Source organism: Puma concolor, chromosome E4, assembly GCF_028749965.1.
Source record: "Puma concolor isolate L17-30 chromosome E4, mPumCon1.1.hap2, whole genome shotgun sequence".
NCBI lineage: Eukaryota > Metazoa > Chordata > Mammalia > Carnivora > Felidae > Puma > Puma concolor.
In genome coordinates, this window is record NC_141683.1 from 44,328,814 (window position 1) to 44,556,217 (window position 227,404).

General features: G+C 39.5%; 2 protein-coding genes and 2 long non-coding RNA genes across 4 annotated transcripts; all 4 read left to right on the top strand.

Annotated features, from left to right (window-relative positions):
- Positions 1-651: 651 nt before the first annotated feature.
- LOC112857947 (transmembrane epididymal protein 1-like) lies at positions 652-2,093 on the top strand. The gene is given in 3 exon segments (XM_086694549.1): positions 652-797; positions 912-955; positions 958-2,093. Coding segments are annotated over 3 exon segments (933 nt in total). The 3' UTR covers positions 1,701-2,093.
- Positions 2,094-12,054: 9,961 nt separating this feature from the next.
- On the top strand, positions 12,055-117,592 carry RGSL1 (regulator of G protein signaling like 1). Its single transcript, XM_086693359.1, has 20 exons — positions 12,055-12,122; positions 15,665-15,747; positions 18,851-18,925; positions 23,994-24,123; positions 25,883-25,987; positions 26,988-27,149; positions 28,172-29,151; positions 39,427-39,489; positions 39,884-40,106; positions 44,119-44,226; positions 85,874-85,979; positions 88,881-89,074; positions 90,394-90,511; positions 90,939-91,050; positions 93,299-93,428; positions 101,094-101,268; positions 112,310-112,448; positions 112,703-112,827; positions 115,138-115,247; positions 117,010-117,592. The coding sequence occupies exons 1-20, from the start codon at positions 12,110-12,112 to the stop codon at positions 117,126-117,128; spliced, it is 3,270 nt and encodes a 1,089-aa protein (XP_086549485.1). The 5' UTR covers positions 12,055-12,109; the 3' UTR covers positions 117,129-117,592.
- A 31,321-nt stretch (positions 117,593-148,913) lies between these two features.
- On the top strand, positions 148,914-190,337 carry LOC147572630 (uncharacterized). Its single transcript, XR_015245983.1, has 4 exons — positions 148,914-151,283; positions 151,379-151,500; positions 157,621-157,703; positions 189,892-190,337. It is a non-coding gene; the product is annotated as an uncharacterized LOC147572630 (long non-coding RNA).
- A 6,742-nt stretch (positions 190,338-197,079) lies between these two features.
- LOC147572631 (uncharacterized) lies at positions 197,080-205,111 on the top strand. Its single transcript, XR_015245856.1, has 2 exons — positions 197,080-197,948; positions 204,488-205,111. It is a non-coding gene; the product is annotated as an uncharacterized LOC147572631 (long non-coding RNA).
- Positions 205,112-227,404: the final 22,293 nt, after the last annotated feature.

A 227,404-nucleotide genomic window follows, 5' to 3' on the forward strand; every position in this document is an offset into this window, starting at 1 on the left:
GCTGTCAGCACAGAGCCTGTTGCTGGGGTCGAACACGTGAATTGTGAGATCATGACCTGACCTGAAGTCAGACGCTAACTGATTGAGCCAGCCAGGCACCTCAATAAGATCTTCTTTCTTACCAGTACCAACATTTTACTCAGTGGTCCTCAAAATTTAGTGTGCCTAAGAACTACCTGGGAACGTTTCTTGGAATGCTTATTACAAGACACCACCCCCAAGAAATTCAGAATCAGTACCTCTGAGTAGAACCGATTCACCTGCATTTTAACTTGGAAAAACATTGCTTCAGCCCAAAGGAAAGAATCTCAGGTGGTGGCGTGTCATTTCTGATCTGGAGATCAGCAGGAGATTATCAGGAGTGAATATCGTTCTGGTAATCCTCAAATAACATCAGAGTAGTTGGATGTTGTGTAGGTTTACTTGTGACTCTTAAGACTGTTTATGCCCGGGAGAATACATTTATTTATACCTAGTAATTATATGAGATTATATGCGAGGAGTCTTAAGAGATATGCCAGACATTGTGTATTCTCCATGCTTTCTCTCAGTTCTTTCTTACGTTCTGTGACTTTGAGAGGGAAGTAAGGAACGTCAAGGACAAGTAAAAGAGGCAAGGGGGGCCTTTAGCATAATCTCCAAGAACTGCAGATGCCCAGGCATTGTGATGGTGAATATGCTTATTTCATTGACAATGGATGGTTAGCTATCAATGAACCAGAGCAGAAGACCAGAACGGAAACCATGACACCCACCCCACTGGAAATTTGGGTTTCCTCCAAAACCATTTCCCTTCTGTATGTAGATGCAATGAGCTGGAGAGAGGATATAAGTAGACTTCAGGAAGCTCCCTCCACACTCTAGAACCTGAGGTGACCATTTCTGAGCTGGTTGTCTCTGCTTTTGGTCAGACCTACCTTCAGTCCCGTGGGAGGCTTTGAAGGTCATTTGTACCCCGACTGTCTCTCTTCTTCTATGGACTTTATCATGCACGACTAGTCTCCAGGGCCCTGATATGCAACTACCCTGTCCAGTATCTGCCACGCCATCCCTGGAGCAAAGGAAGATGGGCAAGGCTGAGACAAATACACTATGTTGGGCTGGTGAAGATATTAAGTGCCTGCATTTTAGTAGCTCAAGAGCTGCATAACATACATGGACAGTTTGTACTCATCAGCAAGATATATCATCAGAGAAACTTTTTGTACCGCAAACAGTGGCAGCATCTCACTCTATATATTACCTTCTTCCTGAGCGGGTGTGTAGATGTGGTGAGCCAGAACGTGCTGCCCCAGAGGTGTGCTGCTCTGGAGCAAGGTGCCCAAGCCCTGGGCATGTTTCTGTTTCTGCCTCTGATGGTGTCTCACATGCAGGACTCAGAAGGTGTGGAGCTGCAGTCTCACATCCTGCTCACTCAGGCCATATTCCTGCTGGCGTTGGTGGTGATCGCAGAGCTGTGGGCCCCTGATGTGCTGCAACTTTGGGTGATGAAGGCCTTTTTTTATATGATGACAGGCTCTTGGCTGATTCAGATAGGCTTTATGCTGTACAAACCAATTTCTGGCTATAAATGGATGGATGATGACAAAAACAACATTATATTTGTCACCACCTTCTTCTGCTGGCATGTGGCTTCCATTGCCATTTTGATGATCTGGGTCTATGGCTTCTCTTTTTTGTGGTATTGTTACATTTGTTGATGTTTGAACCTGGGTAAGCCAGGATTGGTTTCTGTCACCTGCACATTCTGGAATACCTGGAAGAGAAGTTGTGGGAAGTGCAGGTGTCAGAGAAGATGACTGAGGCAACAGACTCTGCTGGGATGGGCATACCCTTCACCCCTTCTGGCTTTTCTTAGTCTCATTTGCTGAGCAGGGTGCAGAGGCAAGGCAAATGAAACACAAGAGATATGTGACTATGACCTTCATTCTCAGCTTCCCAACTATTTCCCCCACCTCCCTACTCTCTCCTCAACTCCAACCAAGGCATTCTGCTTGCCTTGCTCCTTTCTGTATTCTTCACATCCCTCCCAGGAGAGCATGAAAATAAATGTACTATATCCTGTCTTTGGGTCTTTATAAATATCCTCACCCACCCCATAGCATACTGAGCCCTAGTTACATTTAGTACATCATAATAATTTACCCATGATAATAACCACCTCCTCACCCTTTCTCTCTTCAATACCCATACTAAATCTAAACTGTTATTTTCACTATAAATAACTCAGAGAACTATTGTTTAATTCTTTCCTTAGGTTATGATTTATCAAAGAAATCCTTTATTTTCAGCTTTAATGAGATATACTTAATATAAAAACAATCACACATATTTAATGTATGCATTTTGAGGAGTTTGGACATATGTGATGCCATGGTAACACCACCACAATCCTTGAAGGCAATTTCTTCTGCAGGGTCTATCAGAACAGAGCAACACCTTGCACAGAGTGAGGTCTCAAAAGGACTCATGTGCTTCCAGAATTTATCGATCGGTCTCCCCAAGTGTAGAGTCTGTCAGATTCTTCTCCCTGGGTAGATCAGCAATCAACCCATTGCTCTGTACACACCTCAATCAATTTCCAAGTAGCAGACTCACCTGGAGCCAATCCTTTCTGGTTCTTACATGTAGGAGAATTCAATGGCTTATTTATTCCATGAAATTTTCTTTTTGATCCTCACAACTGTCTTATCATGTAGGTTCATAGATGATAATCTAAAACCTCAAAGGGTTAAAAACTGGCTCAAGGTAGCCAGACATTTAGCTATGTCACATAATGCTATATCTGAGTGTCAAGGGAGGTCGAATTCTGAGTAGTAAAGTTAAATTGTTGGCAACTTGCAAAAGAATGTCTTTATGCCACCCGTTATGCTTCTTTCCCTGCCACCCCAGGATACGAAGAATATGTCAAGCTTCCCTTACTCTTGGTCATGGCTATAATATCCAGGCTTAGGACAGAGTGAGGCTGAGGCAGGGGTTCTAGGGGGTCATCATCCTTCTAGTTTCCCTTTTTTTTCTGGTTCCTAGGAGAACTAGACATACCCATCTTTCTTTGGTTCTGGCCTTACTCTTGTTAATTTTCTTGCTCAAGCATTAAAGTGTAGCAGGGATGAATTATTGTCTGGTCATGAAGGTTCTCTACTCTATGGTTTGGGGGGCTTGTGAGCATTCTGAGTTGCTGCAAAGGGGGAGGTGCTTCCCAGTGTCATTTTGATGGGGGTCGGCAATGTCTCCGAATGTGCCATGGCATGCATGTGACCAGCAGGCAGCTCTCCATGGAAGGCTTACACCTTGCGCCAGTGGGATATTTGATCAGGTAACAATGCTGCTCTCCATTGGAAATAAGCAGTGGTCCCTGGGGTGGAATAAAATATTTATCAGGCATTAGTTTAGCTTCTGTGCCTCTCCTTGGTTTTGGTGACCAGTGGAGGTATGCAGTTTTCTCTGTAGGTTCTGCCCTGTTCCTGGTTGTCACCTCTGGGTCCCATCCCCTTGTTTCTCCCCCACAACTTGGGTATTTTTCAGGCCTTGCCTAGCTTTGCAGTCCCTCCTTCCTAAAGCCTAGTTGAACCTCCCCTAGTGTCCTGAGATTGGGAAGGTAGGGAATCTGTTTTTCCTCTACACTCTTTCCTAGTGATATGGCAAAATTCTGTTTTGTAATTCATTCAGGCCTCCTATTTTTGTATTAAGGGCATAATTTGGATGTTTTTAACCTAAAAATTGACTCTTCTTTTTTGCAATTATAACCCAACCTCATCTTGAGGCAGTCTTTCATTAATTGGGGGTAAAGTTATTGTAAATAACTGTTTTTTTACCAAAAAAAAAGCCAAAATATTAATATTTTAGGATATTGTCTCTCTGCAAAGGTAAAAGTTGAAGAGATATCAAAGCCACATGTCGACAGATCTGTCCATTTCTGAGTACTTTCTTTTGAGGTCCTGTTAGACACTGATGAACTAATCTCTGGTAGTAAATTAATGCCTCCAAATATTATTATGTCTCACAATACGTATTTTTGAGGTAAAATAATAAATATTAACAGGGTCCTACAAAGCCACAAAAGGTTATTACTGAGGCCTAATATAATGGTGGAATGGACAGGCCTGGTTGGATGAAAGGATCTTTCTGTATTCTTCACATCACAGTAGGTATGAGTACTCTGACAGTAATCCTAATCACTTTGGGATGTAAGACCAACTGAAGATAAATTTAGAAAACAAACAAAAAACCAACCCAGAGCTGTATAGTTAAAGGTGTGATCTTCACCACCATCCACCAGAGGGCATCATCTTTACATGAGCCTGGAAAGGCAAATGCTCTCCATTCAGTATTTAAGTATAGATTTATAAGAAATGAAGTGATGAAGAGCAGGGCAGAATAATACATAAGCAAGTGTCTGTCGAGGCACCCAGTAAACATAATGAAGATCTGTTTGTTTCTTGTTAACCTTAGATATGTAGACATGAATAAGCATAGAATTCAATCAGTAGATATAGGTTATATGTAGATAGATACATGGAAACATAGGTACATAGATGCGTAAGTTATATAGATATATACATGTATGGATAGATATCCATACATATATATATCCATATATATATATATGCATATATGTATGTGTATGTGTGTGTGTCTGTGTATGTGTATTTGTGTGTGTGTATATCTCAAAACAAAACAGTGTCACAACGCCCTTTGAGTTGAAATGGCTTTTTAGAAACTTTATAAAAATAGTCAAAATGCTCTTGTTTAGCTCATCACATATTAGGCATGCAATAAATAATTAGCAAATGAGTAAATAAAGTATGTAGTAGAGGCGTAGCATAGATGAAATGGTTTAATTCTGATCTGGGTTTTGATGGATAAGTAGGAGTTTGTTAGATGAGTTCAGGCAGGAATTCTGAGGTCTTGTATGTTCTTGTGCTCAGACTCCAAAGCTCAGCAAACACAAGCTTAGCAGTGCAGTTATGGGATTTCATAGACCAGTGATAACAGAAAAAACTACCAACCTCCTGCCCCCTAGAGCGGGTGGCTAAGGAAGAGTCATACAAAATTGTTTTTTGGAAAGTTTAATAATTTACTTCTCTTTAAAAAAGTTTTTTGATGTTTATTTATTTTTGAGAGAGAGAGAGAGAGAGAGAGCGCGCGCATGAGCAGGGGAGGGGCCGAGAGATGAAGAGACACAGAATCTGAAGCAGGCTCCAGGCTCTGAGCTGGCAGCACAGAGCCCAATGCAGGGCTTGAACTCACAAGCTGTGAGATCATGACCTGAGCCAAAGTCAGACACTTGACAGCTGAGCTACCCAATAATTACTTTTCACTTTGAAGGCAGAGTATTATTAATGGGCTCTTACTAATTGAAGGGGAATGTTTTGCCAAAACAACAAAAATACTTGCAATTATTTATATTGTAACCAGCATTCAATATATTATAGTATACATTTAATATACTAATTATTAAATTTTTAGATGACAAAATTGTTTATAAATATAATAATATTATTTAAAATTGCTATCATTGTTCATTATCTTTCAATGAAATCATTTGGTAGTTGGTAAATAAAAATTTCCTAAACAGATACCATTTCCAAATTTTTTAGTTAAAACTCCTTAGACATTTCATATTATGAAATAAGAATTAAATTTATTAAATTAAATAAAAATTTAAATTTACCCACTCAACCAAAATAAGTAAAATTACCATCACCAACTTATTGAGGCTTCTCTGTCCGAAACTCAGAATTTTAATACATATTTTAGGTCAAAGAATATAGGACCAATAGGAACTAAGGCCAACCCTAGAACTGTAGGACAGAGTCCTTTGTGTGATCACATCCATGAGGTTTATTTTTTTTAAACCTGTAGTGAGGATTTAACTAATCACCAGTCACAAAAGATTGCACTTCTTATAACTCAGTATCTTTCCTTAAAATCAATTGTTAAATGGATTATTTAGTGGAAAGTGTTAATTGTTAAATGGGTTATTTCCAGTATTTATTCTCTTTCTGTATTATGGTAATATAATGTCACCAAGACCTAATACATACTAATAGAATTTTAAACCCTTTACACAGGATGAAATTGCACCTCCCTTGACTTTAAAATTTTATGTATTGCATTGGCCACCATTCTGAAGTCTTTGATTGGAATCTATTATATCAGCAAAGATGATCACAATTAGGGATAAGGCATAAATTCTACATTTGTATCTTTTCCTTAGGTAGCTAACCAGAATCAATAACAAACATGAAGTTCTGAATCAGAAGGCACAGTTATGCCTAGGAGAAGTTATTATTTGTCAATAATATATCGAAAGATTTCATAATTTAACACTTGGACAATGACTCTATGTTATTTGCTCTGTCTCTCCCTTACTCTCTTTCAGTGTCCCAGTTCCTCAATCAGACAATTTTTAGGTTTTTATATTTGTGCAGGACTTAAAGCTTCCCATATTGCCTTCACATCCATTTCTCAGCTGAACTGAAAAAACATTATCAAACATCTACTAGTGCCAGGCACTATAGGCACAAAGATGAGTTGGATGTAGAGTACCACTTCCTCTGTGCCATTTCCTTTCAGCCAAGTTAATCTAAATCCTTATTATTGTGATTTATTTTTCCACTGTTAAAATAGGATGCCAGTTTGAGAGAACAGATTGCCACTATTTCAATTCATTGCTATCCAATTTTATATTTGTTTAATAACCTAAGTCCCTTTCCAAATGATCCCATCCTCTGCAACCTTGTGACTTTTGCATTGCTAAACTTAGCTTCCAAGAGTTTTGGAAACTATTTGATATTATTTTGACAAGCAACATCTCCTAGACATTCTGTCCACTTAAAACAACAGCCTACAAGAGCCTTGACTTCACTTTCTCTGAAAAGCTGTAAGACACTTGGTTATCTGATTAAACAATTCTTCCATTTCTCTGGTTCTCTTTTCATAGGAAATGAATATTAAGATGGAAGACCATCACCTCTATAAACCCTAATAATTTAGCCAAAAGCTACTGAGAGGAGTCATTCAGGGTCATACCCTAGAGAGGGTTAAAAGACTTGAAAATTCTAGGATTGTTGGGAAACACGTTATATCTAAAAAACCCTGTTGTCCCATAAAAGAACTTGGGAAGTTGGAAGGAATATTAATAATGAGCTACCAATAATATGTAATTTACACTTGAAAAGGTGTTATGCTTTCTTTAATATATGTAAAGACCAGATACTATTTTTTAAAGTGATTTTGATTTTAAAGTGAAGAAAGTAATTATGTCTTGATGTTTTATGTGTAAGAGGAGTTGGTAGCCTACAATATTTCTTCAATCAATTATCAATGACCTCATTTGTTAGCATAACACACACACACACACACACACACACACACACACACACACCTTAAGAGAGTTCAGGGTGAAGCTCTACATAGCTTGCTAATCTCAAGTTATGCCTTAGCTTATCACCTCCTTCGGAAAAGAGCTATCACAACCTAGGCCAAAAAAAAAAAAAAAATCTTTTAGGTCTCTTCTTAAAAGAATGGCAATATATAACACTGATATCTACCCACATTCCTTAATACAGTGTGCTTTCAGACTTGTCTTCAATGAAGCTGTATGAATACACTCTCTACTCCTGATCACTGTCCCACCATCTTCCCACAGCTTGAAGAGCTTGACTACTGGAGGCACTAACAACCAAATGGAGAGTTGTCACTTCAACAGTGGCAAGACTAAAAGCCACCATCACTGGCTAGAGGCTTTTGCATGGGACTTGGATCCCTGACCCTTTCAAGACCTTCCAGTTTCCAAAGGGAAAGGGAATTAGATATCTCCCAAACTTGTGTGATAATAAGAATCACCTGGGGTACTTGTACATTATCAGGTCCTTCCTCTGATGATTCTGATTTAGAAGGGCTGGGTGGGGCTCAGGAGTCCATATATTTTACAAGTGCCCCAAGATGATTATTATTATCAGGCAAATATAGGAAATACTGGTATTTGAATTAGATAGACTTGAGTTCACATATCAGCTGTGATATTTAGTAGCCTTGTGTTGGGTCAGATCCAGAATGCAATGATTTCCCAAAGTTCTGGGTGTCTCCTTTACCACAGTGCATCTTTACCCTGGAAATGGCAGCACATCTCTTTAGCAAAGATTAGGAAAAAGATTCACAATAAATTCTTGCAAAAATATTGCACAGTTCTTCCTAAATAGTAAAATGTTTTCTTTTTATTTAAGAGCTTCTGTGTCTGACTCAGGACTGAAAATTGAATGAAGGACCTGATTAGACTCCTATTTATATTAATTCATTCACTTCACAAATATTTACTGAGCACTTTCATGTGACAGAAACTGCTTTAAAGGTTTGGGATATATCATTGAATAAAACAGCCAAAAATCCCTGCCACCATGGAGCTTATATAGTGGCCTACCCACACATTTTTCCAAGGGATCCCATGATCAATAGCCACCACAAGGAATTTGTGGGTTGGATCATTCTGATACCCACACTGCCATAGCTACTATTATGATATTCACATATACTTTGTCATTGGTGGTGAGCACAACCTCCCTTTTATTTTATTTTATTTTATTATTATTTTTTAATATATGAAATTTATTGTCAAATTGGTTTCCATACAACACCCAGTGCTCATCCCAAAAGATGCCCTCTTCAATGCCCATCACCTACCCTACCCTCCCTCCCACCCCCATCAACCCTCAGTTTGTTCTCAGTTTTTAAGAGTCTCTTATGCTTTGGCTCTCTCCCACTCTAACCTCTTTTTTTTTTTTCCTTCCCCGCCCCCATGGGTTTCTGTTAAGTTTCTCAGGATCCACATAAGAGTGAAAACATATGGTATCTGTCTTTCTCTCTATGGCTTATTTCACTTAGCATCACACTTTCCAGTTCCATCCACATTGCTACAAAGGGCCATATTTCATTCCTTCTCATTGCCACGTAGTACTCCATTGTGTATATAAACCACAATTTCTTTATCCATTCATCAGTTGATGGACATTTAGGCTTTTTACACAATTTGGCTATTGTTGAGAGTGCTGCTATAAACATTGGGGTACAAGTGCCCCTATGCATCAGTACTCCTGTATCCCTTGGGTAAATTCCTAGCAGTGCTACTGCTGGGTCATAGGGTAGGTCTATTTTTAATTTTTTGAGGAACCTCCACACTGTTTTCCAGAGCGGCTGCACCAGTTTGCATTCCCACCAACAGTGCAAGAGGGTTCCTGTTTTTCCACATCCTCTCCAGCATCTATCAGTCTCCTGATTTGTTCATTTTGGCCACTCTGACTGGCGTGAGGTGATATATGAGTGTGGTTTTGATTTGTATTTCCCTGATGAGGAGCGATGCACAACCTCCCATTTAAATCAAAGCTCATTTTCAACTAGAGCATCTTCTTTCAGCATTTGTGGCCATTCCTACTGTGCCACTACTGCTGGCACCCCACCATTGAGCACTGGTTGCCATAGGCACCATCATGCATAGTCTCTCATTGCCTTTCAGATTTTGAGTCATGCCTCCAAGATGAAAAGTTCTGGATGGAGTCAAGGACAGGTGTCATGCTCTTGCTGCCAGGGCAGGAAGATTGACCCAAATATGACAAGTGGTCAGAAACTGAGTGACCAATACAAAACAACATAAAACCCTACTAAATTCACTCTCTCTTGACCCCAGTCAGCGTTCAGGACCCTCTTTGGGCTAATTTACAGGTATCCTAGGACATTGCAAAGAAAGATCCAAATGTGGTCAATCAGACCCAAAGCCTGGACTACCCCAAAATGAGTTACCTATCCTTGAAGTGAACAAGATCTTAATTCCCAAACCCGTTTAAGGCAATAAAAAATGAGTAACAAAATATAATTTCCATATTAAAATATTCTAAACATTTATTTTACCACAAGTTGTTCTCTGTGAACAAACTCATGCTCCAACTTGCAATCAACATTTTAAACCTTGGTAAACTGGAAATATTCCAGAAAATTCATCTGTCTCCTTTCTTTTCATTAATGATTGTTTTTTATTTCTAGGACTGTTTCTATGTAGATAAAAAAGGTTTCTGCTCTTTTCCTTGAACTGGTCATGATAGCACATAAATAGGCCTGGCCCAGTTTACAGTTGAAAAATATTATACCATCTTGAAAAGAGTTAAAATGAAAGACAAATATAACTTCTTTCCCATATTGCCTCTTGCCTGCTTCTGTCTTTTCTGGAGTCACTGGTCTAGAAGAATGGGGGACTAATCTGGATTAGAAACTTTTGGGTCAAAATTAGTCACAGAAAATTTCAAGTTGTTGCATATGCTATGATTTGATGAAAAATATTAAATGGCTTTGTTTCAACCTGCTGGTAAACAATTAGATATACAGGATGGCTTTTTCTAAGTAGCTCCTTTCCATCTAGATAGTGTCTACTTCTTTTATAACATCTGCAGGAAAGAAGTCTAATTAGACATGTAAGGATGCACATAAGAAGTAGTAGGAGGAATTATACAGAAAAATAAATCATTGTGAGGAAGTCCAAAGGGCTTGTTTTTTAAGTCTGCTCAAATGCATTTTTCATGTGAAAAGTAGGTTCAATTTACTAGCATATTTGAAACAACATGGCCTCCTGAATCAAAATGGCAGAGTAAAATCTCAGTGTCTCACTTAACTATCTTTCAGTAAAAAGGAGGTAATAATCTCTATTTTCCAGGGGTAAGAATTAAATGAAAACAAAGTATAAACACCTAGTCTAACTTCTTGCTCATGGAAGGCATTCAACTAATGTTTATTCTATACCTTTAAACGCCAATGAATTATAAAGTAACCAACAGCCAACCAGAGAAGAAACTGTCTGGGAAGAAGGAAAGGGAGTGGAAAACACACTTGTATATTAGGTTGAATTTGCCAGTTTATTTGAAAGATAAGTCATTAAACATTCACTGAGTAACTGTTAAATTTCTAGAAAGATATTAGATCCAAAAGACACATTAGAAATAAATGTGTTATGCTAAGTGAAATAAGTCATACAGAGAAAGAGAGATACCATATGTTTTCACTCTTATGTGGATCCTGAGAAACTTACCAGAAGACCATGGGGGAGGGGAAGAAAAAAAAAAAGAAAGGTTAGAGAGGGAGGGAGCCAAAACATAAGAGACTCTTAAAAACAGAACAAACTGAGGGTTGATGGGGGGTGGGTGATGGGTATTGAGGAGGGCACCTGTTGGGATGAGCACTGGGTGTTGTATGGAAACCAATTTGACAATAAATTTCATATTAAACAAAAAGAAAGAAATGAACAAGGGGCACCCAAGTGGCTCAGTCAGTTAGGCTCAGGTCATGATCTGACTTAGGCTCAGGTCATGATCTCATGGTTCATGAGTGTGAGCTCCGTGTCAGACTCTGTGCTGACAGCTCAGAGCCTGGAGCCTGTTTCAGATTCTGTGTCTCCCTCTCTTTGCCCCTCCCCTGCTCTTACTCTGTCTGTCTTTCTCAAAAATTAATAAACATTAAAAATTTTTTAAAAAGAGAGAAAGAAATTAACAGGGGGTGCCTGGGTGGCTCTGTCGGTTAAACATCCAACTCTTGATTTCAGCTGAGTTCATGATCTCATAGTTTGTGAGATCAAGTGCCTTGTTGGGCTTTGTGCTGACAGCATGGAGCCTGCTTGGGATTCTCTCTCTCTCCCTCTCTCTCTGCGCCCCCCCCCCTTCTCACAAAATAAATAAACATTAAAAAGAAAGAAAGAAAGAAAGAAAGAAAGAAAGAAAGAAAGAAAGAAAGAAAGAAAGAAAGAAACAGATTCTTGCTTCCCTGAAGCATAAGGTCAAGTTAAGGAGACAGCTAAAACTCAGTATCAATAACTGGACAACTGATAACGAAACTGTATGGACTAAAAGCCTAGGTACAGGAAAAGTCTGGTACATTTAGGAGATCCAGAAGATCAGGTAACAAAGTGTTATCTTCAGATTGAGTGCCCAGAGATAAAAGAGCACTTCCTGATAGAATCTGGAACCCCTTAGAGGGGGTGTCACTGTGTGTTCATATGGGGTGGAGTTCTGTTGACTGGGGACTAGTTCTGTATCCTTACTAATCACAGTGGCAGGGAAAGCATGGCAACATGAGCAATGCTGGTAAGTCTCTAAAAGGGATGTCTCTGAGACTTTTAGCCCCCCCCCTACATAGGGCAAACCTCTCACCTTTCCAGTCTCAACAGATCTGAGTCATTCAGGGATACCACCTATGGCTTTTATGTTATTCATGCCCTTTGTTTTCCTTTTCTCTTCTTCTCCTCCCCAACTCCCATCCCCACTGTATGCCAACTGATCTTTGAGGATAGGACAGAGCCCCCTTCATAAGACAAGTGAGACAACTAAGAAGGAGGAAGAAAAATGCAGATTGGGCCATCATGTGTCATGTCTCCTCCAGGGAGAAGGCTAGCATGAAGTTTGGGGTTATCCAATTATTCCTTTTGTTCCCAAGTTAGTATTATTATTGTATGGAATGAATGTTGAAGGCCTTCCCAAATTATTAGGAAGTTACAAAGCAAAACAAGTAAGAAGGGGAATATATGGAAAGACTTGTTTCTATACCCCATTAAGACAGTCTTGTTAATGGCAAACCCTGTCATAGTCAAGCCCCTTGTCACCAACAGTGAGTGTAGCTATGGGACACAATCATTTGGGAAATTTCTGCCAAACTCCACTTTCCTGCATTCAGATTGTCTCAATAATCTTATTAAGAAATTCATGCCATTGAGGAGGGCACCTGTTAGGATGAGCACTGGGTGTTGTATGGAAACCAATTTGACAATAAATTTCATATTAAAAAAACCTATGAATTGGGATCCTAATTAAAAAAAAAAAAGAAAGAAATCCATGCCAGTCTTTATCAGTGATGAACAAACAATTGAACAAAAACTCAAAAGATTAAAGATTTCTTGGAAGAACAATTCATTTAACTTTTATAGAACTTAGACATTATCCAAGCACTTTTACTGGCTAGGGGAAGAAAGATGAAAAGACCAAGTTCCTCCTCTCATAGGGCTTAGTCTACTGAGAAAGACAGATACATAAATGAAATAAATGCTGTTTCAATAAATGAAAACAGCAACTGGTTAATTATAATAATGGGAGATGTAAGTAATGGTGCAGGGGAGGTAGTGATTGATTTTACCATTTGCTTGGTTCACCAAGGTTATATGTTAACCAGTTCTTGACGGATGACTAGCAATTTGCAAAGCACATAGGTTGAGAGGACATTTCAGGTGCTGTGAATATGGTAACAAAGACAAGAAGGTTGGAAGTGAGAGGACATAGCATGTGCAGGAAAGCACAATATTTTGGCTGGCAAATAGAAGGCAGCATGGTATGGTGTAGTGGGAGATGATGCTGGCAGAGAACACCAAATCCAGATATGGTGAAGCCTTATATTCTCTAGGATATTGAAGAGTATTTGAAGGGCTTTAACAATAACAACATTGGAAGATTATGGTGCCGGTGTGTGGAAAGCGCTTGGAAAGGAAACTTAGGGAGATCACATAAGAAACTGATGCCATAAAGTCAAGGTGAGAGATGATGGGAGCCTGAAATAAGACAGTGTCTGTAGAGTTGGAGAGGAAAGGATGGATTTTAGAAATCTGTAGGAAGAGAGACCACATAGCATGGTCCTCCATTGCCTATGGGAGTGTTTGAGAGGGAGAGAAACAGAGCAAAGGAGGAATCAAAGATGATTTTCAGGGGGCGCCTGGGTGGCTCAGTTAGTTAAGTGTGTAACTCTTGATGTTGACTCAGGTCATGATCTCACAGTTTGTGAGTTCAGGCCCCACACCAAGCTCCACGCTGACCATGCAAAGCCTGCTTGGGATTCTCTCTCTCTCCCTACCCCTTCCCTGCTCACACTCTCTTCCCCCTCTTAAAATAAATAAATAAATAAAATTTTCAGAAAAAGATAATTTTCAGGCTTCTGGGGTGCCTGGGTCTGACTTCGGTTCAGGTCATGATCTCGCAGTCTGTAAGTTCAAGCCCTACATCAGGCTCTGTGCTGACAGTTCAGAGCCTGGAGCCTGCTTCAGATTCTATGTTTCCCTCTTTCTCTGCCCCTCCCCTGCTCATGCTCTGTCTCTCTCTCTCAAAGAAAAAAAAAAGATGATTTTCGGCTTTTTGATTTAGACATTTGGATGAGTGGTGGTTCCGTTAACAGAGATTAGGAATAAAGGAAAAAGCAAAATGATCAGATCAGTTTTGAAAACGTTGAGATTGAAGTTCTGCTGGATGTCCATGGAGCAATGTCCCATAGCTCATTGGATATTTAGAACTAGAGCCAAGGAAAGAAGTCTGGCCTGAAAACATAAATTTTGGATTATCTATGTGGAATAGATGAAGTGGATCAGGAAATGATTCTAAAAAGAAAAGCAGAGGTCTCTCTAGCAAAAGGCAAGAACTGACATCAATTCTGTTACAATAGTGTTTGATTGTCTGGGTTCCTATTTCTATTTCTATTACACAAAGACAATAACCCCAAGTGTTGTCAGGAAAAGTGATGGAGGGGATTGTTTAGTTTTCTTATATTATCATAACTGCACTCCAGCAATTGTGAATGGCACTGACGATTCTCATCAGACATCTAATAGACCAAGAGATAGGATTAATATAATATCTATGTTGTTCATTTTATAAGTATTTTATTATAAATTTTGGGTACACAATGGGGAAATGCTGAGCATTGATAAAACAACTGGATTATTCACTAGTTGAATATTGGGAGTTAAAGAGCATAGAGAATGAGTTAGAGCAAACTTAGAGGGGTCACCTAGTCCACCTATGGTCGCTCTGCTTGGCTTTGTGATAGTCAACATTCATCTCCTCAGATTAATTTAGGCAGCACAATGATCAAGCCCTAGAGGAGTAATAAATACTTTGCATGACCAAATAAGTATTCAAAAAAGCTTTTGTTGGGCCCAAATCAACAAGTTGAAATTCAACTGGAATAAATGTAAATTCCTACCCTTGGTTTCCAAAAAATGACTGCATAAATAAAGGATGATGGAGTTAATAGTGTAATGTGAGAGCACCCAAAGCTAATCTCATGTTTGGCCACACTAATAGAACATACAGTATGGGCAAAGTTGTCTCATGTTCTTCCCTGGGAAGCATGCAGAGTACTTGGGTTGTAGGTGCCACTCTAGCCACAGAGCGAGGACCCAGATAGAAAGGAGGCCATGTGATGAACGGCTGAAGAATTGCTTAGTGACAGATTAGCCAGAAGGGTCAGAGGTGAACAGAAGGTTGTGATGTTTTTATGAATATGGAAGCACTGTCCCCTTTAAGAGGATTTAGATGAATTCTGTTGAGCTTCAGGGGCAGAATTTCTGCAAATGGAAAGAAGATAAAAGAAGGTGGTTTACAGTAGGAAAATCTTCCTAAGCATTTCATCTCTTCATAAATGGAATGGGTAGCTCTATGAAGCTGTGAGCTCCCCACAGCTGGGAGTATTTAAACAGAGTGATATTGCAGAGAAGAGTCCTGAAGAGAGGGAAAAATCAAGTTAGATGACCCTAAAGGTCATCAAATTCTGAGATTTGACCATGTGACATGATCCATCCTCTTGCTTTGTTGTCTCATCCTGAATGCAACCCTGGTTCATGAGGTGTGGTTTTTTTTTTCTCCCCATATAGAGATAATCAGTTCTACAAACCTTATAATTCTGCTAGAGGATGAAATCTTTGCCGATTTTTTCAACACATTTCTTTCTCTCCCGGTAAGTATTCCCAGAATTAAATTCAAATGTTTCAGCAACAGCTGAATAGTGAATCTCACTGAGCTGAGTGCATTTTTAAAAGAATAAACTTCTTACTAACTCAAAACCTATTTTAACTTGAGCAAATAAATATAAACAGAATCTCCTTTAAAATCTCTAGGAGCTTCCCATTGTTGATAAATCCCAACTCCTCAGCTTCCTTAATTGCCTTTGCCTGTCCACATTTATTTCCCATAACATCCTCTGGTACCCAGTGCTGCATTGATAGCAACTGTATCCTCATAGAGTACACCTGGCATTTTCTCACCTCTGCACCCCTTCTTGGCTGTGTTGGTAGTTTTTATAGTTCCACCTACGAAAATCTTAACCATTTTTCAAATCTCTGCTTAAATCCTGTTCTTAAGAAATTCCTATCTTCTCCTAATTAGAACTTATTTCTCCCTGCCTCTGTGCCCCTTGGCACTTTGCAACCCTCTTGTGTTGTACGTGTGTGTGTCTCCTACTGAACTGTGAGATTGTGGATTCCTGCAGGACAGGGACCATGGATTATTTATTCTGCTCTGCTCCCCTCATCAGGTGTTTGGCCAGAGCAATTGTTGAGCTGTTGACTGAAACCAAACATATATTTTCTCAACCTTTGCAACTAAAATAAATCTCGAATGTCAAAATACTCTTAGATCCAAACCTAGACTAATCCCACATCTTTTTTCATTTAAGTTTTTGGTTATATTTTAAGGTTCGTGCCTTATAAATTGTGGCTCAGTGTATCCTTTTCCAAAGAATACCATCTATTAAAGTGTGAAATTCATACAACTGGGAAAAAGCCACTGTGTACTACCCTACAAAATTTATTGGGTAGTTAGTTACTTTGTGCCAGTCAGTGGGCTTAGTACTGGGGATGCAAATATTAACGATGCTATCACTGTTCTCAAGAAATTCCTAATGTGCGAGAGCAATATTTAAAGTGAGTGCAAAAAGGGTTGTGGGTGACATGATAGGAATGTCTAGAAAGCACTGGAGTACAAGTGCATCAGAAGGAGAGACCACTTCTACCTGGTAGGTCAGGAAAGACTTCAATGAATACGTGACACAAGCCAAGTCTTTAAAAAAGACAATGTAGCTGACAATTGGCTGGGGAAGAAAATGGGGAGGGAAATGTGGATAAAGAGGTAGGAGGAAAAGAAGTATGAGGAAAAGAGGAGATGTGGATAAAGAGGTAGGAGGTAGGAGGTCGACTATTAAGATGCAAAGGACTTATAGACAGAACAGAGTAAGTAAAGGCACCAAGGAAAATAATCCCACGGTACTTGGGGAGAAACACTAAGCAACTAAGGCTGAAGAAAAAGTTGTGAGAGGCAGACCCAGCAAGAGATAAAACTGCAGGACAGGCTAAGCCAGGCCTCTCAGAGCAGGCGGGCCATGCTTAGGAGTTTAGACATCATCCTGAAGGTCATGGAGAGCCATTGAAGGGCTTCAAGTAAAGGAGTAACATTATCAGACTTTCATCTGTGCAAATTATTTCTGTAGAAGTCTGACCACAGGTTTGGCCATTAGGGGACCATAATGGAGGCGAGGAGAGCAGTTAGGAGACTGTTTCAGTGGTGCGGGTTTAAAGGCAAGAAGATAAAGAGAATGGAACAAATTAGAGAGATTTTTAATAAAGAAAAATATAGGACTCTGTCACTGTTTGAATGTCAGGGAGAGGTGGTAACAAGAAGGGAGGAGTCGGATGCCTGGTGGAAGGTGGTGCCACTGTCTTAATGAAAGTTTGCAGAAGTAATCTTGGGGCATTGTAGTTAGTCAATTTATCAACACAACTTAAGCAGTCTATAATAATGTTCTAGAAATGGTGAGAATGGTGTGGGAACTAGAATCCCAACCAAGAATGTAAGAAAGTCTTGGCCATTTAGGTAGCTGTGGTTTATTTAGAGAGACAGTATTAGTTTATGTTGAATATTGCTGTCAATTTACAAATTTTGACCATTAATTTCTATAAACATCCTGTGAGATAGACACCAGACGTTCAATGACTTGCCCAAGAACACATGGAAAATCTGGGGAAGTCTTGGAGCTCTCTAAAACTGGTATGTTTTCCACATTGGCCTCATGCCCTCTGTGTTGCAAAGATCACATGGTGAAACTGCTTCCATGCACTACTCCTACAGAATCTCATGACTCCTTAGTCCCCCCATACATCTCATAAAGGCAACTTCACATGCCAGACAGGGCATGTCATGTCAAACCCTGAGTGCAGACCAGTGAGGAGTCACTAAGGACTGAGCCTCCTTCACAGGCTGATATTTGTAAAGTACAATCAGTACCACTGCCTTCTTTATATATCTCATATCCAAGGACAAAGGGGACAGAAGGAGAGAGCCTCAGACTGACAAAATTTGGGGCTGACAGTCTTGGAGAGATGGAAGCTGACATCATGTTCTAAGAGCTTAGCCAGGAGTTGAGACTTCAGCCCCTCTAGTTTTTCACAAATGATGTGGGGATACTTTGAGACATGTTGGTACCTATGTTGATACTGCTAAGCTTAAATACCTACAAACATAGAAGCCGTTGCCCATCAGTCTCAAAACTGGTTGCCAAGGTCACAGTCCCTTCTCCAAGGAAGTAACCTAGAATTATTTATAAATTTTGGACATTCTTAATACCACCACTAAGAAATTTGTACCTCTAACCCTCATATCCTTAGGCCCCTCTACTTTCTCCAGTTCAAGAGCTTAGGCAAATCCAAAGCTGTTTCTCTTTATAAAAAATGTTTCCAACCTTTGATCTAACTCTCTAAACCCATGCAGAAGTGAATAATGTAATACAAAAGTAAATACCTTTTAATATAATGCTTTGGCCTTTGTACACAGGCAAGATAACTTCCAGGGTGGGTCAGAGTTGACCCCAAAGATCAATGAATCTGCACTTTAGTCTATTTTGGGTGTTTTTCTGCAAGGCAGGTTGATTTAGTGGAATGAATTTATGAATTAATGTCTCTTAGAATAGGAAATCAATGGAACCCCCTTCCCCTGAGCTGCAGTTGGACTGGGACATATTTATGAAGAGAAGTTCTACCCGTCTGGCATTTCCTAGCTTTCTTTTGCAGGTCTTTGGTCAGACACCATTTTATGCTGTTGAAAATTCACAGTGGAGCTTGTGGCCAGAAATACCTTATGACGTGGTAAGATTCTTGAATGGCAGAGGGTTTGGGTTAGGGGGAGAGGGAGCTAAATTTGAAGGGTGGCGTGAGAGATGGAGAGGTAAAAGGGAAAGGAGGCCCAGAGGGTGACTCTGAAAGAAACTATAAAGCAGGTGAGTAGGACAAACAGCATCAAGCCAGCATAGACATTTCTCCTTTTTGTGTTTTTACCACTTGGACAGACAATTGTTGGTGAATTCTCTCCTCTATCTTCTAGTCTATGGCCAGCAAATGATACCATTTTTCATGTCCACTGTGATTATTGGGGAGGAAATGCTTGGAACACCATTTAGAAGAATTCTGGGGCCATATATAAGCAAGAAAGAGTCTGAGAATTGATTGGCAATGCCTGCCACAGGTGTGGGGTAGGAAGTGGCAGTGCATGGTCCACTTATTTGCACTATAAGTTATTTGCATTATAAATTATAGATAAAGATAAGGTACCACTATGCAATTCCTAATGACTATCCTACCATTCTCCTTCAGAAACATGTCTTTCTCCCAATCTTTTTTTTCTCTTTATAACTGTCTTCCTTGTCCATTGTCTTTCTCTTCTCCTTTTCCTCCTTCTTGTTCTCTTTTCCTACTGTGTAGATCTTAGACTTATGCATGCTCTACCAGTGGCATGTGGGATCAGAAAGATCACTCTAAGCCACACTCACAACAGATTTTATTTTTCTCTGAGACCTGAAGAGCTGAGAAAGACACTCCACTCTGAGTATTATATTTGATTTCCCTAGAAAAATCCTGAAACGTAAAATCCTTATTTTCTTGAAAAAGAAGAAATAACCACCAATACTACAGAAGTTATAAGAGGTTACTATGAAAAATTATATGCCAAAAAATTGGACAAACTAAAAGAGATGGATAAATTTGTAGAAGCATATAATTTCCAAAACTGAATCAGGAATAAATAGAAAATCTGGATAGAACAATTACTAGTAAAGAAATCGAATTGGCAATCAAAAAACTTTCAACAAACAAAAGTCCAGAACCAAATGGGTTCACAGGCGAATTCTACTAAGCATTTAAAGAAGAGTTAATACCTATTCTCCTGAAATTATTCTAAAAAATAGAAGAGGAAGGAAAGTTTCCAAATACCTTTGTTTCTACAAGGCCAGCATTATCTTGATACCAAAACTAGACAAAAACACTACAAAAAGGGGGAATTACAGGTCAATATCTCTGAGGAACACAGGTACAAAAATTCTCAACAAAATATTAGCAAACTGAAATCAGCAATGCATTAAAAGGATCATTTACTGTGACAAATGGGATTTATTTTATGGATACAAGGATGATTCAGTGTTTGCAAATTGATCAACATGATACACCACATTAACAAAATGAAGGATAAAATCATATGATAATCTTAATAGATGCAGAAAAAGCATTTGACAAAATTCAATATCATTCATGATAAAAACCCTCAATAGAGTTGGTTTAAAAGGAACATACCTCAGGGATGCCTGAGTGGCTCAGTTGGTTAAGCAGCTGACTTTGGCTCAGGTCATGATCTCGCGGTCTATGAGTTCGAGCCCCACGTCGGGCTCTGTGCTGACAGCTCAGAGCCTGGAGCCTGTTTCAGATTCTGTGTCTCCCTCTCTCTGACCCTCCCCTGTTCATGCTCTGTCTCTCTCTGTCTCAAAAAAAAAAAAAATAAAACGTTAAAAAAATTTAATAATAAACAAAAGGAACATACCTCACCATAACAAAGGCCGCATATGACAAAACCACAGCTAACATCATACTCAATAGTGAAATCTTGGGAGCTTTTCCTGTAAGATCAGGAACAAGACAAGAGTGTCCACTCTCACCACTTTTATATAACAGCACTGGAAGTTCCAACCACAGCAATCAGATAAAAAACAAATAAAAGGTATTTAAATTGATGAAGAAGTAAAACTGGCACTATTTGCACGTGACATAATACATATGAAGTCCTAAAGACTCCCTCAAAAAAATGAAATAAGTCAGCTAGAGAAAGACAGATATCATATGTTTTCACTCATATGTGGAACTTGAGAAACTTAACAGAAGACCATGGGGGAAAGGAAGGGGGGAAATCGTTATAAGCAGGTAGAGAGGGAGGCAAACCATAAGAGACTCTTAAATACAAAGAACAATCTGAGGGTGGATGGGGGCGTGGGGGAGAGGGGAAAATGGGCGATGGGCATTGAGGAAGGCACTTGTTAAGGTGAGCGCTGGGTGTTGTAGGTAAGCAATGAACCACGGAATCTACCCTAAAAACCAAGAGCACTCTTAACACACTGTATGTTAGCCAATTTGACAATAAATTATATTTTTAAAAATGTTAGAAGTAATAAATAGATTCTGTAAAGTTTCAGGATACAAAATTAATAAACAGAAATCTGTTGTGCTTCTGTACACTAATAATGAAATAGCAGAAAGAGAAATTAAGAAAACAATTGCATTTACAATTGCACCAAAAAGGATAAGATACCTAGGAAGGAGGTCAAAGACCTATACTCTGAAAACTGTAAAACACTGATGAAAGAAATTGAAGATGACACAAATGGAAAGACATGTCATGTTCATGGATTGTAAAAATTAATATTGATGAAAGGTCCATACTACCCTAAGCAATCTACAGATTCAATGCAATCTGTGTTGCAAAATACCAATAGTATTTTTCACAGAACTATAGAAATAATCCTAAAATGTGTATGGAACCAAAAGAGACTCCAGAAAGCCAAAGCAATCTTGAGAAAAAAGAACAAAACTGGAGATATCACAATTCTAGATTTTAAAATATAAAGCTATAATAATCAAAAAAAGTATGATACTGACACAAAAATAGACACATAGGATAGATCTATAGGTCTATCCATAGGAGATAGAGCCCAGAAATAAACCCACACTTATATGGTAAATTAATCCATAACAAAGCAGGGAAGAATATACAGTGGGGGAAAAGATAGTCTCTTCAATAAATAATGTTGAGAAAATAGAACAGCTACATGCAAAAGAATGAAACCGCTTTCTTATACCATACACAAAAATCAACTCAAAATGGATTAAAAACCTAAATGTAAGACCTGAAACCATAAAAATCCTGAAAGCAAGCATAATCAGTATTCTTTTTGACATCAGCCTTAGCAACATATTTATGTATATGTCTCCTCAGGCAAGGGAAGCAAAAGGAACAATTAACTATTGGAACTACCCCAAAGTAAAAACCTTTTTAAAAATTTTTTTTATAATGTCTATTTATTTTTGAGAGAGACAGAGCATGAGCAGGGGAGGGGTAGAGAGAGAGAGGGAGACACCGAATCCAAAGCAGGCTCCAGGCTCTGAGGCATCAGCCCAGGGCCCCATGCGGGGCACAAACCCACAAACCGTGAGATCCTGACCTGAGCCAAATTTGGACGCTCAACCAACTGAGCTACCCAGGTGCCCCCAAAGTAAAAACCTTTTGCACAGCAAAGGGAACCATTGGGAAAACATAAAGGCAACCCAGTGAAAGGGAAAAGATATTTGCAAATGATATCTATAATAAAAGGTTAATATAAAAAGATACAAAGAACTATACAACTCAACACCAAAAAAAAAAAATCCAATTAAAAATGGGCAAAGACTTGATTAGACACTTTTTCCAATAAAGATGTACAGATAGCGAACAGACACATGAAAAGATGTTCAATATCATGAATCATAAAGAAAATGCAAATCAAACCACAATGAGACACCACCTTAGACCTGTCAGAATGAAAAGAAATAACAAGTATTGGTGAGGATGTGGACAAAAGGGAACCCTTGTGCACTTTTGGTGAGAATGTAAATTGGTGTAACCACTATGGAAAACAGTATAGAGATTCTTCAAAAAATTAAAAATAGAGCTACCATAAAATCCAGTAATTCCATGACTGGGTATTTACCCAAAGAAAGTGAAAACACTAATTTGAAAAGATATAGACACCCCTATGTTTATGCATTATTTACAATATCCAATATATGGAAGCACCATAAGTATCATCAATAGATGAATGGATAAAGAAGGTGTGACACACATACACACACTGGAATATTACTCAGCCATAAAAAAGAATGAGATCTTGTCTTGCCATTTGCAACAACATGGATGGGACTAGAGGGTAATATACTAAGTGAAATAAATTAAAGGAAAGCAAATACTATATGATTTCACTTATGTGTGGAATCTAAAAAACAAAACAAATGAACAAATAAAAGCAGAAAAAGACCCATAAGTACAGAAAACAAACTGGTGGTTGCCACATGGGAAGTGGATGGGGGGGATTGGAAAAATGGGTAAAGATGAGTGGAAGGTACAGGCAAAAAGAAAAATTTTATGTTTTCCCTTCTCTGGTGGCTCAATCCCTCAGTGATCCAACCTATACTCTAAATGATGTTAAGTGTGATGTGAGTCTTTGTGTGTATGGTTTTTTAAAAATATTTGTTTATTTTTGAGAGAGAGAGAGCATGGGTGGGGGGAGAGCAGAGAGAGAGAGAGAGAGAGAGAGAGAGAGAGAATCCCAAGCAGGCTCCATGCTGTCAGCACAGAGCCTGATGTGGGGCTTGAACTCACTGTGAGATCATGACCTGAGCCAAAATCAAGAGTCAGATGCTCAACTGACTGAGCCACACATACACCCCTTTGTGTGTTTTTGTACATGTTGTACATTTGATATGGGTAAGGAACTTGTAAGAAATTTTAAGTGTGCTTATAAAGAAGCAAATTCAATAGAGTTGACTTGACACCACAGACCAAAATTTCTTCTGTTTCTCTTCTACCTAGCAAGACTTAGATGTTTTCTTAAACAACTTGACCCAGGAGTAAGGAAACATTTTTGATGAAAGACCAAGCCTTTTCTCTCCTACCAATTCATTCACTCCTTCGGGAGCCTTGGCTCAAGCCTTCACTCCTCTTAGATACTATTTTTAATCAGCACACCTCCCCTGTGGGCCAGGTACTGCAGGTGTGAAGTTATTTATTGCCCCTTGCTAAGCTGCATTTCTTAGCATTTCAGTTCCATTTCTCTTTTCTGTTCCCATTTTGTTTGCACTCTAGATTGCAAAGTACAAAGGATTATTGACCTGGTTGGAAAAATACCGGTTACCTTTCTTCTGTAAAACCAACTTGTGTTTCCATTACATTCTCTGTCAGGAGCTCATCAGTTTCATTAAGTCCCCAGAAGGAGGTAAGCATGAGGGTGTGTGTGTGGAGAAATATGGGAAGCCAGGCTGTATAATGATCCTGTTCCTGTCAGTCCTGTAGTAATTTACAAATACTGGCCACCTTTGTAGACTTAGATGTGAGGGTGGCCCAGCTTGTAATGCAGCAGTAGGTGAAAGCTTAGGCTGAAAAAATTGGTACCTAGAGCAATAAGCAGGAGACAGATAGGTTGTATGTGCTATTTGTCTCACTGCAGCCAGAAGTGAGAGAGTTACTGGTGGACACAGAACATGGCAAACCTGCCTAAAATATATTCAGAATCAAACATAGCTCACCACCTTCATTCGTACCACCTGGTCTAAGCCACCACAATTTCTCACCTGGCTACTGAAATCATCTCTTAATTAGTCTCCTTGTTTCTGCTCTTGTTCTCCTGCTCACAGTGGCCAGAGAGAGCCTTTAAAACAAAACAAAACAAAAAACAATTTTTTTGAGAGAGAGTGTGAGCAGGGGAGGGGCAGAGAGGAGGGAGAAAGGGTCCCAAGCAGGGCCCGCTCTGTCAGTGCAGAACCCAAAGCGGGGCTCAAACTCATGAACTGTGAGATCATGACCTGGGTTGAAACCAAGTGTTGGAAGCTTAACCGGCTGAGCCACCTAGGCACCTGGAGAGAGCCTTTTAAAACTTAATTCAGATCATGTAACTCCTCTATTGGCTGCTCCCTACCCCCACCAATGACTCCCATCTCAGTGTGAGATCTAATGCCCCTATATCTCTAGGTCTTCAGGATCCTCAAGATGTGGGTCCATTACTTTTAGGACCTGATCTCCTCCTATTCCCTCCATTGCTTATTCCATTTCAGTTACACTTGGCTTGCTTGCAGTTCCTCAAAAATCCTGCCTTGACACATACTCATTTCAAGGCCTTGCACTGGCTATTTACTCTGCCTGGAATGCTTTGTCAATATACCCACATTGGCTCCCTCTCTCACCTCTTCAAAACTCTGTGCAAATCTCACCTCCTCAGAAGAGGCTACCCTGATGACCCTAATGCCATTCATCCAACTCTTGTCCTAACACTCCCAACCCCCTTTACTCTCTTTTACCTTTTCATTTTTTCCTGTAGTGCTTGTAACCTTCAACCTTACTAGATAATGTACTTATTATGCTTATTGTTTATTATCTGTCTCCTTCACCAGAATGTAAGCTCCTTGTGGGCAAGGATTTCCCATTTGCTAATGTATCCCAAACATCTAGAATGATACTAAGTAGTAGACATTTAACAAATATATTAATAATATATATTTGTTAAGAGAATTAATTAATAAAATTGCCATCTAGGATTGAATCAATAATTTGACTCTCAATTCAACTAGCCAAAGGAAACTGTGTTCCACCTGGGGAAAGTTGAGATTCAGGAGACTTACACTGAGTAAAATATAACAAAATACCCAATATATTCATCTCCTTTCTTCAATATATATATTGGGAAAATTGGATTGGCAAAATCACTGTCAGGTGGGGATTATAGAAGGCAAAGAGCCTTGGGTGGTGTTTTTGATCTGTGGATTATACTCTGCTTGTGGGTCCCTCATATGATGCGTGTCACTACAGGGTCTATTTCCTGCCTTCAGAAGTACTGCATACTCCTACCCCAACTCGTCTAAATGGCCACCATTTTTCCTCACTCACCCTGAGTGAATGGGGGTCTAGCTGTGTGCAAGGCTGAGAGAGGGGCTGGGAGAAGAGCTCATTCTCTCTCTCTCACCATGGACTTTTCCTGGCAGCCAAGATGTTGAGATGGAAAAAAGCAGACCAGTGGCTACTCCAGAAGTGCATTGGTGGGGTCAGAGGGATGTGGCGCTTCTGTACCTACCTCAAAGACAGTACAGGTAGGTTCTTGGAGTTGTTTCTGGAGTCCTTGCAGGTTCATAACAGCTTCCAGGATGCCCCAGAGCACTTATTGACAATAATGTATGCATATGGGAAATAAATGTTTTATACTGTAGTTTGTGTAAAAGTCTTTGAAAATAGGTCCACAGTGTAGTTTAGGGCAAAAGTAAACAGAGTCCTTTTATTTTGTTCATTCATCCATCCATTCATGTATCTATTCACTTAACAATGTTGAGCACCACTGTGTGGAAGCCACTGTGAATAAGAGCCATAAATCTCCACTTCATAAAGCTATCACAATAGTGGGGAAACACACAAGGAACACATAAATAAACAAATCCCTATAGCAGAAGTGTTCACATGCACTGCTTTCTGTTCTGTTGAGTCCAGTGGTTGATGACTACTGGGAGGTGAGCAGCCAGCACTAGCTGACACTCCAGTTCAGCAGCATTGGTTTTCATCCAAGGACAAGCCCTAGTTTAAGGGTGAAATCCTGGATTTCCAGGGAGCAGGTAGGGAAGAACTAGACAGGCTATCTTTTAGTATGTCACTCAGACTTTAACCCTGGCAAAGTTGTGACACAGGGAATGTAGTCTTTGGCATCTTTGGGTTCTATTATTCCTTCTTCTGGTTTTTCTGGGTCCATGATATAGGAAATGTTCTTTTTTCTTTTCATCTTCATGTTTTGGATAAATTCAAGTGTCTCATGATCCATTCTCACAGTCTTTCAGTTTTCTCTAAAGTAACAGTTTTCCTCACAACGACAAAAGTCACACAAGGTCCCTATCCATTAAGTCCCTTCTCCCCATGCCTCCATCTGCCCCAATAGTACGACATCACTAGGGATGATGCCTGAAACCAAAGAAGTGACTAATGGTACTATTTGAGGCAATAGAGCAAGCTGGTGGTGGGGAGTGGTATTAGCTGCTACACCCAGATGTAACCACAGAAGGGGCAACATCGGGGTGCAGCGCTGTGCTTGCCCTGTCTAATCTGTAGGTGAAGAGCTGGTGGATTTCTGGATCCTTGCTGAGAAGATCTTGAGCATAGATGAGATGGACCTGGAAATGAGAGACCATTATCTGTCCCTCCTCCTTGTGCTGAAGGCTACCCATTTACAGGAGGGCTCAAGAGTAGTGACTCTCTGCAACATGAACATCAGTAAGAATTATAAAGCATATCTGAAGTGAAATCACTGGGGGATGTAACCAAAAAAATCAATCATTTTGTAGGCATATACCCTCTCCATTTTCTGTGTATCAGGGATGTCATGGGAACCCTTAACAGGGAAGGGTTGCAAGAGTCCAGTTGTCCTTAGGCTGGTATGTGCTTCTTGCTGAGATATTACTCACCAGTGTAGGTTGGCTGGAAGGAGTGAAGACGAATTGGGACAGCATAATTAAACAGCTCCTGCATCTTCTGAGATGGCATGGCACCTCTTTTTTAAAAACTGAGATTCCCTAGAACAAACTAGAGCTCACAGGCAAAACAGTGCATATAGCCTGTGGACTAAGAATGTTTTAGTATTTTTAAAGGACTAAAGAAGAAGACTGTGCAGCAGAGACTGCATATAACTCACAAAGCTGAGGTTTACGCGTTTGCCAGCCTCTACTCTAGAACATCAGATTCATCAAAAATTATTTATTTATTAATTAAGGAGACATTCCTGACCCAAATATAAATATGTTCCAGAAGATCTGTGTTTTGAGATTGGTCACACTCCTCTATTGATAGAGATCACTGAGAATTTATTACATTAAAATCAGAGCTGGTAATGACTCCTTCAAATTATCCAGTCTAAACCCTTTCCTCCAGGTAGATCTGACTCTGAAAAATCCCATTCATAGGTACATGCCTCCTATTCTTAAACATATTTTCTTGTTCATTTTGCTTTTCTTTACGGTAACATCCAATTGTCCAAAAAATAATTCAATGAATCCCATAAACTGTATTATTTATGTGGGAGAAAGGGAAGGTAATCAGAGAAAGGGGTCACCATTCCCTGAGAAAATCCCTAAAACGTGTTTACTATGTATTTGTCCTGTCCATACACCAGGGTTGCATGAAGAACAAATGAAATCCTATACATAACATTTGGAAAACTTCAAAAAACCTCTCCCAACATCATTATCATCACTACCACTAGATCATTTTCATCCTTCGTGTCTTTCTATTATTTCCAGAGTCCCTTCTGAACCTATCCATCTGGCATCCCAACCAATCAACCACCAGGAGGGAGATTTTGAGCCACATGCAGAAAGTGGCTCTGTTCAAACTTCAGAGCTATTGGCTCCCCAACTTTTACACCCATGCCAGGACGATTATGGCCAAAGTGGAATCATGCCAAGGTCTGCTGCAGGAATATGAGACTCGCCTATGCAGTGTTTGCTGTACTCACATAGGAGAACTCCCTCTAAACATGAGCATCAAGAAGTGCCACTACCCCCAGAAGAGGTACTCAAGCAAGACGACCAAGAGGAGGATGTGGCAGTTGACAGACCATGGCTCTACTCTGGAAATAGATACCAAACCAGAAGCCAACATTACGCCCCTCCAGGAGATGTGTGCTCAAGTTAAGGACACATACAAATACAAATATACACAAATGCCCTCCTTGAAAGTGACGTCTTCAAAGGAGAGAATAATCAGTTCCCAGGAAAAGGATAGTCTCTGTGCTGGGAAGTCTAACATGAAGAAGAAATCCAAGAGCCACCTCCACATGGAGGGCCTCTTTGAGACAACGTTCTCTACACACATGAGGACTGTCACCCCTAGCATCAATCACTGCCCCCAGATGACAATCAAGAAAGTCATCAAACAAAGCATTTCCTTAGGGTACACCCACTGGGCCTTGTGTGCTGATGACTGTGCAGGGCGTCCCTTCCGGCACTACCTGAAAAAGCAGAATTTGAAAGTGGAGATCCAACTCCTGGACCTCTGGCAGGACCTGCACCATTTCCTCAGTGTCCTGATAAGTAACAGGAAGACTGGGAATACTGTCTTTCAGCACATGCTGGGCAACAGAATTTGTGAACTCTACCTGAATGAACAGATTGGTCCATGCCTACCACTAAAATCCCAAACCATTGAAGGCCTGAAGGAGATGCTGCCTTCTGGGGATGTAAACCCCTGGATTCCCAGAGCCCAGAGGGAGATCTGCAAGGTAGGCCTTACCTGACAGAAATGGTTTAGTATCTGGAAGATTATGTCTGACTGAACAAAATTCCTATCTGGTCATCTATGCTGGTTGAGTTAATGATATAATTACTCACATCACTCTTCACATATTGAAGAGTTGGTTGATCTCTTAGGAAAAAGCTATGCAAGTTCCCAAGAACAAGCCAAAAATCCTTTAAAAAATCTTGATATCACCCATGACTTACCTTTCTGTCTCATACCCACGTGTAGTCTATTGGTGACTCCTATTGGCTCAATCTTAAAAATATATCTAGAATCTGGCATTCCTCTCTTTCTGTGTTACAACCACACTTGCCCATGTCACATCCAGTGTCACCTGGATTACTACAGTGGCCTCCTAACCAATGCCTATGGATCTGTCCTTGGTCCTAAGCAGGCTCATTTCAACTGGCCATGGTGAATCTGCAGAAACATAAATTGTGTAATTTAACTGAAAATAAGTAAAAGGAAGTGAGTGAGGACCTTGAAAACAGATGACTTTCTGTCTTCAGTAAAATCCAAAGTCCTTGCCAAAATGACAAGGCCTACATAATCTCTCCTCTACCTCCCCTCTCTAGCTTCATCTTCCACTGCCCCTGTGCTCATCACTCCGGCATTCCAGACACACTGTCAGCTCAATGGTGGTGCTCCCACTGTGTATAATGTGCAGATGTTCACGCAGATGAGCCCGCACTCCTTCAGCTGTTTGCTCAAGTCATCTCAGTGAGGCCTTCCTTACCCACTTCATATAAAATTTCACCCCATTCCCATTATACTTTTCTCCTTAGCACTTATTATTACCTAGATCCATCCATCTTACATACATACATACATACATACATACATACATACATACATCATTGTATGAGTGTCTGTATAATACACATATAATCCTTAAAATGTACATGTATGCATATATTATATACATAAAATTATTTTGCTTATTTTCTTTTTCCCTATGAGGGCAGAAATTTTTATCTGTTTCACTAGTACTGTCTTCCCAGCATCTAGAACAGTACCTTAGGGTATTGTATCCAGTGCTTGATAGTGTTGATAGCATTCATGCTCCACAGACATCTGTTGAACCAATAAGTTCCAGTTGGCAATGGCCCCTCTTTTGTCCTTGACCAGGACTATCTTTTCTAGTTGGAGACAACTAGTTTCTATGAGAATTCTGATTTTCATCCAGCTCTTCAACCATCCTCCAATTATCCAATCAACCTTTGTGAAGTGCTGATAGCATGCCCACTGATATGTCCATTTCCTGACTTCTGACTCACTGATGTGGAGACACAGTCTAGGAAAGGTTTTTAGAGTCCTGGGTCTGTCACTGTTTGGCTATGTGGTATTGAACAAACTCCAAGTCTAAATCCTTCAATATCCCTAGGTCTCTTTGTCCTCATATATAAAATGAAAACTGGGAAAAAATCATATTTTGTAATTGCATTTGTGGATTTAATAAATTTATACATACATTAAGGATACTATACTATAAAAGGACATAGGTAGAGAAGTGGATGTGAACTTGGAAGACAGAGCATAGGCTTAAAAATTGCCTTTGCTTTAACCAGAGAGGAGAGGATTGCGAGCAGGTGCTGAAGATGACGGGAGTAAGGAGTTCTACAGACACTGGGAAATATGTACTATTGGTCCCTTTATGTACTGCTTTTAGGATGGGACAGGAGAGTTTACCAAGTGATGAACAAACTGAATTCTAAAGGAAACCCTAATATATTCTAACAAAAATATATATAGAAAAAATATATAATAGTAGGTCAAATTTTAAAAGGTAATTATAAGTTTAGATATTGTTTTAGTATGTTTTTACTTTTTCCTATTTTTTTGCTGCACATCTGACTATTTCTTCTAATGGAAAGTGCCCTATTAAGCATTGTTTGTTAAGATACCAATTAGATCACTTATTCACCAGTTTTTAGAGTCATAAATCTTTTAAGATGGAAGGGATTTTAATAGGGTACTCATTTCACACGTTTATTATTCATATTTAACATATATATTTAGAGCTTATCCATTGGTCAGTCACCTCATATTACATTATGTATTGCTAGTATTCAATCACAGAGCATAATTTTCTCAGGAATATACTTCACTCCTGTTTCCCAGGAACGCAGGAGATCTGATGAAATTACTAAAACTTGTATTCTTAGACTCACCTTTTGGCAGCATGACTGGGGCAGTTTGTAAAGACAATATTACATCATTTAAAAATTATTATTGGTGACCCATTCCCTGCAAAATAATGCCTATACTGCTTAAGGCATTCGAGTGGGTAGTCCCATCCAATCTTCACTGCCTTATCCTTTGCCACTGTCCCACCCCTGTACTCTTTGAAGGATGCTACAGCTTAGTGATGCTGGAGTACTTACCATTTTCAAACATGTCCTTTCCAATCTCTGTGCATTTGCTTAAGTTCTTCCAACTGCCTGGAATGCCCTTTACTCAACTTCCCTATGGTAAGTTCCTACTTATCCTGCAAAATGCAAATTCCTTTTTAAGTTTCTTTGCCTTTATGAAATCTTTCTGGATTTCCTGGACTCAAAAGAAAACAAAAAAAATGTTCCTGCCTCTCTGCTCCCAGAGAACTTTGTTCACACCTATATTGTAGCATGCTATCCTATGCTATTCATCATGCTAGAAGATGAGCTCCTTGGGAACAATGCTTGTAGCATATTGATCTGTATATTCTCAGTCATTTTCACAATGCCTGACAGATAGGAGACCCTCAGAAACTATTTGTCACATAAACTAATGAATGAAAGTGAGAGTACAGCCAAATACACCTAGTTGAACACTGACTTATAGGTTTTTTGTTGTTACTGTTTTTTGTTTGTTTCTTTTAATTTAATGAAATATTCTGCACAGGTGGGTAGGGTCTTCAAGCGGGAAATATGAGGAGAAGACACTTCAAAAGAAGATGTTTGGTTCTCAGGACCATTTGAGAATCAGATGAGATGGTAATTTATTTAGAAAAGAACAAGGATATGTGAAGATTTCTTTTTTTCCAGTTTTTAAAAAATTTTTAAATTAATTTATTTTTAAATTTACATCCAAGTTAGTTAGCATATAGTACAACAATGATTTCCGGAGTAGATTCATTAATGCCCATTACCCATTTAGTCCATCCCCCCTCCCACAACCCCTCCAGCAACCCTCTGTTTATTCTAAATATTTAAGAGTCTCTTATGTTTTTCTCCCTCCCTGTTTTTATATTAATTTTGCTTCCCTTTCTTATGTTCATCTGTTTTGTATCTTAAACTCCTCATGTATATACATGTATACCACATCTTCCACATCCATTCATTCATCGATGGACATTTAGGCTCTTTCCATACTTTGGCTATTGCTGATAGCACTGCTATAAACACTGGGGTGCATGTGCCCCTTCAAAACAGCACACCTGTATCCCTTGGATAAATACCTAGTAGTGCAATTGCTGGGTCGTAGGGTAGTTCTATTTTTAATTTTTTGAGGAGCCTCCATACTGTTTTCCAGAGTGGTCAGACCATTTTGCATTCCCACCAGCAGTGCAAAAGAGATCCTCTTTCTCCACATCCTTGCCAACATCTGTTGTGGCCTGATTTGTTAATGTTAGCCATTCTGACAGGTGTGAGGTGGTATCTCATTGTGATTTTGATTTGTATTTCCCAGATGATGACTGATGCTGAGTATTTTTTCATGTGTCGGTTGGCCATCTGGATGTCTTCTCTGGTGAAGTGTCTATTCATGTCTTTTGCCCATGTCTTCACTGGATTGTTTGTTTTTTGGGTATTGAGTTTGATAAGTTCTTTATAGATTGTGGATACTAACCTTTTATCTGATATGTCATTTGCAAATATCTTCTCCCATTCTGTTGGTTGCCTTTAGTTTTTCTAACTGTTTCCTTCACTGTGCAGAGCTTTTTATTTTGATAAGGTCCCAATAGTTCATTTTTGCTTTTGTTTCCCTTGCCTCTGGAGATGTGTTAGGTAAAAAGTTGCTGTGGCCAAGGTCAAAGAGGTTTTTGCCTACTTTCTCCTCGAGGATTTTGATGACTTCCTGTATTACATTTAGGTCTGTCATCCATTTTGACTTTACTTTTGTGTCTAAGAAAGTGGTCCAGATTCATTTTTCTGCATGTCACTGTCCAATTTTCCCAGCACCACTTGCTGAACAGACTGTCTTTATTCCATTGGATATTCTTTCCTGCTTTGTCAAAAATTAGTTGGCCATACGTTTGTGGGTCCATTTCTGGGCTCTCTATTCTGTTCCATTGATCTGAGTGTCTGTTTTTGTGCCAGTACCATACTGTCTTGATGATTACAGCTTTGTAATACAGCTTGAAGTCTGGGATCTCCAGCTTTGGTTTTATCTACAGCTTTGGTTTTCTTTTTATTTTTCAAGATTGCTTTGCTGTTTGGGGTCTCTTCTGATTCCATACAAATTTTAGCATTGTTTGTTCTAGTTCTGTGAAGAATGCTGCTGTTATTTTGATAGAGATTGCATTGACTATGTAGATTGCTTTGGGTAATATTAACATTTTAACAATATTTGTTCTTCCTATCCAGAAGCATGGAATAGTTTTCCATTTTTTGTGTGTCTTCTTCAATTTCTTTCATAAGCTTTCTATAGTTTTCAGTGTATATATTTTTCACATCTTTGGTTAGATTTATTCCTAGGTATTTTATGGTTTTTGGTGCAATTGTAAATGGGATCCATTGCTTGAATTCTCTTTCTGTTGCTTCATTGTTGGTGTATGGGAATGCAACCTATTTCTGTGCATTGGTTTTATATCCTGCAACTTTGCTGAATTCATGGATCAGTTCTAGCAGTTTTTTGGTGGAATCTTGTGGGTTTTCCATACAGAGCATCATGTCATCTGTGAAGAGTGAAAGGTTGACCTCCTCCTGGCCAATTTGGATGCCTTTTATTTCTTTGTGTTGTCTGATTGCTGAGGCTAAGACTTCCAATACTATGTTGAATAACAGTGGTGAGATTGGACATCCCCGTCTTGTTCCTGACCTTAGGGTGAAAACTCTCATTTTTTCCCCATTGAGGATGATATTAGTGTTGGGTCTTTCATACATGGCTTTTATGATCTTGAGGTATGATCCTTCTATCCCTACTTTCTTAAGGGTTTTTATCAAGAAAGGGTGCTGTATTTTGTCAAATGCTTTCTCTATATCTATTGAGAGGATCATATGGTTCTTGTCCTTTCTTTTATTGATGTGATGTCTCACATTGATTGTTTTGCGAATATTGAACCAGCCTTGCATCCCAGGTATAAATCCCACTTGGTCGTGGTGAATAATTTTTTTAAGGAATTGTTGGATCTGGTTGGCTAATATCTTGTTGAGGATTTTTGCATCCATGTTCATCAGGAAAACTGGTCTATAGCTCCCCTTTTTTAGTGAGGTCTTTGTCTGGTTTTGGAATCAAGGTAATAATGCTGGCTTCATAGAGTTTGGAAGTTTTTGTTCCATTTGTATTTTTTGGAATAGCTTCGAGAGAGTAGGTGTTAACTCTTTTTTAAATGTTGGTAGAATTCCCCCGGAAAGCCATCTGGCCCTGGACTCTTGCTTTTTGGGAAATGTTTGATTACAAATTCGATTTCTTTACTGGTTATTGGTCCATTCCCATTTTCTATTTCTTCCTGTTTCAGTTTTGGTAGTTTATATGTTTCTAAGAATTTGTCCATTTCTTCCACATTGCCCATTTTATTGGCACATAATTGCTTATAATATTCTATTATTGTTTTTATTTCTGCTGTTTTGGTTGTGATTTCTCCTCTTTCATTGATCTTAGCCAAAAGGCCAAGAAGCGATCTTATCTTTCATTCTTGATTTTATTTATTTGGGTCCTTTCCTTTTTCTTTTTGATCAAACTGGCTAGGGGTTTATCAATTTTGTTAATTCTTTCAAAGAACCAGCTTTTGGTTCCATTGATCTGTTCTACTGGTTTTTTGTTTGTTTGTTTGTTTGTTTTGGTTTCGATAGCATTGGTTTCTGCTCTAATCTTTATTATTTCTTGTCTTCTGCTGGTTTTGGGTTTTATTTGCTGTTCTTTTTCCAGCTCTGTAAGGTATAAATTTAGGTTGTGTATCTGAGACCTTTCTTCCTTCTTTATGAAGTCTTGGATTGCTATATATTTCCCTCTTATGGCTGCCTTTGCTGCGTTCCAGAAGTTTTGGGCTGTGGGGTTATCATTTTAATTGGCTTCCATGTACTTTTTGATTTCCTCTTTAACTTCTTGGTTAGCCCATTCATTGTTTAGTAGGATGGTCTTTACTCTCCAAGTATTTGTTATGTTTCCACATTTTTTCTTGTGGTTGATTTCAAGTTTCATAGCATTTTGGTCTGAAGATATGCATGGAATGATCCCAATCTTTTTTGTACCTGTTGAGGGCTGATCTGTGTCCCAGTATGTAATCTATTCTGGAGAACGTTCCATGTGCACTGGAGAAGAATGTGTATTCTGCTGCTCTAGGATGAAATGTTCTTAATATATCTGTCAAGTCCATATGGTCCAGTGTGTCATTCAAAGACATTGTTTCCTTCTTGATTTTCTGTTTAGATGATCTGTCCATTGTGGTAAGTGGGGTGTTGAAGTCTACTATTATGGTATTATTATCAATGAGTTTCTTTATGTTTGTGATTAATTGATTTATATATTTGAGTGCTCTCACATTTGGACCATAAATGTTTACAATGGTTAGGTCTTGGTCTAAAATTATGATGTAATGCCCTTCTTCATCTCTTGTTACAGTCTTTATTTTAAGGTCTAGATTGTATAAGTATGGATACTCTGGCTTTCTTTTGTTGACCATTAGCATGATAGATGGTTCTCCATGCCCTTACTTTCAATCTGAAGGTGTCTTTAGCTCTTGTAAACAGCATATAGATGGATCTTGTTTTCTTATCCATTCTGTTACCCTATGTCTTTTGATTGGAGCACTTAGTCCACTGACATTTAGAATGGGTACTGAAAGATATGAGTTTATTGCCATATGTTGCCTGTAGAGTTGGAGTTTCTGGTGGTGTTCTCTGGTCCTTTCTAGTCTTTGTTGCTTTTTTTTTTTTTGTTTTGCTTTGTTTTGTTTTTTCATCTTTTCTCCCTTCAGAGAGTCCCCCTTAAAGTTTCTTGCAGGGCTGGTTTAGTGGTCACAAACTCCTTTCATTTTTGTTTGGGAAAATTTTAATCTCTCCTATTTTGAATGACAGCCTTGATGGATAAAGAATTCTTGGCTGCATATTTTTCTGGTTCAGCACATTGAATATATCCTGCCACTCCTTTCTGACCTGTCAGGTTTCTGTGGATAGGTCTGCTGCAAACCTGATCTGTCTTCCCTTGTAGGTTAAGGACTTTTTTACCTTGTTGCTTTCATGAATCTTTCCTTGCTTGAGTATTTTGTGAATTTGACTATGATATGCCTTGTTGATGGTCAGGGTTTTTTTTTTGTTTTAATCTAATGGGTGTCCTCTGTGCTTCCTGGATTTTGATGTCTGTGTCTTTCCCCAGGTTAGGAAAGTTTCCACTGTGATTTGCTCACATAACCCTTCTACCCCTCTTTCTCTCTCTTCATCTCCTGGGATCCCTATGATTCTGATGTTGTTCCTTTTTAATGAGTCACTGATTTCTCTAATTCTTAAATCGTGCTTTTTTGCCTGAGTCTCCCTTTTTTTTCTGCTTCATTATTCTCCATAAATTTGTCCTTTATATTGCTGTTTCGCTGCCCGGCCACATCCATCCTTGATGCCATGGCATCCATTCGAGACTGCAGCTCAGTTATAGCATTTTGTACTTCATCCTGACTAGCTTTTACTTCTTTTATCTCACAGAAAGAGATTCTAATCTGTTTTCAATCCCAGCTAATATTCTTATTATTGTGATTCTAAATTCTGGTTCAGACATCTTGCTTGTATCTGTGTTAATTAAGTCCCTGGCTGTCATTTCTTCCTGCTTTTTCTTTTGGGGTGAATTCCTTCATTTCATCATTTTGAAGGAAGAAAAGGAAATAATAAGTTAAAAAGTTAAGATTAAAATATTAAAAACAACACACAAAAAAATCAAATAAACGATGCTATCCTAGGTGTGTTTTGCTCTGGTTGTTAAAAGGAGTTTGATAGAGATGAGAAAAAAGGGAAAAATTAGAAAAGATAAAGAAAAAGAAAAAAAAGAAATGAGAAAAAGAAAGAAAAAAAAGAAAAAAGACAACGTTTGAAAATTTGAAAAAAAAGAAATGAAGAAAAAGGGACAACATTTGAAAATTTGAAAAAATGAATACAATGAAATAGAATAAAATGAAATGGTGGAAGTAAAATATAATTTGAAAAATTTACAAAAAAATATATAGCAGAAAAAAATTAAAGAAAAATATTTTTATTTATTTATTTTTTACCTTTTATTTTTGAGACAGGGAGAGACAGAGCATGAGCAGGGGAGGGTCAGAGAGAGGGAGACACAGAATCCGAAACAGGCTCCAGGCTCTGAGCTGTCAGCACAGAGCCTGACGCAGGGCTCGAACTCACGGACCACGAGATCATGACCTCAGCCGAAGTCGGCTGCTTAACCGACTGAGCCACCCAGGTGCCCCAAGAAAAATATTTTTAATAAAAATTGAAAATAAAAATATTTTTTCTTTTTCCATATTCAAGAATAAGAAAGGAAAAGAAAAAGAAAAAAATTGAATAGACAGACCAGCAAACAGACTGAAATACAATTCAAATTGCATCAGTTTCCCCTAGAAGTCAAAGTACAAAGCACTTTATAGTCCATAAACTAAGCAGGCAGAGAAACTTGTGGTGTTCCTGAATAGTGAGGTTGGCCCAGTTGGGCAGGGCTTAGCGTAACATCTCCATTCTCCACTAGATGGCGCTACTTAGCTTACTGGGTGGATTGCTGTGGCACTTGTAGGTATATGTGCATTCGCGGGAGGGGTGAAAATGGTGTCACCCAGTTACCCAGTCTCTAGTATCGGAACTCTGTTCTCCTTGATCAGCAACCGCACACCTGTTCTTTGTATGTGGCTTCCATCCACTCCCGCTTTTACACTGTCCGTGACCAAGCCATCAGGTTGCCAGGTGACCCCTCCCTCCTGAGTTTTATCTCAGATGTGGCTGTGTTTCCCAACCCATCACTTCTGTGGGACTGAGGTTTGACCCACTCAGACCTTCTGGGGGAGGGTCTCACTGAGCAATGACTGGGTGCCCGCCTACCCCCAGGAATGTTCATGGGACCATGCTGCTGCCAATGCCCAGACTGTGGCTAGGTGCCAGCCACCCCAGAAAAAGTTCACGCGATCATGTAGCAGCAGCAGTTCAGAGATATGGTAAATTACAACACACATCTGGCACCAGGCTTCACCCTTAACGTCCTTGTTTCAGCACCATCAAACGTGGCTGTTCTCCAGGGTCCACTGGGATCTTTCCTTGTGGGGTGGCTGCAGAGCCTCTACCAAATGTCCTCCCAGCAGGGGAACCACCTCTCCCCATTTGGCCCAAGGACCCCTTGGACCTTGCTTTTTGCTCCTGGGGATTCACCCTTCCCTCCAGAGCACTGCCAGGTATAGAGCTGTGGAGTTTCAGACTCTGCTCTCCCCCTGTTTATAGAGTCTTAATGGAATTTAAACCCTCTCCTTCCTCCTTTCTCCCTTTTTTGTTCAGTCCCTGTAGCTGTTTCCACTTTTCCACTTTCTCTTCAGCTGCTTTTGGCGCGGGGTGGGGGGTGCTTTTCCTGTACTCCCTTCCCCCATCTTCATCCTCTCTCCACAAGCAAAAACAGCTCCCTGCCCTCTGTGGCTTCTCTCTTTCCCAGTTCACCTCTCCATGCCACATACCTGCTGAGTTCTGGGGTTCAGGTTTGTGCAGATTGTTGTGTTAATCCTCAAGTATGTTTTCTAGGTGTACAGGATGGTTTAGTGTTGATCTGGCTGTATTTCATGGACAAGAGATGCAAAAAAAAAAAAAAAAAAAAAAAAAAAGCATACACGCTGTTCCACCATCTTGCCCCTCCAAATTATATCTTTTCTTAAGTAAATATCAACTACCGTTTTTTGAGATTCAGAGAAAGACTGCACAAGCTGCCATATTCAGAGAGATAAAGGTTGCCTCCTGGTTGGTCATGGCTAATGCTTACTGTTAGATTATATCTCCATATTAGAGAATCCAGAATCTGTAGGCTGCTCTTCTCCCACATGAACACTAGCATGAGAGATGCAGCAAACTGTGCATCCCCTCATCATGTTGTTGTCCTGTTTGGATTTCAGATGCTCAGTCCCTGGTATGATGAATTCCTGGATGAAGAGGACTACTGGTTTCTCATTTTTACAGTAGGAGGGACTTTGAGTTGGGGAGGAATCAAGAGGTTCTAGGAAGAAAAAAGAACCACTTCTCTCTTAAAAGCCTTACTTGTCGAAGTAAAGGAAACTTTTATTTCTCCCAGAGGCAACTGGGAGTTGACATGGTCTCTCAAGGAAAAAGACACAAGTGCAATAGCTGACTTTGAACAAGTCACATTCGTATAGAATTTCTCCCTTGCATAAATGGGTTTCATTAGAAGAGGGTAGGGGCTGCCGTGTAAAGGAGCAATGGTTCTTAACAAAATGAAAGCAATCAACATAAGTTTACCTGACAAGGAGGCACAGGAGGACTGGGCTATTACAAATCTTGCTTCTGGTCTAGTTCTTATAGCAAATGCTATCTGCCCCCATTCCCTTCTCTTAGACTCAGACCAAGTTCATCAGAGACAAATGGCATAAAAAAGGATCTATAAGCAAAGAAGAGAACATTCTTCTTTATAAGAGGTGTGAGGAATCCCTGGAGCTAAGCCAGGGTCTGGCTAACATGGAGAAAATGGATTCTCTGCAGTGGCAAAAGATAGCTACTGAGGACCTGAGACAAGGCGGGTCTCTCCAGGTAGAACTAAAGTCTCCGGTGCTTCAAGCAGGTAAGGGCAGTCATCATGATTTTTTTTTTTTTTTTTTGCCCTAACATATAGACAACTTCAAAATATTAATATTTAACATTTAGTGATTATTTCCTGCACATCAGTACTGTGCAATGCAAAGATTTACCCCATTTGATATTCAAATAACCTGTGAGGTAAATACTGAGTAACTGAGGCACAGAGAAGATAAGTGACTTTCCCAAGGTCACACAGTAAGTGGCAGAGCCAGGATCTTACTGACTGACTGGCCTCTACTAACCCTGAAGGGACCCAGAGCACTCAAGTTTGGCGAGTCAGCAAAGCATCACCTCAGTTATAAAATACCTCATTTTTTTTTTATGTCTGATAAGCATGTTCCACCTTACCACACCTCCTTCAGAGTCATGTCCAAGAAATTCTGTGAATATATTTTTAATAGCTACTCCCCTCTCCTAACATAACACAGCAGCCCACTCAGGCAGTGAAGAGGAGTGGTTAGGAACACAAGTCTCCACTGTCCCAGAGGTCTGGGTTATATCCTAACTCTGCTAGTGACTGTAAACTTTAGCAATATATTTAACCTCTCTTTAATCCCGTTTTCTTGTCTCTAAAATGGGACTAATAGTAATAGGTTTGTTGTGAAGATGACCCAATGTCATCTATGAAAGCTACTACCACAATGGTTGGCAATAGTAAAAGTCCAATAATGTTAGCCATTAATATCAAAGTTGAACAAACTGCTTTAATTATCTATGCTGAGGCCATCAGGATTCTGCAGTATTTCTCAAACTTCGATCCGCAATAAATACATTTGACTTCAGGGAACATATACTTGCATATATGTGCGTGCATATATGTGGAAAATACTTTCTCAAAGCAATACTTACCCTTATTATATAAGATGATATACTCTAATATACTATATTAGAATATTTTATTCTATTTAGTTTTGTAAAACCTGGTGATGACAATTTTTTGACATGGTGTTGATTCATGACCTACACTTTTTTTAGAGAGAGAGAGTAGGGGAGGGGGAAGAGAAGAAGAGAGAGAGAGAGAGAGAGAAACTTCAGCAGTCTCCATGCTTAGCAAGGAGCCTGACGCAGGGCTCAATCCCAAGATCCTGGGATCATGACCTGAGACCTAAGCTGAAATCAAGAGTCAGACACTGAACCCACTGAGCCTCCGAGGTGCCACATGACCTACACTTTTCAAAACACAGCAGGGTGGCTGGTGATGTGGGCAGCAAAGAATTGCACAAAGAGTAGAACAATAAGCAGGACAGAGTTTATTTACTCTCCAAGGGAGAGGGGCCACACATCAAGACAGATGTCAGCTCTGAGTTTCTGTTGGGCTGGGCCTTTTAAAGGTTTTGAAGGATGTGAGAGGGTTTCAGCTGCACCCATGGTGGGCTTGTGGGAAGGGGGTCAACTCTTAGGGAGAGCAGGAGGTGGCAGGCTTTTTGAGGGGCTTCGTCTGAGACTTGTGTGGGATGTGGGTTGTGGTCTGGCTAGAGAAGAATATTTTGTAGGTGGGGTCTACTTCCTGAGAATGGAGGGCACCATGACCTAGAAAAACAAACAGTTAGAGCCAAGTACAAACACCTATGAGTTTTGTCTGTAAGCCTGGCTTTGGGGGTGGGTGTGGGGGACTTTGAATAGATTCTTTTCAGTAATAGTAAGCAAAAATTTTGGAAATTCAATTCCATAATTCCTCTGCTCTGTGAGCCTGGACAAGTTACTTATCTCTTTGAGACTCATTTCACCAACTAAGGAGTGGAGATAATGGCCCCTATTTGGTAGGATTGTTGAGGGGATTGAAGGCAATGCTTTTACACAGCAAGCAAGCATTCAATAAGTAGTAATTATTAGATTACACTAAAAAATGTAATATTCAACTCTTATAAAACTTTGATGTGCACTCCATATACAAAATTCTTGCCTCTCAGAACCATGTTTGGGCATGAATTATTTAAATCTAGCATGAACAAGCCCGCTGTTTCATATCATAGTTTTACCTTCTTTCTAAATCCTGAACATTCCAGAATGTATCTCAGAAATCAAGAAAAAAGTGGAAGAAAGGATGGCTGATAAATATCACCATACACATACTGAGCAATAGGCATTCCTTTGGTGGTCTTGGAGTGCCAGGGATGGCTAAGAAGAGTGAGAAGTACTCTCCATGGTGATTCCTCTTCCCTCTCCCCCAGAACACATTATGACTTCTTCCACCACTGCTTTTTTGAAATGCAAGTCTCTTTTTTGAAATGCAAGGCCCTGATGAAAGGCCTCCTGTACATTTGCCCAACCCAGAGCCCTGACTCCCAGGTAGGCTGATGCCTCCACTCAGGCTGCACCATAAACTCACAGAGCACCAGAACTAGAATACTTTCAGCTTTCATATGGAGAAAATGAGTCTCTGAGAAGTGGGAAGACTTGTCCAAGGTTGGTCAGCAAGGGAGGGATTGCCCCACAACTAGAAACCTGAATCTATTGCAGGAATGATATACTGTGCTTACAACTTACAGCCATAGTTCCCTGGCTGATAGATGATAATGATGACAGTGACAACACTGACATAAGGACAACCGACATTTGTGAGTCCACACCCCAGTATTCCTTCTAGATTCCACCTTTATAACCTTCAGAAAACACTGGACTGCCTTAAGAGAGTTCCTGGAGAACTATGTGAGATTAGACTTACTTTAAATCTCAAAACTCACAACATGATTGAATGTTTTCATGTTGGTAGGAAGCAAGGTGCTGCTAATGTGCATCTATTGCCCAGTACATGATTAAAACTTCCTTGATGTCTCAGTCTTCCTGTCTCATCTGATTTTGGATACAAAAGAGGTATTTCCTCTCAATTCACTATGCATGACTAGAAATGGTGTATGCCTATTTCTAGAAAAAATAATTTACTCTCAAGGGACAATGATTTGCAACTGTTAATGATATTCAGATACGTGAGCTGTTAATTCTTAAAGTAATTCCCAAAGGCAGAGCCAAGAAAGAGAAAGGTCCTAGCGCATTATTTGAAATATATCATCCCTAGGTGTGCCAAATTCTTTGAAGCAATGGTAGAATGTTTGAAATACATTTGCAATTCACAACACATGGCTGCTTTGAAGGGATCAATACTCATTTGGATGAATTACTTCTTGTATATCTGTTAACAATTAGTACTTACTTCAAAGTCATATCTCAGTTACCCTAGTATCCCTCAGGCAGGAAATCTCCATGGGTCAGGTGTCCCCAAGAAGGGAAGAATCCTTTCAGTCTAGAGAGGAGAGAAGATATTTCCTTGCTTCTAATTTGGCCTGGGGAACTTGTATTCCTTGTGTAAACATTTTATTAAAACACTATTGTAAAAAAAAAAAAAAAAAAAGAGGTTAGAGAGGGAGAGAGCCAAAGCATAAGAGACTTTTAAAAACTGAGAACAGGGGCGCCTGGGTGGCGCAGTCGGTTAAGCATCCGACTTCAGCCAGGTCACGATCTCGCGGTCCAGGAGTTCGAGCCCCGCGTCAGGCTCTGGGCTGATGGCTCAGAGCCTGGAGCCTGTTTCCGATTCTGTGTCTCCCTCTCTCTCTGCCCCTCCCCCGTTCATGCTCTGTCTCTCTCTGTCCCAAAAAAAAATAAACATTGAAAAAAAATTTAAAAAAATAAAAAATAAAAACTGAGAACAAACTGAGGGTTGATGGGGGGTAGGGAGGAGGGGAGGGTGGGTGATGAGTACTGAGGAGGGCACCTTTTGGGATGAGGACTGGGTGTTGTATGGAAACCAATTTGACAATAAATTTCATATTTAAAAAAATTTTTCTATCAGCTCTTTACCAGAAGGGGCACAGATAGTAAAATAAATTAGACCAATCATCATTTCCTGTGTTCCTCAATTAAACTGTTAACATAAAAAAAGAAAATACTATTGTCCTACTTAACTAGCATTTTAAAGGTAATACCTTCAATAAAAAGTGTATAAATCTTTGAGCTAGAGTGGGCAATCAGACTCTATACCTTTCTTTCCTACTTAATAGACCTAGAGAAAATGTCCTTTGGGGAACTCTGCTATAAGTATCCAAAGATGGCCATACAGAAGATTAGTGATGACTATAAAATATATTGTGAAAAAGCACCTAAAGTAGGTAAGTGTTTACAACTCAGAGATAGGTTTGAGAGTCTCCAACCTCAAGAAGCATATGCCAAGAGAAGAGCCATGCTTCTTCTGAAATGAGGGATGGTCAGGAGAGAATGACCATGTCTTTTTCTCTCCTACACAGCCACCAAAGGGCATCATGAAACTGGCATGTGATTATAAATGAATGGGGGTGGTGATGAAAACTGTTAATTCCTACCTTCTTACCTAGTTATCACCCTGGTGTTTTACATAATGCACATGTGTCCTCTAACAAATTTCTTGGAGTTGGAGATGCGTGGAAGGAGGTTTGTTGGTGTATGTTCTTAGTCATAACACCTTTAAAGAAATGAAGAAAGCAAAATTGGTGAAGGTAGATGCTGAAGTGCAGGGCAGTTACAGTAGGCCTCAGCAGATCCCATAGATGAAGCTCTAAAGCTAAGATGGCCCTTTGGAGTAGTCCCTCACTGAAATAGGGATTGTTTGTTTGTTTGTTTGTTTGTTTTTCCTTTCTAATTGACTCAAAAGAGATTTGGCTGCCTGTGGGAAGGCTATAACCTCAGTCAGCACTCTTTGGCTGAGACAATACCCAGAGGGGCCCTCAACTATCAGCTCTCTGCAGCCAACACCTCAGACAGCTGGGGAAGTGAGTGCTTTGGTCCTAAAAGGGGGATCTGAGCTATGTGTCACACCACCCTCTACTGTCCGCTTGCTTTGTATAGAAATTTCACCCCATCTTGGAACAGATATTCCAGGATTCTAGTTGGTTCCTTTTCCCAGGGAGCTTATACTAGAAGGGCTGACTCACACTACTACAGCTTGTCTGGAGACAACAACAAGTACTCCTCTTTTCCTCCCCTGTCACCCAAACTAGAGTCCCTTTATTCTCAGCTAGTGTCTCTGCTGATCTTGGGGGGCTTACCAAGAAGGATGACCTCCATGTCATCCTTGTCATCTCTGAGGGACCTGAGCCCCTGGTCATCATGACCTCTCAGGCTGTGGTTGCTGCACTTGACAATTAATCACCAAAATTGGGCAGCAGAATACCAAGAGTGCCTAATGAATTCTCTGCCCCTGCTCTGTTACTGATGACCCTGATGATAGTCAATTACCCTGTCAGTACAGTAACTTCTTTGCTTGCCTGCTAGCTTCTTGGCCTAAGGAGCTTAAAGTGATTAAGTGCCTTCTGGGTCCCTAGTAGAAGCATTCCCGCTCTGGGAACCTGGATCTCTAGACTGGCACTGTCCAGTACAGGAGCTACTAGCATCATGTGGCCATTGAACACTTGAAATGTGTCTGATATGAATAGGTACATAAAGTACATAAAATTAAAATTAATTTCATCCTTTTTCTTTTATTCTTTTTAATGTGACTCCTAGGAAATTTAAAATTATATGTGTGATTCACGTTGTATTTCTATTGGACAGCTCTGGTCTAGACCCCAGAACCTAAAGTTAAAAGGATTAGAAATTTCCCTAGTTAAATCACTTATACTGATGGTAAATGGATTACTACTACCTTTATCCTTTTCCTCCACACACGTGTATTCTACTTACTGGAGACACAACAACTTATAATGGTCTTCAGTTTATCCTAGAAGTTGATGTCCCATTTCCTAAGATCATATCCAAGCTGGTTTCACAGCTACACCTTCAAAAAACAGTTCTGTTGCTCTACCAGGCCAGCAGCTCTCATAGTTGATAGAACTAGTGGATCCTATCATCAAATGTCCGTTGTCAACCCCCTGGGATGTAAGTGTATCCCTTGGTCAGAGGCAATGTTATGTGGGATCTCGTTCAGGGATCTTATAAGCCCCCTGATAGCAATGGTGACTGAGACCTTGTAAGTAGGAATTCTGGTCAGTTCGAGTCAAGATGAATTGATGCCCTTGCCAGAATAGAAGTGATCCAGTGTTATCAACTTGCCACCAAGTGGGTGGTTAGTTTTCTATAAGGGTTGTTGAAATACTTGGGCTTGGCATTTGTGTCTGTTGCTGACAAGTTGAACATTTGGCAGCAATGGTAACTAAATCAGCTTTGGTGAGTGTGGGGCCTATGCCACTGATTCCATACACAACCTCTATCCCTGACATCTAGCTACTCTGTTCATGAGTTCATTGTGCCAGCACTAAGGTGGATTATGGCAGAAATTTGCTGACATCACTGTCCAAGTCATTCTGTCTACTTGGTTGTTTAGTGCCTCTTTCACAGTGGTTGTTTATTAGTGGGCTTTAAGACACAATACAGGGGTGCCTGAGTGGCCCAGTTGGTTGAGTGTCTGACTCCTGACATCGGCTCAGGTCATGATCTCATCATTCATAAGTTCAAGCCCCACATTGTGCTCTGTGCTGACAGCATGAAGCCTGCTTGGCATTCTCTCTCTCCCTCTCTGCCCTTCCTCCAGTTGTGCTCACACACACTCTGTCTCTCAAAATAAATAAATAAACTTTTAAATAAAATGACACAACACAAAGATTTTCATTCTTTATGCTTACTCTCATAGATCCATCCACATGTGTCTTCCTCAGACTTCCTTGCTCGCAGTACTCTTTTTTTAAAAGAGAAATTTAATTTTTTAAATGATTATTTTTTTAAGTTTATTTGTTTTGAGATACAGAGAGAGAGAGACATAGAGAGAGAGAGAGAGAGAGAGAGAGAGAGAGAGAGAGAGAGAGAGGAGGAGGAGGAGGAGGGGCAGAGAGGGAGAGAGAGAGAATCCCAAGCAGGCAGGCTCCATGCTGTCAGCACAGAGCCAATGCAGGGCTCGAACTTACGAACTGCAAGATCATGACCTGAGCTGAGACTGAGTTGGATGCTTAACCAGCTGAGCCACCCAGGTGCCCCTTTCCCAGTATGCTTTTTAAAAAAAGACTTTATTTGTTTAGAGTAGTTTTAGGTTCAGAGAAAAATTAAGAAGGGTGTACAGAGATTCTCATATGCCCTCTTCCCCAACACTTGCACTCTCACATCATCAACATGCCCCATCAGAGTGCTACATTTGTTAAAATTGATAAACTTACATTAACAAATTATAATCACTCAAATCCATAGTTTACCTTAGGGTTTACTCTTGGTGTTGTACGTTCTACGATTTTGAAAAATGTATAATGACATGTATTCATCGTTATCATATCCTACAGAGTATTTTCACTGCCCTAAAAAACCTCTGTGCGCTAAAAGTCCTAATAAGCTCCACATATTCATACCTCTCCATACTGCCAACCCCTGGCAACCATTAATATTTTTACTGTCTCCATAGTTTTGCCTTTTCCAGAATATCATATAAATTGAAATCATATAATATTGTCTTCTTTCACATGATAATATACATGGTATATATACATGGTATATATGCATATATGTGGCAAATATACATTTAAGCTTCCTCCATGTCTAATTTTTCCTTGATAGCCCATCTCTTCTTAGAACTAAGTAATATTTCATTGGTTAAATGTACCAGAGTTTATTTATCCGTCCATTTACTGAAGGATATCTTGGTTGCTTTCAAGTTTTGGCAATTATGAATAAAGCTGCTATAAGCATCCATATACAGGTTTCTGTGTGGTCATAAGTTTTTAATTCCTTTGGGTTAATACTGAGAAGCACAATTGCTGGATCTCACAATAATAGTATGTTCAGTTTTATTTAGAATTGCCAAACTGTCTTCCAAAGTGGTTGTACAATTTCGCATTCCCACCAGTAATGAAAGAGAATTTATGTTGCTTGACATCCCCAATCATCATTTGGAGTTGTCAATTTTGCAAATTTGGGCCACTTTAATAGGTGTTTAGGGGTATTTCATTGTTGCTTAATTTGCTTTTTCCTGATGATATACAATGTGAAGCATCTTTTCAAATGCTATTTTCTATGTATATACTCCTTTGCTGAGGTGTCTGTTAAGGTTTTTGGCTAATTTGTTAATAAGTTTGTTTCTTTATTGTTGAATTTTAAGAGTTTTTTAAAATTTTGAACAACAGTTCTTTATGAGATATGTTACTTTGTAAGTGTTCTCTTGCTTTCTCTAGTATTCTAATTGTTGTTCATAGACCAGAAGTATTTAATTTGGATGAAGTACATCTTATCAATTCTTTCTTTCAAGGATTATGCCTTTGCTATTGTATCTAAAGAGTCATTGCCAAATCCAAAATTATCTAGATTTTTCCTATGTTATCTTCTAGGAGTCTAAAATTTTTGCATTTTACATTTAGGTCTATGATCCATTGTGAGTTCATTTTTGTGAAGGGTATAAGGTGTCTGTCTGCACTGATTTTTTTTTTTTTTTTTTTTTTGCATGCGGATGTTCAACAGTTTCTGTGCTATTTGTTGAAAAGACTATCTTTGCTGCATTCTATTGCCTTTGCTCTTTTGTCAAAGATCAGTTGGTTATATTCATGTGGGTCTATTTCTGGGCTCTCTGTTCTCTTCCATTGATCTATTTTCACCAATACCCCATTGTCTTGGTTACTGTTGCTTTACAGTAAGTTTTTTTATAGTAAATCCTGAAGTCAGTCAATGTTAGTCTTCTGTTTTTCTCATTCAATATTACATTGGCGATTCTGTGTTTGGCCTACCCATAGAAACTTAGGGTCAGTTTTCTAACACAGGTGTAACTCATTTTATTGTGCTTCGTTTCATTATGTTTGCAGATGTTGCATTTTTATATATTGAATGTTATGGCAACCCTATTTTGAACAAGTCTATTGGCACCATTTTTCCAACAGTTTTTGCTCACTTTGTGTATGTCACATTTCGGTAATTCTTAAAATATTTCAGACATTTTTAGTATTATTTTATTTGTTATGGTGATCTATGATCAATGATCTTTGATGTTACTGTTGTTAAGTGTTTTGGGGTACCACAAACCTCACTCATATAAAATGGCAAACTTAACTGATGAGTGTTGTGTGTGTTCTGACTACTCCTAATGACTGACCATTCCCTCATCTTTCTCCCTCTTCTTGGGGCCCCTTATTCCCTGAGACACAACAATATTGAAATTAGGCCAATTAATAACCCTACAATGGTCTTTAAGCATTCAGGTGAGAGGAATAGTTGCACATCTCTCACTGTAAATCAAAGCCAGTGATTATTGGAGTGCCTGGGTGGTTCAGTTGGTTAAGCATCTGACTCTTGATTTCAGCTTAGGTCATGATCCCAGGGTCAAGGGATTGAACCCCAGGTTAGGCTCCATGCTGACAGTGCAGAGCCTGCTTGGAACTTCTCTCTCCCTCTGCCCCTTCTCTGTTCATGCTCACTCTCTTTCTCTATCTCTCTGTATCAAAATAAATAAATAAACTTTTTAAAAAAGCTGAGAGGACTCAGAGGGGAAAATGGTGGTGTAGTAGGACCCTGGGCTCACCTCATCCAACTGATCACTTAGATTCCACCCACATCTGCCTGAATAACCCAGAAAACCACCAGAAGACTAGCAGAACAGACTCTCTGGAGCCAAGCGTAGACAAGAGGCCCATGGAAGAGAGTAGAAAGGGCGGAGAGGCAGTGTGCACTATGAGGACTGGCAGGAGGGAGCCAGGGTGGTGGAGGGGCAGCCCGCCCAGCAAAGCAGAGCCCCCAAAGTCTGGCTTGAAAAAGTGGAGGAGCAGGACTCCATGAGTTCTAACAGCCAGTGGGACTTAACATCTGGAATGTTAAAGGTCAACAGCTTTGCTTTCTGAGACTGGGGAGGGCGAGAGGACACCAGGAGGGAGAGTTGTTGAGTCCCGGAAGGACAGACCTCGGCGGGGAATAGAGGCGAGGGCAAGCGCCATCTCCCTCTCCCATCCCCCAGCCGTAATCCCAAAGGAAACCAGTTCCTGTCACCAAACTTGCTTGCACCACACAAACGCCCAACGCTGTGCTTCTGTGGATCCATCCCTCCGACGAGTCTGTCTCCCTCCCCGTGCTGCAGGGCCCCTCCCACAAGAGACCACTGATGGCAAAGTGAGCTAAGTCTGCCCCTCCTGCCCCTGTGCACCTTGTGGATCCACCCCGGCTAATATGCCAGATCCCATCAAAGCAGCACCACAAGCCTGGCAGTGTGCAAGTAGCCCAGACAGGGGCCACACCACTCCACAATGAGTCCTGCCCCTGGGAGGGGGGAAGATAAGGTACACACCAGTCTGACTCTCGCCCCAGCGGTGGGCTGGGGGGCAGACATCGGGTTTAACTGTGGTCCTACCCACCAACACAAGTTACTCCGGACAGCACAGGGGAAGTGCCCTGCAGTTTGGAGCCACCCCAGGGATTACCCAAAATGACAAAACGGAAGAATTCTCCTCAGAAGAAACTCCAGGAAGCAGCGACAGCTAACAAAATGATCAAAACCGATTTAAGCAATATAATGGAACAAGAATTTAGAATAATAGTCCAAAAATTAATCGCTGGGCTTGAAAAATGAATAGAGGACAGCAGAGATCAAGGGACTAAGAAATAGCCATGAGCTAAAAAATGCTATAAATGAGATGCAAAATAAAATGGAGGCAGCCATAGCACGGATTGAAGAGGCAGAGGAGAAAATAGGTGGATAAGAAGATAAAATTATGGAAAAAGAGGAAGCCGAGAAAAAGAGAGATAAAACAGTGCAGGAGTATGAGGGGAGAATTAGAGAACTAAGTGATGCAATCAAACGGAACAATATCCGTATCATAGGAATTCCAGAAGAAGAAGAAGAGAGAGAAAGGGGCTGAAGGTGTACTCGAACAAATCATAGCTGAGAACTTCCCTGATCTGGGGAAGGAAAAAGGCATCGAAATCCAAGAGGCACAAACTCCCTTCAGACGTAACTTGAATCAATCTTCTGCATGACATATCATAGTGAAACTGGCAAAATACAAGGATAAAGAGAAAATTCTGAAAGCAGCTAGGGATAAAACAGGCTCTAAGTTACAAAGACCCACAAGACTAGTGGCAGATCTAGTTACTGAAACTTGGCAGGCCAGAAAGGAATGGCAGGAAATCTTCAATGTGTTGAATAGAAAAAAATATGCAGCTGAGAATCCTTTATCCAGCAAATCTGTCATTCAGAATAGAAGGAGAGATAAAGGTTTTCCCAAACAAACAAAAACTGAAGGAATTCATCACCACTAAACCAGCCCTACAAGAGATCCTAAGGGGGATTCTGTGAGTGAAATGTTGCAAGGACTACAAAGTACCAGAGACATCACTACAAGCATAAAACCTACTGACATTACAATGACTCTAAACCCATATCTTTCAATAATAACACTGAATGTAAATGGGCTAAATGCTCCAGCCAAAAGACATAGGGTATCAGAATGGATAAAAAAACCCCAAGACCCATCTATTTTCTGTCTACAAGAGACTCATTTTAGACCTGAGGACACCTTCAGATTGAAAGTGAGGGGATGGAGAACTATCTATCATGCTACTGGAAGTCAAAAGAAAGCTGGAGTAGCCACACTTATATCAGACAAACTAGACTTTAAATTAAAGGCTGTAACAAGAGATGAAGGAGGGCATTATATAATTACAGGGTCTATCCATCAAGAAGAACTACAATTATGAATGTCTATGTGCTGAATATGGGAGCCCCCAAATATATAAAAAAATTAATCACAAACATAAGCAACCTTATTGATAAGAATATGGTAATTGCAGGGGACTTTAATACTCCACTTACAACAATGGATAGATCATCTAGACACAGGATCAATAAAGAAACAAGGGCCCTGAATGATACATTGGATCAGATGGACTTGACAGATATATTTAAAACTCTGCATCCCAAAGCAACAGAATACACTTTCTTCTCAAGTGCACATGGAACATTCTCCAAGATAGATCACATACTGGGTCACAAAGCAACCCTTCATAAGTTTAAAAGAATTGAGATCATACCATGCACATTTGCAGACTGCAATGATATGAAACTTGAAATCAACCACAGGAAAAGGTCTGGAAAACCTCCAAAAGCATGGAGGTTAAAGAACTCTTTACTAAAGAATGAATGGGTCAACCAGGCAATTAGAGAAGAAATTAAAAAATATATGGAAACAAATGAAAATGAAAATATAAGAATACAAATGCGTTGGGATGCAGCAAAGGCAGTCCTGAGAGGAAAATACATTGCAATCCAGGCCTATCTTAAGAAACAAGAAAAATCCCAAATACAAAATCTAACAGCACACCTAAAGGAAACAGAAGCAGAGCAACAAAGACACCCCAAACCCAGCAGAAGAAGAGATAATAAATATCAGAGGAGAAATAAACAATATAGAATCTAAAAAACTGTAGAGCAGATCAATGAAACCAACAGTTGGTTTTTTGAAAAAATAAACAAAATTGATAACCCTCTAGCCAGGCTTCTCAAAAAGAAAAGAGAGATGACGCAAATAGATAAAATCATGAATGAAAATGGAATTATTACAACCAATCCCTCAGAGATACAAGCAATTATCAGGGAATACTATGAAAAATTATATGCCAACAAACTGGACAACCTGGAAGAAATGGACATATTCCTAAACACCCACACACTCCCAAAACTCAATCAGGAGGAAATAGAAAGCTTGAACAGACCCATAACCAGTGAAGAAATTGAATCAATTATCAAAAATCTCCCAACAAATAAGAGTCCAGGACCAGATGGCTTTCCAGGAGAGTTCTACCAGACGTTTAAAGCAGAGATAATACCTATCCTACTCAAGCTATTCCAAAAAATAGAAAGAGAAGGAAAACTTCCAGACTCATTCTATGAAGCCAGTATTACTTTGATTCCCAAACCAGACAGAGACCCAGTAAAAAAAGAGACTACAGGCCAATATCCCTGATGAATATGGATGCAAAAATTCTCCACAAGATACTAGCAAATAAAATTCAACAGCATATAAAAAGAATTATTCACCATGATCAAGTGGGATTCATTCCTGGGCTGCAGACCTGGTTCAACATTCGCAAATCAATCAATGTGATACATGACATTAGTAAAAGAAAAGAAAAGAACCATATGATCCTGTCAATCGATGCAGAAAAGGCATTTGACAAAATACAGCATTCTTTCTTAATGTCTCTTTTTAAACCCTCCAGAAAGTCAGGATAGAAGGAACATACTTAGACATCATAAATGCCATTTATGAAAATCCCACAGCTAATATCATCCTCAATGGGGAAAAACTGAGAGCTTCCCCCCTGAGATCAGGAACACAACAGGGATGTCCACTCTCACCACTGTTGTTTAACATAGTGTTGGAAGTTCTAGCATCAGCAATCAGACAACAAAAGGAAATCAAAGGCATCAAAATTGGCAAAGATGAAGTTAAGCTTTCACTTTTTGCAGATGACATGATATTATACATGGAAAATCCGATAGACTCCACCAAAAGTCTGCTAGAACTGATACATGAATTCAGCAAAGTTGCAAGATACAAAATCAATGTACAGAAATCAGTTGCATTCTTATACACTAATAATGAAGCAACAGAAAGACAAATAAAGAAACTGATCCCATTCACAATTGCACCAAGAATCATAAAATACCTAGGAATAAACCTAACCAAAGATGTAAAAGATCTGTATGCTGAAAACTATAGAAAGCTTATGAAGGAAATTGAGGAAGATATAAAGAAATGGAAAAACATTCCATTCTCATAGATTGGAAGAATAAATATTGGTAAAATGTCAATACTACCCAAAGCTATCTACACATTCAATGCAATCCCAATCAAAATTGCACCAGTATTCTTCTCAAAGCTAGAACAAGCAATCCTAAAATTTGTATGGAACCACAAAAGACCCCAAATAGCCAAAGTAAGCTACCCAAAGACCAAAGCAGGAGGCATCACAATCCCAGACTTTAGCCTCTACTACAAAGCTGTCATCATCAAGACACCATAGTATTGGCACAAAAACAGACACATAGACCAACGGAATACAATAGAAACCCCAGAACTAGACCCACAAAAGTATAGCCAACTAATCTTTGACAAAGCAGGAAAGAACATCCAATGGAAAAAAGAGAGTCTCTTTAACAAATGGTGCTGGGAGAACTGGACAGCAACATGCAGAAGGTTGAAACTAGACCACTTTCTCACACCATTCACAAAAATAAACTCAAAATGGATAAAGGACCTGAATGTGAGACAGGAAACCATCAAAACCCTAGAGGAGAAAGCAGGAAAAGGCCTCTCTGACCTCAGCCGTAGCAATTTCTTACTTGACACATCCCCAAAGGCAAGGGAATTAAAAGCAAAAATGAATGATTGGGACCTCATGAAGATAAAAGGCTTCTGCACTGCAAGGGAAACAACCAACAAAACTGAAAGGCAACCAACGGAACGGGAAAAGATATTTGCAAATGACATATCAGACAAAGGACTAGTATCCAAAATCTATGAAGAGCTCACCAAACTCCACACCTGAAAAACAAATAATCCAGTGAAGAAATGGGCAGAAAACATGAATAGACACTTCTCTAAAGAAGACGTCTGGATGGCCAACAGGCACACGAAAAGATGCTCAACGTCGCTCCTCATCAGAGAAATACAAATCAAAACCACACTCAGATATCACCTCACGCCAGTCAGAGTGGCCAAAATGAACACATCAGGAGACTATAGATACTGGAGAGGATGTGAAGAAACGGGAACCCTCTTGCACTGTTGGTGGGAATGCAAATTGGTGCAGCCACTCTGGAAAACAGTGTGGAGGTTCCTCAGAAAATTAAAAATAGACCTACGCTATGACTCAGCAGTAGCACTGCTAGGAATTTACCCAAGGGATACAGGAGTACTGATGCATAGGAGCACTTGTACCCCAATGTTTATAGCAGCACTCTCAACAATAGCCAAATTACAGAAAGAGCCTAAATGTCCATCAACTGATGAATGGATAAAGAAATTGTGGTTTATATACACAATGGAGTACTACGTGGCAATGAGAAAGAATGAAATCTGGCCTTTTGTAGCAACGTGGATGGAACTGGAGAGTGTGATGCTAAGTGAAATAAGCCATACAGAGAAAGACAGATACCATATGTTTTCACTCTTATGTGGATCCTGAGAAAGTTAACAGAAGAACATGGGGGAGGGGAAGGAATAAAAAAAAAAAAGGTTAGAGAGGGAAAGAGCCAAAGCATAAGAGACTCTTAATAACTGAGAACAAACTGAGGGTTGATGGGGGGTGGGAGGGAGGGGAGGGTGGGTGATGGGCATTGAGGAGGGCACCTTTTGGGATGAGCACTGGGTGTTATATGCAGACCAATTTGACACTAAACTTCATATTAAAAAAAAAGAAGATTTAGATCCTTAAAAAAATAAAAAGCTGAGATAGAATTAAAGCTAGGCTTCTTATGACTGAGAGTTAGCAAAGTTGTGAATGCAAAGAAAAAGTTCTTGAAGGAAATTGAAAGTGCTACAACAGTGAACACATGAATGATAAGAAAGCAAAATAGCTTTACTGCTGATATGGAGAAAGTTTTGATGGTCTGGATAGAAGATCAAATCATACATAACCTTCCCTTAAGCCAAAGCCTAATCCAGAGCAAGGTCCTAAGCCTCTTCAATTCTATGCAGGCTGAGAGAGGTGAGGAAGCTGCAGAAGAAAAGTTTGAAGCTAGCAGAGGTTGGTTCATGAGGTTTGAGGAAAGAAGCCATCTCTATAACATAAGTGCACGGTGAAACAGCAAGTACTGATATAGGACCACAGCAAATTATCCAAATCTAGTTAAGATAATTCAAGAAGGTGGCTACACTAAACAACAGATTCTCAATGTAGCACAAACCGTCTTATATTGGAAGAAGATGCCATTTAAAACTTTTCACTGCTGGAAAGAACTCAAGGCCTGGCTTCAAACCTTCAACAGACAGCTGACTCTTTTTAGGGGCTAATGCAGCTGGTGACTGTAAGTTGAAGCCAATGCTCATTTGCCTTTCTTACCTTTAAGTGTAGGGCTCTTAAGAATTATGCTAGGTCTACTCTGCCTATGCTCCATAAATAGAACAACAAAGGCTGGAAATAGCACTTCTGTTTATAACATGTTTATAACAAAATAAAAGTATTTTTAAATTTTTTTAATGTTTATTTTTTGAGAGAGAGACAGAGTGTGAGTGGGGGAGGAGCAGAGAGAGAGACACACACACGGAATCTGAAGCCAGCTGTGCTGACAGCTCAGAGCCCAATGCAGGGCTCGAACTCATGAACTGTGAGATCATGACCTGAGCTGAAGTCAGACACTTACCTACTGAGCCACCCAGGCGCCCCATGATTTACTGACTCTTTAAAAAATGTTTTTAATGTTTATTTTTGAGAGAGAGAGAGAGAGAGAGAGAGAGAGAGAGAGACAGAGCATGAGTGGGGGAGGGTCAGAGAGAGAGGAAGACACAGAAACCGAAGCAGACTCTGTGGTCCAAGCTGTCAGCACAGAGCCTAACGTGGGGCTCAAACCCAGAAACCGCGAGATAATGACCTGAGCCAAAGTTGGGCACTTAACCGATTGAGCCACCCAGGCGCCCCGGTTTTACTGACCATTTTAAGCCCTTTATTGAGACCTACTGATGTGATAAAGATTCCTTTCAAAATATTACTGCTCATTGAGAATGCATCTGGTCACCCAATAGCTCTGATGGAGATGTACAACATTAATTCTGTTTGTATGCCTGCTAACACACCATCCATCATGTAACCCATGGATCAAGGCATAATTTTGACTTTCAAGTATTATTATTTAAGAAATGCATTTCTTAAGGCTCCAGCTGCCCTACATAGTGATTCCTCTAATGGATTTGGACAAAATAATTTGAAAACCTTCAGGAAAGGATTCACCATTCTAGTATCATTTAGAACATTTGTGATTCATGAGAAGAGGTCCAAATATCAACATTAACAGAAGTTTAGTAGAAGTTGATTCAAGTTCCCATAGATGACTTTGAGGGAGGGGTTCAAGCTTCAGTGGAGGAAATAACTGCAGATGGGGTAGAAACAGCAATAGAACTAGAAACAGGAGTGGAGTCTGAAGATACGACTGAATTGCTACCATCTGGTGATAAAACTGGAATGGATGAAGAGTTGCTTCTTATAGATGAGCAAAGAAAGTTGTTTCTTGAGATGGAATCTACTTCTGGCAAAGATGCTGTGAAGATTGTTGAAATGACAACAAAGGATTTAGAATATTACATAAACTTAGTTGGTAAAGCAGTGGTAGGGTTTGAGAGGATTGACTCGAGTTTTGGAAGAAGTTTTGTGGGTAAAATGCTACCAAACACCATTGCATGCTACAGGGCAATTGTGAAAGGAAGAGTCAATCAATGTGGCAAACTTCACTGTTGTCTTATTTTAAGAAGTTACTACAGTTATCCCAACCTTCAGCAACAACCACTGTGATCTGTCAGCAGCCATCAACATCAAGGCAAGACCCTCTACCAGCAAAAAGATTACCACTCACTGAAAGCTGTGATGATGATTAGCATTTTTTTTATGGTTAGCAATTTCTTAGCAATGAAGTGGGTTTTTTTTTTAATTTATTTTTTTAATTTACATCCAAGTTAGTTAGAATATAGTGCAACAATGATTTCAGGAGTTGATTCCTTAATGCCCCTTACCCATTTAGCCCATCCCCCCTCCCATAACCCCTCCAGCAACCCTCTATTTGTTCTCCATATTTAAGGGTCTCTTATATTTTGTCCCCCTCCCTGTTTTTGTATTATTTTTGCTTCCTGTCCCTTATGTTCATCTGTTTTGTATCTTAAAGTCCTCATATGAGTGAAGCCATATGGTATTTGTCTTTCTCTGACTGACTAATTTCACTTAGTATGATACCTTCTAGTTCCATCCATGTAGTTGCAAATGGCAAGTTTTCATTTTTTTTGAATGCCGAGTAATAGTCCATTGTATGTATGTAGATAGATAGATAGATAGATAGATAGATAGATAGATAGATAGATAGATATAGATATACCACATCTTTATCAATTCATCCATCGATGGACATTTGGGCTCTTTCCGTACTTTGGCTATTGTTGATAGCATTGCTATACACATTGGGGTGCATGTGCACTTTCAAAACAGCACATCTGTATCCCTTGGATAAATACCTAGCAGTGCTATTGCTGGGTCATAGGGTAAGTTCTATTTTTAATTTTTTGAGAAACTTCCATTCTGTTTTCCAGAGTGGTTGCACCAGTTTGCATTCCCACCAGCAGTGCAAAAGCGATACTCTTTCTCTGCATCCTCGCCAACATCTGTTGTTGCCTGAGTTGTTAATGTTAGCCATTCTGACCAGTGAGGTGGTATCTCCTTGTGGTTTTGATTTGTGTTTCCCTGACGATGAGTGATGTTGAGCATTTTTTCATAGGTCAGTTGGCCATCTGGATGTCTTCTTTGGACAAGTGTCTCTTCATGTCTTTTGCCCATTTCTTCACTGGATTATTTATTTTTTGGGTGTTGACTTTGATAAGTTCTTTATGGGTTTTGGATATTAACCCTTTATCTGATATGTCGTTTGCAAATATCTTCCCCCATTCTGTCAGTTGCCTTTTAGTTTTGCTAATTGTTTCCTTCACTGTACAGAAGCTTTTTATTTTGATGAAGTCCCAGGAATTCATTTTTGCTTTTGTTTTCCTTCCCTCTGGAGAATTGTTGAGTAAGAAGTTGTTGCAGCCAAGGTCAAAGAGGTTTTTGCCTGTTTTCTCCTCGAGGATTTTGATGGCTTCCTGTCTTACACTTAGGTCTTTCCTCCATTTTGAGTTTATTTTTGTGTATGGTGTAAGATTCCTTTTTCTGCTGTCCAATTTTCCCAGCACTTGCTGAAGATACTGTCTTTATTCCATTGGATGTTCTTTCCTGCTTTGTCAAAGATTAGTTGACCATACGTTTGTGAGTCTATTTCTGGATTCTATTCTGTTCCATTGATCTGAGTGTCCCTTCTTGTGCCAGTACCATACTGTCTTCATGATTACAGCTTTGTAATACAGCTTGAAGTCCGGGATTGTGATGCCTCCAGCTGTTGTTTTCTTTTTCAACATTGCTTTGGCTATTCGGGGTCTTTTCTGGTTCCATACAAATTTTAGGATTGTTTGTTCTAGCTCTGTGAAGAATGCTGTTGTTATTTTGATAAGGATTGCTTAATTTTTCTGAGATTTCTTCTTTGACTTATGTGTTATTAGTATGTTGTTTAATTTCCATGTATTTTGAGATTTTCCAGTTATCTTTCTGTTATTGATTTCTAGCTTAATTCCATTGTGGTATGAAAGCAGATATTGTATAATTTCTATTAAATTTTTAAGATGTGTCTTATGGCCCAGAAAGTTATCTATTCTGGTGAATGTTCCATGTGGGCTTTTGCAGTATGTACAGTCAGCTGTTGGATGTATCTATAGATGTAAATTATATCCAGTTGATTGATGGTGTTGTTGAGTTCAACTGTGTCGTTGCTGATTTTCTGCCTTCTGTATTTGTCTATTTCTGATAGAGGGGTGTTGAAGTCTCTATGTATGATGGTACAGTTATAAATTTCTTCTTGAAGTTCTACCAGGTTTTGTTCATGTAGTTTGATGCTCTGTTGTTAGGTGCATACACGCTAAGGATTGTTATGTCTTCTTAGAGAATTGACTCTTTTATCCTTATGGAATGCCCTTCTTTATTCTTGATAGCATTCTTTTTCTTGAAGTCTACTCTGTTTGAAATTAATATAGCTACTCCTGCTTTCTTTTGATTAATATTAGCATGGTATATTTTCTCCATCCATTTACATACAATCTATGTTTTTATATTTTATTTTATTTTATTTATTTATTTATTTGTTTATTTATTTTTTATTTATATATGAAATTTATTGTCAAATTGGTTTCCATACAACACCCAGTGCTCATCCCAAAAGGTGCCCTCCTCAATACCCATCACCCACCCTCCCCTCCCTCCCATCCCCCATCAACCCTCAGTTTGTTCTCAGTTATTAAGAGTCTCTTATGCTTTGGCTCTTTCCCTCTCTAACCTTTTTTTTTTTATTCCTTCCCCTCCCCCATGTTCTTCTGTTAACTTTCTCAGGATCCACATAAGAGTGAAAACATATGGTATCTGTCTTTCTCTGTATGGCTTATTTCACTTAGCATCACACTCTCCAGTTCCATCCACGTTGCTACAAAAGGCCAGATTTCATTCTTTCTCATTGCCACGTAGTACTCCATTGTGTATATAAACCACAATTTCTTTATCCATTCATCAGTTGATGGACATTTAGGCTCTTTCTGTAATTTGGCTATTGTTGAGAGTGCTGCTATAAACATTGGGGTACAAGTGCTCCTATGCATCAGTACTCCTGTATCCCTTGGGTAAATTCCTAGCAGTGCTACTGCTGAGTCATAGCGTAGGTCTATTTTTAATTTTCTGAGGAACCGCCACACTGTTTTCCAGAGTGGCTGCACCAATTTGCATTCCCACCAACAGTGCAAGAGGGTTCCCGTTTCTTCACATCCTCTCCAGTATCTATAGTCTCCTGATGTGTTCATTTTGGCCACTCTGACTGGCGTGAGGTGATATCTGAGTGTGGTTTTGATTTGTATTTCCCTGATGAGGAGCGACGTTGAGCATCTTTTCGTGTGCCTGTTGGCCATCCAGACGTCTTCTTTAGAGAAGTGTCTATTCATGTTTTCTGCCCATTTCTTCACTGGATTATTTGTTTTTCAGGTGTGGAGTTTGGTGAGCTCTTCATAGATTTTGGATACTAGTCCTTTGTCTGATATGTCATTTGCAAATATCTTTTCCCGTTCCGTTGGTTGCCTTTCAGTTTTGTTGGTTGTTTCCCTTGCAGTGCAGAAGCCTTTTATCTTCATGAGGTCCCAATCATTCATTTTTGCTTTTAATTCCCTTGCCTTTGGGGATGTGTCAAGTAAGAAATTGCTACGGCTGAGGTCAGAGAGGCCTTTTCCTGCTTTCTCCTCTAGGGTTTTGATGGTTTCCTGTCTCACATTCAGGTCCTTTATCCATTTTGAGTTTATTTTTGTGAATGGTGTGAGAAAGTGGTCTAGTTTCAACCTTCTGCATGTTGCTGTCCAGTTCTCCCAGCACCATTTGTTAAAGAGACTCTCTTTTTTCCATTGGATGTTCTTTCCTGCTTTGTCAAAGATTAGTTGGCTATACTTTTGTGGGTCTAGTTCTGGGGTTTCTATTGTATTCCGTTGGTCTATGTGTCTGTTTTTGTGCCAATACTATGGTGTCTTGATGATGACAGCTTTGTAGTAGAGGCTAAAGTCTGGGATTGTGATGCCTCCTGCTTTGGTCTTTGGGTAGCTTACTTTGGCTATTTGGGGTCTTTTGTGGTTCCATACAAATTTTAGGATTGCTTGTTCTAGCTTTGAGAAGAATACTGGTGCAATTTTGATTGGGATTGCATTGAATGTGTAGATAGCTTTGGGTAGTATTGACATTTTACCAATATTTATTCTTCCAATCTATGAGAATGGAATGTTTTTCCATTTCTTTATATCTTCCTCAATTTCCTTCATAAGCTTTCTATAGTTTTCAGCATACAGATCTTTTACATCTTTGGTTAGGTTTATTCCTAGGTATTTTATGATTCTTGGTGCAATTGTGAATGGGATCAGTTTCTTTATTTGTCTTTCTGTTGCTTCATTATTAGTGTATAAGAATGCAACTGATTTCTGTACATTGATTTTGTATCTTGCAACTTTGCTGAATTCATGTATCAGTTCTAGCAGACTTTTGGTGGAGTCTATCGGATTTTCCATGTATAATATCATGTCATCTGCAAAAAGTGAAAGCTTAACTTCATCTTTGCCAATTTTGATGCCTTTGATTTCCTTTTGTTGTCTGATTGCTGATGCTAGAACTTCCAACACTATGTTAAACAACAGTGGTGAGAGTGGACATCCCTGTTGTGTTCCTGATCTCAGGGGGGAAGCTCTCAGTTTTTCCCCATTGAGGATGATATTAGCTGTGGGATTTTCATAAATGGCATTTATGATGTCTAAGTATGTTCCTTCTATCCTGACTTTCTGGAGGGTTTAAAAAGAGACATTAAGAAAGAATGCTGTATTTTGTCAAATGCCTTTTCTGCATCGATTGACAGGATCATATGGTTCTTTTCTTTTCTTTTACTAATGTCATGTATCACATTGATTGATTTGCGAATGTTGAACCAGGTCTGCAGCCCAGGAATGAATCCCACTTGATCATGGTGAATAATTCTTTTTATATGCTGTTGAATTTTATTTGCTAGTATCTTGTGGAGAATTTTTGCATCCATATTCATCAGGGATATTGGCCTGTAGTCTCTTTTTTTACTGGGTCTCTGTCTGGTTTGGGAATCAAAGTAATACTGGCTTCATAGAATGAGTCTGGAAGTTTTCCTTCTCTTTCTATTTTTTGGAATAGCTTGAGTAGGATAGGTATTATCTCTGCTTTAAACGTCTGGTAGAACTCTCCTGGAAAGCCATCTGGTCCTGGACTCTTATTTGTTGGGAGATTTTTGATAATTGATTCAATTTCTTCACTGGTTATGGGTCTGTTCAAGCTTTCTATTTCCTCCTGATTGAGTTTTGGGAGTGTGTGGGTGTTTAGGAATATGTCCATTTCTTCCAGGTTGTCCAGTTTGTTGGCATATAATTTTTCATAGTATTCCCTGATAATTGCTTGTATCTCTGAGGGATTGGTTGTAATAATTCCATTTTCATTCATGATTTTATCTATTTGCGTCATCTCTCTTTTCTTTTTGAGAAGCCTGGCTAGAGGGTTATCAATTTTGTTTATTTTTTCAAAAAACCAACTGTTGGTTTCATTGATCTGCTCTACAGTTTTTTAGATTCTATATTGTTTATTTCTCCTCTGATATTTATTATCTCTTCTTCTGCTGGGTTTGGGGTGTCTTTGTTGCTCTGCTTCTGTTTCCTTTAGGTGTGCTGTTAGATTTTGTATTTGGGATTTTTCTTGTTTCTTGAGATAGGCCTGGATTGCAATGTATTTTCCTCTCAGGACTGCCTTCACTGTATCCCAATGCGTTTGGATTGTTGTATTTTCATTTTCGTTTGTTTCCATATATTTTTGAATTTCTTCTCTAATTGCCTGGTTAACCCATTCATTCTTTAGTAAAGAGTTCTTTAACCTCCATGCTTTTGGAGGTTTTCCAGACCTTTTCCTGTGGTTGATTTCAAGCTTCATAGCATTGCAGTCTGAAAATGTGCATGGTATGATCTCAATTCTTTTATACTTATGAATACTTGTATACTTATCATAGTATGTGATCTATCTTGGAGAATGTTCCATGTGCACTCGAGAAGAAAGTATATTCTGTTGCTTTGGGATGCAGAGTTCTAAATATATCTGTCAAGTCCATCTGATCCAATGTATCATTCAGGGCCTTGTTTCTTTATTGATCCTGTGTCTAGATGATCTATCCATTGTTGTAAGTGGAGTGTTAAAGTCCCCTGCAATTACCACATTCTTATCAATAAGATTGCTTATATTTGTGATTAATTGTTTTATATATTTGGGAGCTCCCATATTTAGCACATAGACATTCATAATTGTTAGCTCTTCCTAATGGATAGACCCTGTAATTATTATATAATGCCCTTCTTCATCTCTTGTTACAGCCTTTAATTTAAAGCCTAGTTTGTCTGATATAAGTGTGGCTACTCCAGCTTTCTTTTGATTTCCAGTAGCCTGATAGTTAGTTCTCCATCCCCTCACTTTCAGTCTGAAGGTGTCCTCAGGTCTAAAATGAGTCTCTTGCAGACAGCAAATAGATGGGTCTTGTTTTTTTATCCATTCTGATATCCTATGTCTTTTGGTTGGCACATTTAGTCCATTTACATTCAGTGTTATTATAGAAAGATATGGGTTTAGAGTCATTGTAATGTCAGTAGGTTTCATGCTTGTAGCGATGTCTCTGGTACTTTGTCTCACAGGATCCCCCTTAGGATCTCTTGTAGGGCTAGTTTAGTGGTGATGGATTCCTTCAGTTTTTGTTTGTTTGGGAAGACCTTTATCTCTCCTTCTATTCTAAATGACAGACTTGCTGGATAGAGGATTCTCGGCTGCATTTTTTTTTTTCTGTTCATCACATTAAAGATTTCCTGCCATTCCTTTCTGGCCTGCCAAGTTTCAGTAGAGAGATAGGTCACGAGTCTTATAGGTCTTCCTTTATATGTTAGAGCATGTTTATCCCTAGCTGCTTTCAGAATTTTCTCTTTATCCTTGTATTTTGCCAGTTTCACTATGATATGTCGTGCAGAAGATCAATTCAAGTTATGTCTGAAAGGAGTTATCTGTGCCTCTGGGATTTCAATGCCTTTTTCCTTCCCCAGATCAGGGAAGTTCTCAGCTATTATTTCTTCAAGTACACCTTCAGCACCTTTCCCTCTCTCTTCCTCCTCTGGAATACCAATTATGCATATATTATTTCTCTTTAGTGTATCACTTAGTTCTCTAATTTTCCCTTCATACTCCTGGATTTTTTTTATCTTTTTCTCAGCTTCCTCTTTTTCCATAATTTTATCTTCTAGTTCACCTATTCTCTCCTCTGCCTCTTCAATACGAGCTGTGGTCATCTCCATTTTATTTTGCAGTTCATTTATAGCATTTTTTAGGTCCTCCTGGCTGTTCCTTAGTCCCTTGATCTCTGTAGCAATAGATTCTCTGCTGTCCTCTATACTGTTTTCAAGCCCAGCAATTAATTTTATGACTATTATTCTAAATTCACTTTCTGTTATATTGTTTAAATCCTTTTTGATCAGTTCGTTAGCTGTCGTTATTTCCTGGACGTTTTTCTGAAGGGAATTTACCGTTTTGTCCTTTTGGATAGTCCCTGGAGTGGTGTGGGACTGGGGGGCACTTCCCCTGTGCTGTCTTGAATAACTTGCGTTGGTGGGCGGGGCAGCAGTCAGACCTGATGTCTGCCCCCAGCCCACCGCTGGGGCCACAGTCAGACTGGTGTGTGCCTTCTCTTCCCCTCTCCTAGGGGCGGGGTTCACTGTGGGGTGGCATGGCCCATCTGGGCTACTTGCACAGTGCCAAGCTTGTGGTGCTGGGGATCTGGAGTATTAGCTGGGGTGGATGGGCAAGGTGCACAGGGCAGGAGGGGCAGGCTCAGCTCGCTTATCCTTCCGTGGTCCGCTTCAGGAGGGGCCCTGTGGCACCAGGAGGGAGTCAGATCTGCCGCAGGAGGGATGAATCTGCAGAAGCACAGCGTTGGGTGTTTGCCGGGTGCAAGCAAGTTCCCTGGCAGGAACTGGTTCCCTTTGGGATTTTGGCTGGGGGATGGGCGAGGGAGATGGCGCTGGTGAGTGCCTTTGTTCCCTGCCAAGCTGAGCTCTGTCGTCAGGGGCTCAACAACTCTCCCTCCCACTGTCCTCCAGCCCTCCCGTTCTCCGAGCAGAGCTGTTAACTTATAACTTTCCAGCTGTCAAGTCCCACTCGCTGTCTGAACATACTCCGTCCAGCCCCTCCGCTTTTGCAAGACAGACTCAGGGCCTCTGCCTTGCCAGAGGGCTGCCCCTCCGCCCCTGCTCCCTCCCACCAGTCCGTATAGCGCGCACCGCCTCTCCGCCCTTCCTACCCTCTTCCGTGGACCTACGCTTGGCACTGGAGACTCCGTTCTGCTAGTCTTCTGAAGGTTTTCTGGGTTATTTAGGCAGGTATGGGTGGAATCTAAGTGATCAGCAGGACGCGGTGAGCCCAGCGTCCTCCTACGCCACCATCTTCTCCCTGCCCTGTTTTTATATTTTAAATGTGTTTCCTGTAAATAACACAGAGTTGGGTCTTGTTTTTTGACCACTGTTACAATCTTTTACTTGATGCATTTAGACCATTGACATTCAAAGTGATTATTGATATAGTCACTTTAATATCTACTATATTTGTTATTGTTTTCGATTTGTTGTCCTTGTTCTTTGTTCTTATTTTTGTCTTCTACTTTTTGTCTTTATCTCTTTTTTCTCATTCTAGTATTCACATTACATGTATGTTACATCTTCTGTGTAGTTCTCACACAGTTCTTGGATGTTTTCTTTCAGTCTCTTTGTGTTCTTTGCTTTTAAGTTTTAAAGGTATCTATTTAGATATCATTAAGCACAGAGATCTTTGTTCATCAGTTTCTAATCTGTTAATGAGCCCATCAGGCATTCTTAATTTCTGTCACATGTTTTTGCTCTCTAGCATTTCTTTTGGTTCTTTTTTTGGAATTTTCCAACTCTCTGCTTACTTTGCCCATCTGTTCTTGCATGTAGTCCACTTTATCTATTAGAGACATTATCTTATTTGTCATAGTTGTTTTAAATTCCTTGTCTGATAATGCCAAAACCCTGCCATGTTTGGTTCTTATGTTTGCTCTTCTCTTTAAATTGCAGGTTTTTTTTCCTTTTGGTATGACTCATTTTTTTTTCCCCTAATAGCAGGACATGATATACCAGGTAAAAGGAAATGCTGTAAATGGGACTTTAAATTTTTTTTTAATGTTTGTTTATTTTTGAGACAGGGAGAGACAGACCATGAACGGGGGAGGGTCAGAGAGAGAGGGAGACAGAATCTGAAACAGGCTCCAGGCTCTGAGCTGTCAGCACAGAGCCCGACATGGGGCTCGAACTCATGGACCGCGAGATCATGACCTGAGCTGAAGTCGGCCGCTTAACCGACTGAACCACCCAGGCGCCCCTGTAAATGGGACTTTATTAATGTGGAGGTGAGGTGTGAGGGGAAGGCAAGCATTCTATAGTCCTAGATCTCAGTATTTTAGTAAGGCTATGCCTCAGGACTGTGAACTTAAAAAGAGCCAGGAAATTAACACGGATACATTACTACCATTTAATTTTCAGGCTGTGTTGAAGTTTCACCAAATGTCTCCTTATTATCCTTTAGTTTGGAACAGTGCCTCAAATTTTCTGGCTTTTATATCCTTGACACTTTTGAAGATTGCAAGGTTATTTTTATAGGTGTCTTTCAATGTATTTTTCTGATGTTTTCTGATGTTTAAACTTGGATTATACATTCAGGTTATTCAGAAATATCATTGCAGTACGTGGTACACAATTTTGCAATTGTTCCATTACTGGTAATGTTTCCTTTGATCAGTTAGTTATATGGTGCCTTCCAGGATTTTCCATTATAAATTAATTTTTCCCTTTGTAATTAATAAATATTATATGGGGGAAGGGAGAAGATGGTACTTTGAAATTATGTAAATATCCCATTCTTTATCATGCTTTTAATTTATTCATTTAGATATATAAATGATAGATAATAGATAAATAGATAATAGAGATACTCAGTGTTTACTGATATTATTTCATGGGTTTTAATCTATTATTATAGATACTTATTTTGATACTTATTTCAAATTGTCTCCTTTTTGGTCAGTAGCATTCCATTCAAAGCTGCTTCTATCTCTTTTTGACATATCACTGCGCATTTTCTTGCTGTCTTGAATGAAATTTCTGTTCCAAGCTCATTTTGTACTCTCTGTACTCTAGTCCTAGAATCAGCTATTTCTCCAAAGAGTGTAGTTCCTTCTCTTAGAGAATGGTATTTTAGAAGCCAAGATACAGGGATTAGGTTAGTTCATTGCTATTGGGATCACTGCAATCAGGTTTTCTCAACAGACAGAACTAAAGAACATTTATGTTTGTATGTATGTGTGTATGTGTACACAGGGATATTTATAGCTATATTTTCCATATTTATATATATATCGAAAGCCATTAAATGGCTTTCCATGCATGACACCCTTCTCACCTTGTTTGAATTCCAACACCATGTTTAGGATGCTTCTTCATGGGGAAATGCCTCATTCCGTTCTGGTGACCTGTTCCAAGATGCTGCTACATGTGGCCACTCCTCCTTGCCCTTGGAGCTCTGACTCCCCAAACCTGGTTATCCTCCTTCCATGGGGATGTCTTCTTTATTTTTCTTGGGCATTGATACCCTCCATACCAGGCTGCACCCATTTCATGTGTAGACTCTCTCCTCATCTTATTTGGACTTTGTCACTCCAAACCAGGTGACCCCATAACATGGACATCCTCAACCTACTCAGGTTCTGACACCCTATGCTAGACCACACTTAATGGGATTATCATCCTCATTCTGTTCAAGATTCCACACCTCATGCTAGTCTGCTCCTTTGTGCCCCAGCTGGGCACCCTTCTCAACCAAGTTGGACTCCCTATGTTGGACCTCCCTTTGTGTGGATGCCCTCCTTATCCTGCTTGTGTTCTGAATTCTCCAATCCAAGTTGTCCTTCATGGGGATACTCTTCTCCTCAGGTGGTGCTTCAGCACAGAGTTTAGGGCAGTACTTCTGGGAGCAGGGAGAAGTCCCCCTTATCCTATCTGGAATCTGTGCTCTTCCTCCCTTTTGGTACTTACACCTATCTTCTTCTGATTTTATAACTTAATTGTTTAGGATATGAAGCCATCTCTTCAGTTTTTTAAGGCTGGACTAGTCTCTGCCATTATCCCCAGAATGTGATATTGTTTGTATCATCTTTACTAGGGGCATGGAAGAAGTTTCAGAGACTTCCACTTATCTTAATCACCGTATAGCTCTTACTCCTTAGGCCAAGGAAATAATATGGTGATCTTGCCAACTACCAAGTAATTTCATTCCAGTATACACTTAGTGATTAGAAAAATGACTACTGAATGTATGTGTAGGCCCAGTGAACCCATTGGAGCTGGGCTAGGACTCCATTTATTACCTAACCTTTATAAGTGGTTCCTCTAGTGGGGTCCATGATGACATTCTGGAGATCCAGATAACACTGTTAACTAGGACACTGTTATCAATAGTTCTTGAAATGACTGGATATTTCCCTTCCAGTTCCTGTAGTAATTGCCCAAATGTCCCATTGGAGAGGGATTAGGAGTATCATTAGAATTCATGTTCTAGGGTTTTCCTTCATGGAGAACTTTCTTCAGTCAGTGTGTTCCAGGTCTGAAAATTGACTCAGGTTTAGAAACTGAGCAAGGAATTGTGGCTTTCTTTGGTACAACTGCTCTCAGTCATTTATCCTTGATATCTTTTGGTTGTATATATTAAGCAGTAATTGTTTGGTTGCCTATCTATTTAACACCATGTTCTATTAACCATATCCACAGCTTTCTGAGAGTCATGTCCTCCTAGCTGCCAACTCTGACTTTATTGCTTATTATAGTAGTAGCATCTTTCTTACTTTTGGTAGTAAAGTGCCTCCACTTCACCTCTATGATTTTGGTATTTTATTTCCATTGCTATCAGAGACCTCAATTTGGTAATAGTTAGTCCTGATCTGTGGATAAAGATGTTTTGGAAAACCCAGAGTTGGTACATTAAGAATATGCAGACTATGACCTACTGAGTAACAATGCAGAAACAACCCCACAGGGTTGGCAGGTAGCTCCATTGGCATCTGAACTCCTGCTTTGGGGAAGATAAAACCCTAGGGCCATTTTGATTGGAAGCACAGTTTTAATACAGTCGCACAAAAGAAGTAAAGTCACAAAATGTATTACTTTCAGTCTCAAAACAGGGTGCAGTGAGCCAGGGGAAAAGCATTCCTTCATCATAGTTTACCAGTGAGCAGAAGAGAGAACATGAATAGGGTAGCAAACACCTATTACTTATAAGGAGATTGGGGCAGCTGTCACTAATTTTTCATGGACCCAATTCTGAATGGCCATTTTATTTATTTTTATTTTTATTTTTTAAAATATAATTTATTGTCAAGTTGGCTAATGTGCTCTTGGTTTTGGGGGTAGATTCCCATGATTCATCGCTTACATACAACACCCCAGTGCTCATCCCAACAAGTGCCCTCCTTAAAGCCCATCACCCATTTCCCCCTCTCTCCTGCCACCCCCACCCATCAACCCTCAGTTTGTTCTCTGTATTTAAAAGTCTCTTATGGTCTGCCTTCCTCCCTGTTTGTAACTATTTTTCCCCCTTCCTTTCCCCCGTGGTCTTCTGTTAAGTTTCTCAAGTTCCACGTATGAGTGAAAACATATGATATCTTTCTCTGACTGACTTATTTCACCAGTTCCATCCACGTTGCTGCAAATGGCAGGATTTCATTCTTTCTCATTGCTAACTAGTATTCCATTGTATATATAAACCACATCTTCTTTATCCATTCATCATTTGATGGACATTTAGGCTTTTTTCATAATTTGGCTATTGTTGAAAGTGCTGCTATAAACATTGGGGTACATGTGCCCCTATGAGTCAGCACTTCTGTATCCTTTGGATAAATTCCTGTTTTTTCAGAGCAGCTGTACCAGTTTGCATTCCCACCAACAGTGCAAGGGGGTTCCCCTTTCTCCACATCCTCGCCAGCATCTGTTGTTTCCTGTTGTTAATTATAGCCACTCTGACCTGTGTGAGGTGGTATCTCAGTGTAGTTTTGATTTGTATTTCCCTCATGACGAGTGATGTTGAGCATCTTTTCATGTGTCTGTTGGCCCTGAATGACCATTTAAAAATATTCCCTGGGAAAAACAAAGTGGAACTTGGGCTGAGAATTCTATTGGGTCCTTATCTAAATGTCCAGAATCTGGGTGTGAGCAGAGCTGTCATACTGCAAAATGCCTAGGCAGATACTCAAAATGGATGTTTTCTCATCATAGGAAGCCACCATTAGGCTCCTTGGTGATTCTAGTGCTGTTCTCATCAGTGCTTTTTCCCCCTACTTTGGCTTTAGTAAAAGGATTGAGCCCTCTGTAGCACATTGTTGGCTGGTGGGCTTTTTATGTAATTGATCTTCTGTAGCAGGCTTGGTTCTAAGAACCATTTGATGTCTTCCTCACTTATTTGTTTTGGCCACTAGAATTTCTACTAAGGGGCACCTTGGTTAAGCATTTAAGTCTTGATTTCAGCTCTGGTCATGATCTTTTAGGAAATCAAACACCATGTTTGAGATTCTTTCCCTCCCTCTCTGCCCCTCTTCCACTCTCACACTCATGCTCTCTTTCTTAAAATAAATAAACATTAAAAAATTTTTTTTACTTAGTGTGAGCCATTGCTTTCCCCAAACTCCTAAGAGTGAGCCAAGCAATGTTGCCTTGCCTCCCAGGATCCCTACCAGCCTCTTAAATCTTATATCCTAGGATAATGCTCTCATCTTAATCAACTCTCCCTTAACCAACTTTATATTTTGTCACCTGTGAGCCAGCACCCTCAGTATTATTCCCATACATTGTCTCCTAGCTTCTGTCAATACATGTTGGCTAGGTTCACTGCTCCCATGAAAGGCTCTCTACCCTAGGTGGAGCAGCTCCTCTTTCAGCTGAGGGCCTCAACTGTGCACCATCAGCAGGCAAAATTCACAGGTTAGGAGAATGAGAGCTTCAAGTCAGACGGGGTGGAAGGGCTCTGAGCTGCATACTACAGCATCTACTGCAGTATCTTAGCCCAGCAGCTTAGGATATATTAATGTGATTGGTTAACTCAGTAGTCACAGGGGGAATTTCTATGTCTACTCTGAGTGTGTTTCTCCAGACTCTACTCCTGTGTACATAGTTTATATACCTTTATTCTGTGCATACCTTAATATTCTCATATTTAACACGATGTTGTGACCTGATTTAATTAGCATGCCCCCCACCCCAATATCTCAACTCTGTTCTCCCTGATGGAAGGAAATGAAGAGCCAAGGTCTCATGTTCCCCGCCCCCCAATATGGTATTAGAAAGTTTCTACTTCAAATCACCTAGCCTCTGTTTTTTTCTCTCTCCTTAGCCCCTATTTGCCTCTTTTTTTAAAATAATTACTAATAATTGTGAAGAATAGGAAAAGGAAGAATGATCATCAACTACCCTTTTGAACAAAGGTCACCTCTATGTTACCTCCCAATTTTTAATCCTTTCCTCTTTCCCAAGGAAATGGCAACTTAGTTTTATCTGGTGCTTTAAATTTACATACTTTTTTGATATTTATATAAACTGAATCACACAGTATATACTCCAGTGGCTGGCTTTTTTACCTCAACATTATATTTGTGAGTTCAATCGTGTTGAGTGCAGCAGTTGTTAACTACTTTCAGTAATGCAAAGCAGTTGTGTAACCATCACCATATTTTTTTTTCATTATTATCCCCCCCCTTCAAGGAACTTTTTAGACATGAATTTTGATGCCATAGGTATACTATGTATCAGTCATATATAAAAAAAGTAAGATTTTTCTGACCCTCCAAAACTAATTTGCACCCTGTTAGGAACAATATCTTCCATCAAGAATGCATGCTGTAGACTATTCTAATATATAAATACACTATTTTTATTTAATTCAAAAGTGATGAATATTTGAGAATTGTTTCAGTTTTTTTGGTGCTAATATGAACATCTTTGTGAATCTTATTTGATGTACATATGAACACATTTCTGTTGAATATGTACCTAGATTTTCTGGGTCATAAGATATGCATATATTCAACTTTGGTAAATAATTCCCAATACTTTTGCAAAGTGTTTGTACAAATTTATGCTCCTATCAACAGGGTATAAGAATTCTAGTTGTTCTACAATTTCACCAATATCTGATGTGCTAAATTTTTATTCTTAGCTATTCTTGTGTGTAGTAATATCCCATTTATTGTTTTAACATTTGTTTTAACATTTATTTCCCTATTTAGTAATAATTTTGAGTGACTTTTTATTTAAAATTCAGTTGGAAATGACCAGATATCATTCTTTCTCATTGCCAAGTAGTATTCCATTGTATGTATAAACCACATCTTCTTTATCCATTCGTCAGTTGATGGACATTTAGGCTCATTCCATATTTTGGCTATTGTTGAAAGTGCTTCTATAAACATTGGGGTACAAGTGCTCCTATGCATCAGCACTCCTGTATCCCTTGGGTAGATTCCTAGCAGTGCTATTGCTGGGTCATAGTGTAGTTCTATTTTTAATTTTTTGAGGAACATCCACACTGTTTTCCAGAGTGCACAAGTTTGCATTCCCACCAACAGTGCAAGAGGGTTCCCGTTTCTCCACATCCTCCCCAGTATCTATAGTCTCCTGATTTGTTCATTTTAGCCACTCTGACTGGTGTGAGGTGGTATCTCAGTGTGGTTTTGATTTCTATTTCCCTGATGAAGAGTGACAGTGAGCATCTCTTCATGTGCCTGTTGGCCATCTGGATGTCTTCTTTAGAGAAGTGTCTATTCATGTTTTCTGCCCATTTCTTCACTGGATTATTTGTTTTTCAGGTGTGGAGTTTGGTGAGTTCTTCATAGATTTTGGATACTAGCCCTTTGTCTGATATGTCATTTGCAAATATCTTTTCCCATTCTGTTGGTTGCCTTTTAGTTTTGTTGATTGTTTCCTTTGCAGTGCAGAAGGTTTTTATCTTGATGAGGTCCCAATCGTTCATTTTGCTTTTAATTCCCTTGCCTTTGGAGATGTGTCAAGTAAGAAATTGCTGCGGCTGAGATCCAAGAGGTTGTTGCTTGCTTCCTTCTCTAGGGTTTTGATGGTTTCCTGTCTCACATTCAGGTCCTTTATCCATTTTGAGTTTACTTTTGTGAATGGTGTAAGAAAGTGGTCTAGTTTCATTCTTCTGCATGTTGCTGTCCAGTTCTCCCAGCACTATTTGTTAAAGAGGCTGTCTTTTTTCCATTGGATACTCTTTCCTGCTTTGTCAAAGATTAGTTGGAAATCAGGCAGAGAAAGACAGATACCATCCATATGTTTTCACTTATATGTGGATCTTGAGAAACTTAACAGAAGACCATGGGGGAGAGGAAGGGGAAAAAACGTTACAGAGAGGTAGGGAGGCAAACCATAAGAGACTCTTAAGGACTGAGAACAAATAAAGGGTTGATGGGGGCTGGGGGAGAGGGGAAAGTGGGTGATGGGGGTGATGGGCATGAAGGAGGGCACTTGTTGGGATGAGCACTGGGAGTTGTATGGAAACCAATTTGACAATAAATTATATTAAAAAAAAATGAAGAGTTTGTAGGTGCTGTTCAAAGAATAGGCATAGGGAGGGTATTTATAGGAATGTACTCAGTGATATATTTCAAGGGAGATGATTCAGCAAACATTTCAAAACTCAGGTAATATTTTTAAAGATTTCTTAGAGATTCAAATTGATTTAATGTTTGGCAAAATAATAATAATAATAATAATAATAATAATAATAATAATGCTTTTGTTAGGCTTCTACTATACTCCTAGAGATTATGATATTCTTCTTTGTTTTAGGAATTAACTTTATAAACTTAATCTGTTGGTTCTGCATATCTGGTAATATATTTCTCGCCAAGAAAAATAAATAAATAAAATTCAATTGGATATGGTGTGTGTGTGTGTGTGTGTGTGTGTGTCTGTGTGTGTGTATGACAATATCCCTATTCAAGTCTCTTGCCTACTTTTCTATTTGGTTTCTGTCTTTTTTTTAAGTTAATTAGTATGAGTTATTTATATATTCTATATATGAGTCACCTAGCAGTCACATGTGTTACAAGGATCATATTCTCTCTCTCAATGGTGTCTCTAACAAACAGAAGCTCTTAATTATAATCCAATTAAAATTTATTTCATTGATTTTTTTACTCCAAGGTCATAGAGGTATTCATGTTTGTTTTTTTCTGAGCCTCTTTGCTTTGCCTTTAATGTTAAGATCTACGGTCCAACTGGTATTGATTTTTATGTTTGATATGAGATTTAAGGATCAAGCTTTATTTGTTTTAGATATGAATGTCCAATTAACTTGCACCATTTATTGAACAGATTATCCTTTTCCATTGCTTTGTAGTGCCACTTCTGTCATAAATCAAGTGTCCATATCTGCATAGGATTGTTTCTGGACCTTTGGTTGCATTTTTCTATTTGTCTATTCTTGCACAGGTACAACACTATCTTTATTATAAATTTGTAACAAGTAGTAATAAATGGTAGAATTACATCCTCCAATTTCTTTTACTTCTTTAAGATTGACATGGTTTTTCTTAGCCCCTTGTATTTCTATATTAAAGTATTAGCATCACCTTATACATTTCCAGCAAAAAATGGCTCTAGGATTCTTTCCTCCTGCCAGCCCCTAGCAAATGTTAATTTACTCTCTGTCCTCATGGATTTACCTACTGTGCATATTTCGCATATGGAATAATATAATATGTAACTGCTAACTTCTGGCATCTTAGCATAATGTTTTCAAGATTCACACATATTTTACCATATATTAGTTCTTCAATGCTTTTTATGGCTGGATACTATTCTATGGTATGGATATACCACCTTTTGTTTATGAATTCATCTGTTGATGAATATTTGGATTCTTTGTACTTTTTGGTGACTATAAATATTGCTGCTATGAATGTTTGTGTGCAACTTTTTGTTTGAATACCTGTTTTCAATTATCCTGGTTATGTATCTAGGAGTAGAACTACTGGATCATATTCTAATTCTACATTTAAATTTTTGGGAAAACCACCAAACCATTTTCCACAGGAGGTGCACCATTTTACATTACCATCAGCGATGGATGAGGATTCCAGTTTCTCCATGTCCTCACCAACACTTGTTCCTTTCATTTTCTTTAAATTATAGCCATCCTAATGGATGTTAAGTGGTATCTTACTGTGGTTTTGGTTTGCATTTTCCTAATAACTAATAATGTTGAATACCTTGCATGTGCTTGTTGGCCAATCTTCTTTGGAGAAATGTCTGTTTAAGCCCTTTGCTCAATTTTTTTATTAGTCTGTTTCTCTTTTTGTTCCTGACATGTAAGAGTTCTTTAAATGTTCTAGATACTAGAACTGATGACAGACATATGATTTGCAAATATTTTCTCCCATTTTGTAGGTTATATTTACTATTCTGATCTTGGCCTTTGGTGCACAGTTTTGAAATTTAATGAATTTATCTATTTTTTCTTTCTTTCTTTCTTTCTTTCTTTCTTTCTTTCTTTCTTTCTTTCTTTCTTTCTTTCTTTCTTTCTTTCTTTCTCCTCTTCCTCCTCCTCCTCCTCTTCTTTGCTTATGCTTTCAATGTCATGTTTAAAAATCTGTTGTCAAATTCATCATCTTGAAGACTTACACCTATGGTTTTTTACAAGACTTTCATAGTTCTACTCTTACATTTATATTCGTTATCTATGTTGAGTTAATTTTTGTGTATGGCTTGAGGAGGGTTCAAATTCATTCTTTTGCACATGGGTAGCCAATTATTCCAGCACTATTTGTTGAAGAAACTCTTCTTTCCTTGTTGAGTGGTCTTGGAATCCTTGTCAAAAATAAATTAACCATAGATGTGTGGGTTTATTTGGGGGCTCAAAATTCTATTTTGTTGATTTATATGTCTGTCCTTATTCTAGTACACACTGTTTTGGTTAGGATAGCTTTGTACTGAGTTTTGAAATCAAGAAGTCTGAGTCTCCAATTTTGTTTTATTTTTTCAAGATAGTTTTGGCTATTTGGGGTCCCTTACAATTCTGGGAGTTTTTTGACCAGCTTTTTGATTTAAAATAATCATTGAGATTTTGATGTGGATTGCACTGAATCTGTAGATCACTTTGGGTAGTATTGCCATATTAAGTCTTCTAATCCATAAGCATAGGACATAGTTTCTTTATTTAGGTGTTCTTTAACTTCTTTCAGTAATCTTTTGTAGCTTTCAATTTATAAGTCTTACATCTCCTTGGTTAAATTTATTTCTAAGTATTTTATTCTTTTTGATGCTATTGTAAATGGAACTGTTTTCATTTCACTTCAGAATGTTCATTGCTAGGGTATAGAAATACAACTGATTATTATGTGTGTAATTTATATCCTGCAACTTTTCTGAATTCATTTATTAGCTCTAATAGTTGTTTGTTTTTTTGTTGGTTTGTTTTTTAGACTCTGTAGGATTTTACCTATATAAGATCATATCATCTATGAATAGAAATAGATTTGCTCCTTCTTTTCCAATTTGGGTGCCATTCGTTTCTTTTTCTTGCCTAAGTTCTCTGGTTAGGAGTCTCAGTACAATGTTGAATAGAAGTGGTGAAAGAAGGCATCGTTTCTTGTTTCTGATATTAGGGAGAAAGCTTTCAATCTTACCATTGAGTTTAATGTTATCTGTGGATTTGCCCTTTATCATGTTGAAGAAGTTCTCTTCTATTTTTAGTTTGCTGGCTGTTTCTGAATTTTGTCAAGTGCTTTTTCTGCATCATTAGAGGTGATAATTTTTCCTTTATTCTAGTAATGTGATGTATTACATTGATTGATTTTCATATGTTGAACCATCCTCTCATTCCTGGTATATATCCCACTTGGTTATGGTGTATCATCTTAATATTCTACTAGATTTGGGGTTGCTAATATTTTCTTGAGGATATTTTCATCTATAAACATAAGGGATATTGGTCTATAGTTTTCTTTTTGTATGATGTCTTTATCTGGTTTGGTAACAGAATAATTTCGGCCTCTTAGAATGAATTAAAATGTCTATTCCACTTCTATTTTTGGGAAGAGTTTGAGAAGAATTGGCATTAACTCTTTTTTTTTTTAATTTTTTTTTTCAACGTTTATTTATTTTTGGGACAGAGAGAGACAGAGCATGAACGGGGGAGGGGCAGAGAGAGAGGGAGACACAGAATTGGAAACAGGCTCCAGGCTCTGAGCCAGCAGCCCAGAGCCTGACGCGGGGCTTGAACTCACGGACCGCGAGATCGTGACCTGGCTGAAGTCAGACGCTTAACCGACTGCGCCACCCAGGCGCCCCAGCATTAACTCTTTAAATGATATGATATAGAATTAACCAGTGAAGCCATGTGGTCCTTGGTTTTTCTTTGTTGGGAGGTTTGTCATCACTGATTCAGTCTCTTGTTATTGTATATTCAAAATTTTTATTTCTTCTTGAGTCTGTTTGATTATTGTATATTTCTTAGAATTTTTCCATTTATCTAGATTATCTAATTTATCAGCATACAATTGCTTATATTGTTTTCTTTTTATTTCTGTGGTTGGTAGTAATGTCTCTACTTTCATTTCTGATTTTAGTAATTTCAGTCTTCTCTTATTTCTTGGTCAATCTAACTAAACAGCAGCTTTTGATGTTTTCAAAGAAAAAAAAAACTGTCTTGTTGATTTTTTTTACTTTTCTTTCTTTTGTTTTTCTTTTTTTAGAGAGAGCGAGAGAGAGAGAGAGAGTGCAAGCAGGGGAGATGGGCAGAGGGAGAATCTTAAGCGGGGTGCATGCTCAGAATGGAGCCCAAGGTAGGGCTCAATCCCATAAACCTGGGATCAGGACCTGAGCCAAAATCAAGAGTCAGATGCTCAATGGACTGAGGCACCCAGATGCCCCCGTTTTGTTGATTTTCTATATTGGTTTTCTATTCCCTGTTTTGTTTACTTCCACTCTAATCTTTATAATTCTGTTTTTCTGCTAATTTTGGGTTTACCTTGCTATTCTTTATCTAGTTCCTAAAGGTGTAAGTTTCAGTTACTGATTTGGTATCTTTTTAATATCTGCATTTACAAGTATAAATTTCTCTTTGAACAATGTTTTTGCTTCATCCCATATGTTTTGGTATGTGATGTTTTCAATTTCATTTAACTCAAAATTATTGTACTTTTCAGCTCCAGAATTGCTATTTGGTTTCTTTTTGCCATTTCTATCTTTTTATTATACTATATTTGGTGAGATGCCATTCTCTTGACTTCCTTTAGTTCTTTGTCCATGCTTTCCTTTATCTCTTTGAGCATATTTAAGACAGTTGATTTAAAGTTTTGTCTAATAAGTACAATGACCAGATTTCTCATAGACAGTTTCTGTTCTTTTTTCCTGTGAATAGGCCATATATGTTTTTTTTGCATGACTCATAGTTTTTTTGTTGTTGTTGAAGACTGGACATTTTGAACATTATAATGTGACAAAATCATATTTCCCCCTCTCCTTCAAGTTTGCTGTTGCTGCTTTTGTAGGTTGTGTGTGTGTGTGTGTGTGACTTTTCTCAACAATTTTTGTAAAATCTGTATTCTTTGTTATGTGTGACCACTGAAGTCTGTGTTCTGTTAGCTTATGGGCAACAGTGTTTTGATAGATTCCTTAAATGTCAGAAAGGAAAGAAGGAAGGAAGGAAGGAAGGAAGGAAGGAAGGAAGGAAGGAAGGAAGAAGGAAGGAAGGCAGGAAGGAAGGAAAAGGAAAGAGAAAGAGACAAAGAGAAAGAAAAGGAAAGGAAAAGAAAAAAGAAAAAAGAAAAGAAAAGAAAGGAAAGGAAAAGGAAAGAAAAGAAAAAGGAAAAGACAATAAAAGAAATTAGAAGAAAAATTACTCTACTGGTCTTTGCAGATTGGCTATGTGTTGGAATACTCTTTCAATGCTCAGCCAGGCCATATACAACTCTGCCCTAGCATTCATTTCCCATTTGCTTGGACCTTGAAGTCCAGCCAGACATGAAAGTTGTGGATCTTCTCATAACTTCTGAGCATACATCCAGTTCTGAGCATATGGATAGGTTTTTTAATTCCTCAGTATATGTGGGATCTTTAAAAATCCGTATTACCCATGTATTTACTTTTACAACTTTGTGTCTGTCTGGTGTCCCAACTGTTGGCCCAGGCTAATGTACCCAGTATTTTTGCCTTTAAATGCTTCCAGCAAATGTCACATGGGATGCATCTCAACCCTAAAAACACTCCAAATAGGGCAAAACAAAGGCTAGTCCTTGTGCAAATACTTCAGGGAGCCAACAGACAACCTCAGTTCACAAGAGACAAACACATTCTTTGAAAATTAGATCCTATTGCTACCTTTGGCAATAGCAACCTTCATCAGGAATGTAAACTGCTGACATATGGCCACCACTGGTGTGAAATGGAGGAATGGTAGGTGGACAACTTAAAATGCCACAGCATTTTCTTACCAGATGCAGCTACTTCTTTATTCCCTAAGCCTTCACTTATTGTTAAGTTCTTGGCCAGATTCAAGAGTCCTGTAAAACCATGATTTTGACCATTTTTGCCACCTCTTTAGTTGCTTTTATGGAAAATGGATACCTGAAGCTCCCTACTTATTATTTTCTGTGATATCATTCCCTATTATACTTTTTTAAAAAGTTTAAAAAAGAGAGAGAGAGAGGGAGAGAGAGAGAGAGCAGGGGAGGAGCAGAGAGAGAGGGAGAAAGAGTGAATCCCAAGCAAGCTCCACACTGCCAGTGCAGAGCCTGATGCAGGGCTTGAACCCGTGAGATCATGACCTGAGCCAAAATCAAGAGTCAGATGCTTAACCGAATGAGACACCCAGGCGCCCCCCACCACCATTGTACTTTTTAACCGATAAATTTGGTTTATCCCTCCATTTAAGTTTTTTGAAGTTTCTTTAAATAATTTTTTATAGTTTTTCCATGTAATATTATTTTATAGCTTCCAGTATATTTGTTTCTAGGTCTTTGATGTTTTCTAATACACTTATAAATAGTATAATTTCTAAAGTTTCATTTTTAATTTGTGTCTGGCATATAGAAATATAGTTGATTTTTACATGTTTGTCTTGTGCTCCCCACTTCCCTAAATTATTCATTCTAAAAATTTGTCTGCAAATTTGTTTGATTTTTTTTTATTTTTTTATTTTTTTTTTAAATTTGTTTGATTTTTTTTTTTTTTTTTATTTAAAAAAAATTTTTTTTTTCAACGTTTATTTATTTTTGGGACAGAGAGAGACAGAGCATGAACGGGGGAGGGGCAGAGAGAGAGGGAGACACAGAATCGGAAACAGGCTCCAGGCTCTGAGCCATCAGCCCAGAGCCCGACGCGGGGCTCGAACTCACAGACCGTGAGATCGTGACCTGGTTGAAGTCGGCCGCTTAACCGACTGCGCCACCCAGGCGCCCCATAAATTTGTTTGATTTTTATACACACACAGTTGTGCCCTCTACCAACAAAGAGTTTTATTAGTGTTCTCAAGTATTTATGCCTTTGATTTATTTTTTTTTTTTTAATTTTTTTTCAACGTTTATTTATTTTTGGGAGAGAGAGAGACATAGCATGAACGGGGGAGGGGCAGAGAGAGAGGGAGACACAGAATCAGAAACAGGCTCCAGGCTCTGAGCCATCAGCCCAGAGCATGACGCGGGGCTCGAACTCACGGACCGCGAGATCGTGACCTGGCTGAAGTCGGACGCTTAACCGACTGCGCCACCCAGGCGCCCCAACCTTTGATTTATTTTCATTACCTCATTGGTCTTACTAGATTCTCCATTACGCTTTCAGATAGAAATAGTGTTGGCAAGCACCTTTGTCTTAATCTGAGAGAGGTTTAATTAAAACTTAATTTCTTTAAAATATATAGGACTTTACAGACTTTCTATTTCTTCTTATATCATTTTAATATGTTGTATTTTCTACACACTTATTGATTTCATTTGAAATTTCATATATGTTATTAAGTTGCTTGTGGTACCCTCTTATTACAATTAATTATCTATAAATCACGTAATGTTGGATGCAATATTTTGTATATGCAACTAGGTGTATTTCACTATGTTCAGATATTCTATATCCTTAATGATAGTTTTAGTTTACATTTGTATCCATTACCAAAAGAGAATTTTTAAATCCCCCACTCGGTGTATTCTTTCTTTCTTTCTTTCTTTCTTTCTTTCTTTCTTTCTTTCTTTCTTTCTTCTAAGACTTGCAGTTTTTCCTTTATATTATTAGAGGCTACAGCTCTAGATACAAGCAAATTTGGAATTATAGCTTTCTGGTAGAGCAAATCATTATCCCTAATAACACTTCTTACTTTATTATTTTTCTAATATTGTTATAGTCATTACTTTTCTTTCTGGTTAGTGTTTGCTTGTTATATCCTTTTCCACTCTTTTATTTTTTAATATCTCCTTCTTTTATATTTAAGGTGAGACTCTTTAAAGCAGAATCTCTCTTTTATTTTTTCTTTTTTGGTGTTTTCATTTTTGTTGAATCTAATTTGAGAATTGTCTTTTAATTAAAGTATTTAGGGGCACCTGGGTGGCTCAGTCAGTTGGTTCAGCATCCAACTTTGGTTCAGGTCATGATCTCATGGTTCATGAGTTCAAGCCCCCCATCGGGCTCTCTACAGACAGCTCAGAGCCTGGAGCCTGTTTTGGATACTGTGTCTCCCTCTCTCTCTGCCCCTACCCCGCTCACACTCTGTCCCCCTCTCTCTCAAGAATAAATAAACATTAAAAAATTGTAATTAGTGGGGCGCCTGGGTGGTGCAGTCGGTTAAGCGTCCGACTTCAGCCAGGTCACGATCTCGCGGTCCAGGAGTTCGAGCCCCGCTTCGGGCTCTGGGCTGATGGCTCAGAGCCTGGAGCCTGTTTCCAATTCTGTGTCTCCCTCTCTCTCTGCCCCTCCCCCGTTCATGCTCTGTCTCTCTCTCTCCCAAAAATAAATAAACGTTGAAAAAAAAATTAAAAAAAAAATTGTAATTAGAGTATTAGTCTGATTACATTAACTGTAACTTCTCATGTATTAGGTTTTAAATGCTACCTTACTATATTATATTTGTCCCTTCTGTTCTATGTTCCCTTTTCTCTCCTTTTGGCTTTCTTTAAGATTACAAGTTTTTTTAGATTAATAATTCTATATATTCTTTCTGCTAATGTGTTGTTTTTGCATGTTTTCTTTTTTTTAGTGTTTACCGTATAGATTTCAAAATGCATCCTTGACATATTAAAATTTAATTTAAGTTACTGCTTTTACTGCATATATATTACTGTTTTATAAGTCAATATTCATTTAGGCTTACTCACATATCCACTTTTTCTTTCTTTTTCATCATTTCCCACTCCTCTAAGTTGCCTCCAAAAACACCTTTTGCATTTCCTTTAGTGTGAATTTTTAAAGTATTTTTATTTTGGTTTTATTTGTTAAGATTATAGTCTCTGGATATAGAATTCTTGGTGGAATTATTTTATTTTAGCACTTCGAAGATATTATCTTATTATCTCTTGGCATCCTTAGTTCATTTCGAGGAGTCAGCCTGAAGCCTTTACTGACATTGTTTAGTAAAAAGAAATATTTATTTTATTCATTCCACTACCCCCCCCCCATATTTTCTTTTCTTCTTTTCTTTCATGCAATTTTACTATTATGTACCTAAGTATTTATGCTACCTGTGATTTCAGGACTTCTTGAATTTCTGACTTGATGTCAGTTGTCAGTTTTAGAAAATTTTCAATTATCTCTTCAAATATTTGTCCTGCTCCGTTTTATTTCTTCCCTCCTTTTGATAACCTTACTACATATATTTTTGACATTATAGCCATGTGCTTGTCTTATGTGATTTTTTCTTTATTTTCCATATTTTTCTCCATATGTTTCAGTCTGCATATTTGATTTAAATCCTAGTTCGGTAGTTCTCACTTTGTTATGCAGAATTTGTAATTAAACCAATTTATTAATTCTTAACTTTCTTAATTTCAGTCATTAAATTTTTTATTTTTAGAATATTTTTTGTCTGATATTCAGTGTATGTTGATATTTTCCTCCTTTTAATTCCTTGAGCTATATTAATAATAGTAACTTTAAAGTCCATATTTGGATTTCATATATCTATTTCAACTATCAATTTTTTTCCCTTGGTTTTTGGTCAGGTCTTTTAAAATACATTGTTATTTCTGCTTTATTTGTGAACATTGTTGGTAAGAAATTTGTAGCGATAATTTGAGGTTCTGGGTAATGTTATGTTTCTCCAGAGAGGATACATACAAGTATGTCGCGACCGGCGCGACAAACACCGAGGTTAGGGTCCTGAGGGTAGGGGAATGCAAGAAAAAAGAGAGAGAAGAAAGTTTGGGAACAGGAGGGTCCCCTGGGCTGATGGCCCAAGTGACGGCTTTATTGTTGCTGTACACAATCTTTTATATCCAGAATCTTATGGGTCAGGCCATTCTAAGAATAAACAGGTTTCACATAATCGCTGCCAACCAAAACATTTAGTTCTGTGTTTCTTGTGCATTTTCTAGATGGGTCACAACAAGACCTTGTTGATAAGATTGCTAGCAAAACACAATTCCCATGTTTGTTTCTATCTGACTCGGGGTAGAAAAAGGGAGGTAGCATTACTGCCAACACCTGCAGACCACAGGCTTCAGGAATTAACTTTCTCAGCCTTGACAAGGCTTTCGTATGCCCTTGTAAGTGGGGGAATGGGAGGGGGAACCACCGGGTTGGCTAAGTCAACAGGGAACGTTGCTCCACCCGGTCTCAGCCTGGCACCGGGGCCGGCCCCCCCCCACAAGTAGCATCCAAATAACCTTAATCCATTTAGGGATTGAGTTGGTGCAAAGTCAGTTTTTATTCTTTCTGATGGATGAGCTATTTCTGGTTTCCCTTACTTCTTGGGATCCCAATTAAAAGACTGGGATACTTGTCAGAGCCTTTTCTCCTTTGCTGTTTTCAATTTTGCCTTCTTCTGCCTTGAGAGTCTGCCAAAAACTTTGTTAAATTTTTCAGTAGCAACTGTCTTAATTGATAAGTGTCTTGAGAATAAAAGTAATGCCAGGTTTTTTTTTTTTTTTTTTTTTTTTTTTTTGTCCATGTTCTAAAGGCCAGTGGTTTTTGTCTTCTGACCTATTGTGGTTTTAACATTATGAATGCCTCTAGGGTGTGAACTTACCTTTCTGGTTTCTAACATCCTCTTTGTTTCTTATTTCTATGTTTTTATTTTTTTGTCTTAATTTTTTACAAGCTTACATATGAGTTTTAAAAGGGTTATTTTTTTTTATCCAGCATTTATAAGTGTTTGTATTGGAAGTTTTTTGATTTCTTTTGTGTGAATATTTTTTTTTTGTATCTAGTCTTCCATGGTCTTGATTTTATTTTTTTCACCTATTCAATTGCATTTATTTAGAACTAGTATATACCTCTATTGCTTTCAATTTTTTTTTGTATGCTGTCACTGAAAGTACTACTAAACCGCACAAAAATTATCTGTGAGAGTATACTCTATTTAATAAACATTTTAAAGCATTGACTATATAACTAGGACATGTTCTCACATAAGTAATATACCATCCTTGCCCTTAATGAGTTGAGAGTCTATCTTTTCTTCTAAAATACTCACCTCAAAGGGCTCTCCTAAAACACTGAGATCCTTGGAATCTGTTGTTCTTCGATAGTAGTGTTTTAATATGTTTTTTAAATAATGGTTTTTAGATGGCAATAGGGAACCAGATACCCACTCTAAATTGTGTATGGTGTGATAGAGTACCTTTTAAGAAGCTTGCAGTGGGCACAGTGTTTTCAAGAAAGGGAACGATTTCAGTTAAAGTAAGAAGAAGATAGAGGAAATTCTTAACAAAGAGGTCAAGACTCTGTGAGAGTTTGCTGATTACACAGCAGGAGTTCCAGAGGTGAAAGGGCATAGGATGGGATAACAGAGGTGTCAGGGAAGACTGAATGTCATGTAGACTATGGTTTAGTCAAAATGGCTGACTGGGGGAAGGATGGATGACATTTGGTGTTGAAATAAGAAATAAAATAAACTTGGTCTCAGCAGTCTTCTGATGAAGGTGGGTTCTCGGCCTAACGGCCAGCAGACTTAGATAACACAGTTGGAACTGAAGTCAGAGATAAAATCATCCCTAAGTTTCTTTTCAGCAGTAATTGCCTGAGGTGTTGACAGTTGTGGGGACTATGATTTTTCCACATGCACTCAATGTCTGATAAATATCCTTTTTAATTTGTCCCTTCTTATTCTCTGAAATGTTCTTATAATATGTTATTCCCTAACTTTGTGATTTTTCGTTAGATTTCACAGTGGAAATTATCAGAGAACCAAGAGTGGTCTCACCCTCACCTAGGAAAACATCATTTTACAAAAGGACTGGTGTGAGGAAGCCCTCATTAAGACCTAGGTAAGACATAGGATTTGGCTACAGCAATATTCTCCAGACACAAGCCATCTTCTTTAATCTCAACATGTCTAATGCTGAACTTATCCTTCAGTATATGAGTTTTGTTTTTAATTTTTTTCCATATATCATAAACATACACACAATATTTATTTATTTGTTTTGAGAAAGAGAGAGAGCAGGAGAGGGGCGCAGAGAGAGAGACAGAGAGAGTTTCAAGCAGGCTCCACTCTGTCAGCACTGAGCCTGATGTGGTACTTGATCTCATGATGCGGGGATCATAACCTGAGCCCAAACCAAAAGTCGGGCACTTAACCGACTGAGCCACAGACACCCCCACATTTTGTATTTTAAACCAATTATTTATTTTCTATAATTGAGACCATGCAATATATATTATAACATTTTTTAACTTAAAAAAACTATCATGGACATCATGATAGTTTGTAGAGTTATATCCCCTTTCATAATACAGATGTAGCATGTTTTTTTATGGACAGTTTAATGAACTTTTTAATGGACATTACATTATTTTTCATTTTTCACTGCTATAAATAGTGTCACAATAAACATCCTGGTATATATATTCTTGCCTATTTCTTTTTCTGTATTGTGTACTATTGTAGTAACCTCCTAACTGGTTCCTTATTTCATGTCTCTCCCCTTATAATAAATCCTAGAATCAACTTATTAAGGTCTCACTTCTAGGAAAAAACTCTGTGGCCCTTTCTTTCAGAAGTGTCCACTTTTTTCTCCTTACCTGAGCACAAGTGCCACCTCTACATAAAAAGTTCTTCAGATGTATGTCGCTATGACTTCCCTCTTCTCTGAGCACTACATCCCTAAAATACAACACAAAGTACTTACTGTGTACTACTTTTTACTGCTCTTTATTTTTTAGGTATCTTTTCCATTTTCTTGGACTTGACTATGATTTTCTTATAGGCCATGCCATTCATTCAATCATTCATTTTTTTTATTCAATAATTACCTATTAATGACTAGGTATATGAAAAGTCCTTAAAGAAGATAAAGATAGAGTAACACATACAAATTTGGTAGTCGGAGTCACTGGGAGAATATTTTGAATAGAGAAAGCTCTCCAAAGTATGCTTTCAGTTACTGATAACATTCATTGAGGATGATAAGTCCTGTCTCTCTTCTAAATACTCTAGATAGATCTTCCTTCCTTTGAAGGAACTGAAATTGTTCTCTGACCATTAATCATTTATTTCTTTTGCTGTTCCAGTTTGCACCACTTTCCACTGTGTCTATAGAAATACCTATTCTATTTAGCTAAGTATCACAGAAGTGTTATCATCCGGTTTCATGTCTTCAGTTAAGACCAAAACAGAATGCCCCATGGATCCCACAGTTGCATTTCTCTTTAACCTTGTCCCTAGCCCTTGTTCAGTGCAATAAACAGTTATTGAACATATACTGTGCCCCAGATACTAATGTTACAAAAATGAAATATATTCCTTACCTTTACAAGGCTGACCTTAAAATTTCATAATAAAATATTGGATAATTACTATAAGGGTATAGGAAAGAGAAGTAAATTTTGAGTAAGGATTAGGAAAAGTTAAACTATCAGAAGAGACCCCAAACTACATGTACAATTTCATGTGCATGTGCAAAGAAATGAGAGTATTTTGAGGGTAGGGCTAAACCTTCCAAGCTAAAGAAATGACACAAACATAAACTCACAAATATAAAGGTATTTAAAAACTTGAAAATAGCCCAGTGGTGTTAAAGTATACAATGCATGGGGTGAAGAGACATAAATTATAACATTAGAAAGCCAAATCGAGACCAAATAACAAAAATAAAGCCTTAAAAGAATTATTAAGGAATTTATGTTGATTAACTGGAAATGAGAATTTCTTGAGACTTGTTGGAACAAGAGTAACAGAGATACCTTTTATATGGATTTAGAAAACAGTACCCAGGCAGAAGTGGTAATGATACATATACAGGAGTCAGAACATCAGAGACTGAAGACAGAAATATTAGTTAGAAGGTTGTTGCAGTTGTTCATACAGGTGATATTAAAAACTTGAATTAGGGATATCTGGGTGGCTCAGTTGGTTAAGATCAGACTTTGGCTCAGGTCATGATCTCACAGTCTGTGGGTTTGAGCCCTGTGTCGGGCTCTGCGCTGACAGTTCAGAGCCTGCTTTGGATCCTCCATCTGTCTCTGCTCCTCCCGCTGTCACATTCTCTCTCTCCTTCTCTCAAAAATAAACATTAAAAAAAACCTTGAATTAAACAGTGGGAGTAGAAATGGAAGGGAAGATACAGACTTTAAGACCACTGAAGAGGAAGAATCAGACTTCTGGAATGGTGGAGGAAGAACATCACAAATTGTCTCCCCATAAAAGTAATGATAAAGGGGCACTTGTGTGCTCAGTTGGTTAAGCTTCTGACTCTTGATTTTGGGCCAGATCATGATCTCATGGTCATGAGATCCAGCCCTGCACTGGATCTTAAGATTCTCTCTCTCCCTGTACCCCTCTCTCCTGCTCCCTCTTTCTCTCTCTCTCTCTCTCTCTTAAAAAACAAACAAACAAAGGGCCATATTTCATTCTTCCTCATTGCCAAGTAATATTCCATTGTATATATAAACTACATCTTCTTTATCCATTCATCAGTTGATGGACATTTAGGCTCTTTCCATAATTTGGCTGTTGTTGAAAGTGCTGCTATAAACACTGGGGTACATGTGCATATAAAATTTTAAATTTATCTTTAAGTAAATAGTAACCAATTTTTTCACCCTGTTTTTTACACACAGCTAAAGGCCCCACAGTCTGGGAGATGCCCTTTCCCATTCCATAGTTGGAGCAGAATCCAGGTTTACCATACCTTTCTCTTCACCAACGATGCTTTCTTGTTTTCCAGAAACTTGACAGAAGTCCTCCTAAATTCAAACCACTTGGAATTCTTCAGGGAGTTCCTCAAAGAACGGAAGGCTGATAGCCCCTTGAAATTCCTGATGGCCATACATAAGATCAGTATTGAGACAAATGAAAAAATTTACAAGTCTCTCTTTGAAAATATAATCAAGACTTTCTTCCATGGCAAAGTCCCTGCTGGTATGCATCATGTTCTCCTGATATTGTTTCCTCTTCCCTTTAGTATTTTAGGAGAAGAGTTTGACAGAAAACCTGTCTCATGTGAGTCCCCTGAAAGAGCAGAACAGAGCAGTGGCCACACGAGCAGTATTGAGATAAAGATTAAGAGGGACAGTAAAAACAGAGAGCAACAATAATAAAACTAAAGTATAATACTAGTATGGGAAGCCAAATGCAAGACACTTGTACTTATATGTGAAATATATCCTTTCATTTAACTGTGTTCAACACTGAAAATAGGATCTTATTTAATCTCTATAAGGGAGGAATGAATAGATCCATTTTACTAATGAGGAATATGAAATTCAGGGAACTTGAATTCAAATTCAAGTCATCTGACCCTTAAATCAACTAGACAGAAATTAAATACAAAAACAAGAGTTAGCTATTTGTAAAGTTGGAGTTCCCACGAACTATGCGTTGTAGAGAGAGTTGTACTGGGAAAGAGAAAACTGTCTCCCTGAAAATCTTTATTTCATTAATTTTGTTTTCTTGTCTATGGAGGGAGGGCAATCTGACCTATGTAAATTCATCTTGACCAGAAACAAAAGTTGCAAGTAAAGTATTGACCTATATAATTTTAGAGGAGAAAAAGAGAGGTGAGCATAATTCTATCCTCAAAGTAAACAAATCTATAGCAAAGCAACGAAGATAAAGCCTTTTATTTTGGCACAAATGAACTGGTGTGTGTGTGTGTGTGTGTGTGTGTGTGTGTGTGTGTGTGTGTATTTGCTTGTGGCAATCTAGATCAGGTTATAAATTTTATGAAAGTAAAAAGAGAGGTACAACTGGCAAATCTTTACTTGTAAGAAATATTTATTTGTTCAGTCTCAGGAAGAAGACAAAGAGGAGTATGTAGATCTTGTCCTTGATAAGTTCTCAAGTCTTATTCATGAACAAAATAGTCTCTGAACACCTGGAGAATTATATTGCCCTCGTGATACTTATTTGTAATCTTGGATTCCTCATTTACCCCAGCAGTTTAACATTAATCCTTTACTGTTCTGCTCTCTTCCTAAACCAAAAACTTTAAACTAGCTGCAGAGATGAGTCCTTTAAATATTTCTTTCCCCTTAAGCACTCATCTTAGAAACTTGAATGGAAGTAAACCAGGACTGTATTTTCTCTGCAACGCTCCTCTGAGATTTTCAAACAAATTGAAGAGTTCAGAGTCTAACCAGATTGAGAATAAGGGACAGACTCTAAGATGAAAAACACACGAACTACCTCAGAAATGGTAGAAGAGAAGATGGGGACTTTTTCTCTCTTGCATTTTTTAGAAGTAATACTGCAGTGTGATGCCCCTATTATACAAGAAATCTCTCACATGCGTCATGTCAGCACAACTACATTATTAACGCTACAGGGATATGTCATGAAATCTCTAGAAGAAAAGTGGTGAGTATTGATCAGTGAACGCCGTGGTTCTTTCTGGACCTGCACAGGGGCTTCTGAAAGCCATAGTACTCAAAGAGTCTCAAATTCCAGAAGTTCACTGCCAGGGCTTCCTTGCAAGAGAAAAGGCAAATTTATCTTGAATCCTCTACTTATTTACCTGCTATGCACATGCATTGTGCACACACGTCCAAACACACACACTTCAGTTCATTTACTTGAACAAAGAACAATACAGTATTGATTAGGAAGGATAGGCTGACATTAGCAAAGGATTGAAATTGGAAGAAGAATATTTGTAAATGTCTCACTATTCCCCAATTCCCATTTTCTCGACTTCCTCCAAAAGCTGAGATAGGTTTGACTTGACTGTTACCTTTTATGTACCAGGTGTTTGCCTTCTTTGATGTCCTTGGTCTCCTTTTGGCAGGTTTAAAGATTACCAAGAGCTGTTCCCACCTTACCCTCAGGAAGGGCAGCATATTGAAGTTCAAACTTCTAGGAAGCCCTCAAAGACAACAACTTACCTACAGGAATCTCAGGTCAGTGAGGAAGACAGTGAAGACAAGACACTGGGAACAAAAAAGCACTGCTTAGGCATTGTCAACCATGCAAAACAGTTTCATTGTTAGCTTATTTATTCACCAAAACAACTACTCTTTTGGATAGGTTTCTTAATTCACATTTACAAAGATGAATTCTGAGGCCCAGAGAAATTGTTACAGTGGGAATTTAAGAAAATCCCTGCCTTCACTCTCTGTGACCAAAACCAACTGAGTGATAGACATAAGGTTTAGATACATGGAGATCAAAATGTCAGTGTTTTTTTTTTAATTTTTAAAGTTTATTTATTTATTTTGAGAGAGAGAGAGAGAGAAAGAAGTAGAAGGAAGAGGAGGAGGAGGAGGAAGAGGCAGAGAGAAAGGGAAAGAATCCCAAGCAAGCTCCATGCTGGGGCTCAAACTCATGAACTGTGAGATGATCCGAGCAGAAACCAAGAGTCAGAGGCTTAACTGACTTGAGCCACCCAGGTGCCCCCAAAATGTCAGTGTTTTTACTGCTGAAAGCTAGTTTGAAGGACATGGATTGGCTGTGAAGCCAAATGGGTTTAATAATCCTCTGCACCCAAATTAAACTTAGTTACAAGTCCAATCACTGGCAAAATGGAGCAACTCAGGCCTGCATTTACTTGAGTGAACCCCTTATGAGTGACAAAGGGCAAGCCTAAACACAGGTATCCTGCAAACAAGAGACTCCCAGAGAGAGAATGCAGGAGGCTGACAGTAGAACATGTCCATTTTCTCCTTCCAAACCTATCAATTATTTAACCCATTCTTTCTCCATGGGAGGAGAGCAAAGGGAATTTTTTTCCAGCTTACACAAAAGCACTTTAATTGACAGTATATAATTTTCCAAAATACAGTTTTGTAAGGAAATGGCAATAATACAGTTTTTACAAAGAAGTTTCTCAGTAAATCCCAGAGTACTTCAGACCTCCTCCACTAAGATGCATGCTCCCCAAGACAGGAATGTTATTCAGGAAAGTCTCTTCATATGATTTGAGAAAATATTTATGCTTCCTTTAAATAATCACTTGCTCAATGTGTTGTAGAGTTGATTAGTATCAGAAAAATTTGAGCCCAGCTCCATCTGACTCCAAAAATCGTGCTAAGATTTCTGAAAATAATGCCTAAGCCCATTGATCCTATACTCCAGATATGAAAACTTCCGCTCCTTCCTTTCTCCTCTTTATTTTCTCCATGTATGAGTCAACTCCATGTCAGGATACCATGAATGATCATGTAGGACATTAAAAAGAGTATTGCACTCAGAACCAGGAGACTTCGTTTTAATTTCAGGTCTTACAGTTGCTCTTAGATAAGAAAAGATGAAAAGAAACCAACATGGATTTAGTGCCTATTTTGTGCCAAGCACTGCATTAGACTTTACATGTATAATCACTAACCCTCACCACAACCCTGAAGGCTGTTGTTTCTATTTTACACATGGAAACATTAAGACACAGATTGAATTGACCCAAATTACACAATTAGGAAGAAGCTAGACTCCAGATGGAAAATTTCTGATCCCAAATCCAGCCACTACATGGCCCTCTAAAGCCATGCTTACACTGAGGATTCCACTTTGTAGAATGAGACAACTGAACTAGTTGATCAACAAGATCATTTCTGGCTCTAAATATCAATTTGTCAAGGGGCAAATGAATTACAGAATGGTCACTGGGTATTATGAAACAGATGAGGAATTTATAAAATGCATTTGTGTGTGTGTGTGTGTGTGTGTGTGTGTGTGTGTGTGTGTGTGTGGTGTGCGTGTAATTATATTTTTCTCTTTTTAATGATTAGAAATGTTTTTATTAATTTCCTTATTTCTTCAACACTTCAAATCTGCCCAAGCCATTATTCTCTTCTTGTGAGTTTTACTTCTCTCTGACCTCTGTTTTCTTCCTGTTCTTAGCTTTCACACTGTCTCTCCTAATCATGGTATCTTAAATCTTACCACTGAAAAATGGTGGTAGAAGGGGCATTGCCAATGGCCCCATGCTTAGGTAAAGCCAGAACCTTCTACCCACTATCCACTTAATTTAGGGAAGGCTAACAGTTCTCTGACTTGAGTTTCCTCATCTTAAAATTGGAGCTAAAGATGATTTCTTATAAAGGAGGTGTTGTGAGGATTAAATGTAATGAATGTCAAATTTCTGTCATAGTAAACTTTCAGTGAACAGAAGCTATATTGATGAATGTGGCATACCCCTCTCTCTTTTCCCAGAAGAGAGGCTGGCTGAAAATGATTAGCTTTATTAAGAGCTTTTGCAAGTACCGCGGATTTATGTCTGATCCCAGTAAACGCCACGAATTTGAAGAATATCTTCACCTGGAAGTACAAAATAGCAAGGAAAGTAAGTCACTTCTCTATTTACTGCCTTTCCTGTTGACATTCCAGACACAGGGGTTAGCCCAGATAAGAAACTGCAGGGCGGTTGCTGTGTGTCATACCTGTGTTAGTGTGGGGTATAGCAAGAACTCCAGGTCCTGGGTGCAAAGCCAAGCTCACCCCTGCTTAGAGAGGATGTGAGTCCAGTGGCTTCTGCTTACAGAGCCAGCAATGGTGGAGAATGACTAGTCTAAAGCATAGCAAGATCTTACATTTTATAAAACTGTCTGTAGTATAGATTTATTCAACTACTACATTTATTATTTCATTCATTCATTCATCACTTTTTGAGAATCTACTATGTAGCAGGAACTTTGCCAGGTGCTGGAGATACAGTAGGAAACATGCAGCATATGTCCTCATGGCATTTACAGTCTTGAATGTAAGACAGAAAATAAGAGCCACAGATGTCGGAGCAAGATTTCCTGGGTTTGAATCTGCCATTTTCTTTTTTTAAAAAAATTTTTTTAACGTTTTATTTATTTTTGAGACAGAGAGAGACAGAGCATGAACGGGGGAGGGGCAGAGAGAGAGGGAGACACAGAATCGGAAACATGTATCTGCCATTTTCTAACTGAAGGACCTTGTGAAAGTGGTTTGTGCCTCTGTTTTTTTTTTTTTTTCATCTGTAGAATGGTAATAATAATGGTGCTTTTCTCATAAGATTATTGTGGACATTAAGTGAGTTAATACATATAAAATATCTTTACCCATTGCTATAAAAGAGTTAACCAGTGTATTGCTATTATTATGTAGTGAGTGATCCCAAAGATAATTTCAAGGAGACCCTAGTTACTCAAAGGGTAGGATCAGGGAAGACTTCTCCTAGAAAATCATATAAATTTGTCTTCAGGAATGAGCAAGTTAGAGAGACAAAATAGGAGGGGAGAAATTTCTAGGTCTGCATAGGATCCTAAAATAAGAAAGAGGATGGCACATTGCAGGAACTGCAATCAGGCCAGATAGATGGGAGATTAATAAGATGCCAAAAGTGTCTGAGATAATATTGGAGGAACTAATGACAAATTTCATCTCTTTTGATGACTTGAGTTGTTCCAATTGTCACTATAACAAATACTACTGCAAAACATACATACTTTGCAATTGTGTTATTTCTATGAAATAAACTCCTTAAAATGGGAGAAATGGGAAAATGGTTAAAAATAGTTAAATTTCAGTCCTTTAATAACATCACACTAAATAAATTCTCACCAACAGTATAAATGAGTGCCACACTGTCACTAACATGGGGTATTATGCATTTTTAAAAAAACTGCCAATCCAGTAAATGAAAAATAATGTGCCATTCTTATGTATATTTTTTTAGTAATTGAGCACTTTTATTTATTGGTCATTTGTATTCTTTTTTTTTTTTTTTAATTTTTTTTTTCAACGTTTATTTATTTTTGGGACAGAGAGAGACAGAGCATGAACGGGCGAGGGGCAGAGAGAGAGGGAGACACAGAATCGGAAACAGGCTCCAGGCTCTGAGCCATCAGCCCAGAGCCCGACGCGGGGCTCGAACTCACGGACCGTGAGATCGTGACCTGGTTGAAGTCGGATGCTTAACCGACTGCGCCACCCAGGCGCCCCTGTATTCTTTTTTGAATTGTTTATGTCCTTTGTCTATTTTTCTATTGGAATTTTTAAATATTATTTTATTTTCTAATTTGCAAAAGTTTTTGTATGTATGTTTTCCGAACTGCTTCACATTTAGGATTTTAGAGTAGTTCCAGCTCTTTTGTTTCTTCTTTTTTTTTTTTTTTTTTTTTAACGTTTTTTATTTATTGGGACAGAGAGAGACAGAGCATGAACGGGGGAAGGGCAGAGAGAGAGGGAGACACAGAATCGGAAACAGGCTCCGAGCCATCAGCCCAGAGCCTGACGCGGGGCTCGAACTCACGGACCGCGAGATCGTGACCTGGCTGAAGTCGGACACTTAACCGACTGCGCCACCCAGGCGCCCCTGTTTCTTCTTTTAAATAAAATTAGTTCAAACCTGTATGCCCCAGAATGATAGGAAGTCCCATGTCACCCCCCCTTTAATTTCCCATATCCTTAGTATTGTATGAGAGAGCCCAAGAAGAGTGCTTCTGTAGCTCAGTGGGAGATCTACCGGCCAGTAGTCTCCTTCCTATCACTATCATTTAGCCTTTTCTGGGACTGTTCTATCCTTCAATCAATGACCCATTTATCATTACAAAAAACACTTTCTTGGGAGAGAAGGGGCCAACATGGCAGAGAAGTAGGGGGATCAGAACTTCCCTAGTCTCTCAAACAAAGAAGTGTTGAAGCCAAAGGATTTTGAACCCCAGGAGCCCGGGAAGAAAGGAGACAGTCGTGCTTCCAGGGACCCACCGGGACAACCTGATGGGCCATAGGAGCATGATTGGAACTGGGAGAGATAAAAGGAATGGAGGGGAGGGATCCCCTCCTTCAGAGAGACAAAGGGAACAGAAAGAGAGGCTGGTGAAGCATAGGACTATATCTGGCCACAGAAAAACCTTGAACTAGGAGGAAGAAAGATCCAATTTCTAACTGTGGGGCTTTCTCCAGACTGGGACCGGCTGCCCAGATCACACACCTGGGCAGGAGGGGAGCCAGTCCACGGCTTGGTGGCTAGGTCAGGGGTGCAGTCGCAGTAGGAGAAAGCAATTCCTTTCCTAGAGTGTTGTGGGACAGGACAACGCCTGCCTGTGCCTGCCAGCAGGGGGCCACATATCTGAGGGTGCAGAGCAGAGCTTCCCCAGTACCAGGACTCCGCACCTCCCCTGTACCAGGATGCACTGAGCGAGAATTTGAATCCCAGTCAAGCGCCAGGCATGGGAATCACAGGAGAGGACCCAAATAGGTAAGATCATGAATGAAAATGGAATTATTACAACCAATCCCTCAGAAACACTTATCAGAAGCAATTATTAGGGAATACTATGAAAAATTATATGCCAATAAACTGGACAACCTGGAAGAAATGGACATATTCCTAAACACCCACACACTACCAAAACTCAAACGGGGAGAAATAGAAAATTTGAACAGACCCATAACTAGCGAAGAAATTGAACCAGTTATCAAAAGTCTTCCAACAAATAAGAGTCCTGGATCAGATGGCTTCCCTGGGGAATTCTACCAGACATTTAAAGCAGAGTTAATATCTATCCTTCTCAAGCTGCTCCAAAAAATAGAAATGGAAGAAAAGTTCCGGAATCATTCTATGAAGCCAGTATTACTTTGATTCACAAACCAGACAGAGACCCCATAAAAAAGGAGAACTACAGGCCAATATCCCTGATGAACATAGATCCAAAATTCTCAACAAGATACTAGCAAATCAAATTCAACAATTATTCACCATGATCTAATAGGATTCATTCCTGGACTACAGGGCTGGTTCAATATTCGCAAATCAATCAATGTGATACATCACATTAATAAAAGAAAGGATAAGAACAACGTGATCCTGTCAATAGATGCATAAAAAGCATTTGACAAAATACAGCATCCTTTCTTAATAAAAACCCTCAAGAAAGTCTGGATAGAAGGAACATACTTAAACATCATAAAAACCATATATGAAAAGCCCACAGCTAATATCATCCTCAATGGGGAAAAACTGAGGGCTTTCTCCCTGAGATCAGGAACATGACAGGGATGTCCACTCTCACCACTGTTGTTTAACATAGTGTTGGAAGTTCTAGCATCAGCAACCGACAACAAAATGAAATAAAGGGCATAAAAATTGGCAAAGAAGAAGTAAAACTTTCACTTTTCACAGATGACATGATACTCCATTTGGAAAACCCAAAAGACTGCACCAAAAGACTGCTAGAACTAATATATGAATTCAGCAAAGTCATACGGTACAAAATCAATCTACAGAAACTGGTTACATTTTTATACACCAATAATGAAGCAACAGAAAGAGAAATAAAGAAACTTATTCCATTTACAATTGCACCAAGAAACATAAAATACCTAGGAATAATCCTAACCAAAGATGTAAAATATCTGTCAGCTGAAAACTATAGAAAGCTTATGAAGGAAATTGAAGAAGACACAAAGAAATGGAAAAACATTCCATGCTCATGAACTGGAAGAATAAATATGATTAAAATGTCAATACTACCCAAAGCAATCTACACATTCAGTACAATCCCGATCAAAATTGCACTAGCTATCTTCTCAAAGCTAGAACAAACAATCCTAAAATTTGTATGGAACCACAAAAGATCCTGACTAGCCAAAGTAATACTGAATAAGAAAACCAAAGTGGGATGCATCACAGTCCCAGACTTTAGCCTCTACTACAAAGCTGTAATCATCAAGACAGTATGGTATTGGCACAAAGCAGACACGTAGACCAATGGAATAGAACGGATAACCCAGAAATGGACCCACAATGTATGGCCAACTAATCTTTGACAAAGCAGGAAAGAATATCCAATGGAAAAAAGACAGTCTCTTTAGCAAATGGTGCTGGGAGAACTGGACAGCAACATGCAGAAGAATGAAACTAGACCACTTTCTTACACCATACACAAAAGTAAACTCAAAATGGATAAAGGACCTGAATGTGAGACAGGAAACCATCAAAACCCTAGAGGAGAAAGCAGGCAACAATCTCTTGGACCTCAGCTGCAGCAATTTCTTACTTGACACATCTCCAAAGGCAGGGGAATTAAAAGCAAAAATGAACTACTTGGACCTAATCAAGATAAAAAGCTTCTTCACTACAAAGAAAACAATGAACAAAATTAAAAGGCAACCAACAGAATGGGCAAAGATATGTGCAAATGACATATCAGATAAAGGGCTAGTATCCAAAATTTATAAATAACTTATCAAACTCAACACATGAAAAATAAATGATCCAGTGAAGAAATGGGCAGAAGACATGAATAGACACTTTTCCAAAGAAGACATCCAGATGGCCAACAGATACATGAAATGATGCTCAACGTCACTCATCATCAGGGAAATACAAATCAAAGCCACACTGAAATACCATCTCACACTGGTCAGAGTGGCTAAAGCAAACAAATCAGGAAACTAGATCCTAGCGAGGATGTGGAGAAATGGGAACGCTCTTGCACTGTTGGTGGGAATGCAAATTGGTGCAGCCACTCTGGAAAACAGTGTGGAGGTTCCTCAAAAAATTAAAAATAGAACCACCCTTTGACTCAGCAATAGCACTGCTAGGAATTTACTCAAGGAATACAGGATTACTGATGCATAGGGGCACATATACCCCAATGTTTAATAGCAGCTCTTTCAATAATAGCCAAATTATGAAAAGAGCCTAAGTGTCCATCAATTGATGAATGGATAAAGAAGATGTGGCTTATATATAAAATGGAATACTACTTAGAAATGAGAAAGAATGAAATCCTTCCATTTGCAGCAATGTGGATGGAACTGGTGAAATCAGTCAATCAGAGAAAGACAGATATATGTTTTCACTCATATATGAATCTTGAGAAACTTAACAGAAGTCCATGAGGGAAGGGAAGGGGGAAAAAGTTACAAACAGAGAGGGAGGGAGGCAAACCATAAGAGACTCTTAAATACAGAGAACAGGGGCGCCTGGGTGGCGCAGTCGGTTAAGCGTCCGACTTCAGCCAGGTCACGATCTTGCGGTCCGTGAGTTCGAGCCCCGCGTCAGGCTCTGGGCTGATGGCTCAGAGCCTGGAGCCTGTTTCCGACTCTCTGTCTCCCTCTCTCTCTGACCCTCCCCCATTCATGCTCTGTCTCTCCCTGTCCCAAAAATAAATAAACGTTGAAAAAAAAAATAAATACAGAGAACAAACTGAGAGTTGATGGGGGGTGGAGGAGAAGGGAAAGTGGGTGATGGGCATTGAGGAGGGCACTTGTTGGAATGAGCACTGGGTGCTCATTTGACAATAAGTTATATTTTTAAAAAACTCTTTCTTTACCCTTGGTAATACTCTTTTCTCCGAAATCTACTTTGATATTAAAATAGGCACTCCAGCTTTCTTTTTATTAGTGTTTGCAATATTGTATTTTCCCATTGCTTTATTTATAACCTAGTTATTCCCTACATTTAAAGTGCTCTTCTAGGGGGCCTGGGGGGCTCAGTTGGCTAAACATCCAACTTTGGCTCAGGTCACGATCTCACGGCTCATGAGTTCAAACCCGGCATTTGGCTCTGTGCTGGTAGTGTGGAGCCTGGAGCCCACTTCGAGTTCTGTATCTCCCTCTCTCTGCCCCTCCCCTTCTCTGTCTCTCTCTGTTTCTCTCTCTCTCAAAAATAAATAAACATCAAAAACATTAAAAAAATAAATTGCTCTTCTGGTAGCCAGTATAGAGTTGGGTCTTGCTTTGAAAAAAAATTATCCAACATGACAGTCTTAATCCAATTGAAAGTCAACTGTCAAATATTCAGGGCACTTTGTGAGCCATCAATAGCTTGAAATCAACTATGATAGAAGTATTTATTTTAGAAATCAGCAAATGTTACAAATCAGATCTCCCCTTCCCTACCAGAGTTGGTTTATAAGTATATCACTGCTCCCAGAGATCTTGAGTGAATTTAGCACCCTCTCTTCCTAAAATCTCTGACCATCACACCAACTTTCCTGTTCTGACTTTTTTCCCCCTTCAAACAAAACTCTAAGAGATACAGATTGTAAGATAGGAAGGAGTAGCTTTTTGTTTTAGTTGGTACTATAACCCTAGGACCTAGCACAGTGTCTGGAACATAATAGGTGTTAGCTATTTATTGAATGTTGTAGTACCCTCCCATCTTATATGTAACACTGCTCCAAAAGGAATCCCACTTATGCCATAGGAAGCACCACACCCACATGAATGATTTTTGAACAGATATCCACAATATTGGATTTTACAGGAAAAATAGTAAATCCTAGAGCTGGATTAGACAATTTTCTTAACCCCAGCCAGTCAATTAACTAGGGTCTACATGCCAAATACAGCCCCAAATCCCTATGAATGGACTTCTTTAGATATATCCTAGTCAAGAAACTTTCTAAAATAAGTCTTTTTTTTTTTTTTTGAGACACAATCCAAACCTTCTAGAATCTTCTATGTTTATCTTTACTCATTCCTGTCTGTTTTCTACTCTGGTGCCCTTATCTCTGTTTCTTTAATAAATGTCTTTACTCTTGATGTTTGGCTTTTTTGTTGTGCTGCTTCCCCAGTTTACTTCTAAATTACTTCCCTAATAAACCTTGAATAAGCATCATCAGAATCACAGACTCCATTTTGAAGGTCACATCTGTATATTCACTTTCTGCAGAAATGTTAGGGATTAGCATAACTACAGTGCAATCATATTTCTATGAAACAAGCACCAGGAAAACACAGTTGTTTTGTGCTTTCAGTACACAGTGATTTGTGCGTGTGTGTGTGTGTGTGCGTGTGTGTGTGTGTGTGTATGTTGTCATGCCATCTGAGCGGATGGCTTTTTCAGCAGTACTTCAAGTCAAAGTAAAAAGTTGAGCCCAAGGGTAGGTAGGAAATCACTCTTTCAATAGGCTCAAAGATGGGTCCGGTTTCCTTTCTTCATTTTAGTTATGTCCAAGTTGGAGGCTTCAAGTTTATGAGTGACTTGATCAAATTAGATTTTAATTCTTTCCTCCTTCTCTCTCAGATTTCTCCACATCACCAAATGTATCAGGACGACCAACTGCAAATGTCGCAAACGTCCGGAGTACAGACCTTGAGAATGAGGATATAATCCTTATGAAGCGTCGTATATTTGGCCACAAGATTATCGTTGTCAACTTTGCGATCAATGATTTATATTTTTTTTCTGAAATGGAGAAGTAAGTTTCCCATCTCTCCCTGTCATGGCTTTCCAAACTTAGTACCATCCAGCAAAGACTGGAGTGGTCTATAAATGGTACCGTGATTTCAAACCTGCCAAGCAGGAATCTCCAACTGAAAATCTCACTGAATTCAGTCACTGTGTCAATTTCTGACATTCTTCCCTTTGGGTACTAGAAGCCCCTCAGTATTGAAAGAGTACTTACTTATACCAAGGAAGTGAAGCACTTTTTTTCTATTATTTGTTAATATGATAGAAGTTCTCTTACGTAGCACCACAGGGCCAATAGTTCTTTAGTTAGAGCAAAGAATTATAATAAAACTTGTGTGTGTCTGTATGTATGTGCATGAAATTAATATATGTATAATATATTAATTATATATAATATATATTAAATATATATATTATTCCTTGCTTTATTCATCCATCTTATGAAAAAAGCAAGTAGTAGGAACAAACTGGAGGTCATTCCATTACATCTTTTGGTGAGTTATGTAAATCAAAACATCTTTCTACTCTAGGTCAGATTATTCTTACCTGTTGTTCAGTGCCATTTCTACTTAGAAATATTCTTTTTTTAATTTATTTTTTTAAATTTACACCCAGTTAGTTAACATATAGTGCAACAATGATTTCAGGAGTAGGTTCCTTAGTGCCCCTTATCCATTTAGCCTATCTTCCCTCCCACAACCCCTCCAGCAAACCTCTGTTTATTCTTCATATTTAAGAGACCCTTGTGTTTTTGTCCTCCTCCTTGTTTTTATATTATTTTTGCTTCTCTTTCCTTATGTTCATCTGTTTTGTATCTTAAAGCCATCATATGAGTGAAGTCATATGATATTTGTCTTTCTCTGACTAATTTCACTTAGCATAATACCCTCTAGTTCCATCCATATAGTTGCAAATGGCAAGATTTCATTCTTTTTGATTGCTGAGTAATACTCCATTGTATACAAATACCACATCTCCTTTATCCATTCATACATCAATGGGCATTTGGGCTCTTTCCATACTTTGGCTATTGTGGCCAGTGCTGCTATAAACATTGGTGTGCATGTGTCCCTTCAAAACAGCACACCTGTATCCCTTGGATAAATACCTAGTAGTGCAATTGCTGGGTCGTAGGGTAGTTCTATTTTTAATTTTTTGAGGAACCTCCATACTGTTTTCCAGAGTGGCTCCACCAGCTTGCATTCCAACCAACAATGCAAAAGAGATCCTATTTCTCCACATTCTCAACAACATCTGTTGTTGCCTCAGTTGTTAATGTCAGCCGTTCTGACAGGTGTGAGGTGGTATCTCATTGTGGTTTTGATTTGTATTTCCTTGATGATGAGTGATGTTGAGCATGTTTTCATGTGTCGGTTGGCCATCTGGATGTCTTCTTTGGAGAAGTGTCTATTCATGTCTTTTGCCCATTTCTTCACTGGATTTTTGCTTTTTGGATGTTGAGAAGTCTGAGAAGTTTGAGAAGCTCTTTATAGATTTTGGATACTAGTCCTTTATCTGATGTTGTTTGCACATATCTTCTCCCATTCTGTCAGTTGCCTTTTAGTTTTGCTGATTGATTCCTTCACTGTACAGAAGCTTTTTATTTTGATGAGGTCCCAATAGTTCATTTTTGCTTTTGTTTCCCCTGCCTCTGGAGACGTGTTGAGTAAGAAGTTGTTGTAGCCAAGGTCAAAGAGGTTTTTGCCTGCTTTCTCCTTGAGGATTTTGATAGCTTACTGTATTACTTTTAGGTCTTTCATCTATTTTGAGTTTATTTTTGTGTCTGGTGTAAGAAAGTGGTCCAGGTTCATTCTTCTGCATGTCGCTGTCCAATATTCCCAGCACCACTTGCTGAACAGACTGTCTTTATTCCATTGAATATTCTTTCCTGCTTTGTCAAAAAATAGTTGGCCATATATTTGTGGGTCCATTTCTGGGCTCTCTATTCTGTTCCATTGATCTGAGTGTCTGTTTTTGTTCCAGTATCATACTGTCTTCATGATTACAGCTTTGTAACACAGCTTGAAGTCTGGGATTGTAATGCCTCCACCTTTGGTTTTCTTTTTCAGGATTGCTTTGGTTATTCAGGATTTTTTCTGGCTCATTACAAATTTTAGGACTGTTCTAGGTTCTGTGAAGAATGCTGCTGTTATTTTGATAGGGATTGCATTGACTATGTAGATTGCTTTGGGTAGTATTGACATTTTAACAATATTTGTTCTTCCAATCCAGGAGCATGGAATAGTTTTCCATTTTTTGTGTGTCTTCTTCAATTTCTTTCATAAGCTTTCTATAGTTTTCAGTGTATATATTTTTCACTTATTTATTCCTAGATATTTTATGGCTTTTGGTGTAATTGTAAATGGGATCCATTCCTTGATTTCTCTTTCTGTTGCTTCCTTATTAGTGTATCGGAATGCAACCGATATCTGTGCGTTGATTTTATATCCTGAAACTTTGCTGAATTCATGGATCAGTTCTAGCAGTTTTTTGGTGGAATCTTTTGGATCTTCCATATAGAGTATCATGTCATCTGTGAAGAGTGAAAGGTTGGCCTCCTCCTGGCCAATTTGGATGCCTTTTATTTCTTTGTGTTGTCTGATTGCTGAGGCTAAGACTTCCAATACTATGTTGAATAACAGTGGCGAGATCGGACATCCCCATCTTGTTCCTGACCTTGGGGGGAAAGCTCTCATTTTTTCCCCATTGAGGATGATATTAGTGTTGGGTCTTTCATACATGGCTTTTATGATCTTGAGGTATGATTCTTCTAGCCCTACTTTCTTAAGGTTTTTTATCAAGAAAGGATGCTGTCTTTTGTCAAATGCTTTCTCTATATCTATTGAGAGGATCATGTGGTTCTTGTCCTTTCTTTTATTAATGTGATGTATCTTATTGATTGTTTTGCAAATATTGAACCAGCCCTGCACCCCAGGTATAAATCCCACTTGGTCATGGTGAATAATTTTTTTAAGGAATTGTTGGATCTGGTTGGCTAATATCTTGTTGATGATTTTTGCATCCATGTTCATCGGGGAAATTGGTCTATAGTTCTCCTTTTTAGTGGGGTCTTTGCTTGATTTTGGAATCAAGGCAATGCTGGCTTCATAGAAAGAGTTTGGAAGTTTTCGTTCCATTTGTATTTTTTGGAACAGCTTCAAGAGAATAGGTGTTAACTCTTTTTTAAATGTTGGTAGAAATCCCCCGGAAAGCCGTCTGGCCCTGGACTCTTGCTTTTTGGGAAATGTTTGGTTACTAATTCGATTTCTTTACTGGTTATGGGTCCGTTCATATTTTCTATTTCTTCCTGTTTCAGTTTTGGTAGTTTATATGTTTCTAGGAATTTGTCCATTTTTTCTAGACTGCCCATTTTATTGGCATATTATTGCTCATAATATTCTCTTATTGTTTTTATTTCTGCTGTGTTGGTTGTGATCTCTCCTCTTTCATTCTTGATTTTACTTATTTGGGTTCTTTCCTTTTTCTTTTTGTCTAGGGGTTTACCAATGTTGTTAATTCTTTCAAAGAACCAGCTTCTGTTTCATTGATCTGTTCTATTGTTTTTTTGTTTGTTTTGTTGTTTGGTTGTTTTGTTGGTTTTTTTGGGGAGGGGTTCGATAGCATTGGTTTCTGCTCTAATCTTTATTATTTCCTGTATTCTTCTGGTTTGGGGTTTTATTTGCTGTTCTTTTTCCAGCTCTTTAAGGTGTAAGGTTAGATTGTGTATGAGACCTTTCTTCCTTCTTTAGGAAAGCCTGGATTGCTGTATACTTCCATCTTATGACCACCTTTGCTGCATCCCAGAGGCTTTGGGCTGTGGTGTTATCATTTTCATTGGCTTCCATGTACTTTTTAATTTCCTCTAATTTCTCGGTTAGCCCATTCATTCTTTTGTAGGATGGTCTTTACTCCCCAAGTATTTGTTACATTTACAATTTTTTTTTCTTGTGGTTGATTTTGAGTTTCATAGCATTGTGGTCTGAAAATATGCATGGTATGATCTCAATCTTTTTGTACTTGTTGAGGGCTGATTTGTGTCCCAGTATGTGATCTATTCTGGAGAACATTCCATGTGCACTGGAGAAGAATGTGTATTCCACTGCTTTAGGATGAAATGTTCTTAATATATCTGTTAAGTCCATAGGGTCCAGTGTGTCATTCAAAGCCGTTGTTTCCTTATTGATACTTTGTTTAGGTGATCTGCCCATTGTTGTAAGTGGGGTGTTGAAGTCCCCTAGTATTATGGTATTATTATCAATGAGTTTCTTTATGTTTGTGATTAATTGATTTATATATTTGAGTGCTCTCACATTTGACCACAAATGTTTACAATTGTTGGGTCTTCTTGGTGGATAGACCCCTTAATTATGATATAATGTCCTTCTTCATCTCTTGTTACAGTCTTTATTTTAAGGTCTAGATTGTATAAGTATGGATACTCTGGCTTTCTTTTGTTGACCATTAGCACGATAGATGGTTCTCCATGCCCTTACTTTCAATCTGAAGGTGTCTTTAGTTCTAAAGTGGGTCTCTTGTAAACAGCATATAGATGGATCTTATTTTCTTATCCATTCTGTTACCCTATGTCTTTTGATTGGAGCACTTAGTCCACTGACGTTTAGAGTTTTTTGCCATATGTTGCCTGTAGAGTTGGAGTTTCTGGTGGTGTTCTCTGGTCCTTTCTAGTCTTTGTTGCTTTTCTTTTGTTTTGCTTTGTTTTATTTTTTCATCTTTTCTCCCTTCAGAGAGTCCCCCTTAAAGTTTCTTGCAGGGCTGGTTTAGTGGTCACAAACTCCTTTAGTTTTTGTTTGGGAAAATTTTAATCTCTCCTATTTTGAATGACAGCCTTGATGGATAAAGAATTCTTGGTTACATATTTTGCATATTCAAAATTGAATATATCCTGCCACTCCTTTCTGACCTGCCGGGTTTCTGTGGATAGGTCTGCTTCAAACCTGATCTGTCTTTCCTTGTAGGTTAAGGACTTTTTTCCCCTTGCTGCTATATGATTCTCTCCTTGCCTGAATATTTTGTGAATTTGACTATGATATGCCTTGTTGATGGTCGGTTTTTGTTGAATCTTATGGGAATCCTTCGTGCTTATTGGATTTTGATGTCTGTGTCTGTTCCCAGTTAGGAAAGTTTTCCACTATGATTTGCTCACATAACACTTCTACCCCTTTTTTTCTCTCTTCATCTTCTGGACCCCTATGATTCTGATGTTGTTCCTTTTTAATGAGTCACTGATCTATCTAAATCTTAAATTGTGCTCTTTTGCCTGAGTCTCCCTTATTTTCTGCTTCATTATTCTCCATAAGTTTGTCCTCTATATCACTGATTTGCTGCTCTGCCTCATCATTCTTGCTGCCATGGCAGCCATTCGAGATTGCAGCTCAGTTATATCATTTTTATTTCATCCTGACTAGCTTTTACTTCTTTTATCTCCGCAGAGAGGAATTCTAATCTATTTTAGACCCCAGCTAGTATTCTTTTTATTGTGATTCTAAATCCTGGTTCAGACATATTATTTGTATCTGTATTGACTAAGTCCCTAGCTGTTGTTTCTTCCTGCTCTTTCTTTTGGGGTGAATTCCTTTGTTTCATCATTTGAAGGAAGAAAAGGAATTAATAAGGTAAAAAAAATTAAAATTAAAAAATTAAAAACAACACACACACACACACAAATCAATTAAATGATGCTAGACTCTAGGTGTGTTTTGGTCTGTTTATTGAAAGGAGCTTGATAGATTAGAGAAAATGGCAGTAAAGGGGGAAAAAAACAAGAAAAAAAGGAAAACATTTGAAAATTTGAGAAAATGAATACAATGAAATAGAATAAAATGAAATGATGGAACTAAAATAATTTGAAAAATTTACAAAAAAGTAAGAAATATAGGAGAAAAATAAAAATAAAATTTTAATAAAAATTGAAAATAAAAGGATTTTTTCTCTTTCTGTATTCAAGAAAAAAAAGAAACAAATAAAAAAAGAAAATTCAATAGATGGACCAGTTAACAGACTGAAATACAATTAAATATGTTTTCCCCTAGAATTCAAACTATGAAACATTTTATAGTCCACAAACTAAACAGGTGGAGAGATTTGTGGTGTGCCTGAAGAGCGAGGTTGGCCCTGTTGGGTGGGGCTTAGTGTAATGGCTCCATTCTCCACTAGATGGCACAGCTTAGCTTAGTGGGTGGATTGTTGTGGTGCTTGTAGGTGTGACTGCGCATGTGAAGGAGGGGGTGTCACCCAGCTACCCAGTCTCTAGTATCAGCACTCTGTGCTCCCCCTGCCAGCAATTGCACACCAGTCCTTTGTCTCTGGCTTCCATCCACTCTGCACTTTTACACTGTCTGTGACCAAGCTGTTAGGTTGCCAGGTGGCACCTCCCTCATGAGTTTTATCTCAGATGCAGCTGTTTCCCAACCCCTCACTTCTGAGGCACTTCAACTTTGATCCGCTCAGATCCTCTGGGGGAGGGTCTCACCAAGCAATGGCCAGGTGCCAGCCATACCCAGGAACATTCGTGGGACTGTGCTGCTGCCAATGTCCAGAGACTGTGCCTGGGTGCCAGCCTGCCCCAGGAAAAGTTCACATGATCGTGTAGCAGCAGTTTTTCAGGGATTATGGAAAATCACAATACACATCTGGCACCAGGCTTCACCAGTAACAACCTTGTTCTCTGGGGTCTGCTGGGACTGGGTGACTGCACAGCCGTTACCAAATGTTTTTCCAGCAGTGGAGCCACTTCTCCTATGTGGCCTGAGGACCTCCCAGACTCTACTCTGCTCCCGGGGATTCACCCTTCCCACCAGAGCACCATCAGGTATTGAGCTGCAGAGTCTCAGACTCTGTGCTCCCCCTGTTTACAGAGTCTTGATGAAATTTAAATCCTTTCCTTTCTCCTTTTTTAGTTCAGTCCCCATGGCTGTTTCCACTTTTCCACTTTCCCTCCAGCTGCTTTTTGGGGGGGCATGTTTTTCCCGTACTCTCCCCCCATCTCCATCCTGTCTCCACAAGCAAAAACAGCTCCCTGCCCTCTGTGGCTTCTCTCTCCCCCAGTTCACCTCTCTGCACCAAGTACCTGCTGAGCTCTGTGGTTCAGGTTGTGCATATTTTTGTGTTAATCCTCAAATCAGTTTTCTAGGTGTCAGGAAGGTTTAGTGTTGATCTGGCTCTATTTAATGGACATGAGACACACAAAAAAAACTTCCATGCTTTTCCACCATCTTGGCTCCTCCCCCTCTACTTAGAAATATTCTTAACCAAGTGTGTTTTCATGTGTACAGCTGCCCAATTTGTGAGCCCAGAGCCTGAACTGGCAAAAAAGTCATACTGGAGTAGAGAAGTTAGTCAGTGGTTATCAACCCTGGTGCACATCAGGATTGCTTGAAGCTTATGATTACTGCCAATGCCAAGGTCCCTGAGATTTGGATTTTACTGGTCCAGTGTGGATCTTGGGAACTTGTATTTTCACAAGCTACTCATGTGATTCTGATGTGCAGCATAGTTTAGAACATGGGTCTAGTATCTCCAAAAGACAGTTGAGTTAAAATTTCTCTTGAACATTTGCAGAGACAAGCAAGTGACTGTAAGAGGAATAAGAGCCTCTACTTTATTCCTTGTCCTCAAGGGTGGGGACATCTTTGTTACTCAGAAAAAGCATGTTGTTGGAATACTGATTTAAAATTTAGAACACATTTTCCCCATAGAAATGATGTACTACATACATGGTGATTAGATACCTTATGTACTAAAGTAGAATGGCTTGATTGTCTTACAAGTCTATATTTTAGATGTGGTGTGCTTTTTTTTTTTGAGAACTGTGTTATAAGTTCTAAACTAATTTAAAAATAAAGACAGAGATGCATAAGTGGTATTTAAGTTGACATAAGTTGGAAGTCCCCTGTACATACATACAGATCACTTAGTCTTCTATATTACTTCACTCATTGTGTATCATTATTATTGTTTTTGCTTGCCTCTGGTTGGTTAGCTTTTTAAAAATGTTTAATTCCAGTATAGTTAACATACAGTATTATATTAGTTTCAGGTGTAGAATATATTGATTAAACAATTCTATACATTATTCAGTGTTCATCATGAGAAGTATACTCTTAATCTCCATCACCTATTTCACCCATCTGCCCACCAGCCTCTCCTCTGGTGACCATCAGTTTATTCTCTATAGTTAAGAGTGCATTTCTTGTTTTTTCCTTTTTTTTATTTGTTTATTTTGTTTCTTAAATTCCACATATGAGTGAAATCATATTGTATTTGTCTTTCTCTGACCAATTTATTTCACTTAGCATTATACCCTCTAGCTCCATCCATGTTGTTGCAAATGGCAAAATTTCATTCCTTTTTATGGTTGACTAATATCCCATTGTGTATATATAGCATAACTTCTTTATCCATTCAGTGGACACATGGGCTGCTTCCATAATCTGGCTACTATAAATAATGCTGCAGTAAACATAGGGGTGCATACATCTCTGTGAATTAGTGTTTTCATATTCTTTGGGTAATACCCAGTAGTGGGATTACTGGATCATATGGCAATTCTATTTTTAATTTTGTGAAGAAGCTCCATACTTAAACAGTTATTATTATGTCGAATCATACTAATGTACTTTCACTTACCTGTCAAACTTTTGATGTAAAGCCAAAGCCATTCCTCTAATTGGAGATCCACATATTTCTCTTGCACAAACTATATCCAAAATGCTATCTGCTAATTCTGATTTTTCTTTCTTTCTTTCTTTTTTTTTTTTTTTAATTTTTTTTCCCCAACGTTTATTTATTTTTTTGGGACAGAGAGAGACAGAGCATGAACGGGGGAGGGGCAGAGAGAGAGGGAGACACAGAATCGGAAACAGGCTCCAGGCTCTGAGCCATCAGCCCAGAGCCTGACGCGGGGCTCGAACTCACAGACCGCAAGATCGTGACCTGGCTGAAGTCGGACGCTTAACCGACTGCGCCACCCAGGCGCCCCCCTTTCTTTCTTTTTTTAAAGTTTAATTTACTTATTTTGAGAGAGAGAGAAGCGAGCAGGAGAGGGGCGGGGAGAGGGGAAGAGAGAAAGAATCCCAAGCAGGCTCTGCACTGAGGGCACAGAGCCCAACGTGGGGCTTGAACCAATGAACCATGAGATCATAACCTGAGCTGAAATCAAGAGTCAGTCACTTAATAGACTGAGCCACCCAGGCAGCCCAAATTTTTCTCTCCTTAAAGTGGAGTGAGAATTTAAAGGTTACTGCAAGGCAATTAATCATTCTGGATTTTTATACTTGTTTTTTCAATGTTTTAAATTGCTTTGTCACACCCAGCTCAATAGCAACTTTTTGAAAAGCAGCTTGTCTTTACTGGAATGTTACAAGGCATTGAAATTTGTTTTCACAGAAACAGCAAACACCTTTTCTTTTTATGTTCATATTTTATCAATTTTTATAAATTACAAATTATAGTAACAAATACAATAGGCAAAAATATTTGAGAAGAAACATGGATAATTCTCAGTATATACCTGCCTCAACTCAATGGAAAAATGTGAGAGTGTATTGCAAAATGTACAACCAGTGTATACAGTGAGCACGTTACAGGTATCAGTGTGTTTTCAGAATTTCAGAGCACCTGGTAACTTAGCACATTAGTTAGAGGAATTGGGTTAAGAGATCTTCCACTGCACCCCAGTGAGGCATTTGGCTCAGTTCCATGAGTGCTTACTGATTGCTTACTCATTCTTGTGCACGGGATTTGACATAGGAGATACAAAAGACAACTAAGACATGCTCTCTATTCTCTAAGATCCCACAAGCTGATCTGGATGGCAGACAAAACACAAATAAGAGTTAAGAAGTAGGATGATAGGTGCAGGAAGTGCATTTGGACAACTAAAAAGAAAAGCAGAACTTTGTTTTCCATGTTTACTGCTGAATCCCTGCTCTTGGAACTGCACCTGGCAAAGAGTAAACCCTTAATAAATGTCTGCTGATTGGATAAATAAACGGATTTGCAAAGTAAGCTTATAAAGGGAAAACATTGGTAGTCTACTCTTAGGAAAATTTTAAATGGTTAAGATTTAAAGTGGCCTGAGAGAGGGGCACCTGTGTGGATTAGTCAGTTAAATGTCCAACTCTTGTTGATTTCAGCTCAGGTCATGATCTCACAGTTTGTGAGTTCGAGACCCACATGGGGTTCTGCACAGATACTGCAGAGCTTACTTGGATTCTCTCTCTCCCTCTCTCTCTGCCCCTCCCCTGCTTTCACTGTCTACCAAAATAAATAAACATTATATATATATTTAAAATATAAAATATAAAGTTGCCTGAGGCCTGAGAGAAATAAACTGTGTACTTAAATCAAGACAAAGTATAACTGACAGATATTTGATGGTTAGTAAAAGAATATGTCACTAGGAGACAGTAGAAAGTAGTTGCCAGGGGTTATGGGAAGGGAGGAATGGATAGTTTTTATTTAATGGGCATAGAGTTTCAGTTGGGGAAGATGAAAAAAGTTCTGGAGATGGTGTTGATGGTTGAACAAGGTAAATGTATTTAATGCCACTGAACTGTACATTTAAAAACGGTTAAACTGGTAAATTTTATGTTAGGTATATTTTACTATAATTTAGAAAAATAAGAAAATTTTTTAAAAAAGCAAGAGAAAAGCACTATCTTGCCTCGGAGAGTGGTGGTAATTGTGAAAGTGTCAGCAGAGAAGGGAAAACAAAGAAAAAGATAGCCCTTAGTTCCTGAAGTTGTCAGAGGCAAAACTTGTACAGAGACAAGGGTGGAGGGAGGATGGGATAAAGGGCGTTTGCAGTAAAGAAATACACTTGAAGAAGCACTTAGCACATTACCTGACCTGTGGTAGGTGCTCAATATCTGCCAATGGATGCATTATGATTAAATGAATAAAGTTTCAACCTGGCCAAGGATTGGCCCTGTCTTTCTTAGGTCAGAAATGGGTCTGGGCTGGCTGCCCTATTTAGTTGCTGCTTTGATCTTCTCCTAGCTGATTTCCTGCTTACTGCTTCTTTTTAGATTTAATAATTTGGTGAGTTCAGCTCACATGCTGCAAGTCAACCAGGCATACAACGAGAATGACGTGATGCTAATGAGGTCCAAACTTAATATCATCCTAAAGCTCTACCTGAATTCTGAAATTCCTCCAAGGCTGAGGGTAAAGGGAACTCTCACTTCTTTCTGGGCTTTTGCCAAGAAGCATTTCTTCCACAAGAAATGATAGCTAATAGGCACTTCCTAAGTCCTGTGTCAACCAGATGTCCTTTACTAGAAGTTGCATGACAACATGCCGCTTTCTGGGGAGAGGATGGTCTTATAGGTACTGAGGGTACCTATAGGTACTAGGGGTCACAAGAGGTTTTCTGCCTTCCCTGGAATTATGTCAGTGACAGGCTCCCATTCTATGGGTAGGTGAACATCTCTGAATCCCAGAAGGATGCTATCCTTGCTTCCATTGCAGAGGGCCACCTAGATCGGAGCATCTTCCATGGGACTATCATGTCTCTCTTCCCCATCATTATGTACTTCTGGAAAAGGTAAGTATTTCCCCTTGCCCAAAGATTATAAGGGCAGGAAAACACATTTGACTTCCTAAAGAGTTTTCTGTCTTCCTCTAACTCTCTACTTCATGGTTTCCATTTTCATGGGAACTACAATGGTGTATCCTTATCCTACTTGCTACACTTGGCCTCTCATACTCCCACACTGAAACTAAATCAGAAGATGGAAGGTCAAGTAAGACTGGGGATCAGAGTGCCTGGGTCCCACATCCCCTGGCTCCCACATGCTTGGGAAAGGATGTTAATTTTATTAGGCATAGGTTCCTCACCTAAGCATGAGTATGGAACATGGCTATCTGGGGAGAAATTCTGTCAAGACTCACACAACTGCACTTGTGCTTAAGGAGCCCCATTGAGGCAGTAAGACAGCAGAGTTTTACTCTGTTAGGTCCAAATACCATAATATTTCAATTTTCAAGAGGAGCTTAGACATTTAGACTTTTATCTCTGGAAGTTAAAGTGGCAAATGTGGCAACTAACTCAAAACTAAACCATGGTAAGGAAACTCTGAAGGCCAAAAAACAAAAATGAAACAAACAAAATATTTGCAGGACATATGCAACCTGTGGCCCACTGGTTTCTAACCTATCCTGTCAAGGTTTGGACTGAGACACTGGCTCAGGTTCTCCCAGGTGGTTATTTACTCTTGTGGTACACTGTGGCTCCAGCCTGTATCTTCCACATAATGAATGGCAGTGCCCTGGGTGACAGTGACCAGAGGACAACTGGCTGAAATGTTCCAAGACAAGGCTAATTGAGATGTTTATATTATTATGTCATTCCAAGTCTTAAGAGTTCCCCCCCTCCTCTCTCTCTCTCTCTCTCTCTCTCTCTCTCTCTCACACACACACACACACACACACACACACACACACACATTACCTTATTATAAAATAAGTGTAAAGTTTGCATACTAATCTCTAACCTTTATTTTAAAATCCCTATGATAATAAATTATTTAATACAGGATTGAAAGAAATTAAAAAGCAAAGTTCAACAAGGTTAGCCTTTTGAACACCAATTGTTACCTAGCACTAAGACTAGATTTGACTTAGTTCTGCTGAGCAGGATTAAATAGAAATTTTTCCTGATTCTGGAGAATGAGAAACCCCTGGGAAATGCATGCTGCTCCTGGCTTGAGTCAGTGCTCTGCAGTCTCTTATACTTATTTAGGAAATATAGGGGTGCTTTAGGGAGGCTTTGAATCCCTAATCCTTATGTAGTTGATTCTTTCCTTGCTTTACTGTATACTCCTATATAAAGAGTTTTATATTGCATAAACTGTATTCACATATCTTATCCCAGATGAACCTCTTAATAACCCTATGAGGTGGGTGGAACAAAGTGTTGTTATCCCCATTTTATAGATGAGTAAACCAAGGCTCAAAGGAATTAAGAGACACATAGGATCACTTGGAATTAGGTAAACCAGGATTAGAAACCAGGTCTCTCTGTCTCTTAAGTACCACAAAGAATGCATCATGTCACACTGGGAGCTGCATAATGGGAGGGAGACCCATTTCAGCAAATGGAATGGCAGAAACCAACTGTGATCAAATAGAGTGTCCTTTAAGGAAAGGAAGGAGGGCAGCAGTCAAGACCATCAGAGCCAAGTCAGGATAGAAAATAAATCCAGTCTTAGCCGAGACTGGACCTTAAGGGGGCCAATGCAAGGGTAGGCTGAAGGACAGCAAGGGGTTCGGGGCCAGGGAGAAAGAGATGAAGAATATTGTGAGGGATTCCAGGGAGCAGTAGTTCTCAGGTTCCAGTGAGTATATGAGTCCAACTTCATGTGAAGAGCAGAGGTCTGTCTACTCCGGGGAAAGGGCTGCTGGGAATACGATGACAGGGTCATGACCTTCAGCAAGGGACAGGATGAAACCAGGGATTGGGACCTGAGAGGAAGTCAGTCAGACACTCTGGCTGTACCAGGTGGGGTTAAGTAGGGAGTTCATACTCTGATGCTCAAGCAAGCATCCCAGGGATTGACCCCCACCTCAGACCTATGTACAGTAGGTTCTTTAAAGACTCCATTCACTGGTTCCAGAAGGGAATTCCAACATACTATGCATGGCAGGTCCTCACTGGAGCCAGGCCTGGACACAGAGGAGGCCGCAGAAGAAGGGCCTCTGACAGGCAGCACTCCAAGGCCAAGTCTTTTCTCTTCTCTATTACACACTCCATTCTCTGTAAGGACTGTCCCTGTTCTGGTTCCCTTGTGCTCCATGCTCCAGCCTCCTTAGCTGATAGCTTTCTCCCTGTGACCAGAAGCCATTCTTTTCACAGGTTTTCTTCCTGGAAGGCAGCCCACTCTTACTTCCAGTACAGGGGGAAGATATTTAAGGATAAAAAAACTTCTCAAAAGCCCGTGCACAAGTATCCTCCTTTGAGTGGAGGTAAGTTCTATACCTATGTTCATGACCTACAGCCCCATTCTCCAGCAAATCAGACTCATGAAGGGAAAGCAAGGGTCCAAAAGACCAACTTCAGACTTCACAGAGGATATTGTCTTCTGGAGGGGTGGGCATCTCATTAACTGTACTCTTAGAGAAGCATTAAAGTGTATTTTATCTGTGGCTATTAGTGCCAGATAAAGGGAACCCATGCACCAATCGCTGGCAGTACCTCCCAATAGCTTTGGGATGTGGGTCATTGTCATTGTCTATGTGGTGGGTAAATGGAGGAGGGGACCTGCTTTACTGATATTTAAGAAGCCTCCTGCTCCAACTATCTCCAGAAACCCTACCATCTGAAAATTATGTATTTTATAGTGTTAAGTGACAACCACTTAAGTGGTAAATATATATATATATATATCTTTACGCATATATATATAATTTTATGAGAGCATGAAAAAAATTCAGAAATAAAATGTTAATAGGACTATCTCTGCTCACTGTGATTATGAGAGATTTACATATTGATTATTAATATATTATAATTAGACATTATTAATATATATTATTCATATGTTTTATATTAATCTATTTACAAATAAATAGATGTGTTTGAAAACACATACACACATGTTTTCTTAGCACAGAGTAGCTAAACTCAGTCCCTTTCTTAATATCTGCACTGAGATCAGTGCTTAAGCAAAAGGGAGTTTTAAAAAGAGGGAGGAGGGTGCACAGAGCAATGCCTAGAGAGGACGAGACTGAATGTTTTTGCTTTGAAACATTCTGGGAACCAAAGAGAACAGGTTGGTGAGTCTGGGTCTAGTACCAGCATCAAAACAAAATATGGAGGTAAGATAGGAGTCTTAGAGACAGCAGCAAACTATCCTGTGAAAGAGCTGACCATTCCATGGTTTCAGCTTAAATTCTGCCCAGTTCTCATGTCCATTTTACCTGACACTTAACACTGTCCCTCCTCCAGCCCCCTCACAAACAAGTATCCTGCCCCCTTTCAGGAGTACAAACGAGGCTCTTGAGACTTAACCCATCCCTAGCTTGCCTGAATGGTAGGGGAAACAACTCTGGACCAGTTTCTGCCCCTCTGAGAGGGTCCTCACCTGAGTAGGAAATAAAACACCTACCTCCCTAGCTGGGGCTGCCCTCATAGCCAATTAATATTGCTCATTATCCTTTTCTCTGCCTTGTAAAGTGTCACATCAGTAGACAGAAATTAACAATCTTTTCAGTATGTGGAGCCAAGTGTCCCTGTGGGAATAAAGGCTCATTTAAGTGAGGGTGGAGGGATGGGTTGGAGGATACTAACAGGGAAAGGAGAGGGAGGTGAGCAGGCAGGGTGGGCAAATGATACTCAGAGGAGCAAGAACATGCCCCTTAGTGGTAACCAAACAGCTTCCAATATTTGGCTCATTTCCTATTGCTGAGCTCTAAGGAAGTAAATCCCCAAATCTTTTCTGGTGTCTGAAGTTGGAAGAGGGCAACAGGATGCCTAAATTAAGGGGCAGGACACTTGGGTTCCTGTCCTGAAGAGTCATCGTTTATGTGTTGGAGGACATTGAGCATTTTGCTTCTCCTCTCTCCACCTCAGATCCCTGATCTCAAATTTAGAGGTTTGGATTTAGATAATGTCTATCATTAACATACTGTACTCAGAGGAATGTCATTAAGAGTTTCCTTGCTTACACAGATTTATTTTGTCAGATGTTATAAGGGATTTTAATACACCCCCCTCCTTCTTCCCTAGGAGATCACGCCATTTTAAGATTCACCTTGCTCAGAGGTATTGAGTGGTTTTGGCCTCAACAGCAGGAAATAGTAACAAGTTCAGTCCAAAATTGTGAGTTGGGATTGGAATCCCACTGATGTCAAAAGCCTACTCCACAGTTAGAGGATGGCTAATGCCAGTTTGGCCAATCTCCTTAGTAACCACAAGGAGACTGAGGTACCCAAAATGTGAAGCAACTTTTTCCAAACCACACAGCTTGTGAGTGGCAGAGGTGGGATGAGAAATGGATCTCTTGGCTGTCCTTCTGGGCCTCCATGCATAGCTCTCATTTGAATAACTGTACTTTCTTGATTCTTTTATAGCCCCTTGAAGGCAGGTTCCTTAACCTTGTCTGTATCTCTGCTGGCTCCTCTGCCATTTCTGGGTGTGATGTGTGACCTTTATTAAGAGATGATTGTAACATCCCAATTGTTATTTTCCCTTCCCACTGAGAACACCTGTGGGCTTGAATAGGACCTCCAATCTATACATCCTGGTTCCTGGAAGTGCCTGCTGCTGATCTTCTTATTCCTGTAATAAACACTCTGGTCCTAGCATCCCATATTTGAGCCGTGTTATTTCTTTTTTTCCCCCCATCTTCAGCCTCAAGGAGTTAATCCCACTCCCAAGTACTAAAGTTGCCTTGGGTTCCACATGGATTTCAGGTTGGGGATACTCTTTTCTGTTGCTTATGGGCATAAAATGCCAACTTTCCTGTTCTACTCATTTGCATATGTCCTCTCATTGCTTAATGGTAGAGGCCTCTATGGAATATTGCCCATGATCCATAGAGTCCAAACAGCCCTAAAGTCTTGTGGTTCTAGTGTTCATCTGGCCCAGTCTCCTTATTTTACTTCCCTGGGTCTGTGGGGTTGGCATCATGACCTTTGCATCCAGATGAAATGTCTACTAAGACAAAAGGTATTACAGCATCCAAACCAGGTCTCCTTAAAGTCCCTGGAGAATCACTGCTTCAACTTCACTTTCCCAACTCCTTCGTTGGAGGTATTTACCTGGAAGCTGTTCTGGGATGGCCCTCCTGGGCTGGAGGTCCTCCAGTGAGTGCTTGTGTCCTGAGTTCTGATGAAGTTTTTCTCTGTATTTGTCTTTAGCTTCATCTAGCAACCTTACCCCATCAAGACATGTGCTCTCCACTGTGCAGCTGTGTCCTGTCACAGGGTAGGCATGAATCAGAAGTCCTCTTCTTCAGTTCAGAGCTGCTTTGTCCAAGTGTACAATGGGAGACAGGGGAGAAACTTTTTGGAAACCCAGCTCCACATCCTGATATTCCTCAGCATGTAGAGCCAAGGTGTTGAGCTTAGTGCTTCCAGAGAGGCCTGTAGTCAAGATAGTTAGGGAAGGGTTTCTCTGTGGCTGTCTTTGCTCACCTCTAACTAATACAGGCACTTTTAGGAAGTTGGAGTCCCTGACCCATCCTCCAGGAGAGCACTATTGCTGGGGGAAGAGTGTCCCAGATGATCTTTTATTGCCAGCCTCCCTAATACTCCAGCCTTTCAAAGTAAGGTACATAAAATGGAAAGCAGAGTTGTTCTACTTGGCAGGATATTAGCAATAAAAGCTATGAAGGACTCGAGCCTGTCAAAATCGGATTCAGCCTAACTCACTTCTATACAAGCACCAAAGTGGAATTAATGCTAAGTTAAGGTTCTGAGAGAATCCCCAGAGAGTCATGGAAGCCACAACTGAGCCCAAGAGCTGCTTAAAAGTCAAGGTTATAGATAGCAGCCTCTGTGAATGGAAGGTCTGGTTTCCTCACCAGCCATCCCACCTTCTCAGACCTTCTACAAGTCTGACAGGGACTTGGAGCTGCCCCAGCATCACTTGCCAGTGCTGGTGCCTGGAAGGCAAGCCAGGTAATTTGGAGTTCTTTGTACAGAAAGACAATGCATAGCTTCACGGGTTGCATGTTTTTGTGGAGGAAGGTGAGAATGAGAATGCAAGGGGCCATATCCTGAAGGCAAAGGGTTTTGGTTTTGGCCATTGCCATTCCTAAAGAGAATGATGGCAACAGACCAGCAGAGATTACACTAGTGATCTCATTGCCATTCTAATAACTGGCCACTCTTCTTCTTCCTTCAGACAAAATTTACCCAGCAACAAAAGGGAGAAAAAGTAGTCAAGTCAGGCTCCCAAAAGAGGCACATCATCTCTCAGAAGCCTCCTAACACTGACAGAAATGAAGTGCCCTGTGTCATCTTCCCTAGAAAGATAAATGGAGTGACAGCCCAAACATGGCAAGACCAGACTGCAGTGGGTAAGATGGGGCGCAGAGCATGACCAGAAGCACCTCTGCCCTCCTTGAATGGAAGGTCCTGTCAGAGATGGTCTTTCCATAGTGGGAATGTAACAGATCACCCAACTCATAGGGTCAGGAGACCTGGGCACTTAATTCACTCTAGAGCTGCATGGGCTTGAGCAAATCTCTGACTCATGGTTGTCAAAGAATCCCATGACAAATGTATGAAGGTGTCATTAAACACTCTTATAAACAAGGTATTCTTTTTATCAACAGTGACAGGTGGGATCTTTTAATGCTAGTATCTCCCATTTGGACAATGATTCACATCCATTGTATTAGGAAATCCTCACAACCCTGTGAGTAACCTTGTTAAAAACTACTTATTTTTATTATTTTTTTTTTAAATTTTTTTTTTCAACGTTTATTTATTTTTGGGACAGAGAGAGACAGAGCATGAACGGGGGAGGGGCAGAGAGAGAGGGAGACACAGAATTGGAAACAGGCTCCAGGCTCTGAGCCATCAGCCCAGAGCCCGACGCGGGGCTCGAACTCACAGACCGTGAGATCATGACCTGGCTGAAGTCGGACGCTTAACCGACTGCGCCACCCAGGCGCCCCAAAAACTACTTATTTTTAAACAGATGAAGAAACTCACACACACAGAAGGTAAGTGACTCTCCACAGATCAGGTAGTAAGTGTAGACCAGGTAGTAAGTGGCAGAGTCTGGACTAGAACGCACCACTTGTGAGCCTTTGGATAGATCTCATTCCATGGTCACCCTCTATACAACTTTTCATGCCCAAAAGGAATAGTTCTTCACTGGAGTTCTGTTTATTTGCCAATTAATATGTAAAGAGACTCTGGGAAATTTTGACCTAGTTATAGAGTCACTAAGCTCATTTTTTGTCCTTTGAAGAAAATCAGGAGTAAAATGACCAAATGTCCTAAATGAGCCCCCCACTTGAGATAATCAAGGAAAGATGGGCTCAACTCTGTGGGTTGTAGAACAAGGAAAGTAGAAGGCTTATTAGAGAAGCCTCTCCGATTTCCAGCCAGTTTCCTGCTATGCTGATGCCCTTTATTTCCTAGACTTTCCTCAAAGATGAAAAATGTTGTGATGTTAGGACAGGGCTGACAAACACATGGAAATGTGAGATCATCTGGATGGGACTTTGATTGCAGTAGCCCAGGAAGACTGTAAGTAGATGTGCCTAGAAAAGGTCTGAATGCAGATGAGGTGTGGAGAGCCTCAGGCCACTGGGAGAGGGTCCAGTGAGGCAAGCATTTAGCCTAAGAAAATCCCAGAAGAAGGAAGTGAAAATTTCTTCCCCTAAAGGTGCTAGGGCTCCAAAATAGAACCTGAGTTAACAGACAGAGCAGAGTGCATGAAACAGAATCCCAGCTTTTAAAAATCCGGCAAGAAACTAAGGCAAGATGCCAGGAAAAGAATGGAGAAGAGCCCTATTATTGAAATAGAAGTAGCAGGAATGGCCTTGGTCAAAGGGGAACAAGACCTTGTACATGGAATCAAAGAGGATTTTAGGCCAACAACAAAGTGATTGGTGAGGATCTGGTAAAATATTGATTCAGCGTCATGTGCCTAAATACCCTCACATTGTACTAAGCTGGACCTACTGATTGGTAGTAGGTGAGACCCACTGAAGGAAAAGAGAGATCACTCAAAGAACTCATTTGAAACTGTGATCTTTGCCCATTTCATAATTCTCTCCCTGTGTATGCTCATCCATGGGTATATTTTGTGCAGATATGCAAGTACACATAAACATGTTATTCAAAAAACTTCACAATAATTGATAGAACCACCCTGAATATAAAAAGTATTTCTCCTCATTTATTGAGGCTTGCTGATTGCCTCCTTTGATTTCTTATTCTCTCACTTCAGATCTAGCATGTTCTAGCCTCAGATTTAAGCTAGTATCACAAGAGCAATCACCTAGCACGCAAGCAAGTAATATAAATGGGCAAGCAACCCGTGAGACATAATAGGGAATGGTAGAAACTGATGAGCTGGTGAATACATCTCAAAGGAGACAGTAATAGCTCTAGCCAGCCAACTCAATGTGGTCAGAACTTCCTAACTTAGGACAGAGAGAGAGAGAGAGAGAGAGAGAGAGAGAGAGAGAAAGGAAGGAAGGAAGGAAGGAAGGAAGGAAGGAAGGAAGGAGAAAGAAAGAAAGAAAGAAAGAAAGAAAGAAAGAAAGAAAGAAAGAAAGAAAGAAAGAAATGCGGGAGAGAGGAAAAGAGAAAAAGAATAATAAATTAAAATTTTTTGGAATACTATGCAAGTCAAACAAAACTGGGCTTGTGATCTTTGCTTTCCACTTTTTCTTTCCCCTTGTAATTATATTGAGGCCCTGAGTCTATCTTAGAAAATATTAGAAGGGAGAAAGAGAATTCCAAACAATAGATCCATGGGAGTCACTGGCATCAAAGGTAAGGGCCAGGAAAGAAGGGCCAGGGAAGGAAGCTAGCCTACTTTAGTCCCTGTATTAGTGTTCTATTGCTAACACAACAAATTACCAGACATTTAGTGGCATAAAACAACACAAAATTACTGTCTTATGGTGCTGAGGTCAGAAGTCTGACCCAGAACTCATCGGGCTAATGTCAGGTATGCAGAACTTCATTCCTTTCTGGAGGCTCTAGAGGTGCATCTGTTCCCTTGCTCATTCGGGTTATTGGCACAATTCAGTCTCTGCAGTTGTAGCCCTGAGGTTTTGTTTCCTTGCTGGCTGTCAGCCTTTGCCTGACTGAAAAACCCTCAACCCTTTAATGGCATATTATATAAGACCATTGACAATTTGATCCCAATTTAGATTTCCAGATTCGTGTCTTGCCTCTCTTCCTCATACTTCCCATTCCCCAGCAAGGAGGTTGTATAAAACACCCTTCCTTTTCCCCTCCACTGGGTGGTAAGAGACATCACAACAGTGACACCTCCTGATTGTCTCCTGTCTCTTCCCACCATTTCCTGTCTGTTTTTGCAACATTTTTCCCTCTCTTTGTAGATACTTGTTTATATATATCCCTCACCTACTAGACTATAAACTTTTGTAGAGTAGAGACCATGTCCTATTTTTCTTTATGCCTCCAATTCCTAGCACAGTGACATAAAGATAATAGTTGCCCCAGAAATACATGTCAAATGCATGAGTGAATGCCAGGTTTATGAATGTAGTAGAAAAAATAGGATGTGCAGTTTATGCCTGCCCTAGCCTTACAGTTAACTATACTGACTTCACAGTGAGAGTAGACCATGATGTTTACCATAAAAAATCAAATCAGTAATTAAATATAATTGTGACTATCACAATAAAGAAGAAATATCAAATTTTCCTCATGAAACTTTTTTATGTTCCAATAACTCTTGATGTTTTAAGAACTCTCTTTTAGGAAGCTCATAAATCCCATTCAGACTAAACACTGACAGAAAGAAGCAGGGGAAAACAGCAAGAGAGGCAGAGAGATCCTCCTTCTACCTTCAGGAGCCTTCCAGTTATGTGTGCCAGGAAGTGACATATATCTTCCCTCTTTTTACAGAAGTATGAAAAGATATCTGTCCTTCATTTTGAGTGTCTCCAATTGATCCAAGTGTTTCTGCAGAGGAGGGGGGGAAGCTTGTGTGCAGCACCTCAGGATGCCAGGCCACACCTCTATACCTCAACCAGGGCTGCAGATCATTAGCCAGGATAAAGGGTGTCCATATTCACAATTGGTGGGCCTCCCATACTATTCTTAAAGAAAAGGGCACAGGGAAACAATATGTTGCTCCCTAGAGGCTCTTAAGGTCATTTTCAATTCAAGAAGTTAATGGAAATACTACTTATTTTTCTGGATTAAGACCATGGACCACCCAGTCTCATCCAGAAGCTCTGACACATGGGTGCTCCCCTGACCAAGAGTCCAGGCAAGGAGGCCCTGCTGCCTCATGAAAACTCATGTTTTTTCATGAGTCAGGCTTGTTTTAAATCCAATCTCTGCTCCTTAGTAACTTAGTGATCATCAGCAAATTGCTTAACCTTGCTGAGTCCCAACTGCTTTATGTGTAAAATGGAAATGTTTATGTCTACCTCCTAGGGTTGCTTGGAGACCAACCTGGGATAATATAGGCCACGTGTACTACATGGGGCCAGACACAGAGCTGGTGGTGAGGACATTAGTTGGTTCTTCTCTTTCTACCTTTTCCTGGAACATGAAGGAAATGGTTGACCAGGAGTGATATAGTTGAAGAGTTAAATTCAGAAAAAAATCTGAATGCTTTTCTTCCAACAAGATACATGGTTCATGAGCATTCAGTAGCCAGGACATCCACAAACCCATTAATTTCTTCTTGTTTTTTCAATGGTAGATAGAGGTTCAGTTTATCTGTATTTCAGCTAGCATTTTGATCAGTTTGAACAAAATTCTTATGGAGAAGTTGGAACAGTGTGGTCTGGATGATGGTATGGTTTGGTGTATTAAGTTATTAAATGAATTTACTTAAACTTGAAAAAAGGCTTATAAAGAAAACCCATTGATTTCTTTTTTTTTAATTTTTTTTTTCAACGTTTATTTATTTTTGGGACAGAGAGAGACAGAGCATGAACGGGCGAGGGGCAGAGAGAGAGGGAGACACAGAATCAGAAACAGGCTCCAGGCTCTGAGCCATCAGCCCAGAGCCTGACGCGGGGCTCGAACTCACGGACCGCGAGATCGTGACCTGGCTGAAGTCGGACGCTTAACCGACTGCGCCACCCAGGCGCCCCTAAAACCCATTGATTTCTAATGTATAACTTCTACATAGTCATTTGGAGGATTTCTACATGTTATATGCATCTACTGTAAGTAGGAGATAAAGAGATTTCCTCCTCAGCCCCTAACATAAATTTTGAAATACAGTAAAACTTTGGATTGCTAGTAACTTGTTCTGAGAGTGTTCCACAAGACAAGCAAACATTTCTAATAAATTTTAACTTGATAAATGAGTGATGCCTTGCAATATGAGTAGTATGTGACATCGAACATCACATGATCACAACTGAGCCAAAGGTTCTTCTCTCTCTCTCTCTCTCTCTCTCCCTCTCTCTCTCTCTCTCTCTTCTCTCCCTCCTTCCCTCCCTCCCTCTGCGGGACTGTGGGTGATTGCTTCTCATGCTCAGAAGCTCGGTTTCAGGCCATGGTGTTTGGCAGAAATCAATGATTTTTCAGAATATTGGAAGGTGCCCACAACTGACACTAATGTATTTTTTGTCACCTGAAAGCACCTGTGGACAGTCCTTTGCTTTTCCATACATGAGTAAGCTTAGGAATGCTTTGCTTCTTTCTAGGCAGACTGCCTGCCAATATAGACCCTTTCCTCCTGCTGCCTTATTGCCAGTTACATTAAATACAGTATATGACAAGAATTTATTAATACTGTACTATAGTCAATATCCATACAAGCATATAGAATGTCCCCCATGCAGAAAAAGGTTGAGAAGAAAGGCGATAAGAAGATTACAGTGGAAGAAGGAAATCATCGAGAAGTATAAACAAGGTATACAAGTGGCTGAAATTGCAAGATTTTATAAGAAGTCTACATCTGCATCTTGTCTGCAGAGGAGGAGAAAAAGGCAGAGGAATCACTCACTTGAAATGAGATTAGGGCGATGTGTAAAATGTGGGAAACAGTGCAAAATTTTGTAGAAAACACCACCTGAATAAGGCTGTAGCAGTGCGAGCGATAAATCTGTTTAACGACAATGCAATGTCACATTTCTGTGAAATCTTCAAAAGGAGTCAAAAGCAAGTGTTATTGGATAGGTTCCTTGTTAAATTTATACAAAAAGAAAGAGATTCCATTGAGCCAGTAGATAGCACTACCATTAGTGATAGTGAAAGATGTCCTACGCAATAACCCTCCTCTCTCTTGTCTCCCTCACATCAGCCATGAAGGTTTTCAAAGATAAGTGCAAGTTATTTTATTTTTATTTTTCTTTATACTTTGTATTTTCTCTATTATTTTTTATTATATTACAGTATTGTAATCATTTTTATATGAATATTTTTGGGTCGTGGAATGAATCATCAGAGTTTCTGTTATTTCTTATGGAGAAGTTCACTTTGATATACAAGTGCTTTGGATTACATGCATGATTCCAGAACAAATTATGCTTGCAAACCAAGTTTTTACTGTATTTAAGACCCTTTACTGAGCACTTACTATGTATCAACTTGGACAGGAATCAAAAGACTTATAGGTGAGCTAATGGAGGTCTATAGAGAAGTCTCCTTTTGCCTCTTGCTTGCATGGTTACTTAGAAGTCAGATATAACTCTTATCTTTGCTCCTCTTATAGGTAAAGTGTTTTATTCCCCTGACTTCTTTGAAGAATTTTTTCTTTATTTTATATATTCTGTAGTTTGAATATAATGTGTAGTTTTTTGACAGTCACTTACTTGGTGTTCTTTAAACTTCCTGGATTGGTGGCTTGGTGTCTAGTATCAATTTTGGGAAATTCTTAATCATTATTGCTTCAAGTATTTATTTGGTTCCTTTCTTCTTTTTCTGGTTTTCCCATTACATGAATGTTACTCTTTTTCTAACTGTCCCACAGTTTTTGAATTTTCTCTTCCCTTTTTCCCAGTTTTTTTTTTTTTCTCTTTTTACCTTTCAGTTTTGGAGGTTTGTATTGATAGATCCTCAAGCTCAGATTTTTTTTCTCAGCCATGTCCATCAAAGGCATTCTTCATTTATGTTAGTCTTTTTTTTTTTTATCACTAGCATTTCTTTTTTATTTTTTCTTGGAATTTTCATCTCTCTGTTTACATTACCCATCGTTCTTGCATGTTGGCTACTTTTTCCATTAGATTCACTAGCATATTAAGCATAGTGGTTTTAAATTTATGGTCTGAAGATTCCTACATCCCTGCCATATCTAGGTCTGTTTCTGATACTTGCCCTTGTTTCTTGCCTTTAGTATGCCTGGTAACTTTTGGTTGAAAGCAAGAAATGTTCTTAGTAAAAGAAACTTAGGCCTTTTATAACATGGTGGCATGGTGTGAAAGAAGAGCATTCTACAGACACACCTTGTTTTATTGCACTTCGTTTTACTTCACTATGCAGACATTTCATTTTTTACAAACTGAGGTTAGTGGCAACCTTGTATTGAGAAAAACTATTGGCACAAATTTTCCAACAGCATTTGCTCATTTTGGAATTCCTGCAATTCTTTCAATATTTCAAACTCTTTCATCATTATATTTGTTATGGTGCTCTGTGATCAATAATTTTTTATATCATTATTTTAGTTGTTTGGGGTGCCACAAACTATACCCATATATGATGGCAAACTTAATAAGTATTATGTGTATTTTGACTGCTCTACTAACTGGCTGTTTCCCTGTCTCTCCCCATCTCCTTGGGCCTCCTGTTCCCTGGGACACAGCAATACTGAAATTAGGCCAATTAATAACCCTACCATGACTTCTAAGTGTTCAAGTGAGAGGAAGAGTCACATGTCTCTCACTGTAAATCAAAAGCTAGAAATGATTAAGCTTAGTGAGGAAGGCATGTCAAAAGTTGAGACAGGCTGAAAGCTAGGCCTCTTGTGGCAAAGAGTTAGCCAAGTTATGAATACAAGGGAAAAGTTCTTGAAGGAAATTAAAAGTTCTGTCCCAGTGAACACATGAATCATAAGAAAGCAAAGAGGCCTTATTGTTGATTTGGGGAAAGCTTCAGTGGTCTGGATAGAAGATCAAACCAGCCACAACATTCCTTTAAGCCAAAGCCTAATCCAGAGCAAAGCCCTAATTCTCTCCAATTTTATGAAGGCTAAGATAGGTGAGGGAGGTGCAGAAAAAAAGCTTGAATCTAGCAGAGATTAGTTCATGAGGTTTAAGGAAAAAGGTCATCTCTATAACATAAAAGTGCAAGATAAAGCAGCAAATGCTGATATAGAAGCTTCAGGAAGTTATCCAGAAAATGTAGCTGTGATAATCAATGAAGGCGGTTACATTAAACAACAGATTTTTATTATAGATAAAACAGCCTTATATTGAAAGATGCCATTTAGAACTTTCATTGCTAGAGAGAGTTAAAGCCTGACCTCAAAGCTTCAAAGTTCATTTGTTAGGGGATAATGTAGCTGGTGACTTTTAAGTTGAAGTCAATACTCATTTCCAGTCCAAAAATCCTATGGTCCTCAAGAATTATGCTAAGTCTACTCTACCTATGTTCCATTAATGGAACAACAAAGGCTGGATGATAGTACATCTTTTTTATAACATAGTTTATTTGAATATTTTAAACCCACTGAAACCTACTGACCAGAAAAAAAAAAAAGATTCCTTTCAAAAGACTACTGCTTATTGACAATACACTTGGTCACCCAAGAGTCCTGATGGAGATATACAATAACATTTAAGTTGTTTTCATTCCTGCTAACACAACATCCACTATGTAGCCCATAGATCAATGAGTAATTTTGACATTGAAGTCTTATTATTTAAGAAATACATTTCTTAAGGCTATAGCTTCCATAAACAGTGATTTATCTGATGGATATGGGCAAAATAAATTGAAAACTTCATGAAAGTGTTCAGAAATGAATGTTAAGAACATTTGTGATTCATGGAAAGAGGTCCAGATATCAACATGAACAGGAGCTTGGAAGAAGTTGATTGAAACTTTGAGGGGTTCAACACTTCAGTGGAGAAAATAACTATAGATGTGGTAGAAATAGCAAGAGATTGGAAGTGGAACCTAAAGATCAATCTCATGGTAAAACTTGAATAGATGAGAAGCTGCTTCTTATAGATGAGCAAACAAAGCAGTTTCCTGAGATGGAAATCTACTCCCAGTGAAGATGCTGTGAGGATTGTTGAAATGCCAACCAAGGATTTAGAACATGATGTAAATTTACTTGAAAATGCAATAGCAGGTTTTGAGAAGATCGACTCTAATTTTGAGAAAAGTTCTCTGTGGGTAAAATGCTATCAAACAGTATTGCATGCTACAAAGAAATTGTTGGTGAAAGAGTCAATGTGGCAAACTTCATTGTTGTCTTATTTTAAGAAATTGCCACAGCCACTCCAGTCTTCAGCAGCCACCACCCTGATCAGTGAGCAGCCATTAACACGGAGGCAAGACCCTCTACCAGCAAAAAGACTATGGCTCTCTGAAAGCTTTGGTGATGGTTAGCATTTTTAGCAATAATGTGTTTTTTTTTTTTAATTTTTTTTTTTCTTTCAACGTTTATTTATTTTTGGGACAGAGAGAGACAGAGCATGAACGGGGGAGGGGCAGAGAGAGAGGGAGACACAGAATCGGAAACAGGCTCCAGGCTCCGAGCCATCAGCCCAGAGCCTGACGCGGGGCTCGAACTCACGGACCGCGAGATCGTGACCTGGCTGAAGTCGGACGCTTAACCAACTGCGCCACCCAGGCGCCCCAGTAATGTGTTTTTTTAATTAAGGTTTGTACATTGTTTTTTTTTGACACACTGCCATTGCATACTTAATAGACTATAGTATAGTGCAAACATAAGTTTTGAAGGCACTGGGAACCTTAAAAATTCACTTGGCTCACTTTGATATTCACTTTATTGTGATGGTCCGGCATTGAATTGACAATATATCCAAGGTATGCCTGCATAGTCTTGTGATCAGATCCCAGACTTTTAGTGAGCTTGTGCCGCTGGGCTGTCAATTTTGCAAGTGCTTTTCAGTTTTTCCTTTTTTTTTTTAAATTACCTGTTTAGATGGTACAGGATGGAGGCTAGATTTGTGTATTTACCTTCTCCCACATGGAAGGCTAGAGTAGCTGGAGTTGGCTATTTTCCCTTCCCCTGAGTTGGTTAGACTCTGTTAAAACCCCAGTATGTTAGGTCTGATAAAATAGTTTCTCTTATGGGTATGGCTTTCTCAGAATGCTCTGGTGTGTTTCAAAATGGTTACTTTTGGGGTGCCTGGGTGGGTCAGTCAGTTGAGCATCCAATTCTTGATTTTGGCTCAGGTAATGATCCCAGGGTTATGGGACTGAGCCCCATGTCCACATTCACTCTCCCTCCACCCCTCTCCTCCACTTGTGTGCGCTTTCTCTCTCAAATTTAAAAAAAAAAAAAAGTTACTTTTTTGCCTCCCCCTGCTGGAAGCCCAAAGGGATTTTTCTGTGATCTCTACTGTGAGAACCTGGTAGGACTCCTGGAGATAAAATGTACAAAAGTGTGAGTCCTGCTCCATGATTGAGTCTTCCTGGGATTTTGTTTGTTTTATCTCTCAGACTTGTCCATACAGAACCTCCAGCAATTTGTCAGTTACAGCTGAAATTTTCTTCCCCCATTTCTGGTTCTCACTGAGGTGGGTTTCTGTTCTGGTAAGTTGAGATTCTCTGTATTCACCTGTCTCTCTAGTTTGAGGAGAAGCGGTTTGCCCTGTGATCTTATTTCTTTGATCTAAGAAGATGTTGATTTTTTTCAGTTTATTCAGTTTTTTATTCTATCTATTGGTAGAATGGAGTAATGACTTCTAAGCTCCTTACCTGCTGGATCAGAAACCTGAAGTCGAAGGAGATTTTTTTAAAAACTGAACCTGAGGGGCGCCTGGGTGGCGCAGTCGGTTGAGCATCCGACTTCAGCCAGGTCACGATCTCGCGGTCCGTGAGTTTGAGCCCCGCATCGGGCTCTGGGCTGATGGCTCAGAGCCTGGAGCCTGTTTCCGATTCTGTGTCTCCCTCTCTCTCTGCCCCTCCCCCGTTCATGCTCTGTCTCTCTCTGTCCCAAAAATAAATAAATGTTAAAAAAAAAAAAAAAAAAAAAAAAAAAAAAAAAAAAAAAAAACTGAACCTGAGGCACACAAAGGCTCTGACTTAATTGGTGTGGGATGGGGCCCAAGTGATTCTAATATACAGCCAGGTTGAAAACTACTTAGAGGTTCATATACACTTTCCTGCTGTAGAGAAGTAGGCAATGAGAATGAATACAGAGGGTTTTGTCCTATTGGTCATTCTAGTCAGGCTTCTCTATGCTAGATCCAGTTCCTTGGCTTTTATTAAAGGAAATAGCTACATGACATGTGTAGAATTTTACTTTTTTAAGCATATATTCACAGGGTTGTGCAGTCACCAATACAAACTAATTTTAGAACATGATCTGTAGTTCAACTTGGGAAGTATTTCCATCTTAATAGTAAGTCATCCAATCCATGAACATTAAGCATCTTTCTATTTAAACGAAAATGAACATTATAGGTATGTCTTGCTTTGTACAGCAGCTGAATTTGGTAATAGTTGAATAAAAATCCATCTTTATATCAATTATTTTCTTAATTAAGATTTTATTTTTAGGGCAGTTTTAAGTTCACAGAAAAATTGAGAGGAACGATTTCCCATATACCCCTACCCCACACACATACATAATTTCACTATTATCAATACCCACCCACCAGAGTGGGTACATTTGTTACAACTGATAAACCTACACTAACACATCATAATTACCCATATTCCACAGTTTACATTAGAGTTCAGTCTTGGTGTTGTACATTTAAAAAATTTGGGCAAATGTATAATGACATGCCATCATTATGGTATCATATAGAATATTCTCACTGCCCTAAAAAGCCTCCGTGCTCTGCCTATTGATCTCTTCTCCCCTGACAGCCCCTGGCAACCACTGATCTTTATACTTTCCATAGTTTCGCCTTTTCCAGAATGTCATATAGTTGAAATCATAGAGTATGTATCCTTTTTATATCAGCCTCTTTTACTTAGTAATATCCATTTAAGGGTCCTCCATGTCTTTTCATAGCACTAAGTAATAGTTAATTGTCTGGATGTCCCAGTTTATGTATCCATTCATCTGCTGTAGGACATCTTGGTTGTTTCCAAGTTTTGGTAATTATGAATAAAGCTGATATAAATATCCATGTGCAGGCTTTTGGGTAGTCATAAGTTTTCAGTTCCTTTGGGCAAATACAAAGCAGGATGACCCCTGGAACATATGGTAAGAATATGTTTAGTTTTATAAGAAACCGCCAAATTGTCATTCAAAATGGCTGTACCAGTTTGCATTCTGCATTCTCATAAGCAATAAATGAGAGTTCTTATTGCACCACATCCTCACCAGCATTTAATGTTGTCAGTGATCTAGATTTTGGTCATTCTAGTAGGTGTGTAGTAGTATATTGTTCTTGTTTTAATTTGTATGTACTGATGACATATAATATGGAACATCTATTCATATGCTTTTTTCCATCTGTACAGTTTCTTTGATGGGGTTGCCATGGAGGTTTTTGCCTATTTTTAATTGAATTATTTGTTTTCTTATTGTTGAACTAAGATTTCTTTGTATAATTTTAGACAACATCATTCATCGGATGTGTCTTTTCCAAGTATTTTTTCTTAGTCTGTGGTTTGTCTTCTCATTTTCATAACAGCATCTTTCCCAGAGCAGAAGAGCAGAAGTGTTCAATTTGGGTGAGGACGAGCTTATCAATTTTTCTTTCACAGTTTATGACTTTGGTGTTGTATCTAAAAAGTCATTGCCGGGGCGCCTGGGTGGCACAGTCGGTTAAGCGTCCGACTTCAGCCAGGTCACGATCTCGCAGTCCGTGAGTTCGAGCCCCGTGTCAGGCTCTGGGCTGATGGCTGAGAGCCTGGAGCCTGTTTCTGATTCTGTGTCTCCCTCTCTCTCTGCCCCTCCCCCGTTCATGCTCTGTCTCTCTCTGTCCCAAAAATAAATAAACGTTGAAAAAAAAAATTTAAAAAGTCATTGCTATACCCAAGGTCATCTAGGTTTTCCCCCTGTGTTATCTATCTTCTAGGAGTTTTATCATTTTAAACTTTAAATTTGGATCTGTAGTCTATTTTGAGTTAATTTTTGTGAAGGGTGTAAGGTCTATGCTTACATTCATTGTTTTGCATGTGGATTCTAGTTGTTCCAGCACCATTTGTTGAAAATGCTACCTTTGCTCTGTTGTATTTCCTTTGCTCCTCTTTCCTAATGGGAGTCTATTTCCAGTCTCTCTCTGTTCTGAAAATTAATCCATTTGTCTATTGACCTATTGATAAATTTGTCTGTTCTGCTGATCTACTTGTCTATTCTTTTGCCAATACCATATTGTCTTGATTAGTGTTGCTTTATTATAAGTCTTAAAGTCAGGTAGTGTCAGTCCTCTGACTTTCTTCTTCTCCTTAAATATTATATTGCCTATTCTGGGCCTTTTTCTCTCCATATAAACTTCAGGATAAGTTTGTTCATATACACAAAATAACTTGCTGGAATTTTTATTGAGTTTGCATTTAGCATATAGATCAAGTTGAGAATATTGACATCTTGATAATATTGAGTCTTCCTATTCATGAACATAGAATGTCTCTCCATTTACTTTCTTCTTTGATTTCATTCAACAGATTTTTGTGGTTTTCCTCATATAGATCTTGCACGTATTTTGTTAGATTTATATCTAAGAATTTCATTTGAAGGGTGCTAATGTAAACAGTATTGTGCTTTTAATTTCAAATTCCAGTTGTTTATTGATGGTATATAGGAAAATTAACCTTGCACCCTACAACTTTGTTGTAACAACTTATTAATTCCAGGAGATTTTTTGTTGATGTTTTTGGATTTTATACTTAGGTAATTATGTCATTTGCAAACAAAAACAGTTTTATTTCTTCCTTCCCAATACGTATACTTTTTATTTCCTGTTCTTTTATTGCATTAACTAGAACTTATAGTATGATGTTGAAGAGGACTGGTGAAGAAGGACATCCTTGTTTTGTTCCTAAGCCTAGTGAGAAACTTCAAGTTTCTCACTACTAAGTAGGATGTTAGCTGTAGCGTTTTTGTGGATATTCTTTATGAGGTTAAGAAAGTTCTCTATTCCTAGTTTACTGAGAATTTTTATCATGAATCTGATATGGTATGAATGGTATCAGACTTTGCAAATACTTTTTCTGTATCTGTTTTTTTCTACATGTTTTGCTACATGTTTATAATCATGTAGTTTTTTTTTTTTTCACGTAGCTAGTAATTCATCACATTAATTGATTTTTGAAAGTTAAACCAGCCTTGCATACCTGGGATAAATCCAACTTGGTTGTGGTATATAATACATTTTGTATATCATTGGATTAGATTTGCTGTTATTTTGTTGAGGATTTTGCATCCATGTTCATGAGAGATATTGGTTATGTGTTTGGCTTTTTTTTTTTTTTTCCTTATAATACCTTTGTCTGATTTTGGTATTAGGGTAATGCTGACTTCATAAAATAGGTTAGTATTTCCTGTGTTTCTATTCTCTGAAACAGACTGTAGAGAATTGGTATAATTTCTTTCTTAAATGTTTGGTAGAATTTACCGGTGGACACATCTGGACCTGGTGGTTTTTCTTTTAGTAGGTTACTAATTATTGATCCAATTTCTTTAGTAGATACAGGCCATTTACATTGTCTATTTCTTCTTGTGTGAGTATTGGCAAATTGTTTATTTCAAGGAATTGGTTCATTTCGACTAGGTTATCAAATTTGTGGCACAGAGTTGTTCATAGTATTCTTTTATTATCCTTTTAATGTTCATGGGATCTTAGTGATGTCCTCTATTTCATTTACAATATTAGTAATTTGTATCCTCTCTGTTTTTCTTAGTAGCCTGGCTAGAAGTTTATTGATATTGTCGATCTTTTCAAAGAACCAGCTTTTGATTTTATTGATTTTCCCTGTTGATCTCCTGTTTTCAATTTCATTGATTTATGCTCTGATTCTTATTTCTTTTTTTCCTGCCTACTTTGGATTTAACTTGCATTTCTTTTTCCTGTTTCCTAATGTAGAAACAGATTATTAATTTTATATATTTCTTATTTTCTAACATATGCATTCAGTAGTATAAATTTCCCTCTAAGTGGTGTTTTTACAGTATCTCACAGATTTTGATAAGTTGTGTTTTCATTTTTATTTAGTGAAAAATATATTAAAATATGTTTTGATATTTATTTTTTGACCTGTATGTTGTTGGAAGTATGTTGTTTAATCTCCCAAGTATTGGGGGATATTCTGTTTACCTTTCTGTTACTGATTTCTAGTTTCAATGCATACTGAAAGTAGACATTGTATGTATGATTTCTATTCTTTTAAATTTGTTAAGGTGTGTTTTATGACCCCAAATGTGGGCTGTCTTGCTAAATGTTCCATGTGAGCTTAAGCAGAAGGTGTATTCTGCTATTGTTGGATGAAATCATCTATAGATGTCAGTTGTATCCAGTTGATGGTATTGCTGAGTTCAATTATCCCCTTACTGATTTTCTGCCTGCTGGATATGTCCATTTCTGATAAAGGGGTGTTGAAGTCTCCAACCATGATATTGGATTTATCTATTTCTCCTTATAATTGTTTTTGCTAGTGTAGTTTGACACTCTATTGTTTGGTGCATACATGTAAAAAATTATTACACATTCTTGGAGGTTTGTTATTTGATCCCTAATATCATTATTTAATTTCTTTCTTCATCCCTAATAACTTTCCTTTCTCTGAAATCTGTTCTGTCTGAAATTAATATCGCTATTCTTGCTTTCTTTTGATTAGTGTTAAAATGATGTGTTTTTCTCCATTCATTTACTTAAAATCTACATGTAGTTTTATATCTAAAGTGAGTTTCTTATAGACAACATATAGTTAGGTCTTGTTTTTTTGACCCACTCTGATAATTTCTGTATATTTATATGATTGATGTTCAAAGTGATTATTGATATAGGTGGATTAATATCTACTATATTTGTTATTCTTATCTACTTCTTTCCCTCTTTCTTTATTCTTATTTTGTCTTCTACTCTTTTTGTCCTTTGTGGTTTAATTGAGCATTTTGAATGATTTCATTTTCTTTCTTGGCATATCAGTTATACTTCTTTTTTTATTTTTTATTTTTATTTATTTTTTAAATTGTTTACAGGTTTTTGGAAAGGAGGAATTAATTTATAAACAAATAAAATGGTTTGATTTTGTATGATAGCCACATTTTAACTTTGGGCTAACATCTTTGACAGGTGTTTAACTCAGAAAAAATAAATATATGTCCATGTTATCAAAAATTTCATTGTAATATAGTGAACTTTTATTTTCCTTTCCTTAAGTAGAGCTTTTCTCTGTTTTACTTATTTTTTAATATAATTTATTGACAAATTGATTTCCATGCAAGTGCCCAACAAGTGCCCTCCTCAATGCCCATCACCCACTTTCCCCTCTCCCCCACCCCCCATCAACGCTCAGTTTGTTCTCAGTACCCAAGAGTCTCTTATGGTTTGCCTCCCTCCTTCTCTGTAACTTTTTTTTTCTCCTTTCCCTCCCCCATGTCTTCTATTAAGTTTCTCAAGACCCGCCTATGAGTGAAAACATATGGTATACTTCTTTTTTTTAAGCTTTTTAAATGGTTGCCCTAGAGTTTTCAGTATACATTTATAACTAATTCAAGTCTATTTTCAAATAACACTAAACCACTTCTTGGGTGGTGTGAGTACCTTGTAACAACAAAATAATTCTAATTCCTCTCTCCAGTCTCTTGTATCATTGTTGTCATTTGATACATTTATATATACACATGCATAACCATATTTATATATACATATAAATGTATATTTGTATATATATGTATATATTTAACCAATGTATCCATATATGTATAAATGAATACTTGACCAACAATATATTCCTATATACACATATAAATATTTTACAACTGACATTTTTTTCACAACTGACATTAATACATGTCCATGGAAATTTTTAACCACCTTCAATGTACACATACAATTTAAGTGAAGGAAGGCCATATATCAAAAGCATTTCAGGTAAATTAAGGATGAATTTTTTCTTTAATAGAATAAAGAAAATTTAAGGTGAAGTCATGTAATCTCAGAAAGGGAAAGACTTTCTAAGCATAACACTATAGCAAAAAAACCTGATAAATTATAATGCTTAAAGATCTGGCTTTTATTCATCAGGAGAGCCTGAGTTCCTCAGTCAGCTAAGCCTCTGACTCTTAATTTTGGCTCAGGTTATAATCTCACAGTTGTGAGATCAAACCCCACGTGGAGCCTGCTTGAGGTTCTCCCCCTCCCTCTCTCTCTGCCCCTCCCCTGATCGCACACACACTCTCAAAAACAGAATTAAAAAAGTAAAAAAATAAAATTTTTATTCATAAAAATTTCCCATAAACAAAATTGAAAGTATAATTTAAAAGGAGGAATACATAGGACATATGCAATAAAGGAATTAATACCATTAATCTATATAAAAGCTTTTTAAAAATGACAGAAAATGAATACTGCAAAATTTTTTACATAAATAAATAACAACATTCACATAAAAATATTATTCACAAATGGAGGATATAAATATTTGGCTTCAGAAACAGTCATCAAAATTCAAAATTATACAGAGGAGTCCATTTTTACCTACCAGATTAACAGCTGTTTTGGATTTTTTTTCTTCTTCTTTTTTTAAATAAAGAAACTGCCTCTTGCCAGCATGAGGGAAAAAATACACTCTCATATAAAGAAAGGAGAAGTTTACATGATACAACTCTTCTGGGAAGCAAATAGTAATATATATCAAATTCTTTAAAAACCCTTAAATCAGTTATTCCAATTCTAGAAATTTAACTTGACAAAACTAACCAAATATGTTTACAAAGACTGATTTCAAAATAATTGTGGTGTTGTTAATTATAGAGAGTTTTTTTAAGAACACTTAATGTCCAACAAGAAGGATGCAATTAAATAAATCATGGTGAAGGCTACAAACAAATATTTAATAACATGAGATAATATTCACATATGGAAGTGATGCAGAAACAATATTATGCTATGACCCAAGCTATTATTAATAACATACATATATGTGAATTCCAATTATTATTAAGGTTACCACATAAAGAATATGCATCTTTATGATACCAGTTTAACAGCAATTATTCTAGGTGTTGGGATTATAAGGTGGTATCTATTTTCTTCTTTCTTCTTTTCTAAACTTAACTTTCCTTTAATGAACTAAAATTAAATATTCACACACATAGACACATATCTCACATATTTCAAGAAACAACTATAATTTTTTTATTTGCAAAAGGATGAAGTTATGTGCTTGGAGTACCTTCTTCAAATGTTATTCATATTAATAAGAGGAAGCAAATAAAAATATGTAAAAAAGAAATGTCTAAACAATCTTTGATACCATAATTGACATACAGTCATTTTAAATGATTACTATAAATCAATATAATGTGTTTGTACTATATTAAGTTTTTTTTTAAAGGCAGCTTCACAATGGAGCAATACAATAGAATGTCAATTATGCAAAACTCCCCTATGCATGTAAATAAAGTCTGAGGTGAAATATGGAATATTAAAATAGTTTGTTACCATAATGAAAGTGTGGTGTGTTTTTTCATTTCTGATGCTGTCATGGTATTATTTATCAAACAATATGAATTATGGTACAAATTAGACTTCTCACAAGACACAGCTATAAATCATCTTATAATAAATTTGATTACTCTCATTAAAAATTAGTTTGTATCTTAAAACTCAAGTTTATTTCTATTCTGGTTATTTTTGACTCACATTACTTATTTAAAAAAAATAAACCGAACACTCAACAAGTTTTATTTTGCTTTTGATTCACTTCCCATCCAAGAATATGTAAGAATCTAAGGTGAAGTCTGGAAGGACCCTGGCCTTGACCTGCCCTGCCACTGGTTCTGTAGCCTTGGGCAAATCATTGAACATGTCTGAATCTGTGTTGCATCTACTGAATGGGCATTACACCACCTAACTTGAAGGAAGGGGCAGGATGGTTTCTATTCTTACCTTGGGGCTAGTAGAACTTCACCATGGAGGACCATGATTTATTCATTACTTTGGGCCACAAGGTGGAAAGCAAACTGAGGACACAGTTCAAGGACAATGGAAAATAAGCTCTGCCCTCTGGGGCCTCTTTGCTACCATGTAGATTGGCATAAAAGACACACTAGTATATAACACCAGTGTTGTAGGGGGGACTCTTTGCATATTTCCCCCCCAAAATACTAGCCCTTCATGTTGCCCTAAATGGCATGGGAGAAATGCCAGTCAGCCAAAAAGACCTGATCTATAATTCTGGGGTGGATAAAGAAGCTGCTTTTAAGGCCACTGGCCTGCTCACAAAGGCTGCCTGAATCAGCCAGGTCTTGAGGAGGTCTTGAGGAGATGACTTCCAATCCAGAGCAGAAGTGAACTATAATACTGTGAAATAATATATTCCATATGTCAGTGACTTCAGAACCCTGCAGTAGGGCTACCATCTTCAAGTGGGCGGGATGGTAATGCCACACACCCCTGTGGAATTGCTCTTTTTTTTTTTTTATTAATTCAAACCTTCTAGTAAATACCTTTATACTTCTAAGTGAGGTCAGTTAATTAAAGTTGATACACAAAATCTTTTAAGAACTAAAGGAAGGCGCCATCTTGGCATTATGTTGACAAGGATGATTCAGTGAGAGAATGCTTTTCTGTGGGCTGTAATGCATTGTACAAAAATAATTCTTAGCCAGATAATTCCAGTTTATAAAACTACTAACCAGTTCTAGTGAAAGGAGGAAATGCATACAGAGGAAAGACCATAGGCTTCTGAGCCAGACAGGTTCCATTTCTGGGTCTTACTAGCTGTGTGATCTGGACAGACCACTTACACTCACTCTCTGCACCTCATGTCCCCAGCTGTAAAAGGGAGAAACAATACTCTTTCAGAATGATTGTGTCAATGTACAAAATATGTAACAGCGTAATATAACACTGGACTTATAGCATATGTTGAATAAATAAATGTTAATCCCAGCCCACCGTCACCACAACCACCACTTCCACCATTCTTGTGGGTTGTCTACTTATTTTAGCAGGTCAAGAAGGAAACGTGATAAAGCATGTGACTAAGCAATGTCTTGGGATCTCTTGGAATGAAGATTAAGTTTTCTTTTTATTTTTTTTAAAAATTCTTTTTTCAACGTTTTATTTATTTTTGGGACAGAGAGAGACAGAGCATGAATGGGGGAGGGGCAGAGAAAGAGGGAGACACAGAATCGGAAACAGGCTTCAGGCTCTGAGCCATCAGCCCAGAGCCTGACGCTGGGCTCGAACTCATGGACCGTGAGATCGTGACCTGGCTGAAGTCGGATGCTTAACCGACTGCGCCACCCAGGCGCCCCGCGAAGATTAAGTTTTTAAGAAGGTCCTGAGTCATGAAAAAACTGATACCCTTTGGACATTCTGATTCCACGTTATGCTCAATTTTAGCTGAGATTTCCACAAAATGAATCTTTCCATTTGTGACCATATACAGGACAAGCCTTGCACATGCCTAACTAAATGAGATGTCCTTATATCATTTCCAGACTCTACCACTTTCTATGTCAGGCCTTCGTACATCTACTTGTACATCCATTTCCAAGTAAATATCATTTGCATAAAGCTTCTGGGGTACAAACTTGCATTGCACTAACAAGCATGTGTTTGCCATATCAGATTCAGCTCTTGCTATTTTAAGGAAGTCATGTTTTTGTTCTTTTCAATTCCTGAAGTTATTTTGACATTATTAGTCTCATCTTCCAAATGTGCCTTTACTTGCCCTAAGTTTTCTAATGTATGACTTACACTTCTTGGGTTAATTTGAAGAGGTACAATGTCAAATATTTCTCCAGTTGTGTTAATAGTTCCTTTATCTTCTATTGATCTGGAATAACATCTTGTTCTTTCTATTGTGGGATTCATTACCTGTTGTAGTTTTACATATCCCATCATGTGTTCCTTATTTTTCCCTTGACTCCAATAGGTTAGGGTGAAGTTTGTTTTAGTGCATACTATCCTGGTCAGTTTCCTATGTTATATATAACTGGTGGAAGAGACATCAAGGCCATAGTCATAGATACTTATATCAACAGTCTAGCAATAATAAAGGTATTTTGCTTCCATTCCAACAACATATCCTTAGGAATGTGTTTCCTTCAATTATAAGGGGGGTTTCCATGGCCTGTGAGTTCTACTCTCCTTGTCGATATTGGGGAACCAGAAAAATGTGGAAACCCATTATCATGTTTTTTACTTTAAAGGCCAATATTCTAATTTCACAGTTGCCCAAGGAATCACAGCCACTAGGGTATATGGTATCTACTTCTGGTTGGGTTGTCTGTTATCTCAGGTGACCAGGATTGCCCCCAAGATTATAGCTCTTCTGAGTATTCCACATATCAACCAATCTTCACTGCAACAACTGACAATCTATAAACAAAGATATATTATGTCCTTTTTTTATATTTCATTACTTTTACTATTTTCTCCAACTGTTTTATGCTGTTTTCCATTGCTTTATTTACTTTCACGTGAAATTTATTTGTGTTTTGTAATACATTGCTAATTTTGTCCATCTGTGTACCCAACGACACGTTGCCATTGCATGGTGTTAAATTGAGATTGTCTGGTTTTCAATTTTTTTTAATTGAAATAACTCTATTTGGAATTAAGAAAAGTCAGCTATCATTGTTCTTCCAATTAAACCTCCTACCAGTCCAACAATAAACTAAGTGTCTCCTCCCTCTTAGTGAATCTGTTTTTGGTGTGGGTTGTACATTCAGCATAAAAACGATGGATAAAGTGGACCACAATTTGGGGATCTATCTCTGGCTTGAAAATCCTGCATATTAAATTTCAGAACATAGCCTACTATTGTAAGTTCCAACATAACCAGGACAGGTTTTATTAACATAAGTTCCCATATTCTTGGTTTAGAAATATGTGGCTTAAGACAGAAGCCTCATGTATGCTGTGAACGACAGTGATATGTGATAAATGCTTTTTCTATATGTCTTCTATACACTTTACAAGGTATCTCTGTTCTTTTAAAGCCTGGACATGATTTCCACAAGTCTTTTGTTCATTTTCTCATAGGTGAATACAGATTAAACAGTGTAAGTTGGGAGTACAGTAAATGATCAATTTTAGCTTATTTATATTTAAAGTTGTAATTGCTTATTCTGCATATTAAGCAGCTGCTCTTTTACAATAAAATGCTAGCACACAAAGAAAATCAGGAATTAAATCAGGATTGTTTTCATAGAAACTCTGCCATGTGTCCAATGCTGCACTCCATTCAATAAGACAAGGGAAAACTAGAAAAGTCAGTACCTGGTTGTCTTCGTATATACACTGGGTTATAATAGCAAAGTTAGTAATTCAGGTGAATCTTCATCTTCCAAGTCAATGTCTAGTAGGGAGTGTTATTCAGGAAACTTGTTGATTCTTGTGGAGCTTTCCACTGCTTCATCAGCTTCCTTACTATTTGATTTCTCCATTGATTGAAAGATTCTCAGCAAGTAGATGGACTGACAGTAAAGGTTGGAATGGAGAGGTTGGGCTTGGTGATGTTGGTGATGCCGGTGAGTTCTCAGTTGTAATAAGGTGACCAAGATGGTAATCTGTGAAGAAAGTAGAGGATGTCATAAACAGTTAGGCTGTATCTGGGCCAGAAGGTTGCATTTCACTTTGGAACAGTGGCACGACTACTCTTGCTGGAGCTATCAGAAGAGTATCCATAGCTGCAATGAATATGGTATCCAGTTGCAATTGGTAATACTGATAGAGTTAAAGATGCACAGCATCTTTAAAAATAACTCCAGTTGCAATTGGTAATACTGATAGAGTTAAAGATGCACAGCATCTTTAAAAATAACTCTTTATTTTGCACACCGGCAAAATAAAGGTAGGTGTCCTATAAATTTTTAGTTCATTCTTGTTGTTCTTGCCACTCAGCAAAATATACAGTTATTATGGCCATTATTGCTAATATTTCCCCAGGCATAATCACCCTGCATCATGCTAGGCTAAATATTAGGCATGTAATGTTGGTACAGTAAAAGATGTCTTCTCCCATCCTGAGATTGTTATAGAGGCATCTTATTATTTTGTTTAATTTGATGTAATATGCCTTCTCCTTTGGTCACCCTGTAGGTTTTATTAGTAACAGGTGCTATAATTTCCCGAACACTATATATATCATTATTTTTTAAAACTAATACCTTGCCTTTTGATGTAGATTCTGAGGTGTGATTATTGCTAGTTCTTATCTCTGTGAATTCCTGTAATTGTCATTCAATCAGAGTTTTTCCATCTTCTTTCTGTAACTATGGCCTAGAGATCTTGTCACCTCCCAGATAGTTTTAGTCCAAGCTTCCATATCTAGATTGTTAGTAAGCGACCTAAGCTTTTGCTTCAGCAAGCCATTACACCTTTCAATTGATCCAGAAGTGATAGGACTATAAAGTAAGTGGAATTTCTACATTATGTCTGTCTTAACCCATTCTTGTATTCACTTTCCTGTGAAGTGGGTGCCGTGATCTGATTATATGATGGATAGGATATCATCCAGATTTTAATGCTCTACTGCTGGATTTTTAAAAATAATTTTTCCTGCAAGGATAGGGTGATCCTATTCCTAATGATGTTTCTACAGTGGTTCAAGCATACAATTTATTCTGTGATGCAAGTGTCCTATATAATCAATCTGCATAATTTGGGAGGGTCTGTCACCTTTGACTTTTTCTGTAGTATTCAATAATGAATGACCTCCAAGCTTTAAACTGTTGGCAATTCTCACCTTTTTAAAAATTTTCAAATTGGAGGTATTTGGTAGGTAAAACATGTTTATTTTCTCTAACCATGTTCTAGTGCCATATGTGCCAACATGAACTGTTTGATGATGTGCCCGTGGAATGATCCTAATATTTGCTGCATCTATGGGTTCAGTTTGTATATTCCATTGTCCTTCTTGTTTATGTATGGTTGGGTTTCAAAATGATTTTTTCTTTTGCCATGAATTATTTTGTTTTTAAGTTAAATTTTAGCAATCTTTGGGGTGCCTGGATGGCTCAGTCGGTTAAGCATTGGACTTTGGCTCAGGTCATGATCTCAAGGTTCATGAGTTCAAGCCTTACGTCAGGCTCTGTGCTAACTGCTCAGAGCCTAGAGCCTTTTTCGGATTCGGTGTCTCCCTCTCTCTGCCCTTCCCCTGCTCGCTCGCTCTCTCTCTCTCTCTCTCTCCCCCCCCCTCAAAAATAAACATTAAAAAATTTTTTTAGGAATCTTTGCCTAAACCTGTTGAGTTTGCCTACCTAGTTATTAAATTTGGTTACTTCGGAGTTGTCCTTCTGAGGTACAAAGACGTGTTATGAGTGCGGAGATGTCATATGGTGCTATTTTCTACTATATGTCCTTACCCTATGCATTATTTCCTATTTTCCACTTTCCCACCACGTTCCTGACCAAAATTGCTATTCAATTAGCTTCTGCCCACGAGTATGAGAAAATGTATACCTCATTCTGATTTTCTTTCAGATTGTTCATTCTTCCATTTTATGACCATTAGTTCAACATATTGTACTGATTCTCCTGAGCCTGATTGTGTCAGGTAAGACCACCATTAGTCCTCAAGACTGAAGCCTGCTAGTGTACTCCCTGTGGTGTCATGGAGGCATGTGTTGTTGAGCTCTACGGATCAAGGTTCCTATTGCCCAACTGCTTGAGCTTGGATAGGCTCACCCCATGGAAATTCCAGAGACTCCACTACTGGCATTGCTGGGATTTCCTCAGTTAACATAGGAAATCAACACCCAGAAATATACAATTTCCATGTTAGAGCTTTCTGGTCAGAAGTATTTCCCCTCTGTCAGGGGTCTGCTTTACTCACTCCAGAATAGGCTGTTAGAATTTAAGTATAATTGTTTTATTTTCTGTTAGTGGTTCTGTATTTTATAGGGCCTTATCCAGCGCCCAGGTGAGACTTTCAAATGATTGATACCTGTTCTTGGACCATAGGTACTTAGGACCAAATGCTATCAGGTAAAATTTGGGGTCCTGCAGTGTTTTCATTCACAAACACCATGTTGCAATCTTCTGGGAATATAGGCACTTTCATTTATATTTAGAATCCTCACCGGCTGGTACCAATGTATTAAAAGTTATGACAGCACTTCTGAAATAAGTTAAGGCTTCCTCTTGAGTCTCTGTCCATCTGAATCCCCTACTCTTTCTTGTTTTAAGTTCATTTATATATTTTGAGAGAGAGAGTGTGTGTACGAGCAAGCGGGAGAGGGGCAGAGAGCGAGGGAGAGAGAGAGAATCCCAAGCTGACAGTGTGGAGCCTAACTCGAGGCTTGAGCCCACGAACTGTGAGATCATGACCTGAGCAGAAATCAAGACTCAGAGGCTTAATTGACTGAGACACCCAGGCACCCCTCCCACTCTTCCTAGTTATTTTATAAATATGTTTTAATACGATCCTCATCTGTGGTATGTGCTCTTTCCAGGACCCAAACAGTCCTATCAGTTTCTGAGCTACTGCTTTTGTGGTAGGAGTTCATATGCTGTCTTCTTTATAACTGTGTTGGTTATTTTTCTTCCTTCAGAGGATCAAATTATGCTTAGAAATTTTACTGTAGTGTGGGGTCCTGGAAAATTATGTGGGTCAATTGTTCATTCTCTGAGTGTAAGGTATTCTATTAACTGTATTGTGACTCTAGTCTGTTGTTCCAAGTTATCCTCACAAATAAGGGTGTCATCATATAACAAGTGCTGGTTTGTGTGTGTGTGTGTGTGTGTGTGTGTGTGTGTGTGTGTGTTGTGTTTTCCTGAAAGGCCTGGATGTCTTGTGTTAGAAGGTTGTGGGCTATTACTGGCTGTTAAGTTATTCTGTTAGTAACCTAATAAACTGATATCATCTGCTTTCTCACGTGAATGCAGTCATGGGTTAGCTCTCCTTGTCTATTCCTATGTAATCAGTTCCAGATTCAGTAGTGATATTGCTTATGAAAGTGCCTATATCTGGGTTCTGCCCCCTAATTTGGGGAGGTTATTTGTTTAAATTCTTAAATCTACTGTAAACCTATAACACTCGTCCAGCTTTTTATTTTTTGAATGTTTATTTATTTTTGAGAGAGAGAGACAGAGCATGAGCAGGGGAGGGGCAGAGAGAGAGGGAGACACAGAATCCGAAGTAGGCTCCAGGCCTCGAGCTGTCAGCACAGAGCCAGACACGGGGCTTGAACTCATGAACCATGAAATCATGACCCGAGTCAAAGTTGGACACTCAACCGACTGAGCCACCCAGGTACCCCTCATCCAGCTTTTTAATAGGTTTGATTGGGTTATTATAATGTGAACTAATAAGCACTATAATTTGTTCCTTTAGGGTTTCTTGAATATTTTCCTCAAATTTTATGTCCTATTACCTCCATTCCTAGAATGTTTTCTAAATTGGTATTTATAAGCAATTAGCTTTAATGCACACTCTATCCTCAATTGTTAAAATCTATATACCCATTCCCTGGAATTAATTTTCCTCCTAATCCTTCAATTAATCCATTTTTATTGTTAAAATTTTCTAAATGAGTAGGATATCCCTGTATCATTGTTACCTGGGACCCTGTATCTAACAACATAGTGGTATATGTATATCTCTGCTTGCAAAAGGGGTTTCTATTGATATGGCCATTGTAATATATGGGCGATTGTCTCTGACTCAGGCCAAGAGACAGAGACCACTGAGTCCCCATGGGGGGGACTATCAGTGGCTTGTCTATTAATGGGATTCCTTTGGCTATCAGTGGCTTGTCTATTAATGGGATTAGGTTTTATAAAGCAGTTAGTATTGACAGTAAATGGGTTGGTGGTTATGTGTAGGTTTATTTTCTATAGGTCTAACATAAAAGCTTGGCTGTTTCCATTTCTCTGCCACTGTACACACTTTCTCAGGTTCTTATTTGAGTTTCTATTTTTATAATTTGTTTCCAAGAGTGGTGGTCTAAATGGTTTAGGGAATCAAAAGGGCCTTATAGATTTAGGTCTAAACGGTCTATTTTAATTTGGTTTATTTTCATTAGGTGTAAGCCTGTTATGTCTATATACATGAGGCTTAAAACTATAGTCTTATCTTTTTTTTCTAATGTTTTATTTATTTTTGAGAGACACACACAAAGTGTGAGTGGGGTGGGTCAGGGAGGGAGGGAGACACAAAATCCAAAGCAGGCTCTAGGCTGTCAGCACAGAACCTGACACAGGGCTTGAACTCACGAATGGTGCTATCAGACCTGAGCCGAAGTTGGAGGCTTAACCAACTGAGCCACCCAGGTGCCCCAAAGCTATCGCCTTTAGCTTAAGTTAGCCTCTCAGCTGTTCTTATCAAGTCAATCAGTTCTGTTTTTCTGCCTCACACAAATACTGTATATAATGCTGTTCTATCCTGTAGTGCACAGCTTTTAGGCTGAACTTTTAATTAGTTTTGTTGCTTCCACATGTATCAGTAAGGATGTCCGCCCCTATCATAAATCATAGTTAATAGTCCTAATTTCATACTACTGAAATATAATAATGAAATGAAATATATTAATAGCATTCACTGTTTTCCATGGAGATATTGTTAAGAGATGATATATTAGGTATAGGTCATCTTAATCTCCAGTTTGCTGCTATATAAACAAAGATCTTTGTAAACTAATATTATTTTCCCCAGATGTTCTGAGTATTGATTCATTTTAGCATCAATGATAATGGGTTTTAGGTGCATAATCTCTACTTTTGTGAGGATCAGGTTTTGTCTGTCTTTGGACCACAAATCTAATAGCCACTGAGTTTCTGTGTCCAAATCTGTTGGAATTCCATTCTAATTTTTGTCATTTCTTATCTGGTTTTAGCTCTCTCTTCAATGACTCTGATTGGTTCCATATTAATCATTTGTTGTAATTTTGTCTATTATCATGGGCTTTTAGCTTCTAGTTAGCTAATGTTATGAGGGTCAAAATGGTTGAAATGTAGATTGGTGCCCTTAGAGGCAAAAGGGTATGGGTTTCTTCCTAACCTGGAGATAACTTTTTTTTTTAAGTTTATTTACTTATTTTGGGAGAGAGAGAGAGAGTATGCGAGTGCAGGAGAGGCAGAGAGAGAGGGAGAGAGAGACCTGTGCTGTGAGATCGTGACCTGAGTGGAAATCAAGAGTCAGACACTTAACTGGGCCACCCAGGCATCCCTGGAGATAACTGTTTGTGCTGGTACTTTTCCTTTCTGTCTGTTGGCATCTGTGTTACTCTAATGCTTCTAATAAGAGCACTAGAAGATCTTCCTTACTTGCTCTAATACAAGATATAATTGACTGCATTGGTTGATCAGGCCAATATCTGGAGTTTCCTTAATTTTAACTTTTGCCCAAAGTCTTCAATAGGTCTCTATGGATCCTCAGATGGTAATATATAATCCGTTCTATCCCTAAATCACCTCTTGGATCATTTTGGAAGGGTTCGTAAGTCGGGTATATTTGCTATTGTTCTGCTGCCTTTCACAAGTATGTTCCATATATGTTTTATCAGAGAGATGCCTAATAAGATTCCAAATGATTTGTACTATGGTAAAGCAGAATAAGATAATTGTTGCGGACAACATTAGCATCCAAATTATACTAGCCCTATCAATTTTGTCTATTCAAAGGTTGGTTATAATTTCAATAAGACGCCATAAATAGTAAACAGTATCTTAAGTTTAAAATTTGTCAAGCCATTAATGGGCTTTTTCAGATTTTTGTTAATATAAATTTATTACAATTTATCACTTGTTTCAAATTTAAATGGAATATGACATATTTCACAGCAATGACTGCTGTTAATTATTATTACTTTGGTTCAGGTTGCAGACTATACCAATTGTTTTGTTTGAGGAGGTGAATTAAAGCTCAGAGACTGAGTTTGTCTTTGCCAAAAATGTTCTCAACACAGCTTCACTGGGAATTTTACAAGCCACCTGCACACAGGGTAGTAATGTCTTTTAATAAAGCCAATAAAGAAATGCTATAGCCCGAACAAATGATAAATGAACCACACTATTGTCCCAGGAAAAGGGAGATGATAGGAATAAAGTCCAAATTTAGTTGAGGCATACTTTTGTTAAAAAAAAAAAAAGTTAACTGAGTAAATTAGAATATCTAATTGATTTTATTAAGCAATTTATGAATCCAACAGCATCACAAATAGCAAGTAGAGAGAAGCTCTGAGGAGTTGTACAAATGGAAGGTTTTTATAGGAGGGAGAATGGGGCAAGGAAATTATCAGCAAAAGAAAAGAAAGTTTAGTCTCAGGCCAGGAAAGCTTCTTTGAAGTGGGGAGGGACCAGCAGGGTTTGTTATCATGCAGATCACCTCACTGATGCCGATCAGGAAATTTCAGATTGACTTAATTTTTTTTAAGTAGGCTCCACACCCAGTATGAAGGCCAGCTTGGGCTTGAACTCATGACCCTGAGATCAAGAGTCCGAGGCTTAATCAACTGAACCACCGAGGTACCCCCAGATTCACTTTTTTTTTTTTTTTTTTTAATTTTTTTTTTCAACGTTTATTTATTTTTGGGACAGAGAGAGACAGAGCATGAACGGGGGAGGGGCAGAGAGAGAGGGAGACACAGAATTGGAAACAGGCTCCAGGCTCTGAGCCATCAGCCCAGAGCCTGACGCGGGGCTCGAACCCACGGACCGCGAGATCGTGACCTGGCTGAAGTCGGACGCTCAACCGACTGCGCCACCCAGGCGCCCCCCAGATTCACTTTTAAAAGGTCACATTGTTGGGGCAACTGGCTGGCTCAGTCAGAAGAGCATGCCACTCTTGATATCAGGGTCATGAGTTAGAGCCCCATGATGGGTGTTAGAGAGTACTTTTAAAAATAAATAAAAGGCCACATTCCTGGGATAGGGTGAAATTGTAACTAAATCTTGGTTTGTTGTTGTTGGGGGCAAAGGACTCCATTTTGGATTTCTCTTTTTAACACTTTATAGGAGTTGACACTCAAGTGAGGCTTAGTCAAGTGAAAACTGACATCCAGAAGTCAGTGCAAAAAAGTTGTGTTGCTAGAGCTTGTTGCTAGGGAACAAGGGCACAGGTGTTGTTTGGCAAGATGATCTTCCCTACGATGCTACTTGGCTTTGCCCCTGCTTTTAAGAGAGTTGCCTTTACTGGGGGCAGAAACTAATTGTCTCAGGGTCTTTGGGAACTATTTTAAATCAGCAAAGTTTATGATTGCTCAGAGCAAGCATTCTCCAATAGTCCCCACAGCTCTCATTATTTATGGTCTCATGTCTCCTTGACAGTTACATCATCTGTTTTCATTGATAAGCTGCCAGCCAGGCCCCTCAGCAGCTGAGTTGCTGAGTTTTGATGGGCGAGAACAGATGAGATGATGATGTCCTGACACAACTTCCTTCATTCTTATATCAAAACAACTTTACCTCTGAAAACAGTTTGTCCTTCTCATAAACAAGTGGACTTGACATCATACCAAACCAGTACACAACATAGGCAGAGCTGGAAGAATCTGGACTGTCTGGCCATTGGGGGCCGGAAATAATATCCTTGGATGATAGATACCTGGGAGGCTGGAGAAGCCTAGGACCCCTGTCAGATAGCCAATCCAAATGAGCACAACCTGTCACAAATTTAAAGCTGCCTCCTGACAAAGACTTTCATGTGGAGGGTTCCCTACACCCTGAGGCAATTCAGGTGACTGGGTTCTGAACAGAATTTCACAGGCTTGGAGCATCCCCTGTAGCCCTAGTCCTGCTGATGAGGCGTGGACTGCATGTGCCCACTGCGTGGGTCAGGATAGCCTGGAACGAGGCAATGTTGAAGGAAGCCAGGTCACAGGATGGGGCTATTCAGAGTATGAGTCAGCAGCCTAATATGCACGGCCTACGAGCCCATATGGAGTTTTCCCCACAAGGCAGAGCTGAAGGTTTTCCATCTGCTTTGCCAGGGAGGGAACACTGGCAGGACAGGATATCCTCCATTTAGACGTATCTGGGAGTCCTGGTCCCTAGAGAAGCCTAGGACACCATTGGCTGCAAGTTCACATGGGGACCATTGCCCATTTGCAGCTTTCACACAGGGTGATTTTTGAAAGGTGGGCTCCCTCCATGCTAAAAGCTATGAGGGTGATTGGAGCCTGGTGGGAGTTTGACAAGTTTAGAGAGCAGCGTCTGCCCAAGTCCAGCTTCTGGGTGCATAATGCACATGTACAGGCTACACAGGTAAAGCCAGGGACATGGAACAGGGCAATGTTGGGCAAGACCCAGTCACCTGAGGGGGCTTTGGAGGTAACGGACATGTGCCTAATCCCAAACTTTCACCTACACAAATAGACGTTCTCACTGAAGGCAGATCTGGAGTAATCTGGAGTGCCTGATCAGGTTTAATCAGCAGTCTGGCTAGAGTATCCTCTAATAAGGACACCTGGCAACCTTGATTACTGCAGAAGCCCCAGAACCCAGTGGACACTAAGTCTTCATGGGCTCTGCCCAGCTCCCATTTCAGAGGCTGTTCAGGGTGTTAGGTCCCTGCACCCTTGAGACTGTGCAGGTGGTTGGGGATGGGTCTCAGCTCCCAAGGCCTGGTGGCCCCAGCTGCTAAAGGACAGCTAATGGGGTACATACTCCTCATGATGTGGGCTGTGCAGGTTAATGTAGCCGTGGACCTGAGAAAAGGTGAGTGTCTTGTAAGGCCAGGTCACAAGAGCAGACTATTAGAAGTACCAGGCATCTGTCTAATTATAAGGCTTCACCTAACAAATGTGTATTTTCCCCTTTAAGCAGAGCTGGAGAAATCTGGACGGCCTTACTAGGACCAGCTGGAATGCCCCCTTATAAGACACAGCTGGGATCCTTAATTGCTGGAGAAGTCAGCTCCCTATCAGACAGTTCGAACGGGGCCTGACAGTTCCCAGTTTAACTTAGGGCTTCAGGAAAATTTGGGGGGGGTGTGGGTTCTCTCCACCCTGAAGGCTATCAGGTGATAGGCAACTGGTTCGAGCCTCACAGGCCTGGAGGATTCCAACAGCCAAAAGCTGGCAGACGGTGTGGAATGTACATTACAGCTGGCAGGTCATGATTGCCAGCGTCCCGGAACAGAGCACATCAGGTGAGACCGGGGCACAGGAGGGGGGATTGGGGGTACAAGGCATCGACCTCATGCATAAGACCTACCTATGCATTGTGCGATTTTTCCCTCTGAAGGTAGAGCTGGATGTTTTCAACTGCCTTGCCCGGGTGGGGACCTGCCAGCAAGACAGCTTACCTTTCATTTGGAGACACCTTGAAGTCCTGGTCCCTAGAGAAGCCCAGGACCCCATCAGGCAGTAAGTCCACATAGGGACTGACTATCACCCATTTGCAGCTTTCGGCTCAGAGCAATTTTTGGAAGATGAGCTCCCTCCATGCTGAAGACTATGTAGGTGATTGGGGCCTGGCCAGAGGTTCACAAGCTTGGAGGGTCTAATCTGCTTGGTGCTTACAGGGTGGGGACTGTGCATGTGTGGATCACCAGGTGAGGGTAGCCAGGGACCTGTAAAACGGTGAGTGTCATGTGAGGCCTGTCCACCAGGACACAGGTACTTGCAAGTACCTGGCATTTGCCTAATGCAAGCCTTAACCTACATAAATGCACATATCTTGTGCCTGAAGACAGAGCTAGAGGAATCGGGACTGCCTTGCCTGAGTGGGGCCCAGCAGGATGGCTAGGGAATCTCCAGTAAGTGACACCTAAGAGACTTGATTACTGGAGAAGCCCAGGACCCCAGCAGGCAGGCAGCCCAAAAGGGGACAGACAGTCGCCACTATAAGCTGGGGCTTCAGAAAGATTTTCAGGTGGTGGCCACCGTCCACCGTAAGACGACTGAGGTGGCTGAAGTTTGGCCGGAGCTCCACAGGCCTGGAGTGCCCTGGGCAGCACTATACTAGCTGGCAGCATGCAGGCCACACCTGAGCAGCCTGCATAGGTCAGTGTAGCCCTCTGAAGCCCAAGACTGGGGGTGGGGATTGTAAGTGCACAGGCCCTGCAGGTCAGGGCAGCCCAGAACATGGAACAGGGTAATATTCCACAGAACAGGGTTACAGGAGGGGGCTCTTGGGGGTGTCAACCAAAAAATAAAATTACAAGTTATTTTGCTAGCAAAATGAGTTTGTTTGGGAATAGCAGAGGAATTGCAATTCAGGACAAGCAAACGATGGCAAGCCACGGGCAAGTTGGAAGAGACAAAAGGAAGGTCAGCTTTTATTAGGTTTTAGGAAGAAACTGGGGGGGGGGGTTGAACAAAATTTCATTAGAGGAAAGTTCAAGGTTGTGATGGTTTCTCATTGGCTGTAAGAGGTGGTCAGTGCACTGTTGCTGGGTGGGGAGAGCTCTTCCTTCCTCAAATGCAGGAAAGAAACTCCTATGTGGAAAGTGTCCTCCCTTGCTGAGATAAGAGTTCTCTTCCTTCCCCTTGCTGGTTATGCAGGCTGCTCCCTCTTCAGGGATGCCCCTGAATATTTAGTAAGGTTTCCTTTACTCAGTTTCACAGGGGTAGCTGGATTCTGCCTAATTCCAACCCTTAACTTCCACAAATACAAATAACCCCCCTGAAGGCAGGGCTGGAGGGATCTTAAGTGCTGTGCCTGGGTTGGCTGGGGGGGTTGGAGGAGGCACTGCTGGCTGGGATGTTCTCCCATAAGAGACACCTGGGAGGATTGGTTGCCGTAAAAGCTCAGGGGGTGTTTGACATGAAGTCTCCATGGGGTCTGTCACTTATTTTAGCAATCGCCTCAGATGATTTTGACATGATAGGTCTCCTCCACCCTTGAGTAATGCAGGTGGTTAGGGATGGCCTGGAGAGCCCTGGGTGCACAAAGGGGACATTCTGGGTTTATCGCATATGTGCAAACCCCACAAGTTAGAGTACCCAGGGACCTGTAACAGGGCAAGTGTCAGGGGAGTCTGGGTCACATGAGCTGGGTAGGGGTACCTGGGTTCTATCTTCTTCCAAAGTTCAGCCTATGCAAATGTACATAGTCTCCCTGAAGGTACAGATGGGGAAATCTGGACTGCCTTGCCAGGACATGACTGGTTGGGATGGCCAGGAGTCTTGATTGCTGGAGAAGCCTGGGACCACATCAGGCAGCCAGCCAGTCCAAATAGGGACAGACTATTGCTGGATTGAAGTTGCTACCTCAGGACAGCCTGGGGGGAGGGGAGTGCTCCCTCCACACTCCTCAAGCCTCCTTAAACCATTGAGGTGGTTGCGTTATGGCCTGGAGTGTTTCCTGCATCCCAAGGCCAGGTGACATGGTATGAAGTGCACTGGCATGAGCTCCACAAAGTAAGATAGCCAGGGACCTGGAACTGGGCAATGACTGACAAGGAGGCTGGTCATAGGAGGGATGCTACTGTGGGAACAAGGCATCAACCTAAGGCACAAGGGCACCTACCCATTGTTTAATATTCCCTCTGAAGATAGAGTCGGAGGTTTTCCAAATGCCCTGCCAGGGAAGGGCCATGCCTGCAGGACAGGGTGTCCTCCAATGGGAGACAGCTGGGAGTCCTGTTCCTAGAGAAGCCTGGGACCACATCAGGCAGCAAGTCCACATGGGGACAGGCCATCACCAGGTTAAAGCTGCCACCTCAGACAGATTTTCAAGGTTCCTTGCATCCTGAGGCCATTCAGGTAGTCGGATTCCAGCCAGAGTTTCAGAGCCTGGAGAGCCCTTTACAGCCCAGAGTTCACTGACAGAGTGAGAAGTACACAGGCTGTAAAAGTGAAGGCAGTCAGCTACCTGAACTGGGCAGTGTCAGGAGAGGCTGGGTCACAGGAGGAGGCATTCTGGGTTACAAGGCATTGGCCTAATGTGCAACGACAACCTACCCATTCTGGAATATTCCCCCAGGAGGCGGAGCTGTAAGTTTTTCAACCACATTGCCATGGAACAGCCATGCCAGCAGGACGGGGATCCTCCTTTGAGAGACACCTGGGAGTCCTGATCCTAGAGAAGCCCTGAATCCAACAGGCAGGAAGTTCACATGGGGACTGTCACCCATTTGCAGCTTTCTGATTAAAGCAGTTTTTCAAAAGGTGGGCTCCCTCTACACTGTGGTTGGGGCCTGGCCAGGGTTTCACAAACTTGAAAAGTCCGGTCTGTTCAAGGCTGGCTTACAGGATGCAATTATGCATGTGTGTCTCCCCCAAGTCAGGGTGTCCAGGTATTTGGAACAGGGCAAGCATCCAGGGAGGGCAGCTCATAGGTTCAGGCTCTTGGGTTACATGGCATCTGCCTAATTACCAGCCCTAACCCAGCACAATGTCCCACAGAAGGCAAAGCTAGAGTAATGCAGCTTGCCTTGCCATGGCTGGATAAGGTTACCTAGCCAGGGTATCCTCCAATAAGATGCCTCTTAGAGGCTTGATTACTATAAAAGTCAGGGACCACAATGGACAGTAAGTCTAAATGGGGACTGAAGTAACTAATGCCCACCTCAGAGCCATTTTCAGGAAATGAGCTCCTTCCACCAGTGTTTTAAATGTATGTTTGAAATGCAATGGTTGGAAATAAATTTTAGTTCCACAGTTCTGGAGGGCCCCAAGTACCCAAGGATGACTTTCAGGGCATGTGCTGTGCATGTGTGGATCATGTAGGTCATGGTAGCCAGGAACCTGAAATAGGGCAAGATTTGGCAAAGGGCAGGTCACAAGAGTGTGGAATTAGGGTATCTGGCATCTCCCTAATTCTAAGCCCTAACCTACACAGAAAGTGCATATTCCCACTGAATATAGAGATGGAAGAATCTGGCTTGCCTTTCCAGGGTAGAACCAAGTAGGGTTCTGTGGGATACCCTCAAATAAGAGATACCCAGGAGCCCTGATTGGTGTAGGAGACTGGGACCCCAGCAGACATGAAGTCCACATGGGAACTATCTCATTTCAGCAGCCACCTCAGTAATTTTCATGAAATGGGCTCCCTCCAACATTGAGGCTATGCAGGTAGTTGTAGAGGGGCCTTAGCTCCACAGTTCTGGAGTGCCTGGGTTGCCCATGGGCAGCTGACAGGATACATACTGCACATGTGTAGGCACACAGGTCAGGCTTGCCAGGGACCTAAAACAGGGCAAGTGTCTGGGGACACTGGGTCATAAGAATGGGTTATTGGCAGTCCCTGGCATCTGTCTAATTCCAAGCATTAAGCTACACAAATGTGCATATTGCCACTGAGGGCACAGCTGGAGGAATCAGGTGGGATTTCTGGAGTGCCCTCTGAAAAGATATACCTGGGAGCCTTGATAGCTGGGGAAACTCAGGATCCCATCAGGTAGCCAGTCCAAAGGGGGACTGACCATGCCAGTTTAGGATGGAACCTTGGAAATACGTTTTGGGATGAGCTATCACCACACTGAATGCTTTGCAGATGGGGCACTGACCAAAGCTCCACAAGACTAGAGGGTTCTGGTTGACCAAGTCTAGATGACAGGAGACATACTGAGCATACATGGGATGCTCAGGTAAGGAAGCCAGGACCTAGGCAATGTTGGAGAATCCCGGTCTCATGAATGGGCTTTTGGAAGTCTATGGCATCTGGCCTATTGCAAACCCTAACCTACACAAATTTACATGTTTTCCTTGAAGATAAAACTATTAATCTGGACTGCCAAGACTGAGCCAGGTGGCCTGACTAGGAAACGTTTACTAAAGGCATCTAGGAGCCTTGCTTATTGGTAAGCCCAGGACCCCGTCAGGTAGCTGGTCCAAATGGGAGCTCTTTCCACCCTTAAAGCTAATGCCTCAGAAAGACTTTTTGGGATTCTGCACACTCTGCCCTGTAATGCAAGTGGTTGAGGACCATTTGGAGCTGCAGAGGCCTACAGTGCCCCAGCTACCCAAGGCTGACATACTGCACATCGCAGGCTGTACATGTCAGGGTAGCCAGGAACCTGTTGCAGGAAAAATATGGGCACAAGCCCAGTCACATGAGGGGGCTGTTTAGGGTACAAGGTATCTATTTCCAAGCTCGAACTTAAACAGATGTTCATATTTCCCATGAAGGCAGATCAGAAGTAAGACGTCCTGCCTTACCAGGGTAGGTCCTGGCAGATGGCCAGATGTCCTCCGATAGGAGACACCAGTTACCTTTGATTGCTAGGGAAATCTGGAACCTCATCAGAGAGCCAGTCCAAATGTGGACTGCCTTTCTGTTTAAAGCTGCCTCCTCAGAAAGACTTTCAGGTAAGGGATTCTTCCACCCAGGGAGCTATGCAGATGTTGAGGAAGCTATGCTCATGTTGAGCCTGAGCTTCACGTGCCTGGAGGGCCTTGGATTCCTGTGGCTGGATATTGTGGGGCGGGGGGACATACAGCATATGTGTGGGCCATGCGGGTCAGGACAGCCAGAGACCTGGAACAGACCAAGTATTGAAAGATGGCATGTTGGCTTTTGTGGATTAAAAGCATCTGCCTAATTCCAAGCCCTAATCATCACTAAAGCACATATTCCCCCTGAAGTTACGGTTGGAGGAAACTGGATGCCTTTCCAGGGTGAGGCTGGGCAGTCTGGCAGGGGTATCCTTCAGTAAGAGACACCTGGGTGCCTTGATTGCTGAAAAAAATTGGGTCCTCATCAGAGCGGCTAGTCAGATGTAGACTGACTGCTTACAATTTAAAGTTGATGCCTCAGAAGGTTTTGAAGGTAGGTTCCGCCTTCCCTGGAGGCTATATAGGTGGTATAGACCAGCCCAGCCTCCACACCTGAGGGCCCCAGCTGCAAAAAGTGGCTGTTAAAACGCATACCACGTACGTGCCTGCTGCACAGGTCTGGGAAGCCAAAGACCTAGAACTGAGCAGTGTCTGGAGTATCCTGGTCTAAAGAGCAGTCTCTTGAGGGTCCACGGCATCTGCCTCATTCTAAGTCCTAATCTACACAAATGTGCATATGGGGGTCAGGGGTAGTCTGCCCCAAAATGTGCCATTTTGGCATATTGATCATTTTGAATTAGAAGTCATTTAATAAATAGCCAGTGCAAGAAGAACACCCAAAGCCCCTCTTGTCTCAAGAAAGCAGGAAATAGATCTCTCATGTGAAAGATACCCTTCCTGTACAGAAAGTAGAAAGACATCATTAACACCAGAAATAGTGAATTCAGAGCACAAAAGGCTATTTACATAAACATTGTTACTTTTACTAATTACTACCCCAGCCCAAATTCTGTTTAGAATTCCTTACTAATTGAAGGTCTCAGACATAAATTTTGTTTTTACTGCCATTTCCTCAAGTTTATTGTAATATGAAAGCTACCTGCTCAGTCATTTCTTTGGGTCTCAATTTTAGTATTGAGCCTCCATGCACAGTTAATTAAATTTTGTGTTATCTTCTGTTAATCGGTCATATGTCCATTTAATTCTTAGGCCAGCTAGAAGAATCTTGAATAATAGAAAAAATTTTTCCTCCACAACAGTCAGCATAGTTGGCAGGATAAACTTTCCTAGCGGGATACTGCTGCAGCTGAGAGATCCTGGGACATCTGACAAAAAGCCAGCAAAAGGTAGGAATTCTTGCCTTATCCGCCCCTGGGAGAGTCTTTTACTCTCTAAATTTAGATCAGCAGGAGAAAATATTCATGGAACTAGTTCCTTGGGCTTAGCAACTCTGGTAAATTGGTAGCATACCCTTGGTTTTCTTCCAGAGATGGTCACAGTTTTTCTTTGTATTCGTATCATTTGTCATAAAAAGGAATTGCCATAGAGGAAGGCAGGTATGGGATCTATCAGCCTTCTGTTTGAACCAACCTCACAAAGTGGAGAGTTCATGATTCTCATAAGGCTGGAGTCTGTTTAGACAAATTTTGCTGTGGTTCCTATATGTAAAAACTGGATGAGGTTTTTCATTTCGCCTTGTTCTATGTCCTAAGAGCCTGGCTTTGTGACCTGTGAGAATATTCTCTCTGGTCTCCACCATCAGGAGGGTATATTTACTTGGGTGTACCTTAGTGGCTGATGAAACTGACCAGGGTTTCAGGACACATAATTGCTAGCAGTATTGATGCTAGCTCTCAGGAGAATTTCTCATAAGAAGTCCCAGCCCTGGGGCCCCTGGGTGGTTCAATCAATTAAGCAACCGACTCTTGATTTTGGCTTCGGTCATCATCTCACAGTTCATGAGTTCAAGCCCAGCCTCGGGCTCTGTGCTGGTGGCACAGAGCCTTCTTGGGATTCTCTCTCTGTCCCTCCCCCAGTCACATTTTCTCTTTCTCTCTCTCTCCCTCTCTCTCAAAAAAATAAATAAGAAGTCCCAGCCCTTTAGGGACCTTTATTATCTTAACCTTTGTTGTTTACTGGTGCTGGAAACGTATCAGTAGCATGTGCCCAGCATCACAAGTTAGCAGGTCTGTGATTGGGGGTGTCTCAAGTTTCCCTGGGACCAAAGACACCATGTTCACTACACCACCCAGTAGTAAGCCAGTACAACAAAGGCTTTTGCTTTCTTAAACTATTTTTGGTAGTAAACTTTTGGATCTTTGGGTCCACATCATCTATGCCCTCTCCAGGGATACCTCTGGCATCCATGGTCTAAGCCTGGAAAATTGCCTCCAGGTCATTCCATAAAAAGGCTTATGGGTAGCTATTGATGATAAGTAAGATCCTACTTGTCAATGGCTGGACAATGGATCCTTCAAAATGGCTATATTTGAAAGAAAAAAAAAATCCTTACAGAGCTCTCAAAATTGTCTTATAAGTAAGTATGACAGCTAGCCTTAGGGATTCCCTTGATAAGATGAAAGAAAAGAAATTAGACTTAACACAGAAAGTAATGTCCACACCTAATGTCAATTTCCCTTCTCGCAATCTGGTGTCATCTGCCTGTTTTAACTTCCCTTTCTCTACATGATTTACAGGGAGTGCTCTGGACTGATCTCTAGGTTCAAAGTGCACAGGTTTCTCATATAAATGCTGAAAGCGAGGAAATGAATTTAATACAAGCTCCTGAGACTGGTAGTAAGGCTGGCTTTGTGCCTACTGTTCAGGGCCCTGTTATCTGGCTCTGCCAGCTTCAGACGTTCCTATGCAATGTCCTTCGCAGATGTATCCTAGACCCCCACCAAAATGAAATTCATGTCCCCTGAACAGCAGATCTTTTAGATTATACAGCCCTTTACCTCCACTTTCAGAAGATCTTACTCAATTAGGAATTAGAAAAATTAATGGCCATTCTCAACATTCTCCTCACAGATAAAACAGGCGACCAAAATCTCCTACAAAAGATCAACAGAAGGCCACGTTTCGGGACTAATAGAAACCAATGTTGAATTGTGTATTCAGAAACAAGGCTTTTGTTGAAATGCTCTATACAGACCTTACAACGGCATAAGTCTTTTGATACCTATTTTAGTTAAAAGTCTCTCTAGTATAAAGTAGCAAGTTTGATTAAAAAGGTGAGTCAGTCCCCTAATACTTAGGCTGTAATTCAGGTCTTTGGGGGCAATTAAAAAAACCTGTCTTTGTCTTGTAAATCTCTGCAAAACCAGAAATGTAACTCTTTACTAATGTATCTTTACTAACCTCCAAACCTCACCTATTTCTCTCAAAATGCTGGTAGATAAAGATGAGGATATTGAAGCAAAATTGTCCTGTACTTCTAAAAGGTATATTACAATTACCCTGAAACTCTTAGAAAAAAAAATTGCATTCTTTCTCTGTTCCCCAAAGTTAGAAATCTTACCAAGTCTTTGAAGTGTAAACAGTCCACAGTCATGTGAGCTTGAAGGAAAAAAGGCATAGAGGCCTTTTTAAAATCCACACAGCTGAAAGGGATCTTGTGCCCAAACTCTATCAGCACAGCCTTCCTGAGGTTACTTCCAGGGACAAAGAAAAATCTTAAAAGTCATCTCCACATGTGTATGTATATACATTATATATATGGTATTTTTCTACCTCTGGAAGGTATTGCCAAAATTAATTCATAAAGGAACTCCATTTACTTGGCTTAAAAAATTTAAACACTTATATAAATCCAATATTCATAAAATTCTCAAAAATAGAAACACTAACAAATGAATTTTAGGTTTATATGATCTGGGAAAATATTTAGTATTAAAACTAATTTAAGATTGTTGGTTTATTGAAAATAGACCTGTCTTTAAAAAAAAAAAAGATATGTCTTTAGAGTTATCAGTATTAAATATAATACTTTTATTCTATCCAGGTTTATTAATCAAATAAGTTCATGTTATCCCTGTAACAAAATTTGTCAGCAAATAATAACTTAGAATAATAATTTGTCTAATGTCTCATGAAGTTTTTGTGGGTAATCTAAACATAATTCTTGGGAGCAAAGGATTAATTGATGTAAGTAATGTAAATATTTATAGATTAAAAAACAACAATGGTATTTTATGGTATACATACTTAAAAATAGCTTCCAGGGTGCCTGGATGGCTCAGTTGGTTAAGCCTCCAACTTCGGCCCAGGTCATGATCTCACATTTGAGCTCTGTGCTGACAGTTCAGAGCCTGGAACCTGCTTCCGATTCTGTGTCTCCTCTCTCTGCCTCTCCCTGTCATGCTCTTTCTCTCTCTCTTTCTCTGTCAAAAATAAATAAACATTAAAAAAAATTTTTTTCAAATAGCTTCCAAAAATTTTTGGTAACCTGGAACTATACAATTTTGCTAAGTTAGGTGATAATTTAAATTCATTGAATATCCACATTATTTCCAAATAAGGTAAAATAGTGAAACATTAATTACTGAATGTAGGTTTATCTACTTTGGTCTTCCCAATTAAAAGAAACTAAAGAGGGGGTGCCTGGATGGCTCAGTTAAAGCATCCAACTGTTGATTTTGGCTCAGGTCATGATCTCACGGTTGGTGAGTTCAAGCCCCTTGTTGGGCTTTGTGCTGACAGCACAGAGCCTGCTTGGGTTTCTCTCTCTCTCCCTGAGCTCGCTCTCTCTATCTCTGTCTCTCAAAATAGGTAAATAAACTTAAAAAAAAAAAATAAAGATACATTTTGGGTTTGTGAGTAGACATGTTTTATGTTTATTTGAAAGATCGTACTATGAAGAAGCACATATTTCTAGAATAAAATGTATTCATAAATTTGCCAATCAAAAAAAAGCAGGTGTAACAGTTTATAATTGGTTACTACTAAGATCTCACTAGAAATTAGTTTCTGAGAGTTAAGAATTTTAATTAATATCACTTTGGCAGCACATATGCTAATTAATATGTGTGGTTAAAGCTGCTAGAAATAAGAAAGGAAACATCTCCATATAAAATAAAAAGGAGGATGTATGCTTTCAGTTAAAAGAAGGTATGAAAAATGGAAATGCACTTTTGTTGAGGGGAGAAAAAAAGTAAGTTTCTCCAAACAGAGGCTGGAAAAGAGAGAGAACCTGAGACAAAGCCTTAGTGTAAAAAAGAAAGTTGTAAACGGTTTATGGAAAAAGAATCTTTGAAAAGGAAATTTATATCTGGTTAATACTGGCTAAGATGGGAGTAAATTTTTTTTTGTACTGTGTGTGTTCTTTTTTAATATGAAATTTATTGTCAAATTGGTTTCCATACAGCACCCAGTGCTCATCCCCTCCTCAATGCCCGTCACCCACTTTCCCCTCCCTCCACCCCCATCAACCCTCAGTTTATTCTCAGCTTTTAAGAGTCTCTTATGGTTTGGCTCCCTCCCTCTTTTTTTTTTTTCCTTCCCCTCCCCCATGGTCTTCTGTTAAGTTTCTCAGGATCCACATAAGAGTGAAAACATATGGTATCTGTCTTTCTCTGTATGACTTATTTCACTTAGCATAACACTCTCCAGTTCCATCCACGTTGCTACAAAAGGCCAGATTTCATTCTTTCTCATTGCCAAGTAGTATCCCATTGTATATATAAACCACAATTTCTTTATCCATTTATCAGTTGATGGACATTTAGGCTCTTTCCATAATTTGGCTATTGTTGAGAGTGCTGCTATAAACATTGGGGTACAAGTGCCGCTATGCATCAGCATTCCTGTATCCCTTGGGTAAATTCCTAGCAGTGCTATTGCTGGGTCATAGGGTAGATCTATTTTTAACTTTTTGAGGAGCCTCCACACTGTTTTCCAGAGTGGCTGCACCACTTTGGATTCCCACCAATGGTGCAAGAGGGTTCCCGCTTCAAGATGGGAGTAAATTTAAGTAAATGAGTTTTCATATCAAAAGTACACTGATGCAAAATTAAAACTGGGTTTTCTCTTTGTTAAAAAGCAAAGTTTTCTTGGGGTGCCTGGGTGGTTAAGCATCCAACGTCAGCTCAGGTCATGATCTCATGGTTCATGGGTTCAAGCCCCGAGTCAGGCTCTGTGCTGACAGCTCAGAGCCCGGAGCCTGCTTCGAATTCTGTAGTCTCCCTTTCTCTGTATCCCTCCCCCATTCATTCTCTGTCTCTGTCCCTGTCTCTCATAAATAAATAAGTAAATAAATAAAGTTTTCTTGGACTGTCAGTTTGCTTTTAAGACATTGTAAAAAGTTTTTTCCTTTTCATGTTTTAGTTATTATTGAAATATAATTGACATACAATGCTACATTAGTTTCAGGTGTACAACATAGTCATTAATTCTATACGTTATTCACCATAATAAGTATAGTCACCATCTGTCACATACAACATTATTACAATATTGACCATATTCCCTGGGTTGTACTTTTCATCTCCATGACTTATTTAAAATTTTTTTTTCAACGTTTATTTATTTTTGGGACAGAGAGAGACAGAGCATGAACGGGGGAGGGGCAGAGAGAGAGGGAGACACAGAATCGGAAACAGGCTCCAGGCTCTGAGCCATCAGCCCAGAGCCCGACGCGGGGCTCGAACTCCCGGACCGCGAGATCGTGACCTGGCTGAAGTCGGACGCTTAACCGACTGCGCCACCCAGGCGCCCCTCCATGACTTATTTTATAATTGAAAGTTTGTACCCATTAATTCCCCCTTATTTTGGCCAAGCTCTCCACTGTCTCCTCTCCGGCATCCACCAGTTTGTTTCTTGTATTTAAGACACTGTTTTGTTTTTTAGATTCCACATATAAATGAAGTCATAGATTTGTCTTTCTCTGTCTGACTTATTTCACTTAGCAACATATTCTCTAGGTCCATCCATGTTGTCACAAGCGGTGAGATCTCATTCTTTTTTATAACTGAGTAATAGTCAAATACACACACACACACACACACACACACACCATATTTTCTTTATCCATTCATCTATGGATGGACACTTGGGCTTCCCATATTTTGGCTATTGTGAATAATGCTGAAATAAACATAGGAATGCATATATCTTTTCAAATTAGAGTTTTTGTTTTCTTTGGGGAAATACTCAAATGAAATTACTGGATCATACAGTATTTCTATCTTTTCATTTCTTGAAGAAACATCCTTACTGTTTTCCACAGTGGTTGCACCAATTTACATTCCCACCAACAGTATCAAAAAGTTCCCTTTGCTTCATACCCTTGCCAACACTTTTTTTTTGTCTTTTTGATACTAGCCGTTCGACTATTGTGAGGTAATACTTCCTTATGGTTTTGATTTGCATTTCCCTGATCATGAGTGATGTTGAGCTTCTTTGTATGTGTCTGTTGGCCACCTGTCTGTTTTCTTTGGAGAAATATCTATTCAGGTCCTCTGCCCATTTTTTAATTGGATTGGGGTTTTTTGGTTTGTTTTTTGTTTTTTGGTGTTGACTTATATAATTTCTTTATATATTTTGGATATTACCCTTTATCAGATCTATCATTTGCAAATATCTTCTTCCATTCAGTAGGTTGCCTTTTCATTTTGTTAATGAAATGTGCAAAATGTTTTTATTTTGGTGTAGTTCCAATAGTTTGGGTTTTTTTTCCCTTGTCTAGAGAGACATATCCATAAATATGTTGCTCAGGCTGATAACAAAGAGATTACTACCCATGTTTTCTTTCATGGTAGATCTTGATTTCTTTCACATTTAGATCTTGATTCCATTTTCAGTTTTTGTGTATGGTATAAGAAAGGGGTCTAGTTTCATTCATTTGCACGTAGCCATCAGTTTTCCCAACAACACTTATTGAAAAGCCTGTCTTTTACCCATTGTATATTCTTTCCTCCTTTGTCATAGATTAATTAATCATCTATGCACGGCTTTATTTCTGGACTCTCTATCCTGTTTCATTGATCTATGTGTCTATTTTTGTGCCAATACCATACTGTTTTGAATACTGTAACTTTGTGATATACCTTGAAATTTGAGACTGTGATACCTCTAGTTCTGTTTTTCTTTCTGAAGATTGCTAATGTTATTTGGGAGTATCTGCTATTCCATACAAATTTTAGGACTATTCTAGTTCTGTGAAAAGTGCTCTTGGTATTTTGATTAATCTGAACGCGCATGAGTAGTATGGGCATTTCAACAATGTGGTATCACTATTTGTGTCATATACAATTTTTTTCATCAGTTTCTCACAGGTTTCAGAGTATAGGTCTTACACTTCCTTGGTTAAGTTTATTCCTGGGTACTTTATTCTTTTTAGTGTAATTGTAAATAGGATTATTTTCTTAATTTTTATTTCTGCTACTTCATTATTAACATGTATAAATTCAACATATTTCTTTTTATTAATTTTTTTTAATGTTTATTTATTTTTGACAGAGAGAGAGAGAGCATGAGCGGGGAGGGGCAGAGAGAGAGAGTGACACAGAATCTGAAAGAGGCTCTAGGCTCTGAGCTGTCAGCACAGAGCCTGATGCGGGGCCTGAACTCACAGACAACGAGATCATGACCTGAGCTGAAGTTGGACGCTCAACCGACTGAGCCACCCAGACGCCCCATTTTTAAAAAAATTTTTTTAATGTTTATTTATTTTTATTTTTTTTTTAATTTTTTTTTCAACGTTTATTTATTTTTGGGACAGAGAGAGACAGAGCATGAACAGGGGAGGGGCAGAGAGAGAGGGAGACACAGAATCGGAAACAGGCTCCAGGCTCCAAGCCATCAGCCCAGAGCCTGACGCGGGGCTCGAACTCACAGACCGCGAGATCGTGACCTGGTTGAAGTCGGACGCTTAACCGACTGCGCCACCCAGGCGCCCCAATGTTTATTTATTTTTAAATGCAACATATTTCTGTATGTTAATTTTGTATCCTGCAACTTCACTGACCTTATTTATCATTTCTAATAGGTTTTTTTTTTTTTGGTGGAGTCTTTAGGATTTTCTATATATAGTGACAATTTTACTTATTCCTTACCAATTTATATGCCTTTTAATTCTTTTTTTAAAATTTATTTATTTCAATTTAATTTAGTTAACATACAGTGTAGTAGTGGCTTCAGGAGTAGAACCCAGTGATTTATCACTTACATGTGATACCCCGTGCTCATCCCAAGTGCCCTCCTTAATGCCCATCACCCATTTAGCCCATAGCCCCAACAACCTTCCCTCCAGCCACTGTCAGTTTGTTCTCTATGTTTAAGAGTCTCATGGTTTGCCTCCCTATCTGTTTTTACCTTATTTTTCTTTCCCTTCCCCTATGTTCCTCTGTTTTGTTTCTTAAATTCCACATATGAGTAAAATCTTATGGTATTTGTCTTTCTCTGACTATTTCACTTAGCATAATACCCTCTAGCTCCAACCATGCTGTTGCAAATAGCATGATTTCATTCTTTTTGATCACTGAGTAGTATTCCAGTGTGTTGATGGACATTTGGGCTCTTTCTGTAATTTGGCTATTGTTGATAGTGGTGCTATAAACTTTGACGTATATGTGCTCCTTTGAATCAGCATTTTTGTATCCGCAGGATAAATACCTAATAGAGCAATGGCTGGGTCATAGGGTAGTTCTATTTTTAATTTTTTGAGGAACTTCCCTACTGTTTTCAGAGTGGCTGTACCAGTTTGCATTCCTACCAGCAGTGCAAAAGTGTTCCCCTTTCTCTGCATCCTCGCCAACATCTGTTGTTGCCTGAGTTGTTAATTTCAGCCATTCTGACAGGTATGAGGTGGTGTCTCATTGTGGTTTTGATTTGTATTTCTCTGATGATGAGTGATGTTGAGGATCTTTTCATGTGTCTGTTAGCCATCTGGATGTCTTCTTTGGAAAAGTGTCTATTCATGTCTTCTGCCCATTTCTTCACTGGATTATTTGTTTTTGGGTGTTGAGTTTGACAAGTTCTTTATAGATTTTGGATACTAACCCTTTATCTAATATGTCATTTGCAAATATATTCTCCTATTCTAATAGCAGTCAGCTTACCCTGCACCACTCCCCTGCATTTTTTTTCTTTGGCATGTGGCTGGGATTCAAAACCTGAAGTCTTAAAGGACCTGGCACTGTGCAGATCCACTCCCCTCCTCTGGAGTAGAGCCTCTCCATGCTGTGTCTGAAATCCTGTCCCTGAAAAGCAGTCCCACACCTGCACAGTATGTGGAATCTATGGTGTAGCACCCCTGAAGGTTACATTCCTCTGGGTGCATGTCTGTCCCCTGCTGATGAAAGGCCTTTGACTAGTGCCTGCAGGGTTTTTGTCCTTGGGAAGGCAATATGCCCTCTTCCAAAAGTACTCCAGGAAGGGGAATGTTCTCTCCCAGTGCACCCCAGAGATCCCCACATGACACTATGCACTCCAGGGCCAGCTCCCTACTCCCCAGGTGCGCTCTCCCCAGAGAGGTTTTTCTCTTGTGCGAACTCAATGCTGCACTTCCTCAACCCCTCTCTCTTTCTCTCCCTTTGTCTCTCCATGAAAAGGGTTTCCTTCCTTCCACAGCACTGCTGTTTTTCTCTCTCTTAATTCACTTCCACACACCTACTACCTGTCAAACTGTCTCCCTCCAATTGTGGGGATCCTTCTGCCACTCCAGAGGTCAGTTTTCTGGGTGTTCCAAGTGATCTGACCTCAAGGCAGTTGTGTTTGAGGGGAATGGAAAGCTTAGGGTCCTGATACTTTTCCACCATCTTAACTCCTCCCACCCTAATTATTTTTCATGTCTGATTGGTATGGCTGGGAATTCCAGCATTACGTTGAATAAAAGTGGTGAGTGGATATTCTTGTCTTGTTCTGATCTTAAAGGAAAAGCTCTCAGTTTGTCAACATTGAGTATGATGTTAGCTGTGGGTTTGTCATATATGGCCTTTATTACGTTGAGGTATATTCCCTCTAAAACCCACTTTGTTGAACATTTTTATCATAAACTTGAATTTTGTCAAATGCTTTTTTGGCATCTATTGAGATCATATGGTTTTTACTCTTTCTGTGGTTAATATGTTTTATCACACTGATTTGTGAATATTGAACCACACTTGAATCTCTGGAATAAATCCCACTTGATTCTTGTGAGTTATCCTTTTAATGTATTGTTGAATGCATTTTGCTAATATTTTGTTGAGGATTTTTAAATCTATGTTCATTAGAGATATTGGCCTGAAGTTTCTTTTTTTATCATAATTTGGATTATGGCATCAGGGTAATACTGGCCTCATAAAATGTATTTGGAAGTTTTCCTTCCTCTTCTATTTTTTTGGAATGCTTTGAGAATAATATGCATTAACTATTCTTTAAATATTTGGTAGACTTTATCTATGAAGCCATCTGGTCCCAAACCTTGGTTTGTTCCCAAGTTTTTTGATTACTAATTCAATTTCATTACTAGTAATTGGTCTATTCAAATTTTCTATTTCTTCCTGATTCAGTTTTGGAAGATTGTAGGTCTTTAGAAATGTATCCATTTCTTCTATTCCAATTTGTTGGCATATAATTTTTCATAGTAGTCTCTTACAATCCTTGTATTTCTGTGGTGTCAAATGTTATTTCTCTTCTTGCATTTCTGATTTTATTTGAGTCCTCCCTCTCTCTTTTTTTTTTTTTTCTTGGTGAACAAAACTGGTTTATCAATTTTGTTTATCTTTTCAAAGAACTAGCTCTGGTTGATCTTTTCTATTGTTTTCTTTGTCTATTTCATTAATTTCTGCTCTAATCATTATTATTTACTTCATTCTACTAGCATTAGGTTTAATTTGTTATTTTGCAAGTTCCTTTAGGTGTAAGTTTAGGCTGTTTATTTGAGATTTTTCTTATTTCTTGAGGAAGGCCTTTGTACCATAAACTTTCCTATTGGAACTACTTTTGCTGCATTCTAAAGTTTTTGGGGCATTGTATTTTCAATTTTTTGTTTCCATGTAATTTTAATTTCATATTTTATTTTTTCACTGACCCTTTGGTTATTTAGTAGCATGTTGCTTACTCTCCATATGTTTGTGTTTTTCTCATAATTGATTTCTAATTTCATACTGTTGTGGTTAGAAAAGGTGTTTGATATGATTCCAAACTTATTCAATTTATTGATACTTTCTATGTGGTCTAACATATGGTAACTTGTGGTCTGACATCTACCCTGGAGAACGTTCCACGTGCACTAGAAAAAAAACGTGTAATCTGTTGTTTTGGATGGAATATTCTGCATGTATCTGTTAGGTCCATTTGGTCTAATGTGTAGTTCAAAGTCAATGTTTCCTTGGCGATTTTCTGTCTGGATGATCTATTCATTGATATAAGCAGGGTGTTAAAATTCCCTACTGTTATTGTATTGCTGCCAATTTCTCCCTTCATGTATGTTAATATTTGCTTTATGTATTTAGGTGCTTTTATGTTGGATGTATACATATTTACAATTGTTATATCCTCTTGTTAGATTGATGTTTATCATTATGTACTGCCTGTCTTTGTCTCTCGCTACAGCCTTTGTTTTAATTTTTTTTAATGTGTATTTATTTCTGAGACAGAGAGAGACAGAGCATGAGTGGGGGAGGGGCAGAGAGAGAGAGACGGAGACACAGAATCTGAAGCAGGCTCCAGGCTCTGAGCAGTCAGCACAGAGCCCTACGCGGGGCTCAAACTCACAAATCGTGAGATCACGACCTGAGCTGAAGTCGGTCGCTCAACCAACTGAGCCACCCAGGCACCCCTACCGTCTTTGTTTTTTTTATTTTTTTTTATTTTTTTTTTATTTTATGTTTTTTGAGAGAGAGAGAGAGTGTGTGCAGGCGAGGGGCAGAGAGAGAGGGAGACACAGAATCAAAGCAGGCTCCAGGCTCTGCGCTGTCAGCACAGAGCCGGACATGGGGCTTGAACCCATGAACCGTGAGATCTTGACCTGAGCCGAAGTCGGACACTTAACCGACTGAGCCACCCAGACACCCCTACAGTCTTTGTTTTAAAATCTGTTTTATCCAATATAAGTATTGCTACCCTGGCTTTTTTTTTTTCCCCCACTTCCATTTGCATGGAATATCTTTTTCCATCCCCTCACTTTCAGGCTGTATAAGTCTTTAGGTTCGAAGTGAGTCTCTTGTAGGCAATAAATAGATGGGTCTGGTTTGTTTATACATTCATTCACTCTATGTCTTTTGATTAGACTATTTAGTCCATTTACATGTAATTATTGATAGGTATATACTTATTGCCGTTCTATTAGTTGTGTTCTAGGTGTTTTTGTAGTTCTCTGTCCCTTTCTTCTTCTTTTACTCTCTTCCCTTGTGGTTTAATAGCTTTCTTCAGTGTTAAGCTTGGATTTCTATTTTTTGCTTATCTGTTATAGGAGTTTGACTTTTGGTTACCATTGGGTTCATATATAACATCTTACTTATATAGAAGTCTATGTTAATTCGATGGTTACTTAAGTTTGAACATATTCTAAAAGCACTACATTTTCCTTCCCGCTCCATGTTTTATGTATGAAAGGTCATATTTCACATGTTTTTATTTTGTGTATTCCTTGACTAATTTTTGTAGATATAATTTTATTATTCTTGTGTTTTAACCTCCATACTGGCTTAATAAGTGATTAATCTATCTTTACCAAATGTATGCTTTTAATTAAAAATTTTTCCTTTCATAATTTTCTTCTAGCTATGGCCTATTCTTTCAAGAATTTCTTTTAATATTTCTTGAGAGGCTGGGTTAGGAGTGATGAACTCCTTCACTTTTGGTTTGTCTGGGAAACTCTTTATCTCTCCTTATTCTGAATGATCTTGCTGGGTAGTATATTCTTGGTTGTATTTTGGATTTTTTTTAGCACTTTGAATATATCATGCCTCTTTTTTCTGGCCTGCAAAGTTTCTGCTGAAAGGTCAGCTAGTAGCCTTCTGGAGTTTCCATTGTGTGTAACTGTTTTCCTTTCTCTTGCAGTTTTTAAAATTCTCTCTTTATCTTTACATTTTGCCATTTTAATTAATATGTGTCTTGGTGTGATCCTCCTTGGGTTCATTTTCTTTAAAACTTTCTATGGTTTCTGGACCTGGGTGCCTGTTTCTTTCCCCAGATTAGAAGAGTTTTCAGCTATTAAGTCTTCAGATAAGTTTTCTGACCCCTTATTTCTCTCTTCTACTTCTGGAATCCCTATAATAAAAATGTTATTATGCTTGATGATGTCACAGAGCTTCCTTAACATATTCTCATTTTTTATTCTGTTTTCTTTTTGTCGTTCTGCTTGTTTGCTTTCCCCTACCCTGTCTTCCAGATCACTGATCTGTTCTTCTGTAACCTGTAATCTACTATAGATTTTCTCTAGCATATTTTTCATTTCAGCTATTGAATTCTTCAGCTCTGACTGGTCCTTTTTCATTTTAATTATTTAATTTAATTTTAATAACTACTTAATTTCTGTCTCTTTGTTCTCATTGAGTTATTGAGTTATCCACTTTTTTCTCAAGTCCAGTGAGTGTCTTTATGACTATTAATTTGAACTGTTTATCAGATATATTGCTTATCTCCATTTCATTTAGGAGTTTTTTTGGTGTGGTTTTTCCTTGTTCATTCATTTTGGACATATTCCTCTGTCTCTTTTGTCTAATTCTTTGTGTTTATTTCTATGTATTAGGTCAGCTATGTCTTCTAGTCTTGAAACAGTGGCTTTGTGTAGAAGAAGTCCTGTGGTGCCCTATAGCATAATTCCTCCCCCACCAAATCACCAGCTTCAGGTACTCCAGGGTGTCCCCTGGTTGGACTGGGTATGTCCTCTTGTTGTGGATGATCTTCAGTTGCCTTCAGTCCAGCCAGCTGCAATAACCCACTTTGCCTGCTGTGGGCATAGTGGACAGGGTTTACTCCTTGTTCTGTTCAGACACCTGCCTGTGGCCACTGCAAGCTTATTGGTGGGTGGGGCTAGCAGTGGGCCTATTTGTCTTGCAGTTCGTCTCTGCCATTGCTGCAGGCCCACCGAAGGGAGGGCTTTTCCCTGTGCAGCCAGCTAAGAGATCTGGCTGCAGAAATTGTCATGTGTGCTGACATGTGTTGCCCACTCCAACCTCATCTTCAGCCTCCCACCCCCACCCCCAGGGCAAGAGTCATTTGAAGTGGTACCTGTCCAGGCCAGGTCTGTCTGGTATGTGGGGCAGGAGCCACTTTGCAGGGCCTTATACTGATTTGCATAAGTTTAAAAGCATATGATCTCCTTGTAACAGGACATTATTGGAAGCATTGTTTAGACTCAGATATAACCAGTTTTAAGGAACCAATGTTGACTTTATAGAGTCAATAAAGCCCCTTGGAAAAACAGCCTGATACATTGTTTATAGGATTCTTAGCAGCCTTACTAGGTAAGGAAACAAGATTACTTCCAAGCAAATGCAAGAACCTCTGAATATTTTGAGAACCACAAGAAGAGAGGAAGTAACACAAATCTATGTGTATTACAGGCAGTCTGATGGCAAGTATTTGGCCTTTTACCCTTAAGAGACTTAAAATTTCAATCTGCATATTTCCTGTGAGAAGTTCCAGCAAAGCAGTTATAAAAGAGTCTATCTCATCAATTGCTATTTTGTACTTATGTAAATGATCAGGTCAGATTTATTAAAACTAAATTTATTTTGCAAAAATAAAATGTTAATTTGGCTAGCTTTAAAAATGTGGTCACTTCAGGGTGCCTGGGTGGCTCAGTTGGTTAAGTGTTTGACTTCAGCTCAGGTCATGATCTCACGGTTCATGAGTTCAAGCCCCACATCAGGCTCTGTGCTGATAGTTCAGAGCCTAGAGCCTGCTTTGGATTCTGTCTCTCTCTCTCTCTCTCTCTCTCTCTCTCTCTCTCTCTCTCTCTCTGTTCCTTCTCTGCTTGCACTCTCTCTCAAAGATAGATAAATATTTTTTTTTAAATGTGGTCACTTTAGAGAGAAAAATTATGTTTTAGTAACACCCCTTTGTGGATATTAGATTCTATTTCTATTAATCATCTTTGAGGTTCTGTAAATGAGACTAGATACTGAATTCTTTTATTTTCCTCCCGTGTCTGGCTACACAACTCTCAAAAATAACATTTTCCATTTTCTCCCATCATTTCAACTTAAAATCATTGAGAACTAAAACTTCCCTTTTTCCTGAAGCCCTACAAACTGAAAATGAATGACCTGATATAAACTTCAGGGAAATCCCCACAATAGCTTGAATATAGATAATCTTCATGCCTGTTGTTCTATAGGCCATTCAGAAATATCACCAGAGACCATCAAACTACAGGCAAATTTATAAGAATGACAGTGCCTCTCTGAAGATGCTTTGAGCTGAACTTCTATACTGTTATTTGTGGATAGGCCCACATTCCACAGGCCTGGAAGGCCCTGGTCAGCCAGGTTCATAGTGCACATGTGTGGGCTATGCAGGCCAAGCTAGGCAGAGATCTGGAACAGGGCAATTGTTGAGAGAGGCTTGGTAACAGGAACCGGCTATTGGGAGTCCATGGTAGCTGCTTCAGTGCAAGGACCAACCTACACAAATACACATAAAGTTAAAGCTGGATGACTCTTAATAGCCTTGCTAGGATTGGACCAGGAGGGCTGACCTGGGCATCCCCCCCGCCTCCATTCCCATTGGAGTTGTGATTGCTGGAGAAGTTCTGGACCTCATTAGGCAGCCAGCATGAAAAGGGGACTAATTGACACCAGTTTAAAGCTGCTGCCTCAGAAAGATTATGCAGAGAGGCCTTTCTTCACCCTAAGGTCATTTTGAAGGTTGAGGTTCAGCCAGAGCTCCACAGGCCTGGAGTTTCCCTTGCAGTCCAGAGTCAGGTGGCGCAGGAATGACTGTACATATGCATAGCATGAAGGTCAAGGTAGCTAGGGACCTGAAGCAAGGCTATGTTGGGTGAGGCCAGGTCACAGAAGCACTCTACTGGGGACACATGGCATCCTCCTAGTTCCAAGTTTTCCCTTGCACAAATGTGCATATTCACACTGAAGCAGAGCTGGAGAAATCTGGACTGCCTTGCCAGGTAGGGATGGGATGGCTGGCCAAGGTACCCTCCAATAATAGACTGAGGAAGCATCCCAGAAGTCTGGAGCAGCCTTGACTCTATCAGGAAGCCAGTCCAAAATGGAGGTTGACAGTCACTAGTTTAAACCTGCTACCTCAAATTCTGGGGGATTGGATTCTTTCCACTATGGAGGCCAAGTAGGTGGTTGTGAACAATCTGAGTTTCACTGCCCTGCAGGGCCCCTGCAGCCAAAAGCCTACTAGCAAGATGTGGACTGCACATGCATGGAAGGTACAGGTCAGGGTACCCAGGGATATGGAACAGGGCAATGTACTGTGAAGCCAGGTCACAGGACAAGGCTACTGGGGATACCTGGCATCTGCCTAATTCCAGCCCTAACCTATACCAATGCATATATTCCCCTGAAGGCAGAGCTGGAGAAACATGTACCACCTTGCTAGGGCTGGATTAGGTAGGCTGGCTGACATATTTTCCAGTGAGAGACTTCTGGGAGCCTTGATTGCCACAGAAGCCTGGGACCCAGCAAACAGTAAGTACACATGGGGACTGACTGTTGCCCATTCAATGGCCACCTCAGAGTGATTTTTAGGGGATGGGTTTTCTCTGTCCTTGGGGCAATGAGGTTGGATGCTCAGGACCTACCTGAGCTCCACCGTCCTGGAGGTCCCCAGCTGGCCCTGGGCAGCTGACAGGGTGTGGACTGCTGATGTCAAGTGATGCAGGTCAGGGTATCCGGGGACTGGGAACATGGCAATGTTGGTTGAGGCTGTGGCACAGGAATAGGCTTTGGAGGTACCGGGCATCTGCCCAATTTCAAGCCCTAACCTACACAGATGCACATATTCCCCCTGGAGGCTGTTTTGTTTAGGGAAGCAAATAATGCTCACAGACTGATTTGTCTTTGCCAACAATGTAATTTTTGTTTTTAATTTAAGTGTTATTTACTTTGAGAGAGTGAGCAAGAGAGAGCAGGGGAGGGGCAGAGAGAGAGGGAGAGAGAGAACCCCAAGCAGGCTCCATGCTGTCAGCACAGAGCCTGAGGCAGGCTGAAATCGAGAGTTGGACACTTAACAAACTGAGCCACTCAGATGCCCTGCCAACAATGTATTCAAAGCTGATTTACTGTGCAAACCTCACAAGCCAATAGCACACAGGATAATGTCTTTTAATAAGCTAATAAAGAAGTCTACTTCAAACCAATGTCAGTTGAATCACACTATTGTTCCAGGCAAGGAGAGATGGAAGCAGTCAAGTCCAAAGTTAGTTGATATGTACCTTTATCAGAGTTGGTACCTGGCAGAGACCGCTTACCCAACCAAGAACTGAAGTCCAGCCGCTAGTACAAAAGTAAACGTCCTGTGTTGTTAGAGTAGATTGCTAGGGGACAGCTGTGCTAGTGTTAATGGGCAAAATGATCTTTGTGAGAGGTCTCTGTACAACTTTTTCCACTGCCTGTGAAAGAGTTGCTTTTACCAGGCAGGAGTTAATTGCCCCAAGGTCTTTAAGGGCTATCAGTTCAACACAGTGTAGTCTCGCCCTGACCAATGAATCCCAGATCATCCTCACAGACCCTCAGCGTTTATAGTCTATATGCCCCCTTGCCATAATTGTTTCTTTATGTTTGTATTAATAAGCCCCCCCACTACTGGACTCCCTCAGCAGCTGAGTTATTGAGTTATTTTCAGTGAGAACAGACGTGCTAATAACATCCTGACTCCACATATTTTTTCTTATATTGAAACAACTTTGCTCCTAAAAACTTTTTTTTGTCTTTGTCATAAACAAGTGTATATGAAATCATATCAAACCAATATACAACATCCCGTCATTCCAAATTGCTCACATGCTAATTAATACTAAGGGTGTAATGCCCAATGCAAATCTAAGCTCACAAAAATACCATTCCACCTTGATTCCACATCACTTACAATCTTAATCACAAACAGTCATATTTTGGGAGTATTTTTCCCTTGATGCACATTCTTTTACACCACAGTTTAATGACCAGTTTAAACAACCATGTCAACATAAACATAATAAAGAACTCTTTAGCATGGTACCACATTAAAGACCAAACAACAAAAACTTAACCTTATTAAACCACTCAGTTTAACTTCTTGACAAATATATACCCAGGAAGAGACCATTTTTATAATGCTCCAGGTTATAAGCTTGCATAGCATTATTAAACACACATTCAATTGTGAACATCAGAATTCAGGGATGTCATTATTTTAGGGATGCATGTTTTGTTCTCTTTTCAATTCCTGCAAAGTTATTTTGACTTTATTCGTGTCATCTTCCAAATGTGCCTAAGTTGTCCTAAGTTTTCTTGTCCTAAGTTTTATTTCTCCAGTTATTTTAATAGTTCCTTTACCTTCTATTGATCTGGAATAACATATTTTTCTTTTTACTGTAGAATCCATTACCTGTTTTAGTTTTACACATCCCATCATGTGTTCCTTATTTTTCCCTTGACTCTAATAGGTTAGGATGAGGCTTGGCTTAGTGCATACTATCCCAGTCAGCTTCCCATAGTGTATGTAACTGATTGAGGGACCATCATGGCCATAGTCATAGGTACTTCTACCATAGGTATATCCACTGTCTAATAAAGGTACTTTGGTTCCATTCCAACAACAACTTAGGAACATGTTTTTCTTTTATCATAAGGAAGCTGTCTGTGGCCTGTAGGCTCCACTCTCCCTGTTGATATTGGGGAATGGCAAAAGTGTGGACCCCAATATCATGGGATTCTTTTTTCCTTTAATGATGTAAAAATTTTTGCTTCTAATTTTCAGTTGCCCAAGAAATCACAGCCATTAGGGTATGTGATATCTACTTTACTTCTGGTTGGGTTGTCTGTTATCTCAGATGACCAGTATTGCCCCAAGATTATAGCTGTTCTAAGAGTAGTCCACACATTAACAAAGTTTAATTGCAACAATTGACAATCTATAGAGAAACATATTTTGTCTTTTTTCATTGAAGGATAGTTAACATACAATGTTATTAGTTTCAGATGTACAACATAGTGATTCAACAATACATTCTATGCTCACAATAAGTATAGTTGTGATCTGTCACACGTTATTACAATATTACTGACTATATTCCCTAGGCTGCACTTGTCATCTCTGTGCCTTATTTAATAAATGGAAGTTTGTACCTATTTATCTCTTTTACCTATTTCACCCATCCTCATTTTATTCTCCATATTTATGATTCTATTTCTTTTCTGTTTGTACATTTGTTTTTTTTGATTCCACGAAAATTGAAGTCATATATTTTTTTCCTTTTATTTCCCTTAGCATAATACCCTCTAGATCCATCCATGTTGTCACAAATGGCAAGATCTCATATTTTATAACTGAGTAGTATTCCATCATTATGTACATATACCAACTTTTTAATCTATTTATCAGTAGGCACTTAGTTTACTTCCATATCTCAGTTATTGTAAATAATGCTGCAATAAACCTAGGGGTGCATATCTCTTTTCAAATTAGTGTTCTTATGGGGGGGGGGTGGTAAATACCCAGTAGTGGAATTACTGAACCATATGGTAATTCTATTTTCAATTTTTTTTTAGGAAACTCCATACTGTTTTCCATTGTGGTTGCACCAATTTATATTCCTACCAATAGTGTACAAGTGTTCCCTTTTTCTCATATCCTCTCTAATACTACTTTCTTGTCTTTTTGATACTAGACATCGTGATGAATGTAAGGTGATATCTCATTATGGTTTATTTTGCATTTTCTTTTCTTTTTTTTTTTGTAAATAGCCCTGTGCCCAACATGGGTCTTAAACTCATGACCCTGAGATCAAGAGTTGCATGCTCTACTGACTGAGCCAGCCAGGCACCCTGATTTGCATTTTCTAGATGATTAGAGATGTTGAACACCTTTTCATGTGTCTATTGGCCATCTGTATGTCTTAGGATTTTGTTTAGGTCCTCTGCCCATTTCTTAATTGTTTTTATTTTTTTTTTATTTTTTTGGTATTGAGATGCATAAATTCTTTTTTTTAATGTTTATTTATTTTTGAGAGAGAGAGTGGGGAAAGGGCAGAGAGAGGGGGGCACAGAGGATCCCAAGCATGCTCTGTGCTGAGAGCAGAGAGCCTGATGTGGGGCTTGAACTCACAAACAGTGAGATCATGACCTGAGCCGAAGTCAGATTCCACCCAGGCACCCCATAAACTCTTTATATATTTTGGCTATTAATCCCTTATTGGCAAATATCTTCTCCCAATTTGTAAGTTGCCTTTAGTTTTGTTGTTGTTTTCCTTTTGCCGCGCAAAGAGTTTATTTTGGTGTAGTCCCAATAGTCTATTTTTGCTTTGCTTCCATTGTCTGAGGAGACATATCTAGAAAAATGTTGCTAAGGTGGATGTCTAAGATATTACTGCCTATGTTTTCTTTTAGGAGTTTTATGGTTTCAGGTCTCATGGTTAGGTCTTTAATCCATTTTGAGTTTATTTTTGTGTATGGTGTAAGAAAGTTGCTTCGTTCTTTTGCATGTAGCTGTCTAGTTTTCCAAACACCATTTATTAAACAAACTATATTTTCCCCATTTTGTATTTTTGCCTCCTTCCACATGGACTAATTAATCATATAAGCATGGGTTTGTTTCTCAGTTCTCCATCGTGTTCTATTGATGTGTCTATTTTTGTGCCAGCACATACTGTTTTGATTACTGTAGCTTTGTATTATATCTTGAAATCTAGGATTTTGAGAACTTCAATTTGGTTCTTTCTCAATATTGCTTTGGCTATTAGGTGTATTTTGTGGTTCCATACAAATTTTAGGATTATCTATAAAAAATGCTGTTGGTATTTTGACAGGTATTGTATTGAATCTGTAGATTGCTTTGGGTAAAACTTTTAACAATATTAATTTTTCCAATCTGTGAACACAGTATTATCTTTTCATTTGTTTGTGTCTTCTTCATTTTTTTCATCAGTGTTTTATAATTTCACATCAGTGTTTTATAATTTTTCACCTTCTTGGTTAAATTTATCCCTACGTGTTTTATCCTTTTTGGTTCAATTGTAAAAGAGATTATTAATTTCTATTTCTTCTACTTTGCTAGTAGTGAATAGAAATGTCTGATAGGTGGGGCGCCTGGGTGGCTCAGTCGGTTAAGTGTCCGACTTCAGCTCAGGTCACAATCTCACGGTCTGTGAGTTCGAGCCCCGCGTCGGGCTCTGGGCTGATGGCTCAGAGCCTGGAGCCTGCTTCCGATTCTGTGTCTCCCTCTCTCTCTGCCCCTCCCCCGTTCATGCTCTGTCTCTGTCTCAAAAATAAATAAACGTTAAAAAAAAAAAAAATGTCTGATAGGTGTAGCAGGACTCCCAGCACTATTGTGAGTAAAAGTGGAGAAAGTGGACATCCTTGTCTTGTTCCTGAGCTTAATGGGAAAGCATTCAGCTTTTCATCATTAAGTATAATGTTAGTAAAAAAGTAACTGCCAGGGGCACCTGGGTGGCTCAGTCATTAAGTGTCTGACTCTTGATCTCAGCTCAGGTCTTGATCTCAGAGTCGTGAGTTCAAGTCCCATGCTGGGTTCCATGCTGGGTATGGAGCCTACTTAAAAAAAATGACTGCCATTGTTCCTCCAATTAAACTTCCTACAAGTCCAACAAGGAACTGCAAGAGTTTCCTTCCTTCAGTGAATTTGTTTCTGGCATATGTTATAAATTGAGCATAATCAAATATGGATAAAACTGAACAAAATTTGAGGATCTGTATCTTATTTAAAATTCTGCATACTAAATATCAAAGCATAGCCTGCTATTATAGGTTCCAATATGACCATGATAGGTTTTAGTAACCTAGGTTCCTATGTTCTTGGGGTAGAAACCTGCAGTGTGAGAGAGAAACCTGATGTCTACCATGAAGGATAATGATAAGTGTTATATGCTAAGTTTCCTATATATTGCTGTACACCTGACAGCTTGTCCTTATTCTTGTAAAGGCTAAACATGGTATCCATGGATTGATTTATTTTCTAATAGGTGAATATGGATTAAACAGTGTTAATTGAGTATAGTAACTGATCAGTTTCTCGCCTGTTAATATTTAAAGATATAATTGCCCATTCTGCATACTCAACTGTTACTCTTTTATAAAATACTAGCATACAAAGTATCTCAGAAATTAAATTGAGGTTTTCACAGTCTGTCATGTGTCCAATGCTATACTCAATTCAGTAAGGTATGATAAGGAAAGTAGAAAAGTCAGTACCTGATTGTCTTAGTATATAAGCTGGGTTATAACAGGGACCAGTTAGTAGTTCAGGCCAACCTTCATCCTTCAAGTCAGTGTCTAGTAGGGGATATTGTTGAAGAGATTCTTTGGAGACTTCCACTAGATTCCCTAGTATTTGATTTTTCCATTGATTAAAGGTTTCTCAGTGAGTAGACAGTGCTGATACTGAAGGGTGAGATGGAGAGGGGTTGGACTTGGAGGTATGGATGATGCTGGTGATGCTGTTGAGTCCTTAGTTATAATAAGATGACCCAAGATGGTGATCTGTGAAGGAAGTAGAGGATGTCACAGACAGTGGAGTTGTACATGGACCAGTAGGTGCATTCCACTTTGGAATGGTGGCATAACTGCTATTGCTGAGTCTGTTGGAAGAGTGTCCATACATATAGCAAGTATGATATCCAGTAGTAAGCAATAGGTAAAATAGTATGGCCAGCAAGCAGCGTGCTGCATGGATCTACTTCATAATTGTTAGAGTTGAAGATGCACAGAGGTTTTATGCCTACAAAATAAAAGCACTGTCCTCAAAATGTTTAATTTCTTCCTATTTTTCTTGCCGTTCAAGGATATCTATAGTCATTATAACCATTATTGCCAATATTTCCCCAGGCATAATCACCCTGTATCATGCTAGAGTAAATAGTAGACCTCTAGTGTTGATATAATAAAAGGTGGTATATATCTATAATGAAATTTTTATAGAATCATTGTATTATTTTCCTTAATTTGATGTAATATTCCTTTTCATTAGGTCACCCAGTAGGTTTTGTTAGTGGCAGGTGCTTCCTTTCCCCAGTGTTGTATATTCATTCAATAGGAGTTTTTCCATGCTTTCTATATCTATGCTTTAGAGATCTTGCCACCTCCCAGATTGCTTTAGTCCAAGCTTTCACATCTAGATTGTTAGGAAGCAACCTAAGCTTTTGCTTGAGCAAATCATTATACCTTTCAGTTGACCCAGAGGCAGTAGGGTTGTAGGGTAAGTGGAATTTCCACATTATGCCTTGTTTCTTTGCCCAATCTTATATTCACTTTTCTGTAAAGTGGGTGCTCTGATCTGATTTTGTGATGGCTGGGCTACCGTAGCAAGCATCCAGATTTCTAATGCTCTGATGGCAGATTTTTAATTAATTTTTCTGCAGGAATAGGGTAATCCTATTCCTGACCATGTCTACAATGGTGCATGCATACAGTTTATTCTCTGATACAGGCATGGGTCCCATGTAATCATTTGTATAATTTGGAAGGGTCTGTCAGCTTTGATGTCATCTGGAGTATTCATTAATGACCCACATGCTTTAAACTTTCAGCGATTGCCACATTTCTTAATATGAAATTGGAGGGATTTGGTAGGCTCATACGTGTTTCTTACCTCTAACATGTTCCAGTGCCATGTGTGCCACAAGATCTTTTTGACGTTGTGCCCACAGTATGATTCTGTTATTCAGCATATCTGTGTGTTCAGGTTGTAAGTCCATTGTCCTTCTTGTTTATGTATAGTTATGCTTTGAATTGGTTTCCTCATTAGCCATAAATTATTGGGTTATTTAAGTTAAATTTTAGGTATCTCCACTTCTTTAGTTTACCTACCGAGTTTGTCTATCTGGCTATTAAATTTGGTTACTTCAGACTTGTTCTTCTGATGTGCAGAAACATCAGTGATAAACATGGAGATGCCAGCCAGTGCTATTTTCTGCCCTATGTCCTTACTTCATTATGTTCTTATTTGGTATTATTTAGTAATTTTTCTGCCCTGTTCATGTCCAAAACTGCTATTCCATTAGCTACTGTCCATAAGTCTGAGGAAAGGTCTACCTTACTCTCACTTCCCATATTACTCACCAATTTATGGCTATTTGTTAAGCACATTGTGTTCTCCAGAACCTGATTCTGTCAAGGTAAGACCATCACTAGTCCTCAAGGCCAGCATTCTCTTGATGGTGTCCTGGAAGCTGACCCATCTAAAAACCAAGCATTGTTGAGTGCCATGGACCAGAGTGGTCCCCATTGCCCAACTGCTCAAGCTTCAAAAGGTTCACCCCTCGGAAATTCTATAAAATCTATGTCTGGAATTGTGGAGATTTTCTCAATTCATGCAGAGAGCTGACCCTTCATCCATTAATCCTGCATGGAAATATACATTTTCTATGTTAGGAATTTATGGTCAGGAATAATTCCTCTCTCTCAGGGGTCTGCTTTACTCCAGAATAAGCTATCGGAGTTTCAGTATAATTGGCGTATGTAGTTTTTAGGGCTTCGTAGAGTGCCCAGGTGAGTCTTTCAATTGGTTAGTATCTGGTCTTGGACCATGTGAAAATATCCCATTAGTGACATGTGCTGTTTCCAATATACAAACAGTCCTATCAGTTTCTTTTTTCTTTTTTCAATTTTTAAATGTTTGTTTATTTTTGAGAGACACAGAGAGACAACATGAGTGGGGGAGGGGCAGAGAGAAAGAGGGAGACACAGATTCCAAAGCAGGCTCCAGGCTCTGAGCTGTCAGCACAGAGCCCAACACGGGGCTCGAACTCATGAATCGTGAAATCATGACCTGAGCTGAAGTTGGGTGCTTAACTGACTGAGCCACCCAGGCACCCCAGTCCTATCAGTTTCTGAGCTGTTTCTTTTGTGGTAGGAGCTGGGATGCAATCTATCTTGTTTATGACTGGCTCTGTTATTTTTCTGCCTTCAGAGGATCAAATTGTGCCTAGAAATTTTACTGTAGTGTAGGGTCCTTAGACATTACTTGAGTTAATTGTCCATGCTTTGAGTGTAAGGAATTCAATGAACTCTGTTACAACCCTAGTCTGTTCCAAGTTAGCACCATAAATGAGCATGTCATCAATATAAGAAATGCTGGTGTGTGTGTGTGTTGTGTTGTGTTCTGTTTTCCCAAAAGGCCTGGATGTCTTGTGTTAGAAAGTTGCAAGCTGCACTCTCAACAATAGCCAAATTATGGAAAGAGCCTAAATGTCCATCAACTGATGAATGGATAAAGAAATTGTGGTTTATATACACAATGGAGTACTACGTGGCAATGAGAAAGAATGAAGTATGGCCCTTTGTAGCAACGTGAATGGAACTGGAGAGTGTTATGCTGAGTGAAATAAGCCATAGAGAAAGACAGATACCATATGTTTTCACTTCTATGTGGATCCTGAGAAACTTAACAGGAACCCATGGGGGAGGGGAAGGAAAAAAAAGAGAGAGAGAGAGGTTAGAGTGGGAGAGAGCCAAAGCATAAGAGACTCTTAAAAACTGAGAACAAACTGAGGACTGATGGGGGGTGGGAGGAAGGGGAGGGAGGGTGATGGGTATTGAAGAGGGTATCTTTTGGGATGAGCACTGGGTGTTGTAGGGAAACCAATTTGACAAAAAATTTCATATATTTAAAAAAAAAAAGAAAAAGAAATAAAGTTGCAAGCTATTACTGGCTGTTAAGGTCTCCTGTTGGTAACCTAGTAAACATATCATCTGCTATTCCAATTGATCAAGACAGCCAACCCAAGATGCATTCACAAGGGAAGGCAAAGAACATGACAGCTAAGTCTACTCCCATGTAATCAGTGCCAGATCCAGTGGTGATATTGTTCATGATAATGCCCTTATTTGGGAGTGCTCCCTCAATTTGGGGAGATTATTTTCCTAAATTCCTAAAATCTATAAATCTATATGACCTTTCTGGACTTTTTCACAGGCCAGATCGAGTTATTTATATTATAAAATAGGAGACACAATCATTTGTTCCTTTAGAAGTTCCTGAATGTTTTCCTTTTATTTGTTTGTCCTGTTATATCCAGTCTAAGAATGTTTTCTAAATTGGGACTTATAAGGCATTTAGTTTTAAAGTCTGTCCTCATTGTTAGGAATCTACATATATACCCATGTGTATGGGGGTTAGTTTTCCTTCTAATCCTTCAATCAGTCCTTTTTTTTTTTTTGTTTAATTTTTCTAAATTAGTAGGACCTCGTTGTGTCACTGTTATTGGGATCCAGTATCTAACAACATAGTGGTATACATAGCGTGCTTTTATTTGCAGAAGAGGTTTCTATTTGTACAAACAATTGTCTCTGGCTTGAGCCAAGAGGAAGAGACTGCTGAATCCCTATGGGGAGCTCATAGGGTTTGCTCTCTTTGGCTAGCAGTGATTTGTCCACTAATGAGATTAGGTTTTATAAGAGGGTAGTATTTACAGTAAATGGACTAGTGGGTATATGTGGGTTTATTTTCTGTAGGTCTATTACTATGAAGATTTGTTGTTTCTGTTTCCCTACCTCTCCTATATATTTCAGGGGTATCTATTTTAGTTTCTACTTTTATAATTTGTTTTCAAGGGTGGTGGTCTAAATGGTCTAGGTAGCCAAAAATGCCTTGTAGATTTGGATGGTCTATTTTGTAGATGGACTATGTAGATAGTCTAGATGGTCTATTTTGATTGGGTCTATTTTATTAGCTGTAGCTGTTGTCTATAAAGAGGAGTGTTAAAGCTACAAGCTACAGGCTTTATCTTTCTAAGTTTTTTGTCTGTTTTGTTTTGTTTTAGTATTCTGTATACCCAAAGTAGGGTTCAAATATAGCATGCTTTTCCAACTGAGCCAGCTAGGCACCCCTTACAGCCTTTCTCTTACAGCCTCTATCTTGACTTACTTCCTTAGCTGTTCTTATCAATCAGTTCCCCTGGGTTTCTGGTGCCTGCAAATACTGTAAATAATGCTGTTCTGTCCCACCAGGATGCAGTTTAAAAGTTGGCCTCTTAATTTGTTCTGTTGCTTCCACATGTCGCAGTGTATGTGTCTGTCCCTTTTCATAAATCACAGTTAATAGTCCTAATTTCATTATTATATTAGCTTCCCCTGCTGTTTTCCATTGGAGATGTTTGTAAGGGATAATATGTTAGGTATAGGCCATCTTAATCTCCAGGTTGCTGCTACCCAATCAAAGATCTTTGTAAATTAATATTATTTTTTCCAGTTGCTCTAAGGTGCTGATTCAATTTAGTATCAGTGGTAATGGGTTTGAGGTACACAACCTCTGCTCCTGTGAAGATCAGGTTTTGTCCTCCTTTGAACCATAAAACTAATAGCCATTGGGTTTCTGTATCCAAATCAGTTTGTTGGGATTCCATTTTATTTTATTTTTTTTATTTTTAAAAAAAAATTTATGTATTTATTTTGAGAGAGACAGAGACAGCATGAGTAGGGGAGGAGCAGAGAGAGAGGGAGAGAGAGAGAGAGAATCCCAAGCAGACTCGGCACTGCCTATGCAGAGCCTGACATGGGGCCCAAACCCACAAAATTGTGAAGTCATGTCCTGATCCAAAATTGAGAGTCAGATGCTCAACCAACTGAGCCACCTAGGCACCCCTGTTGGGATTCCATTTTAATTTTTATCATCTCTTATCTGGTATAAGCTCTCTCTTCAGGACTGATTGGTTCCCTATTATCACATTTGTCATTTTGTCTATTATCATGGGCTTAGCTTCTAGTTAATGTTACTAGGGTCAAAAGAGTTAAAGTAAGTGTCATCTTCAGGATGTGAATTAGTCCCTCAGAGGCGAAAGGTTCTGGATTTCTTCCTATCCTGGAGATAAACTTTTTAAATATAATTTCTTGTCAAATTGGTTTCCATACAACACCCAGTGGTCATCCCAATAAGTGCCCTCCTCAATGCCCATCACCCACTTTCCCCTCTCCCCAACCCCCCTTCAACCCTCAGTCCATTCTCAGTATCTAAGAGTCTCTTATGGTTTACCTTCCTCCCTCTCTCTAACTTTTTTTTCCCCCTTCCCCTCCCCCATGGTCTTCTGTTAAGTTTCTCAAGACTGGAGATACATTTTTTTGTGTTAGTGATGCCAGCAGGCTGGATCCCAGGACCCAGAGGGGGACTTGCAGGACAAGCCAGGAGGATCCCTGGCTGCACACAGGATAGAAATGATATGTGAGCCAGCAGAAAGTGAAAGCAGAGTTTACTGAAGGTATAGAGGGAGTATAGATACAGGGTATCTGGGAGACTCAGAAAGGAAAGAAGAGAGTCTCAACTTCACTTGGGGCCTGGGGTTTTTATTGAGGATTGTGGTTTATAGTATGTGTCCTCTCAGGCATCAAGGAACTGGTGAGAACAAAGATGGGGGCCCAGGTGTTATTCCTTGGACCCAGGGGGTCTTGGCACTGAGTTGTCCAGTGCCAGTGGTCTGGAATGCACATATGATGGCTTTGTCTGGTCATTCTCACCTGGTCCTTCCTTAGATGGGATCTATTCTAAAGACCTCCTTGACCCTTACAAGAAGGATGTACAGTTTGCATTATGAGGCATGTGTAAAGTGGGGGTGCTGGTTTAGCAAGAATAGAAGCAGGAAAAGGCAGAAAACAGATTTTTTTAATTTAAATCTTTAAAAAAAATTTTTTTTAAGTTTATTTGGAGAGAGACAGAGTGAGTGGGGGAGGGGCAGAGAGAGAGGGAGAGAGAAAAAATCCCAAGCAGACTCCATGCATCAGCACAGAGTCCAGTGCAGGGCTTGAACTCACCAGTTGTGAGATCATGACCTGAGCCAAAACCAAGAGTTGAACGCCTAACCGACTGAGCCACTCAGGCGACCCAAAAAACAGATGTTTATGGAGTCCTGCAGCTTCCCTGTCTCACTAGTGCTCTTCCTTTCTGCCTATAAAAGTCTATGTAACTTACTGCTCCTAAGAAGAGCTTGGTAACCTCTTCCCCAGTTGTACTTTTTAATACAGAATACAACTGACTGGGTTGGATGATCAGTCTAACATCTGGAGTTTCCTTAATTTTCAGTTTTGCTCAGATGAAATCTTCAGTAGGTCTCTAAGGATCTTCAGAAGTTACTACACAACCCGTTCTACCCCTAAACCACCTATTGACTAATTTTGGTAGGGTTTGTGAGCAAGGTATATTTACTATTTCCTCTGCTAATCACAAATATTTATGATATTTTATCACCAAGATGCTTAATAGAGCATTCCAAATGGTTCATACTATGGCTAATCAGTATTAAGGTAACTATTGTGGGCAACATTAGCACCAAATTAGAAGAATGTTCTATATTTAACACAGTTCAGTGTGGAATTTTATAAGCCAATGGGACATACAATAATGTCTTTTAATAAGCCAATAAAGAAATAGCATACTCTGAATCAATCACAGATTAATCACACTATTGTTCCAGGCAAAGGGCAATGAAAGGAACAAAGTCTAAATTTAGTTGAGATGAACATTTGTTAAAAAACTAAATTCAACCTAGTAAATCAGAATATCTAATTGACTTTATTAAGCAATTCATTAATAAGGCATCATCCCATCTAGCAAGCAGAGTTGCTCCGAGGAGTTGTACTAAATGGAAGGTTTTTATAGGAAGGAGGGTGGGGCAAGGATGTTATTAGCAAAAGAAAAGAAAGGATTGTTTCAGGCCAGGATGGCTTCTTTTAAGGATAAGGGTGGGGACCAGCAGGGTTTGTTTTTCTGTCACCACCTCACTGGTACTGATCAGGAAATTTCAGACTGACTTTTAAAAGACCACATTCCTGGGATAGGGTGAAACTGTCATTAAGGTTTTGGTTTGCTGAGGTTGAAGGCAAAGGACTCCATTTTGGACTTCTTGTTTCTTTTTATAAAGCTTTATATGAGTTGATACTGGGGTGGGACAGGTTAGCCAACTGAGAGCTGATGTCCAGCTGCCAGTGTAACAGGAAAAGTCCTGTGTTGCTAGAGCAGGTTACTAGGGAGCGGTGGCTGGGGTGTTGATGGGCAAGATGGTCTTAGCAAGGCCTCTGCGTGGTTTTTGCTGCTGTCAGTAAAGGGATCACCTTTACCATGGCAGGAACTAATTGTCCCAGCATCTTCTGAGAGCTATTTTAGATCAGCAAAGTGGAGACTTGTGCAGACCAATCCCTCTCGGATCAACCCGCAAACTTTCAGTATTCGTAGTCTAATGTCCCCTTGCCATACTTACTTCTTCATGAGTTTTTGTTGCCAAGCCCCCAGCTGCTGAGCTACTAGTTCTTATCAGTGAGAACGGATGACATAATGACTTCCTGACACAGTTGACTTTATTCTTCTATCAAAACAACTTACCTCTGAAAATACTTTTCATCTTAGTCATAAACAAATGGGTTTGAAATCATATCAAACCAATACATAGCAAAGGCAAAGCTGGAGGAATCTGGACTGCTTTTCTAGGAATGAGGCCAGACTAGTTGGCTAGCCAGGGGAGCATTCACTAAAAATCACCTGGGATGGGACGCCTGGGTAGCTCAGTCGGCTAAGAGTCCACCTTTTGATTTCGGCTCAGGTCATGATCCCATGGTCCACAGGGCTCAGGATCCATATGGCTCTACTTTCTGCCTAGAGCCTGCTTGAGATTCTGTCTCTCTCATCCTCTGCCCCTCCCCTGCTCATGCTCTCTTTCTCTCAGTAAAAAAATAAATAAAAACACCTGAAAGCCATGATCAGTGGTAAATCCAGAACTTCTTTAGGCAACCAATGGATTGGCTGCCACCTCAAGAGGATTTATGAGCAGTGGGCTCCCTCTGCCCTGGAGGCCACACTGGTGGTCAGGCATTGGCCCCAGCCTAGAGGGCCTCAGCTTCCCAAGGATGGCTGACAGACTGTGTACTGAGCTTTCAGTGCAGCTTCCTTCAGGTTAGACATTGAACTGGAATAGAGCACCGGTCTTGAGAGGCCAGGCCACTGAAGAGGGCTTTTGGGGGTACAAGGCACCGCGTGATTCCAAGCTATAAACTACACAAATGTGAAGAATGCCCCTGAAGACAGAACTGATGAAAACTGGACTGACTTGCCAGAGTGGGGCTGAGCAGACTGGACCGGGTACCCACCACTAAAAGACACCTGAGAGTCTTGATTGTTGGAGAAGCCTGGGACCCTATCAAGCAACTGGTCCAAATGTGTACTGACTGTAGCCATTTTAAAGCTGCCACCTCAGAAAGATTTCCTGGAAGTGGGTTCTTTTGCTCTGGAAGCTAGGTAAGTGGTTGGATATGAGCCCCAGCTCCACAGGCGAAGGTGTCCGGCTAGACACCGGCGGGCTGACAGGGTACCTACGGCACATGTGCCGGCCACATGGGTCAGGGAGGCCAGGAACCCAGAACTGGGCAACTGTTGAGAGTGTCTAGGTGTCGAGAGTAAGCTCTTGGAGGTCCCTGGCATCTGCCTAATTCCAATTTTTAACCTAAACAAATGTTCATATTCCTCCTGAAGGCATCCCTGGAGGAAACTGGATGGCCTTGCCAGAATGGGACCAGTTATCAAGTCTCCCAGGTGTCTGTTATTCAGGGATATCCCATCAGTCTTGCCAGACTACACCCTGGCAAGGTGGTCCATTTTCCTGCAGCTCTGCTGTTGAGAGAATATGCGTATTTGTGTAGGTCAGACTTTGGAATTAGGAAGGTATTTTATACCCCTAATAGCTCTCTCCTGTGACTGGCATTGCTTGACACTTGACCTTTAAGAGGTCCCTAGCTACCCTGACCTATGCAGTCTGCGCATGCAGAGTACCTATCCTATCAGGCATTGGGCAGCCTAGGACTTCTGGGCTGTGTAGCTGCAACCTTCCCAAACCACCTGCATAGCCTCCAGGGCAGAGAAAATCCACACCAAGAAAATAATTCTGGAAAGGTAGCTTTAAACTGGGGACAGTCTTCATTTGATCTGCTGCCCAGTGGGGTCACAGGTTTACCAGTATAGCTTTCCAAGGTAGCCCACCCCAAAAAGTTCAACAATGGCATATTAATCATTTTCATTTAAAGTTACCTAAAAAACAGCCAGTATAGGAAGAACACTCTGACTCTCTGTTGTCTCCAGAAACCAATGAATAAATCTCTCACATGAGGAGCCTCCCTGCACCAGGATGTAGGGGGACATCCTTTTCATCAGAGACAGGAAATTCAAAGAAGCCTAAATAAACAAACCTTATTACTTTTACTGATTTACTGTCACAGCCCAAATCTGTTTAGAATTCCTTACTAACTGAAGCTCTTAAACATAGATTTTGTTTTGTCACTTCCTCACAGATTTATGCTTCTTTGACTATAACTTACAAAAGCTGTGTGACCTGATTATTTCTTTGGGTATCAGTATTAATAGTTGGCCTCTGTGCACATGTAATAAACTTTGGAGTGTTTTTTTATTCCATTAACATGTTTTCATATCACTTTTAACTCTTAGGCCACCTAGAAGAACCTTGAAGGGTAGAATAAAAGTTTTCCTTCCCAACATTTGACATAGTCAGTAGGATACACTTCCCTCACTGGACACTGTTTGCTTTGAGGCTCTTGCAGCTGACACATCCTGGAACATCTGACAAACAGCCAGAAGGTAAGAATCCTTAGCAGGCTTCTTAAGTTGTTACCACATCAGCCTCCTGATCTCTGCCTGCATGGTCTAATGGAGTGATATTGGTGAGCATCTATCTTCTCTAAATTTAGATCAACAAAAGAAAATATTTGTGGAGCTGGTTTCTTGGTCTTGGTGATTCTGGTAAGATTTGGTAGGGTACTCTTCATGTGGCTGACTCATTGCCTCATAGAGATGGTCATGGTTTTTCTTTGTCTTTGTCTTTTGAGTCATTTGTTATAAAAAGAAATTACTAGAGAGAAAGAACACAGGTCTTAGGTCTTTTTAACAGTCTCAAAAAGTGATGGGTTCGTGGTTCTCATAAGACTGGCATCTGTTTAGACAAAATCTGCTGTGAGTCCTCTATATAAAAACAAAATGAAGTTTTTCCTTTGTCATCTTCTATGTCCAAAGAGCTTGGCTTTATGACCAGTAAGATTATTCTCTCTGGTCTCCACAATCCAGGGGTGTGTAGAAGAAACTGCTTTACTTCTAACCCCATCCCACACACCAAGAATTTCCTGTGCTGTGAGTCCCCCACAAACTATGATGCTTTTTGTTTGTTTATTTGTTCTGGAGAGATAGACAGAGTGTGAGCAGGGGAGGGGCAGAGAGAGAGGGAGACACAGAACCCGAAATAGGTTCCAGGCTCTGAGCTGTCAGCACAGAGCCCGTTGTGGGGCTTGAACCCACGTACCATGAGATCATGACCTGAGCTGAAGTCAGAAGCTCAACCGACTGAGCCAAACAGGTGCTCCCTTTTTTTTTTTTTAAATTGTGGATGTGGCTTTATTTACCAAAGGTGTCAGCTCGGGGCTGGGTCTGCCAGCCAAGCCCTCAGATAGCTGGAGAGGGTGAGAGGGTCCCAGCTCAGCCCAGTCCTGGTAGCAAGGGTCAATCTGGGTTTACCTTGGTGGCCAGTTGAATAGACTGGGATTCTGAGGGACAAAATTACAAACAGCACTTTCTTTGTTTGGCTGTGTCAGCTCTCAGGGGAATTTGTCATAAGCGGTCCCAGCTCATAAGGGACCTTTATCATCTTAATCTTTGTTGTTTGTTAGTACTGGAAAGTCCCATTCCACTAGTGTTTGTCCAGCGTCCCAGATTAGTGGGTCTGTAACTGGAGGGGTCTTATGTTTTCAGGAGAGATCTGGGACACAGTCTTTTTTTTTTTTTTTTTTTTTTATTGATCATGCATCTTTATTTTTTTTTTTTGCTTATCTTTTTTTTTTATTTATATATGAAATTTATTGTCAAATTGGTTTCCATACAACACCCAGTGCTCATCCCAAAAGGTGCCCTCCTCAATACCCATCACCCACCCTCTCCTCCCTCCCACCCCCCATCAACCCTTAGTTTGTTCTCAGTTCTCAACAGTCTCTTATGCTTTGGCTCTCTCCCACTCTAACCTCTTTTTTTTTTTTTTTTTCCTTCCCCTCCCCCATGGGTTCCTGTTAAGTTTCTCAGGATCCACATAAGAGTGAAACCATATGGGATCTGTCTTTCTCTGTATGGCTTATTTCACTTAGCATCACACTCTCCAGTTCCATCCACATTGCTACAAAAGGCCATATTTCATTTTTTCTCATTGCCACGTAGTATTCCATTGTGGGACATAGTCTTTACTGCACCATTCTTACTGCCTGTGCAAAAAAAAAAAAAAAAAAAAAAATTTCACTTTTTTTTTAAAGTTTATTTATTTATTTGGAGAGAGAGAGCGTGAGCGAGCACAAGCAGGGAAGGGGCAAAGAAAGAGGATCCCAAGCAAGCTCCACACTGTCGGCACAGAGCTTGCCGTGGGGCTTGAACTCACAAACCATGAGATCATGCCCTGAACCAAAACCAGGAGTCAGACACTTAACTGACTGAGCCATACAGGTGCCTCTGTTTTTGTTTTAAACTATTTTGGGGAGTAAATTTTTGGACCATGGGGACTGCATCATTTAAGGCTTCTCTAGGGATACTTCTTGTGTCCATGGTCTAAGCCTGGAAAGTTGCTTTCATGTTTTTCCAAAAAAAGATGTATTGGTCTGAATACAGACAAATAAGATCTTACTTATCAATGGCCAGATGATGAGTTCCTTAAATTGGCTAGATTTGCAAGAAGAGAAAATTATTTATAGAGATCTCTTAATTGTCTTATGGGTTTAACAGCTAACCTTAGGGATTCCCTTGACAAGATGAGAGAACAGGGGCGCCTGGGTGGCGCAGTCGGTTAAGCGTCCGACTTCAGCCAGGTCACGATCTCGCGGTCTGTGAGTTTGAGCCCCGCATCGGGCTCTGGGCTGATGGCTCAGAGCCTGGAGCCTGTTTCTGATTCTGTGTCTCCCTCTCTCTCTGCCCCTCCCCCGTTCATGCTCTGTCTCTCTCTGTCCCAAAAATAAATAAACGTTGAAAAAAAAAATTAAAAAAAAAAAAAAAAAAAGATGAGAGAACAGAAATCCTACATCTAATGTAAATTCTCCTTCTCACACTCTGGCCCCATCTACCTGTTTTAACTTCCCTTTCCCTATATGATTTACAGAGAGCATTCTGGCCTAATCTTTAGGTTCAAAGTATAGGGATTACTCATGTAAGTACTGAAAGTCACATAATGAATTAACACAAGCTCCGGACACTGGCAGTAAGTCTCCCTTTGCTCCTGTTTTCCAGGGCTCCGTAATCAGGCTGTACCAGCTTCAGGCATTCCTGTGCAGTGTCCTTTGCAGATACATCCTAGACCCCCGACCAAAAGGCAACACATTTATTTCCCCTGAACAACAGCAGATCTTTTCAATCATAGAGACTTTTTACTTCCATCCTCTTTCTCCCCAAATTTAGAAAAGAATTAAAAGATTAATGGCCATTCACAACACCACCCCTCCACACACACACACGGAAAAAACAGGTGACCAAAATCTCCTAGGCCTTCCTATAAATGATCAGCAGAAGGCCCATGTTTAGGGACTGATAGAAGCCAAGGTTGAATTATGTACTCAGAAAGAAGGCTTTTGTTAAAATGCTTTACAGACTTTACAAAGCCATAAGTCTTTTGATTCCCATTTTGGGTAAAATCTCCCTGATATAAAGTAGCTAGTTTAATTTAAAAAGGTGAGTCAGTCCCTTAGTATTCAGGCTGTAACCCAGTTCTTTGGAGGGAATTAAAAACAACTGCCTTTGCCTTGCAAATCTCTAGGAAACCAGAAATGCAACTCTAGAAATAAGTCAAAACCTACTTTACTAATCCTCAAACTTTGTCTATTTCTCTCAAAATGCTTGCAGATATGACAAAAAATCAGGATATTAGGACAAAATGCCCCTTCCTTCAAAAAGGTAAATAGCAATTAACACTGAATCTCTTAAAAAATAAAAATAAAAAAATAAACAACTTGCATTCTTTCTCTGTCCCTTAAAGTCATGCATTTTATGCTCTTGAAATATAAGCACAACCCCAGTCACCTTAGACTTAAGGGAAGAAAAGGAACAGGTCTTTTTAAAAACAAACCACTAAAGTTTATGCCCAAACTCTAAGTCTTTTCCACAAATAGTAAAATACTTTATAAACTAGTGAGTTTTATATTGTTTTAAAATAGAAGCTGTGTCTGTGTATGTATGTGCATTATAGATACGGTGTTTTTCTACTTCTCAATGTTATTTCCAAAAATTATTTGTAAACAGCTCTATTGAATTGGCTTAAAAATTGTTTATAGAAATTTAGTATGATAAAAATTCTCAAAATAGAAATAGTCCAAATGGGGGCGCCTGGGTGGCGCAGTCGGTTGAGCGTCCGACTTCAGCCAGGTCACGATCTCGCGGTCCGTGAGTTCGAGCCCCGCATCGGGCTCTGGGCTGATGGCTCAGAGCCTGGAGCCTGTTTCCGATTCTGTGTCTCCCTCTCTCTCTGCCCCTCCCCCGTTCGTGCTCTGTCTCTCTCTGTCCCAAAAAAATAAATAAACGTTGAAAAAAAAAATTAAAAAAAAAAAAAAAAAAGAAATAGTCCAAATGAATTTCAGGTTCAAATGATCTGGGAAAATATTCAATATGAAAATTTATTTAAGGTTAATTTAATAAAATAGAAATATCTTTATAGTATCAGCTTTAAAATTAAAACTTTCATTCTGCTTGGGTTTACTGAAAGTCAAATAAGTTCATGTTATTTAGGTTGCAAAATATGCCAACAAGAACAGAATAGCTTGGAAGACTGGCTGACTTTCTGTGATATCTCATGAAGTGTTTGTGGGTGATCTAACCACAATTGTTTTTTTTTTTTTTTTTTAATTTGTATCCAAATTAGTTAGCATATAGTGCAACGATTTCAGGAGTAGGTTCCTTAGTGCCCCTTACCCATTTAGCCCATCCCCCCTCCCACAACCCCTCCAGTAACCTTCTGTTTGTTCTCCATATTTATGAGTCTCTTATGTTTTGTTCCCCTCCCTGTTTTTATATTATTTTTGCTTCCTTTCTCTTATGTTCATGTTTTGTCTCTTAAAGTCCTCATATGAGTGAAGTCATATGATATTTGTCTTGATCTAATTTCACTTAGCATAATACCCTCCAGTTCCATCCATGTAGTTGCAAATAGCAAGATTTCATTCTTTTTGATTGCCGAGTAATGCTCCATTGTATGTATATACCACATCTTTATCCATTCATCCATCGATGGACATTTGGGCTCTTTCTGTACTTTGGCTATTGTGGATAGTGCTGCTATAAACATTAGGGTGCAAGTGCCCCTTTGAAACAGCACACCTATATCCCTTGGATAAATACCTGGTATTGCAATTGCTGGGTCATAAGGTGTTCTATTTTTAATTTTTTGAGAAACCTCCATACTGTTTTCCAGAATGGCTGCACCAGCTTGCATTCCCACCAACAATGCAAAAGAGATCCTCTTTCTCCACATCTGTTGTTGCCTGAGTTGTTAGCCATTCTGACAGGTGTGAGGTGGTATCTCATTATGGTTTTGACTTGTATTTCCCTGATGATGAGTGATATTGAGTATTTTCGACATGTGTCCAAAACACATGTGTCAACCATCTGGATGTCTCATTCGGAAAAATGTCTATTCATGTCTTTTGCCCATTTCTTCACTGGATTATTTGTTTTTTGGGTGTTGACTTTGATAAGTTCTTTACAGATTTTGGATACTAACCCTTTATCTGATATGTCATTTGCAAATATCTCCTCCCATTCCCTTGGTTACCTTTTAGTTTTGCTGATTGATTCCTTCACTGTGCAGAAGGTTTTTATCTTCATGAGGTCCCAGTAGTTCATTTTTGCTTTTGTTTCCCTTGCCTCTGGCGATGTGTTGAGTAAGAAGTTGCTGCGGCCGAGGTTAAAGAGGTTTTTGCCTGCTTTCTCCTTGAGGGTTTTGATGGCTTCCTCTCTTGCTTTTCGGTCTTTCATCCATTTTGAGTTTATTTTTGTGTCTGGTGTAAGAAAGTGGTCCAGGTTCATTCTTCTGCATGTCGCTGTCCAGTTTTCCCAGCACCACTTGCTGAAGAGACTGTCTTTACTCCATTGGATATTCTTTCCTGCTTTGTCAAAGATTAGTTGGCCATACTTTTGTGGGTCCATTTCTGGAGTCTCTAGTCTATTCCATTGGTTTATGTGTCTGTTTTTGTGCCAATACCATGCTGTCTTGATGATTACAGTTTTGTAATATAGCTTGAAGTCTGGGATTGTGATGCTTCCACCTTTGGTTTTCTTTTTCAGGATTGCTTTGGTTATTCAGGTTTTTTTCTGGCTCATTACAAATTTTAGGATTGTTCTAGTTCTGTGAAGAATGCTGCTGTTATTTTGATAGGGATTGCATTGACTATGTAGATAGCTTTGGGTAGTATTGACATTTTAACAATATTTATGCTTCCAATCCAGGAGCATGGAATATTTTTCCATTTTTGTGTGTCTTCTTCAATTTCTTTCATAAGCTTTCTATAGTCTTCAGTGTATACGTTTTTCATCTCTGAAAAAGGAATCTTTAAAAAGAGATTTTAATGTGTGGTCAATTGGTTAAGATTAAAATGAATTTATTTAGGGGTGCCTAGGTGACTCAGTTGGTTAACTGTCCACCTCTTGATTTTAGCTCAGGTCATGATCTCACAGTCATGAGATCAAGTGCCTCATCAGACTCCATGCTGAGCATGAAGCCTGCTTAGCATTATCTGTTCCTCTCTCTGCCCCTCCCCAACTCACACTTGCATGCACTCTCAAAAAAAAAAAAAAACAAAAAATAAAATGAATTTAGTTTAAACACAAGTTTTAAGGGGCACCTGGTGGCTCAGTTGGTTAAGAGTCAGACTTTGGCTCAGGTCATGATCTCATGGTTTGTGAGTTCGAGCCCCACATTGGGCTCTCTGAGGTCCATACAGCACGGCTTGGGATCTCTGCCTCCTGTCTCTCTGCACCACTCCCCCCCCCCCCAACTCATGCTCTTACTCTTTCTCTCTCTCATAAACATTTTTAAAAAATGAGTTTTAATATCAAAAGTAAGCTTGTACAAAATTAAAATTTGGCTTCTCGCTCTGTTAAAAGGATAAACTTTTCTTAGATTATTGGTCTTCTTTTAATAAGAAGTTGTAAGTAATTTTTTTCTTTACCATTTATGTAATCTACCTAGGAAAACAAAGAGTCTGTGTTGTCTTTATAAGGTCTTTGGGGTTTTTTTCTATTTAATATTAAAAGAGCTAAGGCTTTTACAGCCATGTAACTACCTGTGTTTGTCTTTGAAGTCTTTAATTGGCACTTTGGCTAAATTGATAACTAAGTATGGTTTCATAATGATCTGTGATCCTATTTAATTAAATGTCCAAACTTTTTGATATTTGACAAACCTCCCAAAATCAAATTTTAAAATGAAGTCTTGACCACCAACTAACTTTGAAATATTCCAGCAGATCCCTAGGACATTTGAAGGATTTGTTCTCCTTGTAAAAGAGAGAGAATTGTCTTACTTGGTATGTTAAATCACCTGGGAAGTAATGTCAAATAAGTGATGCTAACCTTTCTTAGATTATATTTGTGTAAACATATGTTAAGATTAGTGTTCTAGAAATTGTATGAAACTCCTAGAAATGTGATATGTCTCAATATGTTATCGCTTGCCATTCTAGTTCTAATCTTGAAGTGCTGTGTGATAGAAATGACCAAATTACCTTGTCAGTAACATTGTAATGAACTCTGATCAGATCCTTAACCACTGCAATTTTAAGACTTTTGTCATTTACAGACAAAAGGTTAACTCTGATGCTACTGCAAAAGTCTTTCATCTTCAAAGAGATTCAGGGAAAGGACTCTGACAAGTACTCTCGAATACAGGTCTCTACTAACTTTAAGATCATGCCATTGAACTGGGTAAGAATTTATAGAACTCTAACAGAAACTGAAGGCTTCTTAAAACTACTAACAAAAGATCAAGATCAACAAAAAATTATCACATAGGAATGAATAAACTGAGAATGATGATAATTTTTATGGCTTTTTGTTTGCAGTACTGCTTGTTATTTCATCTTTTGTTTTCCAGATATAAGAAAGCCTTTCCTCTTAAACTAAATATGACTCACAGCAATTTGGTAAATTGTACCTTTGTAAGCAGAATTGCAACATCTATCTTTCTCCCCTACCTGATCTCTCCAGAATTTGGAATCTCTCAGTGAGCATTCTTATGGTTTCATAGAAATATTTGCCTAAGATCAATAAGAATCTTTTCTCTTTGTGACAAGACACAGTTGGAAACATTGGTTATATTACCAAGGCTTTGACTGAAATGTCATATTTGAGACAAACATGCATAGACTCAGATTTATGAGTCTATGCTTTATGGAACTAAGGATGACTTAATGGAGCCAATAAATCCCCCTAGGAATATCAGCCTGCTATCTTGCTTACAAGGATCTCAGCAGCCTTACCAGGTGAGTAAGGTCACATCTGGCAGATGGAGAAATATCAGGATATTTGGGAGATCTTGAAAAGAAAGAAAGAATTTAATTCTACAGATATTGCAGGCAAAGCCTGATGGCAAGTATTTGGGTTGGCTTCTTTGCTTCAAGAGGCTGCTCAAAGTTCAGTCTGGAGATTCCCGATGGAAAGTTCCACCAAAGCAGGTTTAAAAGAGCTTGTATGACCAATTGCTACTCTTGCTGCACTCTGTAAATAATCAGGTTTCTTGAAACTAGACGTAATTGGCAAACAAATTAGTCTTACAATGGTTATCACTGATAGAAATGAGGGTAAGTGTAGAGAGAAAAAAACTGTTTCATTTGAAACTATGAAATGTACTTTTGGATTCTAGATTCTATTTCTGTTCATCATTTTTGAGATTTTGTTGTCTACCTGTAAACTTGACCAGATCCTGAAGTCTTCTGGTTTCATCCAAACTCTGGCTACAACTCTCCAAACTAACATTTACAATTTTCTCCCATCCTTTTGACTTGAAATCATTGAAAATGAAATCTGCCCTTTTTCCTGAGGACTTCCAAACTGAGTATGAATGACTTGATGTAAACTTCAGGGAAATTGTCACAACAGCACATGCATGGATGATCTTTGTGCAGGTTGCTGTGTGTCCACTCAAAAAGATAAACAGAGTATTCAAGAGGAATATGGAGGTGTAGGAGGACACTGGGCTCACCTTGTCCTGCTGATCACTTAGATTCCACCTACATCTGCCTAAATAACCCAGAAAACTAGCAGAACGGACTCTCTGAAGCCAAGTGCAGACAAGAGGCCCACGGAAGAGGGTAGGAAGGGTGGAGAGGCGGCGTGTACTACTCAGACTGGCGGGAGGGAGCTGGGGCGGTGGAGGGGCAGCCCGCCCAGCAAGGCAGAGCCCCCGAGTCTGGCTGGCAAAAGCAGAGGGGCCGGACGGAGTGTGTTCTGACAGCAGGACTAACATCTGGAATGTTAAGAGTCAACAGCTCTGCTCTTGGAGAGCAGGGAGGGCAAGAGGACACCCGGAGGGAGAGTTGTCAAGCCCTGGAGGACAGGGCTCAGCTCAGTGAGGGAACAAAGGTGCTGGTAAGTGCCATCTCCCTCTCCCATCACCCAGCCAAAATCCCAAAGGGAACCAGTTCCCATCACCGAACTTGCTTGCACTGCACAAATACCCAACGCTGTGCTTCTGTGGATCCATCCCTCCGAGGGGTCTGCCTCCCTCCCCGTGCTGCAGGGCCCCTCCCACAGGGGACCACTGATGCCAAAGCGAGCTAAGCCTGCCCTCCTGCCCCTGTGCACCTTGTGGATCCACCCCTGCTAATACACCCTTGGCCAGATCCCATTAAAGCAGTACCACAAGCCTGGCAGTGTGCAAGTGGCCCAGACAGGGGCCACACCACTCCACAATGAGTCCTGCCCCTGGGAGAGGGGAACATAAGGTACACACCAGTCTGACTGCAGCCCCACCGGTGGGCTGGGGACAGACATTGGGTCTGACTGCAGCCCCACCCACCAACACAAATTACTTCCGACAGCACAAGGGAAGTGCCCTGCAGTTTGGAGCCACCCCAGTGACTACCCAAAATGATAAAACAGAAGAATTCTCCTCAAAAGAAACTCCCAGGAAGTAGCAACAGCTAATGAATTGATCAAAACTGATTTAAGCAATATAATGGAACAAGAATTTAGAATAATGTCCTAAAATTGCTGCGCTTGAAAAATGAATAGAGGACTGCAGAGATCCAGGGACTAAGAGATAGTCATGAGCTAAAAAAAAATGCTATAAATGAGATGCAAAATAAAATGGAGGCGGCCATAGCACGGATTAAAGAGGCAGAGGAGAGAATAGGTGAATTAGAAAATAAAATTATGGAAAAAGAGGAAGCTGAGAAAAAGATAAAACAATCCAGGAGTATGAGGGAAGAATTAGAGAACTAAGTGATGCAATCAAACGGAACAATATCCGTATCATAGGAATTCCAGAAGAAGAAGAAGAAGAAGAGGAAGAGAGAGGGAAAGGTGCTGAAGGTGTACTTGAAGAAATCATAGCTGAGAACTTCCCTGATCTGGGGAAGGAAAAAGGCATTGAAATCCAAGAGGCACAGAGAACTCACTTCAGACATAACTTGAATCGATCTTCTGCACAACATATCATAGTGAAACTGGCAAAATACAAGGATAAAGAGAAAATTCTGAAAGCAGCTAGGGATAAAACAGGCTCTAACATATAAAGGGAGACCAATAAGACTAGTGGCAGACCTAGTTACTGAAACTTGGCAGACCAGAAAGAAATGGCAGGAAATCTTCAATGTGTCGAACAGAAAAAAATATGCAGCCAAGAATCCTTTATCCAGCAAGTCTGTCATTCAGAATAGAAGGAGAGATAAAGGCTTTCCCAAACAAACAAAAACTGAAGGAATTCATCACCACTAAACCAGCCCTACAAGAGATCCTGAGGGGGATTCTGTGAGTGAAATATTTCAAGGACCAGAGACATCACTACAAACTTGAAACCTGACATCACAATGACTCTAAACCCATATCTTTCAATAATCACACTGAATGTAAATGGGCTAAATGCTCCAGCCAAAAGACATAGGATAGACATCAGAATGGATGAAAAAACAAGACCCATATATTTGCTGTCTACAAGAGACTCATTTTAGACCTGAGGACACCTTCAGATTGAAAGTGAGGGGACGGAGATCTATCATGCCACTGGAAGTCAAAAGAAAGCTGAAGTAGCCACACTTATATCAAACTAGATGTCAAATTAAAGGCTGTAACAAGAGATGAAGAAAGGTATTATATAATTACAGGGTCTATCAGGAAGAGCTAACAATTATAAATGTCTATACACCGAATGCGGGAGCCCCCAAATATATAAAACAATCACAAACATAAGCAACCTTATTGATAAGAATATGGTAATTGCAGGGGACTTTAACACTCCACTTACACAATGGATAGATCATCTAGACACAGGATCAATAAAGAAACAAGGGCCCTGAATGATACATTGGATCAGATGGACTTGACAGATATATTTAGACCTCTGCATCCCAAAGCAACAGAATATACTTTCTTCTCGAGTGCACATGGAACCTTCTCCAAGATAGATCACATACTGGGTCACAAAACAGCCCTTCATAAGTATACAAGAATTGAGATCATACCATGCACATTTTCAGACCACAATGCTATGAAACTTGAAATCAACCACAAGAAAAGGTCTGGAAAACCTCCAAAAGCATGGAGGTTAAAGAACACCCTACTAAAGAATGAATGGGTTAACCAGGCAATTAGAGAAGAAATTAAGAAATATATGGAAACAAATGAAAATACAACAATCCAAACGCTTTGGGATGCAGCAAAGGCAGTCCTGAGAGGAAAATACATTGCAATCCAGGCCTATCTCAAGAAACAAGAAAAATCCCAAATACAAAATCTAACAGCACATCTAAAGGAAACAGAAGCAGAACAGCAAAGACACCCCAAACCCAGCAGAAGAGAAATAAAGATCAGAGCAGAAATAAACAATATAGAATCTAAAAAAACTGCAGAGCAGATCAATGAAACCAAGAGTTGGTTTTCTGAAAAAAAAAAAAAAAAAAAAATTGATAAACCTCTAGCCAGGCTTCTCAAAAAGAAAAGGGAGATGACCCAACTAGATAAAATCATGAATGAAAATGGAATTATTACAAGCAATCCCTCAGAAATATAAGCAATTATCAGGGAATACTATGAAAAATTATATGCCAACAAACTGGACAACCTGGAAGAAATGGAAAAATTCCTAAGCACCCACACAGTTCCAAAACTCAAACAGGAAGAAATAGAAAACTTGAACAGACCCATAACTAGTGAAGAAATTGAATCAGTTATCAAAATTCTCCTAACAAATAAGAGTCCAGGACCAGATGGCTTCCCTGGGGAAGTCTACTAGACATTTAAAGCAGAGATAATGCCTATTCTTTTCAAGCTGCTCCAAAAAATAGAGAAGGAAAACTTCCAGACTCATTCTATGAAGCCAGCATTACTTTGATTCCCAAACCTGACAGAGACCCAGCAAAACAAGAGAACTACAGGCCAATATCCCTGATGAATATGGATGCAAAAATTCTCCACAATATACTAGCAAATCAAATTCAACAGCATACAAAATGAATTATTCACCATGATCAAGTGGGATTCATTCCTGAGCTGCAGACCTGGTTCAACATTTGCAAATCAATCAATGTGATACATGACATTAGTAAAAGAAAAGAACCATATGATCCTGTCAATTGATGCAGAAAAAGCATTTGACAAAATTCAGCATCCTTTCTTAATTAAAACCCTTGAGAAAGGATAGAAAGAACATACTTAAAGATCATAAAAGCCATTTATGAAAAGCCCACAGCTAATATCATCCTCAATGGGGAAAAACTGACAGCTTTCCCCCTGAGATCAGGAACACGACAGGGATGTCCACTCTCACCGCTGTTGTTTAACATAGTGTTGGAAGTTCTAGCATCAGCAATCAGACAACAAAAGGAAATCAAAGTCATCAAAATTGGCAAAGATGAAGTCAAGCTTTCACTTTTTGCAGATGACATAATATTATACATGGAAAAACCGATGTATAATAAGTTTGCTAGAACTGATACATGAATTCAGCAACATCACAGGATACCAGGTTTATGTATAGAAATGAGTTGCATTCTTATACACTAATAATGAAGCAACGAAGACAAAGAAACTGATCCCATTCGCAATTGCACCAAGAAGCATAAAATACCTAGGAATAAACGTAACCAAAGATGTAAAATATCTGTATGCTGAAAACTATAGAAAGCTTATGAAGGAAATTGAAGAAGACACAAAGAAATGGAAAAACATTCCATGCTCATGGATTGGAAGAATAAATATTGTTAAAATGTCAATACTACCCAAAGCTATCTACACATTCAATGCAATCCCAATCAAAATTGCACCAGCATTCTTCTCGAAGCTAAAACAAGCAATCCTAAAATTTGTATGGAACCACAAAAGACCCCGAATAGCCAAAGTAATATTGACGAAGAAGACCAAAGTGGGAAGCATCACAATCCCCCAGACTTTAGCCTCTACTACAAAGCTGTAATCATCAAGACAGCATGGTATTGGCACAAAAACAGACACATAAACCAATGGAATAGACTAGAGACTCCAGAAATGGACCCACAAAAGTATGGCCAACTAATCTTTGACAAAGCAGGAAAGAATATCCAATGGAGTAAAGACAGTCTCTTCATCAAGTGGTGCTGGGAAAACTGGACAGCGACATGCAGAAGAATGAACCTGGACCACTTTCTTACACCAGACACAAAAATAAACTCAAAATGGATGAAAGACCGAAAAGCAAGAGAGGAAGCCATCAAAATCCTCAAGGAGAAAGCAGGCAAAAACCTCTTTAACCTCGGCCGCAGTAACTTCTTACTCAACACATCTCCAGAGGCAAGGGAAACAAAAGCAAAAATGAACTATTGGGACCTCACCAAGATAAAAAGCTTCTGCACTGCAAAGGAAACAATCAACAAAACTAAAAGGCAACCAACAGAATGGGAAAAGATATTTGCAAATGACATATCAGATAAAGGGCTAGTATCCAAACTACGAAGAACTCACCAAACTCCACACCCAAAAAACAAATAATCCAATGAAGAAATGGGCAGAAAACATGAATAGACACTGGTGCAAATGCAAACTGGTACAGCCACTCTGAAAAACAGTGTGGAGGCGCCTCAAAAAGTTAAAAATAGATCTACCCTTGACCCAGAAATAGCACTGCTAGGAATTTACCCAAAGGACACAGGGGTGCTCATGCATAGGGGGACTTGTACTCCAATGTTTATAGCCGCACTTTCAACAATAGCCAAATTATGGAAAGAGCCTAAATGTCCATCAACTGATGAATGGATAAAGAAATTGTGGTTTATATATACAATGGAATACTACTTGACAATGAGAAAAATGAAATCTGGCCTTTTGTAGCAACGTGGTTGGAACTGGGGAGTGTTATCTAAGTGAAATAAGTCATACAGAGAAAGACAGATACCATATGTTTTCACTCTTATGTGGATCCTGAGAAACTTAACAGAAGACCATGGCGGGGGAGGGGAAAAAGGGAGGGAGGCAAACCATAAGAGACTCTTAAAAACTGAGAATAACTGAGGGTTGATGGTGGGTGGGTGGGTGGGAGGGGAAAGTGGGTGATGGGCATTGAGGAGGGCACCTGTTAGGATGAGCACTGGGTGTTGTATGGAAACCAATTTGACAATAAATTTCATATTTAGAAAAAGAAGAAGAAAAATAATCATCAGAGACATTCAAACTACAAACCAAGAAAATCTGGAAGATGGCCATTGCCTGCTTTCAATCCATCTAAAGATACTTTGACATCTAAAACTCACCTCAACTGGGTACCCTCAGAACTCTGAAACTGGTTTATAATTTGTTCCAACCCTTAACCATTGTTTTTCTCTTGTTTCCACAGAAATGCCTCTTATTTAATACCTGCTTGAACCATGAGCCTAACTTTGGGAACACACATCCATCACCATTTCCTGAAATGAATTTAGTAGAACTGACCTATTTTCAACTCTAAGAGACTAGCTCAGTGAGATAAAACAATCTACCAGCTCACATTTTAGTATGTGGAGTTTCTAAGGAACTCTAGGGGCCCAGGCCAGGCCACCCTAAAATATGCCACTTTGTCATGTTATTTTGAATTAAAGCTATTTAAGAACAGAAGAACATTCTGACTCTCTTTGTCTCCAGATAGCAGGAAATAAATCTCCAATGTGAAAGCTATCCTTCCTGCATCAGGGAGCAGAAAGACATCCTTATCACCTGAAATAGGTATTTAGAGCCAAGAAGACTGTATAAATCAACAAGTCTTGTTACTTTTACTAGTTTACTACCTCAGCCCAAATTCTGTTTAGAATTGTATGCTAATTAAAGCCAATGAACATAAGTTTTCTCTGCTTTGTCCATTCCTCACAGATTTATGGTTCTTTGCCTAAACATACAACAGCTGCTTGCTTTGGTCATGTGGGGAGTCTCAATTTCATTATTGGACATCTGTGTATACAAAATAAAAATTTTTTTCTTGTGTTAATCTGTCTCATGTCAATTTAATTCTTAGACTAGTTTGAAGGGAAGAAAAGGGTAGAAAAGAAAATTCTTCCTCCCCAAAACCAATAATCAAGTCGCCCAGGTGCCTCTTAATGAAGGGTACCCCGGCCAGACCAGCTGGCCCCACACTGCTCCAACTTTGCCCTCAGAGGGAATACATGCATTTAGTGTAGGTTGGGGCTTGGCTATAGGCAGATGCCATGGACACCCAAGAGCCTGCTCTGGACATCTGGACTCTCTGGATACTTTTTATGTTCCAGGCCCCTGGCTATACTGTCCTGCCTCACCTGTGCATGAATAATAAATACCTATCAACCAGCCTTTGGGTAGCAAGGGCCCCCCAGGTCTGTGGAGCTCTGGCTGGTCCCCAATCTTACCTGTATCACTACCAGGGCACTGAGAGGCCAACCCCAAAAATATTCCTGAGGTGTCAGCTTTAAACTGGTGAAAGTTTATATTTTCACTGGTTTTCTGATGGCTTCTGGGATTCTCCAAGGCACCCAGGTGTCCCTTATTATAGGATACTTGGGCCACTTTGCACAAGCAAACTGTGCAAGGCAGTCTAGGTCTTCCTCCTCTGCCTTCAGGGAGAATCTGCACATCGGTGTAGGTTAGGGCTTAGAATTGGGAAGATGCCCTATACCCCCAATGGCCTACTGCCATGACCAGGCTACCCCTGACAAGTTTTCTGAAACAGGTCCCTAGATACTCTGATTTGCTTGTCTTGCACATGCACTATTTCCTCCCCATCAGCAGACTTCCATAACAAAACCTATTTTGAACATAGTTCTGAATGGGAACAGATTGAAAATATGCCTTGTTCACTAATCCCACCAAAATCACTCAAGAGGCGGTTTAGGGGTAGAAGATTACATAATTAACTTCAGAGGATTCTGAGAGACCTATTGAAATTTTAGATTGGACAAAATTTGAGACTCCAGATGTTGGCCTGATCACCTGACCCACTGAGTTACATCCTGTATTAGAAAGACCAACTAAAGACATTACAGCACTCTTGTTAAGAGCATTAGCTTGCATAGATGCCTATAGATAGAAAGGAAAAGTGCCAGCACAAAAAGTGATCTCCAGGGTAGAATGCTCCTTAGGGCACCAACCCACACCCTGAGCTGATTATTTTAACCCTTTTTGACCCTGTTCATTTTAACTACCTAGAAGCTAGGCCTACGAAAATAGACAAAACTACAACAAATGATAATATGGAACCAATCAGAATCACTAAAGAGAAACCTTATACCAAACAAGAAAGAACAAAAACTGGAATTCCAACATACTGATTTTGACCTACAAACTCAGTGACTATTAGATTTATGGTCCAAAGGAGGACAAAACCTGATCCTCACAGGAGCAGAGATTGTGCACCTCAAACCCATTACCAGCATTGCTACATTGAATCAATACCTTAGAGCATCTGGGGAAAACAGTACTAATTTATAAAATCTTTGGGTAGCAGCAACCTGGAGATTAAGATGGTCTACTCCAAATATATCATCCCTCACAACACCTCCATAGGAAACAGCAGGGGAAGCTACTAATATAATGAAACTAGGACTATTAACTATGATTTATGATAAGGGCAGAAACCAACACTGCTAAATGTGGAAGCAAGAGAATTAAGAAGTCTAAAAGCTGTACCCCTTCCCCTGCCCACAGTCACAACAGCATTATTTATCATATTTGTAGGCCCCAGAAACAGGAGAACTGATTGGCTTGATAAGGACAGCTGAGGAACTAAGTCAAGATACAAAGGATAATTTTAACACTTATGTATATAGACAATAGAAGCCTATGCCTCATAAAAATTTAAAAAAAAATGCCAATCAAAATAGGCCATCTAGACCCAAATCTACAAGGCCCTTTTGGCTACCTAGACCATTTAGACCACCACCCTTGAAAACAAATTACAACCATAGAAACTCAAAAAATGCTCCAGAAACTACACAGGCAGAAAAACAACCAAGCTTGTACAGTAAATAGAATTGCGGAAAATAAACCCACATATACTCACTAGTCCATTTACTGTAAATACTACCCCTTTACAAAACCTAATCCCATTAACAGACAAATCACTGCTAGCCCAAGAGAGCAAACCCTGTGAGCTCCCCACAGGACTCAGCAGTTTTTTATCCTTGCCCCAGGCCAGAGACAATTGCCCATATGTTACACTGGCCGTATAAATAGAAACTTCTCTTGCAAATAAAAATATTATGTATACTGCTGTATTGTTAGATACAGGGTCCCAGTAACAATGATACAAAGATATCCTACTAATTTTGATACAAAGATATCCTACTAATTTGAGAATTTAAACAATAAAAAGGGACCAACTGAAGGATTAGAAGGAAAATTAACCCCATGCACATGAATATACACATAGATTCCTAACAATGAGGGCAGATTTTTTTTTAAGATTTTATTTTTAAGCAATCTCTATACCCAATGTGGGACTCAAACTCACAACCCTGAGATCAAAAGTCACACACTCTACTGACTGAGCCAGCCAGATGCCCCTGAGGACAGACTTTATTTCTTTTAATGTTTATTTTTGAGACAGAGACAGAGCATGAGTAAGGGAGGGGCAGAGAGAGAGGGAGACATAGAATCCAAAGCAGGCTCCAGGCTCTGAGCTGTCAGCAGAGAGCCCAATGCAGGGATTAAACCCACAAACCGTGAGATCATGACCTGAGCTGAAGTCAGACACTTAACCGACTGAGCCACCCAGGTGCCCCGCCTGAGGACAGACTTTAAATGCTTTCAAAGTCCCAATTTAGAAAAAATTCTTAGAATTGATATAATAGGACACATCATAAGGAACCATTCAGGAACTTCTAAAGAAACAAGTGATTGTTCCTACTATTTCACCATATAAATAAATCTGTCCTGTCAAAAATCCAGAAAGGTCAGATAGATTTATCTAGTAGATATTAGGAATGTAAATACTCTCTCCAAATTGAAGGAGCACTCCTGAATATAGGCATAAACAATACCACCACTGGATCTGGAACTTATTCATAGGGATAGATTCATGTGACATGTTCTTTGCTATTCCAGTTGATAAGGAGAGCCTACTCCTGACTGCATTCACATGACAAGGCAAATGATATCAGTTTACTAGATTACCAACAGGAGACCTTAACAGCCAGTAATAGCACACAACCTTCTAACACAAGACATCCAGGCTTTTCAGGAAAACAACACACACACACACACACACACACACACACACACACCAGCATTTCTTATATTGGTGACATGCTCATTTATGGTGCTAACTTGGAACAGACTAGGGTTGTAATAGAGTTAATTGAATTCCTTACACTCAGAGCATGGACAATTGACCCAAGTAACATCTAAGGACCCCACACTACTGTAAAATTTCTAGGCATAATTTGGTCCTCTGAAGACAGAAATATAACAGACCCAGTCATAAACAAGATAGATTGCATCCCAGCTGCTACCACAAAAGCAGCAGCTCAGAAACTGATAGGACTGTTTAGATATTGGAAACGGCACATACCTCTAATGGGGATAATACTAAAACACATTTCTGAAGTAACAAGGAAGATAGGGAATTCAGTTGGACAGCGACTCAAAAAGCAGGCTTCAGTTATTTCAAAAATGCACTCAAATTCTTAATACATTGGTGTCAGATAGTAAGACTCCAAATATAAACTGAAGTGTCTATACTCACAAGGTTTACAACATGGTGCCTGTGGATTAAAACATTGCAGGACCTCAAATTTTACCAGATTGCGTTTAGGACTAGTAAGTTCCCATGGTCCAAGACCAGATAACTAACCAATTGGAATGCTCACTTAGGCACTCTATGTGGCCCTACAGAACACAGAGCCAGTAACAGAATATAAACCAATTATAGTTAAATGCCAATAGCCCATTTTGGAGTGGGTAAAGCAGACCCCTGACAGAGGGGAACAACTCCTGACCATAAAGTTCTAAGTGGAAATTGTGTTTTTCCAAGCAGGACTAATGGATGAAGTTTGAACCATCTGCATGGACTGAGGAAATCTCTGCAATACCAATAGTGAAGTTGCTAGAATTTCCAACAGGGTAAGCCTATCCAAGCTTGAGCACTTGGGCAATGGGAGCACCCCGGTCCTCTGAATGGTTTACAGATGGATCAGCCTCCGTGACATCATCTGGATTATACTGGTAGACTGCAACCTTGAGGACTAATGATGGTCTAATCCTGACAGAAGCAGGCTCTGGAAAAGCAGCACAGTACACCGAACTAATTTTAAAATTGATGAGGGAACACTCAGTTCAAAAAAAGGTAGAATGACACATGTTTTATCAGACCCGTGGGAAGTAGCTAATGGAAAAGCTCTTTGGTCAGGAACATGGCAGGAAAATGAAGGGAAAATGAGAAATAGCATATGCAGTAAGGAAGATGGCAGAAAATATCACTGGCTAACATGGCCCTATTCATCATACATGTCTCTACAGATCAAAAGGACAACTCTGAAGTAACCAAATTTAATAACCAGGTAGATAAACTCAACAAGAAAACTAGTAAATCAAAGAATCCTAAAATTTATCTTAAAAAAAAAATGATTCATGGCTAAGGAGATAACCAATTCAAAACATAACCATAAAAGAAAGAAGAAAGACATTAGAATGTAATACCTAAATGCACAGCTATGCCAACTGATAGGATCATTGCATGGGCACATCACCAAAGAAGTCATGCTGTTACACACGGCACTAGAACATGGTTAGAGGAAAGAAGCATGTATATACCCATGAAATGTCTTCAATTTCAAATTAAGAAATATGAGAATTGCTGAAAGTTTAAAGCTTGGAAGTAATTAATGAATACACCAGATAACGTTAAAGTGACAGACCCTTCAAAATTATACAAATTGATTATACAGGACATTTGCCCTTATCAAAGAATAAACTATATGCATGCGCCATTGTAGACACATGATCACCAATAGGATCATCCTATCCTTGGGGGGAAATTATTTTTAAAAATTCACCATCAGAATAGAAAATGCCAATGCTTGATATGGTATTACAACCATAATAAAATCAGATTACAGCACCCACTTCACAGGTAAGTGAATATAAGAATGAGCTAAGGAAGAAGTCATAATTGGAATGTCAACTTACCCTACAATCCAGTTGCCTCTGGATCAATTGAGAAGTATAATGGTTTGCTCAAGCAAAAGCTTAGAATGCTTGCTAACAATTCAGATATGAAAGCTTGGACCAAAACAATCTGGGGGTGGCAAGATCTCCAAATCATCATTATAGAAAGGATGGAAAAACTATTAAATAAATATTGCAGTCATCTACGGAGATAAGAATTAGCACGAACACCCCAGAATCTAAACCAAAAGGAAAAGTATTAATTAAAAACATAATAATACATAGGGGCACCTGGGTGGCTCAGTCAATTAAGTGTCTGAATCTTGGTCTCAGTTCAGGTCATGATCTCATGGTTCATGAGTTCGAGACTCGAGTCAGGCTCTGCACTGGCAGTGTGGAGTTTCCTTGGGATCCTCTCTTTCCCTCTCTCTCTGCCCCTCCCCTGCTCTCTCTCTCTCTCTCTCAAAATAAACAAACTTTACAAAACAAAACATAATAATATATGTAGTACTCAGGGAAAAATAGCACCTGCTACTAATCAAACCTATTGGGTGACCAAAGGAAAAAGTATATCACATCAAGTTAAGGAAAATAATGTGATGCCTCCCTAACAATTTCAGGAGGGAAGAACACCATCTTTTATTTTATCAGTACCAGATGCCTAATATTTAGCCTAACATGTGTGGGATGATTGCACTTAGAGGTGTATTGGAACAATGGCCATAATAACTATAGATTTCCTTAAGTGGCAAGAACAACAAGGAAGAATTGAAAATTTATAGTACAGTACACCTACCTATATTTTGTAGGCATGAATCCACTATGCATCTTTAACTCTATCAGTATCTCTAACCTGGTCAGTAGCACGCTGCCTGTTGGCTATACCATTCTGCCTATTGTTTATTGTTGGTTACCATACTCATTGCAGCGATGGATAGTCTTCTGACAGCTCCAGCAAGAGTAGTTGTGCCACCGTTCCAAAGCGGAATGCAACCTTCTGGTCTAGATACTCCACCCTCTGTGACATCCTCCACTTTCTTCAGAAATCAGCCTGGTCACCTTATTGCAACTGAGAACTCACCAGCATCCCCAACATTATGCACATCACCAAGCCCAGCCTCTCCATCCCATCCTTTATTATCAGTGCCATCTATTTGCTGGGAATCCTTCAATCAACGGAGAAACCAAATATTCAGGGATGCTGATGAAGCAGTGGATCCTCAACAACACTCCCTACTAGACATTGACTTGGAGGATGAAGATTCACCAGAATTACTAACTTGCCTTTGCTATTGTAACCCAGTGTATATACCAAGACAACCAGGGACTAACTTTTCTACTTTTCCCTTATCTTACTTTTGAGTTCAGCACTGGACACATGGCAGAGACTCTGTGACAATAACCCAGATTTAACTCCTGATTTACTCTGTGCTAGTATTTGTAAAAGAGCAGCTGCTTAATATGCAGAATGGATGATTATATCTTTAAGTATAAATAGGTCGAAAATTGATAATTTGCTACACTCCCAATTAACACTAATCCATAATCACCTATTAGAAAATGAACAATAGATCCATGGATACTATAGCCAGACTTTAAATGAACAGAGACATCCTGTAAGGTATATAGTGAAATTTGCATAGGAAACTTAGCATATAACACATATCATTATCCTTCATGGTATACATGAGACCTCTCTTTTTAAATTTATTTTCATGTTTTATTTATTTTTGAGAGAGAGAGAGAGACAGAGCTTGAGTGGAAGAGAGGCAGACAGAGATGGAGACACAGAATCTGAAACAGACTCCAGGCTCTGAGCTGTTGGCACAGAGCCTGATATGAGGCTCGAGTCCACAAACTGTGTGATCATGATCTGAGCTGAAGTCAGATGCTCAACCGACTGAACCACCAAGGTGCCCCCATGAGGCTTCTTTCTTACACCATATTTTTCTACCCCAAGAATATGGGAACCTATGTTACTAAAACCTGTCCTGGTCATATTGGAACTTACCATAGTAGGCTATGTTCTGAAGTTTAATATGCAGGATTTTCAAGCCAGATATAGATCCCAAAATTGTGGTCAGTTTTAGCACAACCTATGTCAAAAACAGATTCACTAAAAAGAAGGAAATTCTTTCAGTTCCTTGTTGGCCTTGTAGGAGGTTTAATTGGAGGAATATGTGTCCTGGTTTAGGTCCCCAACTATCCTGCCGGCATGTGTGCAGTTCTCTCTATCAGCCAGCCTTGGGTTAGGCATTCCATGGGCATTCCAGGCCTATGGAGCTCCAGCTGACCCCAAGCACTTGAGCAGCCTCAGATGGAAGAGAGACCCCTTCCGGAAAATCTTTCTGACGCAGCAGCTTTTAAACTGGCCGTAGTCAGTCCCCACTTAGATAGGTTGCCTATGTGGCCCTGGGCTTCTCTAGCAATCAGGGCTACCTGTTACCTATATAGTTTTACATACATAGGTATATATGATGGGCCCTAATATACTACACTATATTCTTGCCAAGGAACAATCCAATGTGTTTGGAAGCCACTACTCTTATATCACAGTCAGGTGAGCAACAAAGGGGTCTGTTCAGCCAGCTGAAGTGGGGAATGCAAAACAACCACCCTCTCTGTCCTGTACACACAGAGTGATAAACCCTCAAAGCCAAACTGTAATCACTTTTTGATAGGCTCATACTTTTTTGTGTTCTTTTCAGATTTGCACTCAGGCAACCATCTATGTAAAAGAATATTCCCCTTTTCTTCTAACTCCTTGCAAGTCTTGGAGTTCTGGTGAAGCCCTCCAGAGCCCTTATAGCTCTGCCATCAGTTTAAAAGTTGTCCTATTTTTCAGATCTTCATTCTGCCATTCAGCTTAGTGCGACCTCTTCAACAATACAGTGAGGATCCTGTTGCCCCTTCCTGTTTGATCACTCCCGGTCCAACAGAGCGGTGTGAGGATGAGCCTATACACATGAGGAAATCTCATTCTATAGTTTCCAAAAAGCATATGGTTTATAACTAGATTATGTAAGAGAAGTTTACATTCTTTTAATACCTGAGCAATTATACTATCCTCTAAGAGTAAATCTGTAATTACTCCGTGCCGACTGTCTTACATTTCTTTTCTAGATAAGCTCTGTAAGTTTTTGAAATTGAGAAAATGACATTTGAACTCTTAAAGTTGAAATTGTCACCCAAAAAGGTGTTTTCCTAAAACTACTAGAAATAATAAAAGTGAAAGAAAATACATATGAAAAATAAGTTTAAAAAATAGAATGTGTGTTTTAGATAAGGAAAGTATGAAGAAATATGAGGGTTTTGGGGGCACCTGGGTGGCTCAGTGGGTTGAGTGTCCAACTTTAGCTCAGGTCATGATCTCATTGTTCATGAGTTTGAGCCCCACATTGGGTTCTGTGCTGACAACTCAGAGCCTAGAGCCTGCTTCAGATTCTGTGTCTCCCTCTCTGCCCTTCCCCTGCTCATATTCTCTCAAAAATGAATAAATATTTTAAAAAATTACAAAGATTATGAGGGTTTGGGGGTTTTTTCTTAGTAAAGTAAAAAAAAATAATTTTGTTCTAAAGTAAAATGATTGTTTCAGAATTAAAAAAAAATTCATTTTGGGCGAATCCTGGGAAGATGGCAGCATAGGAGGACTCTGGGCTCACCACACGTCCTGCTGATCCCAGAAACCCAGAAAACCGCCAAGCGGGACTTGACATCTGAAAGGTTATAAGTTAACAGCTCTGCTCGGAGAACGGGAGGGCTGGAGGACAATGGGAGGGAGAGTTGTTGAGCCCCGGACGACAGAGCTCAGCTTGGCAGGGAACAAAGGCGCTCACCAGTGCCATCTCCCTCGCCCATCCCCCAGCCAAAGTCCCAAAGGGAACCAGTTCCTGCCAGGGAACTTGCTTGCACCCCGCAAACACCCAACGCTGTGCTTCTGCGGATCCATCCCTCCTGGCGGGTCTGACTCCCTCCCGGTGCGCAGGGCCCCTCCCGAAGCAGATCTCCGAAGGAAAAGCGAGCTGAGCCTGCCCCTCCTGCCCCTGTGCACATTGCCGATCCACCCCAGCTAATACGCCAGATCCCCAGCACCACAAGCCTGGCAGTGTGCAAGTAGCCCAGACGGGCCACGCCACCCCACGGTGAATCCCGCCCCTAGGAGAGGGGAAGAGAAGACACACACCAGTCTGACTTTGGCCCCAGCAGTGGGCTGGGGGCAGACATCAGGTCTGACTGCTGCCCCGCCCACCAACACAAGTTACTCAAGACAGCACAGGGGAAGTGCCCCGCAGTTCCGCACCACTCCAGGGACTATCCAAAATGACGAAACAGAAGAATTCCCCTCAAAAAAACCTCCAGGAAATAACAACAGCTAATGAACTGATCAAAAACTATTTAAACAATATAACAGAAAGTGAATTTAGAATAGTCATACAATTAATCGCTGGGCTTGAAAACAGTATAAAGGACAGCAGAGAATCTATTGCTACAGAGATCAGAGATCAAGGGACTAAGGAACAGCCAGGAGGAGCTAAAAAATGCTGTCAATGAACTGCAAAATAAAATGGAGACAACTACGGCTCGGATTGAAGAGGCAGAGGAGAGAATAGGTGAACTAGAAGATAAAATTATGAAAAAGAAGAAGCTGAGAAAAAGAGAGATAAAAAAAAATCCAGGAGTATGAGGGGAAAATTAGAGAACTAAGTGATGCACTAAAGAGAAATAATATACGCATAATTGGTATCCCAGAGGAGGAAGAGAGAGGGAAAGGTGCTGAAGGGGTACTTGAAGAAATCATAGCTGAGAACTTCCCTGAACTGGGGAAGGAAAAAGGCATTGAAATCCCAGAGGCACAGATAGCTCCCTTCAGACGGAACTTGAATCGATCTTCTGCATGACATATCATAGTGAAACTGGCAAAATACAAGGATAAAGAGAAAATTCTGAAAGCAGCTAGAGATAAACGTGCTCTAACATATAAAGGGAGACCTATAAGACTCGTGACTGATCTCTCTACTGAAACTTGGCAGGCCAGAAAGGAATGGCAGGAGATCTTCCATGTGATGAACAGAAAAAATATGCAGCTGAGAATCCTTTATCCAGCAAGTCTGTCATTTAGAATAGAAGGAGAGATAAAGGTCTTCCCAAACAAACAACAACTGAAGGAATTCATCACCACTAAACCAGCCCTACAAGATCCTAAGGGGGATCCTGTGAGACAAAGTACCAGAGACATTGCTACAGGCATGAAACCTACGGACATCACAATGACTCTAAACCTATATCTTTCTATAATAACACTGAATGTAAATGGACTAAATGCACCAACCAAAAGACATAGGGTATCAGAATGGATAAAAAAACAAGACCCATGTATTTGCTGTCTACAAGAGACTCATTTTAGACCTGAGGACACCTTCAGATTGAGAGTGAGGGGATGGAGAACTATTTATCATGCCACTGGAAGTCAGAAGAAAGCTGGAGTAGCCATACTTATATCAGACAAACTAGACTTTAAATTAAAGGCTGTAACAAGAGATGAAGAAGGGCATTATATAATAATCACAGGCTCTATCCATCAGGAAGAGCTAACAATTATAAATGTCTATGCGCCGAATACAGGAGCCCCCAAATATATAAAACAATTAATCACAAACATAAGCAACCTTATTGATAAGAATATGGTAATTGCAGGGGGTTTTAACACTCCATTGACAGAAATGGATAGATCATCTAGACACACGGTCAATAAAGAAACAAGGGCCCTGAATGAGACATTGGATCAGATGGACTTGACAGATATATTTAGAACTCTGCATCCCAAAGCAACAGAATATACTTTCTTCTCGAGTGCACATGGAACCTTCTCCAAGATAGATCACATACTGGGTCACAAAACAGCCCTTCATAAGTATACAAGAATTGAAATCATACCATGCATACTTTCAGACTACAATGCTATGAAGCTTGAAATCAACCACAGGAAAAAGTCTGGAAAACTTCCAAAAGCATGGAGGTTAAAGAACACCCTACTAAAGAATGAATGGGTCAGCCAGGCAATTAGAGAAGAAATTTAAAAAATATATGGAAACAAATGAAAATGAAAATACAACAATCCAAACGCTTTGGGACGCAGCGAAGGCAGTCCTGAGAGGAAAATACATTGCAATCCAGGCCTATCTCAAGAAACAAGAAAAATCCCAAATACAAAATCTAACAGCACACCTAAGGGAAATAGAAGCAGAACAGCAAAGACAGCCTAAATCCAGCAGAAGAAGATAAATAATAAAGATCAGAGCAGAAATAAACAATATAGAATCTAAAAAAACTGTAGAGCAGATCAACGAAACCAAGAGTTGGTTTTTTGAAAAAATAAACAAAATTGATAAACCTCTAGCCTGGCTTCTCAAAAAGAAAAGGGAGATGACCCAAATAGATAAAATCATGAATGAAAATGGAATTATTACAACCAATCCCTCAGAGATACAAGCAATTATCAGGGAATACTATGAAAAACTATATGCCAACAAACTGGACAACCTGGGAGAAATGGACAAATTCCTAAACACCCACACACTTCCAAAACTCAATCAGGAGGAAATTGAACAGACCCATAACCTGCGAAGAAATTGAATCAGTCATCAAAAATCTCCCAACAAATAAGAGTCCAGGATCAGATTGCTTCCCAGGGGAGTTCTACCAGATGTTTAAAGTAGAGACAATGCCTATCCTTCTCAAGCTATTCCAAAAAATAGAAAAGGAAGGAAAACTTCCAGACTCATTCTATAAAGCCAGTATTACTTTGATTCCTAAACCAGACAGAGACCCAGTAAAAAGAGAGAACTACAGGCCAATATCCCTGATGAATATGGATGCAAAAATTCTCAATAAGATACTAGCAAATCGAATTCAACAGCATATAAAAAGAATTATTCACCATGATCAAGTGGGATTCGTTCCTGGGATGCAGGGCTGGTTCAACATTCGCAAATCAATCAATGTGATACATCACATTAATAAAAGAAAAGATAAGAACCATATGATCCTGTCAAACGATGCAGAAAAGGCCTTTGACAAAATTCAGCATCCTTTCTTAATAAAAACCCTCGAGAAAGTCAGGATAGAAGGAACATACTTAAACATCATAAAAGCCATTTATGAAAAGCCCACAGCTAGTATCATCCTCAATGGGGAAAAACTGAGAGCTTTCCCCCTGAGATCAGGAACACGACAGGGATGTCCACTCTCACCGCTGTTGTTTAACATAGTGTTGGAAGTTCTAGCATTAGCAATCAGACAACAAAAGGAAATCAAAGGCATCAAAATTGGCAAAGATGAAGTCAAGCTTTCACTTTTTGCAGATGACATGATATTATACATGGAAAATCCGATAGACTCCACCAGAAGTCTGCTAGAACTGATACATGAATTTAGCAAAGTTGCAGGATACAAAATCAATGTACAGAAATCAGGTGCATTCTTATACACTAATAATGAAGCAACAGAAAGACAAATAAAGAAACTGATCCCATTCACAATTGCACCAAGAGGCATAAAATACCTAGGAATAAATCTAACCAAAGATGTACAAGATCTGTATGCTGAAAACTATAGAAAGCTTATGAAGGAAATTTAAGAAGATATAAAGAAATGGAAAAACATTCCGTGCTCATGGATTGGAAGAATAAATATTGCCAAAATGTCAATACTACCCAAAGCTATGTACAACATTCAATGTAATCCCAATCAAAATTGCACCAGCATTCTTCTCGAAACTAGAACAAGCAATCCTAAAATTCATATGGGACCACAAAAGGCCCTGAATAGCCAAAGTAATTTTGAAGAAGAAGACCAAAGCAGGAGGCATCACAATCCCAGACTTTAGCCTCTACTACAAAGCTGTAATCATCAAGACAGCATGGTATTAGCACAAAAACAGACACATAGACCAACGGAATAGAATAGAAACCCCAGAACTAGACCCACAAACGTATGGCCAACTCATCTTTGACAAAGCAGGAAAGAACATCCGATGGAAAAAAGACAGTCTCTTTAACAAATGGTGCTGGGAGAACTGGACAGCAACATGCAGAAGATTGAAGCTAGACCACTTTCTCACACCATTCACAAAAATAAACTCAAAATGGATAAAGGACCTGAATGTGAGACAGGAAACCATCAAAACCCTAGAGGAGAAAGCAGGAAAAGACCTCTCTGACCACCTCAGCCGTAGCAATTTCTTACTTGACACATCCCCAAAGGCAAGGGAGTTAAAAGCAAAAATGAACTACTGGGACCTTATGAAGATAAAAAGCTTCTGCACAGCAAAGGAAACAACCAACAAAACTAAAAGGCAACCAATGGAATGGGAAAAGATATTTGCAAATGACATATCAGACAAAGGGCTAGTATCCAAAATCTATAAAGAGCTCACCAAACTACACACCCGAGAAACAAATAATCCAGTGAAGAAATGGGCAGAAAACATGAATAGACACTTCTCTAAAGAAGACATCCAGATGGCCAACAGGCACATGAAAAGATGTTCAACGTCGCTCCTTATCAGGGAAATACAAATCAAAACCACACTCAGATATCAGCTCACGCCAGTCAGAGTGGCCAAAATGAACAAATCAGGAGACTATAGATGCTGGATATGATGTGGAGAAATGGGAACCCTCTTGCACTGTTGGTGGGAATGCAAATTGGTGCAGCCACTCTGGAAAACAGTGTGGAGGTTCCTGAAAAAATTAAAAATAGACCTACCCTTTGACCCAGCAATAGCACTGCTAGGAATTTACCCAAGGAATACAGGAGTACTGATGCATAGGGGCACTTGTACCCCAATGTTTATAGCAGCACTCTCAACAATAGCCAAATTATGGAAAGAGCCTAAATGTCCATCAACTGATGAATGGATAAAGAAATTGTGGTTTATATACACAATGGAGTACTATGTGGCAATGAGAAAGAATGAAATATGGCCCTTTGTAGCAACGTGGATGGAACTGGAGAGTGTGATGCTAAGTGAAATAAGCCATACAGAGAAAGACAGGTACCAAAATGTTTCACTCTCATGTGGATCCTGAGAAACTTAACAGAAACCCATGGGGGAGGGGAAGAAAAAAAAAAGAGGTTAGAGTGGAAGAGAGCCAAAGCATAAAAGACTCTTAAAAACTGAGAACAAACTGAGGGTTGATGCGGGATGGAAGGGAGGGGAGGGTGGGTGATGGGTATTGAGGAGGGCGCCTTTTGGGATGAGCACTGGGTGTTGTATGGAAACCAATTTGACAATAAACTTCATATATTGAAAAAAAAAGAAAAAAATTCATTTTAAATAGATATATAAAGTTGTAGAAGCTTTATGGAAAAGAAATATAGAGAAATGAATTCTATATAGTCAACCTAAAATTAGAATGTATTTAAGTTAAAAAAGAGTTTTAATATCAAAAATATTTTTAAAATTCATAATCAACATTTTTCTTCAGTTAAAAGAACAAAGTTTTCTTATATTATCGGTCTGTTTTCAATAAGAAGTTGTAAACAAATGTTTTCCTTACCTTTAACATAATCTGCATAGGAAACAAAGGTTTTATATTGTGTCTTTTTAAAAAAAATTTTTTTTAATACTTATTTACATTTGAGAGACAGAATAGGAGCAGGGGAGGGACAGGGAGAGAAAGAGTCACAGATTCCAAAGCAGGCTCCCGGCTCTGAGGTGTCAGCACAGAGGCCGATGCGGGGCTCGAACTCACAAACCCGAGCTGAAGTCAGATGGTAAACTGACTGAGCCACCCAGGTGCTCTTGTTTTGTCTTCATCAGGTCTCCGAGCACTCAAGAAAACCAAGTCTTCTGCATATTAAGAGAGCTAAGTTTTGCTTCAACTTTGTGAGCCTTTGAAATCTTCCCTTGTCACTTTGGACAAATGGACAATTAAATACTGCTTCATAATGATCTGTAATTCTATTTGGTCAACTGTCCAACACCTTTTGATTTTTTTTTTTTTTTTACAAAATTCTCAAAATTAAATTTTAAATAGTCTTTTTCTCTAAAAGTAACTGAGTATTTCCACAAGATACTTGAAACTTCTCAAAAGGTTTGCTCTCTCTCCTTATAAAAAGGGAAAGGTTAAACTGTGCTAATTAGGTACATTGGGTATTTTATTTTATTTTTTTTCAACGTTTTTTTTTTTTTTTTTTTTTTTTATTTTTGGGATAGAGAGAGACAGAGCATGAACGGGGGAGGGGCAGAGAGAGAGGGAGACACAGAATCGGAAACAGGCTCCAGGCTCCGAGCCATCAGCCCAGAGCCTGACGCGGGGCTCGAACTCACGAACCGTGAGATCGTGACCTGGCTAAAGTCGGACGCTTAACCGACTGCGCCACCCAGGCGCCCCAACATTGGGTATTTTAAATTACATGACAAGTATTGCCAAATAAGAGATGCTAAATTTGAATATTTTTGTTTAGATATATGTTAAAATAAGTGTTCTATAAATTGTGTGAAACTCCTTGAAATCTGATATGTTCTTCTATTTTAATGTTTGTTTATTTTTGAGAGAGACACAGACAGAGACAGAGGGGCAGAGAGAGAGGGGGAGACACAGAATTGGAAGCAGGCTCCAGGCTGTCAGTACAGAGCCTGACGCAGGGCTTGAACTCATGAGTGTGAAATCATGACCTGAGCCAAAGTCAGACGCTTAACCAACTGAGCCACCCAGGTGCCCCTGATATGTTCTTATATATTGCAATATGACATATCTTGAAGTATGTCACAGAAATAACCAAATTCCCTTGCCAATTACCTCATAATAAACTCTCATGAGACCTCTAACCATTGCTATTTTTAAGTCTTTTGTCATCTATAGCCATGATTTTAAGTACTTCATCTTCAAGGATAGTTATGGGAAATATTTGATAGTTTTTAATAAATTTAAGATTATAACACTGAACTGGGTAAGAATTTCTAAGATAGATTGCTTTAATGTTTTGTTTTCCAGATTTAAAGGACTTCTGTTTTTTTTCTCCTATAATCTATCTATAGCTCACAATTTTGTAAAATATATTTTTATTTAATTTACTTATTTTAGGGGAGAGAGCAAGCAGGAGAGGGACAGAGAGAGAGAGGAGCAGAGGATCTGAAGCAGGCTCTTCACTGACAGGCTGACAGTAGTGAGCTTGCCGTGAGGCTCGAACTCACAAACCACGAGATCATGACCTGAGCCAAAGTCGGACGCTCAACCGACTGTTCTACCCAAGTAAAGTATATCTCTAAATGAAAATTAAAGCATTTAACTTTTTCTCCCTACCTGATCCCTCTATAATTCTGAAACTCTTATTAAATTCTTATGAAATATTTAATTAATTATCAAATATTAAACTCATTAAATATTCTTATCATTTATGACAATGTATGTATTTACACAAGTTCATGAGAATCTGTTCTCTTTGGAATAGCATACCCAATGCAACTACCTCCTGCTTTGACCAACAGTCGATAAAAGGAGATATACTTCAATATTGGAAAGGCCTCATTGCTTCTATTAAAAATAACCACGCTTTTGTAGAGCATTCATTCCACAACATATGCTCCTGGAAGACAGAAACTAAAACATCACCTTTATAAACTGGGGACTTTATCTACTGGAAAACATATCTCCAGAAAGACTCTCTTCAACCCCGTTGGAAAGACATTAATCAGGAACTGTCAGACCAGCTCTGTGTCACCAAACTCCAAAGACCAGACTCTTGGATTCATGTGTCACATCTAAAGGAAGTGCCAACCCCTGACTAGACCCACACACTCATAGGTGACCTAAAAGTAAAGATTTCCAGGAACTGAAGCATATAGCTGAAGAAGACAGCTTTCCCAAGACAATAAGAACAGGCCGGTATGCCCTCTTCTTACTGTTCCTTCTTACCTTGTTTCCCGCCCTGCCCCCCGCCCCTTTCACTTGGAGAGATAATACTCCTATGTGCATTTCTCAGTCTGTTGCAAAAAGGGAAAACCTCTCTGAGTTTTGTTTTTTTTTTTTTTATTTTAAATTTTTTTTTTTTCAACATTTATTTATTTTTGGGACAGAGAGAGACAGAGCATGAACGGGGGAGGGGCAGAGAGAGAGGGAGACACAGAATCGGCAACAGGCTCCAGGCTCTGAGCCATCAGCCCAGAGCCCGACACGGGGCTCGAACTCACGGACCGCGAGATCGTGACCTGGCTGAAGTCGGACGCTTAACCGACTGCGCCACCCAGGCGCCCCTCTGAGTTTTAAATCTGTCACCAGAAACTCCAATTTGTTCACAATGTCAGAGACCCTTTGGTCTTGTAACTAATTTCTCCATAGTCCAATGCCACAACTGAATACATATATAAGCCTATGGATGTCACCAATCAGGTTAGATTGATTTGACCAGATGTTCCCATAGCTTGTTTCAACCTGTCCACAATCATAACCATATTAGCTCAACTAACCGACTGAGCCACCCAGGAGCTTGTCCTGAATTACAATTCTGCTGCTAGTCCCAAATAAACTCATTTTGCTGATAAAATAACTGGCATTTTATTTTTAAGGTCGACACCTAAAATGTACACAAATACACACACATATAGACAAACACAGAGGTATTGTAGCTTCTGTTTTAAAACACTATAAAACTCACCAGTTTATAAATAAGAGTTGGAATAAACTGTCTACTCATTCAGATGAGTAAAGTCTTTTACTATTTGTGGGGAAGACTTTTGAGATTTGTATCTGTCCCTGGCAGTAATCTTAAGGAGGCAGTGCTAGAATTTGGGCACAAGATTCATTTTAACTGTTTGTATTTTTTTTTTTTCAACGTTTATTTATTTTTGGGACAGAGAGAGACAGAGCATGAACGGGGGAGGGGCAGAGAGAGAGGGAGACACAGAATCGGAAACAGGCTCCAGGCTCTGAGCCATCAGCCCAGAGCCCGACGCGGGGCTCGAACTCGCGGACTGCGAGATCGTGACCTGGCTGAAGTCGGACGCTTAACTGACTGCGCCACCCAGGCGCCCCTGTTTGTATTTTTTAAAGGCCCCTTTCGGGGCGCCTGGGTGGCTCAGTTGGTTGAGCGTCTGACTTCGGCTCAGGTCATGATCTCACGGTCTGTGAGTTCCAGCCCCGCATCAGGCTCTGTGCCGACGGCTCAGAGCCTGGAGCCTGTTCAGATTCTGTGTCTCCCTCTCTCTCTGACCCTCCCTCGTTCATGCTCTGTCTCTCTCTGTCTCAAAAAACTAAATAAACGTTTAAAAAAATTTTTTAGGGGCGCCTGGGTGGCGCAGTCGGTTAAGCGTCCGACTTCAGCCAGGTCACGATCTTGCGGTCCGTGAGTTCGAGCCCCGCGTCAGGCTCTGGGCTGATGGCTCGGAGCCTGGAGCCTGTTTCCGATTCTGTGTCTCCCTCTCTCTCTGCCCCTCCCCCGTTCATGCTCTGTCTCTCTCTGTCCCAAAAATAAATAAACGTTGGAAAAAAATTTTTTTTTTTTAAATAAAGGCCTCTTTCCATTTTTTCCCTTTACTCTCAGGTTACTGTGAGCTATGTTTATGTTTCAAAGACCTAAGATTTCTAACTTTAAAAAAGAAATAATGCACATTTTTTCTAAGATATTTGGGGTAGTTGTAATTGACCTCTTTAAAAATTTTTTTTTAAATTTTTATTCATTTTTGAGAGAGAGACAGAGCACAAGTGGGGAAGGAGCAGAGAGAGAGGGAGACACAGAATCCAAAGCAGGCTCCAGGCTCTGAGCTGTCAGCACAGAGCCTGATGCGGACTCAAACCCAGGAACCATGAGATCATGGCCTGAGCCTAAGTCAGCACTTAACCGACAGAACCACCCAGGCGCCCCTGTAATTGACCTTTTTAAAATACAGGACAATTTTGTTCCAATATCTTGATGTTTATCTACAAGCGTTTTGAGAGATACAGGTGAGTTTTGGAGGTTAGTAAAGATAGGTGGGCTTTGGCCATTTCTTGAGTTGGATTTCTGGTTTTGTAGAGATTTGCAAGACAAAGACCGTTGTTTTTAATCCTCCCAAAGGAATTGGCTTATAGCCTAAGTATTAAGGGACTGACCCACCTTTTTAATTAAACGTGCTACTTTACATCAGGGAGATTTTAACTGGAATGAAAATCAGACAACTTAGGCCTTTGTAAGGTTTGTATAAAGCATTTTAACAAAAGCCTTGTTTCTGTGTACACAATTCAGCATTGGCTTCTATCAGTCCCTGAACATCAGCCCTTCCGCTGATCATCTGCAGGTGGACCTAGGAGATATTTTGGTCACCTATTTTCTCTGTGGGGAAGTATTGTGCTTGATGACTATCTTTCTAATTGCTCCCTAAATTTGGGAGATCTTCTGAAAATGGAGGGAAAAGGGCTTTATGAGTGAAGAGACATGATTATTCAGGGGACATGAATTTCATTTTGATGGGGTGGGGGGGAGGGTCTAGGATAGATCTATAAAGGACATTGCATAGGAATGCGTGAAGCTGGCAGAGGCCTAAACAGTAGGCGCAAAGCCAACCTTACTGCCAGTCTCAGGGGCTGGTTAAATTCATTTCCTCACTTTCAGCATTTATAAGAGTAACCTGCATACTTTGAACCTAGAGATTAGGCCAGAGTGCTCCCTATAAATGATGTAGGAAAAGGGAAGTTAAAGTAGGTAGATGGGGCCAGATTGTAAGAAGGGGGATTTAAGTTGGATGCAGACATTAAATTTGGTCTTAAGTCTAATTTCCCTTCTTTCATCTTACCAAGGGAGTCCCTAAGCTAGTTGTTTTACTAATAAGACAAAGACTTGTCTTTCCTTTCAGATATAACAAATTTAAAGGATCCACCGTCTGGCCACTAACCAGTAGGCGTTTATTAACCTCAACGGCTACTCAAACCAACACACCTTGTAACAGAAAGACCCAAAGTCAACTTTCCAGGCTTAGACCATGGATTCAAAGGGCATGCTTAGAGAGGGCATCACCGATGCTGGCCCCCATGATCCCAAAAATCCTCTAAGAAAGCAAAGGTGTTCATTGCACAGGCAGTAAGGATGGTGTAGTGAAGACAGTGTCTCTGTTCTCTCCTGGAAATGTGAGACACCTCCAGTCCCAGACTGCTAATCTGTGACACCAGGCAGGCACCACCAGAATGGGACTTTCCAGTATTAACAATCAATGAAGGTTGAGACACACATATCCCTTATGGCTGGGACCCCTCATGACAAACTCCACTGAGAACTTGGAGAAAGGGAGAGGCTCGACAAAGAGTGCTGCTGCGAGCCTTGTGTTTCAGAACTGTATTCTATCCCACTGGCCACCTGGTACACCCCGGCAAGTGCATCCTTCAGATGACAGAGACCAGAGATATTCTCACTGGTCACAAAGCGAAGTTCTTAGGACGCAGAACAAGATGAAAGGAAAAACTTCATCTTGTTTTTACAGAGAGGACCCACAGCTAAGTTTGTCTAAACAGACACTGGTCTTAGGAGAACCTGAGCTCCCCCCTCTGTGAGGCTGGCTTGAACAGCAGGAGGATAAGGGCTTAGACTGGTGTCCTTTCCCTGTGGTATTATAAATCCTTTTTGTGACCAATGACACAAAAGACAAAGAGAGCAGTAACCACCTCTGGGAGGAAAGGGATCAATCACACCAAGAGTATTTTACCAAATTTGCCAGAGTCACTAAGCCCAAGAAACTAGTTCTACAAATGTTTTATCTGACTAATCTAAACTTAGAAAGAGAAAATGGACTCCTCCCTCTTGCTCCATTAGACCCTGTGGGCAGAGAGCCAGGGGCTGACATGTAAATATTCCTATCTTCTGCCAGCTGCTGCTCAGATGTCCCAGGATGTCTCGGCTAACAGTGTCCAGGCAGGGAAGTTTGTCTTGCTTACTATGCCAGCTCTTGAGGAGGAAATATTTTCCTCTTCCTCAAAGTTCCTCCAGCTGGCCTAAGAATTAAACTGACAGGACGCAGATTCACAGGAGAAGAAAACAAAGTTTAGCTCACTGTCTGTAACCAAATTGAGAACCAAAGAAAAGACCCAGGCAGGCAGCTTTTATACTTTTTAGACCGAAATTGACAGAAAGGAGAACACTTATGTTTGGGAGCTTCCATTAGCAAGAAATTCTAAACAGAATTTGGGCTGAGGCAGTCATTAATAAAAGTGATAAGGTTTGTTTATACAGCCTTTTCAACTCTGAATGCCCTACCTCTGATGCGGATATCTTTTAGATTTTGGTCCAGGGCGGGTACCTTTCACATGTGAGATTTTTTTTCCTGCCTTCTGGAGACAAAGGGGGGGTTTGGGTGACTTTCTTGCACTGGCTGTTTCTTAAGTAATGTACCAAAATGGCACATGTTAGGGTGGCCTATCCTTGGCCCCCACAGGTGCATCTTTACAGGTTAGGGCTTAAAATAAGGCAGATGCCAAGAGCCCCCCACCATGAGACTGCTCTTGAGGCCTGGATTCTCCAGGCACTGCCCAGTTGCAGGTCCCTGAGTTCCCAGACCTGTGTGGCCCACACCAGGACAGCCAGACTTTGGCAGCTAGGGCCTCCAGGTGGATATAGCTTGAGCCAGTTTGCAACTACTGACAGTTTCCAAGGTAAAAGGAGCTCACCCCCAAAATCTTTCTGGAGCATCAACTTGAAACTATCAGTTTCCATTTGACTGGCTGCCTGATGGGGTTCCGGACTTCAGCCATCAAACTCCCAGGTGTCTCATATTAAAAGATACCCCTGCTCACCTGCCCAGCTCTCCCCTAACAAGGCATCCAATTTCCTCCAGTCCTGACTTCGGGGGAAATGTGTGCGTTTGTAAAGGTTAGGCTCAGAATTAGGCAGATACTTTTGATCCACAAAAGCCCTCGCCGAGGACACGGCCTATCCTGACACTTGCCCTGTTCCTTGACTGCACTGACCTGCATGGCTCACACAAGCACTGTGTGTACCCCATCATCTGGCCATGGGCGGCCGGGGCCTCCCGGCTCAACCAGGACCTAACCACCTGCGTAGCCTCATGGGTGGAGGGATCCCTTCCCTTTCCTGAGGTGGCAGCTTTACATAGACAACAGTCAGACCACACCTGCACTGGCTGCCTGATGAGGTCCTGGGCTTCTCCAGCAATCAAGGC

What these genes read in the sequence shown, in the direction of transcription:
- RGSL1 (XM_086693359.1), top strand. An exon ending in CCATGGCAAAGTCCCTGCTG is followed by an intron (nt 89,075 to 90,393) that starts GTATGCATCATG and finishes TGCATTTTTTAG; the next exon opens with AAGTAATACTGCAGTGTGAT. An exon ending in AAATTCCTCCAAGGCTGAGG is followed by an intron (nt 112,449 to 112,702) that starts GTAAAGGGAACT and finishes TTCTATGGGTAG; the next exon opens with GTGAACATCTCTGAATCCCA.